Genomic DNA, 257,814 nt, shown 5'->3' with positions numbered 1-257,814 from the left:
AAATATAATCGTGGCCACAGGTCATGTTATTGAACTTTTGTGAGCTCAGTTGTTAGGATCCAAACCTCATTCCACTGAACCTTCTACATCCATATTGGTTTCTGGCATCAATACTTGGCTTCTCTTGGTATTAAGGTGCAGCACATGGAGTGGCTTGTGTTTCTGAATATTAGTTTCACTGAAAATAGTTTAAAAGGAAAAACTATAAGAGAGACACCACTAAGCTAGAACACTCTAACATGCTTGTCTCCAGTTGTGTTGAGTACTCAGTCAGTTGTCTCCCTAGCTAGTTGATTCAAGAACCATCTGACTGTCCATCAGTGAAGCAGTGACCAGACTCATTGACCAGAAGAGGAACAAATATTCTCACTTTCACCTGAAGGTCAGAGGAGTAACCATCTCCTTTGTGGAAGGTACTAAGTTAACAGGTGCAGTAAGCCATAATAAGTTGGTAACAATCCTCTGCTGTGGTTGTTATAGCTGTTTTTTCCTGCAGAAACTAGTTCTTAACAATTACTGCCAAAGATAAATTGCACAAAAGCTGAGTCAATGAGGATTAATTTGGATTTCTTAATTCATAAGTAGTTTAAAAAAAGAAAAAAGACATTGCCAGACTGGGTGGGTAATTGATAAGAGTTCCATTTCATTCATTTCGGCGAGTAAAATAAAACTAAAAATGCTAAGATTCTATTTATTTAGCAGCATATAACTCACCTTATTATGGGTGAAACAATCAGGGGAGACAACAGGTGTCCATTAGGATACATGCAGGGAAAAATTCCAATATGCATTATGGGGGTAAAGAGCCTTACTATGCTGTGACAGTTAAAAAAGAGACAAAGATAGAATACTTTAACAAAACTGAAAATACATGATAAAATAATTGAAAAGCCGAGAGAAATTAGGAAGAATTTCCAAAAATTCTATAAAAAAATTATACAGAGCTGAAAAAGAAAATAAAGGAAGCATAGAGAAATATTTGGAACAGAATGGATTACAGAAGATTCCAAAAGATAAAAAAAGACCAACAGAATTCCTTAATAATGAGTGCAACTAGCTATAAAACAAATGAAAAGGGGGGAAGCACCAGGACCAGATGGACTCACAGCGAAGAAGAAGAAGAAGAAGAAGAAGAAGAAGAAGAAGAAGAAGAAGAAGAAGAAGAAGAAGAAGAAGAAGAAGAAGAAGAAGAAGAAGAAGAAGAAGAAGAAGAAGAAGAAGAAGAAGAAGAAGAAGAAGAAGAAGAAGAAGAGGAGGAGGAGGAGGAGGAGGAGGAGGAGGAGGAGGAGGAGGAGGAGGAGGAGGAGGAGGAGGAGGAGGAGGAGGAGGAGGAGGAGGAGTTTGCTTCAGGATGAGAACAGTTTCAGGTTAAGAACGGACCTCTGGAACGAATTAAGTTCTTAACCAGAGGTACTACTGTATGAGGTATGGAACAGATACAAAAGCCTATTGGAAAGGAAAACTTTGTGGTGGCTCTACCAACTAGAAGCGATAGTTGTAAAAAGATTAAATATGAGAGGAAATTGGGCCACACACAGAGATTTATTGATGGAGGTAGATAATAGGCTAAAATTAAAAACATTTGATGAAATAAGAGATTTAATGACAGATTGGTTGCAATACCATCAAGTAAATGATGCATTTAATGAAGATAAAAAATCTAAAGGCTTTGAAATAACAAGATCCAAACTGGAGACAGAGTTTTTGGATGCTAAGAAGAAAATATTATCAAAAATGTATAAATTATTGTTAGAATGGCATACCAAAGATGAAGAGGTTAAAGATGTTATGGTTAAATGGGCAAAAGACTTTGGTTATAATATACAATTAAAGGCATGGGGGAAATTATGGCAGGAAGGCATTAACTTTACTGCCTGTACAACATTAAAAGAAAATGTTATGAAAATGATGTACTGTATAGGTGGTACTTAACACCAACCAAATTGGCAAAAATGTAAAAATTAAAAAATAAGGAATGTTGAAAATGTAAAGAAAAGGGATTTTTTATCACATGTGGTGGACATGCAGTAAGGTAAAAGCTTACTGGAACATGATATATAATGAGTTAAAGAAAATGTACAAAAGTACATTTGTTAAAAAAACCAGAAGCATTTTTATCGGGGATAATAGGTTAGGAAATTCTAAAGAAAGACCAAAGACTATTCAGGTATGCAACAGTGGCAGCAAGGACTTTATTAGCTGAAAAAAGGAAGCAACAGGAGATACTAACGCTTAAAGAGTGGCAAATGAAGATGATTGAATATGCAGAGTTGGCAAAGTTGACCGGGGAAATCTGAAACCAGCTGGATTAAATGTTGTAAAAAGAACGGAGTAAAGTTATACAATATTTGAAGGATAATTGTAAACATTTAACAACACAAGCAGGACTGACTTGAAACTTCTAATGTTGAGGTTATGTACTTTTTACATATTTATTTAAAATTTGATCATTGAGATGGACATAATGTAAACAGGAAAAAATATAAATGCTGTGAAATAGAAATAATTAAGGTAACCATGAGGTAGGAGGGAGGGAAGTCAATAGCTCTTTTGAGCAAATAAGGCAAAAAATATAAAAGTACTGGAATAATATATACCTGTAATGGAAAATTCAATAAATACTACAACACAAAGAGCCTTACTGTGCTGGAACATCTAGCATAGATGGTCACCTTAATCAGATAAAAGCTTACCACCAAACTAGATTCATGAGCCAAGTGGCCACCTGTGGCTTTAGACAGAGAACTAAACTAGGACTTCAGCTTCACCAACACATCAGACCTCTGTCAGCAACCGCTTGTTATTGTGGCTCAGAACTCTGTAGGAGACTCTGGCTGAGGGCCTCTGCTTTCTTGCTGGTGCACAGCCAAGGAACCGGGTGTTTTAAGGTTACGGGCTTAGCACCTCTTAGACTCTTGTGCCCATGAAAAAATTCAGAGTCCTGTGTGCTCTCCAGGTTGCTGCTTCCAACTTAGTGGATGTTTGCCAGCATCACAAGGTATTGTTCTCACCCCCTTGCAATTCATGCCCTTGTTTTGCCTGTATGAATTTCAGCAATTCTCTGATTGGCTGGTGTTATGTACTGAGCTGAATCCTAGAACAATAGGATTCAGAAACAGCGGGAGCTACCCAATCCAACTCCAGGTGGAAGTGAATCCGCAACCTGATTGGCCTGCTGGAGCAGCCAATCAGGCGGCTGGCAGAAGTGAATCTGCTACCTGATTGGCCTGTAGGAGCAGCCAATCAGGCTGCAGGCAGAAGTCAATCCACAATATAATTGGCCCACAGGTGTAGCCCTGAAGTAGCCAATCACGCAAGGCCCATTGTGTAAATAATGTATATAAGCAGATGGTTTTGGGAAAAGAGCCATTCTTCTTCTCCTCTTCTCCTTGATGACTATGAGCTGAATAAAGAGCATGAAATTCACTCTCGACTCCGAGTACATTTCACTGGCGACGAGGATGGGATCCTGCTGAGCTGACCGCCACCACGCACTGCACCGCAGCACCGCCACCTGCTGCACCGCTGCATCGCACCGTGCATCCAGGCTTCAGCTCCAGGACCCAAGGAACCCAGAATGGCAACCGACAGCAGCTTCTCGCCATTCAAACCAGCATCAGGAGACTGGGAAGGGTACGCCGCCCGTTTCAACTTCCTCCTGCAAGCGAAAGAAGTCACCAACGATGCCATGAAGAGGGCGACATTCTTCAGCGTCTGTGGAGAGGAGACGTTTGAAATCGCCCGGGCTCTCCTTGCACCTAGAGATGTCGCTACCGTCTCTTACAAAACAATAATGGAACGGCTGAAGGAGCACTTCTCACCACAGCCCTCGGTGGTAGCTTGCCGAAATGCCTTCTACGCAAAGCGGCAAGCCCCGGGGGAAACCATAACTGGGTTTGTGACCTCCCTCCGCCAAGCCGCCCGGCTATGCAACTTCTCAGAGTTGGAGAACATGCTTCGTGACCGCCTCGTCGGTGGCCTGAGGGACGAGATGTTGCAACGACGCCTCTACGCCAAAAAAGACCTCACGTTCCAGATTGCTCTGGAGGAAGCCCTGGCAACCGAAGCCGCCGAGAGGTCAACGCAAGAGGCACGACCGGCCCCGCCATCCCAACCGAGGGTCTACCACGAAGACCTCACCGACGAATCCGAATCTGACAGGGAGGAAGTACACCGAGTACAGCGGCGCACTCAAGCAGCACACACACCACAGCAGCCTCGACGAGAAGGAGGGAACTGTGCAAGCTGCGGGGAGAACCACGAGAGGAGGACCTGTCGTTTCCGCAACGCAGAGTGCAGGCAGTGCAGAAAATTGGGACACATCGCCCGGGTGTGTCGGGCTCGACTCACCCGTCGACAAGCATCAGATGACCGACCCAGGAGCCCCAGGTCACACGGCACCATGCACCAAGGCAACTCGACGGAGATCACGGACTACCAGGTATTCCAGTTGCCCCATCCCAGCACAGAGAAAATGTATATAGAGGTACAGATAGAGGGAGCCCCATGCCGCATGGAGCTGGACACGGGTTCAACTCTATCCATAATCTCGGCCCGAACATTAAGGGAACTGTGCCCTAATGGGGGTCCCAAACTAAGGCCGGCCCCATTCACCCTCCGGGACTTCCAGAAACGTAAGGTCCCTACAATGGGGGTGGGGACCTTCAGGGTGCAATATCGAGGGCGAAAGCAACAATTGGACTTGCTGGTAGTTAAGGGCCCCTACGTTAGCTTACTGGGACTGGCATGGTTTGGACCTCTGGGGCTAGCCGTTACCGGGGTGAACCGCACTAGCTTACAAGTGGACGTGGACGCCATATGCAAAGAGTTTCCAGGGGTTTTCGATGGGGCATTGGGACGATATACAGGACCCCCCATTGCCCTACAGCTAGACCCCGCTGTACGACCCATCAGGCACAAGGCCCGCCGGGTCCCGTTCGCCCTGAAACCCCGCATAGACGAGGAATTGGACCGACTCGTGGAGCAAGGAGTGCTGGAGCCGGTGCCCAACGCCCCCTGGGAAACTCCAATTGTCACACCCGTCAAGCCTAACGGTTCGGTCCGCATCTGTGCAGACTACAAATGCACCATAAACAAGGCTCTCACGGCCCATGCATACCCAGTGCCAGTGGTCAGCCATGTCCTCGCCACCCTGGCTGGGTCAAAAATCTTTGGCAAACTGGACTTGGCCCAAGCGTATCAACAGTTGCCTGTGGACGAAGCCACAGCAGAGGCTCAGACGATTGTGACGCACAGAGGGGCATTCAGAGTAAAGCGGCTGCAATTTGGCGTTAGCGTGGCACCAGGCATATTCCAGAATCTAATGGACTCTCTCCTGAAAGGGATTCCTGGCGTCACCCCCTTCTTCGATGATGTACTGATCGCCGGGCCCACACCAGAGGAATTTGAGGACCGCCTCCGCTCCGTCCTGCACCGTTTCCAGACGGCGGGCCTCAAGGTGAAGCGGGAAAAGTGTTTACTGGGAGTGCCGCAGGTGGACTTTCTGGGATTTAAGGTGGACGCAGAAGGGGTCCATCCAACCGGTGACAAGGTACGGGCCATTTGTGAGGCCCCAGCGCCCAAGAGCAAGCCCGAACTTCAGTCATTCTTGGGACTATTGAACTTTTACCATGCCTTTCTTCCGCATAAGGCAGCGGTAGCGGAGCCCCTACACAGACTCCTAGATAAAAGGGCCCCTTGGGTGTGGGGCCAGCGACAAAGGGCCGCATTCCAGGCAGTCAAGGACTTGCTCGTCTCGAACTCGGTCTTGGCACACTTCGACGAGAGGCTGCCAGTGGTGCTGGCATGCGACGCCTCCCCCTATGGCATCGGCGCTGTCCTGGGACACCAACTCCCGGATGGAAGAGAGGTGCCGGTGGCATACTTCTCCCAGACGCTTGCTGCAGCCGAACGAAACTACTCACAGATTGACAAGGAGGGTCTGGCAATCGTGAAGGGCGTAAAAAAATTCCATGATTTCTTGTACGGGCGGCCCTTTACCATAGTGACTGACCACAAGCCGTTGCTTGGCCTGTTTGCCCCCGAGAAGCAGACCCCCCAAGTGTTGTCTCCACGTGTCCTCAGGTGGTCAATTTTCCTTGCCGGCTACCAGTATGCACTAATCCACCGCCCTGGGAAGGCGATGGGCCACGCAGACGCCCTCAGCAGGCTACCACTACCAGAAACAGGCCCCGACCCAGCGCCTGCGCAAGAGGTTATGACCCTGGAGCTGCTTCCCGACCGACCCATTCAGGCACAAGAAGTTGCGCACCATTCCACAAAAGATAGGGTCATCTCCCGGGTCCTGGACTGGGTGTGGCGAGGATGGCCCAGCAGCAGCCCCGGGCCAGAATTCGCTGGCTACACAAACCGCAAACATGAACTGTCGGCCCACAAGGGGTGCCTGTTATGGGGAAGCAGGGTTGTTGTTCCCCAGCCCCTCCGCAAAAGGGTCCTCACAGCCCTACACGAGACACACCCAGGGGTAGTGAGGATGAAGGCCCTTGCCAGGAGTTATGTGTGGTGGCCGGGGATTGACAGAGAGATAGAGGCCTGGGTCCAACACTGCCAGACCTGCCAAGAATCCCGCCCGGATCCCCCAAGGGCCCCAGTCCAGCCCTGGGAGTCCGCCCGACATCCATGGTCACGCTTGCACGTGGACTTCGCTGGCCCCTTCCAGGGAAAAACATTCTTCATAGTGGTGGATTCCTACACCAAATGGCTGGAGGTCGCACTGGTACCGTCCACTTCTACGGCGGCAGCCATCCGGGTACTACGTAAGCTTTTTGCAACCCACGGGCTCCCTGACACCCTCGTCTCGGACAATGGAACCGCATTCACGTCAGAGGAGTTCCAGACCTTCACAGCGCAGAACGCCATTCGCCACATCCGCTCAGCACCATTCCACCCTGCCACCAATGGCCAAGCGGAGCGCATGGTGCGGACCACCAAGGACAGCCTCCGCCGCATGACACAAGGGGACTGGGAATACCGCCTTGCCGCATTTCTTCTAGCACAGCACAGCACCCCAAGCACAACGACGGGCCGGAGCCCAGCTGAACTACTAATGGGCCGGCGCCTTGCAACTAGACTGGACCGACTTCACCCCGACAGAGCTCAGGATGAGGTAGTGGTGGGGAAAGGCAGGAACCCCCGGACATTTGTGGCCCAGGACGCAGTGTACGCAAAGAATTTTGGGGCAGGCCCAGCATGGGTACCCGCCACAGTCACCAAGGTGACCGGTCCCGTGTCGTACGAGGTACTAACGGAAGGGGGGCAATGTTGGCGCCGCCACTGCGACCAGCTACGGCGACGATTCCCAGGAGGAACCTGGGAGGAGAGCGGGACAGAGGGGTCCCAAGGGGACAGCAGGGCAGTGAGGCCTGTAGAGCGAGAGGGGTGGGCAGGGGAAGCAGAAGCAGTAGGCACAGAGGGGCGCCCCGAGGCTGGAAGGACACCGGAACCAGAGCCACAACCTAGTGGTTCAGTGGCGCCAGACCAGACAGCCCCGGCACAGCCAGCAGCCTCGGAACACGAGCCAGAACCAGAACCCCTGACCAAGGAACACCCCAGGCCACAACGCACACGGAGGCGGCCAGCAGACCTTGGGGACTACGAATGCAACTTCCCGGGCAGGACTGGAACTTAGAGGGGAGGGGTGTTATGTACTGAGCTGAATCCTAGAACAATAGGATTCAGAAACAGCGGGAGCTACCCAATCCAACTCCAGGTGGAAGTGAATCCGCAACCTGATTGGCCTGCTGGAGCAGCCAATCAGGCGGCTGGCAGAAGTGAATCTGCTACCTGATTGGCCTGTAGGAGCAGCCAATCAGGCTGCAGGCAGAAGTCAATCCACAATATAATTGGCCCACAGGTGTAGCCCTGAAGTAGCCAATCACGCAAGGCCCATTGTGTAAATAATGTATATAAGCAGATGGTTTTGGGAAAAGAGCCATTCTTCTTCTCCTCTTCTCCTTGATGACTATGAGCTGAATAAAGAGCATGAAATTCACTCTCGACTCCGAGTACATTTCAGCTGGTATTATCCAAGACTAGGTGCTTTTCTCCAGCAGTTCCACGTGGAACCTGGTCTCTTGCACAGAATCAGGTCAACCAGCAATGATGCCTCTAGAATCATAGCTCTTAAAGTATGCAAAATTCTCCCTCCTACCCAACCTATGCCATCTCATATTCCTTCATTAAAAGGGGTAAAATCGGTGTTTTAGTTTTGCTTTAGTTTTAGGGTTTTGTGAAAGAGCATGGGGGCAGGAGAATGAAACGGGGCCCCTCTGGACAATCTATGCCCATGATGATTTGCACTCAGAACACTATCGGGGCAGTCTTTTAGCAGGGCTTTTTTTCAGCCAGAACTCAGTTCCAGCACCTTTCAGGTTGGTGCCATTGCCATTTTAAGAGAACAAGAGAGGTGTTCACGGTAAGTTCCAGAACCTCTTTTTCTATAAAAAATAGCACTGTTCCTAATGTGGTGAAAACTATCATTTGACAGCATTATAACTACCTTATGTTGACGCAGCAGTTGAGGATAAGGCAATGTTAAACCACTTATTATTTGTAGCTTCAGCAGGCTATGTTGTGTGAAGAAATAAATGAACAACATATCAAGAGTTTGTGCAGTTCCATAGGAATTAACATAGGGAAATTACGTACACTAGATACCATTCCTGTATAGTTAGATCTCTTTTCTCCTTAAAACAATTAACTGTAATTCTCCCTCCCTTAAACTGGAGTTCTCACCAATAAAATCTGATTTTTAATACCATAATTTCACTGGGTTTTATCTCGCCATAGTACCAGATTAACAAAGTAACTTTTAGCACCTTGGCAATAATTAAAATGAGTTCTTCCTCTCAAAGTGCATGACCTCACCCAAAGAATCCTGCGAACAGTAGTTTGCTCTGGGTGCTGGCAATTGCAGCTTTGTGGAGGGTTATTTGGGAGAAGCCATGCACTTTAAATGTAAGGTGTGTGGCAGCCTGAATGAGATTTGGAGAAAGCTTGGGGTTTTAATGTACTAAATTAAATAAGAATGCCTGTATTTATTAGGAAGTCAGTGTCTGCAAGCATCCTCTGGCGTGTGACCCATTCAAGGAGCTTGTGCTGCCCACCACAATGTAAAGCCCTGCCCAAATTTGCATTCAACTTCCGGGTTACTTAAATACCAAATGAGTATCTGTGCAAGTATACTGATCAGCCTGAAAGGTCTAATTAAGATTGTCAGAAGAAATATCAACAACCTCAGATATGTTGATGACACAACCTTGATGGCAGAAAGTGAGGAGGAATTAAAGAACCTTTTAATGAGGGTGAAAGAGGAGAGTGCAAAATATGGTCTGAAGCTCAACATCAAAAAAAACTAAGATCATGGCCACTGGTCCCATCACCTCCTGGCAAATAGAAGGGGAAGAAATGGAGGCAGTGAGAGATTGTACTTTCTTGGGTTCCATGATCACTGCAGATGGTGACAGCAGTCAGAAAATTAAAAGACGCCTTGGAAGAAAAGCTTTCTTGGAAGAAAAGCAATGAAAAACCTAGACAGCATCTTAAAAAGCAGACCCATCACTTTGCCAACAAAGGTCTGTACAGTATAGTTAAAGCTATGGTATTCCCACTACAATCATACCTTGGGTTACAGACGCTTCAGGCTGCGTCATTTCAGGTAGCGTCCCATGCCAAACCCAGAAGTACCCGAACTGGTTACTTCTGGGTTTCAGCACTCACACATGCGCAGAAGTACTAAATTGCGCTTTGCGCATGTGCAGAAGCACCAAACTGTGACCCGTGTGTGCACAGACGCGGTGCTGCGGGTTGCAAACGCTGCGGGTTGCAAACCTGCCTCCCGGACAGATCACGTTTGCAACCCAAGCGTCCACTGTAGTGATGTATGGAAGTGAGAGCTGGACCATAAAGAAGGCTGATCGCCGAAGAATTGATGCTTTTGAATTATGGTGCTGGAGGAGACTCTTGAGAGTCCCATGGACTGCAAGAAGATCTAACCTATCCATTCTTAAGGAAATCAGCCCTGAGTGCTCACTGGAAGGACAGGTCGTGAAGCTGAGGCTCCAATACTTTGGCCACCTCATGAGAAGAGAAGAATCCTTGGAAAAGACTCTGATGTTGGGAAAGATTGAGGGCAGTAGGAGAAGGGGACGACAGAGGACGAGATGGTTGGACAGTGTTCTCGAAGCTACGAACATGAGTTTGACCAAACTACGGGAGGCAGTGCAAGACAGGAGTGCCTGGCGTGCTATGGTCCATGGGGTCACGAAGAGTCGGACACGACTAAACGACTAAACAACAACAACAACAATGGTAAGTGGAGGCAGTGATCTGCCCTTACAAGATCAAGTGGCCGAGCTGACCTTCCACAAGGCAACCATAGTAAGCTCTGGTGGAAGTCTCTATTTCACCAAAGATATCAAAATGTCCCTTCTAATTTTAAATATCAAGCCAGAACACTTGGAAACAATATGAGTGTGCTTTCAGACTTTAAATGCACTTTTGGAATATATTTAAAGGCAGCATTCTGTTAGAATCCATAGAGTCCAAAAGCAGAGATGGGCCATCTTGTCCATAACACTTTTACTCTCGTGCATCATTAAAGGCACAAGAGCAGAGCCAGTAAAAATGTTGACAGCAGTTTTGTTTTAGTTTACCTTATTAAAAATTCTCTCGGGGGTTTTTTTGTTGGGATTTTTTTTGTGCTCCTGCTTTGCTGGTCATGTGCGTAGCCTTCCAGTTGGGTAGTCCAGCACTGGGAAGGATAAATGTTTTGCTGGCAAAAAAGAGAGATGAAGCATTACCTTGAATACAAAGCTGATCTAAAAAGGAAAGAGCAGTCGTAAAACTGTCCGTGGGTTTGAGGCGTCTCCAGGTGGCCCTTCTGCAAACTGACATCCTTTGTTCTTTAAAGATTAGGTGAGAACACAGTGGCACCTTGTGGTGGATACATGGCACTGTTTTATTTCTAAATTATATTTGCACTATAGGGACAGAACACGTTCAGAGCCATCGGTTCTGCCCTGCAGGGTTACATATGTGTAGGACCCCTGTTCCACAGATTGTATGCAAACACTAAGTTAAAAAACTGAAGATCAAACCGAAACAGCATGATTACCTTGGATCACTGTCTCGCATGTCGTTATAGTTTATAAAGATAAAAATAGATATATTTCACCCGTTGGAATTGGTCGACGTGTTGCCTCTTTTTTTAGGCAAAAGACCTCAGCATGGAGGCCCCAGCATTATTGTTATTTATTAAATGTATATACTGCTTTTCCACCCAAATGAGTCCAGGGTGGCAAACAACAATGAGAGAAAACAGTAAGACCATTAGAAACAGTTTAAAAACATACTAAAACCAGTTCCAGTACAGAGGCAAACTGGGAAAGTTTTCCACTTAAAAAGCTTGATGGAAGAGGAAGGCAACAGAGAGGGCCCCTGCGTAATATTCAAGGAGAGGGGATTCCAAAGGGCACTTCCCATGAAGCTAGGGGCCTGATACCTATACAGTGGTACCTTGGGTTACAAACTCTGCTAACCTGGAAGTAGTACCTCAGGTTAAGAACTCTGCCCCAGGATGAGAACAGAAATCGTGTGGCGGCAGCGGGAGGCCCCATTAGCTAAAGTGGTACTTCAGGTTAAGAATGGTTTCAGGTTAAGAACGGACCTCTAGAATGAATTAAGTTCCTAACCCAAGGTACCACTGTATTGTCCAGAATGGGACTACCAGATAAGATGCTATGAAGGGGTGAGACAATCTTTCAGGTTGCCTGGTCCCAAGCTGCACACGGGGCTTTATACACCAAATCCAAACCTTTGAACTTAGCATGGTAGCTAATTGGCCTCCCATGCCCAATATGTTATGTTTATCAGAAGGGGAATAGTAGTTGCCTCAACCATGAGGGCATTCCCTGTGGGAAGAAACAGCCCATCCTATCCCACCCAAGGTGCCCCATGATATTCTTGTAAAGAACCTGGTAAAATGTGGGCTAGACAATGCTACCATTCAGTGGATTTGTAACTGGCTGGAATCAGCCTCGGAGCGGATGTATGTGAAGCCCTATGTCCAATGTTCAATATACATACCTTATTTTTTTCCTCCTCCTCCTGCCGCGGCCGGCATTGCTGCTGCGCCTATCACTATGTCTTATTTTCGGGGTATGGCTTATATTCCTTGAATGCTTAAAAATCCTGCTATGGCTTATTTTATGACTATGTCTTAAAATAGGGGGAACAGGGTAGCTTTGGTGGTACCCTCCCACAAATCCCATACCTAGTTCAGCACTATCCAAATGTCTCACAGTCTTTCCCCATTGGGTCACATGTAAGTTCTGTTATGGCAAGTGAGGTGGTTCCACTGAAGAAAGCCCGTCCCTATGAAGAATATCAGAGCTTAAAGAGTTTAATGGCTCTGCTATGATGCTCTGGTCACTGGGTGGGGCTGTTCACATACTGGAATCTTCCTTTGTATGTGAACTTTTTCTACTTTTGTTTTCAAGCCAGGAGGAAGCAATGGCTGAAAGCTCTCATGGAGTTTATTAAGTTTTGCTCCTATATTCCTGGCTGGTGTCTTTGTTTGGTAATCCAAGTGAGCCCAAGGATTTTCCTATAACAAATGATATGTAATGATAATGATGGTAATAATAGGATTATTAGACTTCATGCATCTGATGAGATAGCGGTCTGTGAAAGCTTCTCCTAAGATAAAGGATAGTAGAAATAACTTTAGAAGTCCCTCCCTCACCTGGTTGCTCTTGCTGACAATGGAGGCAGCGGAATAATGCACTGCAGGGGATGGGAGCATTTCTAGGGTTGGCGTCTTGCAGGGTGGGCTGAGGGGGCAGAGGAGTGGGACAAGTTCTGAGGAGGACTCTGTGAGGAGGGGGGTTCCTTCTGGGCCAGGGGGCATATTCTGGGGTGCAAAGGGGCACGTCCCAGGGCAGGAGCAGCAGGCAGGGGGTGGGTGGGTGGGTCAATTAATTGGTGTGTGTTCACTAAGAGGCTTCTGCTGAAGAGGGGCATCACCAGGAAAATATTCAATGGTTATCATGTGGAAAGAGTGCATGGGAGATGATAGACATCCTGGTTCAAGCTCAAAGGGGAGTGTTATAAGAAAATAGTATTAATAAAGGTCAATCCCTTCCTTTTTTATGTCTCCCCTGTTGTGTTGAACTATATCTCGTATTAAACTATAAAATGTCAATCTTTTTTCAAACTTGAATAATGTATGTTCTTATGTACTTTGTACCAGCTTGTTCTATCTATATCTATCTATCTATCTATCTATCTATCTATCTATCTATCTATCTATCTATCTATATGTTTTATTATACTTACTTGCATATATACAACATGAACTTAAATTCAATGTTACAGATAAACGGCATCCTCAGAAATCGCAAAATAAAATCCAACATTTTAACCATAAATTTTCTTCTAAAGTAACTGACCATATTTCATTCATTTTAAGTCTATTGCAGAAACCTGTCTAATTGTTTAAAAATAAAGTATACATGTCTATGTCATTTTCCTTTTTTCATAAATTATTTACAGAGGTTGTTCAAAGGCTGCTACAGAGTTTAAGTTATGAAATAGGAGTAAATTTGGGGTCCCTGCAAGGGGTTCAGCTTCTTAAGGAAGGCTGGAGCTTTGAGGCTCAAACCAAAACAGAGACCAGATCAGGATTTTCAGAAAGCAAAGTGGCTGGAAGCCTCATCCTTTATTGAAATTATATGCAGAATGGGGGTGACAGGTAGTTTATCAGTTGCAAGCGGCGCAAAGTAATATTCACAGTTTGGGGTATACAGCGAAACAAAAGTTACAAAACGCATACAAAGTTTATAAAACGAATAAAAGAAAGTAAGGAAATTGATACAAGATACAAAGTTTGAACTCCATATATATACACAGTACATTCAGATAGAAGTGTATCACATTTATATCACAGTTTAAAGGGGAACGATTTCAAGGCGATAGGCATAGCAAGCAGAGTTCATAATTTTTATTTAGAAATCCCATCTCTTGTTGGTAATTCTCTTAAAACAATCCCCTCTTCCTGCACTCGGTGCGGATGAAAGTCCGGAATGGAAGGGGGCATTTTCTGGGGGGTATTCTGTTGGTGTCTGGGTTTCAAGGGGGAGGGGGGCATATCCCGGGGTGGGTTGAAGAGTGAGGGAGCAGAGGAGAGGGGCGATTTCTGAGGGGGACTCAGGGGGGAGGGGGATATCTTCAGGGAGGAGGTCTGGGGGCAGGGGGGCATATTCAGGGAGGGTTTCAGGGGGGAAGGGGGCATATTCTGGGGTGGGCTGAAGAGAGAGGGAGCAGAGGAGTGCGGCAATTTCTGAGGGGGACTCACGGGAGAAGGGGATATCTTCAGGGAGGAGGTCCGGGGGCAGGGGGGCATATTCGGGGATTATTTCAGGAGGGAAGGGAGCATATTCCAGGTTGGGCTGAAGAGAGAGGGAGCAGAGGAGAGGGGCAATTTCTGAGGGGGACTCAGGGGGGAGGGGGATATTTTCAGGGAGGAGGTCCGTGGGCAGGGGGGCATATTTGGAGATGATTTCAGGAGGGAAGGGGGCATATTGCGGGTTGGGCTGAAGAGAGAGGGAGCAGAGAGGGGCAATTTCTAAGGGGGACTCAGGGGGGAGAGGGATATTTTTGGGGAGTGCTTCAGGGGGGGTTTCAGGGGGGAGGGGGATATCTTCGGGGAGGAGGTCCGGGGGCAGGGGGGCATATTCGGGGATGATTTCAGGAGGGTAGAGGGCATATTGCAGGTTGGGCTGAAGAGAGAGGGAGCAGAGGAGAGGGGCAATATCTGAGGGGGACTCAGGGGGGAGGGGGATATTTTCGGGGAGTGTTTCAGGGGGGGCTCAGGGGGGAGGGGAATATTTTCAGGGGGGGTTCTGGGGGAAAGGGGGCATATTCTGGGGTGAGGTGAAGGGAGAGGGAGCAGAGGAGTGGGAGAGAGGACTTAATTATAAGGGGCGCTCGTGGGGTGTGGCAAGGGGTATGAGAGGTGAGGAGGGTGGAGACTTGTGGGGTATGAATGGTTGGTTTTTGTGGGGTGGGAAGGAATGTTTCCGGGATGTGGGAGGCAGGAATCCGAGAGGTGAGGGGGGCAGGTGGTTTTGGGGGGGCATGGAGGGATGGTTTTGCTTTAGGGTGTCTATGTAAGCGGAGCCTGGAGAAAGAGGGTGTCGATAGGTGCACTTCGCTCCTTGGTGCAATTTCCTGTGTAGAGCAGAAGGAACAAAGAAAAAAAACCATACCTTTTGAGTATTTCTTCGGCTAAAATCTCTGGAGCTAGAAGTATGCCTGGATCCTAACTTTGCCTGTGTCTGTTTCCTGCTTCCCAAATCCACCCCTGACAATCTCCTGGGATTTTATTTTTATTATCTATACCCTGCCCATCTGGCTGGGTTTCCCCAGCCTCCTTTCTGCCTTGGCTGCTGGTAGGGCAGCAAGAGCAGCAGGATCCCCAATTCTTCAGACATCCCTCTCTGTGGCCTACAGGTGCATCTACCTCTCAGTCAATGGACCAAAGGAGAAATAATGGCTCCCTTAACCCCCATAATTGTTATCGTCTCAAAGCCTGAGCTGAACTGGTGTGCTACCTGTCCCTCCCTCGGATGCAAATGTGGGATGGTGACCGGGAAACACCGAAGTCAACATCTAAAATGCAAGGAGGAAGAGGAGGAAATGCTTTTGCACCTCCCGCTGGCGCCCTCTCTTACAACGGACAGGGGTTGTTCCTCATCCGATTAAGGCTTTGTGACTCTGTGTCACTCACCAATTGGCTATGGAGAGCCCTGAGATGAACTGGGTTGCAGTACATAAAAGACTAACAGTACTAATGTATCCACAGAAGTGACCGGAGGAGGAATGACCGCTAGGAGCGCAGAGAGAAGAAATGCCCTGGTGCATCTGCAGCAGCACAACCAGATGCCTTCCTCTGCCCCAGATGCAACAGAAGATGTCTCTCCCCTATCAGCCTCTACGGCCACAGCAGGCCACCTTCCAGCAGTTTGACTTCACCCCAAAAGGACCTCACTCCTCCATTGTCTCCCGAGACAGCCGGGTGCCTACATATATTAAAAGGGGCCAGTGAGAGCCTTGGGTGTCAGTAAACCCCAAGCACCTGGTTTGTTGTACAGGGCAAATCTCTTAGGCACATCTTTTTTTCCTAGGGAAACTACAGGTGATGTGTTTCTATGGAAACCAGTAACCTCTCTCCCCTCCCTGCACCATTCAGGATCAACTCACCTGCAGCCCAAGGCCTCCCCACAAGGCGACTCCTCTTCTTGGGGGCTCTGCCCCCTGGATGGTCTCAAACTGGGAGAAGACAAAAGAAGAGATGTTGGTTGGCCAAAAAAACTGTGTGTCAGAGCTGGTGGCCTGGAGGCACCATAGTGGACAAGGAGGAATGGGCGGCCCAAGTATAGGTCAGAGTCAGCAGTTTTCAAATTTATTTCATTTATTTTCCTCACCCAGGAAGTGCACTAAAGCACACCAACAAATGTCAATTTTCTGCGGACAGGTTTAATACTGTTTGGTTGAGAAGCTTTCGGGAGTTTGTACAAATCTGAGAGAAGAAAAGAAAGACTACTTCTCTGAGCACCAGAAATAGTTAGGAGCACAGTTGGAAAAGAAAGGGAAACAATGGCTAATTCTCAGCAGGTGCTTCGTAGATTAAAGTCATTGTGCATCTTTTTAAAAATTGCTTGTGCAGTTTTCTGGTTTTGTGCAAATTCAAGGGATCAAGAGAAAATAATAATCCATATGTGGCTATGCTCTGTTTAGGAGTGCTGAACTAGTTACTAGCATGACTGGAAAAGAAATGGAAGCAGTGGTGGCTGTGGAAAAGGGAGCCACCCAACCAATGGGATATCAGCTCTGCTCAAGGCACAACCGATAACAGCAACAATAACAATCCGGGGGGGGGGGGGGAGAGAGACATAACATCTTACAAGGAGAGGAAGAAACACCACAGACAGAATAATTGCTACACCCAGGAAGAACAAGGATATACCGGTAGTTTGAGTTCCTCACGTGCCATGTTATAAATCATAGAATCATAGAGTTGGAAGAGACCACAAGGGCCATCTAGTCCAACCCCCTGCCAAGCAAGAAACACCATCAAAGCATTCCTGACAGGTGGCTGTCAAGCCTCCGCTTAAATACCTCCAAATAAGGAGACTCCACCACACTCCTTGGCAGCAAGTTCCACTGTCGAACAGCTCTTACTGTCAGGAAGTTCTTCCTAATGTTTAATGTGTTTAATCATTTAATGTGTCAACACACAAATAGACCTTATTAATATTGCAGTTGTATAAGGGATTATTATTGTGACCGGAATGTAATTGGAACGAATAAGATTTTGGAATGCGGAAATAAAGAAAACCAGCAAAATATCAAATCTAGCACACGGGGCCCCACTTCATCTGAATTATATAATTAGATATTTGAATGATTGGTATTAATAATTGTATTATATATTGGTATTGTTATAATGAGACTATTATTGGTCTGCAAACGAAAACTAATAAAAATTTTTTTAAATCTCCAATGAAAATGGGGACATCCTACCATACCCTCCAACATTTCTCCAGTGAAAATAGGGACATCCTAGGGCAGTGATGGCGAACCTGTGACACGCAGAGCCCTCACTGCTGGCACGCACCCCATCAGCCCATTCGCACTGCTGCTGTTGTTGTTTTTCCCCCATTTGTTCTCCCGCTCCTCCTACAGCTTGTCTCCACTGTTAAAACCCGGATCCTTTGTTGTTGTTGTTGCTGCTGCTGCTGGTAGCCAGAGATTGGTTTTTAACCCTTTCTGTGCTGTTTTTTCTGGCGCTTTGGCAGACTATGATTGGATGTAACAGCGTTCGTTTTTTAACCCGTTCTGTGCTGGGTTTTTTGGCGCTTTGGCAGGCTATGTTGGTGTTGTGTGTTAGTTCCAGCGAAAGTATTATTCGTCATTTATTTCTGTTCTCTTCCCCCCCCAAAAAAAGCGCATCAGCTTTGGGGCATCCCCCCCCAAAAGCAAAGCAACTTTTGCACCCCCAAAAACTTCCAAAACTTTGGTCAGCAGCTACCCCCAAAAAGCTCGACAACTCTGCGCACTTTGTGATAAATAAGGGGTTTTTGGTTTGGTTTGGTTAAATAATTAGTTTTTGGTTTATTAAATACAGTTATATATTACAATTATTCTTTTTTAAATTTAAACTATAAATATCACAAAATTATGGGGTTTTTCTCAAAGTGACACACCACCCGAGTTATGCTCGGTTTTTTGGCGAATTTTGACACACCAAGCTCAAAAGGTTGTCCATCACTGTCCTAGGGGAAAGTGGGACATTCAGAGATCAAATAAGAAACCGGGACGGCTTCTCTAAATCAGGGGTGTCCTTGGAAATTAGGGACATTTGGGGGGGGTTCTGCAGCCGCTGTGTCCAGTTGTTTAAACTTGTTAACGCTTTTGTGGTGTGGTGTATTATGATTTACTGTATATTTTGTTGTACAGCACCTTGATTTTTTGTATGAGAGAGCAGTCTAAAACCATTTTTAATAAAAAAAAAAAATAGCAGCTAATAATAAAAGTGCAATGAAGCTATTCTCTCACCAGGGGAGCCACGGGGCCCGGCGTTTTCTTCGGTGCCTCCTGACCAAACACTATCGCCTGCAAAGGACCCCAATGTTGAAATTAAAACTGTATGCTCTGTGGGGCAAGGACCTGCTTCTTTCTGCCCATTCCATATTCTGCTTAACTCTATAGCCAGCACTCTGTAAACCAGTAGTTCTCCCAGAAGATTATTAACAGCTTGTGATGTATAATGGGGTTGCCATATGCCATACTTTGCCATAAATTGATTGGTACATTCCAGATTTTCCCAGACATGTCCAGGATCCCTGTGACAGAATTAGCGTCCATGGGGAATTTTGGGAAATCAGTAAAATGCCTGGGTGTTTTTTTTAAAAAAACTTTCCCCCGAAAAACTCAACAACCTTTGTGTTCTGATTTTTACTTCTTGAAGTAAGGCAACCCTAGATTATATACCGGTACCTGCTGGGATGTCAGTGACAAAGACTATGGGCTTCCTAGCCCTGCTGGTGGCACCAATTTCTCAGCACGCTCCAGAGTGAGTGTGGAAAGGTAAAACGATGGCTCCAAACTCCCCAACACTCCAGGACTGAGGGGCGAGATAATGGCACAGCAGTGGGGCCTTGGGGCAAGTAGCTGCCTAAGGATGCTATGGGCTACCAGGTTTGTGAGCTCATGGAGATGAAAGATCAGAAGGGACCTGAGGAGATGGATCAGGAGAGAGAGATAAAGGCAGGGAGAGATGGGCTAGCTAGCCCTTCCTCAAATGCCAATTCTGGGGCAATGTATTTATGATGCATACCATTCATCCTAGTTCTCCTGAAGCTGCTTCAGCAGTGAACTTGCTTAGTCTCCATCATCCCGAAGCTGCTTTGTCTCAGCTGCCTTAACTGCTTTGCTTCTGAAGTATCGCATTGGAATTCTCTAGCGTCTCCAGGGACACTGGAACCCAGGCATTGTGACACAAATGGCTGCAAATCCCAGGCAACCAAACAGGGATCCTTCAATTTGTGGGTCAAAGTGAACCTCTCCAGCGGTCTGTTTAACTTTGGCCCACAAGGCCATTTTCCCACCGTCACACCCACCTGGTCCATGGGAGATGATGAATTGGGCAGGAGTTTGGGATCCATCTTCAGTTAGCTGCATAGACTCAGTGTCCGCTTATAGGGTGGCAATGACCAGGGCCAGAATAATCCTGGTCAGGCCATGTAGGCCCTAAAGAGCAAGAGGAACTCCATTTTGTATATTCAATTCTAAATCTCTCTGCCTCTGATAGAAAGCAAACAGGCACAGCATGTATGCACATCTAATGCAAAGCTCTAACCACACACAGCACTTCTAAGAAATTCTAGCATAAACCACAAGAGCAAGAGGATGCAGCCCACCACAAATTCTAAGTAGAGCACAACCACAATTGTGCCTGTAAAATTCCACATAGACACGTGTATGAAGGTACCAGGTACATAACGCCACCTAGTAGAGTTGGGCGGGTGACTTTGCATCTTGGGGTGCTCTCTCTTGATTGGTTGATGAAGTACTGCAGAAAGGCTGATCTTCACTCTGTCAAAAAGGTATAAAAGCACTCTGTGTATGCCCATGGGTCGGGCAGAATGAGAAACTCATTCTCACTGCCACCATTTATTGCAATAAATGTTTTAATAAATGTTTTAACATTTCTGGTGCCGTGCGTGACTCGGATGAGGGCATTTCCCTGAACCAGAGGCAGTCCCCTTTTGCCCCACTGGACAGGGCGCAGATTCCTAACGGCGCCTCTGGTCTGGTGCACACCGGCAGACTTTTTCCGGAGGATCAGAGGTGGCCCTTGAGTTTCCGTGCCCTGGACGAAGAGGCAAAAGGACCGAGGTTGGAAGGGAGGAACAGGAAAAGCCGGCTGGGGTAAGTAGAAAGGGAAAAGGTACCTTGAAGGGAATTGGCCCCCTTTAATGAGGGGAAGGGAGATCCTGATCACATCTCCAGCGTGTTGGTAGTACTCAGTTAATTAGAGGTCAACTGGGAAAAACATGCGCTTTGGGTAAGAGGCAAAGGGAGGAGGAAAATGTGTATGTTAGTAGTCAGTAGGGAAGAGGTCCCTTGACAAACAGATACTTAGGAAACAAGGAAAAACTGGGAGGTAGAGTGTGGTAAAGTGTCCAATGCATGGTATGTGTGGCAAAGTTTGCAGTGCGTGCTGTGAATGAGGGGATACTTTACAGGGCCATAAATGGGAGGAGTATGGTCAAGAGGAGGGAAAAATGTGATTTCCCTAGAATTCATGATAGATAAATTCATAATGCCATAAAAAGAAATTTAATTTACAAGTCCTGCCAACAACAAGTCCAGAAAAAAAGGTGGCGTCAACCAGTATTCCCCCCCCCCCAAGAGAGAAGAAAGGCATTTTGAGAAAGAAGATGAAGAGAAAGGCAGTGGTTAAACAGCAACAAATAATGGCTCAAGGACCAGTGAGGAACCAGAAGGGGTTCAAAGGTCACTGGTGAAGGTCAGTTGCTAGGACGGAGATGTCTCGGTCAATGTAAAAGAGGAAGGAAGAGTGTTCGGAGAAAGATGGGACAAGGGGGTCCCAGCAGAAGAGAGTTCGTCGGTTTGGCAGGCATGGCAAGGAGCCATGGTCAAGGTGACTTAAGAGTTACCTGCATCTGGACTTTGTTATAAACATAGGCACCCAGTATTCTGTTTTTAAATATCCTTGAAACAGCACCAAAAAGCCAAAAGAAGCATCAGACTGATTTTATGCCTAAAAGGGCTGTACAAACAGACAGGATTGGTTCAGAAAAATCATCTCTGCAACCTTTAAAATGCTATTCACCACACTAGAAATGAGGCTACCGCCGCACAGGATACTGACAAAATGCCAGTAACGGTGCTCAGAAAATGTTTTCATATGCTTCAGCTGGCTTCAAAAGAAAAGAAAAGAAAAATTATGTACTTAAGTAGTTCACAACGCAAGAGACAATAGATTTTATTTGAACAATTAAAATCTTTTCCCCAAGTCCTGTTGGAACTGTGCAGACTTTAGTTTTTGGGGAAACTTACAAGAATGGGGAAAAAGAGACATTTGAGTCCTTCAAAAAGCAAACTACGTTTAAAGGGTTTAACCCTCCTACCTGCAACCCCATTTCATATGTTTTTGTGACAGCAACATGTTGGAAAATTTGTAGAACTGCATATTTTAATGAAATGAATGTTTATCAACTAAAGAATTCAGGATAAGGTAGAAGGAAGTTATACTGAATGGAGATTTGTGTGTAAAGACATTGTCTGTTTGAATCTAACACTACCATTGGAAGACAGGCTGCGAAAAATCTCAAGCAGTCTCTCAAACCTCCGGCAGAGATGTGTGGCGTAACCCCCCTTATTTGGTTACACAAGCGATTCTGCATGATTTGTATTTGCACAACTTGCTTTCTCCTGCAACCTGCACTTAGAGACTGTGGCTGTGCCTGGCTGGTGTTGCCATTTCGGACATTCTATTGTGTGACATTGTGTGACCAAGACCGTTGCTGTGAAAGTAGGGAGAAAAGGATGTTATGTTTTGGAGGTCCATGTTTCGGCTTACAAAAACACTACTGCTCTAAATGCTTTGACTTTAAAAATTTTTATGTCTCACAGAAACAGCCCGTTGCTACAAAGCATCTGTAAGTTTTTCTTCTTCTAGAAACCACAAGACTTTGCATAATTTGAAAAACAGGCTTCAGTATTCTAGCAGAACTCAGCCGTCGGCAGCTGGATGGGAGGCAAATACGGATTTAAAGCGCCCCCCTTAACCCTGCACATGCATGAAGTTCTGTGGAAGGAAAGAGAAACCACGGGAGATCCTGAAAGATGGACCAGACGTGGAATCCTGTTGCAAGCCTTGTGAAATTCTGCAAAGACTGCTGTAAGGCACTGCTGCTATATCCCAGAGATGACTTCTCAACTAACTGCTGCTACATCCCAGAGATGACTTCTGTGTGCCAGACACACCTCAATGTCCAATACGTGGGACGCACTACCTCAGAGAGTTTGGTGGTGGACTTACCAGCAAGAAGTTCTAAAACAGCAGCGGCAGCTACAAGGACAATCTCTCTCTCCCCCCCCTCCTTTGTTTTTTATCTACAGGAAATCACTCGAGCGAAGAGCGTGTAGCCTTGCGGAGCCTGACACGATGGTTCCAGCCTGACGCTAGCGAGTCCCTGAGTGAATCCTTGAAGGAAGGGAGACGAGACCCTCTTCATTCCTAGGTGGTGAGGTATCCATTCCATCCGGTGAAAGTGCTCTAACCACACACAGCACTTCTAAGAAATTCTAGCATAAACCACAAGAGCAAGAGGATGCAGCCCACCACAAATTCTAAGTAGAGCACAACCACAATTGTGCCTGTAAAATTCCACATAGACACGTGTATGAAGGTACCAGGTACATAACGCCACCTAGTAGAGTTGGGCGGGTGACTTTGCATCTTGGGGTGCTCTCTCTTGATTGGTTGATGAAGTACTGCAGAAAGGCTGATCTTCACTCTGTCAAAAAGGTATAAAAGCACTCTGTGTATGCCCATGGGTCGGGCAGAATGAGAAACTCATTCTCACTGCCACCATTTATTGCAATAAATGTTTTAATAAATGTTTTAACACGCTCACTGTGTGCTTTCTCCAACTCCGCTGATTCCCTCATAGATTTGGGGGCATCTGGGGACAGCACTCCACTGGTTTCTCTTCCTCTGCCTTCATTGGTTCATTCGTTGAAATGTCAATTTGCTCAGAGTCCCCCACTCCACCCCCTGTTAAATCCTTTCCCCCCCCTGGATGCGAAAGGACAGAAAGGGGGGGGCTATCTCAACAAGAAGTCCCATTCCTTCCAAAGGGAAGCAAAACAACCACCCCAGTTCCAAGGCTTTCTGTGCAAACTGATGAAACCAAAGCCTTTTGCCTTCCACCCCTGGCAATCCCCCAGAATGGCTCCTTTACGCCCTCACGGCTAGCACGGCAGCCAGAGCAAGAGGCCCTCTACCTTCAAGAGAGGGTCTCCATAGCAGGTGTCCTAATTTGCAGGTCAATGTCCCTCATCCTGATAGGCTGGAGGAACCAGGTGCTACCTATTTTAAGGCCCACCCTATTCTTCCGACTGCAAATTGTTCTGTGGCAACGTGCTCAGGGAAGCCATTTTGTGAGTTAAAGTGTTAAGCAAGGAAGCCATTTTGTTGGTCTAGGCCAGGCCCCCTCGTCCAGTAAATACACCCAGACTCTCACTGCCCAGAGATACCGGTAGGTTAATAAGGATTACCAAATAAGGACATGGAAGGGTAATGTCCAACTCCTCATGCCCTGTCTCTAAGCAGAACCTGATGTATCATTCTAGAACATTCTCCAGGCAAAGTGGTTCTCGTCTCTAGGCAGAATCTATTGTATCTATCAGAGTATGTGTATGCTGTAACTTTTGATTGGCTAAAGACCTGATTTAAGAATGTATAAAGGGAAGCCTCCCCTGTTGGGAGGATTCCAGACTTCGGAACTTATTCCTCCATGCTATTGCTTGCTGCTGGCAAACAAAACTTTCTTGCTTTATTTCTCTGTTGCTGCGTGGTCATTTGACTGGCCTGACCAATTGCTACATTTCTAACTTATTTCAAGGTTGCATTTTCATATAGTTGTAACCTCCCCTCTGACCGCGTGGCAAAAGGAAATAAATTTAACAAAGCTTGCAAAAATATACAAGTCAAAATCCTATCTTTGTTGGAAATGTAAGGAGGCGGAGGGTGCTGTGATGCACTCATGGTGGGGCTGCGGAAGAGTTTAAAAAATTGGGGGTTGCATTCATGAGGAATTGAAAAAGATGCTCAAAATCTCTATAGGGAAAAAAACAAACCAGTGGCTTATTTATGGAGTATACTGGGCAAAGGATATACCACAAGATAGGAAAACAGTATTTTTATACGCTACTGCCGCAGGAAGGCTCCTACTTGTAGCAAAGAACTGGAAAGGAAATCACATCCCCACAAAAGAAGATTGGCTAAACAAATTCACAAAATTCATCAAAATGGCAAAACTAACCGCAGCAATAGGATATCAAACAAACCAGAATTTAAGGCAACAATGGAAATAGTTTGAAGACTATATGAGCAAACACTGCTCCAAAAATGTTGATCTGTTTAGATTAAGTTTGTAAAGTTGATTTAGAAAAAAACAATAGTAAAACAAGAGGTTTAAGGATCAGAGATAAAAATTGCAATGTGAATAACAAAATTATAGGCTAAGTGAAGATGAGCACTGGTGGAGGGAAGTCACATGGGTGTAGGTAATTTTAATTTTTTGTATGTTTAAGTAGGTTGCTGTTCAATGTTTCTCTTATTTTTTCTTGGTATGCAGCATTTCTGTGTTTATGTTTGTTTGTTTATATGTAAATATTTTTTTAAAAAAAGAAACTTTTAAAAGAAAAGAAAAAGAAATTTAACAAAAAACAGCCAAAACCAATAGGGACTCAAACACCTTGTTTTAATACACCTTGTTTTAATCACTTTTTATTGGGGGGGGGGCAATAAAACAAGTCTGTTTCTACAATACAAAACAAAAAGAAAACAGTAGTACCCAGTTGCATCACAGGAGTGTAAAATAATCCATGATAACGGAATCTTCTGGCACCATTATAGAAGCAAACTCATCACCTCAGAAGTCTCTCATTTGGGCACCTCAAGGGAGACGTGAAACAGCCTCAGAGGGGAGCGAAGGGGCTTCTGCACCACCTCGGGAGGCTCTCTGGGAGCAAGTGTAAAGTGGGTGGGGTGACGGGTATGGGGCATTCAGCTGCTGCAGCCTGGAGGCCACGAATTCACCCCAGACCGGCCTCTGGTTGAGGAGAATTCTGCCCCTCAGGCCTTGAGGTCAGGCATAGGAATGTTCATAGAAGCTTCCAGAGACCGGAAGCAGCCTGCCCAAAACAGGATTGCTTATCATTTTGTGCCTGACCCTATTTGATTTCCAAGCGTCAGTTCCTTATCCCAGGGATGGAGGACCCGTGGCCCTCCAGGCATTGCACGGTTCTCAATTTCCCACTCAAGAAAGGCACCCTCTAGGCCAGGGGTCAGCAACCTGTTTCAGCCGTGGGCCGGTCCACCTTCCCTCAGACCATGTAGTGGGCCGGACTATTTTTTTTGGGGGGGGGGAATGAATGCCCCACAAATAACCCAGAGATGCATTTTAAATAAAAGCACACATTCTACTCATGCAAAAACACCAGGAAATGTTCCGCTGTCCTCTGGAGATGGTGAGCTTCAGGGGCTGTCCAGGAACTGGGGCTGCAGTAGGGTGTTAGCCCAGTCTTTGACCCACACTTCTTCTCCTGGTCAGGGCCTCTGTGTTGCTGTTCCCAGTTCCACTGATCCTCAGACCTCTGGTAGTTGAACCCAGCGAGTGACCTCCGTGATGCCAGCCACCTTTCATCCCTGTGATAGAATAGGCCGAATCTCATAGCCAGGCAGCATCAATCGATCCTGTAAAAAGGAAAATAAAAATAAAACACAGGGGAAACTGCCCCTGTTCAAGGCCATAAACAATCTATGAATGTAGGCCCATCTTCATTTCCAATAGTTCAAATAATAATCAATGGGCCAATGAATCTAACAGTCCCGGTACTTGGCCAAGAGAGATGAAATAAATCTTCACCCAGTTAGAACATGCACACAGTCAATCCTCTTCTCTGGTATTTCAATAAAATCTCAAAAAAAAATCTTTGCACAAAAGGTATGTGTCACAGTGGCCGGAGTGGACTACTTCAGAGTAACGACGCTACGCAGCTCTGCATTTTATTCTTTTATTGGTGCTGCGTATTTACAGTGCTCAAGTCATTGCTATTTACACGGAGCGATGTTGTCAGTCGGTTTCAGAACCTCCTAATGGCTTTTGGCGCGTCTTTCTCCAACACAAAAGCTTTGGCAGACCCATCCTCTTGCCCCTCCTCTTCCTGCGTAATTCTGGAGTTGGGGGGATGGGTCTTCCCCCCTTACTTGCCCCTTCCTGTCCCACCTGGGACCCTGGCTCCTCTACCTTGCCTGAGCCTCGGACACGACTTCCTGCTTCCCCACTGGAATCGGAACTCTCCCTGCTTTCCCCTTTGCTCGGGGACGGGCTTGAACTCAGGAGGGGAGGGACTTCGCGATATCCCCTGTCCCTCACATCCACCCCCCTCCCAAGCTCTCCTTCACCCCTCCCCAGGCCCCCCCCATGTGTCGGTGACGACTGGAAGCCTAAAAACTCGGTGCTCTCCGAGCCCGTTGGTGTGAACACCTCCCCCCAGTCCTGCGAGCCCCCCCCTTCCGCCTGGGAGGACGGGAATCCCAAAAAGTCCGTGGCGTCAGAGCTGGTGGGGGTAAAAATGTTTTGCCAATCTGCTCCTTCCTCTGACTGGGTGGATCTTGGCGACACCCATACCTCATCCTCTGGTTCCTCAAACTCCGCTTCCCAGCGCCATGGTGAGCTGTTCTCCCGTGCCTCCTCCTCCTCCCCCTCCCTTTCCATGTGCCAGGGCTTGGGTCTGTGGGGAAAGAGGGCGTGAAATTCTTCCACCAAGAATTCCTCCTGTATCTGAGTGGCGGGAACCCATTCATTCTGGGACGGTGGAGCATCCTCCCATGCCATGAGGTACTCCAGGCCCCCCACCCCCCACCTTGAATCCAGGATGGCCGTGGCCTCATTGAGTTGCTCCCTGCTTTCCCTCTCCCCCCCTCCCTCGGGGGTTTGTTCGCTGTCTCTGAGCCTGCTGCTTTCCCTGTACGGCGACAGCAGCGATCTATGAAACACTGGATGCACCCTCATGTCCTCTGGCAGTGCCAGCCTGTATGCCACCGGGTTGACCTGTTGCGTGACCGTGAAGGGGCCCAGCCATTTGGGTGCCAGCTTTTTGCACCTCCCCCTGGTGGGAAGGCCCTCCGAGGACAACCACACCTTGTCCCCCACCCTGATGACCTCCCCTTGTCGCCTGTGGCGATCTGCCCCCTTTTTGTACGCTTCCTTGGCCCTCTCCAAGTGTTCTCTGAGCTGCTGGTGCACCGTCTCCAGTTCCTCTGCCCAATCCTCAGCCTGTGGGCCCTCCTCCTCCTCCTCCCTCTCCCTCTCTGGGAAAGATCTGAGGTCGCGCCCGTAATTGGCCTTAAAGGGCGACACCCCTGTGGAGACGTGCACTGCATTGTTGTAGGCAAATTCTGCTAGTGGCAAGCGATCCACCCAGTCCGTTTGCCGCTGGCTGACGTAGCATCTCAGGTACTGCTGCAGAATGGCGTTGACCCTCTCCGCTTGTCCGTTGGTCTGCGGGTGTCTAGCCGTCGACAAGCTGACCTCCACCTGCAGGAGGTTCATGAGCCGCCGCCAGAACCTGGAAACAAATTGGCGGCCACGATCCGAAATAACCCTTAAAGGTAATCCATGCAGTCTGAAAATGTGATCAACAAACAGTTTGGCTGTCTCTTCTGCCGAGACTGCCCTGGCACACGGTATAAAGTGACACATTTTGGACATGAGGTCCACCACCACCAACACTGCAGTCTTACCCCTGGACGAAGGCAGATCTGTGATGAAGTCCATGGACACCACTTCCCACGGCCTGTGTGGTGTGGCTAAGGGCTCCAGCAACCCTGGTGGCGCTGCTCTGACCACCTTCGCCCGCTGGCAGGTGGTACAGCCCCTTACATAGTCTCGAACATCTTCCCTCACCCCTGGCCACCAGAAGTGTCTCATGACTAGGTGAGTGGTCTTGTCCCTTCCAAAATGCCCCGCTGTAGGGTTGTCGTGCATCTGCTTGAGGACCGTACGTCGAAGCTGGGTGGTGGGTAGGTACAGCGCACCCTTGTAGAAAAGCAGCCCTCTGCGTTCTGCAAAGTCTTTTGCCTGCTCCCTCCCCCCTCTCAGTTCTCTGAAGATGCGGTTGGCAAATTCATCCGCTGCCGTCAGTGCTGTGAGTTCTGCCTCGCTCACCACTGCTGCTCCGCAGGACCATGCCGACGGGGGGAAAATGTGCCTTGGGGCTGGTGGCGCCTCCTCCTCCATGTACTCTGGCTTGCGGGAGAGGGCATCCGCCCTGACATTCTGCTCTCCTGGGATGTAGTGTATGGAGAAGTTGAAGTTCGAGAAGAACTCCGCCCACCGTATCTGCCGCTGGTTGAGCACCCTGGCAGTTCTCCAGAACTCCAGGTTCTTGTGGTCTGTGCACACCTGGATGGGGTGCTTGGCGCCCACCAGGAAGTGTCTCCAGTGCTGGAACGCCGCGTGGATCGCAAGAAGTTCCCGATCAAAAACTGTGTAGTTTCGCTCGGGCTGGGTCAACTTCCTGGAGAAGAAGGCACAGGGTCTCCACTCTCTGTTGGCGTCCAGTTGCAACAAAATGGCGCCCACAGCCTTATCAGAAGCATCTGTTTCAATGCGTAGGGGCGCGTCCTGAACCACGTGGAACAGGTTCTGGTCTGAGGCGAACACCCTCTTGAGGCTTTCGAACGCTGCTTGCGCCTCTGGTGTCCACCTGAACTTCTGCTTGCCTCTCAGGCAGTCAGTGATGGGAGCCGTAACTCGAGAGAAGTTCTTGATGAACTTCCTGTAGAAGTTGGCAAAGCCTAGTAGGCGTTGGGCATCTTTGCGCGTCCTGGGGCTGTGCCAGTCCAGGATGGTCTGCACCTTGTCCTTGTCCATTGCCAGCCCCTTGTCTGACAGCTTGTAGCCCAGGAAGTCCACCTCCTTGGTGTGAAACTTGCACTTCTCCAGCTTCACATACAGGTGGTTCTCCTTCAGGCGCTGTAACACCTCCCTGACGTCCTTCACGTGCTGCACTGGGTCGTTGGAGTAAATAAGGATGTCATCCAGAAAGACCAAGCATTTCCTGAAGAGTAGGGACCCCAGGACGTGGTGCATGAAGGCCTGGAAGCATGCTGAGCCCCCTTGCAACCCGAAGGGCATCACCAGATATTCAAAAGAGCCCAGAGGCGTGAACATCGTGGTTTTCCACTCATCGCCTTCCCGGATCCTGATCAAGTTGTACGCCCCCCTCAGGTCTAGCTTGGTGAAAATCTTGCCTCTGCGTGCCGCTGTCAGGAGATCATCCACTCTGGGCATGGGGAAAGCCACTGGCTCTGTCACCGAATTCAGCCGTCTAAAATCCACCACAAGACGGCGCTGTTGCGTGTCTTTCTTGTCCACCCAGAAGACCGGGCTGCCCCCTGCTGCCTTGCTTTCTCTGATGAACCCCCGCTTGAGGTTCTTGTCGATAAAAGCGCGCAGATCCTCCAGTTCCTGGTCTGACATGGCGTACAGCTTGGCTGGGGGTATAGTTGCCCCAGGCACCAGGTTGATCTGGCAGTCAAAAGGCCTGTGTGGGGGCAGGTGGTCGGACTCCGCTTCACTGAAGACCTCCTGCAGGTCCCAGTATGGTTTGGGTATCGCCTCACCCCCTTTGACGTGCATGGTGGCCACCGTGGCTATCGGAGGCCCCTCCCCTGGTTGGTGCTGCATGCAATGTTCCAGGCAAAAGTCCGATCCAAAAGTGATGCATCTCTGATGCCAACTTATGGAGGGGTCGTGGCGCGCCAGCCAGCTCATGCCCAAAACGATTGGGGGGTCTGAGATGGTGGTGACGTTGAATGCCAGTGTCTCTGAGTGCCTTCCAACCGTCATTCTCATGGGGGGGGTTTGATGAGTGATGGCCCCTCCCAGCAGCTCTCTGCCGTCAATGGTTGCCACGTGCAGAGGAAAATCCAGCTGCAGAAGCTGGATCTGGTGCTCTTCTGCAAAGTTTCTCGAGAAGAAGTTGGCTGAGGCACCACTGTCAATTAGGGCGAGGACCGTCAATGGATAGCCATTTGGGAGCGTGAGCGTCACTTCTAGAACCACTCCTGCTCTGGGAGGGGTGGGCTGGCTCTGCTCCTCTCTGTGCGGGTGGGTGGGCTGGGGCTGTTGTCTGCTGACTGTGCCTGGCTGCCGCCCCTTGTCTCCTGCAGCCAGGCTTTCCCGTTTCCCTGCTGTGGTGCTGCGTCAGTGGGGGAGGGCACAACCGTTCCCGCCTTTCCTTGCCACTCCCTGCGATGTGGGCAGTCTCTGACGAGATGCTGGGGGGAGTTGCAGAGAAAGCAATTCCCACCCCTTCCCTCCTTGCGTCTTGGCGCCGCTGGGGTTTGAAAAGCCCGCGCGCGCGCGCTATCAATCTGCATGGGTTCCTGGTCCTGACTGGCCCCAGGCGTGGCTTGAAAGGGTTGTTGAGGGAGTGGCTTCTCCTGCGACCGTGGGAACCAAGCCCGCTTTGCGCGCGTTGCTTGCTTGTCGCTCCATCTGGATTCCTGCCTCACCCCCACCGCCAGAGCCGCTTTGCTCAGTTGATCCATATTACTGGGCTTTGGACCTCTCGAGAGCTCATCCTTCACCTCCTCATGCAACCCCAAGTAAAACGCCGCTTGCATTGGGGCAGACTCCAGATCCCACCCCAATCTGTGCACCAGCATGGTGAATTTCGCCCAATACGCGCGAACTGTCATATTTCCTTGGCGTAAATTATGAAGTTCCTCCTTAGTCTGGTCCATATGACTATCGGACGAATACATCGTTTTCAAACCTTCTAGAAATAGTTTGACATTCTTCATGCAAGGATTCCTTGTTGCAATTAACGGTCTTAGCCACTCCCTGGCCGCCCCTGTAAGGTGCTCCACAATAAACGCTACTCTGTGCTCATCATCAGGGAACTCATCGTGGTGCAGCTCAAGAGCATACACAATCTCAGTCTCAAAGCCCTGAAACTCCTTCGGGTCTCCATTGAACTTGCTTACTAGGGTCCCGGCTCTCCTTCCTGGCAGCACTTGGACTTGGGGTGCCCCTCCCGCCTTGTTTTTCTCTGCATCCAGCTTGTTTTGGAGGTCTACCGCCACCGCCCTTAAATGCTGCTCTTTTTCCTGGAGCTCTCTCACCTGTTCCGCAAGTTGTAGCCGGTCGTCCTGGACCTTCTTAGTCTCCTCTTTAGCTGCCTTCAATTCTCCCTGCGCCTGCAGCGACAGCTGTTGCAGTTCTAGCTGGGCTTGCTCAGCGATCTGCCGCCACTTCTCCGCCTCTGACACGCTCATCCCGGCAACTCCAAAGTAGCCCAAAAATGATTAGGAGGTTGCTGTCACAGTGGCCGGAGTGGACTACTTCAGAGTAACGACGCTACGCAGCTCTGCATTTTATTCTTTTATTGGTGCTGCGTATTTACAGTGCTCAAGTCATTGCTATTTACACGGAGCGATGTTGTCAGTCGGTTTCAGAACCTCCTAATGGCTTTTGGCGCGTCTTTCTCCAACACAAAAGCTTTGGCAGACCCATCCTCTTGCCCCTCCTCTTCCTGCGTAATTCTGGAGTTGGGGGGATGGGTCTTCCCCCCTTACTTGCCCCTTCCTGTCCCACCTGGGACCCTGGCTCCTCTACCTTGCCTGAGCCTCGGACACGACTTCCTGCTTCCCCACTGGAATCGGAACTCTCCCTGCTTTCCCCTTTGCTCGGGGACGGGCTTGAACTCAGGAGGGGAGGGACTTCGCGATATCCCCTGTCCCTCACAGTATGCATCGGATATTTCAGCCTCTTATGAAAGTCTGATGATATAAAACCAAGCTGCACTTTATACTGCAAGTCTTGCCGAGGCTTCTTGTACCAAAACGCTGGGCGGGTAATAAGGTCAACCCCTTTTCACAGTCACTGATGTGCCAATCCTGCCAAGCCAATTCCTTTCATTAAATAGAGCTCATCTTATACTTTAAATTCAGTTGGTCAGTCTCATTAAATACAGTTGGTCCTGGTGGGGCTTTCAACTTGTGGGCATTTGCATATTGGTACAGGAATTGGTTGTTTGCAGAAATTAATTTCACAGGCTAATATCATTTGTCATACTAAAGAAAGTCACTTGTGCCTGTGCTGTAAACTTTTCTGATTAAAAGTCCAGTTGGTTAAATTCAGGAATTTAAATTCACTGGGATAAGCTTTTCCTTTTAAAATAAAACCTTTTTCCTGACAAAAGCAGCTGGAAAATATTCCACATCTGTATTAACAAGAATCAGTTCAGATTGAGAGTCAATTCTCCCTTTCCCAAACTTTCAATAGCTTCCACTTGCAATGGGAACATGCCTGTAGGGCCCATTCCTCTCTTTCCCTCCTGCTCCTGCTTTCTTCTCCTCTTCCTTCTGCTGCACTTCCTTTTCCTCTCTCTGTCCATAAGTAAAGGTAGCATCCAATCCAGAGTTTTCCCCATGAAATTATCCTTCTTTTGAATCCCCCCCCTCTCTCTCTCTAGCAGATTGTCCCACAAAGGCTGCCTTTACTACTGCATGCTGGTCCACGGATTAATCGGGGTGTATCTTCTATGGGCATCTCACCTGACTTCTATATGATTATTAATTAGCCAGCATACCACCCTCCTCATTCCATGAAGGAGTGTCTCCCTATAAATTCCCAATGAGGCAATCCCATCTGGAATGTTATAATCCCAATTGGGGTTGCAGCGTGGGTACCTATCTTCCCACTAATCTTCTGGTACTTGGGTGTCATGCATATGCTGTCTTGCCCCTTCATGTACCTTCCTGATTTCTTCACTACTTAGCTGTGGGAATGTTCAGGAATGTGGATGAGGAGATATTGTTTAATATATCCTATCCCCGCTTGCGCTAGCAAGCACCAAACTTTAGCAGAGTAAAAACATTCCCCTTTTTCAAAATACACAGCAGAAAAGCGTTTGCGCTGGCTTGATTTAAGCCACTAAAATAAAGTGTATTTTCCTGGTATTTTCCCTTTTTCCCTCTTAAAAGAAAAGACACAACACAATGCTCTTAAAAGTATAAAAGATGTTTACTTACAAGCATCTTGAGGTACAGCACACTCAAGAGGTAGACTTGCTTAGTTAAAAGGTAATATATACATTGTGAAGTTCACTTATAAGAAGTGAGACTCCATCTCATCTCTCTCTCTAGGCTGGAGGCCTTGAGGGAGAGACTCACTAAGATGTGTGTAGTCCAAGAGGTCTGGTCCAAGAGAGGGAAATGGCTGTTTCCTTCAGAATTTATGTGCCACTTCCCCAACTCATTTGCATGTGAAGGAAGAGGAAACTAGGCTTAGTCATATCCTCCTCCTCAGTCCTCCAAGTGGACTATCTAGGGATTGTTGTGACTTGACTGCACTTAACCCTTTGCATCCCACATTAGCAAGGCATCCAATAAATAGATGCAATCATCATAAACTGGGTCATAAGTTTTTGTGTTGTTTTTTTTAATGTTCTGAAATAGTTTAATTGTCTTCTCTGGGTCCTGCTCAGAACTCCTGGCCTGATTCCTCCAATTATATACTTATGGGGAGGGGAAGTTGTCCTGCCGCTGCCAAGACCCTTGGGGTGTCATACACACTCCGCAAGGGGGCCATCATGACTGCTGCTCCCTCTTCCTTGCTTTCTTTGCTTTCTTCCAATTGTCTATGAAACACTGCAAGGGGGTGCAGGCCTGTTTGCTGACCCTATCTCCCATTGTCCCACCTCTTTCCTCCTAGGCACAATAAATCATTCACTCACAGATTTGACCACGCCCTCGAGGTGGCCTGGTCGCCAGGAATCGCACCTCACTGAGGACCACACACCGCTTCGTCAGTGGCAGCTTAAACCCCAACGTATCATACACTTCAGTCACAGAGGTGGAACCACTCTTCACACACATATTCCCAATTTTCCCCTCCCAACCTAGCTATTTCCCTTCCCGGAGCTCTTCCAATGTCTTGCTCTGTTCCCCTATGGGAGGATCGTTGGGACACGTCTTACATCCAGTGCGTGCTTACTAGACCACTCCCGGGAGACTGGCCAGGTCTCCCTGCCCTAATTCTGCTGTGGGCTTTTCCTTCCCAAGCCCTTCCCTTTGGGCTTACCTTACCCCAGGACGTCCATTCCCCAAAGGCGCCTGCGTCTTTTCTCCGCCTTCGCTGTGTCTCCGCTCAAGGCAATGTCTACGCCCCCCCTACAAAATGGCAGGAGCGCGCTTTGGGTTTGGCGATGCTCTAGAGCTGTTCACAGCGGTGACTCCACCCAGTCCTTTTCAGTCCTCCATCAGGGGGCATCCCGGACGAGCCCCCAGAAATGTAGGATGACAGCCTGAGTCCAGTTCAGCATGCCCACCGTGGAGGAGGAAAGGAGTCAAACGACACCAGGTGTTTCAGAGAAAATAACTTTTTATTTTTGCAATGCAAGCAGAGCAAAAAGGTGGTGCGTGATCATTCACAGCAGCACACTGTGCAGAATTTGTAGCTACATTATATACCCTTGTTCCTGTGGGGTGGGGCAGCCCAACTCTTCCGTTCTGGTCTGCCACGTTGAAACATTCCAGCCTTGGACTGCCACGTTGATACATTCCAGCCTTGGCTGCGTTGGGCAAGCGAGGCCCCTCCTAACCCCATAACCCCACAGCGGGGGTCTTGCAAGTTCCCATTAAGCAAGTCGATGGGGCAAAGTATTTCCTTCTTATATTATTTTACAAGCTCATATATTGTTCATGTGAGATACGTGGCCTGCGAGCCCCCAGAAATGTAGCCTGACAAGCATTCCTTTCCTATCTTTAAGGAATGCCTTTTGAGGAACAGCTCAGGGGGCCGGGCATGCTCAGCCTGGAAAAGAGAAGGTTGAGGGGATACCATATAGAAAAGGAGGGTGAAGGGTTGCTTTCTGCTACTCCAAAGAAGTAGACACAAATCAATGGATTCAAACTAAAAGAATATTCCACCCAAGCATCAGGAAGAACCTCCTCACAATGTTCGGCAGTGGAACCTGCCAGCAAGTAATGTGGTGGAGGCTTTCCTTAAAGGTCTCTAAGCAGAGGCTTAACAGCCACGTCAAGAATGCTCTGGTGGTGTTTCCTGCTTGGCAGGTTTAATTAGATGCCTCCTTCCCCATGGCCTCCTCCAACTCAACTCCTTTATTTAATATGAGAGAATATTTTGCCAATAATTTGAACTTTAGGAATGTTGTGCCTGCAAGGATGAATATGTCTTGCCCACTGTCGCTGCCAGACCTGTTTGGCAGCTGTTCTTGCGAGGGTAGGTATGTGATGATCTTATCTATAGCCGAAGGCTATCTACTTCCTTCAGAAGGACCCACAAATAACCCAGATATGCATTTTAAATAAAAGGATTTTACATTCTACTCATGTAAAAACATGCTGATTTCCGGACTTTCCGTGGGCCGGATTGAGAAGGCAATTGGGCTACATCCAGCCCCCCGTGCCTTACGTTGCCTACCCCTGCTCTAGGCAGAACAATGGTCAGAGAGGAGCAAGGCTGGTGTCATAAGAAATTTTAGGTCATATATATATATATATACACACACACACACACACACAGAGAGAGAGAGAGAGAGAGAGAGAGAGAGAGAGAGAGAGAGAGAGAGAGAGAGAGAGAGAGAGTATAAAATAAATGTTCATAAATGTACCAAGCAAACACATATATAAATATATAAAAATATATAAACCACATGTCCAAAAACCACAGGAAAAGTCCTAAAGCCATTTTGACTCTTTCAGTCTCTGTCCTCACAAATCCTGCCTGACGGGCACATTTGAGGTGTGAATAGGGCGAGCCTGTGACCTGCCTCAAGATTAAGTATTATCATTACAAAAGAATGGCCAGGCTCCCCAGGTAATCCTGTCAAGTGACCATTAACAGGTAACCTGGCAGACAGGGTAAAAACAACGCACTCAGATTTCTGTTGTAGACCGCCTTTTCTGTGATGTACGTATGGTGTTTCTGGGGGTGGTCTGGAGTTTGAGGGTGGGCAATTTAAAAAGTCTATACAAGGGTGGGCTGTTAACGGAGAAATCTGAGGGCTCCCTTGGACAAAAAACAAGGACACCAGCCAGGAATACCAGAGCAAAAAAAGCAGCCAGTAAGGCTTGGTCTTTATTGAAGACTGTCGCAACAGGACTCCCACCCACAACAAGACGAAGCAAGATGGAAGCCCCAAACAAAAGGAGACCCCAACTTTTATTAGTTGCCAATCCCCATGTTACACACACCCCCAACTACATCATGGTTACATCATGAAAGGGGAGGTCTGGTGGCAGTAATCTGAGCACCCCGGACCCTGCCCCATGCCTCCCCTTGCGCTCCACCAAACATCCTTCAAGTGTAACAAAAGAGATACTTGCATTTCCCTGATTCCCAGCCAAGTTAATCATACCCTTTTGTCTTCATCTGGGTTTGTTATTTCTGGAATGGCTACCTGTCTGGCACTCAGGTATCAGGATGCCAGGGATTATCACTCAGGCAGAGGGGCTGCTGAGTAACTGAGTTCACATATCTATATGAATTTCTGAAGTTTTCCCAAACAAAATAAAAAAAATTCCCCTTCAAGTAGCACCTTAGAGACCAACTAAGTTTCTCATTGATATGAGCTTTCCTGTGCATGCACACTTCTTCAGATACACATGCACACGCATGCACACTCATGAAAATATCCCTCCCCCAACAGCAAGACTGCATTTAGAAAAGTAGGAACTTTGACTCTGCTTCTGTTTTTGTTTTGCTTTTTGCCAGCAGTGGAGGGTGGGGTGGGGACACTTCCTGGTCACACATGCAGTAAAATCTTTGATTTCCCCATTCATTTCTATGGACAGGTCTCATGTTTGCTCAGTGAGATGGAAAAAGGCTACTGATATCAGAAACTTGTGGGGTTTGTCTTTCTGTAGCTCTGCATCTTCATGCATGGAACATAATAGACAGGCACCACAGCTGTCCTTGCCTGCCTGTCCCTCCTCCCTTAGTTGTTGTTGTTTAGTCGTTTAGCCGTGTCCGACTCTTTGTGACCCCATGGACCAGAGCACGCCAGGCACTCCTGTCTTCTACTGCCTCCCGCAGCTTGGTCAGACTAATGTTGGTGGCTTCGAGAGCACTGTCCAACCATCTTGTCCTCTGTCATCCCCTTCTCCTAGTGCCCTCAATCTTTCCCAACATCAGGGTCTTTTCCAAGGAGTCTTCTCTTCTCATGAGGTGGCCAAAGTATTGGAGCCTCAGCTTCAGGATCTGTCCTTCCAGTGATTTTGCTAAGGAAGATAATGTCCCAATAAATGTCTCTGTATGTTAGCAGTAATCCACCAATAATACCTTAGAACCTGCTACCATTTCCTCCCATAATGGCAGAGACCTTCCAGTGCCAGCCCAAATGATGTCCCCCTCCACCTCAGACATCAATTCCTGTATTAATTTGTTACACACACACAAACTTTATTGTGCTGCATGAAGCAGTTCACTTCAGAGCTGGATCTGGAACTGTGTCCTTGCAGCACTCTGAGATTCGTCTTAATCTCTAGAGGGAACCAGGGAAAACAAGTCTGGGAGCCAACAAGTCTCTTGGTTTCTAGTTGCTAGGCTTTCTTAACACAATAGCTATCTTTGGGCTGACATTCTTAATTACCTTTGACTTGCCTGTGGGCTTAGACTGAAGAGTTGCTTGTTAAGTAGGCTCCAAATGAATTCTACAGAATAAATCAAGTCCTTAAGGGTTCCTTGGAACCCCTTCTTGTAGTCTCTGATGGTGGGGAAAGTTTTCAAGTAATGTGATTTTGGCAGGGGAGTGGGGTTAATCCTTTGAGTAAGATTACCTAGTGTGCATGATATTTTGTTTGTTTGTATGTATGTATACTTGCATGTTTGCCTGCATTTGCGCAGATTGCTGTGTCAATTTAGTTGCCAGCAGTCATGCAATGGATTGTGGGGCGGGAATTTTTTTTAGGAGAAAAAGCTATAGAGTTGCTTGCAAAAGCTTCCAGGTATCAAGACTTCTGGCCTTTTCACAGCTTCAAAATAAAATAAGATAATAATTAGTGCTGGTGACTGGTGGAACACTTACCAAATCATGCTATTTTTAGCCTTTTACAAAGCTGGGGGAAAAAATAGCAGGCAATGACGGGGCTACTCTCATTACAGTGATACCTCGGGTTAAGAACTTAATTCGTTCTGGAGATCTGTTCTTAACCTGAAACTGTTCTTAACCTGAGGTGCGACTTTAGCTAATGGGGCCTCCTGCTCCTGAAGCAAAGTTCTTAACCTGAGGAACTATTTCTGGGTTAGCGGAGTCTGTAACCTGAAGCGTCTGTAACCTGAAGCGTCTGTAACCCAAGGTACCACTGTATTGCTGATTTTGCTCAATTTGCAAACCTTTTTTCTTTTTAGTTTTTTGTTCTTGTCTGGAGCATCAAAACACACATCTGTAATGGTAAGAGAGCCCAGAAAGAAGTTCACCTGTGATCCTGCTTTGTAAAGGAAGAGAGCTAGGTGGGAGCATTTCCAAGGGAGGGAGGAATATCTTTGAAATGGTAATCAGTTATCTCCCTGCAACACAGTTATCTCTCCCCCAAGGAACAAGGAAAATCTCCAGACAGCCCAGGCTGACATATCACTACTTTAGTGCTTTAAGAAAATAAATTTGTGCTGCTTTGTATCAACTGCAAAGATTCTTCCTGAGTGATGATTCCACATCACATGTCTGTTTCCTATTTGCAGAGCAGTTTCATGTGAGCTGTTCCCCTGAGTCAAGTAGCTGTCCTGTTCTTTGCCTCCGCCTACTAGGCAACAAGCCAAATCCATGTACGTAGTAGAGCCAGCAGCAGCCACAGCGGAGTTTTCATGCAGCACTGGGAGCATGCTGGTCTCACTTGCCCTGCAAGGAGCCTCAGTTGTGGGAAGATGTGGGTCTAGTGTTCAGAATTTCAGGAGCTTTCTGGATTCCCCACCGCCCTGTGTTCCTTGGGGAAGGGCAATCAAAAGACAGAAACAGAAAGTTGTTGCTGGCTTTTGACATGATCAGCCTTTCTTTGCCCCGTGGATTGTGCCTGGATTTCGGCAACTAGCTTCAGGGTCCCTGTCATCCTGAGCAAAAGAGAATCACAGGACGAATCCTTCAACTGTAAGTGCTGCTGCTGCTGTCCACCAGCATTTCTTCTCTTGTGTGTTGGCAGGGGGGCCCCTTGCATGGTGTGTGCCAAGCCCAGGTGCCTAGCATGAACAGGTGAAAAGGAGGACGGGGCTTCATAGCTGTGTAGGCCATTTTGGCATTTGCAGCTTGCCATTGCAGGGATTAGAAGTTTTCCTCTTTAATACAGTACAAGCGTTAAAGGAACAGGAAGATACACTGTTCTCCTTTGCGCATGGCCACCTAAGAGAAACCCAAGAAACCTAATGTTGCACCATCTTTCTTTGGATGCAAAGAGGACTTTGGGTGGATTAGTTTTACACTGGCACATGTCAGTTGGCCTGAACCACTTTGCCTGCTCCACTACAGCCATGCCACTTGCCTGTTTCTTAACCAATCCCAGAGTTCGTCATCTCAACCCTCCCCCATTCCTATGCGACTCACACAACAGACATTGCACATCTTCTGGGATGGAATAGTGGCATTTTTGAAATTCTGTACAGCAATGGTATACCCATGGACAGCTGAAGGAATGATGTGGCCGAGAGTCAAGGCATAGTCTAGCACCCACTACTGGATCTCTTTCTAGCGTTCACAACCCATGAAAAGCTTCAGGACTCTGCTCCTTTACAGCTGAACTGGAGGCATAGGAGTAAATAACTTAAGGAAGTTATAGGTGTAACAGGTTCAGCACTGTTTACTCACGCATTAAAAGGGGTATGTCAACAGCAAGATTTACTTTTTAGCATTCCGGAACAGAGTTCATCTAATGTGTTAACTATGGCTTAGGTAACAGCCCTTCTCATAGCAACACCATCTGCGTAACACAACAAAGACAGGCCCCCTGTTAAGGGTTTGGCAATTCCAGGATTGTTCCCTTTCTCTTTCAGATTTTTGGGAGCTCCTGACCCCACCTGACCCAGTTCACAGCCTGATTCTCTGCATATTTTTTTCAGAAGTAAGTCCCACTGAGGAAAACCCAGTTGCTGTTTGTGCAGCTTCAGCAATACAACGCAGATTTTCCCAGGGACAGCGCCAGCTCCAAATAAACACACACTTGGACACAGAGCTTTAAATCCCAGACCTCACCTTTCCATAGAAATACATCCCAAAAGGAAGTCTGGATGAGCCCTGAGTGTGGATGGAATCACAGGAGATCCCTGAGACCACTTGGAATGTGAGCCTAGACCTGTTCAGATTAATGTTGCTTGTTCTGCTGTAATGAGGCAACTTCTGATTGGATCCAAAAAAATTACCAAGATTTGGGCACCCCACAAATACAGGCATCTCCCCGCTTATGTCGGGGTTACATTCTGGGCCCCTGCACACATAAGTGAAATTGTGTAAAGTGGGGAGCACCCTCTAACAAGCCTCTAAATGCCTGTTTTCTCCTGCTCTCCAGCTCTCTCTCCTCACAACTCTCTCCTTAACTAGAGTTGAAGTTTTGGGGCTCACTGCAGAAAAGTGGCTGCTGCTGCTGCGCTACCCTGTTCATCAGCTCCTAGGCAGGGAGGCCGAGGAGCCTAAACAAACCCCACTGTGCCTCTGGTCTCTTTGGGACTTCCTCTGACGTCACTGATGGAGGCTGTGAGGAGGGACTCCTTGTGAACCACGAGGACTCTCCAGCTCTCTCCCGCAATTTCCTGGTATGATTCTACCGTATTTATTTTATTATTTCCCGGCACCACAAATATATGCAGTCATGTGCAAGCAGAATGCACATAAGTATGGGATGCTTGTACAGAGCTAATGTCTCAGTGGTGGAGGATAAATTTGCATGACGTTTAATCACAACATTCAGAAATACTATGCAAATGCTGGGCTATTAATTGATCTCTTTTAGATTTCGACAGCTGGGAGACATGCAGCTATCTTGAGGGAAAGAGGATGCGGTGCTGACCTTGCTAAATCTTTTTCAGATTCTCCAAGGGTGCCAGGTAGCCTTTCTCTCTCTGGGACTAACGACAGACATGGCAGGTGGGGAGACCTCCAGGCGCTGGGAGGCCGAGAGGCAGGATGTCAAGAGGGCAGAGGCCAGGCTCATTCGTGGACTGCAGCATTTAGAAGAAGCCCGTCTCTCCTATTTGAATTCAATGATGAAGGAACAGCGGAGACTCCAGCAGGAGCTCATGAGAATGCAGAAGAGTGAGTGGGGAGTTGTTTCCTTCTTCTTCCACCCAACGCAATGACAAATAAAGCCACTTTTTGAAAGCAGGGATTCTGCAGTTAGAATTAATTTGGTGCAGAATTTGACCCCTGTCACCAAGATTACCCTTGGAAGGCCACAGATGCCCTGATCCTGATCTAGGAAGGGAAGAAGCAGGCTTCCATGTGTGCCAATGGGGTTGCATATTCTTCCACTGAATTGGCTGGGAGCATCTTTTGAATGTAGACTGAAGATGGCATCTCTGCCCATCTGAGGCCACCCATTGTATGCAAGTTGTTCCCCATGACTAGGGCTAGTTTAAGATTATAACATCAATCAATATGGTCCTAATCAGACCCTAGTCATAGGGCAACTGGTTGCAGTTCAGTGCCGAAAATGACCCCCTTCCTCATTGGTAAACAGGCTTTCCCCACCCTTCTTTGACTCAAGTGTAGCCCAGTTGATGAAAGAATCTTCCTTTCAGGGTGAAAAGCAATTTGGGGAAGCCCTTTTGAGTGGACAAACAGGATTATGGCAGCCCATTCTGTTCCTTTGTTGAAATTGACCGCCTTCTCCCAGCTGTTCTTCAGTAAAACAATCACAAATCATTCACACATCTGCTGTGTATTACCTTCTAGAGCAGGTGCAGCCAATGTGGGGCACCCCACATGTTTTGAATTACAACCCCTATTAACCCTCTCCAGCAGCCCACAGAATCTGGATGGTACCATGTTGATAATGCTTGATCTAAAGCAGGGGTCAGCAAACTTCTTCAGCAGGGGGCCGGTCCACTGTCCCTCAGACCTTGTGGGGGGCCGGACTGTATTTTGGGGGGAAAATATGAACAAATTCCTATGCCCCACAAATAACCCAGAGATGCATTTTAAATAAAATGACACATTCTACTCATGTGAAAATATGCTGATTCCCAGACCATCTGCGGGCCGGATTTAGAAGGCGATTGGGCCGCATCCAGCCCCCGGGCCTTAATTTGGGAACCCCTGATCTAAAGATTGACTCCAATGTCCTTGTTTGGGGACTTTTAATGCAAGCGGATCCTGATAACCACCCTGCTCCTTTTCTCCCAAGGTCGCTCCAAGCAGAAGCTTTCTGTGGGCCCTGGACACAGAAGCATAAAACTGGCTCTTCCACTCCTGTCCCCTCGGGCAGGACAGGATTACAGCAGATTCCAAGATGCAGCACAGCGGTAAGGGTGTCTGTCAGGAGAACTTCACATCTGGGCTCCTAAAATGCCATGCATGTGTCTAAGGAATGGAACTCAACCCAAGTTTTATTCTCATTTCATGAGCATTGCATCTGCCGCCCATTTTCCTCCTCCATTTCAGCTGCCTTGCTTTACCACAGAATCTCTCCCCATTTCACAGCATCATACTAGCCCTTCCTTTCCATATCTCTGTCAAAGACTGCCTACTGACTGACCAGCTCCCTCCCAGCTTTGCAAGAGAGCAGCTTCAGTCTCCAGCCAGTAAGCAATGGTTCATAGGTGAGAGAGAGGTCAGTCAGCAGAGTGGAAAGAGGAGGCATGTTTTTGGAGGGGTGCATGAGTCAAAAACGCTTATGAAGGGTGCAAAGCAGGACTGGAGAAGGGGGTGGCTTGAGTCCCAACAGAGCGACCTGGAGGGCTGCATCTGGTCCCTGAGCCTGATATTTGCTATCCATGCACACTGAACAAACTACAATTCCCAGGATTCCAAGGGGTTGCCATTTTCTGGTTTGCCTCAGGCAGGAAAATGTATTGGGCTGGCTCTGGTTCTCCTCCTCTCCTCCCATGTGTACCCCCTGAATCTGTTCTAAATCTCTGGAACAGATCTGGCAACAGCAGGATATGTGCAGAGTGGGGAAAGTCCTGTTGTGCTAGCAATAAACCTTGTGTGTGCACAATTACAGTAGTTAACTGACTACCACCTGAACTAGGTATCTCTGACTGTGGAGACAGAACAAAGCCTTCGAAACCTCAACTGGAAGTTTAAACTTTGCCTCATTCCTACTTCACATTGTCACAGCAAACTATTAACACTGAACAAGGAGCAGCAGCCAAATCTTGGCACTCTCATGAGGGGACTTGCTTGATACATGTTCACACATTCACTCTTTCCACTTCAAAAAAGATATGGGGAGACTCTCCGATTTAGTGTTAGACCCCACCAATTAGAGCAGGTGTGACGAATGTACAACCTACTTCTCAGATTGTGCAAGGCTTTAATGGGATGTCCTGAGGTAAAGTTCACCTCCCACTATCCCAGTTATTCTCCTTATAAACCCCCTCCTCACAATGCTTGGAGTTTAAAGGTAAAATGTAGGTGCTCTTCCTGCCCAAAACGTGGCACGGTTTCTTTTAAGCTCTGAGGGGAAATATGAGACTATTCTTAATGTACACAACCGTAAGGGGTTCTCCTCATTCAAGCTTTCCCCCACTTGAAGCTTTCCTCCCACCTGAGGAAACTTTGTGTCACCCTCGAACCAGTCTTCCTCTTCCTCCTCCTCTTGGTGCACTCAAGGGACAACAACCTATCCTTTCTGCCTTAGAAAAGGGGTTTTGTCCTTCTAATGAGGATCCCCACCAGATGAGCCATAGATACCTCTGCTGGAAAGATCACACAGAAGATAATACAGATGGAACTTTAATTTAACATTTAATGGCTTATGAACTGAATGGTTGCATTCAAGGTTCATGTGTACAAGCATGTGGTTTCAATGGAACTGTTCTTGTTAAAACATATAACTTCAAACCTCACTAATTCCTCACCTAACACTACTCTATAAACCTATTCCCTCACCCACGCTCACACTCTCCTGCTTCATCTCCCTCTCTCTCCCCAACTGTCAACTCTCACTAACTGCCATTTTCTCCTCATAGAATGTTCGTAACCCCGCCCCCACAAGCATGTGATGTACCTCAGGGTAGGAGATGCATTAACCCTTATACATCCAGGCTGAGACCAAATATATCATCCTAGGGTTATTTCGTTACAGCAGGCATCCCCAAACTCGACCCTCCAGATGTTTTGGGACTATAATTCCCATCATCCCTGACCACTGGTCCTGTTAGCTAGGGATGATGGGAATTGTAGTCCCAAAACATCTGGAGGGCCGAGTTTGGGGATGCCTGAATTAGAGGCTGCATTTCGCCCTCAGAAACACATGGTGGTTGCAGTTTCTTTATACTCCGTGCAGTGAGGAACTGAGGTGAAACAATCCTGCTTAGGCAAGGGTTGCGTGACTCACTCTCTCTTCTTCTAGATCCAAGAGGAAAACACTGCCCAAGGCAGGAGGCTTTCCAGGGACAAGCCAGCCTTCCTTGTATCTACAGAAGCCTGATGGTGATGTCGCAAGAAATGAAGAGGACAGAAAAGGGCACTTGCCCCCCTTGAATGTCAAAGGCCAAAACACCATTGCTGACAGGGACATAGCCACCCTCGAGGACTCCATTGCCAAGCAGCTGTGCATCTCATCAGAGGCTGGCGAGGGAGAGGAAGCAGATGGAATAGAGGGCCAAGGGAAAGGGCCTGCAGAGAAAGAGACCAGAACTGCTGGAGCCCAAGGCACTGCTGCCACAAAGCCCGTGACTCTCCGAGGGAAGCGACGGCCTTCCCTTGGGCATGAGGGGCTCATCATGGATCCAGAGGCCTATGCAGCAGATGGACGTCTCAGGACCATGTACGCCAGGCCAGATTTCCTAAAGTCTTATGCAGAAGCTAGGAAAGCCCGCTACATTCGCCACCACAAGAACGCTCCTGCCTGGGAAAAGGAACTGAGTCTCCAGGAGATATTTGGACACAAAAAGACCATGCAGCATTCACCACAGGGGCAGGCTGTGATGAAACCATAGCCCTGAGTGCACGGGGTTTTTGCCGAGTAAAGGATGCCATGAGCCTCCAAAATAAAGGAAAAAATACTTCTGTACAACAGATCATGGTATTCAAGATCACCATTAGCTCAAAGCAGGCTTGCACACCCTGAAATAGCACACCAAGCCAGTTGTTCCCAGGACTCTTCCATATCTATATAAAACCAGGGCCGGCTCTAGGTAGACCCCCAGTGCCGCAGTGCACCAGGGCGCCGGGCCAGTAGGCAGGGCGCCACACAGCAAAGCCGCGCGGAAACCATGCTATGCCCTGCGAGGGCGCCGGAGCGATCTCCGCCCCTCAGCTCCAGGGCGCGCGACCTACTCGAGACTGCCCTGTATGAAACCATGGGCTTTGGACTCGGGCAGGGGGTTCTCAGCATGCTGATGGCACATAACTCTGTTTTTATGCAACATATTAACCAGTTGCCAAGTTCTTGGTCAGTTTGGTTGGGTGAAAGTGGAAAGTTTCTTGAGACTGTATTCTGATCTGTTTTGCAGGTTCACGTGCTCAGGAGGTGCCCAGCACCTTCATTATACACCTGAAAATGTTCCTCTTCAACCAGGGCTTTGGCTTACAGCATCCTATATCCACTTAAATATGTTTCTGGGAGTGGGGAAGGCAGTTTTTATTGTTTTGTTTTTGTTCTTTTTTATTGTGTATTTTGTGTTTTTCTCTTGTATTTCTATGGTGTGAACCCCCTGAGAGCTACAGATGGAGGGCAGGTTTGTAGTCTGGGAGTGCTGGAGGCCCACACGCCTACAGTGGCTCATTCTTTCCAGGACTGGGACAACTTGGCCACAGAGGTGAATGCCTTGGTAACTTCCAAGACTACTGCCATGGCACTCTATGTTGGGCTGCCCTTGAGGCCAGTTCAGAAGCTGCAGCTAGTGCAAAGTGCAGCAGGTACCCTGTTTCCCCGAAAATAAGACATACCCATAAAATAAGCCGTAGCAGGATTACTAAGCATTTGCGCACTATAAGCCATACCCTTAAAATAAGACAAAGTGATAGGTGCAGTTCTGGAGGGCACCAAGGAAGAGGTGAGGCTGGACGCATAATTAAAAAAAATAAGACATCCCCTAAAAATAAGCCATAGTGTGTCTTCTTGAGGAAAAATAAATATAAGACAGTGTCTTAATTTTGGGGAAACACGGTACTGTAATTCCTTTGTGGAGTGACCCATCGTCAACATATGTCACTATTGTGGAAGGAACTGTACTGGGTGCCTATATGCTACTGGACCAGGCTCAAGGTTTTACTTTCAGATTTCACTGAAGCTTTTTCATAATACAATAATATGAAAGAGTCCTGTATCAGGAGGTTTTTAATGTTTAATATTTCATTATGTTTTATATATGCTGTAAGCCACCCAGAATGGCTGGGAAAACCTAGCAAGATGGGCAGGGCATAAATAATAAAATTATTAATTATTATTATTAACAAAACAAAAAGAGAGAAAGAGAAAAGGAAATGCAGAGTGTCCCTCAAAGGTAGCTCTTAACCCTACCAGCTTTCCTTTCTTCTCCCAGCCTCCCACCCTGGGAGATCTTCCCCTCCCTGCCTCTCACTCAGCGTCCTTCACCAACCATCTTATCACCTTCATGTCTGCGTAATCCTTGGAGCCCAATGACTACCCGGAGCAGAGGACACCAAAGGAAAAAAAGGGGGGGGAAGGGAAATTAAAGGGGGCAGGGAGAAATAAAAATAAAAAGGACTTCTGATTTTTCATTTGTCAGTTACGGGCAGCAACCATTTTGCATGTGGGTTCTGCCCTCTTTCAGGTCCAAAAGGACCCGCACAACAGCAGTTGTGTGTCAAGTGGAAACACACAAAATGATTGCTGCCTGTACGTAAAAGAAATTACTCAAAATATCACTGTAGGATGACATCATACTATTCTACTTCCTGTTTAGCAATATTTTCACAATCATCAGACCCCAATGTCTCAAATTTATTCATTTTCTTTTCACAAAAAAAAATCCAAAAGACAACTTTTCCAGGTTGTACGGGGCCTTTTACAGGCTGGCCCTGAGGAGGTGGCGGAACCAACAGTAGCTGCTGTGACTTGTTTGCAAAACATTTTGAGGATAACATTGCTTGCATCCACCAAGACCTTGACTCTGCTGTTATAGCAGATGAATCTCGTGGGGTGTCCAGAGCACAGTCTAGTCCTGTTGTGTGGGATGCTTAGTTTTTGCAAGGTAGCTGCATCAGGTGCGCTCAGATCACGTCCTGGGATCACAAGGGCACTTGTGCAGCTGGAATGGGGAGGGGGGAGATACCTCACCCATGGGAAATCGAACTGTATTGAGTGAACCCCTTCATGCCAGGTGATGCTACTGATAGTACTGATAGAAGGGGAATGCCCAACGTTCCCAACTACAACTCCCATCATCTCTAGCTAACAGGACCAGTGGTCAGGGATGATGTGAATTGTAATCCCAAAACATTTGGAGGGCCAAGTTTGGGGATGCCTGATCTAAAGCACTTAAAACAGTTTCCCACTGATGTTTGAATAGCAGAGTAGTACTCTCTGCATAGAACAGCATTTCTTTTCCCCTACTCCCATGCATCCATCTTTCACTCTGTCTGCTTAAAATACAAACTATTTAGAGTTCTTGGAAATATGATATGGTGGGAGGGGATGTTGACCAATCTTAGGGCTCATCCAGACTTCCGCTTGTCCTGCCACTTTCCCCAGGGAATGCCCACTCTTTAGCGCTGAATCTGAGCAAAGGTGAACTGGATTTTGCAGATTGGCACCCAAGGTGGGTCACAACAGCAGCACTTCCACCATGCAAGGGTTAAGAAACGGGTCCCCAAAAGCATGTTTGGGTCAAAAGTGGAGCCAGGGCAGAAAAAGGTTGAACAAACCAGCTCTACTTTGCTCTCTGGTAGGCAATGCCACACAACCTAATGACAGGACTACCCCTCTCCCCCCCAAATGCCCCCTTCTGAAACAAGGACACAGCGACCCTTCATTTCATTTATTATTTGAGAAACATCCGGCTCTGAGGAGTACAAAGGCTTCAGGAAACACGTAATGAGGGAAAGGCAAATGTTGCAGTGACGTAAAGACATCACCACTAAAAGGAGAGCAAAGGCATTATAAAAACCACACGGGGGGGGCAGGGACTGAACTGTAAGACTTTATGGTTTCTTTCAGCAAATTCAACTTCATGACAGCCAAAAAATACATCTCTAGAGAGGTTTGCATTGCAAAAGGCAAAGGCCAGGGTGGGGTGGGGGTGGGGGTGAGGAGCCAAGGTTCTTAACTGTCCCAAGTGGAAGAAACTCATTGCCATGAGGAATGGTGGCTAAAGGCTGGTCTGGCTTTGCTATTTTTTATGCTGTGGGCTGTTCCACCTTGCAAGAAGTTGCTTCTCTAGTTCCAGCAGCTTCTCATAAAGCTTCTCTGCAGTATCTTCGCTGAGATCCATCTGAAAGACACAGAACCCAGCTGTGATCTGGACAGGTTCCACAGAACCAGCAGCATTTTCTTTCCTTTACCTCAAGCCCCCCACCCCCAAGGAGACCCCAGAGCCATCCCTCCCTTCCATCAGCCAATGGAACCGAGGAGCTGTATACCACAGTTGCTGGCTCCTCTGGCCCAGCTGCTTTCTTGGGGAAATGAAGGTGGCAAGCGGCTGGCACTTCTCAGTGCAAAGCCCCTGGGTTGCAAAATGGCAGGAGCCATAAAACACTCTGCGCATCAATCGTCAGTCTGCGCCTGATCACTGCAAGTGGGGAATGTTGATGCGATCACAGCCTGCTTGTGGGCATGCAGTGGGAGACAACGCTGGCTTGGGTGGGCCTTTGATCTAGTCCAGCAAGGCACATCTTTCGCCCTTGTGTTCAGATAAAGCAGGGGGGGGGGTACATCCAGATAAAAAGCATTTAAAAATAAATGTAGGTTTTAGCCCTTCCTATCTCTAAACCCCCTGGTGAGTAACATTCATTTCTATGAGGCTTTGTGCAGTGGAACTTTCTGGTAGATTCTGCTGCCTCTTAATGGAAGCCTTGCCTCGCTTCATGACGTAGGTCCTCCATAATTTCCTGTGGCATAGGGTGCACCAAAAGCATGAAAGCATGACAACACAATACAAATGAAGGGGTCTACTTACTTTGCGGATCTCAACATAGTTCTTCCCAAATATTGTGGTGCAGCTGTGAAATTTCACCAGTGGGTCCAGCAACTCGGGCTTCTGCTTGAACAGCCAAACCTAGAAAGGGGATACAAACAAGTGAGCAGTTATTTCCTTGCAAGTGTGCTTGACTTAAGACAACCGCTGCCTCTGTGGGGCTCTATTTGGATCTAAAAGGCTCAAACGAGATAACCCCATAATGTAGCTGCCAGGGAGAAGGTAGAATTGGAACCACTGTAATACAGTGCCAATTCCCAGTCCAGGAGGATACCATGATCGATGGTATCAAATATCAACAAGAGATCAAAAAGGTAGAACAATGATGCACTCTCCCCCCCCCCCCGGCAGTCCCAATCTCTGCAGAGCTCATCCATCAGGGAGACCAAGGCCAACTCAGTTCCATGGCTCAGCCTGAACACAGATTCAAATGGATCTAAATAATCTGTGTCCTCCAAGAATGCCTGTATCTGCCCCACCACAGCCCTCTCCACCCAAAGGAGGTACTGGCAGCTGACTGAGAGCTGTTCCAATCTGAAGGGTCCAGAGCCTGCATTCCTGGGCGTGATCATTGCAACTGCCTATTTCATCTTGCTGTTCCATTGTGAGATAAGGACTCCACCAGCTCTCTCCTCTGGAAAATGCCCCAGAGCATTCAGGAACACACCGAGTTCCCTCAGTCTGCAAGGGTGAGCCATCTGAATGTGCCCACCACTCGTTGTCCATCCAAACTGAAGCAGATAATGATCTGACCATGACGGGGGGGGGGCATGGCACTGCCCCTATCCTCAGTCCGTCCCTCATATCACTTGGGGCACAGACTACATCAAGGCTTTGCTCTGCCTGGTGTGTTGGAACGATGACCAACTGAGAAAGACCGATGGTAGTCACGAAGTCTTGAGCCAGCAGCCTCTGTGTGGATATTGATGTCACCCTGGGCCTGTTGTTATTTGGTGAGACAGGCCCTGGACCACTCCCCCCCCACCGCCACCCAAGCGGCATTCACTCAGCCAGCCATCAAGCAACATCCCACACTATAATCGGCACAAACACACTCCTACCTGCAGGCAGGCATCAATCAGATCAAACAAACCGAGGCAGCAAACGCGTGTGCACACACACAGTTGCTGGCTGGGAGTGCAGGCCAGAGTTTGCCCTCCTCACCTCACCCAGCAGGTTCCCCAGAAGTGGGAAGAAAGTGCCCGTGAACCTCTTGCTACACCGGGTATCACAAGGCAAACGCTATGGATCAGACAGGCACAACGTACAACATGTCAAAGTGCCAAAGCATCTTACCAGCGCTTCTGCTCCATTGTACGGCGTCAGCGTATATGTGTTGGTAAAAAGGCGGAACTGGAGTTGTGGGGAGAGAAAAGCAGGAAGTCAGTTCTCTCTTCTTTCTGCTCTATGGCACTGAAGCTGGAGAAGCAACTCCAAGAGGGCAAGGAAAACACCACCACCCTCTGCCTGCCCAAAAGTAGCAGTCATACCCCTCTCTCATACCACTAGAACTTGTAGACGTCCAGCAAAGCTGAAAGTTGCAAGTTCCAGGGCAGACACAACGCCTAGATAAACTAAGAAGGCTGCTCCTACAAGAGGGAGTGACGGCTACCAATTTGGATGGCTTTAAAAGAGGAGACCAATTCCTGGAGGAGAAGCCACAATGGCGATGTTCTGCTTCCGCTGTCAGAGGAAGTATGCTTCTGAATGCTAGTTGCTGTCCATCACAAGTGGGGAGAGGGCTCTGGTGCTCAGGCCCCACTTTGGGGCTTCCCGTGGGCACTTGGTTGGCTACTCTGAGAACAGGATGCTGGAGTAGAGAGAGGGGACACTGGCCTGACCTGGCAGGCTCTTCTTATGATCTTACCCCAAATAAGAAATAGTCAAAAAGGGCTTCCTCTGTAGGAAAATATACTGCAAAGTCTGACAGCACCAGATGCTTGTATTTGTTCCCTTGTCCACTTCAGCTTTTCTCTCTGCTTACAAATTTCTCTGAATCAGCCTCTAGTTCCTAGAAACTAACTTAAGGGTTTACTGCAGTTTCTGAAGACCATCACACTCACCAGCCACAGAATGGGGAAAAATAACTTCCAGATGAAAGGGGGCAAAATCTCAAACGTCATGTTGGTCATCACAACACCTGGACACACAACGCTAGAATACAGGCCCTGTTGAGAGAGCAATGGAGAGAGGGGGGAGGGGGGAGAGAAAGAGAGAGAGAGAGAGAGAGAGAGAGAGAGATGACTCCAGTGGGCTACACTGTGACACACACACAACTGCCGGCAGACACCCACACTCACACTAAGTAGACAGGGCTTGTGTCAGGTTCCTAACAGAAAGAGGTGCAAGCTTTTAAAATATTCCCTCCTGGTTTTGTTAACTTACTATTCTGCCCTTTCTACATGTAAATGACATAAACAACACAAGAATTACTTCTGAATGGGAGGCGGAAATCCTGCATTTGGCTGACTTCAGAGCTGTAAAACCTGAGAGGTTTCCCCTGCCCATTCATTAGAAAGCACTTTCTCTGCTATTGTGGAAGGATGGCTTGGGAAAGAACAGCATCGCCAAGTCACTGCTTTACATGTGATTGCATGTCAATGTGAAGGAAGCTGGTCTCCAGAAATCCCTCACCCCAAAAAAACATAAAGCCGCTGTGCAGTTTCCAAAAGGACATAAACAGCAAAGGCAGGACAAGGAGAGCAACAGTGTGGGGATGTAGACACAGCACTTTTCTTTCTCTTCCTCCCCTCCAAAGCACCCAGTGAAACATCATCACACACATTGTGGAGGGGGAACCCAGTCACAGAAGGCACTTCAGGGCACCCACACCCCAGTGGCAAGTGATTTTATGTTGGATTTTTATTTCCTCTTAAGAAATTATTCATAGATTCGGAGAATCTGAATAAAATAGCGAAGGTGGGCCTTATGGGCGAGGCACTGTGTGGACATCACAAAACAGAAGCTTCTAGTCCATATTAAGTTCTGGTGTGGACTAGGCCTCTGACTCATGCGTGGAAGGAGGACAGACAGGATAGCAAGGGATTGGTGGGGCAGGAACAGATGTGAGAAGTCACAGTGCAGCAGTCTGACCCAGAGAAGGGAGATCAGGGGTCAACTCCTGACTGGGCAGCCTGGAGACAGCCTAAGCGACTTTCCAGGGTCATTGTGACTATTAAAATAGGACCCACAGGAACAGCAGGACATCTTGCCAATTTGCTCTCAGCTCTTAAGGGCACTTTAGAGAAAGAACTGTCTTATCATGAAATTGCTATTGGCCATGGTCAATTTTATTTCACCCCAATACGGAAACAACATTTTACAGGGGGGTGTTGCAAAGATAAACAAGACAAGATTGTGATACACCTTGCATATTTTAAAAAACGCTCCATAGGTGACAGTGTATAATGTTGTCCAAAACAAGGGCAAAATCTGAACCAAAGTAACCCAAGTTTGTATTTGTTCATTTCCTTGTACTTATATCTTACCCTTCATCACAATAGGGGCCAAGAGCAACAAGGACATTAGCAGCAGCATCACATAATATACAAAGATCTTGGTAAATAACTATGCTTTTACCTTGCATCTCAATGAGTCCAATGTTCGGGGACAACCAACTGTAATTTGGAAAGGAGTTCCATAATCTGGGGGCCACCATGGAGAATGCAGTCTCATTTTGTCACCCACACAGCACAAAAAAAGCTAAAATTCTATGTCCTGTATAAATTATGCCAATTAAACAAATTTGCTCAAGACCCCTTAGTCTGCATGATTTATTTTGCTTTCCCTATTCACAAGAAGGGAAAATAGAGGAGTAGTCAATCTGATAAAAGCCTCCCCTTTTCCCACCCTCAAAATTCAGGCATTTGACCAGGCATTGTCTGTTAAGTTGAAAGCTTGTTTTTGCAGCCATGTGTATTAGAAACTTCCTTTTAAAAAAAGGAAGAGACAGATTCTCAGGAGACTGAATTCTGTAGCCAGTACCAAATTCAGTGGCTTGTCCTGAGTTTGTGCTGAACTCCCAAAACATTTGAGTACAAATGTTCCAGGGATTAAGCAGCGGTTCAGAAAAGTCGCAACACAATGGGAGGAATTCAGAGTCACACTACATCAAGTGTTCCTCCACCACAAGCGTTTCAGCTTGCCAGACGGGGCGCCCCCCTCACTCTTCTCACCACATTCTGGGGGTCTCCCCAACCCACACACCTCAGAGCCAATTTGGGAGGCATGAGGTGTGTAGAGGGGGGACCCCATTGCAGATGTGTAAGTCCTTGCACAGCCTTCCACTGATGGGACTCACACCCAATTATCTTGGCGCCCTTCGCCAACCTTCCTGAAAAGAATGCCATCTTCTTTTGCTTTCTGTCGGAAGGGCCAGCGGACACAGATGGGATGAGAAGCACTTTGAAAGGACTAGGACAGGGTGCTCTCACCTGCTTGTTGAACCGGTTGTTCAGAGCCACACTTGTAAGGTCAGTAGCATATTTAGAAGAGCTGTAGGCCTCCTTGCCTTGCCTGTGCTGAAAGTCATCGAGGCAGAAGTTAGATTTGCAGGCATTGACTGAAGAGGTCCAGACAAGCTTGCTGGGCCTTTCAAGGCAGCAGAGCAGAGGCTCCAGGTTACGGATCTGCAAAAATGAAAAAACCAGGCTTTGGCAAGGCTCCAAGTTCCTTCCTCAAGCAGCATACAATCTAGAACAAGGGTTCCCAAACTGTGGTCCACAGTATGCCTGTGGATTTGTGTTTGAAGACAAGAGACAGCACATCCATCACATTAAACATTTATATTGAGTTTTAACTGTTTTAATTGCTTCTTTTATTTCTTATATTGTATTTGAATTTTGGATTTGAATAAATTTAAATTGTAATACTGTACAATGTGAAATAAAAGCAGCAATAAAAACACGGTTAAAATAATTATAAATATTTACTATATTTAATATCAGTCAAACTGTAATATAATATATAAAAAACAAAAGGAGCAATTAAAATACAATTAAAAATCATACAGCACCTAGCACAGTGCACTACAATTACTACAAAGGGGGGGGGGAATCATTATCCACTAAGCTCCTCTGCAATTTTCAAGTGGCCCATGGAGTAAAATGTTTGGCAACCCCTGATCCAGATCCTTCCTCACAAGTTCTACTTGCAAGAAGTACGGTATGTTCTGCATTTTCATCTAGGAAAGAAAAAAAGACTATAAATCAGAATGAGTCTAGCACAGACCCAATAGATATCCCCCTCCTATTGGCATTTTTTTTATTTTTTTAAATCAATATTGTTTTCAGAATACAGTGGTACCTCCAGTTACAAATTTAATTCGTTCCGGAGGTCCATTCTTAAGCCAAAACTGTTCTTAACATGAGGCGTGCTTTCGCTAACGGGGCCCCCCCGCTACTGCCGCGCCCCCTGCACACAACTTCCACTCGCATCCCAGGGCAAAGTTCGCAACTAGGGGCATCTACTTCCAGGTTAGTGGAGCTCTTTACCTGAAGCATTTGTAAGGAGGACGGTACGTAACCCAAAGTTCCACTGTATACATTCTAAAACAAAGCTGACCCACACTCAACAGAACCAACAGGATTTCCCCAAAGATCCTTAAAGTACTTTACAAATGTATTTACTTTCCTGTTCATACAACATGACTTATAACAGTATACATCGGGGAAACATATTCTTCTTAAGTGAACCACAAGTCAGTATAAACCTTTGGAACAGGTCCTTGGTTTCCGATTTCACAGCACGGGCATGAAATTGTAACACAGCACTTTGCAACGCCACTCATGTGTTATAGATGCACGGCAGCATCGCCACCGTCCTTGGACAAGAGGTTTTGCCCTTCTTGACAGTTAAGGTTCCACCTGCTTTGCCAATAAAACCTACAGCTTCATGATTGTGTTGCCCCAACTCACCCCTGCCTCTCCTGCCAGAATACATTAGCTCTATGCAGTGGACACTAAAGGAAATGACAGGATAAAATTGTGGAGATAAAGCTACTATACCGGCTACTATATTGTCAACATTTTTTTGTCCTGTGGCCAAACTGCAGCTTACAAGATTGCCTCTGCTGGAGGTTCACTGAAAGGACCAGCAGTGAGTTGAGTCCTGAAGTCAATGAGGCAGAAATTTTGGTCGGCTTTTCTGTCAGCTACCACCCCATTGTGAAATCGGCAGATCACATCCAGAAAGTCAAACCAGATGCTGCTGCTGCTGCTGCAGAATTGAGCCCAAAAAGCAACTACACCAAAGCAAATCTACTGAGACTTCTTCAGTTTTTGAGAATTAGCACATTCAATTTAATCTTCCGAGACCAGCAACAGCCACCAAAGTTGAGAGCTAGAGATATTACATTACACTGACTGACAAAGGACCAACTTCTGGCAAACTTACCTATGCAAGTATGCATCCTTATTCTTATCTGCAGAAGGCTCATCAGATATACCACTGTATTAACTAAAGAGGTGAGAGCTTGTTCACAACCATCTTTAATGCTGGCATGTAGGGAAACATTCCACAATACATAGATCACCTAGAATAATGCCTTGCAATATATGTACAAACCCCCAGATAACATTTGCACAACACCAGGATGTGTGACACAAACGAGGTAAAAGCTTCCCTACCAGTACGAAATGTCCGAAGAGATTTGTTTGGAAGACCTCCTGAAGGTCATCTGCAGTGACCCTGTCCCCTTGGCTCATCAGCCCCTCTGCCGTAGTCAGCATCTGGTATGCCCTCCTGAAAACAGGGGAAGAGGTTATAGAGTAGAAGAGAGGACTGCTGCCCTTAGGAGAAACCTCTAACCAATATTACAGTCCTTGCAACTGAATGGGAGTGTGGGTGGAGATGGCTTATGCCGGCAAAAAGGAAGCAATCTTTGAGAAATGACAGAAACTGTAGCTCGTTTTTATCTGGAACATCGTTCCAAACTGTGATCCAAGGACTACCACTAATCCCAGGTGATTCCCATGGTTACAATGAAAGGAACAGAAGAACAAGTAAAATAAATAAAAGAGCCAGAAAGTTATTGGATGTTTTAATTACATGCTGAAGAGGCGGCTGGTTTTTAAAATGCCTTTATGTTAGTTGCCCAGTTGGCCACTGGTGGAAACAGGATGTGGGACGAGATGAACTCTTGGCTGGATCCAGCTGTGCCCTTGTGTTCTTTTCGGCACTGCAAGCCAGTTGCAGAGGAAATTTCTATGAACCCCCTAGTTGTGTGCACAGCTTTCCTCTGGATCGCATCCACAAAGAGACAAATATAATAGTTGTGTTTGAATTTGAGAGATTCTTCAAGCAGCCTCCCAGGTTGCGGCTGTTAAGAAGCAAACCAAAATGGCAGCCTTCAGTTCAACCAAGAGCTGCTATTCTAGAACAAGGATTTCAGAAACAATGGCCACATTGACATGGATTGTCAAACAAGCTATGATGAGTCTCAGAGGAAAGAAATCACAGCTTGGCTTGCTCAATTTTGTGTATTTCTCCCTCCTGTCTGTTGTCCCAAAACCATCACATTGCTCCTGTAACTGGCATTGCCTCTCCATCACCAACTTCCTTACAATTGGACAGCTGTGCAAACAAAGTGAGAAATTTTCACCAATTTTCAACTGCTATCCACCTGCCCCAAGCCAAACCAGCTGCCCAGCACAGACACACACCATGCTGCCTTCAGATCAGAAATTCTGAATCCATTAAGTGACGGGGGAGGCTATTAGTTTTTTTGTTTTGTTTTGATTAAGTAATTTGCTGGCTGAAATGATAAAATTTGTGGGTAGGTGCAATGATCAGGATAGCCAATTTTAAAAAGTTGTTGTGTTTTCAACATGGAGTCCTATATAGACAGCAAAGTAGCAAAGCAGGTGAAACCTCTTTCAATTTTATCTCCATTTGCCTCACAACCTGAAGCAAGAGAGCTACTTCTGGAAAAGTAACCCCAAGAGTTGCTTAGCCAGGGGGAGTGGCTTTGTTTTCCCACTGGTCTTGCCTCCCACCTCTGTAACTTCGTGAGTACGGTATCTATCTGTGGCAGGACACCAAAACAAAGGTTAAAAAACCAGGATCCTGGCTCAGGCATCATAAAAAAAACCAAACAAGTCAAAAATGAGCCATGGTTTCAAATCATGCTTTGCTGTCTGGAAATAAACCATTGTTAGTGTGGGGTGGACTCAGACACTTAAAAAACAACAACCCACAGTTGGGCTAAACGAACCATGGCTTTGTGTTATGTGTGGATAAAGCCTATGAGGTGACTGATACTTTAGGATTCTTGTGATACAAAGCCAGGTGTGTGTCTGGAAATAATTAGCAATGGGTCAGAAGAAAAGTGGAGTTGTCCACTTCTACAACAGGAACAAAGCTAGCAGAAAGTATATTGCAGTTGGCAGGAAACCTAAAACAGAAGGCAGATTTGATGTTATTTTTGATTGGCAGAATGCACAGCAGTGTGAGGTAGCAGGGATCCATCCTGTTGCCAGAGACGGCCAATGGCTACAGCTACCTTGGGTAAGTAACAATACCTGGTTGTCGATTCCTCAGCAGTATAACCTACCTTGGAGGCTCATTATCAGAACACACAAGATGAAGATAGCAAACAACTTTATGCAAATAAGGACTGCTACATAAAACCAAGACAGAAATGTAGATCCCGTGTCAGAAAGGAAGTAGCACATACTGGGCAAAAGAGGACTTTGCTTCATTTTGTTCCTCTTGAGGATGTTCCATCATTGAAGCTAGACAGGTTTGGGGCTGGTCAGTATTTGGATGGGAGACTGCAGGGGAAACCCAAGTGTGTTGCTTTGAACTCCTTAGAGGAAGAGCAGGATACAAAAGTAAATAGAACAGGCAGTTGTTAGGTTAGAGATTTTAAGCCATTTCAGGATTCTTCTCTGGGAACACTAGCTCAAGGCGTTTCAGTGGTCTAACAAGGAGATCACACTCGGTTTGACAAAACGCCGATTACAGAAAATACAAGTCAATGGTGTTCTCACAGCTCGAATTTGTGTGCGTCTTCCCCATTTCTAAAAAGGATGAACTCAAAAATTGGGAAAAAAGAGAAAGGAATGAGTGCAGGCACAGAAAGGAAAACAGGTAAATATTAAGACATTGCAGCTTGGATAACTGAGAGAGAGACACAGGATAACTTTGCTGTCAAGAGCCTTTGACAGTTGTGTATAAGGAGGAATTTTGGCAGATGCAGCTTATCGTGACAAAGGGGCTGCACCTGCTGAAATGCCTTCTTCTATTCAGGAAATTCAAAAGAGGCTGGAACCTTCCCTTCCCTTGCATCTGATCACCTCACATGAAGCTTAGAGGGCACAATCTGTGGCTCACAAGAACTTGATGGAATCCAGAAATTACGGTAGGAAACAAACAAGAAACTTTCTAGTCCACATGGTTACAGAGATGCATTTGAAAATGTGTGTGGGGGGTGTCTCAGTCAAGGAGTCAAGTAGCAATGCCCAAATGAAAGTATTTCCAACTCTCATACATCAATACATTTCTCAAGGTCCAGCCCACGTTTTTGATGTAAACAAATTTTTATTCTCACAGTCCTTTTTTTAAAAGTACCAGTACCTTACTCACAGACTAAAAAGATGGAGGCTGGGAAAAGAACATGATAGAAAAGGGCAGACACACAATAGGGAAAAAGAATGAGGAGGTAAAGGTTGAAAGCAGGTAAGCCTCAGCCACCATTTCAATATATAATTCTATTTCTATTTCAACAGAGATGAAGAGACAGAAGCAGGACTCCTAGGTTTGGCGGACAGGATGAGGCCAAGAGAATGGTGAGAATTTGGAAGGACAAAGGTCAAAGAACAAGAGACGAGAGATGAAGGCAAGATCTTGAAAGCAAGCAGCAAGAGTTTACAGCAAATGGGACACGGAAAAGGGAGACAGCGAAAAGGAGAGAGGAAATAGGATCCTCAACTTATTCCAGATACAGATATTGTAACAGGACTGCTAGACAGTCTTCCTGTGTTTCCAACTACACTGACAAGGGCAAGTAAACTGCAAATGTCACACATGTTCCAGGACAGCTTTGTTGCTGTCTTACTGGTCTAGCCACCTGCTCAACATAAAAGCATTGTTCCTGACATACAGAGGTAGGTAAGTATGAGTGTGTGTGGTTGGATTCAGTCCATTTGTTTCATTTTTTGGGGGAAAAGACTAACAAATATTAGCATTACTACTTTGTGTAGGCCCATAGGTATAAGTGGGACATACGTTAGTCAGGCAACTAAAGTTTCATTGAGTTCCATGGGCTGAATTCTACTAAGCAGGTGCACTATGGGAGACACACAATGAATCTCACTAGTCCTCTGCCAAAAAGAGAAGGCTTTTTTTGGGGGGGGGGGACTGGAGAACCCACAGGAAATGCTTACACTGACAGGACCACTGGAAGGGCACAATGCTGAAATCCTCCCTGTGAGTCTACTGAAAGTATGACAGGACTCAGGATCCAACCCATATATTTTGCATTTAGGCAGATAGCGAGCTGAGCTGCTTCCCAACTAGAGTCCCAATCCCTCCGCAGGATCCTCTATGCATGTTTAAGTGGCTCAGGCAGACTGACACCGATTATGTCTTAATGGTGTCATTCCCCCTCCTTTTTCACATTACTTCTTTCTCTGTTTTTGTCTGCCTCTGTTTCTCTCTCTCTCTCCCTCCCTCCCTGAACAGAATATAAAACTTCACACATCTGACAAAGTGGATGCAAATCCTTGAAAGATAGATTGTTAGACTTTACACGTCACAAGAGTCTGTTGTTTTTGCAGCAGCAGGCTGACAAGCCAACCCTTCTGAACACAAACACACACACACACACACACACACACACGAACATAAATACCAGTCTGAACTCACTATGCAATTTTATCTGAGCACAATTCAAAGTGTTGGTGCTGACCTTTGAAGCCCTAAACGGCCTCGGTCCAGTATACCTGAAGGAGCATCTCCACCCCCATCATTCAGCCCAGACACTGAGGTCTAGCGCCGAGGGCCTTCTGGCGGTTCCCTCACTACGTGAAGCCAAGTTACATGGAACCAGTCAGAGGGCCTTCTCAATAGTGGCACCCGCCCTGTGGAACGCCCTCCCACCAGATGTCAAGGAGAAAAACAACTATTGTACCGGACTTTCAGAAGACACCTGAAGGCAGCCCTGTTTAGGGAAGCTTTTAATGTTTAATAGATTGTTGCATTTTACTGTTCTGTTCTGTTGAAAGCCGCCCAGAGTGGCTGGGGAAACTCAGCCAGATGGGCAGGGTATAAATAAATTATTACTAATTATTATTATTATTATTTTATACACCACTTATATGCCAAAATGGCTTCCGATACACTTGGCTTCTAATATGTTTCACATTAGGAACATTGGAGGCAGCCTTGAGGTAGAGGGTGCAGGATCATCACCTTGAGACGTAGAATCAGAAAGAATAGGGCTTTGTTTGGTTTTATTCCTTGTTTACTCCTCAGTGCTATCACATAATCAAATGTACCTCTGCAACAGTGAAGGGTAACAAGTAACTAAAAAATAAATAAATACACACACACACTGAGGAAGCTTCACATTTTCTAACCTCTAATAAGAGCCTATTAATTTTCTGCCTGCATTATATGCAGGAAAGGAAGTGCAATGCTAAGAGGGTAGCCTTGAGTCAGATTTTGCTCACTGACATATTGCAGCATTCTGTCTCAGAAGAGAAATGTTCACGACCCATTCCATAACTTTAGGTTTGTAACATGTGGGATGGAGGCCAGATAAAGAGTGAGGTCAAGACTTTGTTTCCCCTGGACAACCCCGCCTAAGTAACTCCGTGTTCTCCCCTCCTATCCACAAAGCCAGGCAGAAAATGAAGACGAGCGACTGAACAGTTAATATCTAACATACCTGGAGAAGATGCCACGTATAAATGCCCATAAACTGATACGTGGATTTACCATGATCCCAGCATTCAAAAAGAGATAATCCAGCCGATGAAATCTACACCAAAACAAAAATGGTGGTTATTGAAAGGATGGGAAAGCAGTCTTAAATAGCAATTAACCAGAGCTAGAGTACCCCAGAATTTAAAATATATTTATTTTTTAACAGGATTCATACACTAATCACCCCAAATTTCTAAGTAGTTTATATAAAAGTTAATCAAAAAAATTTCCTAATGTCTGGTCCAACACCAAATCTTTCTAAGGAAGCACACTAGGGGTGAATTCTCAGAATTAAGTGGTCAAGCTTGTCCTAAACTGTTTTAGGCTGCAGGTTGGAATGCTCTCCCATTTGGGGGAGGAGGGGCAGAAACCTCCCTACATACAAAAAGCTAGTATGCCAGGGGATTATGATGAAACATTTCCCCTGAGATACTTGCTTTCTACCAGCAAGGAGTTTCTTCGTAGAACATTTCAACATATAATCTCATCCCATCTATAGCTTAATGAAGACTTGATTCCGCCAGTTGTGCAAACCACCTCTCTCGGCCACCACACATTACACAATCACATCTCAGAACAGGTCCGATTCAAGCAAGAAAAGTAAGCCCTGGAAAGGTGATGAGTTAAGGAAGCAGCTCTCTGGAGGACACCCACAGCACAGGCAGCCTAACCAATCCATTCCCGTCCCGCCCCTGCCCCCCCCCCACATACCTTGCCTTGATCTCTTCTGCTGCGCGTAAGACAGAGTCCATCTTGCTAACATCTATTTGAACTATGCTGACATCTGCATTGGGGAAGCAGGACAACAGGTGGTTACGGGTGGCGTTTGCCTTCTCTAGGTTCCTGCAGGCCAAACACACGTGGAGGCTGGTATCTTCCTGGAGGAGACGCTCACACAGCGCGGATCCAATTCCACTGCAACAGTAAGAGCACAGGATCAGGGCCAGCCATAGAGCGTCCAGTACCACAACTTGTGGCCTAATATGATGCTACTTTCCTAGATCCAAACTGAAAACACTCCCTTCAAAACAAAACCAAGAACTGTGCACTTTCAAGGGCTTCTTCTCCTCTTCCTTCTGGGTATTTTGCACAGACCCACATGAAATAATGTGCCTTCACAATTAGTGAGCAGGACATTTGAGAAGTCTCTGACGATTGCCCTTCTTGGCTTATTAAAACTAGCAGAGAAGAGAGGTCCATCTGAGTCTAGAAAGTTGCACATCCCTCCGTGATGGGACTGTGACAATGACACATGTCTGAACCCACATTTGAGTTCACCACTCACTCTTACACACACTGCCAACAATTGTGACCGCATTTGCGATGAATATGTGTTAATCCTTAATCTGATGCCCACAAGCCGTTTTCACACAGAGGGAATAAAGTTTAGTTTATTACATGAAATGAGCATGACAGAATACATAAATTCTGCTTCAGACAGCAAAATTACAATTTAAGCAGGCGGCAAATCCTGCCCTACACAGACACCATGATCTAAAGAGTGAAAGAATCCCTAACTAGTCTCAAAACCCTACAGAAAGTAAGTGTGACAATTTGCCACAGAAACCATGGAATGGCTATATAAATTCAATTCATAAGCTATCTGGAGATCCACTGGCAAGATACAGGTTTGCCTTGACGGAGCCCCAATAGGAAACGCCTCAAGCAAGAACAAGGACTTGACCCCAAGACTGTGATTTCAAACCTGAGAGGAAGGCATAGGACATAGAACCAAGGACTGAAGGAGGAGGATGGTTCACGCAAGCGAGGGCAAAACTAGCCTTTTTTAAAAAAATTAAAACCTGGGGCAATAAATAAATAAATCCTGCTAGCAATGCACTCAAGAAGATATCCAACCAGGAATCAGTTATCTAGGTAAGGGAAACCTGGAAAGCTTTCAAATGGAGGTACACAGCTATGAAAGCCATGGATTCAAAAGACACTCGGGAAGCTTTGCAGAGGCTAAATGCGAGCCCTTGGTATTGATTGTGCATCCCTCTGAACAGGAACCCCAGGAACTCACAGTTTCACAATACACCGTTTCAGTGATCTGAAAGTAGCTGTACTGAACTTTCAGAGATGAACCATTTTGGGGGATAGTTTCCCAGGAGAAGGGAAATGTCCATAGGAATAGTATGCAAAAATTTTCTCAGGGCAATATATTTGTCTAGCTGATACAAACCCAGAACTGGGGGACTGTCACCATCTCTTTTTGGAATAATAAAGTAACAGCTTGCTTCAATGCGAAGAAAGGAACGGAGGCAGTGGCTGAACTAAAGAGCAGCAGGCAGAAGAGCAGGCTTGGAAGGGGACTGTAAATCACGGCTGCAGTCGCTTGGCTAGTGGCAAGTCAACTGCTCCACCTGGAGAACTACTTCTTATTCATCACCCATAAAGCTAACTGCGGCGGCTCCTAGTACATGCTGCTTTCTTATCCCCAGCCAGGAAGAAATAAACCAGAGCTTTGGCTTGGCATTTTGTGTGAACCAGCAGCAAACTGACAACAACTCAGCTTCCGCTCAAGCTTTCTTAGAGCAGTGGTTCCCAGCCTTTTTGGCCATGCTCCACCTAAGCATCTCTAAAATCCTGATGCCACCCCCCCCCCCGGTGACATATAATTCTTATTATTCAAAAAGTGAACTCCTATTCACGTGGAGGAAGCCTAAAATGACATAAACTTGGTCCAACGAGCTTCCAAATTGCCCCCCTTAAAAATCAAATTGTCCCCCTGTGGGGCGTGTGCCCCATGTTGGGAACCATGGCTTTAGAGTGAAACAAGGTGTGAATGCTGGTTTTCATGAAATGGTTTGCTTCCTCCTGGTGTGGCAGAGAAGAGGAGCCATGTGGATTGTAACTACCGTAGTGTTAGTCCTGCTCAGAGAAAACCAAATGAAATTACCGGCAACAGACATGACTGAAGTCCATTAATTTCAATGGGTCTACTTTGAGTGGAACTTAACGGGCTAAAATCCTGTAAGCCACCTGACTGTTACATGTGAAACAGACCGTTGTTTTATGAACTTTTATCACTCCCTTTTATTCTAAACTAAAAATGCCAGAACACTTTTCCATACAGTATGCTCATAATGCAGGTGCTTCAGCCCCTTCACTAGCAGATGCCCTATTGAATTCAATGGGGCTTACACTCTCAGCGAAGTGAAGTTGGGACTCTAGTTTTAGGCTGCAATCCTGTGCACACTTACCTGAAAGTGTGTCCCACTGAACTCAATGAAGCTTATTACTTTTGAGTGGCTATGTATAGGATTGCACCCTTGGTGGTTGTTTTCCAATAGCTTTGCTATCTCTACAATGTCTTTTGAGATGGGATAACCAGCACTGCACATGGTATTCCAAATATGGCCACACCATGTATTTACAAATACAGTGGAACCTTGGTTTATGAACACCTCGGTTTACGAATTTTCGGTTTACGAACGCCACGGACCCATCTGGAACGGATTAATCCACTTTCCATTACTTTCAATGGGAAAGTTCGCTTCAGTTTATGAACGCTTCAGTTTATGAACAGACTTCCGGAACCAATTGTGTTCATAAACCGAAGTACCACTGTATTGACTGCTGTGTTTTCAATAATGTACAGATGTTAGATGCAAGACTTCAAAACGAAACAAAAAAGTTCTCTAAGAAGCAAGACATAAAGCACATTACAATAATGTTAAAATGCAGTGATAAACTTTGATTCCATACACTATTAGTGCCTCTTGTCAAATCTACAAAGCAGCCAGTACTATAACATTAAACACTAGTGGATTTTAGCCCGTTTAAAAACGGGCGCTAGAGGAAGCGGCCTGCCGGGACTGGCTTGGCGGTGGCGGGTCTTCCCGCCACCGCCAAGCCAGTCCGCAGCGGGGGGTTTTCGCCGTTTGCCTTCCCCTGGGGGAGGCAAACAGCGAAAAACCCCGCCGCGCCGCAATTCGGCTCCGGGACTGGCTTGGCGGTGGCGGGATGTTCCCCCCACCGCCAAGCCAGTCCGCAGCGGGGGCTTTTCGCCGTTTGCCTTCCCCTGGGGGAGGCAAACGGCGAAAAACCCCGCCGCGCCGCAATTCGGCTCCGGGACTGGCTTGGCGGTGGCGGGTCTTCCCGCCACCGCCAAGCCAGTCCGCAGCGGGGGCTTTTCGCCGTTTGCCTTCCCTCGAGGGGGAGGCAAACGGCGAAAAACCCCGCCGCGCCGCAATTCGGCTCCGGGACTGGCTTGGCGGCGGCGGGAAAAAGGGGAGGAATTCCTCCCCTTCTTCCCGCCGCTGCCAAGCCAAAGCGGGCCTCCCTCCGCGCCGTCCCATGCCGGGGGGGGGAGCGCTTCTCTCCCCCGCCGCCTCACCGCGCACCTCCAGCATGAGACTGGGCTTCGGAGCGGCGGTTGGCGGAGCGGCAGTTGGCTGTTCCCTGTGTCCCGAGAGCACGGGTCCAATCCCTGTGTCCCTGGTTGTCCCTCCGTCCAATCCCTGTGTCTCTGGGGGACATGCGCAGTACCCCAGGGACACACGGGACATCTGGACGCAGGGACAACATGGACATTATTATATAGGATTAAACATACAGATAAACCTATTGCAAGACAGATGTTGACACTTTCCTAAAAATCCAAGTTATGAAATCCACCCTTTTCATTGCTGTTGTCACAACTGTTCACACACAGGTACCTTTAAAGCACATAATTCTGGGTGCTGCTCTTTACCCCTTACACAGCTACAGTTCCCAGGGAAAGAGTAAGCTTGGAGTGTGGTTCAAAGTGGGCTGTAGACACAGGCAGCCTCTGCCCCCAATGAGCCTCGATAGCTCAGTTAGCAGAGCATGAGACTCTTCATCCCAGAGTTGTAGGTTCGAGCCCCACGTTGGGGAAAAGATTCCTGCCCTGCAGGACTAGATGACCCTCGTGGCCCCTTCCAACTCGACAGCTCTGTAATTCTGTGAATCGTGTCGGCTTTGATACCGTGCGCTCCTTTGCCCTGGGCGCCAGGTCTTGCCTGCTTCGCCCCGTCTCCTCCTTTAGCACCCCCGCGAGCCGCCCAGGAGACCTCCGCGGATCCGAGAGGAGCACAACCCGGCGGACGGCAAGTCCCGCTTCCACCCCGTCCCAGCATCGGGGTCCGCCGAGCTCACTGCACTGCCGGGTCTCCGGTCTCTCCCCGACCTGCTGCAGGCAAATCAGGCGCCCCGAGCACTTTTGCCGCCGCTAGTTTGTTCTTGGACAGATCTAAAGCGCCGCCGAGTCTCCTCTTCGGAACCCAGTTTTTCAGCCCCCGCTTTCAGGTGCGAAATTCCCCCTTTTTGCTCTAGAGGTGTCTAAATACCTTGAAGGGTCCCCAGAAGAGACCTCGCTTCCCTTACCTGCTGGCGCCGGTGATAACGGCCACCTTCTGCATGGCGAACAGCACAGGCGGGCAGCGGAGGCTGGAGGAGGCGAGGAGCCGGCGAGGACGAGCCGCCAGCAGCCACGGCTTGGCCCCGCCTTCCGCCCCGCCCAGGCCCCGCCTTCCGCCCTGCCGGCTCAAAACCACGCCCCTCCTACTGCCCTTCGCCTCCCTGGCCCAATCAGAGTGCTCGCTCGGGGCCAAGCGGCGAAGTGGCGTGACGGTAGCCCGATGGCGAGGCAGGCGGCAAAGGGAGGCCTGGCAACCATTCAGCTTGGAGGCGCAGGGGCTCGGAGAGGCCGGGAGGCCTGTCGATCACCGCCACTCAGGCTCCTCATTGGTTGGTTGGACCGGGAGGAAGGGCCATAAGGAAGTTGTGGTTGCTGTAATGCGCTTATTGATAAAGCTGCCTTTCCCTTCTGGGGCTCGAGGCGGTTTAAAAATAAGAGCATCTTAACGCCATAAGGGGGGAGCCCCAATCATTAAAAAACAGACATTGATGGAACTGTATAAACATGTTATAATAATTTTTAAGGTCATATATAAGAGAATTAAATGTTCATAACTGTATCTATAAACCACAGGTCTGAAACCCCACAGATTAGGTCCTGAACAAATGGACCTCAAATATTTCTCTGCAAGGTCAAATTGGGAAACCTCCCCATTGTCTCTTTCCTCACAAATCCTGTCTTAAGGGTGTGTCTGTGTATGAATAGGGTGAGCCTGTGACCTGGATTCAGGAATAGTTATCACAAAAAGAGTGGTGAAATGGCCCAGGTAATGCAATCAGTGATCCATTATCCTGGCAGACAGGAGATCAACAACGCACTCAGATTTCTGTTGTAGACCACCTTTTCTGTGATGTAGGTATGATGTATCTGGAGGGTGGTCTTGGACTCCAGGACGGGCAATTTAAAATGTCTATATAAGGGCTTGCATGCATGGCTCGGGGTCCTCCTCCTCTCTCCTGCATGTGGGGGAGCACCCTGTTGCAACAGTTAATAAAAATCAGGCTTACTAGCTGCTTTGCTTCTCAATATTCTCTGGTTGGTCTCTGTTATTTGCTCCTACTGATAGAGAACCCACAAAAGGACTCTCTATGGGCTCTTGGGTAGCTACCCCATAAGGGAAAAAGAGAAGTTTTTCCTTACATCATACACACAGCCTTGCAAATTATTACTACTATGGTATATTTATTCCTACCCTGCCTTTCCCCCTGCAGAGCATTCACCTCCTGGGAGGGCCTGGCTGATCCTGGGAGTTGAAGGAGAGCAAAACCTGTTCTGCCCTCTTCCTTGCTCCCTCCAGCCTAGTCATTCACAGTTGAAACCCTAGAGCTGGCCTTCACTTCTGCCGACAAGACTTGGCCAAGAAGGGGAGACTTCCCTCCACATGGAGTCTTCTGCCCTGGGGGTGGTTCCCATTGATGGGCCATTTATTCTCTCTTATTCCTAAATGGCTTGCACTCAACTGGCCCTGAGTTTGCATGAGCTAAACCTAGGAATTTTCGTGTTTGGCACAGTTTAATCAAACTTTGCTTAACCCAAACTTTTACTAAATCAAAGAATTGTGAGGTGATCTAGCTGCCGCCCCACAACTATGATGTATTAAAAACATGCAAATAATCACATTAAAAGCAAGACTCAGCTACATTAGTAACAAAACCAATTTGAATGCGTTATAAAAATGCAACACCAGATGGCACAAGAGAGCACAAAACCTTTCTATAGTGTTTTTACATAGGGTTTTCCCCCCTTTTGTTATAATGATTTAATTTCTGACTTATTTATAGTGGGGTTTTTTCCCCTGTGTGTAGATCCACCCACAGTCAGTTCCCCAAAGCCTGTTGGAACAAGAAAGTTTTCACCTGCCAGTAGAAGGACAACAAGGAGGAAGGCTGTCTAGCTTCTCCAGGGAGGGAGCTCCAGAGTCCAGGAGCAGCCACCAAGAAGGCTCTTTCCTACCCCCCCCCCAAGCATGCCTGCAAGGGTGCTGGGACTGAGAAGGGCCTCCCCTGAAAATACGACTGCCATATTTCAAAAAGTGAAAATCTTCTTTTTGGCCAAATTTGTTGAACTTTTCTTAGTGTTGCTAAGGCATTTGGCTAATTAAACAAACTATGGCCTTTTAAGCTGTGTGTGACAGGGTATTGTTTTTGTTTGTTACCATGGTATATATTTTTGTGTTTTTATACAGTGGAACCTCGGTTTATGAACACCTCAGTTTACGAATTTTCGGTTTACGAATGCCGCGGACCCATCTGGAACGGATTAATTCACTTTCCATTACTTTCAATGGGAAAATTCGCTTCAGTTTATGAACGCTTCAGTTTATGAACAGACTTCCGGAACCAATTACACCCATGCTTCAGGTTAAGTACGCTTCAGGTTGAGTACTCCGCGGACCCGTCTGGAACGGATTAATCCACTTTCCATTACTTTCAATGGGAAAGTTCGCTTCAGTTTATGAACGCTTCAGTTTATGAACAGACTTCTGGAACCAATTGTGTTCATAAACCGAGGTACCACTGTATTGTAAACTGCCCTGTGATCCTCAGATGAAGGATGGTATATAAAAATATATAAATAATAATAATAAATAAAACAGATGCATGCTTCTCTGGCTGAGATGAAGCTAGTAGCTACAAGAAGCAGGCGTTCTCAGTCATAAGCAGTGTATAGGCCAACTTCAAGCCTTTTTGTTTTGTTTTTTCAGCTTGTGCTGTAGAACCCCCTACCGCCCACCTAGAATCCTGAAACGCCCACTAGTGGGCGGCAGGGAGCAGGTTGACAACCCCAGAGATAGGTGGTTTTGAGGCGATGAAAGTGAAGGGTTAAACCAGTGTTTCTCAACCTTTTTTGGGCCATGGCACACTTGTTCCGTGAAAAAAATCACGCGGCACACCACCATTAAAAAAGTTAAAAAATTTAACTCTGTGCCGCCCTATATTGACTATAATTATGACTCTAAGAAACACTTGCCAATTGCTGTGTTGGTTGCAATCTCCTGTAATAAGGCTTCACAAGCCGCTGATTTCTCTGCCAGCACGTGCTCCTCGCCGAAGAGGCCGCTCACTCCCTGACAGAGTGACAGTTTGGATGCTGGCTGGACAAAAGAGGCTCTTCTCTTTGCACCTATGGAGTCCCTGTGCGATTTTTATGCGTTACAAAAGGCATCGTTTCATTTCCACGTGGCTCCGCTCCTCCCGTCGAACCCGCCTGGGCCGTCCCGAGGTTGCGGTGCATGTTGGGATACTGGGGGTTCTGCTGCTTTTTCCTCTCTGGGGGGGTCTGGGCTGAGGTTGCGGCTGCAGAGATGGTGAGTAGGGGAGGGGGAGCGCTCGGCGGCTTTCGATTGGGTGCGGAAGACCATAGACAACTAAGTCAAAGGGACGCTCGAGGAGGAACCATAGAGATAAAAGAGAGAGCGGAGAGTGGTGGTGGTGCGGACGGGGCAGGCAGGCGGGTTATGACAGGAATCGCCGCCATCTTGTGAAGGGTGCGCTCAAACGCAGCCATGCTGAGAAGGTTCTCCGCACATAGGTACGGTAGTTCTGCAAATCGCCCTTCTCGTCGCCGCACGTCGCGGCACACCAGCCAGCGTCTCGCGGCACAGTAGTGTGCCGCGGAACAGCGGTTGAGAAACGCTGGATTAAACCACCATAGCATGTTTTGCTTAAGTTGTATTTGCCCTCAAGCTTGATGCTCTGATAAGAGAACACATAATTACCACAAAAGCTGCAATGCACTTTAATAGAGATGATAAGTAGAAAAGCCCCATGAATAAGTGTTGTCTCTCCCCTTCCCAACTCCTTTACGTCCCCCAAATAAATTTTCAAACACCATCTTCCTCCCCTTAAACAGAAGATTAGCAACTGGATGGATTGGTTGCTGGGGGGGGGGGGCGGGGAGCTGTGTCTCTTCTTCACCAGCTCAACAAGCATAAGGTCTTGGGCAGGGGTTCCCAAACTAAGGCCCGGGGGCCGGATGCAGCCCATTCACCTTCTAAATCCGGCCCCCGGACAGTCTGGAAATCAGCATGTTTTTACATGAGTAGAATGTGTCCTTTTATTTAAAATGCATCTCTGGTTGATTTGTGGGGCATAGGAATTTGTTCATATTTTTTTTTCAAAATACAGTCCGGCCCCCCACAAGGTCTGAGGGACAGTGGACCGGCCCCCGGCTGCAAATGTTCGCTGACCCCTGGTCTTGGGAGTCAGCCTGGCTCCTGCTGTGGGATGGCCCCGGGCGGCCAAGTGACATGTGGCACTCTCTCCCTTGCTTGTTAGTGATGGTGGCTGTGGAATTGAATGGAATTCTGGGGCTGCTCTGTGTCTATGTGCTGGCCAACTGCCCAGCAGGGATGGAGGTGCAGCCAGGTCGTGCCTGAACCAAGCAGAGCCAGCCCACCCATGAGGCGAGGTGAGGCGACCACCTTGGGCAGCTGGATCCACAGGGGCAGTGGGCCCCAATGCAGATCTTTATTACCCCCTTGTTCCTGACATAGATGTGCACTCACCACTTCTTTCCTGCCAGGGAGGAGGGCACCATTTTGTGGTTTGCCTACAGTGCCCAGAGGTCTTGGGCTGGCCCTGGAAACAAGAATTGCTCTGGTCCCATTTGAGACTGGCTAGCATCCCTTTATGAATGATGCTCTGCCATGCATATATTAGGGGCAGTGCCGGCCACTTCATGCGCTGAACAGATTCAAAACTCGGCTCAGCATAGCTGCCATCCAGCTGAGCCACATTAGTTGCAATGGCAACCAGGCAGCATTGGCGCTGGGCCCTCCTTCAGTTCCGACATTTGCTCTACTAGGCTGCGGAGAGGTAGTGTTTTTTGGGATGAGGTGGTTTTCCAGAGGTCATGGTGTCCATACAGTGGAATGACTGCTCCTTGCTCTGGCTGAGCTGTAGGGTGGCTAGGTGTCTTACTTGTTGAAGGACAGTTCTCCATGTGAAGGGCTGTGTTGTCCAAGAAGAGAGAGCAGGGGTCTCAAGGTTGCCCATGCAGTGGTTATTACCAGGACAGCTGACTGGCACATATGTCATGGTCACACTCTTCTGCACTGTGGTGAGATGTACTGAATTTCTATTTAAATTGCAGTAATCAGGGCTTTTTCCCCCAGCCAGAACTCACTGGAACTCAGTTCCAGCACCTCTCACGTGGGCACCATTGCCATAGTAAGAAAACAAAGGAGGCTTTCATGGTCAGTTCAAGCACCTCTTTTCCTAGAAAAATAGCATAGCACTGGCAGTAATTATTTCTAAATTTGCTTTTATTCATAGAAATTAGCATCTGCAAATCTGCTCTCTCTTTTTGACATTGCATTTCCTCTTTTTTGGCAGTGGCTGGTAGAACAGTGTCTTTGGCAAGCATTAGGCAGTGGATCGCAGACCACAACTACTGCCCCCTATGTTCCTCGAATGTCTCCATACATTGTGTTGGTGAGGCAGAAGGAGTTCTTCATTCCAGTCTTAATTCCAGCTGCTCGAATAACCTCCTTTACTTACATGAACTTTGCTGTTAGACTGTACTTCTCACCATTAAAGTAGTGTCTCCCCACCATTATTACTGTGCTGGGGAGAAGCTAGACTGAGATCTGCAAGGCCATTAAACTATGAAGACTGACCAATAAACTCAGGACCGGCCACCCTCCACTTTCACTTCAGAAGCACAAGGAATTGTTTTGTTTTAAAGAATCTTATTTACAAATTGATCATTTTACAGGAATACAGTTCAACGTGGCCTTACAGAGAATAAATAAAGAAAAAAAACTATACATTGGTCTTTAAGTCTCCATTTCAAAATACAGGGCTGTTTTTGAATGAGTACTATAGTCATAAACTAATATTAAGCAGCCTGACATTAATATTTGCTAGAGATGAAGGGAACACGGCTACCAGTGTTCACTATAAAGCAGAGGGGCCAATTACTTGCAGTGATAGCTCAGAACATCTCAGAAAAATGTGCTCTGCATTGAGGGGAATGGAGTACAACCAAACGACAAATACTGTACTATCGTTATAAGCAAGAAGCCTAATATACAACATATTATAAACAGACCAGGTTCCAAAGAACTGTACAACTAGTTTTGCACCCCGATCACCTTTGAATTTGAGGGAACTTTCATAAGCATAATACCACCCAGGCATACCCAGTGTAACACTCTGGATTATCATTTACAGACAGCATGGTCAGAAAACAGAAAAGGGGAAAAAAAACCAACTCATTGTTTAAATTGGGAGCATTACTCCAACACTTAAATTTTCCCACTAATGCTACAAGCTCAATGTTAAACTTGTAGAAAACTTGAAATCTGAATCCGTAAATTGTGTCTGATGCACATATTTTAGCTTTTCTGTAAAACAGAGTTCCAGCAAACCCTTTTGCTAAATATTAAATATACCAGTATCTCCAACTGATATATTTTCATGTTTCATGTTTCCAGAAGCTGGAGTTTTAGGGGAGAACAAGCACACCACAGATGAGTTATGAGGGCCATCCCTCTGTGGACATTATTTATGCTACAAATCTTCTATCAGATTTATAACAGCAAGTTGAACTATTGTGGCTTGTCCAAAAAGATCCTCAAAATTATGGTTTCACAAAGGGAATCAATGCGTCCCTCCTAGAAATCCCCAGACCACTTCACAGTTCCCAGGGCTTCCGAGGGAGATCAATTACTATCCATTAAATCTATGGACTTGCTGTCCCTATAATTTCCATGATGCAGTGGGGAGATGAAGTCGCCATGGTTTCTCATTCCTGTTTCCTTCTCTGGTCCTTTCTGCCCATTCCCCAGCTGCTGGTGACAAGCATTGCTATCTGAGATGAGGAATGAAGATGAGCAGCAAGAGGAAGAGGCATGCCTTGGCCTCTGCTAAAATCAGGAACTGAACATACCGGTAGATCCGTTTTCCAGTTTGCAACCTGGCAGTCTATCTGATTGTCTATTGCAGTTACTTACACTTACGAAAACCAACCCTCACCAAGATTACAAGCTGCATTAGAGCCATGTGAAATATATTACTACCTCAAAGAACCCACAATATGTAAAGTAACCAACAAGGAACTACTAAAGGGAGAGAAAGGATTGGGAATTAATTGGGAATCTGATGTTCCGGATATTTACATAAGTGCAATAGTTGGAAATTCCGTTCTCCAAAGCAAACAGGGCCACAACTGGGGTTGACTTGGTTCTACCTAGTATTAAGATGGAAGCTGTTTTGGTGGAACCAGAAGGATTCTAGCAAGTTGAAAGGCACTGCAGGAGGGAGAAAATTGTATAATCTGTCTCAGCAGACATTCAAAATATGGATTTATGACAACATGTCAACAAGGAGTGAAATATCCTGGGAAACACGGTGAGGGGGAGAGAAACCCTTTTGAGATTCACAAAATGACCAAAATCAATGTGTGTATGCACAACCACACATGGAAGTGCGCTCTCAAGACCAGTTTTCTATTTGATACTGTTGTGATGTGGGGTAAATGTGTGAAGACAGAATTTAGTGTTTTGATATAGTGTGGATATGCTTACATTATTTTTGGAGGGAAATGCTAAAAAGGATTAATATAATGTTTACCTTTAGTCTTACCCTAAGAAGCCAAGGAACATTTCCCCAAAGCCTTTCCCCATAGAATCTATGGGGAAATTTAGAAGGGTATTACACAAATTCATGCAGGGAAAATCTGCGAGTGGTTATTAGCTATGGCAGCAATAGGTGACCTCTATATTCAGTGGTGGTCATGACACTTAATAGCCTCTGATGGTCCTCAGGGAAAGGGCACACTTGCCTCTGCTTCAGGCTCGCAGCACCTACTGAGCAGACCCTGGCAACAACAAATTTTGGATCTAACAGTAAGGCAGCCCCTTTATCAGCCCCTTTTCAGTGGCCACAGAAAGCTGGGCATCTGTTGGGGGGAAAGTTGTGTGTGTGTCAGAAAACTAGGAGGGGGTTAATGGAACAGAGTATCCTGAAGAAAGGCGTAGGTGGTTGAGCTGGCCCACACTCCAGACAGGAACACTCCACCCTGAAACATTTGTTGCTTCTTGCTAGGTCCACTTCCACTTGTAGGTGACAACTTGTAATGTGATGGATGCAATGTACAACCTGCTCTAAAATAAACCGTTTCTTTTTATTTTCCCAAACTTTTTAGACTTCCTTATCCACCAAATTTTAAATCTGCTTTTAGTGGTGCTGTGTACCTCATTATCTTTTTACTTGCTGCTGCTTGATTTGTTATGTATTTCTGTTTATTTTGTTGGTTGCTTGATTGATAAGTTATTGGATTTTAATAGCTGCAAGCCACTCAGAAAACACTGTTCATGGGGTGACATAGAAATGCTGTAAAATAAATACCGTACATTAAGTTAAATAGCCATCAATTGACCTCCTCATCGTGAATCTAAGCTAGTGACAAACAACGTATCTTTGTTACAGGTAGGTAGCCGTGTTGGTCTGCCGTAGTTGAAACAAAATAGAAAAATTCCTTCCAGCAGCACCTTAGAGACCAACTAAGTTTGTCATTGGTATGAGCTTTCGTGTGCATCCACACTTTTTCAGATACACTGAAACAGAAGTCACCCAGAGTTGACCAAAGGGTGCCTATATACAATAGCATTATTTAAAAACATAAATTGATATTAAGAGAGCATCTTCACTTCTGACATGCTGCAGCTCTGTGTTATTTGATGTCTCGGTAATTCAATTGTTATGTAGTGGATATGACCTATGTCCAGGCATTGTGAATAATTTCATAAAAGGTCTGCTTAAATACACACACCTGAGCCTTTTATAGGAGAGAGAGAACAGGGAGGGAGAGACTGGAGGGGGGGGGAATTACAGAACCTTTCCAACCTGGTGATCTGGAGCCTGGATGGAATTTTTAGTTTCCATAAGCAATCAGGTGGGAAGCTATTTACAAGCATGAGTTATTTCACCTCCATCTAAACCACCAACAGTGGGAAGCTGTAGCATATAATGTGGTGTTACTACGGTAAAACAAATTTAAAAATAAACTTTACAGTTGGGAGAAAAAGTAGATTCTTCTTTTCATGTGAAAGGTGGGGTTTATGGGGTTTGTTTTTCTTTGTTATATCTGCAATTTCATACTTCAAAAATCTAGTTACAAGACTTCCTTGGCGACAAAATAAGCATGTGCTTAATTGACATTTGTGGTAAGCAGCTGCATGTACCAATGCTACCAACAAAAGTGCAATAATCCTCAAAAATCCTTAAAAAGTGAGGAGCACATTGGAAGGCAATGAGCTATGTACACACATCTTACCTCCCCACATTTCATGGTCCAAAATTCCCTCACCCCTAGTTTAGTTTTGTGGTATGAGTATATGATCAGTCACTAAGATGCAAATTAGGGGAGGGCTATGGCATCAGAAGCAGCAAAGCCCATAGAAGGAAGCCAGGCTGATGGTGCAGACATCGAAGTGAGATATTTAGATCTTAGTAAGCAATTGTAAAATGGCAATGGCAGGAAGGCATTCTCTAGCAGGGAAAATAGAGTGGTGCCTTTCAGGATGCTGGACAGAGGGGTATGTGGAGGGTTCAACACCACAGGAAGGAGATTCCTCAGTTATCCTGATTATTTCATTCTGCCCAGGTCTGCATCAGCTCACTTCTGCCAGTCTCTCCCAGCAAACTGTGATTTGCGTCAAGTCTGGCAAAGTTACATCTAAATGAAACAACCACTAAAAGTGCCAAAAGGCTTTTGTTGCTGTTATAGATATTATTGTTTTTATCTTGATTTTTAGATCTTACTATGGTTAATGTGGAAATTGTTCAGATTTGTACATTTTGATGTGTTTTATTCATTGTTCATAATTGATTCAGTTGTGTTCATAATTATGTACATATTTTCATGTTGCAAGCTGCCTTGAGCACAGCTTTAACTAAGGAAAGGCAGCATACAAAGAAAATGATGCTGACGATGGTTGTAATTTGAAAAGAAGAACTGGAATGCTTGAGCCTCCCAAGACCGAAAGGAAGCCTGGCAAGAGCTCGTTCCCCCTGTCCTTAGCTAGCGATCAAAGGGAAAGGAAGGAAGGAAGGAAGGAAGGAAGGAAGAGAGACCGGGAAGACTGACAAAGCATGATTTAAGGTTCCTTGCATGATAGATCCCAAGAAAGCAAAGAGCAGTGCCAAATGAGAGAAAGAGCAAAACATACACATTTTGCAAACTCTATTAGTACGTGTTGAAATTAGGCACCGAGCCACCTATGACTGACTGGGAGTGAAAGGATGCATTCCATCTCTCAGCCCAGTCAAAACATCCCCCAAATTGGCCTTGGAGTTTCAGGCAACAATCTCTCTCTCTCTTTTCTGTTGTCTACACTGTCCAAGAAGGCCTACCTCACCCCTTTTAGAGCAGTAGTTTCCAGATCCATAGAGACAATTTTGACTTTGTTCAGAAGCCACGTGTTGGTGCCAAGTCCTGCTGCAGAAGGAAGTTATCTATTCATCCCTTATTATGCTTCATCTGTTTGTTGATGGCTCCCATTCCACCCACATGAATTGCCACATTGGAGGCCATAGGACTGTGATCACAACTCCATGCTCCACACATAGAAGAGCAAGAAGTCAAAGATTTTCAGATCTGAAAGAACAAAGTCTCACAGGTTCACCTCACCTTGCTCAGGCACATTGCTTTTTGTGCCACTTTGCTGAAAAGATCTGAAATCTGCCTGTGGCTAAGGTGACACAAAGAGCCAACAGATTACTGCCTGATCCTGTAACACTTAATTATTTTGCCTGGCACTTTAGCCTGAGCAACTTGTGCAGGCCAGGGGCCAAAACAGACATGATGGAAATAGTCACATTTGTTCACCCATCTGCCTCTTTCATGTATAAAGTGTGGGGCGTGTGAGGGTAGGATCTGGTTTTTCCCACAACCAGAGGAACATGTATCTGAGAGAAGCTGGCTCTCTCCTTTACTCCTCAGGTTTTCCTCCCTTTTCTCTGTTGCTGCAGGCACTCTTTCTTCTCCCAGCTTTGGTCCAGTGCCAAAAGTGAACTTGGCTGGGGAGATGAAACATGGGAAGATAATACAGGGGAGGGGAGGAAAGACCAAGAATTCAGCTCTGTCTTCAGACCTCCCCCAACTTCCCACTGCATATGGGAAGGAGGCAGAGGTATGTAAATACAGATGCAGCTGCCCACTTTGTGCCTAGTTTGGTTCTCAGCTGCTTTCAGACGAGCTCCCTGGTTGGTACCCAACTGCCTCCAATTTGCTAGCCCTTCACCATTCACCTGCCCAGGCCTAACTGAAATGAGTAGGAGCCTTACAAGAGCTCCTATTCCCTCATAGGAGGCCACCTCAGTTTACCACCACAAGAGGTTTCCTACTATCTCTGGTTTTCAGCAAGCAAGCCACCTGCCACAACCTCCGCTGCCTCACTATCAGCCTGTGACCCAATCAAAATGGGACTTGTCTGCAGAGATCCTTGTATGGTGACAGCCTTCTTTATTTCAGAGCTCTCCTGTTCTCTAGATTCCAGATATAGCCCAATTCCAAAAGACAGATTGTGCTGCCCTGACTGTTGAAGGCTAAATCTAGCAGCTTGCTCTGCTGTAGCTGAGCACCCCAACTCTAAACATCTTCCATTGCTATTATGGACCAGCCTACAAATTCTGAAGGTTTTGACAGGGAACCTTGGTGACAAGGTTTACTCAGTTTAGTAAATAACTCCTAAAACTTTATACCTGTTTCTCTGGTGGATACCAGGCCCTACTACTAAACAATCCCAGGAATCTATTCTGCAGAAGGCAGCTACCCGGTATTACATAGAAGCAAAATGATAGGCCTTTCCCCTTCTCAAAACAGCTTGGAGCTTGAGCTTTTGAGGCTCCGGAGAAAAAAAGCTGAAAGAATGGGATGCTACAGAGAGGGAAGCCAGGGCAATAAGTGAAGCATCCTCATAAGGAGAAACATGGAGCACCAGACCAAAGCCAGCCAGAGGCTTCTGGGAAACCCAGAAACAGGACCATCACTGACTGTTTGGCCCCAGTAACCGGAATTTGGAGATAAGCTGTCCCTGAAGCTGGAAATCCAGCTGTCATTGCTAATGGCCACTTGTGGACTGCACCCTTGATGAATTTATCTAAGCCCCATTCAAAGTCATCGAAGCCAGCGGCCATCACCAAAGCATGTGGCAGTGAATTCCATATAACCCTCTCTTTTGACTGTCTTGAACTGATGTGCCATAGCTTTCATTGCATACTTGTGAGTCCTAGCCTTATGAGGGATAGTGAGAATTTGTTTTTTGTTCTCCACACTGAGAATAATTTTCTAAGCCTTTACTTGCCATTTTCTAATCTAAAGTGCCTCAAATGGCCACTTTGGCCATTTCATTTTACAGTAGTTGCCCTCTGCTGCACTTTTCCCACCTCTATGTTAACCCTTTTGAGATGGGAGAAACCAAGACTGTACACAGTATTAAAAATCTTCATGCGCTCTAAAATAGATAAACCAAGAGATTCTCAGAAGCTCTAGATCTGGAGTGTATAGGAGGAGACATTTCTATATTTCATATAGCATACCAAAAAAAAACCTAAATTGAGGCAGTCTGTACTCCGCACTAAGAAAGAAGATTTAACCAGCACTAAGCAATCCAAATTCTGATTATTTTGTAAAATGTGCAAGCTGGGCAAATCTGCACAATTTTTCATATCTGGTTAATTTTTGGCGGGGGGGTGCATTAGCAAAGCTGCCAAGTACCCCGTTTTCCCCGGGAAGCCCCCGTATTTTCTTACCGTTTCCCGCAGGTGCCCCAAATGGCAAAATACCCCATATTCCTCCGGATTACGGAGCTCCTGCCGGCGGCCATGTTCTTCTGGTGCTGCGCTGGCACCGGAAGTCACTTCTACACACTTCTGGATATGCGTAGAAGCGACTTCCGATGCCGCTCTGCCCATTTCCAAAATGTCTGCAGCACCAGAAGTCGCTTCTACGCACTTCCAGACATGCGTAGAAGCGACTTCTGGCGCTGCGGACATTTTGGAAATGGGCAGAGCGGCACCAGAAGTCGCTTCTACACATGTCCGGAAGTGCATAGAAGTGACTTCCGGTGCTGTGGCACTGCTGATCCCGGATTTTTCAATCCGGAACTTGGCACCTATGTGCATTAGGACTGTTTCACAAACCACTGGAAACCTACCTCAGCAATTTTTCTGTCTTCTGAGATTTCAGCAAGCATTGTCTGTACGCTTTCAAGTGTATAGACGTGGTAATAAAGACCAGAAAACCTGTTTCTATTTAAAATGAAAGCTGAGTTAAAGAAGCCAAATTCTACATCCAGTATCATATTCTACTCTTTTTCTACACTCATGCAGAATTGCATCACACACACACACAGCCCCGGGCATAAAGTGCTGGCGCTCTTCCCAGCTGTGTGTGTGTGTTTGCCTATTCCCACCTCACGTCTGTGTAGTCAGACTACATCTCAAGTTCTTCCTTCAGAGGAAAATAAGAGTCGTCTTTTCCTCTTCCCATCACAGAAAAAACCCATTCATAAACTATGACATTACAAGATAAATAGCATCCCTTCCCCCAGTCTTTGCCAATCCAAAGTATAGCACCTTGAATGAGGTTGTGTGGTAGACCTGGTCAGATCCCATCTTTTTTACTTCCTTTCCTTTGGTGGCTGATAAAGAAAGTCCCAACTCCGCTGCTGAAAGAAATTGTGAGTCCAGGTGAAGTGGCTTCAGTTCTATGTGTAAGTTTTTGAGGGCAGATGGATTGGGACGGTCCAGAGTATTTAGGGCATGAAGGAAAGGCATCACTACAAAGTGGTTGCTTCTTGGAGGAGGCAATGGATTTCCTGGAAGGAGGGTCGGTTTTTGGTGTCTCGTCTCCAGCAGCTGAGCATTAGCTTATAAACAGGATCAGGACAACAGGCAGGCTGTGGAAGGTAGGTCTTTAAATAGGAAAGAGAGAGGGAGAGAGAGAACAGATACTGAATAAAGGCAGATAAAACCCCCTCTCAAAAAGACAGTAGAAGCAGTAGACGGGGATTTCATTTCTGGCATGTAACAGCAGAGCTGGAGTGTAGCTGAAAGTAATCTACTTCATTTACTAATGATTACTTATTAATCAGATCTGTAGCCCCATTTCCTCCAAAGAATTCAGGATGGCTTACAAGTTGAGGCTGAGAGAAAGATTAATCGGAGGCTGACATAATTTTATGGCTCTGGGGGAATTTGAACTCAGGGCCAATCATTCTACCCAGTAGACCACATAAGAACTCTTATTTTCCTTGTTCTAAGAAGAAGGTGGCATGATCTGCAAGGCAAGGAAGGTCCTGCTAGTGGGGAAATCCAGACTGCTCAAGGCTTGGAGTGCTTGCAGGCAGGGGTGAAAAATTGTCAACATGCCGTAGTGCAAATGGGAAATCAGGCCATTGCCCCCATCCCACCCGCTTGCCCTCCCCACCACAGCTTGCCTGCCGCCACCACCCCAACCACTGCTTGCCTGTGCGTCTGCCATAGCTGTCAACTTTCGGATTTGAAAATAAGGGATCAGCAGCCTCACCTGTCCCGGGGACAGTCTACGGTATATATAAGCTGGTGTTTGTGGTGAGCTGCTTTGGATAAAATTCACTGTGGGAAAGCAGCTTATAAACAAACTAAAGTACTGTTGTGCATTTGGGGGTTCAGCCTGCATGATGCCTCAGTCCCTGTAATTATTGGGGTCCTGGATCCAGCAAGGGTGTGTGTGAGAGGTGGGCTAGAAGCAGGTTCATGGAAGAAGACAGGGAGTCATAGCCATGCTTGACTTCTGTTGGAATCCAAGGATGTGACCTTCTGGGGTGTTGATGCTGTAAACTTCTTCATCTTAGGCTCAGGTTGCATATATGTGTAAATAAACTATATATCATAAAGATGCCATAGCATCCACTGTCCCTAATTTCAAGGAAACAGAACCCTGGGTAAGTGCCTGGAACCCCTGGGATCAACTCAGAGGTTGGAGTGGCATGCAACACTCTTAAAAGTGCAAGAGTCCTGTCCTCTTTGTCACCTAAAGCACATGCAACTGTCCCATAATGGAGCAGATGACCTGGTACATTTCATTTCCCCCTATTTCCTGTTGTTTCCATACCTGCCGTCCCTGATCCCTGAAGAACTCTCCTGTGTTCTCAATTACTTGTTCATCTGAGAGCTGAGAATATGGCTGCTCACGGCAAAAGGTGAAAGTCTCCCAGAGTGTCACACCAAACGCCCACACGTCACTTGCTGTGGTGAACTTGCCCTGGAGGGATAAATGGGTGGATGGGGGAGAGAGAGAGAGAGGGGGAGAGAGGGAGAGAGAGAGGGAGAGAGGGAGAGAGAGGGAGAAAGCACACCATTTAGAAACATGCACTTACAAACATCCCGGGATGTACATCTCCCAAGAGCCCAAAGAGACTTCCAGGAGAAAAATATGTGGCAACAGCAGAAAAAACTTTTTCAGGCTATGGCGCAGTCTAGTTTGGTAGTCTAGTTCTCAGCACAGCTGGAATTGCAGGGCATGTTTAAAGATGCTGTTATTTTCAGGCCTTTTTCAAATTTAGCTCTCCTTTCCTGTAGTGACCATCAGGGAGTTTGCTATCAGAAGGAACCCCTGAAAGGTCATTTGCCTGTGTTCAATCAGAGAAATAAAAGCATGATACGGGCAATTCTAATTTGTATTCCTGCATGATGATAACAAAGCCAACCATGGTATTAAACTGGATTCCACAAACTTGATTAAAAGTATAATTTTTAAAAACCTTAAGAATGTGTACCTTCAATATTCACCTAGCCCACAACCCATTCTCTTCCTTTCCTTCCCAGATATACAAGTCTTTGGCTTTTCGGTACAGAAAGGACGAATCCAAGCTCCATGTAGTCGACAGCTCTAAGAGGAAGTGCAAGATGAGGCTTACCAAAAGGATGCTCTCCCAGGACATCCAGCGAATGGGGAGCACGGCCCGGCCCTGGATCCTGTAGTAGTCTCCACTATAGAGGTTCCGGCTCATGCCAAAGTCAGCGATCTTGATTGTGTAATTCTTCCCTACCAGGCAGTTGCGCGTAGCCAGATCACGGTGGACAAAATTCAGGGAGGACAGATACTTCATGCCAGAAGCAATCTGTGTGGCAATTAATTTCAGGTTGGCATAGCTGAAGAAAATAAGAAGCACCAGAGAAGAAATGGCTTGTGGCCAGCCTAGTGTCCAAACTGCAGAGAGCCTGCTCCCTTCCCTGCTAGGCGTGGGAACAGCCACCCAGAGGTGTTTTCCAAAAGACAGAGGGTTAGACTTGCAGGCTTGAGAAGGGTTGCATATCAGTCTTTCAAAAAAGCAGCTGGGGGAGGTGATCCAGATGGGACTAGGGTGCCATATTTTAACCTTTTCACCCTTGCTACTTTCCTGCCAAACTGCTGCCAGCCAAAATGTGTTGTTTATTTAAATGGAAAAACACGTAAACGTAATATGATAACAATTGCAAAGTTATTTACTAGAAACTACTTCTCAAAAATTAAATACAGCTTCTCATAGTGTCAAAATCAACATCATGACATAATATATTAAAATGTAGCTTATTCAGTTGACCACCAAGTCCAGTATGTACAAAATACAAATCCTATTTTGTCAGTGCCATGATACATTCATTTCTAATTTCTTCATCTTCTCCTGTATTTTTCTGTCTGACGTATTCCTTGGAAGAGTGACATGAAATAATCTTCTAATTGTCTAATGAAGATGATAAAGTTGGTAGACAAAAGAAACTGGCCCTGGTAGATGCTGGCACAGGCAGGCAGACAAGACAAGGATTTTTATTTTGTGTAGCTATTATATTACAAAGTGTCTTTGTTTATATGATTTAGAACTACACACAGCTGATGAAGCCCCTTTGGGTGAAACAGGGGAATATAATAATAATAATAATAATAATAATAATAATAATAATAATAATTTTTATTTATACCCCGCCCTTCCCAGTCAAGACTGGGCTCAGGGCGGCTAACAACAAATAATATCAACACAAATATAAAAGAAACAATTCAGTTAAAACAACAGAATAATACAATGTTAAAATTCAATTTTAAAATTAAAAATCTACGAATAAGATAAAACCATTATAAAATAAAACCTATGGGGAGGGTAACCGTGGGGTCAGACTGCGTCAGTCTGAAGGCCAAACGAAACAGCTCTGTCTTACAGGCCCTACGAAAAGATGACAAATCCCGCAGGGCCCTAGTCTCCTGAGACAGAGCGTTCCACCAGGTCGGGGCCAGTACTGAGAAGGCCCTGGTCCTGGTCGAGGCCAGCCTAGCCACCTTGTGACTCAGGATCTCCAATATGTTATTATTTGTGGACCGTAATGTCCTCTGTGGGTCATACCGGGAGAGGCGGTCCCGTAGGTACGAGGGTCCTAAGCCGCATAAGGCTTTAAAGGTCAAAACCAGCACCTTGAACCTGATCCTGTACTCCACCGGGAGCCAGTGCAGTTGGTAAAGCACTGGATGAATATGATCCCGTGGCCGGGACCCCGTAAGGAGCCTCGCCGTGGCATTCTGCACCCGCTGGAGTTTCTGGGTCAGTTTCAAGGGCAGCCCCGCGTAGAGCGAGTTACAATAATCAAGCCTAGAGGTGACCATCGCATGGATCACTGTGGCCAGATCAGGTTGAGGAATACCTGGAATACGCCAGACAGAAAAATACAAGAGAAGATGAAGAAATTAGAAATGAATGTATCATGGCACTGACAAAATAGGATTTGTATTTTGTACATACTGGACTTGGTGGTCAATTGAATAAGCTACTTATGTCATGATGTTGATTTTGACACTATGAGAAGCTGTATTTAATTTTTTAGGAAGTAGTTTCTAGTAAATAACTTTGCAATTGTTATCATACAGCCTATTACATTTACGTGGTTTTTTCAATTGGATTTGCGTAATATATTAGGCATTCTGGTGGCTTTGATTTTGAGTTTATTTAAATGGGGCAAATAGCGACTTTGGGCCAGTGGGGGAAGTGGGGGTGGAGAGTGCATGGGGCAAACTGTTAATCCAGCTGCTCTATGTTACAGCCTCCCTTGACTGAGGGCTCCCACAGCTGCTTTTTTATAAAAGAAAAAGATGTGGGCAGTCTTAAACGTGCTATTTAAAAACACACTTAGTTTGACCATCAGCTGGAGGGAGCAGCAAAAGCAAAGCCCTAATTAGGTGGGTAAATCTAGAGGGAGATATAGGACCCGTCAAGCACAGGACGGAGAGGTTTCCTGCTTGTTCCACTGTTTTCCCCAGGAAAACCCTGTATTTACCGCTGAATTGGAACCAATGTCAATCTGTAGCAAAATCAATTAATGCTTGTTCCGATTCAGCCGCAAATAGAGGGTCTCCCTAGGACAAATGGAAGTGCTTGTGAACCCTAACATGCAGTTATGAAGGCTACTTAATGCATAGCTGAGTTTGCCTTGCAACAAGAAAAACTAGATGATGCTTTTCTTTTACACTGATTCCCATAATTCAAAATCCCCGAGCTAGTATATCTTTTCCTACCCTTAGTTTTTCCTGCTCTTTTTCCGATAGACTCCAGCTTCCCACTTTATCATCCTCATCTGCCTGAGGGTCTCCTGCTCTCCAAAATAACGCTGCCTAATGCAGACAGTATATCCTTCCATCGTATGCTTCTTCAAGCCATTGCCTTAACAACCTCAGTCTTTAGCAAATCCCATGGATACATCCCAGGATGCCACACTCTGAACCTACAGGGTGCAGCAACCTTCCCAAAGCGAAACAGGTCTGGTTCTGACCAGTGCCTGGAGAGGACACTGACTAGAAGACACAGATATGTTTCCATCATGGACAAAAGCCTGGACAGAAATGTGAAAAAGTACTTTTCCTTCCACTCTGCCCTTGATTTTGTTGTCTCCCCAGAGCAAAAAAAAGAGCTTGTAATATTATTTATACAGGAAGCACCTGGAGAGCAATCTTAGTTCTGTGAACAGACAAGGCTGCAGGATGTGGTGGGATGAAATGGGTGGGAATCAAATACTTGCTGAGGGGCAGAAGAGGGATAATGAGAACCCCCTTTGCTTTAGCAAAGGCTCAGGGGGAAATGCCCAGGAGCTGAACCTTGAGCCCTTTTGTGCAGCACAGCACAACATGCACACACACACAAGCTCAGCGGCTTGTGGAGCCAGTGTGGAACAGCTGCCACGTAAATGAGGCCTCCGCACAGAGGAGGCAGTGCACAAATCCAGCACTCACAGAGGCTTTATTAGCTACCTGACAGAAGTGGTGGAGCACTCTGACAAGCTCTGGGGCTCCTGGCGAGACAGGAATTGGTTGAGGTCGCCATTCTCCATGTACTCAGTGATCATGCAGAGGGGGTCGTCAGTGATGCACACAGCCAGCAGCCTGATGATGTTGGGGTCCTTCAACCTGGACATAATCTTTATCTCCTTGAGGAAGTCATTCCTTTCAGAAACAAAATTATTATAATTGTGTAAATTGTGTGTCATTGTTTTTCAGTTTTTCAGTTTCCATGGTTTTGTATGTATTGTGGTATTTTATGCATTGTCACTTGCTGTTATTTTAATTGATTATAGTTTAGTAATTATTTATTATAATTGTTAAAGAGTGAGTTTCTGATTATTATTTGCTGATAGTTTGAGAATGAATTTTATTTTGTACTGTTATATTCTAATGGATTATTGAATACAGCTTTATTTGGTAAAAGTTGTTTGTTTTAAAGATATGTTTTTATTATGAATTCTTTGTATTCTTTCAGATTGTTATAAAGTGTGTGATATAATAATAATAATAATAATAATAATAATAATAATAATAATAATAATAATTTATACTTATACTCCACCCATCTGGCTGGGCTTCCCCAACCACTCTGGGCAGCTTCCAACAAGAGATTAAGAATACATTAAAACATCAGTCATCTTTGTTGTATATTTTGTTGTTTTTTTAGCTTGTAAACTGCCTTGTGTATAGTAATATAGAAAGGCAGTGAAATTAAAAGTGAAATTAAATCCAGCATGGGGAACAGATGTGGCCCAGTGCCTGAAAGCCTTCAGCTGAAAATCAGAAAGGCCCTGGTTCAAATCATGCCTCTAGTCTAGCATGAACTTTCTCGTTGGCCTTGGGCAAGTCACACTCTCGGGCCTAGCTTCCTGCACTCTCTGTAAAATGCAGATACAGTGGTGCCTCGCTAGACGAATTTAATTCGTTCCACGGGTCTTTTCTTATAACGAAAAATTCGTCTAGCGAATCCCATAGGAATGCATTGAAATTTTTTTGAATTTTTTTTGCCCATAGGAACACATTAATTGAATTTCAATGCATTCCTATGGGAAACCGCGATTTGCTAGATGAATTTTTTTGTAAAACGAATTCGTCTAGCGAGGCAACCTCCGCTGGAAAAAACCTTTCGTTAAGCGGAAATTTCGTTAAGCAGGGCATTCGTTAAGCGAGGCATCACTGTACTAATACCAGCCTACCTCACAGCGTTATTTTCAGGATTACAGCAATAAAATGTACCTGAAGTGTTTTGAACATACTTTGTATTTCACCTAATGCTTCTGAACTGTAATTACAAATGGTTAAGAGCCTTTTGGTGCGTATTACTCAAGATTCCTTTCTCAAACAGGGGAGGAAACCTGCTTGCACCCAGGCTTCCCACAGGGCAGAAGGCTGGACCAGGTGGGCCTTTGTTCTAGTCCAGCAGGGCTCTGTTTATTTTTGGTCTCATGGTGGGTCAAGGAGCTGCTGTAACTGATCTTAGAAATGCTACAGCAGTTGTCTTCCACCTCCCAAGCACCTGGCATTCTTGTTGGCATCAGCTCTCAGCATCTTCACAGCCAGGAGGACAGGTTGGCTAGTGTTGCCCTCCGGAACAAAATCCTTCTCCACAAACTGCTCCATCCCTCCTTCCACTTCACACAGGTGGACCTAGAAGGAAGGCAGCAAAGCAGAACTGGTTGGACCAATAGCTCTCACAGAGAGGAAGGCTGGACTTTTAAAAAAGCAAGATCATTAGAATGACCTCCCACCCCCCACTCAACTTTTCTCCCCCACCCCACACCCCCACCCCACTTCCTCTGCATCTGGAGTAGAAATGAATTCAAAGTGCTGCGCAGCCAATTTGAGAGTCAGGCTTGCTTGTGAATTTCCTGTACAGACAGATGTTTGTTATCTTCTGGTTGTGTTATCACTCCACTGAGGTCTCCTTATCCATAATGGAAAGCTTCCCAGACACAACAAGATTGCTGCCAAGGTTATTCGAGAGAGGCAAGGTGACCACTCAGAAGAACCAGACTGATATCGGCCCCAAGGCCCTCCAGATGAGCTTCTTCATATTTTGTATGAAATAAAACAATCTGGTGTTGTGAATTTGGGTGTCTGGATGTCCATAAATGGATCTATGACTAGTTTTGCCTAAATTTGCTGAGGATCAGGGATTTAACAGATGAAAACTGATGTTTTGCTTTATAGTTCTCTAGTATTGGCATGTAATACTCATCAGGGTTTGGATAGCCTCCAATTAGTGTGAGGAGGCAGAGAAGTTTTTACTTTGAGTCATTTCCCAGAACCTTGTTGGTTTGTTGTAGCTTCCCAAACCTTGTGGCACCTAAAAAACTGACATATTGAACTGTATTAATCATTTTGATGAATGATTTCTTATGTTTTCTGATATTTCGAATTACTATGACTTTGTTGAATTGCACTAATCATTTTTATTAATCTGTTGTTGTTTGCTTTATTTTGTAATATTTATATTTTTATTTATATTATTGTATTTGATAGTACAATGATTGCAATGCTTGTTGTTTTTAATGCTATTGTGATTACTTTGAGCTCAGCATTTGTTGCTGAAAAGCAGAATAGAAATACCAAATCAATATCATGAGCTTTTGGTGAACCACAATCAACTTATCAACTTCATCGGATGAATGAATTGCAATTCTGCATTGGCAAGCATATATAGACATGGAGGGGGAAATAGAAGAATGAGTTCAGGGGAAATGAAATGTAAGGGCTTATCCGCACTTACTTTTCCTCTCCTCTTAAAAGCTCCATGTTTGAGGAGCTTTATTTGTGTCCTGGATCTTTCCCTGTGAAACGTGAACTTCAAAGCTCAATCAGAGTGAAAGACAATCGGCAGAAAACCTGAATTGGCATTTGCCCTGATGGGTTTCTGTGAGTTTTTTGGGGGGGGGCAACCCCCCCCCCATGCTCAGAACCAGAGCTTTTAAGTATGGAGCTGTGTCTGGAAAGAACGAGGCAAAAGCTAAGTGTATGAGCCTTAAGAAGGCCAGTGGCAATTACCTCAAACAGTGGTGCCTAAAGACTACTTTTTGTCCTCTGTCGTTTGCGCAGGAACTTGCTATAAACATATGGTAAAAGAAACTTTATTCTCCTCCAAATTAACACCCTCCATTCATTTCCAGAAGGCCAGCAGTGACGGACAAGGAGAGCATTGCCAAAGGATAGTGGTACTCCAACAGACACTGACATAGTAGCACAATGCAAAGTCGCAGAAAAATATATCACCAAGGACAAGTGCTCCACAATCAGGAGTATAGACAAGCAGACAAAGACAGGCATAGTCTTTTTCTTTACAGCCACTTGTGTATTTGATAGAAGTAACATCAACTCGTAAATCACGAACCAGACGCTGTTCCGGTAAATTCAGCGTTTCTTCCCTTAATCATCAAGCTGTACAATGAAGTCTAAGCAGTAAACAAGCAATAGCTTAGAAAACTGGACAAATCTGTCCCTGTATTAATATTGCCCAAGGGACGCAATGAAGCAATCCAGAGACCAGTTCCTCCAGCTGAGAAGGCCCTCTCAAAGCAGGATTGGCTTTGGCTGAAGCAATAATCTCTTCTCTGTTTATATACAGTATTCTAAGTGTTATAAGAATTCTAAGGTATCGTAAGTAAAATGAATGTTCATAAGTGCACAAGGTAAACACACATATTCAAATACATAAGCCACATGTTTATGTAGTTATGATGTTAGTGGGCGTGCTAACGCCAGACACATGTGTGCATGAGGTGTGCATGGCCCCCCGGCACCCACGGTCCCAGGGCCAAGCCGGCGGGCCTGGACTGACTTCTCCTTTACTGACGAGCAACACAGAAAGTTTCAGAGCCCCACTGCATGGACAAAACAAAAATTGCAGTAATTATTACACACCCATTATTAGCCGATTCAATGCCCAGTAGGATGATATCACCTCTCCCAATGAATTCAGATCCTTACCAGGCACGCAATTGCGGCAGGGGGCAAGAATCGCCCTCTGTGCCCCCTGCATGGCGGGCAGACACTCACCCATTCGGGGGGGGGCACGATGGTGAAACAGCTTCATGTACCCCTGACCTGTGCACCGGTGCTCACCCAGGAGCAGCGGGGGGGGGAGCCCTCTCAATATGGGGGGGGGCTCAGCCCCATTTCAAAATATTGAGGGGGCTGAGGCACCTTCTGTCCCCTATAGCCTTACAGAACACCTTCTGTCCCCTGATCCTTACAGAACATCTTGGCCATTCCTATCCCAGCCCATAGTTTATCCAACACCTTTTTATTTTCTGCTCATGGCCTTCTTGCCTTAGTGCTCAGTCCAACTGAGTCTTTCTCTTATCTCTGTGACCATACCATGCCATGCTTTTACCATCAGTCTCCAGCTCCACAATCCTTGCTGGAAGGTACACATACCGTGAGGAGCAAGCCGTGAACTCACCTCTCCAAACTGGCCTTCTCCCAGCTTCTCCTTGAAAGTCAGCAGCTTTCGAGGAAACTCGGCCACAGTCACATCTTTGCCAGACAGCAAGTCCATGGTGATTGCAGGGACAGAGTAGGTGTTGCTGCCTGTCACCCCCTGCAGGTTCACAATGTCTGCCTCGGCATAATGGGGAACCCCTTCAGCTGCGAGTGGCTGGGCTGGCTTGGCAGACCCACTGCAACCTGGCAAGGGAAGAAAATAGAGGAGAGGGTCTCAGCCAAATATACTTTGGGGTCTTTGGCTGCAATCCTCAAGGACCGCCTCTATGCATATGAACTGACCCGAACCCTGCTATCATCACCCGAGGCCCTTCTTCATGTGCCCATGTGCCATGCTCCATGAGAAGTCCAGAAGGTGGCAGCACAAGAATGGGGCCTTTTCTGTGGTGGTTCCCCATTTGTGAATGGCTCTCTCCAGAGAGACTCGCCTGGCGCCTTCATTACATATCTTTAGGTGCCAGGAAAAAATGTTCCTCTATAACCAGACATTTGGCTGAGTAAACAATTTAATGGCCTTTTAAATGACTTTGTGGGAGGGGGTTATTGGTTTTCGTGGTTAAGTATTTTGCGTTTTCATTTTGTATTTTTGTGCTGTAAACCACTCTCGGGTCTTCAGATGAAAGGTGGTATATAAAGTGCTAAATCAATAAAATGAACTTTGCACAACATTAGACTTTTTTATTATTATAGCAAGATAATTCATGTAGTGTCTTTCTGGATATGTTTATTATGCCATAGCTCCTATGTCGGGCAAGTTTTTTTCTTTCTGTTTCTTCTTTCCTCCTTTTACTGTATACTTGTGTTTTGTATTCTGTTGCTTACCCTTTACATAAATAAACATATTTTTATATACTGTATATAAAAATGATGAATTCTGCAACTTATGGATACTAAGAACTTTATTCTTTATTTTATGTACGTTCTTCTGTTTCTGTTATTCATACAGTAAGGAGATTTGCGCAGGCAGCACAGGCTCCATGTTGCCCCCCAAACTGAAGGGCACTGGCACGCACGTGTGATGTCACACATGCAATGTGTGACATCACATGCACCTCTCGATGCTGTGCAGGCCAGGGCAGCCTTCCTCTAGGCTGTGCTGGCCCCCACAGCGTTGGAAGACACTACACAAGCCAGCACGACCTTGCACCAGAAGCTCCGACTGAGGGAGTGAGAGAGGAAGGTGGGAAGGCAGGCGGGAAGAAGGGTGAGAAATATTGAGGGGACTGGGCCCTGTTGCAAGCCCCTGCAAGTTGTTGGCAGGGCTGACCCAAGACCCTATTGTGTCTTTGGAGTTTGCCAACAGGAAGACCACCTGCTCCCATTAAGTTATCTTTGGATGCCAAATTAAGGATGGGCAGATCTCAGTTTTTCTCAGTTTCTCATTTTGCCAATCTTAAGTTCAGTTCTCCACATTTGCACATCAGTGGGGTTTTTTTAAGTGCTCATGAAAATTCACCCGTGTGTGAATTTCTCCTAATAAACTTTTGTGTGCAATTCTGCATAATTAGCACATTTTTGCAGGGTAGGGCTTACTAATATAATGTGGTTTTATATGTCTTTTGTGGAAATATGCATTTTTAGACACAGTTTACCACCATACATATGTTTTTGTATGTATTACGTGGCAAAAAACCTACATTGCAAAATCCAGAGAATTCATACAATTCATTTTAACTGAATAAGGCTGCAGATTTATAATTTATTGATTCTTTTATCTATATATTCTGTGAGGTGGCTGCCCCGTGGTTTTCCATGGATTTGAGGGCAATGAAACAATTGCTGAGACGGCTAGAGCGCCGGTGGCGGATAACTCATTCTGAAGCTGACCGGACACGGGTTAGAGCTCAATGTCGAGCCTACCAAGTGGCGGTAGCGACGGCGAAGAAGACTTTCTTCACCGCCTCTATTGCATCTGAAGAAAACAGCAGCAGGAGACTTTTTCAGGTGGTTCGCAGTTTAGTGGAACCACCTGCTCCATCGGGGCCCAGTTCGGGCCGCATGATCTCCTGCAACGATTTTGCAAAGTTTTTTGCAGATAAAGTCGCTCAGATTCGGGAAGAGGTAGACTCCACCATGGGAGCAGGGCTGGGGCGGGGGAGTGCTAGTCCAGTTGGGATCAATTCCAATCTGTTACCTCCGAGGATGTGGACAGGCTGCTTGGACGAGTGAAACCAACCACCTGTCTCCTTGATCCATGCCCATCCTGGCATATAAAAGCTAGCCGGGAACGCCTGGGTGATGGGCTTCGTGGGTTGGTGAATGCTTCTCTCTGTGAGGGAGCCTTCCCAGACCCGCTGAAAGAGGCGGTTATTAAACCGCTTCTTAAAAAACCATCTTTAGATGCGGCCAATATGGCCAACTATCGCCCAGTCTCAAATCTTCCATTTTTAGGCAAGGTGATTGAGCGAGTGGTTGCTGAACAACTCCAGGCACGCCTGAAAGAAGAGGACCATTTGGATCCCTTCCAGTCGGGATTCAGGCCTCATCATGGGACTGAAACTGCCCTGGTCACCACTGGTTGATGATCTTCGGTGGGCTAGGGACAAAGGTGAGAGCTGTTTCTTAGTTCTGCTGGATCTCTCAGCGGCTTTTGACACCATCAACCATAACATCCTTCTGGACCGTCTAGAGGGGTTGGGAGCTGGGGGCTCTGTCATACAGTGGTTCCGCTCCTTCCTACTGGGCCGCATTCAGAAAGTGGTGGTGGGGGATGAGTGTTCGGCCCCCTGGGCTCTCACTTGTGGGGTGCCTCAGGATTCTGTCCTCTCCCCCATGCCTTTTAACATCTACATGCAGCCGCTTGGAGAGATCATCAGGGGGGTTGGGCTGGGTGTTCATCAGTATGCGGATGATACCCAGCTCTACCTTTCTTTTAAATCAGAACTAGTGAAGGTGGTGAAGGTCCTGTGTGAGTGTCTGGAGGCGGTTGGAGGATGGATGGCGGCTAACAGATTGAGGTTGAATCCTGACAAGACAGAAGTACTGTTTGTGGGGGACAGGAGGTGGGCAGGTGTGGAGGACTCCCTGGTCCTGAATGGGGTAACTGTGCCCCTGAAGGACCAAGTGCGCAGCCTGAGAGTCATTTTGGACTCACAGCTGTCCATGGAGGCGCAGGTTAATTCTGTGTCCAGGGCAGCTGTCTATCAGCTCCATCTGGTATGCAGGCTGAGACCCTACCTGCCTGCAGATTGTCTCGCCGGAGTTGTACATGCTCTGGTTATCTCCCACTTGGACTACTGCAATGCGCTCTACGTGGGGCTACCTTTGAAGGTGACCCAGAAACTACCGTACAACTAATCCAGAATGCGGCAGCTAGACTGGTGACTGGGAATGGCCGCTGAGACCACATAACAACGGTCTTGAAAGATCTACATTGGCTCCCAGTGCGTTTCCGAGCACAGTTCAAAGTGTTGGTGCTGACCTTTAAAGCCCTAAATGGCCTCGGCCCAGTATACCTGAAGGAGCGTCTCCACCTCCACCGTTCTGCCCGGACATTGAGGTCCTGCACCGAGGGCCTTCTGGCGGTTCCCTTGTTGCGAGAAGCCAAGTTGCAGGGAACCAGGCAGAGGGCTTTCTCGGTAGTGGCGCCCGCCCTGTGGAACGCCCTCCCATCAGATGTCAAAGAGAAAAACAGCTACCAGATTTTTAGAAGACACCTGAAGGCAGCCCTGTTTAGGGAGGCTTTTAATGTTTAATAGATTATTTTATTTCATTTTTCTGTTGGAAGCCGCCCAGAGTGGCTGGGAAAACCCAGCCAGATGGGTGCGGTATAAATATTATTATTATTATTATTATTATTTATTATTATTATTATTATTATTAGTTTTAAAATAAATTTGTGCTTTTAGAAGCATAACAAAACTACCAGTGTGTTGTAGTGGTTAAGAGCGGTAGACTTGTAATATGGTGAACTGGGTTCGTGTCTCCGCTCTTCCACCTGCAGCTGCTGGGTGACCTTGGGCTAGTCACACTTCTCTGAAGTCTCTCAGCCCCACCCACCTCACAGGGTGTCTGTTGTGGGGGAGGAGGGGAAAGGAGAATGTTAGCCGCTTTGAGACTCCTTAGGGTACTGATAAAGCGGGATATCAAATCCAAACTCTTCTACCTTAGGATGGCTTTTTTGGTACTGAAAGGTACCTAAGTAAAGAATTCAATCTCATTCACCCCCTTAGCTTTGAAAAAAATAAAGAAACATTGAAGCTGGAACAGGGGATTATAGCCCAGGGTAATAGAGGAAATATGGGAACAAGTTCAACAGACCTGCCTCGTGCTCCCCTGGGGTGAATTCAGGTAACTTGCGGATGAGTTGAGAAGGCTCTTGGTAGTCTGGAGCCAGTGGGAATATGCGGTCGTAAGTGGAGTTTGATTCTCGCTCACTGGATGATGTGGAGCGGTTATGGTTGAACATGCTGGACTCACTGGGCAGAGAGAGGCTGACAGTCATTTCGTCATCCAGCATCCGGCGAGAGGCCTGGAAGCAAGTCAAGGTTTCATCTTTACTGTACAACAGGCAGAACAGGGGGAGACTGGCTTTATGAACGGATATTAATATCCCTGTTCAATCATGTTTTAAGACATACAGAGCTTTTCCTTGGGCCAGGCTTACATGCTATTAAGTTAAGAAGTGTAGAAAGAAGGAGGGAGGGAGGAAGAGATGGGGTCCTTGGATTTTACCCCTTGTGAGTAGGAAACAGCTTAAGGGCACAAGTAGGTTTCCTCAACAGACAGATAGTCAGTTATAAAAGGATCTTGAATAGGTTGCTTCAAATCTTGATACTAAACTCACATCTCTATGCTTACTTGCTTGGAAAGGAATGTCATGTACCATGCTTAATCCTGAGGAAGTAACTTACTCACATTGGTAATTAAGTTTCTAATGCAGACATGCACTGTATCTGCCTGCAGGCTTACCTTTTCCAACATCTTCTGCCAAAACTGCCTCCAGAGTATGATTACAATGATGGCCACCAGGATGAAAATGATGGCCACTAGGCAGCCAATCAAGATGCGAGTATTACTGTCATCCACTTTGAGGGTTGGATCTGTCAGGATACAACCATAAAAATGTGATCTTTAGGTGAATTTATGAAAATTAAAAAAGACTTTCATATGGCATCTTGCAAGCTGCCATCTCTTATGCCTCCCCACTCGGTCAGAATTTTTCTTGGTGTCTTTTCAAATACAGTACTGCCTCCATTCACACTGTTTCTGAGAACAGCAGCCTGAATAACTAAGAGTGCAGTTCTAGCCCCTTCCAGTATTGAGGGAGTGGGCTCAAGACAGAACATAGGGTCCCCTCTGCTGAAGAGTGCCACTGGTCTTCATTATGATGGGAAGCTACGACTGTCCCTTCTGGTAGAAGGAAAAAGGCCTGAAATAAGGTATTTCAGGGAAGGGTGCCAGTGGCCTTGGATCTATCAAATCTTCCATTTTTGGACAAGGTGATTGAGCAGGTGGTTGCTGAACAATTCCAGGCATATCTGGAGGATGCGGACCATTTGGCCCCCTGCTAGTCGGCATTCAGGCCCCTTCATGAGCCTGAAACTGCCTTGGTCTTGTGGTCCCTAGCTCTGGCTGGGTGAAAGCTGTTTCCTGGTTCTGCTGGATCTTGCAGCAGCTTTTGATACCATTGACCCATGGTATCCTCTTGGCTGGGAAGGAGGTTGGGAGCTGGGGCACTGCTTACAGTGGTTCCACTCCTTCCTCCTGGGCCGTGTCCAGAAAGTGGTGTTGGGAGATGAGTGTTCAGACCCCTGGGTGCTCACTTGTGGGATGCCTCAGGGCTCTGTCCTCTGCCCCATGCAGGGCCGGCTCTAGGTAGAGTCCTGGTGGCGCGGGGCGCCAGGGCGCCAGCCTGGTAGGCGGGGCGCTGCGCGGCAAAGCCGCGCAGAAGCCATACTGCGCCCTGTGAAGGCAGGAGCGCCGGAGCATTTTCTCCGCCCCTCAGCGCCAGGGTACCCGACCTGCTCGAGACTGCCCTGGCCCCATGTTTTTCAACATCTATACGAAGCTGGTGGGAGAGATCCTCAGGGGGTTTGGGCTGGGTGTTCATTAGTATGCGGATGATACCCAGCTCTACCTCTCTATCAAATCAGAACCAGTGAAGGCGGTGAAAGTCCTGTGTTAGTGCCTAGAGGCGGTTGGAGGATGGATGGCGGCTAACAGATTGAGGTTGAATCCTGACAAGACAGAAGTACTGTTTGTGGGGGACAGGAGGCGGGCAGGTATAGAGGACTCCCTGGTCCTGAATAGGGTAACTGTGCCCCTGAAGGACCAGGTGCGCAGCCTGGGAGTCATTTTGGACTCACAGCTGTCCATGGAGGCGCAGGTTAATTCTATGACCAGGGCAGCTATCCAGCAGCTCCAACTGATACACCAGCTGAGACCCTACCTGCCTGCACACTGTCTCGCCAGAGTGGTACATGCCCTAGTTATCTCTCGCTTGGATTACTGCAATGCGCTCTACGTGGGGCTACCTTTGAAGGTGACTCGGAAACTATAACTAATCCTGAATGCGGCAGCTAGACTAGTGACTGGGAGCAGCTGCTGGGACCATATAACACTGGACCTGAAAGACCTACATTGGCTCCTAGTATGTTCTGAGCACAATTAAAAGTGTTCATGCTGACCTATAAAGTCCTAAACAGCCTTGGCCCTGTATACCTGAAGGAGCATCTCCACCCCCATCATGCAGCTTAGACACTGAGATCTAGGACTAAGGATCTTCTAAGAACCAGGCAGAGGGCCTTCTCGGTAGTGGCGCCCACCCTGTAGAACTCCCTCCCATCAGATGTCAAGGAGATGACATAAACTTTAGAAAACAATTGAATGAATAACTTGAATGAAAACACTTGAATAAACTTTAGAAAACACTTGAATGATATAAACTTTAGAAAACACTTGAATGAATCTTTTTAATGTTTCATGTTTCTTTAATGTTTTTATATATAATGGAAACTGCCCAGAGTGATTGGTGCCACCCAGTCAGATTGGCAGGGTACAAATCAATTATCATCATCATCATCAGGTAAAGGATCTCCCAAGTGGTCCTATCTTTGGGTCCCTCAGCTATGACATCTTGGAGCAGGAGTAGCAAAATGAAAGTAAGGGCCTCACCCCCACCCCTCACCCACCACAGTGCACACCCGCTACTCTGCATCTCCCTGGTGCCAAGTTAGAATTGCTCCACAGCTAGCTCATCCACAATATTCCAGGTACAGTGGTACCTCAGTTTAATTACACAATTGGTTCCAGAAGTCTGTACTTAACCTGAAGCGTACTTAACCTGAAGCAAACTTTCCCATTGAAAGTAATGGAAAGTGGATTAATCCGTTCCAGACGGGTCTGCGGAGTACTTAAACTGAAAGTACTCAAACTGAAGCGTACTTAAACCGAGGTAAGACTGTAGATCACTTTATGGTCCACATTCTAAACTTAGCTTCACACGTACCATAAGTAGTGGGAGTCACTGAAGAATCAGGAAGGGCTCCAGAATTATTGTACATGGCTGCGTCTAATAAAGAAAGGGGGGGGGGGGGAATCCAGACTTAAACAACAGCACCACAGGCACATTGGTTGTTTGAAACTTTCATTTTTAAATGTGGAAAAACAGATTATAGGTGCTCCTCAAGACACTGAGCTGGTTTCAATTATCGTTATCTTGGCTTAATGAAAAAAGATGTGAATGCCCCTTATGGCTTTGCACACAGCCTCTTTGCTCCTCTAGTCACACAAACAATGATTACAACATTAGGTTTGGTTATGGAAAAGGCGTTTTTCCTTGGTCAACCAACTAAACTCCTGTCAGTGGCCCATACACACTTTTGTTTGCCCTGTGATCCCTACTGATCTAGTATCCTGGGTCCTATAGGGTTTTTGTCCCACCACTTTCCCCAGGAAAACCTACTGGTTACTGTTGAACTGGAGCAAATGGCAGTCTGCAGAAAACCTGAATAAAAATTTGTTCCTCTTCTGAACCAGTCCTAACATAGCTCCTGAATCGGATTTCATGTGCTTCGTATGTTGGGGAGAGTCTGCTCCCCCCCTCTCCTTCTTTCCCCACCTACCCCTGCAGGGTAATTTTTCCAATTGTCTCTTCGGCTTTGAGAACCACTTCCGGTTTTCTCGGCATGTTTTATTTTATTTATTTTTTTACTTTACTTTCCCCTGTTTACTGCTCTTGTAAAACATGTGATAAAATGATATTTATTGGAAGGGTCTCCACTTCTTTTGTATGCCAAAAGACTGTCTGAAATTATCCAGCTTTCTGAGCATCTGGCTGCCTGGCTATCTGGCTGCCATAGGTGGGCAGAGCTGAAGTTGGGGAGAACACAAAAAGCAGACTATTGATTATAGGACTAAAGAACAGGAAAACATAGGTTTTCGGGGATAAAATCTGAGGCAAAAATCACAAGTGGGAACACTGAGCCCTGGAGCAAATTGAAAACGGGGCAAAAAGACACGGGAAGGAAAGTGTGAGCGGGACAAGAGGAGATGCCTCAGAGACTAAGCAAAGTTTAGACCAGGCTCAGTTGTATACCGGGAGAAGCAGACCAGTGGCAGGCTCAGCTTGGCTGGAGAGGGGTGGGGTGGGGGTGTAGAAACCTCCGAATTTTGTATGGCTTGAACTCAACTTACCACACAAAGGCAAGGAAAAGATTATCACAATTCAGGGACAGGCACATTCTGGCCATGCAAAAACACACAAGGTGAGGTGGGACAGAACAAGGCCAATAAAGGCTGTAGCCTAGGAAGATGCCCAAGGGACAGGCAGTGAAACCTGGAGGCTCTCACACCTGGTCGAAAGGCCAACAATTTGAACTGAGCCTAGAAACCAGCTGGCAACCCGTGACGCACACATAGCACTGGCATAATCAGCTGTGCCCAGCAGCCTCCTGGACCACGTGACATTTCTGGACTCCAAGGGCAATCCCATGTAAAGTGAATTAAAGTAGTCCAACCTGGCAGTAACAAGAACAGGAATAAGCATGTCTAAGTCTGACTTCTACAGGAAAGGCCACTGTTTTACAACTTAGTAAAAGGAACTCCTAACTGACTTTCTGGTCCATCAACTTCATCCTTCCCTGGGGGAAACAGACCTGGCCTTAGTCATTCATACTCTAGTCACATTTATGTGCAATGAAGTGTATGCACCTATGCAGACTTTAGACATTAGAGTGAAGGCAGGAGTGGCTAGGGCACAATCCTGTTCACTGAACCAATTTTGCTGCATGTACAGAGGAGGTCTTCTGTGTTGTACCATATATCTTGTATATCAAAGGTGTCGTGGGCTTTGAAGACACTCGAACTCAGGACGCAAGGGAGAAACATGCTAAGAGGAAGGCACGCTTGGCAAATCTACACTGAGATCAACTCCTGCCCGGAAACCAATGTCCCCCATAGCTGTCAACTTTCGGATTTGAAAATAAGGGATCAGCAGCCTCACCTGTCCCGAGGACAGTCTACGGTATATCTAACAATCCAGGATAGCAGCAAGAAACGGCATTGGAATAAGGGAATTTCCAGCAAAAAAAAGGGGAAAGTTGACAGCTGTGGCTTGGAATAAGGGAGTTTCCCGCAAAAAATGGGAGGGTTGGCAGCTATGATGTCCCCACTGTGGAAGGATGTGCGGATTCAGAATTGGCCTCCACAGTCACTTATGGACTCATTGTTAAAACACTGTTTATGGAAGACAATCTTACTTGGCCAAAGAAGATATTGTATATCATTATGACAAATACAGTTCATCAGCCTATGCTGCATCCAGGCATATGAGAAAATGAAACCTACTTTCCTAGCACATCAGGCCTTCTGCTGTATATTCTAGCAATGAACAAGGATTCCTGGCTCCCTCCCAGAAGATCTCTCACTTACTAGAATACACATGAACACACATAGTTCCATCATTCATCCCTGTGTAATACCTGACTGGAAGGTGATCTCGCTGAACATCATCCAGGTGTCAGCAAAGTAGAATTGGCATTTGATGGCACTCGCCATGTGATGGAGAAGGGGCACGGTGACAAAGCGGGCACTGGGGTTCACATCATCTAACACCAGCACTGAGGAGACGGCGTTAGGCTCCCACTCATTTGCATCAGAGCGGAAGTGGCACTGCACCTCCTTGAAAATCTTCACTCCCTTGGCAAACATATTGTTGCAGTGAACCTGTGTAATGGAGACATGAGATGGGTGAGCATGAGGTGACGCGATCCCACCCAGAGACTATGAAATGCCCCAGCTAAGGTTGCCACGTTTTTCGAAAGCCCTGCTACATTAAATGTCACAGATGGGGTGTTGGCTACTCCCGAGTAAGCACTCCACACATCCTCTGGATTTTCATAGTTTTATTGTGCATGCTATATACAGTGGTGAGATGTCTCAAATCATGTCTGCTCTGCATGGGGCAGAAGCCCACAATGGCGTCTCGTGGGCTCTGACCCCCCTTTTAAGCCTGGGCATCCAAACGCCCCTCCTCCTTGCTCTATGGGTCCTCCGTGGTCCCAAACCAGGCTCCTGAGGTGCCGTTCTCTCTCCTCCCTCCTTTCCAGCCCCTGCTGAAGCTAGCTCCTCCCCTGCTTCCCTGCTACCAACCTGGAGCTGAGCCACCAGGACTCTGCAGAGCCCTGGACCCGTCTTAACCCTTCCTGTTCCTGATTTGAACCCCCAGACTTGCTGCTGCTCTCCCATCTGATGGAAGTGAGCAGAGTGGGCTGCTCTCTGCAAGCCCTCTCTCTTACATTAAACAATAGAGCGAAACATAGAAAACTAACAGGGGAAGCAATCAAGTATTATATCAATGTTATGAAATAAATAAGTAATAATACTCTCCCACTGCAAGTGTACGCAAGGCAGCCATATTAAGCTTCCGCTCCTATGGACATATATTTGGGAGTAAGCTTCAATGAACTCAGGGCAGCTTCCCTTTGAGTATTCAAGCTATAAGATGCCTCCTTCAGCAATTCATTGGTTGTGCTATTACAGAATTTTCTTCTGGGCTCTTGTCCTGACACCTTTGGTTGCCAGATCTTAGCATATGGCAAAATTTCAGAATTTTAGCCTTCTTCTTCGGGTCTCTGGGGAAGGAGAAGCACTTCAGGACTGAGGTCCAGAATCGCAGTGTGTGCGCGCACACATACTATTTTCTTCTTGACTGCTTTGCCGCTTGCTCCACCCATTCTATCCATCAGGTTGCACCCTTGAGGTGCTAGGCAAAGCCAGGCCCTTCTCTCCTGATTTCTCCTGCACAGGCCCCTCTGGAATGAATGGGATGCAGCTTGAAACCATTGCACTTAATCGACCCAAGCTCTCATCCATTTCAGTAGAATAAGGTATCAGTGGATTGTGTCCCATATCAGTTAGTGGAAAGGAAAGATAACATTTGAATTTTCTGCATAAGGTACAAAATATAACACCTGTTTATCCTTAGCCAGTGCCACTCTTATACACACCAACTGTCCCAGAAAAAAACAGGACACCCTGTTTTTTCTTGAGAGAGGACAGCAGCCAAAATGGCCACTGTGAGCTCACACGATTTTGGTACACTCTCACCCCGAAAAAGCCCTTTTTTCAGGGCAGAAATCTTGTGTGGCGCCCCAAAACACCATGCCCCCAACAAGTGCTGGGGGGGGGGAGCTAAGAACTTGTACGGGTAACATGACTTGCACAGGATTGCAGCCCCAGAAGATGGCGTCTCAGTTTTGGAGGGCCTGTACTCTTCCCTGGCAACCAGATGTTCCCTGTCAGATTTCAAAATGGCTGCCATCAACACAGGTCAGGGAATTTGGACTTTGGCACACATATTTAGAACAAAGGCCCACGTGTAATTGTTTATAATCATGGTTACTCAAGTGTGTAGGCCAAAAGTTTATTTGTTTGTTTGTTTGTTTGTTTGTTTGTTTGTTTAAACCATTTATGTATCACTTAACTACCACAGTCTCAGAAATTCAATATAGAAAAGATAGAAATAGGTTAAAACTATAAAATCAGACTTCAACTGGAATAAAAAAGGTTTTGGTAGGTGATGGAAGCTCAACACCTCTGAGTGGGAAGTGAGTCCCATAAAATTGGGTCCCTCAAGACTTCAGTGATTGGGGTGGGATATAAGAGACTAGGTGATTCTTGAGGTATCTGGACCCAAGCAGATAAGGGCCTTGTAAAGTAATATAAGAGTCTTGAACTTGGTCCTGCAGTGCAAGCTTTTGAGCATCCAAGTTATCTGTTAGCACTGGTCTACCCCGGTCAACAGTCAAGCTGAACCTTTTTGCACCAGCTGGAGCCTTCCGAACTGAGGTTTGAAATGTGGGGTTGGGCAGCAGGAAAAGGATCCCTACACATCTTCTCTAAATTTCACTCTGCTGCCAAGTCTGAAGAAAACATGGGAGCTCGCATTGAATTTAGCAACTAACCTTCATGGTGGTGAAGTTTCTGATCCGGTCAAATTCGAAGACAATTTCTACATAGCCATTGGCAGTGCTCTCATTGCGCCAGCCAACATAGTCATAACCAGGCCATACATGGTATTCGTGGGTTTGGCTGAAATCATCCAGGCCTGAAACCCCATCTGTCAGCTGGCCTAGTCCTTCCGTCATGCTAGTGGCAGGTGAAAAGAGAGGGGGAGGGGTAAGAACACAGTTAATCCCAACCTTTTCCTTCTAAATATCAGTAAGATCAGGGGCCCCAAACTAAGGCCCGGGGGCCGGATGCGGCCCAATCGCCTTCTAAATCCGGCCCGCGGATGGTCCGGGAATCAGCGTGTTTTTACATGAGTAGAATATGTCATTTTATTTAAAATGCATCTCTGGGTTATTTGTGGGGCATAGGAATTCGTTCATAATTTTGTTTCAAAATATAGTCCGGCCCCCCACAAGATCTGAGGGACAGTGGACCGCCCCCCTGCTGAAAAAGTTTGCTGACCCCTGAGCAAGATTGTCCTGGCTCAAACAGGAGGGCAAAGGATACAGATGGTGATCTCCTGTACCATTTAATGGATGGATAAATTGTGGAATTGGCAGCTGGAAACTCAGTTGAAAGTCCAATTTAGCCCGGGGATAGGCAAATTCTCACGTTAGTTTTTGATACACTAAATTCCTCTCATGTGATGCAATGTAAAGAGCCCCTTTTTGTACATGCCCTGATGATCCCAAAATCATCATGAGAGTTTTTTGTGAGACACTGTCAGGAAGAGGCACAGAGAGGCTGTCAGGAAGTTCCAAAAGTCCCAGGTTACACAAGGAAGGAATCTTGTAGTTCTCTAGAAATCTAGTTGCAGTAGGGGTAGCTAACTTGGTGCTCTCCAGCTGTCATGGACTACTGCAACTTCCATCATCCCTGGTCATGCTGGCCATCTGGGGAGCACTGTGTTGGCTACCCCTGAGCTATGGTGTCGTTGCTGGGCCATTTCCATGTGATAACTTGCTTTGCTGTTTACCTGTTCAAATACCATAGTAAAAGCTAATGAAGCAATTAATTTTGCAGAAAGGTCATTTGCTCCACAAAAATGTGATGGGTAGACATCACACAAGGAATTTATCACATGAAAAATTTGCATCAATTCCATGTCTCTGGTTGAACTTGGAAGATGAGGATAATTATAATTTTGTTTGTTTGTTTATACATACATACATACATACATACATACATACATACATACATACCCTGCCCATCTGGCTGGGTTGTCATGTGACCATGAGAAAGTATAAAGGTACAGAAAGAGGTGGCTGGCAGAAAAGTTATAGATTTTATCTCATTTTATTACTGACAACCTTCTGAGGGCTATTTGAATGGTTGAGCACTGTGAGAAAAGGATGCGGGACTAAATGGGCCACTGGTCTGATGCAACAGAGTTGTTCTCATGTTCAAATCCCCAAATAGCAGGAAAATAGAGCAGATTCTTGGAAAAGAATCACCTTTGACTTAGTTTGTGGCACTGGTTTAGGTTGGATACAAAACTTGGGGGCCGGTTGTTCCACTGGATGCACACATGCACTTTAAACTATAAAGTACACCACAAGGAAGAAACTGGATGGAGCACCGAAAATTATTTTAAAAAGAGTTATACCCTGTGCTCGGTTTTTCCCCAGGGGGTACTCAAGGGAACCTCTTTTTTGTTTGTTTGTTAAAAAGTGTGACACTTACTGTAACAACTTGATGGTGAGTACCAGCACCTATTTTTCTAGAAAAAAGGCACTGGTTACTCTTCACAATTTATCTTTAAATTTGAAACTATTGTTATGTTTCTTAAATCAATGAGATTGCCTGCTTCCTTCACTCTGAAATATTAACTTGGCTGAAGGCTTTCCTCCTTACCTTCCAAGTACCTTCCAAGACTGCAGAATCCGGGACCGGCAGCCGTGTCGCTTTGCCCTTCTATGGGCACCCAAAATGGCTGCCGCCAGCTTCGAAAGTCGCTTGTACGCATGCCAGGAAGTGCGTCGACACAACTTCCGGTGTCGCTCCGCCCATCTATGGGCACCAAAAATGGCCACCGCCGACACCGGAAGTCGCATCTATGCACTTCCGGACATGCGTAGATGCGACTTTTGAAGCCGGTGGTGGCCATTTTTGGTGCCCATAGAAGGTCAAATTGGAAAGGAAAAAAATGGCTGCCGGCAGGAGAAAATAACGGAGAAAAATGGGAGACGAAGTGATACGGGGGACCACCGGGAAAAGGTAAGTAAAAACGAAAGCTATGGCTTTCCTCTCTCCCTTCCACCCATCATGAACTCAGGAACTCACCTGTACCCATCATAGATTGAATCATTCAGGTAAATCACGGTGCCACCAGGTAGAGCCAACTGCTGCCCTGCAGGAGCACTGTATGAAACCAGCCCATCTGTAAAGGGATGAGACAGGGGTTACTCTTGCACTGCTGCTGCTAGTGAGAACGTAGATCTGGAGAGAAGTTCACAAACACAGAGAGCTTGGAGGCTGGGAACAGACTAAGCTAAATGGGAAGAAAGACTGGCTGAGGTCTAGACTGCTTCCAAGTGGAATCATTCACACACTTGCAAATTTAGGTTGTGCAGTTAGTGGATTTGGCACTCTTGAGCAACAAAATTGCTTTTAAAAAAGCACTTACTCACCATGTAATATTTCAAAAATCTAAGTGGTGTAGAGTTGTTGTTTTTTTAAAAAATGAGTTTTTGTGGGAAGGAAAATGATGGGGAAATGCCCTTGAAAGTGTGGGGCAACACTTTTCTGCAAACAAATCAGAATAATTGCTCAATAAACTCCAGCCCTCTTCTGAACCACACCTTCCTGCAGTTCAGGTACTCTTATGTTCTAAGGATTCTGACCTCTTTGAAGCTAAAACAAGATAATACTGCAGAGATTAATTAATTTAAAGAAAGTACTTCCTGTGATCCTAATTAATTGCTCCTGTGTGGTGCCTTTAAGCTGCAAAAAGGGCAGAGTTTCTAACAGTGTAGTCTGGGAAAGGGGTTGAAAATAGGACCTCATGACACAAAAATTGGCACATATTTCTTTACCCCTGATAAAGTTCCTAGCTCCTTATTTGCATAAAAGTTTGAAACAGAGCTCAATCAGTAAGCCTGATCAGGAACTACAGTTAATATACCCCTACACCTCAAAATAAGTTATAAATATCTAGTCCATATCCTGTATTTTTTTGCTCCATAAGACACACCTGATCATAAGACGTACCTAGTTTTTAGAGGAGGAAAAGAAGAAGAAAATATTCTTTTCTAGCGAGCCTTCAACGGCTCAGAAGAAGGAAGGGGTGAGAGAGGGGGGGTACAGAGAGAGAGGAAGAGAGGAAGGAGGGAGGAAGGGAGGGAAGGGAAGGGAAGGGAAGGGAAGGGAAGGGAAGGGAGGGGAGGAAGGAAGGAAGGAAGGAAGGAAGGAAGGAAGGAAGGAAGGAAGGAAGGAAGGAAGGAAGGAAGGAAGGAAGGAAGGAAGGAAGGAAGGGGTGAGAGAGGGAAAGATAGAGAGACAAGGAAGGAAGGGAGAGAGAGGGGGGAAGGAGGGGGGAGGGAAGAGAGAGAAGGAAGGAAGGGGTGAGAGAGGGAAAGATAGAGAGACAAGGCAGGAAGGGGTGAGAAAGAGAGAGGGGGGGAGAAGGAGAGAGGAAGAGAGAGGGAAGGAAGGAAGGAAGGAAGGAAGGAAGGAAGGAAGGAAGGAAGGAAGGAAGGAAGGAAGGAAGGGGAGAGAGAGAGAAGGAAGGAAGGAAGGAAGGATGGAAGGAAAGATGGAAGCTGGGAGGAGGGGCGGAGGAAGGGGCTCCCGTCCATCCCTTCTCCCGGCTCTGGAAGAGGCGCTGCGTCTTAACACGCAAACCATATGTCCTGAAGACCCCATAATCTCCCCTGTTCCTCATTTCCAAAAGCAAACATGAACTCTGAGTAAACCCCTGGAACCCCTGGAATCTCTCACTGCTCAGAGATTGGGGTGGCATCTTTCTGTGTGCTATTGAGGGGTGGTTGTGTATTCGCTCTCTGTAATTCCACACACACCCCAACTTGTACAGGAAAAAATACTGACCTACTTTACAGGGTTGCTTTACAGATTGCAAAATAATGGATACCAAGCACTTCAAACGCTCAGATGAGCTTTAGAAATGCTGTATTTATCATTATTAAGACAATGCTATCTTTGCTTTCCTATTTCATAGCTATAACAATATTAATAAGTAGTTCTAATCAAGTATTATGATACAATTAAAATGTAGTAAATGAAATTAAGAACAAAAATAAATACATAAAGTTACCCATTCTAGCCCTTTAAATTAAACTGAATGCTTTTTTCCTTCAAGCATTAAATCTTCAATCAGTTTGGAAACAGCAGATTTTGCTTTCTGTCACTTAAATTGTCCTCTTCTGCACTTCACTGCACACTTTTCTAAACCACTGGATTTCTATGAATTTTTAAAGTTCCAGGAAACATTATACATTTGAAAGTGATACACATAAGTAAATTAGACGTATCACTGTGCAAAGGAATATGCTGCCAGTTGAGACATTTTTCCTTGACCAGTTCCACACTTGCCCCCACTTTCCCTCTCTAGTTTCCTCTTTGCTGCTCTCATTTCAGAGTAATGTGAACAAAAATGACCACAATCTGTGACCAAGAACAGCCATAATCCAGCTAAGTACAGCTGTGAATGAGAGTTTTTCTGCAAGTTTGCATCTCAGCAGCTCAGTTTCGAAACTGTTTTTTTAATCTAAGAAACTGGTTGTGGAACTAAAGGGGCTTTCCCCTCCATATCTGGTAGGAATTGCTTTATTCTGGGATGAAATTTATTAGGAGAGATTAAAGATTATTAAAACACATATTCAAATTTCTCCACAGTTATTCCTACTACTGTAAATGTGTAGACAGATACCATGAAGATGTTTTGCCAAAAGGAACTTTTGAGCTGGCAGCATCTCTATAGCACAGCAGTGACAGTCACTTAAATATGTGTCTATATCCTTATGGTAAAAATAATCTCTGGAATTTAGTTATTGCATTAAAAAAGCTTAAGTCATGGGTCTCTAATGGAAAGGAAGATCCTGATCATTTCAATTCAGAATGGTAGGATTTTATTTCATATAGTTTTATTTCAGATGCACAGGTATCTCTCCCCATGCCATCAAGTGAAGTATGGTTGTTATGATTTTAGATTGGGTGTTATTATTTAATATTTTTAGATTCTGTATGCCCTGCATTGAGTTCAATGTATATCTGGCAAGCCATTTGTCCATGTTGTGGATGGGATGCATCTGTTGCAAAGGAAAAAACCCAGAACAGTTGGGTGCAGACACTAACTACCGTGTTTCTCCAAAAATAAGACACCGTCTTATATTTATTTTTCCTCAAAAAAACCACGGTGGCTTATTTTCAGGGGATGTCTTATTTTTTAAAATTAAGTATGGTACAGTTTAACCTACAAGGTTAAACTGTCTATCACTATGGCTTATTTTCGGAATATGGCTTATTTTGGGGGTTATGGCTTATTTTCTGGGTATGGCTTATTTTTGGAGAAACACGGTATGTACACATTTGTCTAGATCACTGCCATTGTATGGAGGGTTAGCCAAATATGCTATTTTTCCTTTAAAGCATCACATTGATTGACCTGTTCATTAGTTGTTTTATTTCCGAAAGGGGGGGGGAGCAGAATCCTTGTTGACATCACAGAGGCTGGCCAATCAACACTATGCACGGTTAGCTTCTGTTTCAACCTTGCAGAACTACTGCCCCCGCTTCCCACAAGAGCTCAACTTTGGACAAAAAAGGTATATCTGGATGGAACACAGTGGTGAAGCTTCCAGAATAGCCTCACCGCTCTACAAAAATTGTATTTGCCTACAGTGTAAGTCACCCTGATAGGTCATCGTTCCAATGAATTGCTGTACTTACCTAGCCAGACACAACCATACAGCTCCACCCTGAGACAGACATTTGTGGAATGGTCAGTCACAGGAATAAAGCGGATGAATCGGCCAATGATGGGTGGCTCCAAGTCCTTGAGGACAATATCGTATGGATTGGTGTTCCCATCAAGCACCTGAGGGGGGAAAGGACATAAAATGACCAAGAACAAGGCTGCTGGGCGGCAGGTAGACAGAGAAGTGTTGCAGCCACGGTAATTGTACCACAGTTCTCCTTGAAATTTGCATAGCTATTATTCTGATGGTGCCCTCTAGCAACTGAGTATTTAATGAGATTTTTCTATTTAGGTCAACTCAATTCTGCTATAAGTTTAATCAGGTGTTTAAAATGGTTGCATATTTTGCTCTTTAGTAGCATAGCCTCTCCAACTCCTAGAGAACATTGGCAATTTATGTACGTTCTGCATCTTCACCCAAAACATGGGTTCATGGTAACATAAAGATTCTGCTGAAATCTTGTCGAGTTCAGGGAATTCTTTGGTCCTTGACTTAGTTCTGAGCACCAAAATGTGGCGGGAAGGTAAACGGTGTTTCCGTGCACTCTGGTTTCCATCGCAGTGTTCCATTGCACCAGTAGCAGTTGAGTCATGCTGGCCATATGACCTGGAAAGCTGTCTGTGGACAAACACCAGCTCCCTCGACCTGAAATCAAGATGAGCGCCACAACCCCATAGCCGCCTTTGACTGGACTTCAGGGGTCCTTCACCTTTACCTTTTTTATGTGCTGGTGCACTTTGAGGCATGCATACACACGTCTGTATGTATGTGTATAATTCAACAAAGTTGCCTGCATTTTTGGAATCTTTATGGGGTCGTCAACATGAGCTCCTGGGCTTCAGAACTTACTACAGCATTACTGAGGGCATATCCACACTTACCTTTCCTCTGCTCTTTCCAAGCATGAGCCACACTTCAAAAGTCTGTGTCCGAGCACAGCCATATGGCCAGCTCTGGAGCTTTTCCTTCAAAAAACCCACTCTTTAAAGCTCAGTCAGAGCAAATAGCACTACAGTGGTACCTCGACTTACGAATGACTCGACAACCGAATTTTTTGACTTACGAGTGGGGCAAACACTTACAAATTTCTCGACATCTGAATGGAAACCACGGTGGTTTTAGATAGGGTTTTTAGAATTTTTAGATGGGGTTGCTTCGACTTACGAATTTTTCCGTTTCCAATGCATTCCTAGGGGAAATCGCGTTTCCGGTGGCGCTTTTCGACTTACGAATTTTTCGACCTACGAATTGCTGTTTGCTCCAAACACAGAGCTTTGAAGCACATACCTGTGCCTGGAAGAGCGGGGCAAAAGAGAAGTGTGGCTAAACCCTGGCTGTGCTGTTGTTTTTTATTTGCCACAGACTTTCTATAATCAACAACAACGATTATTATTATTATTATTATTATTATTATTATTATTATTTCATCCCCTCCCTACTGCTTTACCTGCTTTCCATGCCTGTTCCGCCAAGATATCCAGCGGGTGCCGTCCCGGCTGTAATTAATTTTGTACATTGGTGCAAATTCATTGCCGTGACCTCCTGCATGGCGGCCTTGCGTCCCTACCAGGGTGATGAAGTGCAGAGCATGTAAATCAATCTCCAGGAACTCCTTGAGGTCATCTGGTTCCACAGGGATCTCAGGGCACCATGCACCATCTCCTTCTTCTGAGCCTAGCCTGGAGAAAAGCAGAAAGTGGACCTGACTAGTGTCACCCACTCATTTGTGGTCAATGCCCATCTTGGCCTTTCACTTCCCATGGTGGTTCTACCTCATTCTTTCATTCATCCCCTTCCTGTGACTCCCTTATCTGGCTCTGGCCCTCTCAGCCACTAGTCCAGTTTCTCCATTCCCATTCAGCTTCCTACTCTCACCACCTCAGCACCTGTGCCTTCCCTACTTACCACTATAGATGTGCCACCTGGGTGGCAACAGGGCAGAGCCAGGACTGGAGAAGCTGGGTTCAGGGATGGAATGGAGGACAAGAGAATGGCAGCCCTGACTGGGAAAAAGGGATAGGCTGGAAGCTGGCTATGACAGGTGGACAGAATTTGGATAGTGATAATGGTTTCCCCCCTCTCACATGAAAGAACTCGGGGGAGGCAAAACAAGGGCCGTCTTAAGCCCATCCAGCGCCCTGGTGCTAGGTCCCTCCAGCGCCCCCCTCCAGAGCCTCTCCAAGGGCCCGGGAGTGCCAAGCGGACCGCGGCAGCAGCGGGAGGCCACCTCCAAGGACTCCACGCTGCGCCTCCTTCTCATTTCCCCAGCGCTGGGTTCCGCTCAGTCAAGCTTCACCACCAGCGCGCGCACCACGGGACCAGCAAGAGCTGCTTGGGCGCTGTGCGCGCGCTGGCGACGAAGCTCGACTGAGCGGAACCCAGTGCTGGGGAAACGAGAAGGAGGCGCAGCACGGAGTCCTCGGAGAAGGAACGCAGTCCTGGCCAGATCGCCGGAACCCTGCGCTCACTTGGCGCCCTTCCAGCGCCCTTCCAGCGCCCTCCAGCGCCCGGTGCCATGGTTCTCCGCGCCACTAGCCTCTATGGCTAGGACGGGCCTGCTTATGCGTATTCATGGTGGTGATGTATCAGTGGTGATAGACCATAGTAACTAAATGAGGCAAGTTGAAGCGAATGCCTCGGGTGGTAGGATCCATAAAGGCAGCAGATCTGGCCTCCAAGGAACATAGCACATGTAGATCTTCACCTCTCCCTTTCCCCTGATGTAAAGCAGGTGCCATTTTGTGGTTTGCCTCAGGTGCCCAAATGTCTTTGGCCGGCTTTGCCATCAGGGATGGTTAACATCATGGCCTCTGCTGGCACTGGGCCCTGCCAGTCATTCAGTAGCTGTGCACCCACACAGTGTTGAATTAAAAGCCCTCATGCATTCTCCACCACCCCACATGCCCCATTCGGTGGTGCTCAGCAGTGGATGTGGGCAGCATCCAGCAAACCATCTCATGAGCCACAGTTGGGTACATCGGTGATAAGCAAAGGACACCACGAACAACCCAGCAACACCTGTTCATTCTGCTCTGTTACTGCTGGTAATATTCAATGTCTGAACCTTAGCACTGTAATCAGGTTCTGGGGCTGAGCCCTGGTACAATAATGGTGCCAACAGTAGACCAGGGGCTCTTCTGAGGATGGAGTCAGCTTTCCCTTTTTTGCTGACCTCGGACAACGTAGCCTAGGAGGGTGCAGTCACTTTTGGAGTAGCAAAAGCGCAGGCAGTGAGGCATGGGAACGACTGGGGTATGTGAACTGAGGGTCCCAGGCTCATATGTCTTGGTTTGTGAGAGACCCAGGTTCATCTCGCTCTTACCTTCCATACTTAGCTGCTGTGGATTCAGACCATTGACTAGAAGCAGTAATGTCCTCATCCGGGATGTGCCCGCCTGACATGCCCAAGGGGTAGCGGCAGACAGCTGCACAGAGAGAGAGAGAGAGAGAGAGAGAGAGAGAGAGAGAGAGAGAGAGAGAGAGAGAGAGGTTTGGGATGTCAGTAAAGCGGTAATGACAGGTTTTTTTAATCCAACAAAATGCTCACATAATAATAATAATAATAATAATAATAATAATAATAATAATAATAATAATAATATTTATACCCCACCCATCTGGCTAGGTTTCCCCAGCCACTCTGGGCGGCTTCTAACAAAATATTAAAATACAATGGTCTGTTAAACATTAAAGCTTCCCTAAACAGGGCTGCTTTCAGGTTTAGAGAGAAAAGGTTTAGAGACAACAAAAAAACAGGTATTGGAAGAATTGATTAAAAAAGAAAAAGAGTTGGTTAAAAAAAACCTGGAAAAGATTCAGTAAAACAAACAATAAAGATGTTACAAACACAATATTCAATGACAATAATCCAAGAAATAGAATGGAAAATAAAAAGGATGAAGCAGAAAAACATATTTTGGACATGCTGCTGCGTAGAATAGTGCATGAGTCTGACCTTTGGAGACTGTAAGTAAAGCATTTAAACTTACTAACAGTGTGGTTTGTTCTTTGCGAGAGGGATAGAGAGGAGTAGAGAGGGGGAGCTCTGTAAGTGGACTAAACAGAATATATAAAGAGTCTAACAACCTATACTCTTCATGCTTCACTGTGCTACATGGTTGTGTTTTTTAAACTCTGCTGGGAGCTCTCACTTGCTGGAGAGGGTGTTTAGCCTGTGCTGTGGATCTAAGGATCAAGCCAGTTATTTTACTAATTTCCACACACTATCTATCTGTCTATCTATATGTCTATCTATCTATCTATCTATTCCCCCCATGAACCCACATTTTTACCACAATACCACAATGACTCCAGCATAAGATAGAATACTGTTTTTCTAATCTTTCTAATCTATTTAGCATTATGATTATGAGTACTAGTTTATATAATGTGAAGTTTAGCTGGTGCATAATGCCACTTGTCAGAGATTTTGAACGTGCGTTCCTTAATATTAGGAAAGAACCATGGATGCTTTAGTTGAGATTCCTGCATTGCAGGGGTTTATACTAGATGACCCTCAGGGTCCCTTCAGATCTACAATTCTATGATTCTAAGCAGCATTAATGACCAGATAAAAGCTATATATAGCTCTATCTTCCTCGAAGCACTTTAAAGCCCTAGGAGCCTTCCAGAGGAAGATCTGCGAGAAAGACTGTTTGCCATCAGGGGGCAAACACGTGGGCGGGGCTACGGAGCCCAGGTGAAAACTGACTCCGGGAAGAAGTTTCATCCTGGGCGCTGCCCCGGGGGAGAGCGCGCATGTGCAGCCAGGGGCATCACAATAGGGGGGCGGGCTCCACTTTGTGGGGGGCAGCGCGGCACCCCCTCGCCACGTCCACTGACGGCTGCCCCGCCTGAGTAGGAGGAGGAGGAGAGAGGGAGAGAGGGAGGGCTGGCCGAGCAGCCGAGCAGCTGTGCGCTCGAGTTGCCTCCGCTTCCCACAGGCCCGGTGGGGGCGTGAGCTGAGGTCCACCCACCCTTCCTTCCGTCCCTCCCCGGGGGCAAGGCCTGGTTCTGCGGCTTAGAGCCCCTCCGCCTTCTCCGCCTCCTGCAGTAAGTGGCGCCGCCACCGGTGCCGGGCTGGGCTGGTTAGGGACGCGGTTCCCGCGCCGCCCTCACACTGGAGCTCGAGGAGGGGAAGGAGAAACGGAGAGGAGGAGGAAGCCGCTTCCCTGTCTCCATTGCTTCTCCTTTCCCTTCGTGCAGGTCCCTTCCTCCCAGCGGCGTCGCTAGCCTTTATGCGCACGACGAACGCCCCGCCCCCCGGTGGGGTGCCTTCTGATTTGCTGCCGCGGGCAGCCAGAAGGCTAGCGACGCCGCTGAGCCTTGCTGAGCCACTTCAGGCTCTTCTTGCGGGACCCCGACGCATCTCCAGCTCAGCTGCAGCCACCGTTAAGCAGGGCGATTTAATTATTATTATTTGCTTCTGGGGTGGGGGAGCTGCCCCCCCCGCCGCACGCTGGGTACGCCCATGCCCCTACCAATATGTTTGCAATCTAGAAGTAATTATAATATTAGGCTTTTACACAGACTTTGCAATATCCAAGTAACTTCTCACACATTATTTTCAATAGTTCTGTAATATACTTCACCAGTATTAGCCCAAATTGTAGATGGGAGAGGGAGATGATGAGATTGGGTTGCCTTTGTGGCAGAGGCAAGATGTGGACTAGAGAACGTCCTGACTTGTAGACCCAACTGAATAGTTAAACATTAAATATACATTTTAGTTGGTAAAATACAGAGATTGACCTGACTGAGCACTGGAGGGAGCAACTCAGTAACACACTTCTGCAAGCTCACTTCCCCAACACCTTCTTCCCAGTTTGGAAATGGAAAACTACCAGCGCCTACAATGTGTGGCTGCTTTTGATTTGCAAGAGACTAGCCAAGAAGCTTCAAGCAGGCCTTGAGCTACCTGAGCATTATTTTTCATGCTTAGCTGCCAAGAGAGCTTCTCAAAGGGCTGCTTGTTCCACAATGTTTACTGTCTGACCGCTGGCCTCAGCCCAAAGCTCTGTCCATTACCTGCCAGAAAACTACTTCTTAGCAAACTGAACTACATGGGATGAGGAAGGTGCAGCATTTTTGAATCACTTATGCAGCCTAAACATATTCCGACACATTCAGTACAGCTGACACATCTTCCAACAGTGGTTTAAAAATACTGGACCAGAAATGGGGGGCCTATGGCCCTCCAGTTGTTGTTAGACTCAAGCTCTCATCAGCCCTGGCCAGCATTCAGTAGATTCAGAACATGGAAAAAGAAAATGCTGTTATAGATTTAAGGGTTATTAATTTCAGGGTTTGGGGATCCCTCAAAACCCTGAAATTAATAAATGCTAGCATTTTGATTACTATATTTGGGAAATGAAGGGAGAGAGACTGAGGGGAGAGACTTTCTGCAGGCAATGGCTTTTCCTTGCCCCCCCCCCTCCAAGTCCAGCCCCAGAAGCCTTTCCCAGGCCATGACTTTGAGAACAGCAGAAGCATCTGGGAAGAGAGGAATTCAGGGGTAGTTTTTAATAATAATTTTATAAGTTGTGTGTCCTTGTTTCTCAGATTGACCGTTTTACATGGTTTTGTACGTTTTGTGGTGTTTTATGCATTGTGATTTGCTGTTATTGATTATAGATTAGCAAATCTTTATTGTAATTGGTAAGTGTAAACTGTTTGATTATTGTTTCTAAGGGATTATTGAATATTGCTTTATTTGATATAAGTTGTTTATTTTAAAGTTATTGTGACTTTTTATATAGGATCTGATTGTTGCTATTAATGTTTGATGGTTTATTATTATTTGTGTGTGTGTTGGAAGCCACCCAGAGTGGCTGGGGCAACCCAGCCAGGTGGACAGGTTATAAATAAAATTTATTTGTTTGTTTGTTTGTTTATTTATTTGGAAGAATCCAAGCTGCAGAGGAATTCCTGTGGCTGAGCTAAGGTCATCAAGGAACAATAGGAAGCAATTGAGGGACATTAACAATACAATTGGGGACCCAGGTGGCACTGTGGTTAAACCACTGAGCCTAGGGCTTGCTGATCAGAAGGTCAGCGGTTCGAATCCCTGTGACGGGGTGAGCTCCTGTTGTCGGTCCCAGCTCCTGCCAACCTAGCAGTTCGAAAGCACATCAAAATGCAAGTAGATAAATAGGAACCGCTACAGCGGGAAGGTAAACAGCGTTTCCATGTGCTGCTCTGGTTTGGCAGAAGCGGTTTTGTCATGCTGGCCACATGACCTGGAAGCTATACGCCGGCTCCCTCGGCCAATAATGCGAGATGAGCGCCGCAACCCCAGAGTCGGTCACGACTGGACCTAATGGTCAGGGGTCCCTTTACCTTTACCTTTAACAATACAGTAGAACTTCTTCCCCCTTGCCTTGAGGTTTGAACAGAGACTGGGGATTTGGAAGGCTGCCAGGGAGCAAGGGTGGCTGGAATAAAGGAGGAGGAAGAAGAGCTGAAATCCTGTCCCTGGGGGACAAGCTGCCCTTGAAAGGACTATCAGTGATGGCGAACCTATGACACACGTGTCAGCACTGACATGCATAGCCATTTTCGGTGACACACGGCCGCATTCTGCCGCCGCCGCATCTCTGGGGGCCTTGTGGACTTCCGGCGAGGCAAGATGGCAGGCGGTACAGAGCCGTGGAGCTCCTGAAAGTGACCAGCGCTGCAGGAGCTGCCAGACGGGCTCCTGAGCCACCGATACCGCCACCGCCCGGACACTGGGGGCCAGCAGTGCAGCAAATGGGGAGCTGCTGGACCCCACCCCCACCCCACAAACGGCAGGCGGCCTCGAGGCATTCTGGAGGCCGGAGGAGGAAAAAGGAGGCCCCGGCCCCGCTGCCGCCGCCCCCACAAAGAGGAGGGAGAAAAGAAGAAAAAACAAGGCAAAGGAGAACAGGGGTCCGCTCGCTCCATTGCCATCCCCGTCGCCCCTGCCTCAAGGGAGGGGGGGGCCCTTGGAGGAGGGAGAAGAACCTCGACCCCGACCTCGCTGCTGCTGCCACCACCACCACCTCGCCGCCATCCCGGGAAGAGCGAAGAGACACCCAAGTAAGCTGAAACCCCTTCTCTGTTGCCCCGCCGCAGTGCAAGCATAGATGAGTGAGGGGAGCGGTGGGCTGAAGAGGGACATGAGGAGGCACAGGCCCAACTCGAGCCCACCTCCCCAGCGACAGACCTGTTGGAGGAAGGCCTGAGCCCAGAATCCCACTGGGAAAGACCGTTGGGTTTTGCCTTATTTCCCCCCCCCTTTTAAATATATATTTTAATTTTTTTAAAAAAATACTTTAATAATTTTTCCCTCCCCTTTTTCCTTTTTTTTAAAAGGGGAAACAATTATACATTTTTGTTATTTAAACTATAAACATCGTGAAATTATGGTTTTTTTCTCAAAGTGACACACCACCTGAGTTATGCTCGGTTTTTTGGCAAATTTCGACACACCAAGCTCAAAAGGTTGCCCATCTGGCAAGGGAAAAACCCTAGAGTTAAATATAAACTTTTAACAGACGTGAAAGAAAGAGGGGGTTTTGCCCTTCCAGATTTGAAGCTATACTTCGAAGCAGCAGCCTTTTGCTGGTTAAGAGATTGGTTCACTTTAGAAAATGAGAATGCACTCGACTTGGAAGGTCATGATAATATTTTTGGATGGCATGCATACTTATGGTATGGCAAGGTTAAAGCACATAGTGGTTTTAAAAATCACATTATCAGGAAAACTCTTCTCAAAGTATGGAATAGGTACAAAAATTTGTTAGAAACCAAAACACCCAGATGGATTTCACCTGCAGAAGCTAAAGCGTGAAAAAGATTGAACATGTCAAAAAATTGGTTAAGATATGTAGATATATTAGTGCAAGAAGGTGATCAGATAAAATTAAAACCGTATGAGGAGTTGAAGAGTAAAGTAAATGATTGGTTTCAATACCACCAGATAAATGAACTGTTTAAAATGGATAAAATAGTTGGTTTTCAAATGCAAAAGTCCAAAATAGAATCAGAATTGATAGATTCCAAAAGTAAAAATTTGTCAAAAATGTATAATGTATTGTTGGAATGGCATACAAAAGATGAGCAAACAAAAAGTGTTATGATAAAATGGGCAAATGATGTGGGGCACAACATCATGGTGGAAGATTGGGAAAGGCTATGGAAGAACAATATGAAATTTACCGCTAGTACAGTGCTAAAAGAAAATTTAAAGAAAATGATGTACAGATGGTATCTGACTCCGGTAAAGTTAGCTAAGATTTATCACAAAAAAGATAATAAGTGCTGGAAATGTAAGAAGCAGGAAGGTACTTTCTTCCACATGTGGTGGACGTGCCCCCAAGTGAGAGACTTCTGGGAAAAGATTTATAATGAATTGAAAAAAGTGCTGAAATGCACATTTGTTAAGAAACCAGAGGCCTTTCTACTTGGGATCACAGGGGATGATATTCCCAAGAAAGATATTGTTTTCTTTTTGTATGCCACAACTGCTGCAAGAATATTATTGGCAAAGAATTGGAAAAATGAAGAACTACCAACGGTGGATGAATGGCAGAAGAAATTGATAGAATTTATGGAACTGTCTGAGCTGACGGGGAGACTCCGGGATCGGAGCGAAGAAGCAGCGGAAGAAGACTGGAAGAAATTCAAAAGATATCTGGAAAACAAACATATCATAGACTGATTTAATGATAGTGAGGGAGATACAAGGAGGTTGCAGATTACAAAAGGGTTTTAGAATAACCAATCTTAGAAGATAGAGATATTAATATAAAGACGAAAGTAATAGATTAAGAGTTTAATTGTTTAGAATCACTAGATATGGTATTATGATAATATTTAAGCAAATTTAGAAGTATGTAAGATTAAGAATTTACTAAGCTAGATATGTAAAGAAGCGTAGCGGGAGGAGGGAGAGGAAGTCAACAGATTAGATTAGTAATAAGGATATTAAATATGAATTTTTGTTTTTGTAAAATTTTCTTCTTTTTGTGTGTTTTTGTATGCCATGAGAGCTAACCTTTATGGAGGTCTGAGGGCAAGCAGCTTAATCAAGAACCATACGTGGAACCTGTTAGCTGTGATAAGCCCAATTTAGTGTTTAGTAACATCAAAAGGCTCCCTGCAACGGGGTGAGCTCCCGTTGCTCGGTCCCAGCTCCTGCCCACCTAGCAGTTCGAAAGCACATCAAAGTGCAAGTAGATAAATAGGGACTGCTCCGGCGGGAAGGTAAACGGCGTTTCCGTGCGCTGCTCTGGTTCGCCAGAAGGGGCTTTGTCATGCTGGCCACATGACCTGGAAGCTGTACGCCGGCTCCCTCAGCCAATAACGCGAGATGAGCGCCACAACCCGAGTCGGTCATGACTGGACCTAATGGTCAGGGGTCCCTTTACCTTTAACACCAAAAGGTACAACTCATGACCACCAGTAACTGTACAGTGGTACCTCTACTTACGAATTTAATGCGTTCTGAATGCACATTCATAAGTCGAAAAAAATTGCAAGTTGAATCCCATAAGAATGCATTGGGAGAAAAAATTCGTAAGTAGAAGCAACCCTATCTAAAAATTCGTAAGTAGAAAAAATCCTATCTAAACCGCATCCAAGCTCCATTCGTAAATAGAAACATTCGTAAGTAGAGTTCTTCGTAAGTAGAGGTACCACTGTATTTACAATACTGCTCAGAAGTTTTATATGCAATGGGACTTACTTCCGGATAGGCTACATCTCTTAGTTTGTGGACCTGATACTGAGAAGCAGCATTTCCATCACTTACCTGGATTGACCTGAGTTTTCACAGCACTTGGAATAGCCAGCAGGATCAGCAGAGCTATCAGTGTCTGGGGAGGAGTAAGCATCTTCAGTTTTGTACCTATGGCAGGCAAAATAAGAAATCAAGAGACACACAGAATGCATTATTAAGACTGCAGTCGTATGCCCATTGAACAGTGCACATTGAACAGTGTACAATGAGGACTCCTCCACACTTTCACTTCTCCCACTGCTTTTCCCCAGGGGAATCCGCTCTCTACCACTGAATCTGAGCAAATGGCAATTGCATTTTCTATGGATTTATGTTTGCTCCGATTCAACAGGTTTTCCTGGAGAAAGCGGCCAAATAAACAGAAAACCACTCGTATCCATGCCTAGAAAGCCCGTGAGAAGCAGAAGTGTGGATAAGTCCTGAGTTTTAGTTCAAAGTAAACATGTAGAGGGTTGCCCTGTAAGACTTTGATTGTGTTCAAGGCTAGCTTAGGTCGATGAGTTAAAAGTCTAACTCACATGTATCTTCCTGTATGCTGCACGGCAGAATAACACATTAAATTATGCATGCTGTGTATACATTACCAGATCAAAACTCACCTACGTCCTTTCCTAGTTCGGATTGAAGCTGGTTTGGGGGAAAACACATAAAAATGCAGTATGTTGTAAGATGCAACACCATAGATATGGGTTGTGGCTAATGTGTGTATACCACTTCCCAAACCAGCAGTGGGAGAGCACAGCATGCAGAGTAAATGGAGTATGTTCGCAGCCCAAATGTTTACCAAGATGCCATTTTCCTATCCATAGCCAGAGCAGAGTCAGAATGCCTTTTCAAATGTAAATGTCTTGAGCATTGCTTTTTCCAAGGATTATCTGACAGAGGACACTTAAGAAAGGGCGGACTTTTGTCCTCTTTTTCCAGGACACACCTCTTTTTCATGAGTAGAGGCATCATAGCGATCCATAGTTAAAAGTAAAGGTAAAGGGACCCCTGACCGTTAGGTCCAGTCGCGAACGACTCTGGGGTTGCGGCGCTCATCTCGCTCTATAGGCCGAGGGAGCCGGCGTTTGTCCGCAGACAGCTTCCGGGTCATGTGGCCAGCATGACAAAGCTGCTTCTGGCAAACCAGAGCAGCGCACAGAAACGCCGTTTACCTTCCCGCTGGAGCAGTCCCTATTTATCTACTTGCACTATGATGTGCTTTCGAACTGCTAGGTGGGCAGGAGCTGGGACCGAGCAATGGGAGCTCACTCCGTTGCAGGGATTTGAACCGCCGACCTTCAGATCAGCAAGCCCTAGACTCTGTGGTTTAACCCACAGCGCCACCTGGGTCCCTATTATTGAATAGGATGTCCCTATTTTCATCAGAGAAATGTTGGAGGGTATGGCGTGCGCACACACCGTGGGTGGCAAGGGGGCTCCGCGCCATCTTTTTTCCTCTTCAAAATATGGCAACCCTAGCTTAGGGGAATTTGGATTAGTTTATTTCTGTTTGATTTAGGGCTTCGTCAAGGCACAGGTCTGGGCTTTAATGCTCCATGTTCTCCAAGTGGTGTTTTCATTTGCCCCAGAGCGTTTCCCACAAAAACTTGAACTTAGCAAACTTATATTACTTTAAATAAAGAATTAAGTTTGCATGATTGGATTTTTATTGATCTCTGTTAAGGTAAAGGACCGCTGGACAGTTAAGTCCAGTCAAATTTGACTATGGGGTGCGGCATTCATCTCCACTTTCAAGTCGAGGGAGCTGGTGTTTGTCTGCAGACAGCTTTTCTGGGTCATGTGGCCAGCATGACTAAACCACTTCTGGTGCACAGAACACTGTGACGAGTGCCAGAGCGCATGGAAACGCTGTTTACTTTGCCACCTCAGAGGTACCTATTTATCTACTCGTGCCGGTATGCTTTCGAACTGCTAGGCTGGCAGGAGCTGGGACAGAGCAATGGGAGCTCAGCCCGTCATGGGGATTCAAACCCTTGACCTTTTGATCGGCAAGCCCAAGAGGCTCAGTGCTTTAGACCACAGCACCACCCATGTCCCACTAAGAAGGAGATAGTGTGCTCATGTTCAGTTCGTGCTCTTTTACTATGATAATTGTTTCACATATTCCAGGGCTGAATTTTTTAAAGAAAAAAATTAGAATCATAGAATTGGAAGAGACCACAAGGGCCATCCAGTCCAACCCCCTGCCAAGCAGGAAACACCATCAAAGTATTCCTGACAGATGGCTGTCAAAGCCTCCGCTTAAAGACTTCCAAAGAAGGAGACTCCACCACACTCCTTGGCAGCAAGTCCCACTGTCGAACAGCTCTTACTGTCAGAAAGTTCTTCCTAATGTTTAGGTGGTTTAGACCACCTGTATATCCTGTATATCTGTTAGAATATAGCACCTACTTATTACACTGCTTTAACATGAACTGAGAGGAAAAATAAGCCATTTCTATGGCTAAGAACCCAGGAAGCTGCCTTATACCAAGTCAGACACCGGATCCATCAAGCTCAGTGGCACTCAAGGGTTTCAGGCACACAGCATCCTCCGCCCTGCATGGAACCTTGGATCTTTTGCATGCAAAACTCAGGGCCGGCTCTAGGGGTGCTTGAGACGGCCCTGGGTGCTCTGTCACTGAGCTATGACCCTTCCCCAAAGTGGGAATTTCTGGCCATAATCACATTTGAAAATTGTCCTAGAAATCCACAAGGGTTTTGGATCAGACATGCTTTCTTTCCACTTTTGCTCTTAAGAGAATTAGGAAAACCCTACTAACTAGGAACTAGGAAAGCAAGAGATAAAAATCCTACTAAAAATCCGACTTGAGATTTCAACCTGTCTGTAATTTCCCTGAACAGATGAAATGATTTAGAAGCATATTGTATTTATGACAGTAACTGAGGGGTCCAGGCAAAACCAATAGGGATGCCTCTCCCTGGTACATTCTTGGCATAGGTCATTTGTCAGGGCCTGAAGATGGATGGAAATTGCTCAAGCTCAACCTTCACCAACCTGGTGCCCTCCAGACATTTTGGACTACAACTCCTAGCAGCCCCAACCATCACAACTTTATCATCCATAAAAACTTTGGCCATAATTTTTTTTATGCTGCAAGTCTTCTAGAACTACTTGAGTAGTCATGCATAATCATGTGCTGCTTTTAATCACACAAGCTCTTAATTCTTTTGTCTGATTGTGTTTAGGTTTTATTGTATTATTTTATTTTTAATGGCAATCATTGGTTGAAGGGCAGTAAACTATGTTTATAGTGAAGTAACTACCATAATAAGAAATAAATGCACCCCCAATTGAAGTTGAACTAGAACTTGATAGTATCATAGAATCATTGAATTGTAGAGTTGAAAGGGACCCCGAGGGTCATCTAGTCCAACCCTCTGCAATGCAGGAATCTCAACTAAAGTATCCATGACAGATGGCCATACAACCTCTGCTTAAAAAACTCCAAGGAAGGAGAGTCCACCACCTTCGAGAGAGTCCGTTCCACAGTTGCATAGCCGTACCCAGTATGGGGCAGGGGGGGCAGCTCCCCCCCAGAAGCAATAAATAAATAACTAAATCGTCCTGCTTCACAGTGGCTGCAGCTGAGCTGGAGACGCGTCGGGGTCCCGCAAGAAGAGCCTGAAGTGGCTCAGCAAGGCGCAGCGGCATCGCTAGCCTTCTGGCTGCCCGGGGCGGCAAATCAGAAGGCACCCCGCCAGGGGATGGGGTGTCCATCACGCATATAAAGGCTAGTGACGCCACTGGGAGGGAGGGACCCGCACGAAGGGAAAGGAGGAGCAATGGAGACAGGGAAGCGGCTTCCTCTTCCTCTCCGTTTCTCCCTCCCCTCCTCGAGCTCCAGCGTGAGGGCAGCGCAGGAGCCGCGTCCCTAACCAGCCCAGCCCAGCCCCGGCGGGCAGCGGCGGCGCCACTTACTGCTCCTGCCAGCCGCGGCCTGATGGCGTGCCCAACCCCGCTGGCCCCAACTACAAGGGCTGCACATGGGCCGCTCCTGGCGGCTGCAACAATAGCCCATGGCAGCGCAGCACCTCAGCAGCTCCCAGGTCGGTGCGCCCTCAGAGCGTGCAGCAGACGCCACCACCGCTTTTTGCTTGGGCGGCAGCAGCAGCAGGGGCCGCGGAAAGGGGAGGGGGCTTCGCAGCAGGAGGCGGAGAAGGCGGAAGGGCTCTAAGCCGCAGAGCCAGGCCTTGCCCCCAGGGAGGGACGGAGGGAAAGGAGGGCGGACCTCAGCTCGCACCCCCGCCGGGTCTGTGGGAAGCGGAGGCAACTCGAGCGCACAGCTTCTCGGCTGCTCGGCCAGCCCTCCCTCCCTCTCTCCCTCCCTCCTCCTCCTACTCAGGCGGGGCAGCCATCGGTGGAGGCACCGTGCTGCCCCCCACAAAGTGGAGCCGGGCACCCCCGCCCCACTATTGCAACGACCCTGGCCTGACACGCGCGCTCTCCCCCGGGGCGGCACCCAGGATGAAACTTCTTCCTGGAGTCAGTTTCACCTGGGCTCTGTAGCCCCGCCCATGTTCCCACTTTGTGGCCCCTCCTGTGCCTTGGCCCCGCCCCTGAACAACCATAGCTTGCCCCCCCTAGTTTTGATGCTGGGTACGCCCCTGCACGGTTGAACTGCCAGTGTGGTGTAGTGGTTAAGAGCGGTAGACTCGTAATCTGGGAAGCCGGGTTCATGTCTCTGCTCCTCCACATGCAGCTGCTGGGTGACCTTGGGCTAGTCACACTTCTCTGAAGTCTCTCAGCCTCACTCACCTCACAGGGTGTTTGTTGTGGGGGAGGAGGGGAAAGGAGATTGTTAGCCGCTTTGAGACTCCTTCGGGTAGTGATAAAGCGGGATATCAAATCCAAACTCTTCTTCTTCTTCTTCTTACCATCAAAAAGTTCTTCCTGGTGTTTAGTTGGAATCTCCTTTCTTGTAACTTGAAGCCATTGGTTTGGGTCCTACCCTACAGAACAGGAGAAAACATACTTGCTCCATCTTCCGTTTGACAACTGTTTGTATATTTGAAGATGGCTGTCATATCCTCTCAGTCTCCTCTTATCCAGCCTAACATACTCAACTCCCTCAATCATTCATCAAAAGGCTTGGTTTCCACATCCCTGATCATCTTGGTCACCCTCCTCTGCACACGGTCCAACTTGTCAGTATCTTTCTTAAATTGTGGTGCCCAGAACTGGACACAGTACTCCAGGTGTTTTCCAACCAAATAATAATAGAGTGGTACTATGATTTCTATCAATCTGTACACTAGACTTTGATGCAGCCTAGAGTATCATTCACAGTTTTTACTTCTGAATCACGCTGTTGACTCATGTTAAATTTGGTCTACTAATACCCCTACATCCTTTTCACATGTACTGCTGGCAATCCACTGCTAATAACAAGGCCAGTGGAAGTGATGATATTCCAGCTGAACTATTTAAAATTTCAGAAAATGATGCTGTTAAGGTGCTACACTCAATATGCCAGCAAGTTTGGAAAACTCAGCAGTGGCCAGAGGATTGGAGAAGATCAGTCTACATCCCAATCCCAAAGAAGGGCAGGGCCAAATAATGTGCCAACTACCGCACAATTGCGCTCATTTCACACGCTAGCAAGGTTATGCTTAAAATTCTACAAGGCAGGCTTAGGCAGTATGTGGACCGAGAACTCCCAGAAGTGCAAGCTGGATTTCGAAGGGGCAGAGGAACCAGAGACCAAATTGCAAATATGAGCTGGATTATGGAGAAAGCTAGCGAGTTCCAGAAAAACATCTACTTCCGCTTCATTTACTATGCAAAAGCCTTTGACTGTGTCAACCACAGCAAACTATGACAAGTTCTTAAAGAAATGGGAGTGCCTGATCACCTCATCTGTCTCCTGAGAAATCTCTATGTGGGACAAGAAGCTACAGTTAGAACTGGATATGGAATAACTGATTGGTTCAAAATTGGGAAAGGAGTACGACAAGGTTGTATATTGTCTCCCTGCTTATTTAACTTATATGCAGAATTCATCATGCGAAAGGCTGGACTGGATGAATCCCAAACTGGAATTAAGATTGCCGTTATTGCATATTTTTTACTAATACAAAAAACAACATAAATACAAAAAACCTAAATTGAAAACCCAAAAATATTCATTTGTTCTTACATATTGTTAGGTTAACATTTCCTTAATTGTTACCTTTTCCCATAGGCTACTCAGTGGCATACAGTGCTCCCTCGGTTTATGAACACAATTGGTTCCGGAAGTCTGTTCATAAACTGAAGCATTCATAAACTGAAGCGAACTTTGCCATTGAAAGTAATGGAAAATGAATTAATCCGTTCCAGATAGGTCCACGGCGTTCATAAACCGAAAATTCATAAACGAGGTGTTCATAAACCGAGGTTCCACTGTATTAAGATGGGGGCGGTGGGGGCGTGCCGCCCCGGGCAGCAGGCTGGGCAGGGGGCAGCAGGCTGGACGGGGCTGGACAGGGCTGACCACCTCCGACGGCTGCCACAGACGCCGCCATCAAGAACTTAAGCCCAGATGCAAGCGAGACTGCCTCACTCCACAGCGTAGGCCTCCTGCGTGCACATGCATCGTGACACATGAGTCGTGACATGCCACGGACGCCCCATGGGCCTTCAGCTTTGCCGCCCCGGGCAGCCAGAAGGCTAGCGACACCGCTGAGGCTACTGTTGTGACGTGGGGTTTGTGATTTCAGCTCTATTGACATAACATGCTGGAGACAGTTCTCTAGTAACAGCTCTTTATTAAAGTGAACAAGACTGACTCTGAAGGCTACATTTATAGGGACAGGGAACTAGCTAGAAAGGGATACATTTTGGAGGGAACAATATCAGGCAATCACAGTGCTGCCTTTTGGAGGGAACCAATAAGACAGAGGATCCAAATACAGCAGCTTAAATGAACCAATAGTAGCTGTACCCTCTGGAACCAAAAGGCAGTTACTTTATCCTAATGCACATACAGACAATAATAATACAGAGATAAAATCCTTTGACTTAATACACAACACCCTCCCCCCCCTAGTGAGCACAGCAGACGTAATCCCTCAGGTACTGTGGGGTCCTACAACTTCTACTTGATCTCCTGACAACAGGTGTTGCAGCTTCTGGATTGGGTGTTACCTGTGGTTGAGGGGCTGCTATAGAGGTTTCGTCAGGAACAGATGGAGTCCCAGACATCTCAGGGTCCCCTACCTGTACCTCGTCATCATGAGGACTAGCAGACCCTGGTTCATTTGCTGAAGCCCCTGGTGACTGCACCTCTAATATTTTCTAACCCTTTTGTCCCTCGTTATCTTATTTAATATCAACCCTTAGACGTAAACACAAGGGACTCACCCACAAATGAAAAAAAGAAACAAAAAGAAAAAAATGAAATGAAAAAAAAAGAATAGGACAGAATAGAATAGAATAGAATAGAATAGAAGAATTTATTGGCCAAGTATCAACCATACTTGGAATTTTGCTTTGCCACTAAAAAAATGGAAAAGAAAAATAGAGTTTTGACTTCCTGATCATTATCAATGCATATACCGTACATATTTCTTTAAAATGAATGTACTCAGCTTAGTAACCATTCCTATAAATTATTATCCAATACATTCTAACAATACTATGCATCCACCATTTTGTAAGTCCAACTCTTTAACTTTCCTCAATCACTCGAACGCTGGCAAAGATATTAAATTTTTACTATATTTTTGAACATATTTTCTGTACCTGTCCCACTTTCCCAAAAATTTCTGGTTTTAATTGCCTCTGAGATTGTTTGTTAATTGTGCTATCTCCGCAAATTCCTGTAGTTTACATTGCCAATCTATAATTTCCGGAGCCTCCTGTTCTTTCCAACCTTTAGCCACAAGGATTCGGGCTGCAGCCGTTGTGTATAAAAATACTTCTCTTAGTTGTTTTGGGATGTCTTTATCTACAATACTCAATAAGAATGCCTCTGTTTTTTTAGTCCCTCCATATTAAAAAGGAAGGTTTTGCTTGCTATCCCTCCTTCCCGCCCTTTGATAAAAAAGGGAGAGATGGGGGAAATGGAGGAGAAATTTAACTGACTGCCTCATGCTGAATTGGAAGGCTGGGTACTGTGAGATTGATGGGGAGTGTGTTTGTCCATAAGCAGTGCAATCAAATGTGTGTCTACTCACAAACAAGCCCCACTCAGTTTAATGGGGCTTACTCCCAATAAAGTAGAAGTAAGTTTAGTTGAACTCATAAAATTACACTCAGATGCAACTTGATTAGGAAATCACTTAAACTACTCTTAAATTAGTTGAAAATATATTCAGTATATCATATGAAAGTTTATTTAATGTTTTTACTAAATCTACTACCTTAAATTTTAAATATGCCCACAAAACTGCATAGAACAGTAATATATCATAGCTGCCAAGTTCTCCCTTTTTTAAAAGGGAAATTCCCTTATGCTGAATAGGCTTCCTCGTGAGAAAAGGGAAAACTTGACAGCTATGGTAATATATTCCCCAGAAATCTTCAATGGTTTAGTATCAGGGGCCAGCCAACTTTTTCAGACCTTTTTTTTTGGGGGGGGTGAACGAATTCCTATGCCCCACAAATAACCCAGAGATGCATTTTAAATAAAACGACACATTCTACTCATGTAAAAACACGCTGATTCCCAGACTGTCCGCGGGCTGGATTGAGAAGGCGATTGGGCCACATCCGGCCCCCGGGCCTTAGTTTGGGGACCCCTGCACTGGGGTTATAAGGTTGGCCAGTTTTCTCTAGATCCAACCTGGAGACATATGAAACACACAAACAATTGTATTGTTCACACACAGTGGTGTGCCCACTGTGGTGGCTGCATTTGGTAGTCCAGAGCTCATACCCCTGCCTCTTTTCCTATCTGATTCCAGCAGTATGTATGTAAATACATGCACATTTGCACTACGGCAAGACTGTCTATACCAGGGGTCAGCAAACTTTTTCAGCAGGGGGCCGCTCCACAGACCTTGTGGGGGGAGGAACTATATTTTTGGGGGGGGAGGGAAAATGAACAAATTCCTATGCCCCACAAATAAAAAATAAAATATGCATTTTAAATAAAAGGACACATTCTACTCATGTAAAAACACGCTGATTCCCGGACTGTCCGTGGGCCGGATTGAGAAGACGATTGGGCCGGATCCGGGCCCCAGCCTTAGTTTGCCTACCCCTGGTTTAGCTGAAGCAGAGGGGCTGAGACAGGGGGGGGGGGTCGTCGCGTGCGCATGATTTCACACGTGTCAGGAGGCTGGGAGGCCCTGGGAGGCCCTCCATGGCCAGGGGGAGAGTTGGCATGTATGAGCTGAAGCATGCTCTGAGACATTCGTGATATATCAAAATATTGTGCTGTTGAGGTGGTGATACATCACAATGTTGAAAGCTATCGCCCAGCCCTACTCTCTTTCTTTGCATGAGACATATTCAAATACTGATCTCCCATTTGCACAATTCGATGTATCCTGCTCAACCAGCCTGTTGTACAATAAGCAAAATTCAGAGGTGCCACCTCTTCTACTTCTTTTGATAGCATAAGAAATAGAAGTGGAAGCACAACCCAGTTTTGAACTGCTCACCTCCAAAATACCCTGAAGGACTAGTTGGGTTGGAAACACATGGGGTCAAGAAATATTTTTTCTGCCTACTCCACTTTTACTGCTTCTGCTTCCAGTTACTGTTAAAAGCACAGGAGTAATGCCTAAAAAAGAAGCTGGCAGTCTCATTTGTAAATATGGCTGAAACCTATTTCTGGCATATTTGATAGAGCCCCAAGAATTATTTTAAAATTCATTAGAATGTTTACAATGTCAATACTGAAAGGCAAGAATAGAGAGAATTAAATAAAATCAGCTCCTCAACCTAGAACAATGGAACATTCCAAGTGTTTATCCAAAGACACACACTTAAATCATATGACTCAGCTCAGGGTGTTGAATTTTGGGCAAATTTCGTAAAAATTGCTCAAAAACTCATTTTTTTTTAGCTCAACAACTTTGCTCCCCCCCAAAAAAACAACTTTGCCCCCCCATGCTATTTTTCTAGAAAAATAGGTGCTGAACGTACCAAGAATGCCCCCTCTTTTTCTTAGAATAGCACTGATGCCCACCTGAGAGGGGCCGGAACTGAGTTCCGGGGAATTTTCCCTGAAAAAAAGCCCTGTCAACAACTGCTGTGTCCAGATTCTCACTTTTTGAAATATGGCAACCATAACTCAGTTGGGCTCACTCCCAGTGCTTTAGGCTATTAACCCCACTCCCTTCAGCTAACTATAATGGCTCATTGAAGGGAAAGCCCTTTGTTTATGCTCAGGAGCATGTCCTTAATCAACCCATCTGCCTTTGCAGAAAGAAAGTGTCCCTGGTTACGCAGGGCCTAGCAAGCTCAGAGTTGCAGTGATAGGATAAATAGCATTTTGAGCAAGGACTGCCTTTGGTCACCTTCCCCCACCATGGCCAGCACTGCAGGGCTGCCCAGAGGGTGTAGGGGGCAGGGCACACCTAGGGGTTGGCCAAGTTTGTCCCTGCCAAGTTCCCAGGCCCAGGAGGGTGCAAAAATTGTGCCTCTTCCCTCTGGCTTAGAGTGGATCAGAGCCCACCCACCCATCCACACACTCCCTGGACCGCTCCTCACTGCTCTAGTTGGCTCAGGCTCCTCTGGCAAGGGGGCAAAGGAGGAGAGGGCCAGTAAAACTCCTTGCCCAGGGCACAAGGGAGCCTAGGTTCACCTCTGGATAAAGGTAAAGGGTAAAGGGGCCCCTGACCATCAGGTCCAGTTGTGTCCGACTCTGGGGTTGCAGCGCTCATCTCGCTCTATAGGCCGAGGAAGCCGGCGTTTGTCCGCAGACAGCTTCTGGGTCATGTGGCCAGCATGACAAAGCTGCTTCTGGCAAACCAGAGCAGCGCACGGAAACGCCGTTTACCTTCCCGCCAGAGCGGTCCCTATTTATCTGCTTGCACTTTGACGTGCTTTTGAACTGCTAGGTGGGCAGGAGCTGGGACCAAGCAACGGGAGCTCACCCTGTTGCAGGGATTCGAACCGCCGACCTTCTGATCAGCAAGCCCTAGGCTCAGTGGTTTAACCCACAGCGCCACCTGGGTCCCTCTGGATACAGGTGTGCTGTTATGGGCCCTCATGCTGTTCCCTGCAAGGACCCATTCATGTGTGTACAAAGCTGAGGGCCACAGGCAATTACATATATTTTTAATCAAAATGTTATTGGATTTTTTGGCATAAGGAGATTAAAACCAGCAAAGTATAAAAAAGAAAATGCAACAAACCATACCGTTGTAGTTGCACTGAGTAATACAGAATGTGGTAAGTACCGAGGAACAATACTAAAAGGAGGATTCAGGAAGAACCATGAATTAAGCTGCATCAAAAGAAATGTTAGGACACCAGAAATGTAATATGGATGATTGGCTTCCCAAATTGACCAGACGAAATCTCAGGCAGTTGTACATATTATAAAACAGATTTATTAAAACATTTATTGCAATAAATGGTGGCAGTGAGAATGAGTTTCTCATTCTGCCCGACCCATGGGCATACACAGAGTGCTTTTATACCTTTTTGACAGAGTGAAGGCCAGCCTTTCTGCAGTACTTCATCAACCAATCAAGAGAGAGCACCCCAAGATGCAAAGTCATTTACCTAACTCCACTAAGTGGCGTTATGTACCTGGTACTTTCATACACATGTCTATGTGGAATTTTACAGGCACAATTGTGGTTGTGCTCTACTTAGAATTTGCGGTGGGCTGCATCCTCTTGCTCTTGTGGTTTATGCTAGAATTTCTTAGAAGTGCTGTGTGTGGTTAGATCTTTGCATTAGATGTGCAAACATGCTGTGCCTGTTTGCTTTCTATCAGAGGCAGAGAGATTTAGAATTGAATATACAAAATGGAGTTCTTCTTGCTCTCCTGCGTGGCCTGACCAGGATTATTCTGGCCCTGGTCATTGCCACCCTATATTCCCTCCTCTTCAATATGGAGATGAAGAACAGGTGTGTTTCTGCATCTCCATTTGATTGACCCATCGCACTACAGTGTTTCCTGGTGTTTCCTGCTTGGTAGGGGGTTGGACTGGATGGCCCCTGTGGTCTCTTCCAACTCCATGATTCTACAGAGGAGCCAGCAGCTTCCCATGCTCCAATGTTAGGCCAAAGGATGGGCAACAGAGAGCAAAGTAAGTGAGGAAGCTTCTGCTGACTTTCCCCAGCTTGTTACTCAGCTTGTCTCAGAAGGGTTACCAGAAGCTTTTTTACAGACCAAGGTTCTGCATAGGGCTAAGACAATAAGAAAGAAAATTGATATTACGAGCAGAATCTCTTTTAACTATGACCAACCTGGGAGCCAAGAACTAATCTAACTCCATACACTGGGCAGACCTTCACCGTCTAGGCTAACCTTGTGGTACAGATCAGCCTGCTTCTTAATGTTTTTAACATCACTCTCAACACGTGTACTCTAGTTGTATACAGATGCTAGTTCCCTGATCCGTCCAATATCGGTCACCACGCGTTGATCCTGATTGATGTACACACAGCAGGAGGAGTTCAGAAGGGCTACCTGGCCAGCTACATCTAGTCCTGAGAGTCTGGCCAAAACCTCATGCTTTATTGAGGGACTTCAAAGAAGTAATGTAGGGCAGAAGAAGGTTAACTGGAAGCTTGCTCAAATGTTAGGTTTTTGACTTCCAGGGAAATAGTGCAAGGCAGATAGATAACTTCGGGGTGGGGGCTGCCTTTTCTACTGAACAGTTAAAATACCTGACCAAGGCTGTTAAATGTTTCTTAGGGTCACCAGAACTAAGAAGGTGCTAGGAACTAGCAGTCATTAAAGACATTAGTGCATTACTTTCTTAAATCAAATAGCAAAATATTTCACAAACAGACCTACATTTTGTTACCTGGCACATTTCAGACCTTCATTTTGAAACTTCTTAACTTAAGGTATACAAGCTAGTGTTTCTAAAACAAATGAATAACGTGCACTACTAAACAGTTTCTTAAAAGTGCTACCACACATACACATGGGGTTGGAAATCTTTCCTAAGGGGGGGGGGGAGAATAATTCACTGTTAGGACAGACACCATCAGCTAATTCATAGGACTATACACAAACTCTGAGAGCCTGTAGATTAAGGCATTCAGTCTGCAGAACTGTCAGTGTAAAATAACCATGAAAGTTTTTTTTTTCCTGCTTCAGCTTGATGCTATAAACCAGAGTAAAAATGCTTGCTGAATTTAAGCCTGGTTCAGCTTTTGATTAATCTATTTCCATAACTCCTAAGCATTTTCTGTTGAAGTTTTTAGCCTTCGTGTTAGACCTAACTGGAAACACATATTTGCATTATACAAACATCATTTTTGTCGAAGCACAAGTGCCACTTTCTACTACATTGCATTTCCATTTGAGGCACAACAAAAAAATCGCAATACAGACTTTTGGCAACAAAGGGTTCTTTCTCTCAGGTGGGCCATGAATCTATAATGGCCACACTAGTCTTCAGAGATACTAGGATACTATAGTTGCTGGAAATCTAAAAGCCAAGGGGCTTTAGCCACTGTTTCCAAAACTTTATGTCAGCAGGAAAATACACAGTTCTCTCTCAGCTCAGTACTGGGCTTCAATGCAAATCAGTGGGTTTCAAAAGTTCCTACACAGTTCTAAAGGCCAGGAATATATATATATATATATAACAATTGGAGGTTTGTCCTAGCTGAGCATTTGGCTACAGAAAGAATGGCTATTGTTCCAGTTTGCCAGAATCAGGAGAGGCTTGCATTAGATATCAGTGGGCTACCAGAAGCTTCTCCCATCATTTCCAAAGCCAGAACTGAGGGGTGCACCTGGCCAGCTCTTCCAGTTACATCCCCAACCCAGCTATAGCCCTGTATCACCTAGGGAGTTGCTGGAACCCTCCCCATATCTGTATGACCTAGGGAGTTGCTGGAACCCACCCCATGGTTCAATTTCTGAAACTGTTTTGGGTCTGTTCGCTCAAGTGAGGCAGGTACACTGCCCTTCCTTCCAAATTAAGGATACTGCTTTGGGGGCAGGTAGACTTCTACTGTGGGTCCCACTCAATTGATGCCTCCCATACAAATATACATACATACATACATATATAAGGGTCTAAGATTTACTGCGTCTCCTTGTCTCCTTGATGTTTGGTGCTGCATAAGATGGACATTCCTCAACCCGTGCGTCGAGTGACAGCGTCCGGAGTGTCACAGCAGGGGCTACTTCGGTTTCCCATGCGCTGGGCGTCTTTAGCCGGTCAGACGCTGCAAGGGGAAACTGGTGCACCGTGCGCTGGGTACCCACTTCTGATTAGGTACAGCAGGGTGTGGATGCAGGGGGTCACCTCAGGCACTTTCACCGGTTGGAATGGATACCTCACCACCTAGGAATGAAGAGGGTCTCGTCTCCCTTCCTTCAAGGATTCACTCAGGGACTCGCTAGCATCAGGCTGGAACCATCGTGTCAGGCTCCGCAAGGCTACACGCTCTTCGCTCGAGTGATTTCCTGTAGATAAAAAACAAAGGAGGGGGGGGGAGAGAGAGATTGTCCTTGTAGCTGCCGCTGCTGTTTTAGAACTTCTTGCTGGTTAGTCCACCACCAAACTCTCCGAGGTAGTGCGTCCCACGTATTGGACATTGAGGTGTGTCTGGCACACAGAAGTCATCTCTGGGATGTAGCAGCAGTTAGTTGAGAAGTCATCTCTGGGATATAGCAGCAGTGCCTTACAGCAGTCTTTGCCGAATTTCACAAGGCTTGCAACAGGATTCCACGTCTGGTCCATCTTTCAGGATCTCCCCGTGGTTTCTCTTTCCTTCCACAGAACTTCATGCATGTGCAGGGTTAAGGAGGGGTCCTTTAAATCCGTATTTGCCTCCCATCCAGCTGCCGACGGCTGAGTTCTGCTAGGATACTGAAGCCTGTTTTTCAAATTATGCAAAGTCTTGTGGTTTCTAGAAGAAGAAAAAACTTACAGCTGCTTTGTAGCAACGGGCTGTTTCCGTGAGACATAAAAATTTTAAAGTCAAAGCATTTAGAGCAGTAGTGTTTTTGTAACCTGAAACGTGGATCTCCAAAGCATAACATCTTTTCTCCCTACTGTCACAGCAACGGTCTTGGTCACACAATGTCACACAATAGGATGTCCGAAATGGCAACACCAGCCCGGCACAGCCACAGTCTCTAAGTGCAGGTTGCAGGAGAAAACAAGTTGTGCAAATACAAATCATGCAGAATCGCTTGTGTAACCAAATAAGGGGGGTTACGCCACACATCTCTGCCGGAGGTTTGAGAGTTATTGAGATGTTGCAGCCTGTCTTCCAACGTAATGTTAGATTCAAACAATGTCTTTACCCACAAATCTCAATTCAGTATAACTTCCTTCTACCTTATCCTGAATTCTTTAGTTGACAGACATTCATTTCATTAAAATATGCAGTTCTACAAATTTTCCAACATGTTGCTGTCACAAAAACATATGAAATGGGGTTGCAGGTAGGAGGGTTAAACCCTTTAAACGTAGTTTGCTTTTAGAAGGACTCAAATGTCTCTTTTTCCCCATTCTTGTAAGTTTCCCCAAAAACTAAAGTCTGCACAGTTCCAACAGGACTTGGGGAAAAGATGTTAATTGTTCAAATAAAATCTATTGTCTCTTGCGTTGTGAACTACTTAAGTACATGATTTTTTTCTTTCTTTTCTTTTCCTTTGAAGCCAACTGAAGCATATGAAAACATTTTCTGAGCACCGTTACTGGCATTTTGTCAGTTTCCTGTGGGGGGGGGGTAGCCTCATTTCTAGTATGGTGAATAGCATTCTAAAGGTTGCAGAGATGATTTTTTCTGAACCAATCCTCCGCTGTCTGTTTGTACAGCCCTTTTAGGCATAAAATCAGTCTGATGCTTCTTTTGGCTTTTTGGGGCTGTTTCAAGGATATTTAAAAACAGAATACTGGGTGCCTATATTTATAACAAAGTCCAGATGCAGGTAACTCTTAAGTCACCTTGACCATGGCTCTTTGCCATGCCTGCCAAACCGACGAACTCTCTTCTGCTGGGACCCCCTTGTCCCATCTTTCTCCGAACACTCTTCCTTCCTCTTTTACATTGACCGAGACATCTCCGTCCGAGCAACTGACCTTCACCAGTGACCTTTGAACCCCTTCTGGTTCCTCACTGGTCCTTGAGACATCATTTGTTGCTGTTTAACCACTGCCTTTCTCTTCATCTTCTTTCTCACAATGCCTTTCTTCTCTTTGGGGGAATACTGGTTTGCACCACCTTTTTTTCTCTGAACTTGTTGTTGGCAGGACTTGTAAATTAAATTTCTTTTATAGCATTCTGAATTTATCTATCATGAATTCTAGGGAAATCACATTTTTCCCTCCTCTTGACCATACTCCTCCCATTTATGGCCCTGTAAAGTATCCCCTCATTCACAGCACACACTGCAAACTTTGCCACACATACCATGCATTGGACACTTTACCACACTCTACCTCCCAGTTTTTCCTTGTTTCCTAAGTGTCTATTTGTCAGGGGACCTCCTCCCTACTGACTACTAACATACACATTTTCCTCCTCCCTTTGCCTCTTACCCAAAGCGCATGGTTTTCCCAGTTGACCTCTAATTAACTGAGTACTACCAACACGCTGGAGATGTGATCAGGATCTCCCTTCCCCTCATTAAAGGGGGCCAATTCCCTTCAAGGTACCTTTTCCCTTTCTACTTACCCCAGCCGGCTTTTCCTGTTCTTCCCTTCCAACCTCAGTCCTTTTGCCTCTTCGTCCAGGGCACGGAAACTCAAGGGCCACCTCTGATCCTCCGGAAAAAGTCTGCCGGTGTGCACCAGACCAGAGGCGCCGTTAGGAATCTGCGCCCTGTCCAGTGGGGCAAAAAGGGGACTGCCTCTGGTTCAGGGAAAAGCCCTCATCCGAGTCACGCATGGCACCAGAAATGTTAGGACACCAGAAATGTAATATGGATGATTGGCTTCCCAAATTGACCAGACGAAATCTCAGGCAGTTGTACATATTATAAAACAGATTTATTAAAACATTTATTGCAATAAATGGTGGCAGTGAGAATGAGTTTCTCATTCTGCCCGACCCATGGGCATACACAGAGTGCTTTTATACCTTTTTGACAGAGTGAAGGCCAGCCTTTCTGCAGTACTTCATCAACCAATCAAGAGAGAGCACCCCAAGATGCAAAGTCATTTACCTAACTCCACTAAGTGGCGTTATGTACCTGGTACTTTCATACACATGTCTATGTGGAATTTTACAGGCACAATTGTGGTTGTGCTCTACTTAGAATTTGCGGTGGGCTGCATCCTCTTGCTCTTGTGGTTTATGCTAGAATTTCTTAGAAGTGCTGTGTGTGGTTAGATCTTTGCATTAGATGTGCAAACATGCTGTGCCTGTTTGCTTTCTATCAGAGGCAGAGAGATTTAGAATTGAATATACAAAATGGAGTTCTTCTTGCTCTCCTGCGTGGCCTGACCAGGATTATTCTGGCCCTGGTCATTGCCACCCTATAGAACCACATGCAAGAACGACCCCATACACAGGCTGCACTCTTGCCTACCACTCCTCCTAGCCTTGGGGTTAACCAAAACAATAGAAGCACTACTTTTTTTTTTACGTGGGGAAACGGGAACAGGGATTGGGTTGTCGTTCTCTTAAGGACCTATTCCAAATATCAGCCCCCTCTTAGTGGAGCTTCTTTCTGCTTCCGGGGACTCAGCCTCACAGGTCTTCTGGTTGCGGCCTTCCCCACTCACTCAGAAGGGAAGGATTCCACCCTTAAAGCCTGGCCTCATATTGCATTCCTATGACTTTCCCCCTGGAATTTGCCACAGGAAATTACCCTCCGGTGGCACCTCGTCTGGAAATCTCAGGCGGTATTCACTCCCCATTGGCGGCCAGTGGTCTGCACAGGAACTGAGGCATGGGAGCCCTTGCTTTGTATGTGCCTGTGGGAAATTGCCCCCATGGCTTCCCACCCCACAACCCCTGGACAGCCCTGCAGTGTTACCAAGTTGCGTGGTTGTGCAGGATTGCCAAACCTAGCAGTGTAGCAGACCTGCCACTCCCAGGAATGCCTCCCAGAGCGGAGGCAGCGCAGTGTATGCCCACGCGTCCTGAGGCGCACCCCCGAGGGGGGCGCAGAAGGTGATCTCCGCACACCACAGTTCAGGGTAGGAGAGGGGCAGGGAAGTTGCCGGCCACTCTCCTCCTGCTCTCCACCGCTGGGTCAGACATGACCCGGTGGCAGAGCTGCTGTGGCTGGGTGCAAGGTGTGCTGTGGCTGAGGAGGGTGCGTGGCAGCTCTGCCGCCCACTTCCTGTTCTCGGCCTGACGGGGGGGGGGGGGAAGAGCTGCGTCAGGCATGAACGCCACAGCCAAGGGGCAGCTCCTTCTTGTGTGAAGCCAGGCTCTGATGAAGGAGCCTGCTGTGGGGATGCCTGCTTGCACCCCCTCACAAAATTGTGCACGGGGCCAAGGCCCCCACAGCCTCCCCCCATGCTGTGCCTCTGCAGAGTGGCTCTCATATCATCAGTTTTTAAATGATAAGCAGGGGTCAGCAAACTTTTTCAGCAGGGGGCCGGTCCCCTGTCCCTCAGACCTTGTGGGGGGCTGGACTATATTTTGGAAAAAAATATGAACCAATTCCTATGCCCCACAGATAACCCAGAGATGCATTTTAAATAAAAGGACACATTCCACTCATGTAAAAGCATGTTGATTCCCGGATCATCCGCGGGCCGGATTTAGAAGGTGATTGGGCCGCATCCGGCCCCCGGGCCTTAGTTTGGGAACCCTGTGATAAGGCCTGGCTGTAGGCTTACCATCTAAAAGGCATGAGACATGAATAAAGGGGCAGGGGAGGGAAGCGGGGGGAAACTAAATTTGGTGCCAAAACTTATCCACACTTAGCTTTTGCCCAGCTTTTTCCAGGCACTGGTCAACCCTTTAAAGCTCCCTGTCCGAGTGTTTGTGTTTTTGCCCCAAAGCTTTCCCAGTGAAAACTTGCTCCTTATAACTTGATCAGAACTAACATCAATTTGAGTTTTCCATGGTGAGCTGTTTGCTCTCATTAAGCTTTAAAGAAGGGAAAGCTCTGGAGCAAAGAAGGTGGGAGGGGAGGGTGCTCAGACACGGAGCTTTAAAGAGTGGACTTTAATGTTGAACAGTAGTTCTTAAAATGAGAAGATGGAATGGAAACAGATCGCAGGTAGGAGGCACCTGATGGAAGGAGCCCTGCTTCTCATTTCTCCCACTGAGGGAGGGAGCCTCATGGAACGGCTGCTAACAGGGGAGGAAGAAGCAGTCCAATCTCGCTGGCTTTTCACTGAGCTCGGCCATATGCCTGCTTGTCCTACACCTAGAAAGCAGAGAGGTTTTCTGCTTGTCCCACCACTTTCCCTGGGAAAACACCCTCTTTACTGCTGATTTGGATCTGATTCAGCGGTAAACTGTGGCTTTACCCAAGAGAAAGTGGCAGGGCAAACGGAAGTGTGGATATACCCTCAGTTGCAACAGAAATACTAACCAAGAGAATATTGTGGCACTTTTGGGTTTTTGATACAACGGACTAACATGGCTCTTTGGATCTAACTAAGAAGTCAATCACATGCTGACAACAACAAAAAGTTGTGTTTTTTAAGCACTGGGAAAATGCAGTTTGCCTGAACAGAATTCCATCTGGACCGCCTGCAATAGCAAAGTAAGTCCTGCAGTAAGGGGCGGGGACACACACACACTAAAAGCAATCCTTTGCAACGACCTTAGGGCAGATTTGTAAACCTCCCTAACGTATCAAGTTGAATGCAGCCCCCCAGCCTGTGGGTATAGTGACCTCCTAGTGGCCATTAAACATGACCAGGGCTTCATTTGGTTTGGGTTTGGGTTGTCTTGTGTCTTAGTCAGGGGTCAGCAAACTTTTTCCGCAGTCCATCAGACCTTGCGGCGGGCTGGACTATATTTTGAAGGGGGGAAATGAACGAATTCCTATGCCCCACAAATAACCCAGAAATGCCTTTTAAATAAAAGCACACATTCTACTCATGTAAAAACACGCTGATTCCCAGACCATCCGCGAGCCAGATTGAGAAGGCGATTGGGCCGGATCTGACACCCGGGCCTTAGTTTGCCTACCCATGGTCTTAGTCAAGCCCTATTCAGGCATCCAGGAGATTGTGTGAGAGCACAAACTGGAGGGGGGGGCAGCTGGGGGCCACCCATGCTGGCCCCATTCCCAACATCCCTGTGCAGGCTGCACCCTCCTCTTCAGTTCTTCAAGCGTTTCATGTGAAGGTTCGAAGGGAGATCCTAAACATGTTCTGCTGAATGTGCAAACAAGCTGACTTTTGGACCTTACCTGGGGTTGGAGTACGCAACAGTGGGGATAATAGGAGCAGCATTTTTTATATGTGTCTAGATTCCATCCAGGTGAAGTCTAACACTCTAGCTCAGGCATGGCCAAACTTAGCCCTCCAGCTGTTTTGGGACTACAACTCCCATCATCCCTAGCTTAACAGGACCATGGTCAGGGATGATGGGAATTCATAGAATCATAGAGTTGGAAGAGACCACAAGGGCCATCCAGTCCAACCCCCTGCCAAGCAGGAAACACCATCAAAGCATTCTTGACATATGCCTGTCAAGCCTCTGCTTAAAGACCTCTAAAGAAGGAGACTCCACCACACTCCTTGGTAGCAAATTCCACTGCCGAACAGCTCTTACTGTCAGGAAGTTCTTCCTAATGTTTAGGTGGAATCTTCTTTCTTCTAGTTTGAATCCATTGCAAATCCATTTGTAGTCCCAAAACAGCTGGAGGGCCAAGTTTGGCCATGCCTGCTCTAGCCACCGTAGCTGCCTTTCTGTTTCACTGATTCCGCGGCACTCATGTGGAAGATTACAGTTATCGGGTCACACTTTTAGAGCTTTGCTGCCCATATGACTTCTCTTAAGAAAATAAGAGCAGACCCAAAGGTCCATCTGGTACAGAGTACTACAACAGGGTTCAGCAAGATGCTTTTAAGAAGCCCATGCAGGTGGAGTATGAAGGCAGCGAGCCTCCCTCGTTGTCAGTACCCAGCAGATGACACTCTAAAATTTTTAGCTACTGTATCATTTAACTTTCATAGAAAACAACCTCCATGTACTTGTCAAATCCCCATCTACACCCAGTGGCGGAGCAAGCTGATTGGGCGCCTGGGGCGGTGCGCGTGCCCTGCGCCCAGGGCGGGGCCAGCCACCTGTGGGGCGGAGCAAGCCGGGGCAGGATCCCCCACGGAGCCTCCAAGAAGTCTGTCTGCCTCCTCCCACTCAGCTGCCGTACAGGTGAGGAGGAGGCAATGACGGGCAGACCTTTGGGGGCCGTGCAGGAAGCCAAGCTACCACATCACTCCCAGGAGAGACGCATGGTTCGGGTGCGCTGCAGGCCCCATGGTGAGTGCCGCCTGGCATTTTGTCACCCCACTCAGTGGTGACACCCAGGGCAAAACGCACCCACTGCACCCCCCCTTCCTCCGCCTCTGGGCATTATAACTAAAGCAATTTATTATGGCTTTATCATGTGTTCTTCTTTGGTCTGTCCTGAAAGTACTGACCAATTTTAAAGGGAGAGAGGGGGAGGGGGGAAACAAGGGAAAAATTCTTTTTTGTTATCCTTTGGTTTTATACAGTCAGATGGAAAGAATAATATGATTCTGGTGTTAAATTATGATTTACATATGATGTATATATATATTTATGTCCATATATGATTTATTTATAATTTATTTATGATTTATTATGATTTTTATATATTTGGGTTTAATTTCTTGTTTCTTTAATTTTTTGTCTGTATTCTGTAATCATTATTTCATTATTTAGCTATTTGGTTAATTATTTTCATTTGTCGTTAGAGTTTCATTAGTGTTGTTATGTCTAATGTTCTATTCCGTTTATGTGTTTTTATTTTGTACAGTATATGCATTTTAACTTTAATAAAGTTATATTTTATTTCCAAAAAAAAGACCATCAATTCTACTGGGGGACAAGTTTTAGAGTCAAGTCTCAAGAGGAAGAAAGCATTCTCTATCCACTTTCTCTACACAAAGTATAACATATTATTGTAATGTATGCTACTTTATGTTACTTTTCATGTTCCCCGGGACTTTTTCACTCACTACACAACAGCAAACATGAATATACATTTAACAAGGAATTGGAGTCAATCCCTGATGAGAATGTAAACAAAGATGGTTTATATTTACATGTATAATTTTAGGCATGTTCTTAAATCATCTGAGAGCTACACCTAAAACAAGTCATGTGTGATGCGGCCTTTAGCATTTGGAGATGCATGTGCCAGTGGCAAACATAAAATGAAAAATCACATTCAGATTCTGTAACTAGCAGAATTAAAGGCCTCCCTTTGCTCTCCCAACCAGGCCTTCGTGAATCACGGCTCCAGAAGAAGGGAAATAGCAACGGTTCTGTTGCAAGACCTCTGGGCCTTGGGGCTTTTCAGAGGTTGGACCTTTGCTTGGATGAGCTGTCGGTGCCACCAACAAAAGGAGAAGCGGTAATGAAAAACAGGGTTGTCACGAGGCACACACACGCATCCGATTTAAAAAAAACAGGCTGTGTATGTTATAGCTTCTCAACAGAAGCACTTTTACACAAGTTGCAATCCTCAACTCTTGAATAACTTCTACTTAATAAGCCACAGAAGCTAAAAGGGGCTCCCATCTCAATTTTCCTCTGGCTCCAAAGCCTCCTCTTTGAAAATGCCTCCCATTTTTCATAACCATCAAGGGAATCTGAAGTCAAGCAGTTTTGCCTGGCATGCAAACAATCTTTAAACACACACACACATACTTAATTCTTTGTACGAAAGGTCTGCCTGGAAAACGTACACTTTTATCCCCTCGCTTCGTACTCTTATTTCCCCGCTTTACGCCATTCCAAACTGGACTAGTCTTTGTTTGAGGGAAGGAGGCGAGCTTCCTTTCTGCTTCTTCGCTTAGATGGACGAGAAGGGGGAGACCCTTCTGTTTTTCAAAAACATCATAAAGTCCATACCTGGATGCTAAGATGAACTTTTAGGGGAAGAAGAAGACAGGAGGTTTTCAGAAGTTTAATCCACTGGGTTAAGGGGAACAGACAGACTCCGCTTTCTCGCCCTAGATGGAGAGGCCGGGCTGGAAAGAAACTTCTTCGGGCTGATGCAAGATGCCTTTGCGAGCGATTTAGCATTCTGAAGATTCCTGGGTCCTGGCCAGAAATCCCACAATCCAACATATTTCACATTTGGTTTCAATTAGGGAACGAGAAGGGGGAAGAAAGTCACCAATTGGAGTTGCTTATTTGGAGGCTCTTTTCGTTCACTCAAGGAAACTTGAGCTAAACTATAATTTATGGCAAAACTCATTCATTGCAAAGCGGAGGGACGCTATAGCAAACAGGCTCCAGGGATCTATGTAGTCCACTTTTTTATATTAAAAATATGCTTTGTGTTTTATTTTTTATTTGACCCAAATGACAGGATTACCCCCCCCAAAATAATATTTATTGATTTTCAAACATTTCAACACAAAAACAAAAACAAAAAAGCAAAAATAAAAATAAAACATAATCAAAAGAAAAAGAAAACATATCAATTCTTGCATTAACTTGACATTGTGGACTTCCTCGATTCTCCCCACACTGGGTCCATTTTTAAATCTAAATTAAGCAATTTTCCTTTATCATCTTAAATCATTCTAACGCAATTTTTAATTTTTCCATTATCTCACAACCAATTCTAATATACACAAAGAAGAAGAAAAACATCGACTATCCTCAACCTATAATTCATTAATTAATCCAAATCTAAATTTATTTTCCCATCCATCTCTAATTCTTCCTTTAGCCTCACAATTTATACCCCAAAATGTTTCCATACATTCAAATATTATTTCTTCTATCATAATAATCTCTAACCACTTTTATCTAATTCTACCCCCCTTCCCCTAGACTCCGGATCTCCCAGATGCATCAACCAGCTCCATAAAACGTTCCCATTTCGGACCATCTTAATCAATCAGAAAATAAACCATTGTTGTTCTTCACCCTATTCCCACTCTTTTGCCACCTATCCACCACTATCCACTCTCCCTTCTTTGTCCCCTGCTGCCCCCCCCCCAAATTTCTAACTGTAGCACAGTACCATCCAGCTATGTCTCCACTTTTCAGCCCTATCTCAATTATTTTTCCAGTTGAGCTCAAGCCCCAGCATAGATTCTGCCCTCCCTCTCTTACTGGGAGGACATTATCCCATGCTGGTTCTTCTTTGAGGACTCCTTGAATCGAACATAAGTCTTGTTCCCCCTCTCCCACTGGGGGAACAATATTCCATGCTTCTTCCTCCTCTTTTTTAAGTTCAATTATATTGTCCAAGACTGATGGATCTTCCTCCTCTTCTGTAAAGTCATTTACAATGTCCCCGGCTGGTGCTTGTTCATCTTGCTTCGCTACATTCTCTCCTAAAACCAATCCACCTTCACTTTCCATACAGTTCTGTCTTATTTTGCAAATCTGTATATTATTCTGCCGCAATTCATCTCTCACATCCAAAATCAGTTCCAGGAGTTTTTGATAATCCACAAAGTCTAAAGAGCCAGATGATGATGTTTTACACGGTGAGATTGCAGATGGTGGAGTGATAATAATGGTTCAAGTAGCAAGAGACTAGGCATCAGTCAGGAACATCTTGTTGCATGCCACCCGGGTCTCTGAGCGGTGAGAGATTCCAGGGATTCTAGGGGTTTACCCAGCGTTCAGTTCAGAGGGCCTTCTCGGTAGTGGCACCCGCCCTGTGGAATGCCCTCCCACCAGATGTCAAAAAGAAAAGCAACTACCAGACTTTTAGACGACATCTGAAGGCAGCCCTGTTTAGGGAAGCTTTTAATCTTTAAGAAATTAGTGTATTTTAATATTTCTGATGGAAGCCACCCTGAATGGCTGGGGAAACCCAGCCAGATGGGCGGGGTATAAATATATTATTATTATTATTATTATTATTATTATTGGAACGAGGGTCAGCAGAGAATGTGGTGTGTTTATAATATATGGCTTATTCACACACACACACACACACACATTTGTAATATATATGTGTGTGTGTGTGTGTGTGATAATATATACAGTGGTACCTCTACTTACAAATTTAATGCGTTCCGAACGCACATTCGTAAGTCGAAAAAAATTGTAAGTCGAATCCCATAGGAATGCATTGGGAGAAAAAAATCGTAAGTCGAAGCAACCCTATCTAAAAATTCGTAAGTAGGAAAAATCCTATCTAAACAGCATCCAAGATGGCGGACGGAGCTCCATTCGTAAGTCGAGTCATTCGTAAGTAGAGGTACCACTGTATATGGTTTTCCCAGTAGTGATGTATGGAAGTGAGAGCTGGACCATAAAAAAGGCTGATCGCCGAAGAATGGATGCTTTTGAATTATGGTGCTGGAGGAGACTCTTGAGTCCCATGGACTGCAAGAAGATCAAATTTATCCATTCTGAAGGAAATCAGCCCTGAGTGCTCACTGGAAGGACAGATCCTGAAGCTGAGGCTCCAATACTTTGGCCACCTCATGAGAAGAGGGGACGACAGAGGACGAGATGGTTGGACAGTGTTCTTGAAGCTACCAACATGAGTTTGACCAAACTGTGTGAGGCAGTGGAAGACAGGAGTGCCTGGCATGCTCTGGTCCATGGGGTCATGAAGAGTCGGACAGGACTAAATGAGTAAACAACAACAACCTGTCACCTAACATGGACCACCTAACATGGAGAAGGCTCCCAGCCAGGGCCGTCTTAAGCATGCCTGGCGCCCTGGCGCCGTGGTGCGACGGAGAGTGGCCTGAAGCCGCTGAACAGCTGAGAGGCACGCCTAGAGACGTCCCTGCTCCCAGCATTACCACCCCAAGCAGTCTTGCTTCACCCATAGTCACAGTCTTGGATTCCAGCAGAAACCAAGTATGGCTCTCACTCTGACTTCTGCCTGCTTCTCTCCTAGCTCTCTCACACTGTTGTCTAACTACTGTTAGATCCATGAAGGACAGCTTCCAGGTCATGTGGCCAGCATGACAAAGCTGCTTCTGGCGAACCAGAGCAGCACACGGAAATGCCATTTACCTTCCCGCCGGAGCGGTCCCTATTTATCTACTTGAACCTTGAGGTGCTTTCGAACTGCTAGGTGGCCAGGAGAATCCCAAAGAAGGGCAGTGCCAAAGAATGCGCCAACTACCACACAATTGCGCTCATTTCACACGCTAGCAAGGTTATGCTTAAAATTCTACAAGGCAGGCTTCAGCAGTATGTGGACCGAGAAATCCCAGAAGTGCAAGCTAGATTTCGAAGGGGCAGAGGAACCAGAGACCAAATTGCAAACATGCGCTGGATTATGGAGAAAGCTAGAAAGTTCCAGAAAAACATCTACTTCTGCTTCATTTACTACGCAAAAGCATTTGACTGTGTCGACCACAGCAAACTAAGTTCTTAAAGAGATGGGAGTGCCTGATCATCTCATCTGTCTCCTGAGAAATCTCTATGTGGTACAAGAAGCTACAGTTAAAACTGGACATGGAATAACTGATTGGTTCAAAATTGGGAAAGGAGTACGACAAGGCTGTATATTATCTCCCTGCTTATTTAACTTATATGCAGAATTCATCATGCGAAAGGCTGGGCTGGATGAATCCCAAACCGGAATTAAGATTTCCGGAAGAAATATCAACAACCTCAGATATCCAGATGACACAACCTTGATGGCAGAAAGTGAAGAGGAATTAAAGAACCTTTTAATCAAGGTGAAAGAGGAGAGCGCAAATTATGGTCTGAAGCTCAACATCAAAAAAACTAAGATCATGGCCACTGGTCCCATCACCTCCTGGCAAATAGAAGGGGAAGAAATGGAGGCAGTGAGAGATTTTACTTTATTGGGTTCCATGATCACTGCAGATAGTGACAGCAGTCACGAAATTAAAAGACGTCTGTTTCTTGGGGGAAATGCAATGACAAACCTAGACAGCATCTTAAAAAGCAGAGACATCACCTTGCCAACAAAAGTCCGTATAGTTAAAGCTATGGTTTTCCCAGTAGTGATGTACGGAAGTGAGAGCTGGACTATAAAGAAGGTTGATCGCCGAAGAATTGATGCTCCCTGGAAGAGAAGACTCCCTGGAAAAGACCCTGATGTTGGGAAAGATGGAGGGCACAAGGAGAAGGGGACGAGAAAGGATGAGATGGTTGGACAGTGTTCTCAAAGCCACCAACATGAGTCCGACCAAACTGCGCGAGGTAGTGGAAGACAGGAGTGCCTGGCGTGCTCTGGTCCATGGGGTCACAAAGAGTTGGACACGACTAAACAACAGCATACACTTAGATTTGGGAAGCCGAATATATATCTACTAGCTGGCCCTGCCATGCATTGCTGTGGCTGTGTGTGTGAAATTATTAAGAAAGGCACATCAGCGATGGCGGAGTTGGCATTGTTGGGGTTTTGGTTTCCTCTTGGTGCGTTTGCAGTGGTAGTGGTTGTGGTGCGGTCTGTATTGGACGGTGTTGTTGGTGTTATTGGTGCAGGTCAAGTGTCTTTCTCGTAGTCGTTGTGGCAAGGGGAAGGATCCTGTTGTAGTTGAGCCGGGGTTTCCGTGGTGGTAGTTAAAATGTGGAAATATAGAAAAAGAAAAAGAAATGTTACAAACTTTTGTAATATAATTAGGGTGTGTTAGATATATAGTGTAGTGTTGGAGTTGGAATGGTTAGAAGTTATGAAAGGTGGGTGTTGTTGGAGAGTCAGGGTAACATGGAGGTGTTCAGGGTTCAGGAGGTGGGAGTTGTGTGTGCGGGTGTGATTGGTGTAATTGGGTGAAGTGTAAAGTTATGAAGGGGGAGTCCAACATTTAGGGGAATATGGAGGTGTTATGTGTGGGGGGTGGTTAGCTGGGTAATGGTGTCAGTTGGTATGGGAGGAAGTTATAGAGCAGGCATCCCCAAACTGCGGCCCTCCAGATGTTTTGGCCTACAACTCCCATGATCCCTAGCTAACAGGACTTGTGGTTAGGGAAGATGGGAATTGTAGTCCAAAACATCTGGAGGGCCGAAGTTTGGGGATGCCTATTATAGAGGGTGGGTGGTGTTGGAGAATCAGGGGAACATGGAGGTGAGCAGGGGGCCGGTAGTGGGAGTTCTGTGTGGTGCAAGTGGGGGTTTGGGGTTTGAGGTGAGTGTATGTGTCCGCGTCCAACATTTTGAGTCATATAAGTGAACTCCTTTGTGGAGTGTAAGGGATGGGGTGGTCTGGCTCTTGGGGTGGGAAGAAGATAGTTGATGTCTTCAAGTGTGGTCTGTCTTGGTGAATTTGCGGTCTGTATTAAATTGGGAGAAATTGTATGTATTTGTGTAAGTTAAGTAGGGGTGTGTTATTTATAGATCAGGGGTGTCAAACTCAAATTCATCGGGGGCCACATCAGCAGTTTGGTCACCCTCAAAGGGCCAGTTGAATCTCTAGGACTATGTGTCCACTCTTTATTATCATAAATTATTGTCACTGCATTCAATTATTACTGTTTTTGTAATAATGTAAGTAATAACTAGCTCTGAAAGCAGAAACATAGTCAGAATAATGGCAGCTCCCCGGCAACTCATTCACCTGCGGCTCCTTGCCCCCCACGGGACAGCTCACCCCGCACCCCGGGCTATATCCCCCCCCCTATTAAAAAACCCCTCTCCCCAGAGCCGCTCACAGGGTCGAGGCTTTTGAGAAACCAGTGTGGGTGGGAAGAGAAGGAAGAAAGGCAAAAAGAGAAGTATAGCTTTGGGGGCCGATCTGTAAGAAGCGGACAAAATCGGTGTGTGTGTGTTTGACAGACAGAGAGGTCTTCAGGCTGCAGCACCCTGCCAGCTTCTCCCCTGCCCAAAAAAGGGAAAGGTACGTGGTGGAGTTAGTGGTGGTGAAAGCCAGTCAGCCAGCCGTGGTGGCAGTAAGTACTATAGTTGGAGTGCTTCTGCTATTAGCTTCGCCCCCAAGAATCCGATTACACACACGCACGCACAAAACAACAACCCCCCCTTCATGCACACGAGACGCACACCCGTGTGTCCAGATTAGTGTTACAAGACCTCCTCAGGGCGTGAGGGCTCCCGCTTGGAGAGCTTCGGGGGAAACCTTTCAATGATGGGGAAGGGGGGGGGAGAGAGGAAGGCAGACAGGGTTAATTCTCAAAAGAGCCTTTGCCCCCCCCCTTCAAAAAAAAAAGCAGGCCGCCTCGTGACCTTCCTTGACTGGGGCGGAGAGAGCACAGCGGACGGGAGAGACCTAAAGGGGAAAGAGAGCAAGGTCGCTCGCTACACTGCACTTTGCCCTTAGGCGGCAGCCCGGTGGGAGGAGCTTTTATTCCGCTGCTTCCTCCTCCTCCTCCCCCCCTGCTGCTTTCCAGCCAGCTTCCTACCATTTTATCAGTGGCACTTTCAACCAACTTCACTATCCAGCGCCAGTGCTGCCGTCGCCACTACAGCGTCCTTCCGCGCACGCGCGTACCGGGCCACCTCGCGCGCCCCCGCTCCTTCACGGCCCTCAACTGCCTGCCATTGCCTAGGATCTTCTTTGGAAACTCCCGCCCCCTAGTTGCGTTCTTTCCCGCGGTTCCAATACTAAAAGGTGCAATGCTACCGCGCCTGTAGCAGCTGGCGGGCGGCGGCGGCTACACGGGCCACATGACGAGGTCTGGCGGGCGGACCTTGTGTTTGACACCCGTGGTATAGATGGTAGTGGGGAAGTTGTAATGGTTAGAGTTATGTGTGGGTGTGGGGGATGTTGGGGGGTGGGATGTTGGGGGGTAGTGGGGAAGGCAACATGATAGGAGGTGGGAGTTTTGTATGGGGGTGGGTGTCACGATATGTTATATCTGACCTGGACAGTGGATGCGGCCTGGCTCCCTGGGCGGCCTGGCTCCTGGGGCAGCCTAGATCTGGGATCCGGCCTGTCTCCTGGGGCAGCCTGGATCTCGGGGGGCTGTTTGACCTGTGCAAAGGCCTGTTCCCTGGATGGTCCGGGTCTCTTGGTGAGGCATGGGATGCTGAGAGGTCTGTTCTCAGGGTGACCTGGTTCCTGTTGGCGGTGCGATGTGAGGGGTGGGCGCAGACTGTGTAGCAGTCTGGTGGGTGCTCCCTGTTGGCGGCACGATGTGGGGGGGGACTGTGGAGTGTTCTGCTCCCCGGACGTTCTGGGTCTGCTTGGCCGGCGAGGGATGGTGAGCGGATTGTTTTCGGGGAGCAGCCTGGTGTCGGGGCAGGCTACTCTCTGGCAGTGGCGCGATCTCCACGGAGGGAGCAGAGCGCCGATCAGAGGATGGGGAGGGGCGCGATCTATGGGGCGGGCAGGGATCCCTGGGGAGCGGCCTGGTGTCGGGGTGGCCTACTCCCTGGTGGGGGGATCTCTGCGGAGGGCACAGACCACGGAGGGGCAGCCTGCTCCCTGGCAGTGGGGGGGATCTCAGCGGAGGGCGCAGACCGCAGATCGGGCAGGATGGGGAGGGGTGCGATCTATGGGGCGGGTGGGGATCCCTGGGGAGCGGCCTGGTGTCAGGGCAGCCTGGATCCGGGATCCGGCCTGTCTCCTGGTGGTGGCGTGTTGGGGTGGCCTGGTCCCTGGCAGAGGTCTGGTCTCCGGGGTGGGCTGGTTCCCAGGGTGGTGGGGCTGGATGGGGAGTGGGCGGGATTGTGGCAGTATTTTTTTCCTTTGTATGTTGGGTGCCCACTGGAGGGCGCACTTTTTTGTACAGAAATCCAGCTTTCTACCTGTCCTAGGTGTGTCATCTGGTCAATGTAAGTGGACAGACACACTCCCACATGTGCATCTGATGTTGTAACCAAATTGCGGTTTTGGAGAAAAGTGTGTCCGTACAAACATGGACCTTCTACATTTTTATATAGATGGAGGGGAGAGGGAAGTAGCAAAAGTTACTGAATAAAATCCCTAGCTGAAGAAGCAGGATCCTTAACTCATGCCGGCTTCGCTGATCAACTCACACAGCACAGTCTAGTGCAGGAAGAATAAACTATTTTACCACATCAAAGTACCAAGACTTAGACGTGCTTCTCAAGCAGTTCTATACTGCCACCTTTAGCCTGAATTGTGAAGGTGCTTTTTTATCCCACTTACAGGTGTTGATTAACCTAGCGATATAGTTAATGTTGTTGTGTAGTCACTGTGCTTATTTTGTATATACATGCTTAATTGCAAGTGCTGCATTTTGTATCTTTTTGCATTTCACTTTCAAGTCACCTCTCCCCTGCCATGTGCTTCTACCTGTCAACTGAGGGCAACTCGATCTTATCTGTAAACATAGATGGGGTGCCACAAACTCCTGCAACAGATGGCTACCTCTCTGAATTATTTTTCATTTAGCTATCATTTTAATCAATAAATTTGTGACTAATATCAGTCTAACCCAGGCTTCCTCAACCTTGGCCCTCCAGATGTTTTTGGCCTACAACTCCCATGATCCCTAGCTAGCAGGACCAGTGGTCGGGGATGATGGGAATTGTAGTCCCCAAACAGCTGGAGGGCCGAGGTTGAGGAAGCTTGGTCTAATCCTTTTAAAAAGTCACCCAAGCTAGATCCCATCACTACAACTTGCAGGAATGGGACTTTATATATTTTTAAATGTTGAGTGTCTCAAATATAGGTTGTTTTTGATTATGTCAAGCAAAGGAGCATAATGTTAAAACGTAGCAGTGTTCTCTCCTTGCTCCTCCAGGAAATCTTTGTTGGTTCCTTTTTCTACTCCCAAACGGTAATTTGCTAGTTCCCACTTATTATGCATACCCCCAAATCAACTCAAACCAAAAGAGCAACGATTTCCCCCACATTCATATGCGTCAGATTCTACAGTGGGCTTTTTCTCAAACAAGGGATACCTGTACCCATTCAAGAGTGTCAGAAATGAGTACATCAGGCCCAACTCCTCTGCCCCTGTCCGGAGGCCCTGCAGAGCCTCCTGCCCCTGGGCGCAGGGCACATGTGTCACCCCGGGCACCCGACCGGCTTGTTCCACCACTGCTCCCATCAGCTCCAGCCAGTGTCACCTGTGGCCAGGGATGAAGGGAGGTGTTGTACAACATCTGGAGAGCCAAAGGACTATCGGGAGCCACCTTTCCTACTACACTGACAATTTACTGCCAATGAAGTTGGAACAGCTAATAATTCCTGTTTTTTTTTTAAAGGCACCAGACATTCAGTTGTGGTGCCTGTAACCTAGGTTTTAGGTGCCATTTGGTTTCTAACACTGAGCAGAGTCCTAAAATGCAAAAGGCTTTATAGGTAAAAACCAGCACTTTGAATTTACCCCAGAAATGAGATTAGAAAATCTGTTGCATCTAAGAGAGGCCTGGATCTGGCTTGCAACCATGCGCTTGAGCACCATGCCCAAGAAACAGACATTAGAAACTGGCATATACCGGTAATTGTTCAGATAGTAGTCTAGTTCCAGGGAGGGTTTATTAGGCACAGAGACACTAATCACCCACATGGCTTATTCATCTATTTCCTCTTTGTTAGATTTTACCAGCCATGAAGGCCAAGGATCAAGAGCAGAAACCACCAGATATTGATAGAATCATAGAATCATAGAATCATAGAGTTGGAAGAGACCACAAGGGCCATCCAGTCCAACCCCCTGCCAAGCAGGAAACTGTCAAGCCTCTGCTTAAAGACCTCCAAAGAAGGAGACTCCACCACACTCCTTGGCAGCAAATTCCACTGCCGAACAGCTCTTACTGTCAGGAAGTTCTTCCTAATGTTTAGGTGGAATTTTCTTTCTTGTAGTTTGAATCCGTTGCTCCGTGTCCGCTTCTCTGGAGCAGCAGAAAACAACCTTTCTCCCTCCTCTATATGACATCCTTTTATATATTTGAACATGGTTATCATATCACCCCTTAACCTTCTCTTCTCCAGGCTAAACATACCCAGCTCCCTAAGCCGTTCCTCATAAGGCATCGTTTCCAGGCCTTTGACCATTTTGGTTGCCCTCTTCTGGACACGTTCCAGCTTATCAGTATCCTTCTTGAACTGTGGTGCCCAGAACTGGACACAATACTCCAGGTGAGGTCTGACCAGAGCAGAATACAGTGGTACTATTACTTCCCTTGATCTAGATGCTATACTCCTATTGATGCAGCCCAGAATTGCATTGGCTTTTTTAGCTGCTGCATCACACTGCTGACTCATGTCAAGTTTGTGGTCAACCAAAACTCCTAGATCCTTTTCACATGTACTGCTCTCAAGCCAGGTGTCTCCCATCCTGTATTTGTGCCTTTCATTTTTTTTGCCCAAGTGTAGTACTTTACATTTCTCCTTGTTAAAATTCATCTTGTTTGCTTTGGCCCAGTTGTCTAATCTGTTAAGGTCATTCTGAAGTGTGATCCTGTCCTCTGGGGTGTTAGCCACCCCTCCCAATTTGGTGTCATCTGCAAACTTGCTCAGGATTCCCTCAAGCCCATCATCCAAGTCATTGATAAAGATGTTGAACAAGACTGGGCCCAAATAAATTTAGGTTAAATGAGGTAGACATTTTGGCTCCATATGAATTCTTGTTTTGCATTAAAATGGGAATTCTGATTCTCATGGCTCCGAGGAAACTAATGCCAAAGCAAAACTTTACCAATACTGTACGTATTATTTTTGGTAGATCAAAATGTATATCCAAATAAAGGATTTCTAATACTGTATTGCAACATCTCACAGGCAAAATTCTGCTTTCAGTTACTAAATTGTCAGGAGAGCCAGAATGTGTCATTTTAATTGTGGTATCAGAATTTAGACAGCCGTTTGACATATTGTGAAGATTAAGAAAACAATCCTGTTATTTCTTTCCAGCTGAAAACAATTTCTCTTTGAGGCAGCTCACAACCAAGAGAGAGGGACCAAGACAGCTTGATCTGCACAACCTTCTGTCCAGCCTCCATGACCCACAATCCTTGGCACGTGACTTCAGCCCTCGCCAAATGAATTCACTTATGTAAAACTTCACAGTGTTGCAACTGACACAAATTAAATATTTTCAGGACCAATTTTCACAAATCATTTAGGAGCAAAAGACTTGCATTTTTCTCATACAGATGACAAGTCTCCTTGGCATACAGTTTGGATTTATTTGATGCCGCATACTGCTACCCCTAGAGGGACCCAGGTGGCGCTGTGGGTTAAACCACAGAGTCTAGGGCTTGCTGATCAGAAGGTCGGCAGTTCGAATCCCTGCAATGGGGTGAGCTCCCATTGCTTCCCGTTGCTCGGTCCCAGCTCCTGCCCACCTAGCAGTTCGAAAGCACATCAAAGTGCAAGTAGATAAATAGGGACCGCTCCGGCAGGAAGGTAAACAGCGTTTCCGTGCGCTGCTCTGGTTCGCCAGAAGCAGCTTTGTCATGCTGGCCACATGACCCGGAAGCTGTCTGCGGACAAACGCCGGCTCCCTCGGCCTATAGAGCAAGATGAGCGCCACAACCCCAGAGTCGGACACGACTGGACCTGATGGTCAGGGGCCCCTTTACCTTTACATTTTTACTGCTACCCCTAAAGATTAAACTCCAACAAATGGCAACACTGGCAGTGCTTCCAGTGTTGAGACATAAAAAATGAGACATTCAGATTTCCAGCTACATCACGAATCCAATGGTGGCTGCTCCTCACTGCCCTCTGGAGGCAAAAATCCTGGCAGGGTTCCCCAGTGGGTTCTGAGCTCACTGCATCCTGCTGTCTGCAAGCCCATGTCTGCCAACTTGAAATGCACAGCGGTGGTACGACCTGGGAGTGTGTCCCTGCCATGGACGAGCCTCCATCTCCGGCATAATTTGTGGTTGGTTCCTCCATAATTCGGACAATTGACATTAATCAAGAGGCGCTCCTGGACTGACATATGCTAATGGCCTACAACCAGTCAGCTCCCTAAAGGACTGGGCTTGGTTCTTTGAAGGTATCTGAATGTTTTCTTTGAAGCTTGAGAACAGCCAGAAAAGGAAAGGGCAGGACAAGGTGCTTTGTGCTTTCTTCTGGTTTTCAAATGGTCTTTTCCCCCTGTCCACCCCTGCATAATGAAAAGGACATGTGTAGCCGCTGCTGTGCTATTCTGCTTGTTACTTCGGAAAAGAGGGGGGGGGCTTTTGATTTATGCTCAACAAGTAATTCAACAAGGTTTTACTATCCCCTCCCCCCTCGACCGAGGCTGAATGGACTTTATTTAAAAAATTTACTGGGCTGCTATTGGAGAAATGCAATGAAAAAAAATAATGAACTGTTGCTGAACAGATCTGGCAAAGAGGCTGAATTTGAGGAAAAAATCTTGTTTTTAATTGTGTGCCGAGGAATAACTCCAGAATGGAATTTTAATGGTGGAGTTTGGGTATGCATTCTGTGAGTTATTTATGCCGACAGCTGGTATGCTAGTCCATAAACAGTGAAAGGAAAGGAATGTGACCTTGTACCATCCCGATAAACACTCCAAAGACTGAACAATGGGAGATAGTAATTAACTCTCCCAGCACACCAGGTCTGGAACAACACGTGAAATAGAATATTTATTTATAAGATGTAACAGAGGTTCTGTTTGTAAGGTGAAAAAAGTGGGCAGCTGGAAGAATGGTTTAACAGCAAGTGAGTGATGTCAATTCAACTCTAAATACAAAATGATGTGGCAGTGTGAGGAAATGATGATCATGTTTGGAACAGGAGCGGGAAACCTGATGTTAAGCAATTGTATTAATAAAAATAATTCGGGGGGGGGGGATGAGACACATTCATTTGGTTATCAAACTGGGACAGCAGGCACCTGGAGAGGCACACAAAGGCTTTGTTTGGCTCCTTCCCCAAAGCTCTGGGTGGACTGAATGCTCCTTGACAGAGTGTCCCCAGATTGCTCTAGCATAATGGGGTAATGCGGACGCAATAGGGGATTGCGTCCACATTACCCCATTGTGTCCGCATTATCCCATTATGCTAGAGCAATCCGGGAAGAAGAGAATTCAGAAAGAGTTCAGAAAGAGTACAGTGGTGCCTCGCTAGATGAATTTAATTCGTTCCACAGGTCTTTTCTTACAACGAAAAATTCGTCTAGTGAATTCCATAGGAATGCATTGAATTATTATTTTTTGCCCATAGGAACGCATTAATTGAATTTCAATGCATTCCTATGGGAAACCGCGATCCGCTAGACGAATTTTTCATAAAACGAATTTGTCTAGCGAGGCAACATTCGCTTGAAAAATCCTTTCGTTAAGCGGAAATTTCGTTAAGCGAGGCACCACTGTAGCTGCTTTCTTATGGAGATTCCTTTTCCTTGTGCATGATTTTAGGAGAACGATCAAGGAATCCTGTTCTATCCCTCATCTAACTGATGGTATTTGGCATTAATACCCCAGTACACATACCTTCACAAAAAGCAGGGTGCTCTATGCACAAAACTGCATGCAAGAATCATTTTATACAATTTCATGTGAAACACGTGGAGGTACAGGGTCAGGCCCCGCCCCACACAAAGAGTGGAAATTCAGAAGCAGGTTCAAGGAGTTTGAGGAAACACAGCATTAAGGGGGGGGGAGACAATTTAATCCAGTTTCACTCCTTCCGCATTCTTTCAACTGTGCAACCTTTGCAAGATACAACTGTTAATAAAAGCACAATATGGGCAGCCATAAAATCACATCACTTTTTTTAAAAAAGTCACATATATTTGAGAAAAATAAAATTTCTCCAACTCAAACCCCGTACCATAAAGCCTTTTTGCAGGTATACCATAAGATTTGATACAAAATACCTTGAAGTACTGTAAAATGAAATGTAGCATCCTTTCTATTTTAAGTGTTATCTATCCTTAAATTAAAAGTTATATAAATAACTACCCTCAAGATAAAAAGTGTGAAAAGGACTACATCCATTCTTACTGCAGCCAAATCCTGGATTTTGAGGGAATTCAATTTAAGTGAAAAACCCACAGGGTGATACTGAAACTTTAATTTGAATATTCACAGTCTGACAACCGAGGATCACAACAAATTCTAGACCAGAAAGATGAACAGGGCGATCTCACAATCCATTCTTCACCAACTCATGGATAATCAAAGGGGCATGGAATTCTTTGTCCTTCACGAATTCCTCCAGGCCCTAGGAAAATAAAAGCAGCAACAGATAATCAGAAACTGGGCACAACAGATTTAGTAGAACTTAAGAACACCAGGTTCAAATTTCTGCTCAGCCAAGAACCATTCAACTTTATTTCTGCACCTGTAAACATAACTATTTATGATCTCCACATAGGAGTTATGGCAATAAATGAGATAACAGGATGCCAGAAACACTTGGCATATAACACTTTATACATACAAAGAGGCACGTGTCAAGAGTTTCACGCTCTGAATTAATCATTTACACCTTCCATGTCCAACACAGAGCAAGTGGCTAGAAAAAACAAATAAAGCTCTGACATTCCTCTTGCACAATTGAAGCATATGTATTTCTTTTTTCTCTTTTTAATTTTTTTAAAAACAAAGTAATAATAATACAAATGAAAATGTGCTCCCTGCCCCTGAGACCATCAGTTATCATAATCATCCAGCTTTCCAAAAAATTGTTTTATGTGTGTACACACTGTCCAGTAAGGCTCGATTCCGATGGCATGAGTATTACAACGACCGGTAGATTCTTATCTGCTGCAGCCTTCATTCGCCTTCACGACCGTTGTAACATACCGCTTGTTATCTTCCGCCTATTCTGCCGTTGAGGACTTCTAGGATCATTCTATGTCTAGCTCAGTGGTTCCCAACCTTTTTTTGGCCATGCCCCACCTAAGCATCTCCAAAATCCTAATGCCCCTCCCCCCGGTGACATATAATTCTTACTATTCAAAAAGTGAACTCCTATTCACGGTGAGGAAACCTAAAAGGCCATTAACAACCCCCCCAACATATATTAAGTAAAATAGAAACATCGTCACCTGACCTCCCCATCTCCCCCCATCTACTTCTATCCCCCTCTTTCTTCCCAATGTCTCAACAAATGAAACCAAATTTGTAAAAATGTTACGAGAGACATTGCATATATTTCTGTAAATCAAGAAAATCTTTAATAATAATAAAAAGGAACAAAGCCCAGCCCCCTTCCTCCTCTAGGCAGGGCAGGGAGAAGCCAAGAGGAGGGAGAGAGGAGGCGCCGCTGTGTGAGGGAGAGGGAAAGAACGTGCATGCTGGCAATCTACGCAGCAATTCCCAGACCATCTGCGGGCCGGATCCAGAAGGCAATTGGGCCTGATCCGGCCCGCAGACCTTAGTTTGCCCACCCATGACTTGCACCATTGTTCGAATGGCCAGATAAAACAAATTGCTCTCCTTTCAGCCAACAATACATTTCCAACTCACGCAGGCATCTACAAGATAGGATGACTTAATCATGCCCGCTCTCTAGGCTCCTCTTACCCCTTCTCCGTTACAGTGCCAAGGACGGACAGCCACCAGTTCATTTTTATAGGGCGCGCATAGCATACCTTCCTGTGGTTTACTTCAACCCTTGCTATCTGCCCTGAGCATTAAGACAGGGGAATTACAAATTTAAACTGGATGTGGGTGGGGAGAGAAATAAAGAACAACATATCAACTTACTTCACCCCCGTAGGAAACGAGAGGAGAAATCTCACACTGAATTGGAAAATCATTGGCATCCTTCAGACTAAAGAAAAAAGTGAGGGAGAAAAACATAAACAAATCAGACAAGATACACATGTTTCAATTAGGAAGGTGGTCACTCTTTTGCCCTTTGTTAAGGATTAGCATCTTTCTCAGCTCCTGCCAAGGAAACAGTTCAGCAGCAATAAGGAAACTAAGATGGCATCCATGCAGCAGCTCCATCACCTGAATTCACAGGGGTTAGTTAAGCTTGCGCCCTGAGCCAGCCAAACACACACACACACACACACACACACACACACACACACACACACACCACACCAGTGGCAATTCAGAAGTGGGAGTATAAAAATTAAAATTTCACTGCTTCTTTCACATATATTCCCTCTTATTAATGAGCATCAATTTTAAACTGAGCAAACCATTTGCTTAAAAAACACAAATTTTAAATCAGCAAGGCTCAGTGTTTAAGATGATATCGTTATGTTCTCAGATGTTATTTTGGTTCTGGTGTTAGTATAATATGGAGTGCATTTTTTTAAAAAAAAGGTGGTCTTTCCTTATTACTATGACTGGTAGCTGTTTATTAAAATGTTGATACTGCAAATTATTTCAATTTAACTGAATAAAAGAGGCAGTTGTTTGACAGCCCTTTGGGTTTCAGAACAAAAACAAGGCATAAAAGTCTGCTTGCACAATCGCAAACTCCTGTGCACATGTGCTTTCCATGTTGGAAATTAGACAAAAGCTATTTTAAGTGGCCCATAAAGGTTTCGTCTCACAATCAAGCAATTCGTAAGCACTTTGTTCCAGGTCAAAAGTCACAAGAAATTCCAGCAAGTTATCCATTCTGCCAGAAGTTGTGGTCCTAACAGTAAAATTAGTAGAGTAGAATGTATGACGATACCCAAAAGGAAACCCGACTATTGGCCCATCTAGCTGGCTCAGTACTGCTTCCTCCATGGTGCTCTAGAATCTAAGGGAGACAGCAAAGTGTATGTGCATCTCAAGGCAGCCCTGTTTAGGGAAGCTTTTAATGTTTGATGGATTTCTGTATTTTAATATTTTGTTGGAAGCCGCCCAGAGTGGCTGGGGGAACCCGGCCAGATGGGCAGGGTATAAATAATATATTATTATTATTATTATTATTATTATTATTATTATTAGCCTCCCTTGCAATAATGTTCTTCCCCACCTCCTTTGGCAGAGGAGGATTTCTCTCTCACTTGTGACCCCCTTTGGAAAAGGGAAGAAACAGCAAGAGAAATCAGCATTTTCCAAATTGAAGCACAACCAAGACCAGGGGTCGGCAAACCACGGCCCATGGGGGTCGTTAAACCGGCCCCCAGCCCCTGCCGCCCACTCGGTCAGTCCCTGCGCGGAGCTAAACCGCCGCGCCGGGTGCTCCGCACGGGGACTGACTTCCAGGACGCAGCCATGGCTTCCTATTGGCTGCAGGAAGCTCCTGCAGCCAATAGGAAGCTGCAGACATCTCCTCCTCCCCCAACCATGGCTCCGAAAGCCAGCGGGGAAAGAGCGGCGGGCATGTGCACATGCGCATGGGTGCACACGCTCCCACGCACGGGCAATCTGGCCCACCGGCAGAAAAGTTTGCCGACCCCTGACCAAGACAAATTCTTTCTTCCTTGAGACTTCTAGCAAAGGGAAAACTTGAGGAAGAAATGGAGTCTTCTTTTATTAGTGGCAATTTGGAGGCACAGCAAAACAGCTGTTTACCTTCTCTAAGCTGCACTCCATGTGAATGCCTGTGACTGGAAGTTTCTTGGCAGAAGTACTCACCCTCTACCCCAGCGAGTGGATTTGCTGGTGCCTGGGGGAAAGGGATATCCTAAAATGGACAGACGCAGGGCTTGAAGGAGAAGAAGGGTCTTGTCTCATTGTCCTGAGCTTTGGAGAATAATAGAAGCAGTAGGGGAGACCCCTACAGTCTCTTCTGAAGAGAAGGCTCCACCTTGACCCCCAACTGGAGAGTCCGACATTTATTTCTTTGAGATGTTTTGGAGTGCAACTGCCATCATCTCTATTGGGGCTGAGGGGAGCCCAAAACATTTGGAAAGCATCAGGCTCCATTTGCCCATTTCCATTCTGTTCAAACATTGCTTTCTCCCATCGGTCAGAAATGTGAGGGCTCCTTCCCAACTAGGTCTCAAAAAGAAGGGAAGAAATGGTGGAGGTTCCCTTGGAGGTTCATTTCTGGTCTTCCATAATTGCCAGCCCAGAGGCAAAAAAGATGTTGAAGTGGATTTCCCAGCAGGAGATTGTGCTTTGATAAATTTTCTCTCTTCCCTCCTCAATTAGGTTTTCCAAGGGGACCCTTTCCAGCAAGTCTTTAAAGGAAGACAGCCAGCCAATTTGCTTTAAGTAACGTGCAGATTAAGGCTTCCGCTGAAGAACTATCTGGGACACTTAAATAAGATGTATTTAAGGGGTCTGGGGAGAAAAGAGGAAAAGCTCAAAGATGCAGAGACCTGCATTGTCACAGAGTTTGTTGCACAGCAGCTCTAAAAAGTTCTGTTAATACAGTGGAGCTGCATGTGAGCACTGCACTTCTCAGAGGTGCTGTGTATATGCTTTTTAAATTCACATGAACTATAGAGATGAATTTGTCAGAAGGGTTGTTTGTAACTATGCAGAAACACTAGATTCGCAGTTGACTCTCCTCTTGTCAGTTTGTTTTAAAATGGCTTTCAAAAGTTTTGCGTGGAAATTTCTTCCTGTGAACAATCTTCTCCATTTAAAAATACTGAGCCCTTAGGTACAGAATAATAATAGCAATAATAATAGAATCTCATTGGGATCTGGAAATGAAGTCTATGTGAGAAAATAGGATGACCGATGGGCACAGTAGCTGACAGTAATTACTGAACTATAGCAGAGATCAAACATGGTAAAAGCAATACCTAAACTGTGTCACTGTGTTCCAAAACATAAGCAAGCATTCTGGCAAACTTAAATACAGACTCTAAGCCTGGAAAAAACACAGTGCATACTGCACTGCATACAAAACTGAGAGAGCTACCAGCTCATTTTTATTAAACCTCTTGTCTTGGTACACCATAAAAGCAGTCACAGGGCCATATGCCCTCAGCTCCCAGTTAAGCATTTCAGATTCACAGATTTCTCAAAGGAAAGTGCCAAGGTTACTCTTCAGTCTCACTCATCATCATCTCCAGGAATCTACACAGTCAAGACATGCACCTTTCCCCAGCATTCACCTTAGCTACCAGACCCTTCCCAAGAGACATGTGTATCACAGCAACAAACAACAACCCACTCCCTTAAAAAATGAAACAAAACAGGCTGAGCACCAAGACCCTGCGTGCTGCGGAAAGGATTGTTAGTCAGTACCAAGCACAGCCCCAACACCATGCACCTCCAACCATCCAGGATAGTATATTTACTTGTGACTGACATCCGCCTGGATCGCATCAGACCTTCCATTAGTGCAACTGTCACATGGGAAGAAAAAGGATTAATGAGAAGGGAAATGAAGCTAAGGAATATGCCAAATCAAAACAGCAGACTTTCCTGAGAGTCTTATATAGTGGTATAGAACCAAGAATAAAACAGTATAAAACTGACATACATAAAAACAATCAGACAAATTAAAAACATAAAAGAATCAGGACAATCAGGCAAAATTAGTCCCTCATACAAGGAACGGTTGTCGAATGGTGCAAACCCAGAAGTGAGTGTTCCAGTTTGTGAACGTTTTTTGGAAGCCGAACATCCAACCCTGCTTCCGCTTGAGTGCAGGAAGCTCCTGCAGCCAATCGGAAGCCGCACCTTGGTTTTCGATTAAGTTCAACAACCAAGGTACCACTGTACAATGGTTGGTGAGGCTCATTCCATTGATATGACTCCTAAGGGGCCTTGGAGGCCACTGCTGCCTGAATTGAATGACAGGGGCACGTTATTTAGGATTCTACTTCTAACGAAACAAATTGTTTTGCATGTGCCATGAGTGTGGTAGACCACTGCACTCAATTCCATTCTCTTCAGAAGATGTCTCCCTCGGCCATAGAGTGAGATAAGTGTGCAACCCCAGAGTCGTCCGCGACTGGACTTAACAGTCAGGGGTACCTTTACCTTTTTAACCTACTGGTGCTTGTGTTGACCTTCTCCCTTCCTCTCCATCTTTTGTTCCTGGTGTGTTGTGCCTTTTAGATTTCAAGTCTGGGATTTTTCTATTGATTTGTTAGCCACTCTGTAAGCCTTTTCAGTTAAAGAAAAGTGTGCTTTCAGTTAAAGTGTGTGCTTTATAAACACACTGCAAGGTATAGACAAATCGTTGTCTTCTGCTTGCTGCTATTATTCTAAAAGGGCCAAGGCACTGGTACCTACCCACATCTGAAGAAGAGGGAGCCTAAAGCAGCTATTCTCTAAAAACGCTTGTATATCCTGGCTCCAGTTTGAATTATGGAGGGCTGGAGTAGTTTCCTAAATGCTGGTGTTCCACTCACTTGTTCCCAATGTCACAGATGCAACTGTGATGGTCAAGTACATCAATCAAGATTGTTGCCTCACACTGTGTGGTTATCTCAGCCATGCGAATTACAATCAAAGGGAGATCTTATGGACTTGGGAGCCTGTTGCAGAATATTACTAGAAACCTGATCAACTGGAACCTCCGGCCTCCTTGCACGCTCTCCCAGATGTACAGCCACTACACCCACTTCCATAGGCAAAAGCTAAAGTAATGCTTAAATACTCTTACCGGGGAATTGCAGAAAGGCGTGTTCCATTTTCATCCACAAAGTGCCCCCCAGCATTGAGAACCCAACAGTGATGCAGGGACATCAGAGAGTGCCGCGCAGTGGTGGGGCTGTCTTTCCCATTCTGGCTGTCTGCGTTCTTCAGAGGAGAGAACTCGTCTTCTCTCAGCACTTCGTAAACCACAAATTTTCTAGAAGAGCAACAAAGCAGAGACAGCTCTGGTCAATTTTTTGGTTTTTTTTAAATCCATCAGATTAGAAGGAAACCAGCCAGTGTTCAAGAAGATCCCCAAATACCTCAATTTTGACTGTGACAGGCCAGCCACTCAAGCACGCAAGCATGGAAATCAGCCAAGGACTTGTAAGAGGCAAAGAGAATCTTTTCCCAGTCTTCAGAAATGGACTGCAGATTTTCAGCTTCCCTCTTTCTAGGCTGCAAGGGCAGTCCCAATCTTACACACAAAGGGACAACTGAAGGCACTGTGGCAAAGAGAGACCTTCCTGGGAGTTCACCTTGGCACCATAGCAGAGGTTTAGTATACAGGCCACCTCCTCCTCTCCAAGGCGGCTCCCTGCCCTCTTTGCTGGTTCCCTACTATGACCGCCTTTCTGCTATCAATTGCTACAACAGTCTCAGGATGCAAGAAAACCACTTCCGCATTTCACGGAGGTGGTGTTGTGGGCGTGGCCCGTCTCGACCCTCGCGAGGGGGCTGTAGCTCAGCCCTCTCGCGAGAGTGGGTTCCCGCCTCCGTCATACCCCGGCCAACCAATAAGGCCGGCCAGGAGGCGGGGCCTCCCCCGCGTTTAAATCTGGCCGGAGGCGGGAACACTGCCTCTCTTCCCCGGGCACCGCAAGCGATCGGATCAACTCACCTTCTTTCTTCGCGCCGTGGATCGCTGCAGTTCTTGCCTCGTGGATAGCCGAAATCACTACAAACGGCGTTTTTAAACACCACTTTTCTTCCCTTCTAGCATCGTGCTCTTCGGACCAAAGCAAGATCGTTTCCGCGCTGCTCTGGCCCGCGCCGCTTTGACTTCCGCATCCCGCCCAGTGCTCCTGCCACCGCGCTCGGCTGTGCCGTTCGTTGCGGGACCCTCCCCTGTACCCGCTCCCTCCCGATCAACGCCCGCTTCACCCCCTGTGGACCAGGAGGTGCCATGGTCGGGGCCGCCATAGTTACGCTGCCAGGGGCCGCTTGCCTGCAGGGCTATCCCTCCCGGGACCGTCGCACCTGCACCCCTTTGCCGTTGGCTGGAGGCTAGGGACCGGTTAGGCATTGGAAATTTGCATAGATAAAGAATGGGGGGCAGATTACGTCATCCTCTGCCCGAAATTGGAGATTTAATCCCGTTAAAGGGGTTCCGGGGGCGGTAGCTTTGTCCTGGGCCTACGGAGGTCAGGGCCTTAGAGCACCCCCCAACGGTGGCCACAGGAGGTGTCTCAGTAGATACATATCACTGGGCTCCTTTCTGGTGGTTAATTTCTCCCAGACTGTAACACACGGGTTACAGTCGGATATAGTCGGTTAGGGTCCAATGCCTAAGCCAATACCGCTCAACATCCTTAACCAATAAAGTTGTGGCCTTTTCACCCACTTAAACTTATTTCACTGTGTCTTGTGCATTATTTCTGGGGAGGGAGGGACATTGCCACACAATGTTCCTCACCCATAAGTAAAAGTCTATTCTCAACTCCTCATGCAACATACTTCTTTCTGCTTTCCAAACTGCAAGATTAACTTAGTTCCTCTCTTTGCTAATCTCAACTAGTTTCTCGGCAGCTCAGCTTCCCAGCCTACATGCCACATATAGTTTGTACCTTCTACAGCTGTGAAGATCCAAAATTGGGTTTCTTGTTTTGAAAGTAAAGCTAACATACCAAAATGAATTTGCAACAGGGAACACAAAACACTCTCAGGGCAAGGCAGAGGAGCAGCACAAAAGGACATACTTGGCAAACTGGAAGATGTCAAATACGAACTTCTCCATCTTAATCCCATTTGGTTTGTCTGGCTTCAGAGGCTTTCCAGTGGCTACATCTATACACGGGATTTTCTTTTGGGCTACGTGGTGCTGTAGCAGAGGCTCGTAAAGGCTGAAACATCAAGGTAAGAGTCAGCAGAGTCTGAGGCACAGAGGGAATCAAGGGTCATTAGCTAAATGAAGCCTCCAGGTACCAGATGTTGGGGACAGAGAATGGGGAAATACATCACCTTCATGCCAGGCTTGTGAACCATTTGCACAGCAGCTGAAAACCCAATACTGAATGAGATGAACCTTGATATAACAAGGCAGTTCTTAGGTTTTCATTGAATATTAATGTATTTCCAGCAGAAGACGCTTGATATCTAGTTATTCTGGCACAAAAGAAGCCATCTATCCCAAGTGTAGGATATCTGATCCGCACCTTTGCTTTACCTTTTGGCTGCAAAGGTAGAAGGTGTCATTTTCTACAAATGATCTGCAGTTAGGACTCACTACCACTTTTTACACATCCACACCCACACCCCACCATTGGGTACAAATCTCAGTGCAATCAGACTGCATCAGCATGCCAAAATCTCCACTACTACATGTTTTTAATGCACAATTCAGGTCCTCTGCTATTGACATGGAGCTCTAAACACCTCTGTTCCTACGTATTAGGGACCATTTTCTTTCATCAATTCTCTTTAAGGCCTGGACACAATCAGCATATGATGCGAAGCCAGAGTATTAATTCCCCCCCCCCCTACATTTACTGTTCTGATTGAGACAAAATAACATTGAAACTGGAAGTTAAAGCTTTGTGGTGGGCCTAGCAGAATGCTTCCATTAAAAAACCTTGCCATTTCCATAAGCAACTGCCACTGAACTTCCAAAAAAACTCTGAACGGTTAACCAGTGACCCAGTTCTCATTCATTTCCACCTTTAAACTGAAACAGGGGAACATACTCCGCACAGGGACATAAACATAGCAGAATCAAGTGGTAAAGCTTTTTCTAGCTAGAATGATCTCCAGATTCAGGGGTTCAGGGGTGGGATCTCTGTGGACCCAAAACAGTAGTACTGGGATGAAACCTGTGGCGCTTTAGCTGTTACTGGATCACAACTTTTATCACCACTGGCCATACTGACTGGGGTTTATGTGAGTTTCAGTCTAACAACATCCAGAGGGCCACAAGTTCCTAACTCCTGCAGAATCATGTTCTGAAGGAGGCAAGCCTAGCTGAATTCTGCTGTAAAAAAGTGAGAATTAGCTGTTCTCCCTCCTCCCCAGGGTGGGATGCGGGTAGCACTATGAGTTAAACCTCAGAGCCTACGGCTTGCCGATCAGAAGGTCGGCGGTTCGAATCCCCGCAACGGGGTGAGCTCCCGTTGCTCGGTCCCAGCTCCTGCCAACCTAGCAGTTCGAAAGCACGTCAAAGTGCAGGTAGATAAATAGGTACAGCGGGAAGGTAAACAGCATTTCCGTGTGCTGCTCTGGTTCGCCAGAAGTGGCTTTGTCATGCTGAACACATGACATGGAAGCTGTACGCCAGCTCCCTCGGCCAATAACATGAGATGAGCGCTGCAACCCCAGAGTCGGTCACGACTGGACCTAATGGTCAGGGGTCCCTTTACCTTTACTCCTCCCTAGGGGTGCCTTCAAACATGCAGCTCCCTGAAGTACCGTATTTTTCTGTGTATAAGATGTCCCCATGTATAAGACTATACAGTGACTATTTGGGGGGACTCCAAATTAAGAAAACACCCCTTGTATAAGACAAGCCCCAATTTTTAACCTTTTTTTCTTTTGTTAAAAAAAAACCCTAGTCATATACACGGAAAAATATGGTAGCATAGTTCAGGAAAATATTTACCCCTTGATTCCGCTACATGTATAAACTGGCATTGTTTGCTAAAAATCTGTGACACAAAAGGAAGAAAGCAATGGCAGATATATGAGGATAAAGGTAAAGGTACCCCTGAGCGTTAGGTCCAGTCACGGACGACTCTGGGGTTGCGGCGCTCTTCTCGCTCTATAGGCCGAGGGAGCTGGCGTTTGTTCACAGACAGCTTCCGGGTCATGTGGCCAGCATGACTAAGCCGCCACCCGTGTCCCCCATTTGAGGGCAGATAGAAAGAAATAATATATAAGAGCTCTACCACTCCTGTAGGAGTGCATCTCATTACTAAAGGATGCCCATACTTGACAATGTCTTTCAGAAACTCAATGGTGAAGTAGTGGTTGGCTATGTTCCCAGCATTAAATAGCAGCCGGCCATCAGGACTCCTTTTCTGCGCTGTGGCCAGAGAGATCTCACTGTACTCCACCACCTGGTAAACACCATCCACTCGGCACACCACACCAACCGGCTCTGTGGGATTGGTCTTTTCAACAACCTAATATAGAGTAACAACAAGAGTTTTGTTATACTTAGAAGGCTAACAAACTTATTACCGCATACACCTTGGTGGACTTCATCATATGCATGAACATACATGGATGCTATTCTTAGGGTACATAGTATGATATGAACATAAGAAGAGTCAGCTGGATCAGGCCCACTGAGTCCAGCATCCTGTTCTCACAGTGGCCAAGCAGGTGCTGGCAGGAAAGCAGCAAGCAGGATCTGAGCACAAGAGCAACTCCCCCCCCCCCGGGGGGGGGCTTTCAACTACTGGTATCCATGCATGGGTGGAGAGGAGGACAACAATGTAAATAGTGGAATCAAAAGGCAATAAAAACTAAAGTCTGACAGTTCAATTAAGCAGCCATTCATAAGATAAGAGTGCAGTTGCACCTAGTTACACCTAACACTACCCCACCCCCACAAGGTCTTATGGAGTCACCTTCCCAAACTTAACAACGGGAGGCGAGGGGGCTACTCACTCACTCTCTACAGCCTGCATAAATATTGGTTACCTTTGCTCCACAGTCGGCTCCCTTCTGTACACAGAACCCAATGAAGCGAGGGTCAGCCACTTTGACTAAAATATTGTCCACACAATAGACATGGATGCTGCCAATGCCTCGCTTTTCCATGTCCTCCACAATATGATGGGCTCCCAGAGCTCGGTACAGGCCACCGTTGCCATCTTTAGGAAGGGAGAAGAGAAGGAAGCAGTTCAGTGTGTCAGAAAAGTTATTTCTTCACATCGGTTTTTGTCCACCTTTTTTTGGACATGGCCCACCACAAAGACAAGTCATCGTATTTAAGGTTTGTCAGGAAAACTCCTAAAAATCCCGCATTATTGGTAACACAGAAAATATGAGCAGCATTACTGAAAACCTTAGTCTATTCCAAATGCCTTTCAGTTTTTGTAAAAGTCCTGCCCACACACAAACCACAGAGAAAACCATCCTCCTTTCTCGAGAAAGCTCTATAAGTGATGGTGCTTCAGCTGAGGCCGTCTGTCTCCTTCATGGTCTCCAATGTTACCTTGGGTGCAGCAGGACCTTGTCCAAAACTCTGAGGGACCAATAATAATAATAATAATAATAATAATAATAATAATAATAATTTATTTATACCCCGCCCATCTGGCTGGGTTTCCCCAGCCACTCTGGGCAGCTTCCAACAGACATTAAAATACAATAATCTATTAAACATTAAAAACTTCCCTAAACAGGGCTGCCTTCAGTGAGGTCCACAAAGGAGGTAGCATTCTCTTTAGGGCTTTTAAAGGTAAGACGCAAAACCATTAACTGAGCTCCACATAGAAAAGCATTTCAGCTCTATGGATGAGCTAACGGCTAGCTGGGGAATCCAGAAAACAACACAAACATTAATCACTAAAAGATTTGTTGGGCAACATATCAGATCCTGGAGGAGTCATGATGGCTGCTGGAGAAATGACAGCCTATGCCCCCACAGCTAATCTTTCATGAAGTATGGAACTTCCTTTTTAATAAAAGTTCACACTAAACACAAGCGTTAAATCAGAAAGAAAATGTCTCCAAGATTCAGCATTTCTATGCTTGAAGTACCTGGAAGCTGAAAATGTTGGCTTTGAGAAAATGACCTAGATGGCACTGTGTAAGGGCAAAGTGATGTTGGGGCCTGGTTATATAGTTCAATAATTTTCACATATTGCCTTACATAATGACCTGAAAGCATTTTTATTGAGCTAATAAAAATAACCAGATGAATAAGCATGAGCAAATTCTATGTGTTAAATTTTTGAATTTGGAAGATACTGGAGGATCTTATTTGGAACCATCATTTAAAAAAGAAAAGAACGAATGCTCAAAAGTTTGGAAAAGAACAATACTTGTTAGTCACTACTGAAACAATCAAATTTGGAGACCTGTTATGCAATGCCACAAAAATACAATTTTTTTTAGTGTCTCACGTATTATAGTTACTGCTGTTATTCAAACTTAGCTGCTGGTTGTCGTGATTCTGTATGAAGTTTGGGAGTCTACATCTTGTTTGTTTTTGTATGATATTCCTATTTTCTACATTGTTTTGCTTATAATCACACTCTGTTCTATTTTTTGAACGATAAAAAAGGGAGGAGTTGCTTTTGATAGACATAATGGGGGGCGGAGAAGAATGAGGAAAAAAGGACATTTTTAATTGACGCCATCATGTCAAACTGTGGATTTGCATAGACTGCTCAGGGACACGACTTTCCTCAGCACCTTTTCCCGTCAAGTCACAGTAAAATGGACATAGCAGAAGCTGATGAATGCTAGAGCAAAGAGGGGCAATTGCCAATATGGATTTGGAAAGGGTTTCTACAGATGTTGTACCTGGTGCCATAGAAACTTTGCCTTTCTCTTCTAGGAGAATTTTCCCATCAAAGTCCATAGCAGGCAGCATTCCTTGCTGGAAGAAGATGACATTCTCTTTCTTTAAGCCAAAGTATTTGTGCTTCAGGAAAAATTCTTTCGTCAACTCCATTGTCCTACCACTTGTCATGATGTACCTGAATGGCACAAATAAGAGAATTATAGATAATTAAGACAGGGAGCACATCATATCATCAACATCATTATATATTATATATTATATATTTATATCCTGCATTCCCCACATCAGGACTCAAAGTGGCTTACAAATAAAACAAGAACTGCTACGAACCTAGAAAAATCTAGTTACAGGTAGGTAGCCGTGTTGGTCTGACGTAGTTGAAACAAAATTTAAAAAATCCTTCCAGCAGCACCTTAAAGACCAACTAAGTTTTTATTTTGGTATGAGCTTTCGTGTGCATGCACACTTCTTTAGATACGTATTTTTATTTTGTATAGAAAAATCTATCATTGAAAAACAATAGAATTAAAACTATATACATCTATAAAATCTGTTTAAAGCATACACATAATTATAATGAAATCAATATGGCATCAGCCCTTTAACTAAAAGCAGTGACTTCCCCAAAGCCTGTTGGAAAAGGAAAGTGTTCACCTATTATGGGATACAAAGCTTGTGGCCTTTCCTTGCTACTAGACACATGTAGGAACCTTCCTCCCCAAAGGGCCCTAAGAAGCTGAAGAAACCAGGGTTATTTCACAGCTTTTTTGTGGGCTCTGAAACTATACGTGCCAGAAAACTTCAGAGGAAATAATTCAAAACTGGGGCAAGAGATCTTGTGCCAACTTATAGCTATTTTACCCTTGCACTGCAACTTTATAAGATACACCCCTCACTGTTGAAAGTCCCCAACGTACTCTTGATAGACTCTGTGGGGGTGGAGTGTGTGTAGGGGAAGGGAGAAGAATGTCTTCTGCAGGCAAGCTATCTTCTGCTCACACCACTGCTGGATACAACCCTGAGTAGTCATACGGCCCTGAATGCAAGGCAGCAAAAGCTTCTGAACCAACAAAACAAAGACCACTAGCAGGGACCATCTGCTTCCACTTGCTACTGAAGAACACTGATAAAATGACTGGAGTGTCCAAGGTGCTTACCATGGAATAACACACATCAGGCCATGTTGTCTTTCAGCCAGCTGCTGCAGTTTCAGGATGCGCTCTGCTTGGATCTGGAAGAGAGTTTTGTGGGATGGCAGGCCTACATCATACATTCCCTTGGGGTATGAGACCCCCAGCCTTGTTCCTTGCCCCCCAGCTAGAAGAAGAACAGCAACTTTGCTTTGGGAAATCTGTCGGAGACCTAAAGAGCAAGAAAAATAAATGTTACTCCAGTGATTGACGGCAAGCATTTGATTTGCACACAACTCCTTTTCAGGCATGCAAGGCATTACTCAAAGGATCTAACTCAGTGCTCCCCAACCTTTTTATCACCGCGGACCAGTCAACGTTTGATCATTTTACTGCGGCCCGCTGAGGGGGGGACGTTGATTGTTTATATTTTATTTAGATTGTTTTGATTTAATAATTTTAATTTAATTGTATTTAATGTTCCTTGAGCGGCCCGGTACCATTGATCCACGGACCGGTACCGGTCCGTGGCCCAGGGGTTGAGGACCACTGATCTAACTGATCCAAATAAACGTGCTTCACATAATGAAGCTAGAATCTCTGTATCCTGCTCAAAGTGCCCTTGGAGACTCCAGTCCTCTCTACTACTAATCTAAGGCTGTTTTATGCTCTACTTGGAACCAAGAATAATGAGAAATTCCCTAACATCCTTCTACACCACTAGAATTTGCATCTTGAACCAAAACCTTCACTTAAGAACAAGAAAGAACAAGATTACAGTTCCGGAGATATATATGCATTGTTTAAAAGTATATTTTTGTTGCTGTTTTTAAGGGGGAAAGGGGGTAGAGCATCTGTACTCTGTATGACTGCCTTTCCCGTCCTACGATACTACTCTCAGGTTTGTTTGCTTCTCAACATCAAAAAATCCAAAATGTGTGAACAAGCACATTAAAAGTTACATCATTCATTTTTCAGAATAGATGTTGGAAGATGGGGAATCAGTGGTTATTATGGCAACCTGTGTTTGACATTACATGCACAATGTTGGACTGAATCTCAGGCTCACTTGCTAATTCCCTGCCTAATTTCCAAGTTTGAGAAAAAGTAGGGCCTGCTGGTTTGGACGAAATGGCAAATCGATGGTTTGCTTCAAACCAGGCAAGTTGGCTAGACATGAGGTTGGGGGAATGGCAAGAAAGAATGTTGCATGCAAATCTGGGGTTCTCATCAATAATTTTATTATCACAGGAGTTCAAATATGGGTGTTTCTAAAGATACATTATGTGTTAAATGCTTATTTGGCCTCCCCATGTTAAAATGCTTCCTGGATTACTTCCTGGATTACTTCCTGCTTGGAAACATGCCTGAAACTATTTAAGCATTTGTTTAATTTAAAAAGAGCACACAGTATAGGGGAATGAGGAAGACAGGCAAACAGCAACCTAAGCAGCAAGGCAGAACAAAGCTAACTTCAAAAAATATTCAGTAGTATCTATATGCAATACCGAGTTTTCTTGGCCTGGAGAAGAATGCTGTATTACTCAAAAGCCTGCTTTATGACATTTTAAACAGTTATTGAGACAGTAAAAGCAAAATCTTGCTTATCTTCTTCTTAACAGCAGCTGCTGCTGCTTTTGCAAGTTTAAATATTTTTCTAGTCCAGAGCAATCAGACTTGAGCCTGGATATTACTTTTTCTTTAATTCTTTCTTCTCTCTCTCTGTCACTGCTTCAATCCAGAACATACTCCAAGCCCACAGATCTCATCATCTTACGACTATGGTATGACAGAGTCAGTCTCCAGCTGACTCTCAGGTGAAAGCACTGGGAAAGGTAATACTGTAGCTCTTTGGGATAACAAGGAGAGTCCTTATGGACGAACATGCACTTCAGTGGTCCAGAGAACTGACACAAACAGCTTGGTCAAGGGTCCACTGTTTCTACTTTTTCCTGCAGTTTCTAGTGGAAGATATATTAAGAAATGGCACTCAGGCCTAAATCCCTTTGGCTACATAGTAAAAGGAATGGCAGACTCCCATGTAGGCCACCAAGGCTCCATACAGTCAAGACAACCAAGCGGAGAAACACAAGAAGACAGAGAAAATTAATCTAAAGAGTGCTATTCAGCATTGTTCCTAATAGAATTAAAACCAAGGAACTGGTATGTTCTCCCCGCTCTAAAATTATTCATAATTTGGCATTCAACAAGCACCATCCATAAGAGCCTAGAGACATACACAACCATTTTTTTTACAATCTTAGTCTCAAAATACATAGATTTGCCAGTGTATTATTGTGGTTACACAATGATCTGTAAGAAAATTTTATGAAGTTGTGAGACTTCATACTTCCCACTTCCTTCAAAGCACATGCTAAAACCTTGCTACAACTGAGCTTGCCATAACATCAGCTCAGCCTACACCTTCTAACGGAGAGTGCTTTCATATTTCACAAACTGTGGATATTATATAAGAAGTGTAGAGAAGCAAGCCTATGATCTGTGTTGTTCTTTACATAGTCTGTATCACTTCAGGGACCAGGTCTGCTTCCTAGAACTGACTATGTGGCAAGTGGGTTTCCTCTTGTTACCTTCCTGCTCCCAGGCTGACAGCTGGGCTTGGTCCCGAGTTGCGCTCCCTAGCACTTCATGCGGCACAGGTTCCATTTTGGCATCCACTTTCTCCTGTCCTGGCAAATGCCTGCTTTCCTTCATGGCTTTCTGGAAAGCTTGGCCCAGCTCTCCCAGATTCATGTCCTTCAAGTCTCTATACAGCTCTTGCTGCTCCGACACATCCAGTTCCTCCCAGAACCGAAGCAGATGGCTCTGTCCTGCCTCAGCCAAGCAGCGCTGGAGCACCTGGATCTCATTGCCTCTGTCCATGGCCTATGGAGGAGAAGAGAACAGTAAGGCTCAATGAGAAACTCTTCGCCCGAAAACACTTTGCACTTCCCCCAGCTACAGCAGCCTTGAATTTAACAACTCACCAGGTAGGCATATAGCCAAGCAGGTAGTCACATAGGTGAGATTCAGGAAAGTAATTGAGTAGACTGGGAGATGGGTGAGTCACTCCTCCCCACATTTACCAAACTAGCCTCTTCCTTGTTTATTTACAGTACTAAATTTTGATACTGCTCTTTATCCATAGATCTCAGGGCAGTTCAGAACATAAAAACACAAGATAAAAAACACAAAATACATAATAAAAAAGAAAAGGCATAGTTAGAAGGCACTTTCCCTTTTCCTTACTAGCTTGCATTTTCACACTGGCTGCAGTGGAGGTGACTAATCTTTGTCTATGGCTAGCATGAAATTACAGGCCACTTGCCTCTTACTAACTTCAGTCACGACTGGACCTAATGGTCAGGGGTCCCTTTACCTTTACCTATTTTTTGTGGAATGATTTACAAAACTGGAATATAGTCTAAACATAGACCTTTTGAAAAGGATGTACAGGATGCTGGCCTAAATCGTGATCCAAGAAGGCCACCATTAAGAAGGGGAAAGCACCAATTCCCAGTGATACCGAAGTGAACAGTTCTGCAGGGGGAAAGACTCCTGGCACAAGGAGGCAAAGATAGCCTAATTCACATCTGCAAAGGCAGGTACTGAAACAGGGTTTTAAAAATTGTGTTTATTTTAGTGCTTACATTCCATCTTATTTTCCAAAAAAGGAATTCAAGGTGGCATGAAATCACACAACAGTTAAAAGAAATCTTTCTTTCTCTCTCTCTCTCACACACACCCTTTACAAACAGAAACAAATGCATACCCCCAATATTACTATAAACACCAATAACAACAAACACCCATTTCTTTTTTTATCCCCACGTCCTCTATAGAACATATATATTCTCTGCATATATATATGCGCCCTTTTGAAGCACCCCAGAGTTACTACAACAATCAGACCAGCTTGCTAGACTTGTACACATGCACACAAACGCCTCACTCACGTCACCTAGCCACATCATACTTCTGCCACTGCCTATGGTAACTTCCTTATAACATGGGCATGCCAAATGTGACACAGAAAACATTATTATTATTATGTGTCTACTGTATAAAAATAACATTCTCTTTCTCTCTATATACCGTATACACACACACGTACAGTATGCGCTCCTCAGGATCGACAATTGCTTGTTATGCTACTCTGCAAAGCACCGTAAAACTGCATTAACCGTGACAGAAGCCAAATAAAACCCACTCTGAAAGGCACTGCTAGGATTGCTAAAATTGAGCACAATCATTATTTTCTTTATAAAAAACGAAAAAGCAACTTATTACTCTGGCTCAGCTTTAATAAGAAGCTGTACTAAATGCAATTTAACTCTCTCTCCCAGCCCACATGCAAGTCTTCAACCCCAAGAAGTGAGGGGAGTGCTTCTTCTCTCCCCGGATTTGTGGCAAGATCCCCACCCCGCGCTGCCTCCGCTCACCTTCTGCGGCGACTCGCAACGCCGTCTCCGCTTCCTTCCCACCACCAGCCCATCTAGAGCCACTCTTCTCAAGTCCCGCCCCTCTTCAGCACACGTCGACCAATGGCGACACGCGAGGCGGCGCCCGCAAGCGCCGCGGGGCGGGAAGGCGCCTCTGCCACGTCATGCCAGGTCCCGGAGCAGCCGCGCGACGGCCCTGGCTGGACTCCAGGGTGGGCGGGGCAGCCACGCTCGCAAGGGAAACGGCGCCTTGCGCGGCGCGGCCAGTCGTTGCTGTGGCAACGGGCCCCTTTCACGTCATGGTCCCGAAATGAGAGAGGCCAGGTTCCTCTCTTCTTCCGTCAGTCATAGGGTTACAACACGCATATATGCAAATAAAATGTATGACACCCAAATAAGTATCATTTAGGGAGTGGTCCCTAAGGCCAGTATTTCCTTCCTCAGCTGGTCTGCTGAGTCCTCATCTCTCTTAAAAACTTCTTCATTATTATTAGTCACTTCATTTCGAAACTGCTTTATGTTTTTAAGATTAAAATCTCAAAACAGTTTACAACCCACATTAAAACATCAGATAAAACACAAATTAGAACAAGGGCACAAATTATAAATATCTTGGAATGGTAGTACAGGCTTCAGGATCCAACAAACTTCACATAAATTCTACCGGGAGCGCTGCGGAAAAAAACTGCAAATTGCATCCTCAAAATTTTTAGAGCCCAAGGGGGCTTTTTTGTCCCCACATCCCCTAACTATTCAAGGCCAAAACGCTGGCACAGCTCCTTTATGGAGCCTTTCTGGGTCCGCCTTCCTCTTCCTTCTCTTCCCTGGAGCGCATGCAATCTAAATTTCTTAGAGCTCGCCTACATGTCCCCAGATGTGTCTCAAACGCATGGGTTAGACTAGAAACGGGGATGATGAGAGTGGAGGCTTTCATCTGCCTATCATCAATTTACAAATGGCTGACACTAAATCTGCTCCGCCGAGGAATAGCTCGACAGCAGCAGGAGACTCTTTCAGGTGGTTCGCAATTTAGCGGAACCACCGGCTCCACTGGGGCGCAGCATGGGCCACATGATCTCCTGCAATGATTTTGCAAAGTTTTTTGCAGATAAAGTCGCTCAGATTCGGGAAGACGTAGACTCCACCATGGGAGTAGGGCCCGGGCGGGGGAGTGCTAGAGTCCTGACTAGTCAAGTTGTGTGGGATCAATTCCAATCTGTTACCTCCAAGGATGTGGACAGGCTGCTTAGACTAGAGAAACCTAGAGAGCCTCTACAAAGGCTGGCGGTGGGCTTCGCGGGTTGGTGAATGCTTCTCTCTGTGAGGGAGCCTTCCCAGACCCGCTGAAAGAGGCGGTTATTAAACCGCTTCTTAAAAAACCATCTTTAGAAGCGGCCAATATGGCCAACTATCGCCCAGTCTCAAATCTTCCATTCTTGGGCAAGGTGATTGAGCAAGTGGATGCTGAACAACTCCAGGCACGCCTGGAAAAAGCGGACCATTTGGATCCCTTCCAGTCGGGATTCAGGCCTCATCATGGGACTGAAACTGCCTTGGTTGCACTGGTTGATGATCTCCGGCGGGCTAGGGACAAAGGTGAGAGTGGTTTCCTAGTTCTGCTGGATCTCTCAGCGGCTTTTGACACCATCGACCATAACATCTTTCTGGACCATCTAGAGGGGTTAGGAGCTGTCATACAGTGGTTCCGCTTCTTCCTCCTGGGCCGTGTTCAAAAAGTGGTGGGGGTGAGTGTTCAGACCCCTGGGCTCTCACTTGTGGGGTGCCTCAGGGTTCTGTCCTCTCCCCCATGCTTTTTAACATCTACATGCAGCTGCTGGGAGAGATCATCAGGGGGTTTGGGCTGGGTATCCATCAGTATGCTGATGATACCCAGCTCTACCTCTCTTTTAAATCAGAGCCAGTGAAGGTGGTGAAGGTCCTGTGTGAGTGCCTGGAGGATGGATGGCGGCTAACAGATTGAGGTTGAATCCTGACAAGACAGAAGTACTGTTTGTGGGGGACAGAAGGTGGGCAGGTATAGAGGATTCCCTGGTCCTGCATGGGGTAACTGTGCCCCTGAAGGACCAGGTGCGCAGCCTGGAAGTCATTTTGGACTCACAGCTGTCCATGGAGGCACAGGTTAATTCTGTATCCAGGGCAGCTGTTTTATCAGCTCCATCTGGTACGCAGGCTGAGACCCTACCTGCCCGCTGACTGTCTTGCCAGAGTGGTGCATGCTCTAGTTATCTCTCGCTTGGACTACTGCAATGCGCTCTTTGTGGGGCTACCTTTGAAGGTGACCTGGAAACTGCAATTAATCCAGAATGCGGCAGCTAGACTGGTGACTGGGAGCAGCCGCCGGTCTTGAAAGACCTACATTGGCTCCCAGTACGTTTCCGAGCACAATTCAAAGTGTTGGTGCTGACCTTTAAAGCCCTAAGCAGCCTCTGTCCAGTATACCTGAAGGAGCGTCTCCACCTTCATCGTTCTGCTCGGACACTGAGGTCCAGGGCCGAGGGCCTTCTGGCAGTTCCCACGCTGCGAGAAGCCAAGTTACAGGGAACCAGGCAGAGGGCCTTCTCGGTGGTGGCGCCTGCCCTGTAGAACGCCCTCCCAACAGATGTCAAAGAGGAAAACAACTACCAGACTTTTAGAGGACATCTGAAGGCAGCCCTGTTTAGGGAAGCTTTTAATGTTTAATAAATTATTGTATTTTAATATTTCTGTTGGAAGCCGCCCAGAGTGGCTGGGGAGTCCCGGCCAGATGGGCAGGGTATAAATAATAAATTATTATTATTATTATTGATCCTCTGCTATCAGTTCCAGTCAGGCTGGCTAACAGCAGTCCTGAACACTCTCCAGTGCTTGGCATTCTTTGGTCTGGAATGTACCTTCACTGCTGTACACATCAATGGACCCCCAAAATGTAGCTTTCTAATGAGATACCAGAAGGCATTTTGGATCTAAATGACATCTTTGCATCAGGCAGCAGTCTTTAAACTTTAGTGCCTGTCTGAACTTTATGCTCCCACCCATCACTAACACTGCAACATTGAAAACAACACAGCAAGCCTCATTTAATGTCCCGTCATGTGTTTGGGTGAGACACAGTAATAGTTGTCTCAGAATGACCTAAATGAGTGATCATTACAGCCTTGGTGGGGCAGCACAACGCCCATTCCCTGGAGAGAGAACTTGGGAGTTTACCAATAATGAAATAGGAAGGATGCTGGCCAAGGGAGTTTTCAGCACAGAAATGTCTAATTTCTTTGTGTCCGTATTTATATTTCCAGAATTTGTCCAGTTATGAAATACTTTGTTGTATTCAGTTACATTTCAAATATATACCAATATCAAATATGCCAAAAGGATTAGGAATAGAGAACATACATGAATAAGCCCTTTTGAGTATTTATACTTCCATTAATTCTCATTCCTTTTTTTCAGCTGCTGCTTCCGTCCATGCTTTTGAAGAGGAGCTACTACACAGTGGTCTTCCTTCAAGGCCAAACTATATACATTATGCAAAACGCATCATTTACACCACTTTTTATTTATTCTTGAATATGAGCAGTTCAATCAGATTACTTTGAAAATGGCAAAAAAATTAATTTTTTTTTACTAAGTTTAATGCTGCCTGTTTGAATACATGGGGTATCTGCTGAGGTAATATAATTTATACTATGAAAATTATTTGAAAATGTGGTTGGATAGACCTCTATCTTGACTATGGCCTTGTTGGCCCTCCTGTTGAAGAATGAAAATCTGATTTGACATAAAGCTTTGCAGACATGCTGTCCAAATAAATGAACTGTGGACTGTTAGTCCCTTGATATGTTTCTGGAAGGCCAGAACATCAATTTGGTTCCCTTTAGTGCTTTTATTGACTCTTTGAATATCATGCCCGCTAAGTAACTCATGCCTGAAGATGGGTTTCTTAGCTTAAAAGGTTGGCATAAGGTCTCTTTTAGCTTTTTTATTGATATTTCTTTGCCAAGGATAGTTGGCGACAGACACCAATGTAGTGATATCCAGATATTTCCCCATGACCTCACTCTGCAGGCATGTTTGCTTTGCAGTACAAGCTGGAAGGCAGAAAGAGCCTCTGAAGACAGACATATACAATCCAGGCCAATCAAGACTTGTTACAAAACCATAACACCAAATGATTCTCAGGGCACCATAAGCACCATCTCTGCACAATGTTTTGCTTAGAGTCCTAATCTTGAATGTTGTCATTAATACAGGTCTGTCAGTTCAGTATCTCAAATGTCTGCAGGGGAGAAGTGAACTCTTAACCAGGTTCAAAATGAAGTAGTGATATCAAGGCTAGCAAGATGTATCCGAATCCCCTTCCCTTTAAGTATATAAAACCTAAATGATATTTTGTCTTGGTAAAGCAAGTTGCTTATTTAAGGTGAATGTGTGACATCAAACCTAGGCTCAAAAGAAATGGCAACGAGTTACTGAAAGATCTATATATGCCACAGAGATTCAGATTTCTTCTGCTACTGTCCTGCAGAATCAAAATTTTTACAGCCAATGATTTCTCATGCTGTACCTCAGTCACAAGATTTATGTCTTGTATGTCACCATTTTGGGGGTCCCACTTCATTGATCACTGAGTGCCACTGGGACATGCATGCTATGTCCAGCAGGTATCAGATCAATGTTTAGTGATCCTCATTCTTAGAAATGTAACAAGACTGCCCATAGATCAATGCATCAAATGGAGCTGGTGTTGGCTGAAATTACTTTGGAAATGTAACTTTTGGTAATGTAAATTACTTTGGTAATGTTGGAAGTTCTCATTTTGAAGTCAGAGATTAGACTGCATATTTGGATGTTTTCTCTATGAAGGATGACAAGTTTGCTAAATATTGCTGTTGGATACCATTCTGTGGCTGCTGAAGAGAAATGGAAGGAAGGCCTAAATACCCTCTCAGAAAGGTTGTTTCCTGTTCAGGACAGGGGAGGAAAAGTCAGTCACTCACTCTGTGACTTGCTCATTCCGTGCAAGGCAATCGGGGGAGGGGAGAGAAGGAGGACACCCCCTTGCCTCTTGGCTTTGGGGGGGAAGCTACATGCACCCCAACATCCTAGCACTCTGTCCATACCCATGGCCAAGAGGAAGAACTATTCCTGATTAAACTCCTGCCTCACCTAACACCCAGGAAGAACACTAGCTTTATAATTCAAATGGTACACATTTTTATTTTATATTTTTAAAACTTGCCAAGTTCTTTCAGTGTTGTTTTTCCTCTCCATTGTGAAGACCACTGGCAGCCTGCCCCACATTGAGCTTTCTGTTATATTTTTCGGCAATCTTGGGGAGTTTCTTTTCCTCCTCTTGGGTATTTCACAACTCATCAAGCCTAGCTTTAGACATTACAAAAAGGTCATGCCACAGCAGACCGGGAAGCTTCTGTCTACTTGGTGGTGACTCACACTGAGAACTAAAAGATGCAGACTTGAATTTTTCCCACTTTCACAGAAAGGCTAAGAGTGTCAGTAATGTGTTCACAATGTTGCTAAAGAGGCTGTTTGCCTCTCTATAGGCACAAAACCCTTGCACAGTGTTGAAGGGACTCCCTCATGCACCACACTTTTCTATAAGGAAGGCTACTGTTTCTATCCCACCCATCAATGATTCCATTTTTAAAGTACATACCTTGCCTATTTTTAAATGTTGGAAGAAATCATTAATTATTGCTTCACACTACAACAGCTATTGCACAATAAGAAGATATTTTATTTTAAGCAAAGGGGACTGATTTATCTGATCTGCACCCAATGTTATATATATATAATTCCCATCAACTATACAGAATGAGAAAGGCAATTTTCATTACCCCAATTTTCAGGAGCGTCCAGGATAAGCAGTTACTCCTGAGAAGTGCTCATGGCACCATTTATAGAAAGTATCCTCCACATCTCTGTTTCCATGAAGACGGGCTACTTGTGCAGCTTTCAAGGGCAGTCTAGGAACATCTTATCCCTACAATGCTTTGAACAGATGGACAGTCGTTCCACAGTACAAGTGTGGGAGTGCAACTGATGGGCAGCATTCTTCTCTAACCTCAGTAGGCTGCTGCTTCTCTCCAGAAAGTACTATATGGGACTGAATTATTCTTCTTCACACCAGTTTTACTGCTTCCAGTACATCTGCCAGGACATAAGTAGCGTCCCATGCTTGACCAGGTTGTCGCAGGGCCTTCTCCAGAATCTGAGCTGTGTCTCGGAGCTCTGCAGGAGGTAGCTTGTGTTTAGCCTGCTGCTGGCAGAATAGAATTTCATTTACCTCCCCCTCAATCCTCCGGACATAGAGCAAAGGGAAAGTCTCTCTTAGGGTAGCCAGAACAGCATCTCGAAGCTGGGTGTCTCGACACACCAAATTTAGAATGAAGAGGCCTGCAGAGAGGAATAAGACATTTTGCTTATTACAAAGCAGATGTCAGAGATTACATACAGTAACACCCATTTAGATGTGTTTGTAGGAGGGGGTGGGAGGAGGGGGGTAATTGATTTGTTGGGTTTTTTGTTACTGTTTTTAATATGTATTTTGTGCGTTTTTTTTTCCATCTGGGGGCACCCCAGAGCGGATTAGGAGGGCCCCGCCCACAGAACATCCACCCCCCCATCCCTAGATGTACCCCACCCCTTTGAGTAGTTGATCCATAGCCTAGGGTGGTGTTTGAATGCTGGCGGACAAGGAGGATTGTTTTTAAAAGTTTTTATCTTCTGGGTGTAAGAAAAGGGGCCAAGACAGGGGTAGCAAGGTAGGTGTGTGTGTGTGTGTGTGTGTGTGTGTGTGTGTGTGGTACAGTGTTCAAAATTCCCATTGTTCTAGGCGCAAATCTTAATACCATATTGCATTTGAGCTACCAAGATAAACTGGCACCACTACAGGGACAGAACCCTGAAGTCAAAATATGTTGGCTATTATCTGACTGTGATCTGCTTGTCACGTACAAAACAGTCCTATTTGCTAAAGCCGCTTAAAGTGTAGAGTTACGCATGAGTGTAGGGAAGAATAGGGAAAGGGAAAAAGACAGACAGACAGACACTTTGACCTGCAAAGCTCTGGTCCGAAGTGGGAGAGAGAGAGAGAGAGAGAGAGAGAGAGAGAGAGAGAGAGAGAGAGAGAGAGAGAGAGAGAGAAAAGGGAGTTCTCCTCCACCCTTTGCCCAGGCTACTTTATTCACACAAAGGAATTGCGTCACAGAATTTAAAAACAACCAATCAAATACATCAGCAGATCCCAAAAAGGTTTCACGTGGGAGAGGATCAGGTAGCAGATAATATGTGAGGAAAAACTGGAAGGCCTTTCCCAGGCTACAGATCTATCTACACTACAAAGCATGTAATAAACATTGAGGCTAAAATAAACAGGGAAGAAGAGCAGGAACACACTTTAGAAGTTCCTGGTAGGATTAAAGGAGAGCAGGCAGGAAAGCAGGTTTTTATCACCTCCAGAAACCTACTTCAAAGGCAGGATGCCTGGCCAGGGAAAACATGGTCTGAGTGTTTGCCTGCTTGCAGCAATTTTGTTCTGTGCCTGCCTGTAGAAACTGGCAGGCTGAGAATGTGAGACTTAATGGAGATTGAAAGTTAAACTACAGCCAATGCAGCATCTGTAATATTCATATCAGAAATCATATGCTAATATAATCCAGCCAGGAGGAGTCCATTACGCTGGACTTATGTCCAAAAAATGTCCTCCTCAAACCGACACAACTGATCATATCAGATCATGATCTCTTTATATTAATTTTATGAACACTACATTAAAAAATTCATGCTAGCTATATAAAAGACAATGCTGTAGATCAGGCATCCCCAAACTGCGGCCCTCCAGATGTTTTGGCCTACAACTCCCATGATCCCTATCTAACAAGACCAGTGGTCAGGGATGATGGGAATTGTAGTCCAAAACATCTGGAGGGCCAAAGTTTGGGGATGCCTGCTGTAGACTGTGCAGGCGATTCATTAATTTGACTTATTGTAAAAGGATGTATATCTCTGGATTTCTTTTAACAGGTTTTAATTGACTTGCTGGATCTGTGAATGAATTTGTAATGGCTATTAGTCAGAAACAATGAAAACGGCAGGTATCTGCCCCAGGACACCCAGGCACCTAAGGCCAATTGACCCTCACCTTCCTTCTTCAGAAGCGTCCTCACTTTCTGAAGAAAGGACTTCTCTACAAAGGCTGGCGGTGGGCAGCTCATTCCCAAGGCAGAGTCCTTGCTGTCCACATCAAACATGATGGCATCATAAAAGGATGAAGCTGGGGGGAAAAAGAAGTGTGTTTCTGTGAGATCAACAGAAATAGGGTGAAGCAGAACAAGTGTTTGGATATGTAAGTGCCCTGCACAGTCCAGCTGCAAAGGTACATTATGTAGTACTAGATCCTATCTAGGATTAAGAATGTTTTCTTTTTCTTAACAAATTTACAATAAAAAATCTTTTATTTTTTAAAAAAGTGTGGTTCTCAAGGCCCTGCTTACAAAAAAGGCCTTTGGTATCTATAGTATGAAAACAGAAAGAGGTGATTTCAAAATATAGTAATAAAATAATAATAAATAAAATATTATTATTACTTTTATAATAATAAAAGTAAAATGTTCCATATTTGCATAAATTTCATGGCACAAGAGAGCAGAATTACATGTAACATACTTCTGTAATTCTTGTTACAGATGTTTGCTTCATAACAATGTAGCTGATGAAGATGTATGAAGGGAGAAAACCTTCTTAACCCTAATTCCACTATGCTGTTTTCAAGCTCAGGGGTGGGAATCATCTGGCCTGTGGGCCAATCCTGGCCAGCCAGAGGGTCCAATTTGGCTCACATGGACATTTATCCTCAACACACACACTTGTCAATCAGCCAACATCACCGGTAGACAGGGTTCAATCCTGCTGGGTACTGCTTCAACAGCAAGCTCCCAGGGAAAGCACTGGTGAAGCAGACCCATGAAGAGCAGGATTGATCCCTCATTTCATCAGCTAGTAAGCAGAGTTCAAACCTGCTTGCCGCTGTTTCACTGAAGCAGACCCCTTTCCCCAACCCCTTGGATCAACTCTGACATGTAGGTCCCCCACCCCTGCTCTGCCCTCTATTGTTCCCTCCTTTCATTGTTGTGAGCAACACAAAAAAGCAGGAGTACAACAGAGATTCATTGGAGAATCATGGAACGCTTGGCCTCTGGAAGGCAGAACAGATTACACAGGCTTATATGGGAAATGGTTACCTTTTGCTGCAAGGCTGTCAACATAAACTAAGCCATCTGCAATGTGAACTTTGAGCCTGTCTTCAGGTGAAAAGCCAAACCAGCGTGTAGCCACTTCCAACATAGCTGGGTCAATTTCCACTACATCAATAGAGCACTGCAGGAAGTAGTCATGGATGAAGAGGGGCAGGCTGCCGCCACCCAGGCCAATAACCAGCACACGGATCAGGGCCTCTGCAATCAGCACACAAAGCAGGCATGAATCAACAGGCATAACTAACAGGGCGCATGTGCCAGTTACGAGGTGTGAGATATGAGGCTTCCATATCACCCTACTCAGTGCTAACCAAACTCCAATACATATGTAAACCCCTATGGCTCTATTACAACTGCGAGCTTAATGGAAGTTGTGCTCCTACTGGCACATTATGAAGGGCATATTATGGACTTTAACAGATTTGAACTGTGGCCTTGAGGACGTTTTAGACACTGGCAATAACAATCTTATCTCATGGGAAACTAAAGCATAAACCCAGCACTTGCATGGAGTCATTTTGAAGAGTCTCTGAACAGAAGTGGTGGTGCAAACAAGGCTACGTACCCAGAGAAATGTGGCGCCATTACCCACTGCATTTCATGGCCTTTTGGCGCCATCAATTTAATTCTAGCCCCCTTTATTCATATACAGTATGTATACCTGCTAACAGTCCCCACTCTCCTTTTCATTCCAGTCTAACAAAGTGGGCTCTAGCCAATGAAAATCTATGGAACATACAGACTCTTGTTTTCATATTCACAATCTACATTGAGGATGGATCAGTGAAATTACTGCTAGCAATCTGAAAATGCTGTAGAGAAGCAGCAGGATTCCCTCAAGCTTTTTGCGCAGGCTACATTTTAGCTGTGCAACAGGATACAGCTGGTAGATTTCTCTAACAAACACAACTTCTCAAATGACAAGTGAAAATGGAAATCAGGTTGATCTTGCTAATTACCTGGGAGGTGCTCAGGATTTTTCAGCAGGCACAATCCTGCAATCATGGCTCTATGGTGAGCACAACACAGATAGGTTTTGTCAATGGACTGACCGGCTGGTACAGCAGTAGGCTCAGCAGAGTTAATGGAGGCTGTTTTTTTCTTCTTTTTGTGCTTCTTATTCCCTGAAAACAAAACAACAACTTAAATGGACAAACCTATTCCTGCCATGCAGAAATACCCCCACCCCCAAGATTCAAGCTGAGAATGAAGCAAGAATTAATGCTCTGCTAGAACTAAGCCCTCTCAATAATTTTTTTCCTTTCATATAGTACAGCCGTCTCTTCTTCTTTTTTAGTACAGCCTCTTCTGATGGCTTTGTTAATTCTACAATTCTCTTCTCTACCTTCAAAGAACGTGGAAAGCATTTTTCCTTGTACAAGCAAGAGAGCTCCTTTTGGCCTAATACATAAGAATCTTTTAGAGTTGAGTAACTTGGTTTCTAAAGGTAGATTGCAGACAGGAAACACACCCATGCAGTCTAGCTCCTGTTCTCTAAATAAGAGTTGTGCTTATTTAGAATCATTAACCCAGAAGATTAATTCTCCCCACTGTTATTTATGCCCTCAGTACATACATAAAGGAGGCTCCCTTAATACTGCTAAGGGGTCAGATAAAATGACTTCATGCACCAAAATTGAATTCATGCAATCTTGACCCACAATGGGGCACAGGACAGCAGCGGCATTTATTCACAGAGGTTTATAATATTTAATTCTTACTGCAATTTCCTCAAGCCATTTAACAAGAACAGATGGACAGTTTGGAGGGAAAAGCAGTCCTCACATGCCAAAAGCTCAGATATGGGAAAACTCCTCAGAATCCCTTTCAAGCGGCACTCATAACTAGTGAACAGGTGAGTGGAACTGTGGGTGCCTGCACATACTCAATACAGAGAGGAACCCCCTCTTGTTTTACAAGCTTTCATGCATACACACAACTCATAGTTTAGTTCTCTCCAAAAATCAAAAGAATGGAAGCCTCCTCTGTTGCAACTGAAACATACTTACTCCAGATTGTGCATGTTTTTGCCACAACTTGCTATTTCCACACTTGCCCAATCCCTATGATTCTGCTTCCCACACCTCCCAGCAACCTCATTTAACAAGTCAATTGTTGGCATTTACTTGGCAAAGCCTTATTTCCTTGTAGTAAGGTCATCCCCATTTCATCTTCATCACACCTCATTTCACCTTTGTGGGAACCTCTGAATGAAAGTCTCGCCTCCGACTGCACCACATTCCTGTTGCTGAGGAAGATAAGGCGGCGGAAGTAGTGGGCACCATCACCTTTCACATCCTCAATAACATATTCCCCACTAAGGGGGCTACTTCCACGATGCTGGATGGTGCGGATCCCAATGTCACCTCCCACTGACAGAAAAGGCACCTGCAGGAGAAGTCAGTCAGATGTTGCCACCACCTTACAGAAGGCATTATCAAAAAGCATGGAAACAGACAAATATATCACATGTGAAATTACCTTAAAGTGGGTTGGACCATTGGCCTGTCTGCCTCAGTTTTGTCTTAGGCAAAATGTTAATTTTATTCTAAGAATTCTAGATCACCTCATCTTGCAAAACATATTTAGTTTATCTTGATTGAATAGGCCCATACATACAAGACAAAATTGTTGTTGATATGTTTCTAATGCTCCTACATCTGGCAGCAGTAGCTAGGAAAGGTCCACACACTCATTTCCAGCAAAAAAACAAAGGATGGCTGGAGTGTGCAGTCTTTGACTGCTGCTGTTCAAAGGCATCTAGCACCTCCCTACAGGAGTGGCCAATGGAGTTCCTATACCATCATCTCCTGCATCAAGAGAACATTAAGCAAAAGCCTTGTGCAATCAGCCAATCTATATATATAAAAATGTAAAAATCGTGAAAGTGTGGGCTCCACTTTTCTCTGTAACCGCTTGACCGATCGTTCTGAAATTTCGATACAATGATCCAGGCCACTCCCCGAGTGTTTGCAGAAGCTCGGATGCCTCACATCTCACACCCCCGCGGGTAAAAACTTGTTTTTTTCACAAAGTAAAACAGTGCCCTCAAGTGGAATTCCTCCCACAGTACACCCCTCCCTTCCTCTGAAATCTACACCACACCCACAAACCCCGCCTCCACCACGAGATCCACCACTCACATATATCCATCCGGCAGAGGTGTCGAAGACCTCAATGGAGACAAACGACACCAGCATCTTTACCTCCTACCAGCCCTCAAAAATATTCTCATAGCTGCCAAGTTATCCCTTTTTTACAGGAATTTTCCCTTATGCTGAATAGGCTTCCTCGCGAGAAAAGCGAAAACTTGGCAGCTATGCATTCTATAACTATACCTTTCCCTCTCAAACTCCCTCAATCATCCTAATGCATCCAATTCCACAGCAACCAACTGAAAACAGGCTTTTTGCACCAACAAGGCCCAACTAGCCCACAGCAGACTAGGCAGCTTTCCAGACTACACCAAGTGGAGGTACGGACCTGCCTGGGGGGGTTTCAGGCCTTTTGCACCAACAAGGGCCAACTAGGCCGCAACAGACTAGGTGGCTTTCCAGACTAGGCCAAGTGGAGATAGGATCCTGCCTGGAGGGGGGGGGGGTTCAAGGCCCAACATTTCCCAGCAGAATGAATAGGCCACAGCAGACTAGACAGCTTTCTACACCAGGCCAAGTGGAGGTAGGGGCCTGCCTGGGGGGGGGAATGGGGGGGCAAATAGGGGGCAGGGATAAGTAATGGGTCAGTCGTTCATCATTTCCCCTAACACGCACTTGGGGGCATGCCGAGGCGTTTCTGCTTTTTAATTTAGTGGGTGTTGTGTCACATGCGAGGCTCCGGCGGCCATTTTAAGTAAGGGCAGTCGTGCAGCTTTTAACCTAGGCTTCAATTCCACCCCTCCCCGATTTACAATCCCCTACCTTCCCCTTGCCACTTCCTGGGTTTTTTATGGAATCAAACAGCTTGGGTGCTTTGGAATATGCCTTCTGCTGCTACGGGGCTTGGGGGCTTTGCTATTTGTCCCGTCCCCCCCGGTCGGGTTTTTTTAAAGTAGTTCTTTGGGTCCCAGGACACATCATCACCCCTGATCCTTCTCTTTGCCCAAACGGACCTCTTTCCCCTGGCTTTGTGCTTTGCCCAAACGGACCTCACCCCAACCTTCCTCAACACCAAATACGCCTCGATTATATCCACAATAAAAACCATAAAAAGAAAAAAAGTTACAAACAACACAAGGGGACTTGATACCTCATGGGTCAGGACAGAGTAGGGCAAGTCACATGGATGTGCCGCGGGGGTGGGGGGGAAAGGGGGCTCGACAGCTCATGGGTCGGGAGAGGATGGGGGCAGTCACAGGGATGAGCCGGGGGTGGGGGGAGGAGGCAGCAGGATAAGTCATGTGTCCGGACAGAGTTGGAGGAATCACAGGAAAGAACCACAGCAACGCGTGGCTGGGTCAGCTAGTGTAACATAGTTTCATTCTCTACAGCCCTTGAAAAAAATCATTTCTAATTCTAGAAGTTCCTCAGAGTTTACCTGCTGCTGGGCTGGGAGTCCAGGTGGGGCCAGCTCCATCACATTTTCTGACAGTTCTGCCTGAATGGCTTCCATACCTTCATAGTGTTGATCTCTGTGCAAAGCCACAGTTACTAGACGCCAGAATCCTGCATGTGTAGCCAACTGCTTCCGTCCCTCATCCGTCCCAAAGAGCCACTCAGTTTCTCTGCCCTGTGGTACTGGGGAGAGGAAAAATGGAAAATATAGACAATGAAGAAACAATTGTCCAAGTACGTGAACAGTCAGAGCATTCCAACATCTTATGTGGGCTTTGCTGAAGCAAGTCAAACACTGCTACTCCACCTCCAATATGGAATGTTAATAGGACAGACATCATGACTATATCCCCAAGACTATTCTTTTATGGGCTAGATTTGTACTATGATTTGGCAGTAGATGCTGTTTACCTCACTTTAATAGGAAAAGCAGACATGTCTAGAATCAGTTGTAAAACCAGCCCCCCCCCCTTTAAAATCTATTCAGGCTTGCTGCTGCTTTCCTTTGGACGTAAGAAGATGAGAAACTACACTATGGGGACAAAAAAAAAACACTGGATTTTTAGTCAATGTTTGTAAATTCACTAAGAGCAAAAATAATGCAGATCATTTGCTGTTCTTAAGACATTGCTTTTCAGTATATTTAGTGCTGCTGCTTTAATTAAAAAAAAACTTATCCACTTCTTAAACATTACTGGCAGTGTGGGAGGGAGACTCAGTTGAGACTCTTCGATTGTTTAGATTTAACTTGAACTTTCCAACCTGGGCCAGTCAAGGAGATAAAAACTTACCAATGAAGATAGCAAATTTATTGTCAAAAGACACTTTCACAGTCATGTTGTGCACGACATGCAAAGTGTAACGGGCTCGGCCAGTGTCCTTGCTGCAAAGATCCAGTGAGACTGTGCTAGAACTGGGGTTCTTATTGATCTGGCTCCGTAGCAGAGCGTAGTGTTGCCTCTCTTTCACTGCCTCAATCAGATGCTCAGTGCTCTTGAACCGGATAGGCTTGTCCTGTGCTTCAGCACACAGCTCCAGGATGCATAAAGCTGAGCCTGGGACATGCCTAATCTTTGTCATTACATAGACAAAGATGGGCAGGGCAAATTCTCCCTCCGAAGTTCCTGCTTTGTCGCCAGAGACTTGGTGTATTCGCACCATCCAGCCTTCCCGGGAGAAATATTCTACGGCCATCTTTGATACATGTGCTTGGGCCAAGGTTACACAGAGGTAGCGCCCCCCAAACTGCAGAACACGGCTAATTTCAGCAAACATCATTTCTGCCCTACTCAAAGTGGTCTCTTCCTCATCAGGCAGGAGGGCATCAAGTGTGCCTTTGTCCAGTACCACCTGGAAGTGCTCATCAGGAAAATCCATTTGCAACACATCCATGACCATGTAAGTCATCTTAGGCCTCAGGTGAGCACTGCGCTTCTGCATCTGCTTGATAACCACTTCACTGATGTCCACATTGGTGATATCTTGATACCCTTCATCGTAGAGCTGCTCACTCAGTTCTGAGTTCCCACAGCCAGCCACAAGAATCTAGTGGGAAAGCACATAAAGAATGTCACATGCCTTGTGAGCAAACCAAAATGGTTTCTTAAACAGACATTCCAAGAAGTCTCGTCTCATGAATTCAGAGACAAGAACATGTGAAAGATTATCAACCAGAACTACAGTTGCTATGTACCACAAAATACCCCCAAATAAAACCATTGGATGCGTAGAAATCAGAAGAAGATAAAAAAAATAAAAAAGATAATCACCAACAAGTTCCACTACACAAAGGCCACTGAAAAGAAAAACACAGGAGGCAGAGGGTTGAGTTTTCCTGCCAATTTGCTCATTTTCTTCTGGCAATGAGTTTAAAGTACCCTGTGAAAGCATTAAAACATGACAACTATTCTCATTCAGCAGCATATACAGGATGTTCCTTACACACAATAACTGGAGGAAATGGGGGTGTGGGGGGAGAGAGCTGCAAGGGGCTGTTCACAAAAGTGCTGCTTTCATGCTATAAACACTGCAACATGCAACATTATTGTGTTGGCCCTTCTCTGAACCTTTCACAACTCTACAATATCCTCTAAAACACTTATTTTAACCGTCCCTCCACACCTTTACTTACTTATTAATACATTACTTGATTATAACAATAAAATTTCAAAGTGGGTTACAGAAAGGTAAAAACCATAAAATTAGGGGGAGGGGAATTGCAATTCATTAAAACCACCCTGAGATCTTCGGATGAAGATGTAATCAGGGGTAGGCAACCTAAGACCCGTGGGCCGGATGCGGCCCAATCGCCTTCTCAATCCGGACCGCGGACAGTCCGGGAATCAGCGTGTTTTTACATGAGTAGAATGTGTCCTTTTATTTAAAATGCATATCTGGGTTATAGTCTGAGGAACGGTGGACCGGCCCACGGCTGAAAAAGGTTGCTGACCCATAATAGTATCGATGTTTTCAGCAGGGGACGAAAAGAGAGCGGCGAAGGCGCCTGCTAGTGCTTATCAAGAGGCAATAAGTTCCAAAGTGCGGGAAGCGCTGCCACCCTGAACGGTTCGGGTTCTTTACAATCGTGGGGCTCCTCCGGCCGCGTTTCGGCCCCGAGTTCCCGCTCCTCGCCCTCCTCCCTCACGGCTCCTCGCCTCACCGAGTCCCGCGGCCGCAGGTACCGTCCCAGGGAGGCCCGTAGGTCCTGCCACTCGCCGTACCACTCGAAAGCGCGCCCGCCTCGTTCCCGAAAGAAGCGCTCCCAGTAGCCGGCTGAGGCGAAATCTCGCGCGCGCCCAGGCAGCAGCCGCAGCGCCTCCATGGCGACACGGCCGAGCGAGGAGCTCAGCGGCGAGGAGAGAAAGGGGACGGCGACAAACTGCGCCTGCGCGGTGGGACAAGACACCGGAAGCGCCTTCCTCACACGGCTCCTCCCCCTCCGTTCTCTAAGCTCATTGGATGCTGGCGTCTCCCGTCAATGGCTTGCAGAGTTGCCTGTCACTGCTCCCCACGTGCTCCCCTACCAACCAACCGAAAAAACTGCCGTCAGTCACCATCCGTTATAACGCTCTCTCTCATTGGCCAAATGAGGCAATTGGGCGGAGGAGGCAGTTGACTCGGGGAATGGCCAGGGCGGGGAATGAGCTCTAGCTGTGGGATCGGCTGAGTGAACTGAGGAGGCGCCGCGATGGCGACGACGCCGGCAGCTGCTGCTGCTGCAAGGAGCGTGGTGTTTGTCACCGGCAACGCCAAGAAACTGGAGGAGGTAGGAAGAAGGGGGCGGAAGGGGATTCTGGAAACGCTTCCAAGGCGCAGGTGGTTTAGCCGCCGCCCGCCATTGCTCCCCTGCTTTAAGCTGTTGAAAGGCGGCGTGTGTGTGTGTGTGTGTGTGTGAGAGAGAGAGAGAGAGAGAGAGAGAGAGAGAGAGAGAGAGATGCGCCCTGGCAGAGCCACGAGGGTTCTCTAGGGCCAGGGGGCTTCAGCCAGGGTACCGTGTCCCCCCGGGGTGCCTTGAAGGATGGTCGGGGGTGCTGCGGGCAACCCTGGCCTCTGTCCCTCCCTCCCTCCCTCACGTCTCTGCCTCCCACCGCAGCAGCAGCAGCAGCCCTGGCTACGAGCTCCACGGGTGCTGGCCGGGGGTGGGGCTGGGGGCCAGGAGATGAGGCAGCCCTCAGAAAGCCAGCTTGGCAAGTTTGGACGATGTTCCCAACGACTTTGGGCAATTCTAAAGAAGAGTTCCGCCCCAGGCATCGGAGGGGGTTGCTACACCACAGCTAGGGGCCTCCTCTTTCCAGCCCCAGGGAGCGGTGTGAGGAAACACCTCTCTTTGGAGCCGGGGGGGTGGGGGCTGCGGCTCAGAGACCAGGCCTGTGGCAGCTGCGGCCCGGACGACTCCGAAGCAGAGGGGAGAGGAGGCTGAGGGAACACTTTATAAGGGAATCATGGGCTCTAAAAGGTTGAAAACCTCTAATCTAGGCCAGCCCCTGAAATGCGGGAATCTCATCCAATGTGGGGCTTGAACTCACGACCCTGAGATTAACTCGTGTGTATTTGAGAGAGAAGGGGAGGAGAAAGGCAGAGATATTGATACACACATTGTGGTGTGTGAGATGAATATATTCATTAGGACCTTGTGTGTTGGGGGGAGACCGCTTTTCCTTACTGCACTCCCAGTGTATACCCAGTCCTGAGCCCTCTCCATTTGGGGGATAGGGGAGGAGGGGGAATTCGATATAAATGCAACACTATTTGGAAATATAAGATGACAAAAGCTAAATTTCCTGCAACACAATTGCTATCTGGAGTGAGGCCTTGTCAGCATGGAACACCCTGGTCAGAGTTCTGCACTGGTTGCTTACGGTATCTCTGACATTCAAGCATATAAAGCCCTTAACAAATTGGGACCAATTTACCTGAGTTTACCTATGAGATCGCCTTACCTCACCTGTGCCCACTCAACCACATCAAAAGGCGGAATTGCCACATAATACCTGTTCTGCATTGATAAGAACTCAGTTGTTCAATGTGGCAGTGCCTACCCTTTGGAGTTCCCTGCCTGTTGAGATCAAGTAGGTCAGGCATGTCCAAAGTCCGTTTCAGCGGCCTAATCCGGCCTGCCAGTTGATTTAATCTGCCCCCCCCCATGGCAGTATATGTCCTGGGGTAAAATTCTAAAAAAACTTTGAGGTAAAATTTGGTCGACCCTTACACAAGTTCACTGGCTGCTTTTGGAAAAAAAATTGGGCACCCCTGAAATAGGTGCTTTCACTGTACTCTTTTCAGTGCTTGCTGAAAACATTCCTGTTTAGACAAGCCTGCCAAGATGCTTGGAAAGTTAAGGTGATTTTAATCAGTTTTATTACAGTCATACCTCGGTTTAAGTACTGTATGCTTCGGTTTGAGTACTTTCAGTTTAAGTACTCCGCGGACCTGTCTGGAACGGATTAATCCACTTTCCATTACTTTCAATGGGAAAGTTCGCTTCAGGTTAAATACGCTTCAGGTTAAGTACAGACTTCCAGAACCAATTGTGTACTTAAACCGAGGTACCGTACCATTGTATTTAAACTTTTGTATGTTTTAAAGTACAGTTGCATTTCCCCCTTGTTTTTACTGTTTTAAACCACTTTGAGGGTTTTTTTACATATTATGAAACAAATAAATAAAATAAATAAATCCCCAAAGAGGAGGTACAGACCACAGAAAATAAAAGAATGGACTTCAGCTGTTTATGAACGCTATTACTGGCCAGACTAGCAGTGTGATAGGCTGCCTATATCTGGGGAAATAGTACTGTACAGTACAACTATTCCATCGAGTTAAAAAAAAGTTGGGGGGTTTTATTAAAAAAATGTTTATCAATTTATTTTTAAAAAAATTAGTTTCAAAAAAATCAACAAGATGCCACAAATAAATCGAAGGAAAACAAAAAATCATAACTGTAACCGTGACATTGCGTGAAATGGGTTTTTGGAATGGGGGGGGGCGAAGCTGAATGGGGGTAGGGAATAAGAGTGGGTGTATTATTTATGGAGTTGAGCAGCTGCCATGTAAAAAGTGATTGAACAAAGCATAGCTGTTTAACAGCAAATGTCCATTGTGGAAGCAGCCTTACATCAGTATTGTGGAGTCTGATTGCTGTGCTCTTCATCTTTGCAGGTGATCCAGATCCTAGGTGACTCCTTTCCATACAGGCTGATTGCAAAGAAAATAGACTGTAAGTTCATACCTCTCTACATCTTTGTGCACTTTTTTGAGTGTTCCTGCAATATGCTAACTGCAACATTTTCATTTTACAGTGCCTGAGTACCAAGGGGAACCTGATGACATTTCTATCCAGAAGTGCCAGGAAGCAGCTAAGCAGGTCCTTTTCCCCCTTCTAGATCTCTGCTTCTGAAAGCTTTTTGAGCAATATTGCACAAATCTATGGGCAGAAAAAAACTTAAAATTATTACAAGCTTCCTGCCTTTCAGAGAATATTCTGTTCCCACTAACATTATTCAGTGCCATTTCACTGATCAACCTGGGTTTGCCATGAGAAGTATATTCAATGGAGTTCTGTAAGCCATTATGAGTCGTTAAAGAGAATGCTTGTTTGCATCCAGTGCATCTAGTTGACCACTTTCAGTAGCCAGACATTTTTAAGTGTGTGTTCAAAATGTGCCATCTCTAATTTGCCACACACAATTCTTTCTGAAATAAATGCATATTATGCTCATCTTACCCGTACTATCCCCCTACCCTTCCTCTGTTCCTTGTGCTGAATTCTGATTGTATGCTCCTCAGAGAGGAAAGACCTAATCTCTTAAGAGTTTATAAAATGCAATGTATATCAGTTGTATTATATAATTCACTAACTGAATAATGTGTACACAAAACAATGTATGGATAGGGATATAATAATTATTCTGTTATCAAATCAATGTCTAGTTCTAAGGTCTGTCTGCTGAAACTGAGACAGTCCCTTGGTGCTTCCTCAGTCCCTTGGTGCTTCAGCATACAGAAATAAAAGAATATGTAATGTCTTGGAATATGGAGGCTTTCATTTTGGCTGTTGTGGTTAGTAGTCACCAACAGACCTGTTCTCAGTTGGGATCTAAAACCAGTTTGTGCTGGCTAACATTGCAACATCCTGTGTTAATGAATTCTACATTTTTAAATTTAAAAATACCCTTATCATATGCTTCCTGTTTTCTATTCTTTTTCTAAAAATATTATTAGTGCCCCTCACAATTAGTGTTTTGTTGGTTGTAGCATGCAACCTGGTCTCAAATTTTGTGCACACATCTGGACTGAAATAAGTGATTTTGACTGAATTTCCATATCTGTAGCTCTTCCACACAAAACTGAAAGACACCTGTTACACTCTTCCACTGCAGATTTAGAAAGTCAGTCAAAAAGCTCTTGTTGCATGCGCTGAAGACTTGGCTCTCTGGATTGGGCTCATTAAACTGATATATTCAGAGAACTTTCTCTTGTGGCCCCAGTATGTCCTTCCTTTCTTGACAGTATGCATACATAGTAAGATTTACAGAACACATCATTTGAACCTTATTTAATTTGGGCAAGTTTCAGTTAGTCATTTTGGAGAGATTCTCTTGGAGTTCTTCATACTCGATGGAGGCAGCGGAAGAGAATGCAAAGATTGTATTCACACACAAAAAATACTGTAGGCAAGTCCCAGGATGAACAAAATTTCCAGTTCAGATTACTTCTTAGTAATCATAGAATTGTAGAGTTGGAAAGGTTGGGATCCCCCACAATGCAGGAATTATTAATTATGAAAGCCAACTTACTTGTTCTTCGATCACATTTGTATTGAAGCCTTTTCCCAAGGATTTCTGAATTGCATACATGTCCTACTCTAAAAGCAGGGACGCGGGTGGCGCTGTGGGTTAGACCACAGAGCCTAGGGCTTGCCGATCAGAAGGTTGGCGGTTCGAATCCCAGAGTCAGTCACGACTGGACCTAATGGTCAGGGGTCCCTTTACGTTTACCTTTTACCTACTCTAAAAGGAGACAAGGAAAGCAGAGGTCTGGTGTTGCTTCAGCAACAAACTGATACCGAGCTCTATATTGTAGAAGCAACTGCATCTTGGCTATTAGCCACAACTGCTCTGGAAGGGTAATTTTCAATTAATGGGGTCCAGCACGTTAGAGTCTCTTACTGCAATAGAACAGGGGAGCATGTGGTCTCACAAGGGCTTCTGCAATGGAGCCCTCAGAGTCCAAGGATGGCAGTGCCACATTGTCAGGCCAGGAAGGCACTGCCCCCCCCCCCGGCTTGCTTGGTGGAAACACTTCTGCATCTGCCCTCATCTGCCCTTCTTTTCTACTTCAGAGTCCTCAGCCTTATCCCCTGAAGAAGGTGAATCTCGAGTCCCTAACACAGTGGGGATATTGCTTATTTCCATGTAGCAGCTGCATAGCTGTGTCTTTTGCAATAAATTTGCATATTATTATTATTAAATATAAGTTCTTTGGGAAGTTTACTTTTGATACAAAGCCCCTTTACAATATCAGGGGAGAACTCTGCTATCTAATTAATTAAATTGTCACTGTATTCTCATCAACAGATCCAGGGACCAGTTATTGTCGAAGATACTTGTTTGTGTTTCAAAGCCCTTGGAGGACTCCCAGGGCCGTACATGTAAGTAAGAGTTAAGTAAGAGTTAAGGCTTTTATTCAGAGTATAGTTGATAAATGGAAAATATCAAAAGTGTTTAACAATATTCTTTGAATCCATTGACACATGGATTAGATTTGTCACCCAAATAACTCCTATCAGCCCCAGGAAGCATGGGCAATGGTTAGGGGTGATGGGAGTTGTAATCAAACAACATCTGGAAAGCACCATGTTGGCTCCTCCTGTTGTAACAGTCTTCATTGACTTGATCTGGCATAGCAAAAACAGTGGTACCTCTACTTACAAACACGATCCATTTCGGGGTGCTGTTCACACCCCGAAAAGTCCGTAAGCAGTGCCGCTACTGTGCATGTGTGGTGAACCCGGAATTAAACACTTACAGGTTTGCCACATTTGTAACCTGAAAAGCCACAACGTGAAGCAAACGTAACACGTGGTATGACTGTATCAACTTTTACTCAGGAAAGATGCCTTCAACCTCTGTCAAGAATTAGCTTTGGATTCTGTTTATTTTTAATTGTTAAAGTAAATGAAGAGAGAATAATAAGTAAAACATTGTTCTGTTAGGCAGGCTTCCATCTCAATAATTTCTCAATAATTTCTCTTTGGCTTCCCTGAAATTCTTTTAAGACAACAAACAGCTAAAGCAAAACTAAACATACCATTGTTACTGGTTTTGTGAAGTTCATCAGGACAATTTAAATACAGCTCTTTTTTATCGCCAAGTGGTGGAGAGCTATAGATTTCAGTCTCTGAGTTTCTTCCTCTTTGGCGATCACTCGTAGACGAGTAAGATTGTCTTCCATGAATATGGTCTTAACAGTGTGTTTGTAAGTGACTGTGGAGCCCAGTTCTGGATCCGCACATCCTTCCACAGTGGGGACATAGGTTTCCGGGCAGGAGTTGATCATGATGAGGGCTTGCCAAACGTGCCTTCCTCTTAGCTCTTTTCTCCCTTTCATCCTGAGTTTGTGCTGCTTCAAAGTCCATTAATCCGGAGCGTCCCTTATATTTCAGTAAGAACTTGGATGGCAAACTTATAGCCTGATTGGTTTTCTTTTTCTTCCTGGTTGGTGGGGCCAAAAAGCACCCCAAACAAGAACAAACTGATAATAGGAGGGGTAAGCAGTGCCTTTAACCTCTTTGGCTGTACTAGTCTTTACTTACACTGTAAATCACAAATCCATTTAGCACAATTCACAAAGAATTGAAATGAATAGTAGCAATGGAAATTACAGTAATCTATGCCCTGGTAACCTCTTTAATGGGCTGCTGCAATGTGTTGTATATAGGACTGATGTTGAAGACTTCTAGAAATTTCAGTTGTTACAAAATACATTATTTTGAGTTATATGTCACTCTGAGAATCTTGTACTGAGCCTATACAGTGATCAAATCAGAGTTGGCTAACCTGTGGGACAACTTAAACCACTCACCCTTTTCCTGGAGGCCACCTATTGCCTTTTTTGTCTTTGCTTCTCAGTATCACATTAGGGGTAAGGAATTTGTGGCATCCAGGTGTCATTGGACTTCAACTCCCATCAGCCCCAGACAGCAAAGTAGTTGAGGACAATGGGACTTTTAGTCTGGAGGGCCAATAGTTAGCCACTTTGGTTTAAATAAATAATTGAAATATTTATTGAAAATAAAGTATTTAGGTTTCCATGCTATTTCACTGTTTCTTTTATTTATTTGAAGTAGTGAAGATTAATTGAACCTGAATTTTCATTTCAGAAAATGGTTCCTAGAGAAGCTGAAACCAGAAGGTAATTTGGTATTTCATCCTACTTCCTTCTCTGATTAGGCACCTCTCCTGAAATTTTCTGTTTTTTCTGCAGTGTGTAGTGATGCTCTGTAGTGACCAGACTTATTGACCATGGTTAACATGGACCTTAAATGCTGATGAAGGTACCCCCTTTCTAAAAAACAGGAAAAGCTGCTTATAGAGGGGGCAGCAAGGATCAGAGAAGTGGCAAAAGGGTGTTTAACCCTTTCTTTATCTGTTCTTTCTGGCTGCATACACACCGTACATTTAAAGCACAGGGCTTCACCACCACCACCACCCCACAAAAAGAAAGAAAGAGAAAGAAAGAAAGAATCTTGGGAACTGTTGTTTAGACCTCACAGGGCTACAGCTTCCAGCAACCTTAGCATTGGTATAGTGTGTAAAAGACCATGTCAGTCTTACAGAATAATAACACTGAAAACAATACCTTTGGCCACCAAGGCAGCAGTATGTGCTGAGATGGGGGCAGAACTGATTGAATCCCAAAGAACAGCCTGCCTTCCAACAGTAGGAAAGTGCACAGTTCTCATAGTAATGATATGACTCATGGGAAACTTGCTCATGCTCCAAATGTGTATGTTTTCTTGGTTTCTACAAAAGTATCTGCTTGTTTTCCCCAAAGAAATTATCTGACATTCCTTTTTCTGTGCCCTAGGGCTGTACAAACTGTTAGCAGGATTTGAAGATAAATCTGCTTATGCTCTCTGCACCTTTGCCTATAGCACTGGAAATCCGGATGACCCAGTGAAGCTGTTCAAAGGCCAGACTCAGGTGTGTATGAGAGGTTTTCCTACAGTGATGGTTTTGGATTAATGATGGAGCAGGGCAGACCCAAGCTCTGAGCAAACTAGGTTTTGCCAGTATAACAGCAGTAATACTTTCCATGGCATGTTCAAGTGCATCACATATAATTATTTCATAGATTTGGTAAAGTACCATATTTGCTCGAATCTAATGCACACTTTTTTGGCCAAATTAGGCACCCTAATTTGATGGTGCATTACATTTGAGTAAACAGGCTCAGTGCACAAGAGCACTCTCCTCCAAGCCCCATCCCTGGGTGGCAGTACTGTTCAGTATGGGCCTACCCAGCTCTATCCCCGTCCCCTATCAGAGGGCGGGGGGGGGCATCCAAGCTCTGGCCCAGCAAGGGCTGGAAGGCAGTAAAGAGCATCCTCCAAGCCCTCAAGGGCTGGGGAGAGGAGGGTGGAAGGAGGGTGGTGACAGCTCAGCGCATGCCTGCCAAGCAAGATTATCCAAGCACCGTCTCCCATCAGCACTGAGGGAGGAGGGCGTCCAAGCTCTGTTCTAGCGAGGGCTGGAAGACTGTTTAGTTAGGCTTGCCATATGTCTGGATTTTCAGGGGTATAATCTGTGTGTGTGTGTGTGTGTGATTTTTAGGATTTGCATAAATGTTTAGGGGCCGGCTCACACCCTCCCCGGTGCCCTCAAACCACCTGCAAAGCTGCCCAAGGAAGCAAGGAGGGGAAAGCACACACAGGGTGGGGGTGGCAGTGTGGGGCTGTGAAATGCCCTTTTCCATAGTCACTCCTGCCTCCACCTCTACTTTCTCCACACAATTACCCATCATGTGTTGGGGAAGAAGTGAGCGGGGAGGCTCGATGCCAAGGCACCTCTCTTCCTCTCGCACTCTTTTATTCCTCTTTTCACTCTCACACACTTAGAATTTTTCCACTCCTTGGCTACTTTCCCATTCTTGGGTCCCATCCCCTGGGTAAGAGGCTGTTGTGGATCTCTTCTCTCTGTGCCCCCCCCCTTTATATAGAAAATTCTCTTCTATTCCCCCCCCCATAAGGCAGAGAAGGTGTGCTTGCTTCCCTTTATCTCCCTCTCTCTAAACTTGCATCCTCATCCAAGGGAGGCAATGGAAAGGCATCTCTCGGCATTGTGTTGTGCATTGCAGTTAATGGGTTAGCAATTAGAACAGAACCAGCTGCTCCCTCCTGCCCCCCTAAAAAGAGGTAGTGGTGGTGACCTGGATCACAACGACGGTGCCTCCTCCCAGTTTGCAACTGGCAATGCCAAGCTGACAAATTAGGGCCCAAGACAGCTCTGGCCCGGTTCCATTTTGGAATGTTGATACAGAGGGTGGACCAACAGGGAACAGAGGAAAATGTGTGTGTGCTTGTGTGGCGTGTTTTTAAAAAACCCAGCTCCCTGTGCTTGCACAAGCTCCGAGAGGGGCGGGGGGAGGAGGAGGAACAGGAGAAGCCAAAGATGGCACAGGCAGCAGGCGGTAGGGAAGGAGAGAGGTGTGTAGTCCGGGTGGAGCCTCTCTCTCCCTTGCTTGGCTGGCTGAAACTCATTGTTATAAAGAGTGCACTTTTAGCGCATTAACATTCGCCAGCAAATACTTTTTTGGATTCAAGGTTCTGAAAATTGAAGTGCGCGTTAGATTTGATGGCGCATTAGACTCGAGTAAATATGCTGGCTAGTAGAAGGACAGGTCTTGCTGAAGTAGAATCAAAATGGCTTCTGCTTTAGAATTTTTTGAGAGTATTGACAAGCATGTGGATGGGATGATTAGATAAAACATTATTTACTTAGACTTTCAAAGAGCCTTTAACAAATTCCTTCACCCAAATGGTCCTCAGCAAACTTTGCATTGATGAAATATGAGCTGGCAGTGATGGAATAGGAAAGGGATATTGGGATCATAGTAGATAACTAGATGAAAACATTGACCCAGTGTATGGAACCTGTGAAAAAGACAAATTTCATGTTGGGAGTTATTCAGAAAGGGATCAAAAATAAAGCCACCAGTTGTAAAATGTTTGTATAAATCCATGAACAGGGGAAACTAGCTACTAAAAGAAAGAAAAAGTACCTTTCCTTTGATGCCTTCCAGCTCTTCCATGTTTCTGAAGCACCTTCAGAATTCTCAACAGTTGGAGCCTGGCTTACACATCACTAATTTTTATGCCGGGCACTGAATCGAGTACTGTACTTTAAAAACCCTCTTACTTATAGGGACATATAGTTGACCCAAGGGGACCTAGAGACTTCGGATGGGATCCATGCTTCCAGCCAGAAGGTTATGATAAGACGTAAGTGGCTACTTGTCTCTTTGTTATGTAAAATATCCAAAATGGGTTCATAGAGCTCTATAACTTTTTAAACGTATTTGTGCGAAGGGAATTGTTTGTTTGTTTTTCTTTATTAATATTAATAATAATAATAAATAATAATAATAATAATTTTATTTATACCCCACCCTTCCCAGGGTGGCTAACAACAAGTATAAAAGTATAAAAGAAACAATTCAATTAAAATGCAGATTAATACAATGTTAAAATTCAATTTTAAAATTAAAAATCTACAAGTAAGATAAAACCATTATAAGATAAAACCTTAGGGGAGGGTAACAGACTGCGTCAGTCCAAAGGCCAAGTGGAACAGCTCTGTCTTGCAGGCCCTACGAAAAGATGACAAATCCCGCAGGGCCCTAGTCTCCTGAGACAGAGCGTTCCACCAGTACTGAGAAGGCCCTGGTCCTGGTCGAGGCCAGCCTAACCACCTTGTGACTCGGGATCTCCAGTATGTTATTATTTGTGGACCTTAATGTCCTCTGCGGGGCATACCGGGAGAGGCGGTCCCATAGGTACGAGGGTCCTAAGCCGCATAAGGCTTTAAAGGTCAAAACCAGCACCTTAAACGTGATCCTGTACTCCACCGGGAGCCAGTGCAGCTGGTAAAGCACTGGATGAATGTGATCCCACGGCTGGGACCCCGTAAGGAGTCTCGCCGCGGCATTCTGCACCCGCTGGAGTTTCTGGGTCAGTTTCAAGGGCAGCCCCGCGTAGAGCGAGTTACAATAATCAAGCCTAGAGGTGACCATCACATGGATCACTGTGGCCAGATCAGGTTGAGAAAGGTAGGGGACCAACTGCTTAATGCAGCGGAGATGGAAAAATGCCACCTTGGCTGTGGTTGAAACCTGTGCCTCCATGGAAAGGGAGGCATCCAAGGTTACACCCAAGCTCTTGACAGAAGGGGCTGACACTAATTGAGCCCCAGTGAAAGATGGAAGTTGCCCCCCCCCCCCGCCCCATGTCATCCCGTACTTTTGTACTTTTCTGTTGTAAACTGTCCTGCGATCTTCAGATGAAGGGAGGTATACACATTTTAATACAGTAATACTCTAGCCAGTTTGTACATTACATTTCTACAGAAGATGCAGTTTATTTCTCAAGGAAATCATAATTCTGCCCTGAAATATTTGTGGACGCAGTAAGCCTGTAACTTATGTGGGGGTGGCGTGAGGATTGTGTCTTAAAACGAAAATCATGTATAGTCAAAACCCATTGGGTGCAATGACAGATGGGGTTGCCAAAGTCTTTCCCCCCAGATTCCCACCCTTTTTTATTTTTTATTTTGCCTAACAAATAAAACTGAATGTGCCCAAATTAAATGTGTGTAAGTTATAGGCTGGGACCCAGGTGGCGCTGTGGTTAAACCACTGAGCCTAGGGTTTGCTGATCAGAAGGTCGGCGGTTCGAATCCCTGTGACGGGGTGAGCTCCCGTTGCTCGGTCCCAGCTCCTGCCAACCTAGCAGTTCGAAAGCACGTCAAAATGCAAGTAGATAAATAGGAACCGCTACAGCGGGAAGGTAAACGGTGTTTCCATGTGCTGCTCTGGTTTGCCAGAAGCAGCTTTGTCATGCTGGCCACATGACCTGGAAGCTGTATTCTGGCTCCCTCGGCCAATAATGCGAGATGAGCGCGCAACCCCAGAGTCGGTCACGACTGGACCTAATGGTCAGGGGTCCCTTTACCTTTACCTTTAAAGTTATAGGCTTACTGTATAATTACTCTCAGGGGGAGTCCGGTGGAAATTACAGTAGTTCAACAGCAGTGAAATTCCAAGTTCTCCAATGAGAGCCAACATAGTGTCCTCCAGATGGCATGAACTGCAGTTCCCATAATCTCTTAAACATTGGTTATTCTGGTTAGTGCTCATGTGATCTGGCTGCCTTGGGTAAGGGAAGTGCTGCATGCCTAACATTCTTCCTAATTCCAGAGTGTGTGTTTTAGGCTGGGAGGTGTGCAAAGTAATAATAAAAAACTGCTACATGATTGGTGGACTATTACAGTTTCTCTTGATAATGTTGCATTTTCTGTCCTTAGCTATGCAGAATTGCCCAAATCAGTGAAGAACTCAATCTCTCATCGTTACAAAGCCCTGAAAGAACTGTCTACCTACTTCTCTCAAGAGCACAACTTGACAGAGGCCACATCTTGTCTCAGTTAGCCTGCCTGGGTCTATGAGATCCCATGGCTTTTGTACAGAAAATTGTATTTGAAATTGGAGATCAACGTTTACTTCCCTGCACAGATCATGTCCAATAATTTTATTTTCTTTAAAGACCTGTGTTTCTCGCTTTCTTGTGAAATAATTATTTCCAAAAGGCAGCATGTCAAATATGTGTTGAAGGATTTAGATTTTCACTAGAAGCACCAGAAGAATTCAAAATACACTAGCATGCAGGAATGAAGATGCAAGAATAAACATTAACTGTTTAAGTACCAGGAAAATAAACACTGGATTGATGTGCTTTGTTATCAAGACGGGCCCTTGAATTTCCACGTCAAATCAACAATGGAGCAGGAGCAGATTTTGAAAAGAGTCAAGAAATGTCTTAAAGCATCTTCTTCCAAGCAAAAGCGAAAATGACTAAAGCCAGTGGTGCAGATGAGGTTGGGCCGCAAAACCCAGGGCCCCCCAAAATGACCACCCAAAAAGCAGGAAATGATGGGGGCTTGCCTAACCTCCAATCACCAGTGTCACTGTGACTTCTCAGGGCAGGGGGAGACAGCAGAGAGTTTAGCAGGGGCGCTAGATGGGCTCTTCCAGTGCATATTCACCATGCTGACCTCATTGTTTCTCCCGCTGGTAAGCTGCATTGGTGGTTACTGTTGTGTCAGGGGCTGGTCTGGATCGGAAGATTGGAAAATGCAATCACAGGGAGATCAGCTCCTAACAGAAGAGGAGGGAAAATATCCCCACCCACCCCATTCCCAGCGTTTCCAGAAGCAGAGACAGGCAGAGACAGAAGCTGCACAGTTGAGAGAGGAACTACCCAGCTTTGAGATAGTACCGTGGCTAGGCAACCAGAAGGGAGGGAGCAGCTGTGCGATACATCAATCAAGAGTAGGGGGAAACCCCTCGCTCCCCTTGAACTCGGAGGTCCAAGCATGCCAGAGAACAAAGGAGACGCAGAGGAGGGGCATCTTGCAGAAGTGGGGAGGCGTTAGAGTGAGCAACTGCTATCCTTGCAGAGAGTTGCCTGTCTGCTCGCAACATCATACTGTAGTAAATCTACAAAATCCTTGTTAATTCTTATTGGTGAGCTACCAGAAGGCAGAGGGGAACTCCCGTACTTGACATGTTGGTAGGAAAGTGCTGCCCTCCTCCTGGTGACTGCTACTGATCAAATAGCCCCACATATACACCTGGACTGACATGGACATGGTGGAGCCCACTGTGGTGAGAGCTGGTTGCTGAAGTGTTATTTTTCCTTTTCCTTTTAAATGTTTTATCGACGTGTTGTTGGCCAGGCATATGCATTAATAAGGAGGGGGAAGAAATTTGATTCAGTTCACATTTAAAGGCAAACCTGCTTTTAAGCCACAGTTTCCTAAACAGTGCAAGAACACAGTCATCCGTAAGTAATCAACATTCTCTTAATTTTGCAATGCAGTTCTGCAGTCATGTAATCTGTTCAGATGTATATTACCAGGTTAAGTGTGCATAAGAAATGCATCTATTAATGAGAATGACATATTCCCATTATATGAGGAGAGAGCGCTGTGCATACTGGACAGTGTTGCATACAAAGATATGTGCATTAGGACAGATTAAGACAAAAATCTGTCCTTTTCTTTCTGTCTCTTGTACAGTTGTTTATAATACTTCTGAAAGCTTTTCCTTATCTCTGTAGGGTTCTCTATATTTTTCCTGTCCAGCATGATGCTGGTAATTGTACAGTACTTTGTTTCTGCCTCTTTTTCAATTGCCAAGCTAGTAATTTCGCACATTTATTAGCCGATTCAAAAGTCCTTTGATTTTCCATTCAGTTTCCTGATTAATTAATTGCGAAAACTGTGATTGTAAAGCCTTTATTTCCTTTTGAATCTGTTGATTTTTTGGATTACTTCTCAACTTTTTTTCTTTATCCTTCAATTGTGTCAGGATATTATCCTTCTTCTCATTTTGGGCTTTCTTCCTTATTGCATTTTGCTGGATCAGGAACCCTCTCATTACCACTTGTGGCCCAAATAACCCTTTTTTCTGTGTCCGTGTTCAAATTTATCTCAAAATAGTCCTTTAGGGTCTTTTGGGCCTTCTTCACAATCTGCTCATTTCTCAATAGCGCATCATTCATCCTCCATCTGAAAGAACCTTGAAGAGACAGTCTTAATTCTACCAGCACAGCATTATGATCAGAACAAGTCTTTGGGCAAATCTCAGATTTGCATATTCTTGGGGCTAACTCTCTAATTGTCCATATATAGTCCAAACGGCTGCACGACTGATTTGCATCAGAATAGAACGTGAAGTCTTTTTCCACTGAATTTTTCAATCTCCATGTAGCAATCATATCAAAATTGTCCAGCATTTCAAAGAAAGTCTTTGGTAGTCTCCCCTCATTAGTAAACTTTCTGTCCATCAAGGTGGAGACTATCCCGTTTAGGTCTCCCATCAGGACAATTTTATAATCCAGATAGTCCATTAATGTATTGTGAAGTTTCTTGAAGAATTCAGCCTTGCCATCATTTGGTGCATAAATTGCCAGCAATAATTCCCCCCCCCCCCCGTGCTGTTATTTCAACTGCAACATATCTTCTCTCTTCATCTTTAAAGATCATTTTTGGATTAAGTTTTTCTTTAGCATAAATTTCTTTAGCATAAATTACTCTACTTTTTTCACTTTATCTGATGAAATAAATTCTTGGCCCAGTCTTTTATTTTGTATAATCTTTCTGTATGTTCTCATCACATGGGTTTCTTGCAAACATATTAAATCTAAATTTTGTTTTATCAGCACATGATGAATTTGATTTCTTTTGGCCCATAAATTCAAACCGTTCACCTTCCATGATAATATTCTCAAAGCCATATTGATCTACTGTACTGCTCCTGCTCCTAAATCCAATCTGAAAAACTGTGGTCCTCCTGATGGCAATCCAGGTCCTTGGCCTAATTCTGATTCAAAATCTTTGGTGTTCTTCTCCAAGAATCTCCTCTTCTCTTCCACTGTTCTAATTCATACTTTCCTTTCTTGGTATTTGAAGAAAAGGCCTTGGGGAAAATCCCAGTGAAAGAAGATCCCTTTCTTCCTTAGAGCACTTGCCAAATCTGAATAATTATTTCTCAGTTCCAGAAAGAATTTAGGAATTTCTTTAAAAAGCACGACCTGGCGTTCTTAAATTCTTCTTATAATGCAATCCCAGGATTTTATTTCTTTGTTCTTTGGTGTGGAAAAGCACCAGGCAATTGTTTACAATTCTTGAATCTTTTTTTACCTCTTGCTCCAAACCTGTAGGCCTTCACAATTGATGCATCCAATTCTTCCTTGGCCAACTCCCAATATGACACAAATTCCTGGACTAAGAAATCCTTGTTCAATTTCGGGCAGTCCTCTTAAACGTAAGTGCGACTCCTCTCTCATCTGTAGAAAGGCAATTGCAGTTTGTGCCAATTCCTGTTGCCTTTCAAGGTCCTGTAATTTCACCGATTCCAGCTCTGTAACTCTTGCGTGGGCAAGTAACTTTCTTGCCGCTGTAGATGCATCCATCCTCAAAACTGTTGGAAAAAAGAACCACCGAGGAGGAAAAACATGATCAAAGACTAGCATATTTGTATTACAAACTGTATTTGAATCAAAAGAATTTGTTTATGTAGCTACTTGGAATTGTGGGGAAGGGGGAACTGGGCGTGGGAGGGGGGGCATAAGAGCTCCACTCTAGCTGCTGGTCTCACTGCTGCGGCTGCCTGGAACAAAAAAGAAGAGAAAAGATTCTTAATATTTAATTTATTATTATATTCATAACCCATCTTTCTGCTCCCCCCCCCGCCCCGCAACCAGATTTTCTATGGCCAGGGGCATCTTGCCCATAGGAGCTAGTGGCGCTGGGCACCACAGCGCCAAGTTCTGGAGGGCGCCAAGGAAGAGGCGAGGCTCAACACGGCGCCTCCCAGCAACAGCTCTCTGCCCTCCGCCATGCCGCGCCGCGCCCGAAGCCTCCTCCCAGCCGGAGGAGCCACCCTCCAGCCTGGCCACCGTGAGGGAAATGGGGTGGGGGTGGGGCGCCGGAGGGATTTTTGCACCACGGCCCTGTCTCTGGCCTCCCTGTTCCTGATGAAGAAAGATCAACACTCACCCTCCACGTTGGTATCAGTGGACTCCATCCCCTGGTTGAATGGTCTTACAAAAATTTCTCTGATCTTTAACACCTCCTCCTTTCCATCTTTCATTACTCTTACTTCTTCTTTCCATCCATCTTCCACCTCCTCACCGACCAGGGGATGTATCTTGGGCAAACGGCAGCAGGAGACCAGCAACCCGCGGAGCCTTCTCAGACTTCGGAACCTAGGAAAGAAGGGGGGGGGATTAGGAAATGGGTTCTAGATACGTATCTCTGCGCTACATTTCTAAATCTTGAGGGAACGTGAAAGAAGCAGAATGCAGAAAGAAGGAGAAATCCTACTTACACTTGAGACGAAGAGAGTCTCTCCATTCTCTCACGGAACATCTCGCGTTTGTCACTTGTTATCCTCTCCCTCACTTGCTATCCTCAAATGGTTGCTCTTCCCAAAGTTCTCAGCCAAGTCACTCAGCAGGGGGACGTGTCACAATGAAGGACATGACCCCGTTACTTTAGCTATCTTGCTTAGCAACTGGCATTGTTCCCCTTAACATTCACTTCTCAAATATATCTTTCAGTGGGTTAAGCAGTGGGTTAAGCGGTGCACTCCTGGACAGGACAGGAAACACCTTGCAAACACACACCCTTTTCAACATGGCGGGGTCACCAAGGGAAAGCACTTCTGGCCTAAACTATGGCTGCTGTTTCTCACTTACCGGTAATAGTTCAAAATAACCCCTCTCAACACCCTGTAGTAATCTGTCCAGTATTATGTTTAAATGTACCCCAAGCTCTACATTTGATTATTGGCTATTCAAAACCATTTTATTTCATTCACAAAAGAAAATCTGACATGTGATTCTGATAAATGTTTATAGACAATGGATGAGACATTTATTGATCCTTTTTGTAAGTTGTTATTTGTCTACTTTAATGTTTTATTTTTATATAGTAATCCAGAAGGGGTTGGGGTGGGAAGCAGTTTTGAATATGAAACTGGTGGATGACTGTCATTCGTTCAGATCCATTTCATAGAATCCTAGAATCTTAGAGTTGGAAGGGAGCCAAGGGTCATCTAGTCTAACCCCCTGCAATGCAGGAATTTCAGCAACAGCATCCAAGACAGATGGCCATCCAGCCTCTGTTTAAAAACCTCCAAGGAAGGAGAGTCCACCACCTTGCAAGGGAGTCTGCTCAACTGCCAAACAGCTTTTACTGTCAGAAAGGTTTTTACGAATGTTTAGTTGGAATTTCCTTTCTTTTAATTTGAAGCCATCTGTTTGAGTCCTACTGTCTGGAGCAGGATAAAACAAGCACCCTCCCTCTTCCATGTGAAAGCCCATAAGATATCTGAAGATCTCCTCTCAGTCTCCTCTTTTCCAGGCTAAACATACCCAGCTCCTTCAAGCATTTTTTGCAAGGCTTCATTTCCAGACCCTTGATCATCTTGGTCACCCTCCTCTGCACATGTTCTAGCTTGTCAGCATCCTTCTTAAATTGTGGTGCCTAGAATTGGACACAGTATTCCAAGTGTGGTCTGACCAAGGCAGAATTGAGTGGTACTATTACTTCCCTTGATCTGGACAGCCTAGAATAGTGTTAGGTTTCTTTTGCTGCGGCATCAAGCTGTTGACTCATGTTAAGCTTTCGGTCCAGCAAGACCCTTAGATCTTTCCCACGGATACTGCTAGAAAGCCAGCTGCCCCCCATCCTATCTTAGTGAATCTGGTTCTTCCTGTCTAAGTGCAGAACCTGACATGACTCCCTATTGAAATTCATTTTGTTCACTTGCGCCCAGTTCTCCAATTTGTTCATGTCATTTTGAATTCAGATAATTTCCCTCCCACTTGGGAGGCTTCCGTTGGCTTGGTTCTAAGAATGCGTACACACTCAGATGGTCACAGTTCCTGTTTTATAAGCACAGCTTTCCCTAAGCGCAGGCTTAGATTCTGTGGTTCTGTGGCTCTCTCTTCTAATTCTTTGCTGTATCACTTCCTAATCAGTCCTTTCCCTTATTAAGATAACAATAACATTGATAAGGGTAATAGTAACAAGAACATTAGCGCCATCATGCTGCCTGCTAGCACAACCAAACAACAAGGGGTCATTTCTCCACCTCGCACACGTAAGGGCACAGCAAGGGGCGCTCCTGCCGTGGAGGTGGCTAAAAAAACTAAGAAGAGGGCGCTCTCTTAGGGGAGGAAGCGTACCCCCACACCATGTGTTTCTGCTGGAGGCAAGAAGGCAACATCGGTTGGCTCTTCCACCGCACCTGGGAGCCTTGCGACCACCATCAAGTAGTCTGCTATTGGGTGCTTTCCTGACCTCCTTTGGGTTGTCTATCAATTTTCCTTTATCTTTGATTTTAGATATAATATTTTGAGTTTCTTTTTTCTTCAGTTGTCACACCAGCAACTTGCTTGATTTTTTAGCATGTTCGAAGTACTTATGTTTCATTCTTTTTCTTTACTATTGTTCATTGTTCATTGTATTTGTAATAACTTAATCACTTGCTTTATAGTTTCTTTGTTGGGTTTCTGAATACTTTTTCCTTTTTTGTCAAGGCCTCTAAAATTTTCTTTTTCTTCTGTTCTCTCAATTTCTTTTTATATGTGTTTTGTTGTATAAACAGATCTCTCCTGACCACCTTACTGGCATCCCAAACCACCTGTAATGTTGTTTCTCTATTTAAATTTAATTCAAAATAATCTAATATTTTCTCTGCTTTTTCTAAAAGTTTCTGATCATCTAACAACTCCTTATTCAATCTCCATCTACGAGTGGAGTCATTTCCCTCTCGTAGTTGCAGTGCTACTGGATTATGATCTGGAATTGTTCTTAGTAATATTTCTATTATTTTAACTCTGAGTTTGTATTCTTGTTATAAAAAAGCGCGCCTAGATATTCTGCTGTTGCACCCATAACCTAGGTTTAAGGTGCCATTTAGCTCCTAGCGTTCATATCTCAGTTTCTAACCACATACATACACACAAACGAAGGAATGGAGAGAGAGAAAGAAGATGGAGATGGAGAAAAGAGAAGAAGAAAAGGGGCATGTGTGTGTGTGTGTGCAGAGAATAATTAGACGTGGAAAGTAATAATGTAAAAATAGGGGTGTAAATAAACCATTTTTAACTTACCAAATATGTGGTCTTTTCCTATGCTGGGGTAAGGGGGAATTCATTTTGGAACTCATTTAGAAATTCATATTTTAAAAGTCTAACAGCCTATATTGTCATGTTTTGCTGCATATTTTAAAGCTCTGCTGGGGTTCTCACCAAAGAGTACTTGTCCCAAACCTAGATCTAGGCACCCAGGGAATTTTCCTTTTATACTGTACCTATATTTTTCCTTGCCTACCAACAGGATGCTGCTGCCCAAGTGTGTGAGGCTGTCAGGTGGGGGGGGTGGATTGGAAGCAGGAGCATTTAGGCCTGCTGGGATACATGGCCCAGTGACTGGTCAGGGATAGATGGGACGTTCTACTTCAACATTCGGAAGGTTCACAGGTTCCCCATCACTGAACCAGAAGTCACTGTTGTCAGTGTTCGTTTGTTGAAGCCCTTGTTCTGTACCCGAGCACTTCTAATTAAAAGTACATATTAATCCACTTTTCTCTCCCTTTTTGCTCTGCTGAAGCAACCCAGCTACCAATAGTTTAAGCATGATTACATTTGCTCTCATAACCACTCTGAGGAGGGGCACTAAATTATTCCCATTAAGAGCAAGAAAAGCTCTTAATGACCTGTAGTAACTTGCCCACAGACACACAATAAATCTGCTACAAGAGAGAGGGTTGGGGAACCTTTGAGTCTACGGTCTTCAAACCAGACTCCTAGATCCAACATGAGATTTCCCCAGACACTCTACAAAACTCTTCCTAACTTCATGAAGCACAGACTATGGTGTTTACTTTTAGAGAAAACTAGAAGAGGGGAAATTCAATATATTTTCATACATCCATGTAGAAAGCTGCTAGTGACCCAAGACAAAAACAATGTTGCAACCTAATCACTGGTAGGGTAGGGGAAAGTGCCAAAAATGTCAGCAGCTAATGGGTAGTAATGAACTCCTGCTGTTCCAGGTTGTTTTGTCGGGAACAGAGAACACCAAATCCTACCCAGGCTGCAAATCTCCACTTGGATTTTCGCATAGCTCACTTAAGAGATTCACAGAGTTCCTAATCCTACATTAATCCTTCCCTCCATAGCTATGTTTTCTTCCCAAGAACAGAATTATTTTGCCAATGTTATAAGAAAACAAAATGGGAAGATTATGAAGCAGGCAATCCTGTGGAGAACTCAATTACCAACCATATGTTAAAAGCAATAATTTAATCAGTTGATATCATTTTCTATAATGCCATTACTGTACAAAAATATACTCAGCAAATTTCCCCCAATTTAGAAAATTCCAAAGTTAGCTGCTCTCTAGAATCTGTTTTCGTGCAATGAAAGTAAGAGGTTCATAGAGGTTTTCTAATGTCTGCTTCATCACAAGTAGGTAAACAGAGAAACTTTTATATGCTTCAACTGTCACGGCTTCTGTACTTATCTTCTGGCTCCTGTCTATTGTTTTGCCTTTGAGGAAGACCTTCTACCCTGCCTCCCTCAGGGGAGAGGTTTAAAATGCACTAGACACACGTACATTATAATTCCCTATGCTTCAGCCTTCTGCCCAGATCTCCAAAAGATAAATATCACAGCTTGTTCTATCTTGTGTATAAATGCACACATAAAGAGAGGATATTCCCTGCACTCTCCACCTCTGGAGAGTGAATGCAATGAATGAATAGCCTGGCGCTGTGGGTTAAACCACAGAGCCTAGGGCTTGCCAATCAGAAGGTTGGCGGTTTGAATCCCCGCAACGGGGTGAGCTCCCGTTGCTCAGTCCCTGCTCCTCTCAACCTAGCAGTTCGAAAGCACGAAGTGCAAGTAGATTGATAGGTACCACTCCTATAGGAAGGTAAACAACGTTTCCGTGCGCTGCTGTGGTTCGCCAGAAGCGGCTTAGTCATGCTGGCCACATGACCCGGAAGCTGTCGGCGGACAAACGCTGGCTCCCTCGGCCAGTAAAGTGAGATGAGCGCCGCAATCCCAGAATCGTCCGTGACTGGACCCAATGGTCAGGGGTCCCTTTATAATGAACAGAAGTAGACTCAGCTTCCTGAAGTTGTTAATAATCATAAATCTGTGGTAAAGTAATAATAATAAATTAACTAATGCAAAAATATAATTAATGCAAAGAAAATTAATAACAAAGTACACAGCAAGTAGGTAGATACCTCCAGAGTGCATAGTGGGGACGGAATCACAATCACCTTTGGTCTGACAGTAGAGGTAATCTTACTCAAGAGTATCCCTTTTTCTATGTGATTGGCCTGCAAGCAGGGAAAGTTGAACCATAAAGAGCAGCACACACCTCTCGGAACCCTACACGGTTGCTTCTACTTTAGCTAGCCCCTGCTTAATGCCCAACTTACTTCCAATTCTGTCACCCTCCTCCCTACAGTCAAACTGCCAATAGCTTTCTTTTCTACAACACATGCACACACATTGGCAGAGCACTGATTGTCCATTCAGAAAACATGCTAGTCCTGGTCACAATGTCACAGACGTGTAGGCTAAACACCCAAGCTAACCCCTATCCTGAGATCAAGCACTCTGCACCTAATACCTGCATTCTCAGTGCAACATATTAAAGGAGTGTAGGCTCCCCTTTTCAGATACTGGGTTGGATTCAACTAGGTTTTACTCAGAGTAGACCCATTGAAATTAATGGTCTTGACTAACTTTGGTTGATTAAAATAAAAAAATTCCTTCAGTAGCACCTTGAAGACCAACTAAGTTTTTATTTTGGTATGAGCTTTCGTGTGCATGCACGAATCCCACCTACTGTATTAAGCATTAAGCATGAAAGCAGTGAGGGAGTAATCACCTTCCTACTGTTATCAAGTAAACAAAAGAAAACTTAACAACTTGTATACAACTATTCCATGTGTCTGTTACTCAGTCTGCCAACTCTTCCAGAATTATTTCACCAGCCCAGGCAGAAGCAGCACTGTCACAAAGCTGAGGAGCAATAGCGTGTAATGCCCATGTTTGGGGCATGTGCAACCTTTTCCTTGGTAAAAGGAAAAACAAATGTGGTATGATAAAAGGAGAATTCTGGAATTTCCTGTGTGGCAATGCGGTGACCGCCATGAAGGCGGCAAGTTCCTGCTGACCAGTGGGGCCGTTCACACTACTGCCACTGCTGCTGCTAGGAGAAAGCCAGGAGGGACCACAGAGGCCGCAGGAACCGGATAGGTATGTGCCAGAGGCCAGGACCCACGAGAGTGGAGCAGCATCCTAGTGAAGCCCAGCTGGCTAGGAGCGCACCATGGTAGGGCTGCTCTGGCACCAGTGAGCAACCGGGTGAGTGCCTCCCGTGAGTGGGCCGGGGAGCAGCATCTGAGCCCTGTGTGGCTGTGTCCCGAACAAGCCTCTCTTTTTTTTTAACTTGGAAAGGGTGGTGGAGAGGCCTTCCCTCCTTGCCCTGCTCTTCCAAAATACTGTAGTCTCCATCTCAAAGAAGAATTATACTGCCCAATCTCATTGATAAACCAAGACTACAAGATATTCACATCAATATACAAAATACTATTCCAAAACCCCATAAAACCCCTTGACGCAATAAAAAGATATATGGGAGGACAACATAGGCTATGAGATTAGCTTCACCCCATGGACTAGAATGTGATCTAAACCTCTCTTTAAATCCATCTTAGCCAAAAGAAAAGAACTCACTCTGAAACTCACAGATGGTACCAATCCAGGGCACCATTCCTCTCAAGGGAAGGCAGAAAAGTTTGCAGGTGTTTGGCCAGCATCTCCAATGGTTAGAGGGATGCCTGGCTTTTCCAGAAGGGAGCTAGGAATCAGAAACCAACCTTGCTCTTCGGGAGACGATGGTTTCAGAGGGAGGAGCCAGAAAGGGGAGAAAGAGGATACCGAGAGGCAATTTGCTCCCCTTAGGCCTGAGAGCCTTTTGCCATTTGCAAAAGAGTAAAAAAATGGGGAAGCCCAGCATTTGCTTCTCTACTGATCTACACTAGAGGTACCACTGTATTTTATTTAGACACAGAATGATTACAATATAAAAAATCAGAATAATACATGATGAAGTAACAACGAACAAACCAAGTACAGTACAGTATTAGCATTTTGCAAGGGCCCCGCCCTCTGGACCATTGGTCCCGCCCCTGCTCTGGTAACCCGAGATACCGGGGGCGGGGATTGGTGGGTACGGCAGCCGGCAGGGTCCAAACGTCCCGCTGCGGCAGTTTTTTTCCAACGACGTGCTAGGCGCTCGGCTCCCCACCCCTGTCAGGAGCGCCGAGTTGCTCGATGGGACAGCAGCTGACGGCGATTCCTCCTCCTCCTCCTCGCGGTCATTTCCGCGCCGGCCTTGAAAAGGAAGCAGGTGAGAAGCGGGAAGGGGCGTCGGGGGCCGGGGCTTGTGAGGCCTGCGGGGACGGGGCCTGGGGCCTCCGTGGCCTCTGAGGGAGGAGGCCCTGGGAGTAGGCCGAGTGTAGGGAAGGAAGGAAGAAACGGTGGGAACGGGCGCTGAGGTAAACCCTCCGGAGAGGAAGCGGCGGCGGCGGCGGTGAGGACGAGGGCCCTTTGGCGAAGAAGGGCGGGATCAATGGCCTGCCGGAGGACGGGAGAAGAAGGGGCGCCAGTGGAAAGGAAAGGGGGGTCCTTTGCCCCCGCCACCCATAGCGAGGGAAGGGAGAAATGCTGTTTTATTATTTATTATATTTGTGCGCCGTCGGTCACCCGAAAGTCGCACCTTAAAACGACAACAACAAAACCCCACATGTCTTTGTTTGTTTTGCAAAATATATACACCACTTGACTGTAAAGGAAGAAAGGGGGGGGGGAGCCTCAGCGCTTCACAAAAAAATCGGTTTACAGTAAAATCGAGAAAAATCCGCAACCCTACTTAAAGGCGTACAAAAGTTTAAAATGCTGAAACAAATTAGAATTACTTCGACTTTCTAAGCATCTGGGTAGTTCTTGTCTTAACAGGAATGTTTTTTTTTTCAATTGGCAGGGAGTTCCAGAGTGCAGGCAGTGCCACACTAAATGAGATCAAGTTCTTACAAATGTGGAAGGGGCACCTGCCAATTCTGCTGCAGCTGGCCTTTTTGAAGTTTTACAACAGGGACCCTTAAAAAAAAGTCAAAGAGTAGGAAATGGGGAAAGGGTTAAAAGCAAGGCTGTAGGTGACTTGGGAATGGGAGGTGGGTTTGGTGCAGTGGTTAGTGTTGTACTAGGACCTGGAAGAGACTGGGCTTCAAATCTCCCCACTTGGCCCCCCATGCAGCTCACTGGATGACCTTGGGCCATTCACTGCCTCTTAGCCTAACTTACCTCCCAGGGCTGTTGTGAGGCTAGAGCAGGCATCCCCAAACTGCGGCCCTCCAGATGTTTTGACCTGCAACTCCCATGATCCCTACCTAAGAGGACCAGTGGTCAGGGATGATGGGAATTGTAGTCCAAAACATCTGGAGGCCCGAAGTTTGGGGGTGCCTGGGCTAGAGCTACCTTGAGTTCCTTGAAGGACAGGTGGAATAGATATGCAGTAAATAATTAAGCTGTTGAAAGTGGGTGTTGTGAGGCCCTTGAATCAGTCAAAGGAGGGCAGTCAGGAGGGGTGTGGATTGGGGAAGAAATGAAAAAGAAGGGCTGAAGAGAATGGAGTGAAGAGGAGGAGCAGGGATTGAATCTACAGGGACCCTTTGAGGAAAAGGAGAGGTGAAAATAGGGAAATGGGATTCTTTGAGATTGCATAAAAGGGAGATTAAGTGGGTGATATAGGACAAGAAAGATGTGTAGAAGAGGAATGGTTTAGAAGTCCTCTGAAGAGTGTAGGTTGAGGAGGAAGGTTGTGGTATGAGATAAGGAATAAAGAGGTGACAGAAACCTCTGAGTCCAGGCTATTAGTCAATGTGGTCCAGCTACTTAAACTACTAAGAGTCACATCCATTGTTCTATCCCTTTTTTTCTCTGGCCATGCCCATAATTGGCATGCAGCTCCCAGAAGGTTATCCAGAAGGCGAAGCAAATGTTCTCCGCCCCAACCTAATTACATTTAAGAATGTAAGAAGAGCCTGCTGAATCAGGCTGAAGTTCAGCATCCTGTTCTTACAGTGACCAACCAGATGCCACTAGGAAGCCTGAAAGGAGGACCTGGGAGTTTCATTACAGTGGAACTCTGTTTTCGAATGTAATCCATTCCGGAAGTCTGTTCAATTTCCAAAATGTTTGAAAACCAAGGATCAAAGGGCTGGCAGCAAAATCCACTGAAAAAAAATGGAGAAGCCATTCGACTTCCAAGGCACGTTCGAAAACAGAAGCATTCACTTCCGGGTTTCTGGCGTTCAACTTACAAAACCTTTGGCAGCCGAGATGTTCGAAAACCGAGGTTTGACTGTACTAGGTTCAAAGGAATAATCTTCTGAATATTGATTGCTGAGGGCACATCAGTAATTGGGCAGGGGGGTTGTGACTTTCATGTCTTGCTTGGGGTCTTCCTGGAAGGATCTGGCTGGTCACTGTTGGAAATGGAGTGCTGGGTCAGAGGAATCCATGGTCAAAAAGCACTGCTCTTGTTCTTGGAAGCTTCAAATTTTTGTGGGTACAGAAGTAACAGTGGGTTCTATCCAACACTGTTGCCCAGCTGATAGGAAGGAATCTATCAATTCTTCCCACCTGCTCTCCCCATCCTCAGATATGCTCTGGAGGGTTGGGGGACCCATTAGTTTAGTTTCACCATTGGATACAACCCCAAGGGTTCTACTGAAATAGATCTTGCTGTTTTAGGTTTTTGAAATTGTGGGATTGTAGCCATTCTTTTTAGCCACCTTTCCAAAAATGTCACTGATTAAAAAGGAATTGCTGCTCAATACCTTTATGGGATAATCTTTACCTGTTCCTTTGCCAGTCTTATGACCAATTCCGATAATAGTAAAAATCCTAAACCAGGCATCCCCAAACTTTGGACCTCCAGATGTTTTGGACTACAATTCCCATCATCCCTGACCACTGGTCCTGTTAGCTAGTTATTTAGTTATTTAGTTAGCTGTTAGTTAGTTGTAGGCCAAAACACCTGGAGGGCCGCACTTTGGGGATGCCTGTCCTAAACCCTCTTTGTCACCTTAAAAAAGCTTGGCTTTTAAGGTTTGCTTTAAGGAACTGGGAGAGTTTCAAAAGCCGAAGCTCACCTCTTCTGATAATATAGTTGAAAGTAGGATACATTTTAAAAGCCTGATTTTAAGAGATGCTACCTGTCTTGAGGATTTTTGTGCAGTGGGCTCAAATACAAAATAATGCATACAGAGTAGAGATGATAACATAGTGTTATGAAAGGCATTGGACAATTCTAATGATTTGTATTATTTTCCATACAGGCATCACTGTGGCCAGTCTTTGTGACTGAGAATGAAACCCCAACGAAACTGATTTTTTCCCACCCCATCTCTCTTCCTAGGAAGTGGGGTTCCCCTCATCTCCTTGTATTGGGCAAGTAAAAGCAACACATATATGAAAATATGCCTCCAAAATTCAAGCGCCACCTCAATGATGATGATGTTACTGGGTCAGTGAAAAGTGAGAGGGTAAGTGCTTGAGGGCAATTGCTTTCTTTGCATGTTTTAAATGTGCGGGTTAGAATGGCCCCGCAAGTCAAATCCATCTGTAGAATAATTGCTTTTAAGTCACTGAGGATGAAGTTATATGGTGCTATTATGTCATGGCCTAGCTCTTGTAAATACATGGATGGGAAGCTGCACGATAGTCCCATGTAAATTACTCTTAGTTTTCCTAGAGAAGAACAGGCTATAGTATAAAAAGATAAGGTGGTAAACATGCCTGATGGACTTGACAACTTTTTTTCTTGCAAGTCACCAACATTATGTTGATGGTTACAGGTAGGTAGCCGTGTTGGTCTGGCGTAGTCGAAAGAAAATATTTTTTTTTCCCTTCCAGTAGCAAACTTAGTTGGTCTCTAAGGTGCTACTGGAAGAAAAAAAAAATTTTGTTTCGATTATGGTGATGGTTTCATTGGAATAAACATTCCAGAATATATCATTGATTAATGTACATTATTTGCCAGTATCTTTACAATATGGAGTTTTCTCTCCATATTACAGCGGTTTTCTTCAGCTAACTTTTACTTGGAGTAGCTCCTTGCTGCTAATACTGTACTTCTCTGGCCTGTTTGGTCTGGTCTGACTTTTCTTTTGGTGTGATGTGTCTTCCAAGGAGCAGGGGGTGTAACCTACCAGTGGCTCCTATTCCTGTAGATCAGTTGTCCTCAACCTTGGGCCTCCAGTCCTGCTAGCTAGGGATCATGGGAGTTGTAGGCCAAAAACATCTGGAGGCCCATGGTTGAGGACCACTGCTGTAGATGATGTATGAGACCAATGCATGCTTACTGAACTGAATGTTTTTTTCTTAATGCTGATAAGTTACTTACATTTTGCATTTCTCCGGTTTTAAATTGTTTTATATTTTACATTTGCTGTAAGCAACCACATATAACACATTGCAGTAATCTAACGTAAAGGTTACCAGAGCATAGACAACAGTACCCAGATAAGGGCATAGCTGGATGACCAGCCAAAGCTGTTGGAAGGAACTCCGGGCCACTGAGACCACCTGAGCCTCTGAGGCTTTTTACCTGGAGTTTGCAGCTGGAGGCTTTTTACCTGGAGTTTGGAGGCGCCGGGGGACGGCGATAGCCCGCTATGTAACACGCATACGCAGCATCTGAGCGGGCCTTTTACCTGGAGTTTGGAGCTGGAGGTGCGCGGCTTTGGAGGCGCAGGGGGCAGTGATACCCCGCCACGTACCGACGCATGCGCAGCATCGCGCTGTGTATGTGCGTTACGTAGCGGGGTATCGCCACCTCCCCGGCGACTCCAAAGCCACGCGCCCCAGCTCCAAGTAGAAAGCCCGCTCGGCGGGGTGTTCCACTTGGCACCCCCACCCTCGTGACTCTCAAGCCGAGCCTCCAGCCTCCCGGTAAAAAGTTTGCTTGGCGGTGCGCTGAACGGACTTTTTACCGGGAGGCTGGAGGCTCGGCTTGGGAGTCGAGGTAGGGGTGCCAAGTGGCACCCCCTCCCAGAGTGGAACCCAGGGCAGATTGCCCCCATCGCCCCCCCCCCCATTGCGACGCCCCTGCCCCCAAGCTACAAACCTGCTCCTTCAGAGGAAGTGTAACTCCATCAAGAACAGGCAGCCTTCCAGCCCATCCGGTCTAGGGAACCACCCACTAACAGTGCCTCAGTCTCATCTGATTGAGTTTAAGTTTGTTGGCTCTCATCCAGTCCATTATCAAGGCAAGACAGCGGTCCAGCATTTCCACTGCCTCACCTGCAGATGTAAAGGAGAAGTAGAGCTGAGTGTCATCAGCATTTTGCTGACAACGTACTCCAATTCTCCGAATAACTCCACCCAGTGGTTTCATGTAGATGTTCAACAGCATAGGGGATAGGATTCAGCCCTGAGTCTCACTTCTCTGTGGTTTCAAGCCTATGGAAAGTTGTATGTGTGATAGGACTTTTTGTGGCAGTGCCCCTTTTAGATATACTCCCTTGGTTTTCCAGATCAAATTGATTCTCTCTTGTCTTCATGATTCCCAAGGTAGGTTTCTGCTGCCAACCTCTGGAAAGTTTAAGGCAAGCATTTTACACATGGCTCTGTATTTAGAATGATACTGAGAAGTGGATAAGGAAATACTTGAACTAGCCCTGAGAAGGGTCTCGGTGCCTGTTTGTGTCCTCCTTTCCCGTGTTTTTGAGTCAAGGTCATATTAAGATGAAACTGATGTTCCCAAGCCTATAAATATTCCTATACATAATTAGGTAATGGATGTTCCAGGACTATATTCCCAAGTGTGAGATAGAACACTGCAAAGAAGGCTCAGTTTTAGGAGGTTGACTTCGTTGCTATATTGAGCACAATTTTGTCTTTTTAGGGGGTGAGGACATAAGAATGCTGATCCCTCCTTGCACTGAATAGGGGAACGTGGGTTTCTCTGAGGTACTTCATTGAGGTGTATGAATGCTGAGCAATCTTCCATTTTTCAGAAGGGCTCGTTTCCTTTATGAATCATGGATTTGTAGTTAAATTTTCTTTTAATTTGGACTCCAGAGAACTTAAAGCAGAACTGATGTGCTGATTGCAGCTAAGAAGATGCATCTCAAGAAAGACCTGGCCGCCTTCTAGCTTTGAAAGTGGACAAGAAAGACATGTATTTCTTGTTGAGCTTATCTATCTTTTACGTTTGCAGAGGAACCTCCTAGAGGAAGATTCAGATGAAGAGGAGGACTTTTTCTTGTAAGTATCTCTAAGATTGAAGCAGGGATACCTGAACAACCTTTGGGGGAGGATCTCTTAATGCTTGCTCTTCCCTTCTCCAGTATGGGGCCCCAGCTCTGTTGTGTATAGCACTGCCCTTGCCAATGTAACGTGATACAGCATCAGGTGTTCATCTTCAAAGCAAGGTGAAGTATTGCAAGATTCACTGGAACCCTTGCCAACAGCACCTGCTGTGAACTTTGCAGTGTAAGATTGAGGACTTGCCTTGCCAGCCCCTTCCTTCAGCGTTGGAGGCTGTACTAGTCTTGAAGTACTTTTGCCATCAATGTATTGTGTAACAGGCATAAGCAAACTTGGCCCTCCAGATGTTTTGGGACTACAACTCCTATCATCCCTGACCACTGGTCCTGTTAGCTAGGAATGATGGGAGTTGTAGTCCCAAAACATCTGGAGGGCCGAGTTTGCCTATGCCTGGTGTAATACTTTCAGCCTTCAAATATCTTCCTGTTAATCAGCCATGTGACACCGCTCATTCACTCAAGTAGATGAATAGCAACTGTGTCCTCAGGTTTGATCTGTTAATAAGCTTGTGTTATGTCTTTCCAGGAGAGGGCCATCAGGTCCAAGGTTTGGACCCAAGAATGACAAGATCAGGCAGTAAGTATGTTGTGGCATTTGAAAATGGGTCTTGGCTTGTGTTTCTTTTTCATATAAAATTGCCACAGTCTTAGATAAGGTTATTGCAGCATTTGTGTTGAATCTAGTAGTAGTTTCCAAGGCACTAAGACCTTTTGCCATAGCCCAGTAAACATCATTGCTATGTTTTTATTTTTCTGTACCTTGGGCTAAATAATCCATCTTCCACCATGTTGACTGCCTAGAGATTTGCAAGACCTCCTGGAGAGCAGAAATAGGTTCAAAGCCACTGAGCAAATTGGAAGCAATTAAAACTTGGCTAGCAATCACCAAATGTACCAAAACAATAGGAAAGAAGACAAAACCTGGACACCTTCCAGGAGCAATTTGTGCTAAGAGGCTTAAGCTCTAGCTTTGACATCCTTATCCAATTGTTCCCTGGAGGAGGAGGAGGCAACCCCCTTCTTCACTCAGATACCAGTTCAGTTCAATTTACTTGCTTAAAACCCATGGTGATCCTGCATATACCCCACATTCCAGTACAGAAGCATTAATCCTAAAGAAATGAATCACCTCAGTTTATTAGTGTTGGCTTTCAGGACAAGAACTTTGGAGGCAGCACATCATAGCAATTGACTGTGGGTTGGAAACTTGTATCCTATGATTTTATTAGGATGGGCAAGCCTGTGCACTTGTCTGTTTTGTGTCCATCTCTCTGAAATTTCACTGCACCATGTGCAATTCTTTCTTTTATTTCATCATTTATTACATACTAGCTGGCCCGACCACGCGTTGCTGTGGGTCATCCCTGTGATTTCCCCCCACCCTGTCCCGATCCATGACGTATCCCACCCCTCCTCCCTCCAACCCCCTGGCTCATCCCTGTGTTTCGGTAGGACACCCTTCCCTCTGTTCTCCCCAGGGAGTGTTGTCCCCTCCCCCCTGTATCGCCATACATTGGCCTCTGCGCACGCATCGTGAACATTTTTTATATATTTAGATTTTAATTTTTTGAAATAAGAACATGAGAAGCAGAAGTTATTATTGTTTAATTTTATTTTTGGGGTTGTCATTTATTTTGGTGGGTATTGTATGATTTGGGCGTTGTTGTGTGTTTTGGTTTTGTGTGTGTGTGTTTTGTTTGGATTTTCTAATTTTGGAGTAGGTGACCCAGAGAACCTAGAGAACTACTTTAACAATCCCGACCGGGGGGGAGGAATCAAATAGCGAAGACCCACAGCCCCGTAGAAACAGAAGGCGAGGTCCGAAGCACCCGAGCTGTTCGGTTCCATAAAAAACCCAGGAAGTGGCAAAGGGAAGGTAGGAGATTGTAAAGGGGGGGGATTGGCCACTGCAAATATCCGAGGACTTAAACTGGCCTGCGATCCATGCGCCTGCCCTCTCCCCCCCCCCCCCGGCCTAGTGGGGGCCTGGCGGCCTGGCAGGCACCTACATAAAACAAATGCCGTGCTGCGGCCTGCGACCCGGGCGCTCACCCTTCCCCCCCGGGCCTAGTGGGGGCCTGGCAGGGGGCTACATAAAACAAAGGCTGTGCTGCGGCCTGCGATCCATGCGCTTGCCCTCTCCCCCCCCCCCCCCCGGGCCTTGTGGGGGCCTGGCAGGGGCCTACATAAAACAAAGGCTGTGCTGCGGCCTGCAATCCGGGCGCTCCCTCTCTCCCCCCACCCCGGGCCTAGTGGGGGCCTGGCAGCCTGGCAGGGGCCTACATACAACAAAGGCCGTGCTGCGGCCTGTGATCCGGGCGCTCGCCCTCCCCCCCGGGCCTAGTGGGGGCCTAGCAGCCTGGCAGGGCCTAGGGTTCTGGTAATGGCCGCCTTGGTGGTTTCAGTTGCTTGGTTGATGATGTCATTATTTGGTTTGTGGGTGTGGTGTAGATTTCACAGGAAAGGAGGGGGTGTACTGTGGGAGGAAATCCACTTGAGGGCGCTGTTTTACTTTGTTGAAAAACAGGTTTTTACCTGCGGAGGTGTGAGGTGTGTGGGTTTTTTTTTCTAACAACACTCGGGGAGTGGCCTGGATCGTTGTGTCGAAATTTCAGGACGATCGGTCAAGCGGTTACGGAGAAAAGTGGAGCCCGCACTTTCATGATTTTTACATTTATATATATATATAGATATCACCAAAAGAAAAGCCATGTGTGTGTCTTGGTGTATGTGAATATGTACTGAAGCTCTAAAGTTCATCTTCTGTTGTTCAAAAGCATGTTCGTAGCTTCGAAAACAGTGTCTCATCCTCTGTCGTCCCCTACTCCTAGTGCCCTCCATCTTTCCCAACATCAGGGTCTTTTCCAGGGAGTCTTCTCTTCTCATGAGGTGGTCAAAGTATTGGAGCCTCAGCTTCAGGATCTGTCCTTCCAGTGAGCACTCAGGGCTGATTTCCTTCAGAATGGATAGGTTTGATATTCTTGCAAGTCCATGAAAGGGGTCTTGGACTATAAAAAGCCTTTAATAATAATAATAATAAATTTTATTTATACCCCACCCTCCCCCAGCCAAGGCCGGGCTCAGGGCGGCTAACACTAGATATAAAACAACTGATTAAAATACAGCTTAAGAATAAGATTAAATACAACATTTAAATTTAAAAGAACTCAAAATCAGTGCTCATTTATGGGGAAGGATAGAGATTATTATTGTAGTCTCTAGAACTGATGAATAGAGGCTGGCTATTTACTGGGGGAAGCTGTGTATGAGTTTATTCCTTGCAGACTCAGTAAAGTGATCCACCCTGGATTGAAATACCAATATAAAATGGCAGATGATAGAAAGTTGGAAAGAAACTATAGAACAGTTTTTGAAAGTCTGTAATTGGAATGTTTGGAGAGCTTAAAGTTGAGGACAGCATTTCTTTCCAGCTTGACTTTTGGTATGCCTTTAAATTCTTTCTTGGAATTGTCTGCTAAGTCAGGGCAGCCAGTGAGGAAATTGCTCACTTCCTGAGGCTCTGTTAGCTCTGTATTTAGGTCTGGGGTCTTGCGGCTACTTGATAACCATGTCATCATGCTCCTTTTCTCTGGGGCACAGAGGCAAGCAGCTTTTACGTCTGCAAATTCTAGGCTTGAAATCTGTTGGGCTGTGAAGTTTGCCACAACTGATACCCTGACTACTGTTCCTTGAAAAGTGTAGTTCTTACGTCCTTCAAACTGAGTGCATTTTGTTGACCATTCTGTTTCTAACAGCCATCTAATGAGGTAGCAGTGCAATCCAGAGTTGAGTATTCTAGGGTAGACTTGTTGGAGTGAGATGGATTAATGAAGCAATAACGTCTCCTGCACACTTATGCTGTAGTGTAGCAAATGGGGTGCAGGTTGCATGGATCGGGGTGGCTTGAGCTTTCCTTTACATGGGAAACACTGTAGTCAGCCTGGTAGGAAGATTTTTCCTGAGTGTTCCTGTGAAGAGGAGGAAATATTGCTGTATTATCAGAAGGGCAGCACCTCAAGTACACAAACGGTTATTACATTTGATTAAGAGGCCAGTGACCTTGCTTGTCGGTATTGCTTGTTTGAGACTTGTTTTTACTAAAACCAACACTTTGGAGACAAGGCTGTCAAGGGGAGGTTGTCCGGGCGAGGTGAACAGTAATAAGATTCTTTTGTTTTGTTTTACTTGCATTCCTGTGTGAAATTAACTTAGAAAACTGGCAGACAACAGAGCCATGAGTAAAATGGAACAGAAACCAGTTATGACTACCCCTAAACACACTTCTGTTAGGAGAGCAAAGTAATTTTTAATGGTTTTTTTTTAATGATGTGATCTAAAACTGTGTTTAGACAGTACTGACAAAAGTGTGTGTATAAATATAGTCGTGGAGACCATCCAGGAACCAAACATTATCCCATCTGTGTCCTTTAGAGTAGGCATAGGCAAACTGGGCCCTCCAGGTGTTTTGGGGCTGCAACTCCCATCACCCCTAGCTAACAGGACCAGTGGTCAAGGATGATGGGAGTTGTAGTCCCAAAACATCTGGAGGGCCGAGTTTGCCTATGCCTGCTTTAGAGCAATGTTCCCCAACCAGGGGCCATATGGCCCCTTGCCTCTCCCCCCCAGGATATTCCAAAATGCGTAAATTGGAGGGAAGTGAGAAGTGAAGAAAGAAAAGCATTTTTAAAAAATCCTGATGGCTGGCTATCCGCTTGGCCAATCACTCCTTTTTGCCACGGGCGTTTTCTTGGAGCAGACCTGGTTTGTTTCCAATGGGAGAGGGTTTGTTAAAGCTCCTGCTTTGATCAGTAGAGCCCGCTACCCGGAACCCCCAGGTCAGGTAAGTGCGATGGTGGGGTGGCAATGGGTAGGGCTGAGTGAGCTGGAGCTGCTTGTTGCTGCCACCAGTGCTGGGCCAGGCAGAGCCATCTGGTGCTGCTGACTTGCATCTAGTAAATAACTGTTTACTCAGAAGAAAGCAGGACTGAGTTCAGTGTGCCTTACTCCCAGGTAAGGGTGTGTGGGACTATAGTGTTTTATTTAGGTAGGCAGCCAGGGCCACTTGCTTTCTTTGAGTGGTTTGGGAATACAGTGGTACCTCAGTATACGGACTTAATCCATTCTTGAAGTCCTTAAGTCCTTGAAGTTCTTAAACCAAAACCATTCTTAACCATTCTTAAATCGAGGCGCTAATGAGGCTTCCCGCCACCGGTGCCCTTCTACCATTTGGATTCCGTTCTTAGACCGAGGTAAAATTCTCAAACTGGGACACTCTTTCCGGTTTTGCGGAGTTCGCAAACTAAATTGTTCTTAAACAGGTCTGTTCTTACACTGAGGTACCACTGTAGATACTATCTAGGAGGAGGTCCAAGTTTTAGAAATGGGGCATGGGGCCCCCTTTTATGATGATGGCATCATCATAAAATAAAATAAAATAAAATAAAATAAATAAAAATAAAATAAAATAAATAGGCATCATCAGGGGTTCCTTGAATTTCTTATAGAATTCTGCTGTAAAGCTGTCTGGGCTTTGAGTGGTTTCAGGTTTTTGGGGACCGTATCTATTTCCTCCAGGGTAATAGAACTATCCAGGAATTCCTGTTCCTCATCAGTTTAGCTTGGAAAGGTCAGTCCAGCTAGAAATTTTCTGATTTCCTGTTCGGATGGGCTGCAGAAGGTGTATAGGTCAGTGTAAAATTCGACAAATTCTGAGGTTATTTCTTTGGGGAAGATTGTTATGTTGCCGTCTATTTTGGTGAAGAAGTTTATTCTTGTTTTGAGTGATTCCCCCCCCCCCCATACTTGTAGAAGTGTTGTTTTGAGTATAGAATGTTGACCATTGTTTGTTGATTTCTAGTGAGTCTAGTTCCTTCCTTTTTTGTTCTATAAGTTTAAGGAGTTTTTCAGCTCCTGTTTGTTTGTAGTGTGATAAGAGTGCCGTGATGTCTTGTTCTATTTTGCTAATTTTTGAGGAGGTTTATTTTTTAAGGGATGCTTTCTCTTTTATGCAAGCTCCTCTGGTGACCGCTTTCATTGTGTCCCAAAGGAGGGTTTTTTTTGTACAGTGGTACCTTGGTTTACAAACAGCCTGTTTTGCATACATTTCGGATTACAAACACGTCAAACCTGGAAGTGCATGTGCCGGTTTGCAAACTTTTTTGGGTTTACAACCCTTTTTTATTACAATTTTTTTTTGGAGGCCCCATTGGCAAAAGCGCACCTTGGGTTACAACCTGTTTTGGTTTACAAACAGACCTCTGGAATGGATTATGGTTGTAAACCAAGGTACCACTGTATTGTCTACATCATTTTCTTTGCAGTGTTTTGGAGAGTCTTTGTGAGACACTCTAATTATTTTATTTGTGCTTAGGATGGGACTGAAGGATCATGAGGGGGTAGTTCATGTTTTTTCTCTTCTACTGGGGTGTGGTCTGCGATTTTAATGCTACCTATGTTTGTTGATTCAACCAAAGGTATCAGACCTTGTGTGAGCAGAATGCTATCTAGTCTGTGTTGTAAATTTACAACATCTGGACACTGTGCCATAGCACCCAGACTGGAATGTGTGGCTGGTGTCCCTCAGGTTTTCTTTGCTCCATATGTCATAGGGACCTCTTTTTATATATAAACATTTTAAGCAATTTGTAAGCATTCTTAATTATTTGGGGTTTCCTTCAGTGGAAGGATGCCCATAGGGTTGTAGGGTGGATGTCTCTCATATTTAGGTTGAAGTCACTTCCAAGAATTGCTTCCCCTTCGGAGAAGGAGAGGAACTAGTTTAGTGTTTTCTTGATGAACTCTAGTTGTTTCGAGTTTGGGCTATATATGGAGCCAATAGTCTGTTTAGTTTTGCCTTTCAGTGGAAATTAATCTGCCTCTTTAGCACTGTTGTGGCTTTGAAGTTCAGGTCTCTACTAAATCCGCAGGCCTTTCTGAGCCAGATCCAACCCTGATCTGGCTCAGATCTATGATTCTATGATTCTATAACCCATTGTTGACTGAAGTGGGGTTTGCTCAGGAGTTTGCCTCTCTTGGGTGGATTGTGCATTTCTTGTAGGAAAGCAATGTGTGGTTTCATGGTGTTTACATATGAGGTGATGCGTTTTCTTTTGATGGGGTTTCCCAATCTCTCACATTTAGTGTAAATGCTTTTAAGATAGCCATTCTGCTTATCTGCTTTATAGGATCATTCCCTGCCAACCTGTCTGGGTTGTCCTGAGCCTCTCACCTTATGTTGTCTATCAAACCTATTCAGTTGCACTGACATAACGTGTGATGGGTAGGGGAAGAGGGGGTTTAGAATTAGATTTGGGTTAAAGAGTGGGGAGTGGATTACAGAAAGTAGCATATATGTAGTTATATAGGTCGGTGTTTATTTGGGGTATCCAGGATCATCTGGCGTTCAGCCAGTTGGTCCTGGGTCTCAGCTGGCATGGAGGACCTTATTTGGGAACAGGCTGTGCTCCATGTCATTTCGGATAGGCAGTGATCAATGAGATGGTGTTAAACACCTTTGTGATGCCTGTGTTGGGTATAAGGTTTATAAGTAGTGTTGTCAGTGTTATTACAACATTATTGGTTTATTGGGGATGGGATATGGGCATTGGCACGCTCTGGCACCACCATTGTGCTGGTTGTGTGACAGATTTTATCCTCAAAACAAAATAAAAAAATTCCTTCCAGTAGCACCTTAGAGAGCAACTAAGTTTGTCATTGTTTTAGTTGGTATGGGTTTATTTCTTCCTTTTCCTTTACCTGCTTATTTTATTTGTGTGTATCTTCTGGATGAAAAGTCCAGTGATATCACAGTGGTCGTGGCAAAGTTTCTTTCAGTAGTCATACGAATCAAAGATCAACATACCCATGACTAAACAAATAACGCCTCAGTCTCCCTCCCCTGGAGGTTTGTCTGTATGAATCTGTATTTTATTCTGGACCACAATAAAGATTATTGTGTTATGGGTAGAGTCCTTGGAGTTGGGGAGCTGAGAGTGTGGGTGGGTGGGGTGGGTGGGGAGTGTGATTTCGTGTTGCCTAGGTTGGTATTCGAGTGGGGATGGGAGTGGGGGATCTCTATGGAGGGGTGAGGCAGGGGAGGACAGTGGTGGTGCTGGCAATATTAATGGCATGGGGGCAGAGGAAAAGGGGGGGGGAGTCCATTGGTTCAATGTGATTTCCGGATGCTTCATTTAGCTGTGGTTGTTGTTGCGGGATTGTCAATCTATGTTATGTGATTTTGGTTGAGGTTGTTTTGCTGTCTTGTGATGTATGTTTGGCGGGACGGTTCTGTGAGTGGTCCTTGACTGTACTAGTTTGCGTTGTTGTGTCATTTCTGTGATTATTTCTTCCTCTTAACTGTCATACAGTCACTTGCTGTTGTTTTGTCATGGCTGTTATTTCCTACATTGCAGGGAATTGCGCTAGAAAGAGAACCTTTGGGGTCCATTTCAGCTCTGATTCTGTTTTTCAGCTTTAACAATATTCCATTACTGTATGTTCCTATCCTTTTATGTAATTGCATTTTGTATGAATTATAAAAATTATAAATAAAACATGTTCTATTTTTAAAACAAGCATTTAAATAGGTGCCTTTCTAAAGTTATGATGTGGGGGTGGGTGGGCACAGCCAGGATTTTTGTTAGGGGGCAGACTTTTGTTGGGGGGGAGAGAGCCTGAGATTTGGATTGATTTTCATTTATCTGGGGGGTAGCTGCCCCTCTGCCCTGTCCACCCCCCTTGGCTATATCCATGGGGTGGGCACAGGAAAGAAACAAGGTCAGAAAAAGGTTCGGAAACGTGACTTTAGAGGAAGAGTGGCTACAAGTGTAACAAGAACAGGAAGTGAGGATTGTCCATCATATCAAGACTGCAAAACCACAATAACTTCTTTGCCCCATGCCCACAGAAGTCCTCGGACAAGGCAAAGGAAATGACTTCTTCACATGTGCTCCCATGTGGACAAGGATCAAAGCTGAGACTGCCCCAGACCTGTCCTCTCTACTTCAGTATTTCTCCTCCCACTGCCCTGCAACCTCTCAGGCTCTTTCCCCAATCTTCTAATTTAAGGCTTGACAGCCCATCATAACAACTTTAGTGTAATTGGGGCACTGTAGATTAATTGTAATCCTAATTAATAGGGTGTACATCCATTTCCTTTGTTTGGTCTAATCGCTGCTGGGGGTGAGAGGATAAATGGCTTTGCAATTTGGCTTCCATTGAAATGAAGTCACTTGGAATGCTGCAACCCTAAACAGTGGCACATTTTGGCCTAGTTACCACAAGAGTGATAAACTATGCTAAACTGCTATCTTAAAAATGTTTTTTAAAACCCCTGCTGATAAAAAACTTAACATATTAAGGCTAAGCTAGGCATGCCCAGGTTGTTGGGTGTTGTTTTTTTTAAGGAGGAACATTCTATCATGTGAGCTTCCACCTGCAGTCTGAAGTGAATCTGGATGATCGTCTCTATGAGGAAAACTAGGTCATCATTTAATAGGACACAGAAGAATACAACTAGCATTTCAGTATTGCAGGAATTGGGAACCTGTGGCCCTCCAGGTGCTGTCGGTCTGCAGGACCCCCTTGTCTCTGACCTCTAGCCACACTGGCTGGGGCGGATGGGAATTTGAGGATGCAAGTAGGTTCAAAACCTATAATCTTTACAACAGCCCTGTAAAGTAGGTCAGTATTCAGTATGGCTGAATGTTTGACAGAACACTTTTTGGGAGTTATATGCTCATTACTGTTAACTTCATGTTATTTAGATTGCACAGCCAGTCCCTGGCTTAGGGCAAATAACAAAAACAACACCCACTCAAAAAAAATAATCATAGAAATTTCCGTTCCCTTCCTTTTTCAAGCTAAACCTTCAGTATGTAATTTGCTGAAAACTTGATATTGCTTTGGCTTCTCTTTAAAAGGCTACTGTTATTAAAGAGCTGTTTGTCTTGGAGAAAAATCTGGTACTGTGTGGGGTATCCAGGATTAGAACAAGCCATGAATTGAAGTTTAGATTCGAAGTCAGGGCCCCAAGCTTTCTGAGAGAGTGGGAAACAAAACAAAGACCCTCCTTCCCTTATCTGAAACAAAGAAGGAAATTGGGAACTGCAAGATACACATTCTGCCCCTTCTCTTCCCTTCTCTCCCTGGTCACTTTCCTCCCTTTACCTGTTTCTTTCCTTCAAAAGACTTTACCTCCTGGTTACTCTCCTTTCTCCTTGACTTGTTTTTGACACCTGCTAAAAATGTTTTTGTTCCAGCAAAGCCTACCCAGGCATGTAATTTTAGCAAGTAAAGCATTTTGAACATTACTGCTTTCATTATCAATTTTAAATGTCTTAATAACTTGTTTGCTAGTTTCCTTTTTTATTGGTATTTAAAAAATGTTTTAGACTGTCTACCGTACGAGGTCTTTTGCTGTAGTAAATGGGGCATACACACACACACACACACACACACACACACACACAATGTGACTGGTAGGAATACATCCATTTCCCTCAATTCTGTGTCTCATTTTGTTTGAAGGCTGCCTGTACTAGGTAGGTATGGATGCAAAGCAGGGGGGGGGGGAGAGAGTGTGTACTCAATGACTTTGATGCCACAACTTTCTCAAGTTTTCATTAAAAATTGTGTTGCAATTTTTCTGGAATTCTTCAGTGTAGTAGAACTTCCAGGAACTCTTAAATTAAAAAAATGCAGCATGACCCAAAGCCATGTTATAAAGTCTGTGAGGATATAAATATGGCATAAAAATGACAGCCAATGTACTGTACTTTTGGTTTTGAGACCAATGTTCTGATGTATACTCTATTCATGTTTGCTTAGAAGTTTCACAGTTGATTAAATGAGATGTATCCTCAGTTTTGCATGCATAAGACTGCTGCTGTCAATTCAAGTCTTGCCTTAGCCATTACTTCCTGGGTAGCCTTGGACAACCCAGTTCTTGAAAAAAATATTTGGAAAACTATACATGAACACTTCATTCTTAAGAAAATCATAATTTTTAAAGCCCATTCAAAATCTTTACATATGCTACTTTGCATTTGAACCCAATAATCAACTGCATTTGCTACCACTCGTGACAGATCATTGGGTAATCTGATTCTTCCTCCCCACACCCTGCTCTGTTTTCCAGTGTCCAAAACCAGGTTGATGAAGTTATTGATGTCATGCAAGAAAACATCACCAAGGTGATAGAAAGGGGAGAACGACTAGATGACTTGCAGGATAAGTCAGGTAGGAATAGTTAGTTGTGTCTCTTTTTCTCTTGCAGCCTCAGAAGAGAGTCCTCAAGATTACTAAATCCAGTGTGTTGTGAGCTCTGTGCAAAGTCTGAGAATCCAGGAGTTGCCTAAATCCAGGAGTTGCCTAACATTTTGGATTTTTGAGGGAGTGCTGTGGGTACCAATTCCTCTTGAGAGAAGAGAGAAAGAGTATGCACACATGCTGCACTTTCCCCAGCGATCTGAGTAAATGTTGGATCCAGTAGAATCAAACTGGCCCTTGAAAAGAAGTGGGAGAGACCTGCTATCTGCTCTTCAAGGTAGCAGCCACTTCATGACAGTTTGTGTGTGACTCAGGTGCTTTGTTGGTGCCAGGGAAGGATATCAAGGGTGTCATTGTGCCTGTGGGCACCACGTTGGCATCCCTTGCCTAGAATATAAACCTGAAACAGACTCCTAAAATGTTCTGGCAACTAGAGATTTAAAAGATTCTTCCTGACCTGCATATAGAATCCATCCTTACCAAAAATATTTCTAAACTATTCAATCTTAGAAGAATTAATTGTACAAAATAAGTACATCCCTTTTCCTTAGTCTTCATAATTGTGTTCCTAGTATTGAATTTACTCAGTTTCGTATGTACACACAGTCCCAATATATATATATTTACCGTACTTACTAATGCAATAGTCCTTTTTAGTTGTAACATACAGTGGTACCTTTACTTACGAATTTAATGCGTTCTGAACACACATTTGTAAGTCGAATCCCATAGGAATGCATTGGGAGAAAAAATTCGTAAGAAAAAAAGAACGTACCAATTAACCTCCGTAATCCAAACACCATGATGAGAATCTATTTGAAGTCTGACCTTAAACACCAGGGACTGTGCAATTCTGTAGGTTTTTTATCAGTCTTCTTCAGTCCAGACTATGTCTGCTTATTGTCCAAATCAAATTATTTTATCAAAGCAGATATTCCCGGCTATGGGAGTGGCTTCGGAGAGTGCCAGCCGTATCGTGCTCTGGGACCCAGTGTCCTGCCTCTTGCACAATGCAAGTGGACAATCTGTGGGTCTACAAGACAGTCCTCCCCCACCCTGGGGAGTCTGCCAGAGTTAATTACCCCCATATCAGCCCTGAATTACCAGCATGGCTGAGGTCCGATTGTATGGGAGTCAGCCATTTCTCACTGCCAGAAACAGGAAGCCTGTTGGCTGCATTCCTAATGTTCTTCTTTTAGAAACAAATCACATGGAATTCACTGTACCTCTGCAAGGGTACCTGATCATTACCTCTTGCATATGCTTGCATGTATAAATACAGACATGCATGCTAGGTTGGAAAGCTTTCTCACTTGTATTGTAGCAGGTTCAGTTCATGAGGGATCCAGTGTCGTGTTGTGGTTAGAGTGCTGGACTAGGATCTGGGAGACGGATGGGATCAAATCTCCACTTGGTCGTAAAGCTCACTGGGTAACCCTGCGCCAGTCACTGCCTCTCAGCCTAACCTGCCTCACAGGGTTGTCAAAGGGATTGAGGAGGGGGAAATCACTGAGCTTCTTGGAGGAAAAGGTGGGATATATATGTGATGAATAATAAAAAATAAATGTTCTCTTTCTGGCACAGAGAGCTTATCTGACAATGCAACAGCTTTTAGCAGCCGATCCAAACAGCTCCGGCGGCAAATGTGGTGGCGAGGCTGCAAGGTGAGGTCCCAGAGAGGAATTAATTTGTTAACTTTTTAAAAAAGCAGACCTATTAAGGTCACAAGGGCAGAGTTAACATGTGTGAACATGAAGTGTATACACAGTATTGCAGTATTTTCCCCACACTTGCAATTAAGAATGGGCTGAGTTTGCCACAAGAGGCCAAATTCTTTCTTCCATCCTTTTCCCAAAATAATCAGATGGCTCAGATTAATCAGACATGTTCAACCAGTCGACCGTGATTGACCAGTAGATCGCCAGGGTGATCCTGGTTGATCGCAGGATTAAATAAAGTGGGCAAGGAATGTCACACACACACCCTGCTGCAGGGAAGGCTGGGCCAGGTGGCAAGCACAGGGAATGTCACCCGGCCCAGCCTTCACTGCTGCAATGGCAGCCCCGGCACTGGATCCCTCTGTAGCCGCCAGGGAGGCAGGGTCGGGTGACATTTCTTGCACTTGCTGCCCAGCCCGGCCTTCATTGCTGCAGCGGCGGCACTGGGTCCTGCCAGGAAGGCCAGGCTGGGCGACGTTCCTTGCTCTTGCCGCTTGGCCCAGCCTTCACTGCTGCAGTGGTGGCCCTGGCGCTGGGTTTCTCCACTGCTGGGTCTTCATGGCAGCAGGGGGGGAAGGAGGGAGGGCAGGTGCGATTGGGATCTGTGTCAGCTGCGCGGCCCGCTTTGACAATGGGGGGGGGGAGTGGAGGCTAAAGAAGGTGGGCAGGCGTGATTGGGATCCATGCCAACTGTGTGGCTCCCTTTGCTTGTGAGTAGGAGAGAAAGGGCTGGCTTGGGGTGGGGAGAAAGCTGCTTTAGGGGGAGAGAGAGAGGGAGTGGAGAGGAAGGGCTGGCTTGTGTGAGGAGAGAGAAGCCGACTAGCTCCTCGAGAGAGAGAACTTTTGCCTTCTTTCCCTCCCCCCCCCCCACTTAAATCCCCCCTCCCAGTTAGCCACCACCTTCCACACAAGATCCTCGTCCCTCCAATGACAGTGGGTAGATCACTGCCAGTTTTTTTATACTGGGAGTAGATCGGTCTCTTGGGAGTTGGACGTGCCTAGATTAGATAAATGGAGACACGTGTGGGTGTGGGTGCACACATTGAAGACTGGTGTTTTTACGCCAGTAAAAAAGTTTGATGAGCTTCATGGCTGAATGCGGAGACCTGACCTCCAAATTCTTTACCCACTCTGCTACAGTGTCCACATTATGCCCTTATTTTGAAAATGTGGGTGGAAGACATGACTGGAGGCATTTTGAGTTGTTCAACTGATTCTGCGAGCTTTCACCATTATTATTGTGAAGAAAGGAGTCAGTATGACTTGGTTTAAACTGTAAGTCTCTGTAGGCAATAAGGAAGTAATGTCTTGTCTTGGCTTGTGTTTCCTTCTGCAGATGAAGGTAATTGTGGCTTTGGTTGCTGTTGCCGTCCTGCTAGTGATTATTGGTAAGTGCTTTCTGAAGTTCTTTGTTGTAATAATTCTGTGAAGTGGCAAGATGTAGAACAAATAGACACCCTTGAATTGCAGCTTTAAGAGAAACCATACTGGCAGGCTTCGGGGACTTGGCTTCCTCCTCCCCTTCAGCCTAGGATAAGCAGCACAGAGCGAAAAGAGTCGTGTACCATTTAAAGAGTCTTTAATCACCACGGCAAAAGAACAGAGCAGCCATTCTCTGAATGAAGGTGTTCCCAATTATGGTTTCCATCCACTTCCCCCCTAGACATTTCCACATCTTAAAACCTGATCTCGCAACTACTGTGCTTTTTGTGTAGCCAACTTTTCTGCTCTATGTGACCTTGGATTGATAGGCTGGACAGTCTCCAGCAAGAGAGAGTCTGTTAGCGCTCCCTCTTCCCGTTCTTCTTCACTTTGCTGTTCACATCCCCCCCGTTCGCCCCAACTTTTGTCTTCTGAACTATGCCCCTCTGCAAACCACTGTTCCAAATCTATACTGCCCCACTGCTTCTTCTGGGCAGTTTTAGGATCCTGGTCAGGAGCAGGGGGTGGGAGAGGCTCTCACCATTCCTCATCAGAGCAGTACTCCTTAGCCTGGTCTCTGACACATACACTACTTCAGGTCTTCTTGCTTGGGCTAATGGTTGATGTACGATTGAGTTGCTAGCTTAGGAGTTGCCCCAAAGTATTGCCATTAACTTTTGAGCGCCCCTAGTACTAGAGGATTGTGGGATTGAAATAGCTTTTACATACAAATTGTGTACTTTAATGTTTATGGGTCCCTTTTAAGAAGAAATCAATATAATTTAACCAAAATTGAGCATTTCTAAGATTGATTTTAATTGGAGATACTTAAACAGGAACTCCTTTGTCACAAGAGTGTTGTATTTTATGCACACCTATAGGAAAACTTGAAAGTGTTGTGGATGTGATGGAGACTGGGAGCTAAGTCCCTGTCTGTGGGAGGATAAAGGAATGGATAGACTAGGTAGGATGGCTTTCTGTAGTTTATGAATCCAAAACCTGGAAGACTTGATACATAATTCGACATGGGACTCTATGCATTTTCCAATTAGGGATGAGTTGATTTTATCATCTCAAGAATGAGAGCCAAGTTCAAGGCCTGAAGATAGGACATTATTTTCCATCTCAGCACAATGTGAAAAAAGCAATCACCATGTTTCTGGAAGTTGCTGGTGCTTTTGGATACCAGAAAATATCCACAATAAAATGGAAGTCTTGCCCAAATGATAGCAAAAAGAAACACAAACTTTGCAAAGAAAATGCAACCTAACAAGAAGCAATGCAAAAAACTAATTTGAGGAGCATATTGCAGGAAGGCATTCTGAAGAACCGAGACAAATCATGCTGATGAGCCCATAGTTAAGCTTTATCAGCAAATTAAAAATTAACACTGGCTGGTATCAAACTGAGAAATTGCTCAATCTTCTAACAATATGCATGTGTCTTTGTATCCAAGGACTGGAAGGTGGCCAGTATAACCATTTTGAAGAAGGGATCCAGGGAAAGGATGAAGGGAATTGCAACTTAACCCTGCAGCCTGACTTTGAGCCAGGTTTGCTACTGAGGTGTATGACGAGAGAAGGGCAAGGAGTTGTCCCATTCATGACATTCCAGAAGCCGGATACAATTGGTGTCTGTGCACGCAGTAAAGATAGTTTCCCAAAAGATCAGCCACACACTGTCAAGGGAGATTCTTGCTTCCTGCTCACATGTACTTGAAGGGTGTGAGTTGGAAGACATGCCTGCTCTTCTTAAAAGTGGGATAACTGAGAGATGATATTCATGGAAAATCCCATCTGCTTTGACTTGAGGATTGGAAAGAGATGGAAACAGGATGTTCAGTTAAGCAATTTTGACGGGAAATAAATTTTCCCCTTCCAGACTCCAGCTGAGATGGTAAGTATTTTTCCCTTCAAGGGAATAGATAATTTTCTTAAAAATCAAACCTATCATGGAAACTTTATATTACTGCAAAAATAGTTGTCCTGTCCACTTAGTTGTCCTGTCCCAGTTGGATCACTATTTGGGAAATGCATATGTTTTGCCAAAACTTAGGGGCTTTGAATGCTGAGGAATACACTTTATTTTTATCATTATTTATTACATGTTGATACCACCCTTCAGCTGAGGATCACAGGGGGATTTACAATATAAAAAACATAAAAATATATAACATATTAACAAACAAACAAAAAATTAAAAAACCAAAGGCTGGGGTAAGAGGAATGCTTTTTCCTGGTGCCTGTAACAAAGGCAGCACCATGTAAGCTGCCTTGGGGAGAGCGTTTCACAAATGGGGAGCCACTGCAGAAAAGACCCTCTCATGGAGGCTCTTGAAGAAGGGCGGGGTCTAGGGCAGTTCACACAGGTAGAGACAGTCTTTGAGGTATTGTGGTCCTGAACTGAGGTCAAAACGAGCACCTTGAATTGCACCTGGAAACTAATCGGCAGCCAGTGCAGTTGGGTCAGGATTGGTGTTCGATTCTACAACTGCCTTGCACCCGTGAGTAACCTGATCACCAAATTCTGCACCAGCTGAAGTTTCCAAGCCATCTTCAGAATCAGCCATATGTGTAAAGCATTGCAGTAATCCAGCCTAGAGGCTACCAGAGCATAGACAACAGAAGTTAGGCTATCCCTGTCCAGGTAGGGGCACAGCTGGGCCACCAGCCAAAGTTGATGCAAGGCACTCTGAAGCCAAATGAGCCTCAAGTGACAGCAAGGAATCCAGAAGTTCCCCCAAGCTACATACTGCTCCTTCAGAGGGCGTGTACCCTCTCAAAGGGAGGCATCTTAAATATGTAGAGCCCAAGCTGGTTGGTGGACAATTCATTTTGTGTGTGTTTTTAAAGATGCCTCTTTTCTGCCTTTTACAGTTCCCATCATCCTCAAATACCACACTTGACTTGCTGATGGATCTTATGGTGGCTTCAGGATGACAGCATAGGAGGCAGCTGTGTGACTTCTGTGGAACATAATATGTATATAGCTTTGAAGTGTGTCCCCCCTTCTCCCTCGGAGGCACCAGACTGGCTGCAGAAAGAGCATTCAGAGGATCCAGCAAATCATCCTTTTCAGCCAAAAACTCATTCTAGTGTCAATATCTAATCCAAACCCCCATTGTTGCTCCCTGGATGGAAGCTCAGTTTGGAGCCAGATACTTATTGCTAACTGGTAATGATGTTATTTATAATTTACAGAATTTCTTACTGCTTCTTACAGAGGACAATGGAGGAAGAATAAGGGAGGGATGCAGTGTATGAACTCTATATCATTGTTTAGAGACCGCAACATATTTGGATGAATAACTGTGAAGATGCCACTTCCCATATTTAAAAAACCACGATTTTGCAAGGAGACTTTCTGTACTTGTTAAGGGATCCAGAAGCTCCACGTTCTCGCTGTTGCTTATGGATGTGACATAAAAGCATTCCAGTAAAAAAAACCTATTTTTAACTGTAACTATGTAGCTCCTAGTAAATTATTGAAGCAAAGGAAACACTGTTTATTTGAATGAAGACCCACAAAAGAAAAGGAGACCGCTTTTGGTCTGTGCAAGTGCAACCCAAACCATGCAGGTGTTTTGCTGCCAAATAATTAAGAGTAAGCAAGTTTACATGCCTCCTTTTTTTAAAAAAAAGGGGTCAGACTGTTTACGTTTCAACCATTTTTAGAAAAAGATAAGTCTCCTAGCTATACCTTAGTATACTTGGCTAGTTAGGTGCAGGTTAAGAATATGTGAGGAGGTTCACATTTAAACTTCATTCACCCTACATCTTGTCTGACTTTTTACCAAAAGGTGGGGAGCAGCTTTGAGACTTCGAGTTTTTCTTTTCGTTTTAGGCACAAGACACCTGCACCAAAATGACCACTTAAAGACAGCTTATAAATTATGTTACTATAACATAATAAGTGTCTGTTCACATCTACTCCTCTGGGTATTTATTTATTTATTTGAATAGATATAAATATATAGATGCACATACATACACACACACACACACTACTTAATTATACACCCACAGCCATCCCACCTGGTAGTACCGTATTAGGACCTCCCTGTCAATGGTGCAGGGCAATGGGGAGCAGCAGTAAGATGTGGTGACGGAGCTGTGTGTGTCACACCACAGGCTAGCCTGCTGCTTCCAGGTGCAGTAGACCTGGTATGTTGAATGTTTCCAGACCCAGAACCCACTTTTAACCCAAACATGCATTTGAGGACCCATTTCTTAATCTCTTGCCATGTATTTGCATGGTGATGGTGCTCCTGTTGTGCCCCCCCCCTTGGGTCAGGCTTCAACCCACCAGTTGAAGATCAGTGCAGCAGACTAACAGTGTCAATGTTAGTCAGAGTCAGCTGTTAGTGCAGGAGCCAAAAGGGAGGGATACCATTGCCTAGGACAGTACAGCTTAGGTTTAACTCATCAGTCAGACTAAGCAGGGCTTCAGGCTTTAAGACAGGTGAGGTATGGAGATTGAGCTTTTTGTTCAGTCTGCAGCCTTTTTGCAGCAGTGCACTTACAACATTTTAAATTACTAGCTTGAATTCCAGGGGACTGAATACCTGTAATAAATAGAAATAAAGCAGAATGAAGAAAAGAACCATGCCTTCTCTTTGAGGAACTACCTGAGACTGGTTCTTTATATGGTGACACTTCTTTTCAATATTATTTGCAATTTTAGCTGGCTGAAGAAGAGCCTTTTTTAAACAAATGTTTGCTACAAGTTGAGTCTGTGCGTGCCTATGCAGCCTAAGCACAGAACTAAGCACAACTAAGTTCAGTAACGCCTCTTTCCAAGTAAGTGTGCATGGAACTTCAGTTTTAAAAACAATCGGTGTTAAAATATTTATATATTTTTTACAGTTTTTCACCAAAAGAAATTAGGCTAATGAATTTCGATTTTTTTTATCTTGTGGGCTGCTCTGCAAAAATGAACTGTCACGGGGGCTTTCTTCTACACTACCTTGAGATGTGCAGTTTTGTGAGAATTCTCTGGGAGAGCTGTTGTTATATTTATGAGTTGCTTTTCCACAAAGGTGAACTTAAAGCAACTTTAGAAACAAGCATTAGGAAGAAGTGTAGAAACAAGAATGAAAGCATAAAAAAAGCAGATCCAGCTCAACCTACTCCACAAAAAATTAGCAGAAAAATATGTCCCAAAGCCTGGCTTTTGCCTAGCATTAAAAAACAGTGGTGTTGCCAGGCATGTTTCCCTGGAAAGAGCATTCTAGAAATAGGGAGTCACCACTGAAAAGGCCTGTTCCCATGTGACCACCTTCTTGCCTTTTCTGGCAGAGAGGAGGAAGGAGTCCAAATCGCAGGACCTGGGTGGCAGCCTATTTTCTGCTCGACTTAAGAGCATTAGCCACTTGGTCCTCCCTCTGATGCCATTCAACAGGCCCCACCCACACCAAGGCACCTGCACTTGGGGCTGAACTTCAGGAAAGCTGCCAACTCAAGCTGGGACAGTTGTACAAAAGGTGGAACCCCATGCATTGTTTCCATTGGCCTTTGAAACACTTGTTGTTGTCCTCTCCCCCATGCTTTTTAACACCTACATGCAGCCGCTGGGAGAGATCATCGGGGGGTTTGGGCTGGGTGTTCATCAGTATGCGGATGATACCCAGCTCTACTTCTTTCAAATCAGAACCAGTGAAGGCGGCGAAGGTCCTGTGTGAGTGTCTGGAGGCGGTTGGAGGATGGATGGCGGCTAACAGATTGAGGTTGAATCCTGACAAGACAGAAGTACTGTTTGGGGGGACAGGAGGTGGGCAGGAGTCCCTGGTCCTGAATGGGGTAACTGTGCCCCTGAAGGACCAGGTGCGCAGCCTGGGAGTCATTTTGGACTCACAGCTGTCCATGGAGGCACAGGTCAATTCTGTATCCAGGGCAGCTGTTTTATCAGCTCCATCTGGTACGCAGGCTGAGACCCTACCTGCCCATGGACTGACTTGCCAGAGTGGTGCATGCTCTAGTTATCTCTCGCTTGGACTACTGCAATGCACTCTTTGTGGTGCTACCTTTGAAGGTGACCCGGAAACTACAACTAATCCAGAATGTGGCAGCTAGACTGGTGACTGGGAGCAGCCACCGAGACCACATAACACTGGTCCTGAAAGACCTACATTGGCTCCCAGTACGTTTCTGAGCACAATTCAAAGTATTGGTGCTGACCTTTAAAGCCCTAAATGGCCTTGGTCCAGTATATCTGAAGGAGCGTCTCCACTCCCATTGTTCTGCCCGGACCCTTGAGGTCCAGTGCTGATGGTCTTCTGGTGGTTCCCTCGCTGCGAGAAGCCAAGTTACAGGGAACCAGGCAGAGGGCGTTCTCGGTAGTGGCACCCGCCCTGTGGAATGCCCTCCCACCAGATGTCAAAGAGAAAAACAACTACCAGACTTTTAGGAGACATCTGAAGGCAGCCCTGTTTAGGGAAGCTTTTAATGTTTAATAGATCACTGTATTTTAATACTTCTGTTGGAAGCTAACCAGAGTGGCTGGGAAAACCCAGCCAGATGGGCAGGGTATAAATTTATTATTTATTTATTTATTTATTGGTGAGTGGTAATTTATACTTGCAGTCTTAAAAGAAGAAGAAATAAAGCCACCAATTTTTGGGTAGGTATCTAATAGTACAGTCTCCAATAGCATAGCATGACCCAGTTCTAGCTATCTGCTGAGAAAAAATTATGGTTTAAGTGGAATTAACTTCCAATCACAACTGTAACGGGAGGACTTTAAGTCCCGTTTCTGCTTTTTAAAATTAAAATTCCGAAACCAAATGTGCAAATAATTTCACTGTGAAAAGGAAGCAGTAATTAGTAGTGGAGTGTTTCAAATCCTTCATATTGTGCATACGAATATTGTGTATATGATTGTGCATAGGGAATCAGGTAACAGTCTGTTTTCCCAAGTACAGTGCAGATGAACCAGAAGTTACAAAAAGAAGCGAAGTCACATAGATCCTCTTTGTGGGTTTCCATAGCTGAAATTTGTTCTCTACACTAAATCCTAGAAAAGAAATTGCCTGTATTTTGCAGGCAGTAAGTATGGAGAGATGAACACTCATGCGAATAACAATAAAGCAAAATGTCATTTGTGTAATTATTTATGTTTGAAGCTGGTTTTATATCCTGAATTTGTCCATGGGCTATACTTTCAGTTATACTAAGAACTGATGTAACAAAGTTGCTTTAAAAACGTGAAGCTGTTCACACTCTCCACACCGCACGGTAATATAATTTTATCAGCTGGTGTGGGGTGACTTCAGCCCTGCATTCTGCAGGGATTGGCACTGTGGTCAAGTTCTCCATGGGGAAGTTGGTTGCACAGCCCATTCAGCCGCTTCTTCACTGTCCCCACCTTGATGCCACCCACCTGTTATGTCAGGTGTCGGGCAGATGGGCGTAGTTTGGGGAAAACAGCCTTGTGGGCCAAGATAGGGTGGGCCTGGCCAAATGTGGCCCAGGGCTGGAAGTTTCCCCACTGCTTCTCTAAACCCCTCACAGTTCGTTCCCTCTAAATGTAAAAGACCTTGGTTTTTTACTTTTTCCTCTTTAGTATTGCAATCCAATCCGTGGCCTGTTGACACCTCCTCCATGGGAGCATATCAATCTGAATCCAGTATTGTTCACTCTGGCTGGCAGAAGCTCTCCAGACACAGGTCTTTCCTAGCCTTCCTACCTGAGAAACCAGGGATTGAGCCTGGAACTTCCTACCTGCTCCATGCATGAGCTTGGCCACTGAGCCATGGCCCTTGCTTTGCCTTGGACAAGTGATGTGTGGCGGATTATATCCCCAGTAAAAGACTGGTGTGAAAAGGGAAAGAGAGAAATAATAAACGATCATTCTGTGCACTGCTGTAATTTGTATAATTTGGTATTCTTGTGATCAGAATACTGAGTAGCAAAAAGATAACAGTGAAATGCTGCTAAAGCTACAATCATATATATGGCAGGTTATGTTTGTGAGTGTATGAGAGAGAGAAGTTTTTCATTTATTGGATGTCATTCCTGGAAGTGTCTGATTTCTGCTACTGATTTTAGCAAATGGGGACTTGCTGGTTTGGCTATAAATTGACAATAAACTTTCTGTGATACTGATGTGACATGAGTGTGGCAAGAACTTGAAGTTTTTGTGGATAATCTTCTTGAAAACATTGGTGCATCACGTATGGAGTGTGTTGTGTAGATAATTATTTACATGGTATGTAGCAAGCAGTGTCTAGTAAGGGAGCTGTGTGGAGGTTATGGGAGAAGGCAAAACCAGCATCTTAGGTTAGTGTGGTAGACTAGCAGACTGTAGCCTTTGGGATGGATGGGATTTCTAGGGAAATATCTGGAATTCCAAGTGGCTCAGAATAAAGCATGTCAGGCCTTGCATTCAACATCCCTGAATAGCTTCCATTCAGTTGAGGATGCAATTCAGGCCCCAGAGCTTTGAGGCTTGGCAGTTACAATAGTGACACTGGGCACCCAAATGATAGCAGGAACTAAATTGGGAAATAGTAGTAGTAGTAGTTGAATTTATAAATTGCCCTATACCTGGAGGTCTCAGAGCGGTTCACAGAACAAAATGAAAATATAAAACCACGAAAGATAAAATCAAAACAACCCAATAACCCCCCCCCAAGGAGATGTTTTAAAAGGGTATAGGAGGTAAATCAGATCAACCAAATGCCTGGTTAAAAAGGAACGTTTTTGCCTGGTGCCTAAAGGTGTATAATGAAGGTGCCAGGCGAACTTCCCTGGGGAGAGCATTCCACGGATGAGGAGCCACTGCAGAGAAGGCTCATTCTTGTGTTGCCATCGTCCAGGCTTCTCAAGGTGGAGGCACACAAATAAGGGCCTCAGAAGATGATCTCAGGGTCTGGATAGGTTCATATGGAAAGAGGCGGTCCTTCAGGTATTGCGGTCCTGAGCCGTTTAAGGCTTTATAGGTCAAAGCCAGCACTTTGAATTGGGCCTGGAAACTAATTGGTTGTCAGTTGGACCAGGATCAGTGAAAAATGCTCAAACCATCTTGCTCTGATGAGCAACTTGGTCGCTGAATTCTGCACTAGCTGAAGTTTCTGAACAACATTCAGAGGCAGCGGCAGCCCCACATATAACACATTGCATTAGTCTAACCCTGAGGTTACCAGAGCATAGACAACAGTAGTTATGCTATTCCTGTCCAGATAGGGGCGTAGCTGGGCCACCAGCCAAAGCTGATGGAAGGCACTCCGGATCTGGATTGAGCGTCAGTTTTTTGGCTTTCATCCAGTCCATTATCAAGGCATTTCCACTGCCTCACCTGCAGATGTAAAGGAGAAGTAGAGCTGAGTGTCATCAGCATTCTGCTGACAACGTACTCCAAATCTCTGGATAACCCCACCCAGCAGTTTCATGTAGATGTTGAACAGCATAGGACAGGGGTGGCCAACTTCCAAGAGACTATGATCTACTCACAGTGTTAAAAACTGGCAGTGATCTACCCCCTTTTGGGGGATTCAGGTCAAAGTTGTTGAGTTTTTTTTTAGGAAGGAAAGCCCTGTTTTGGGGGGTTCATGTAAAAGTTGTTGAACTTCTTTAGGGAAGAGGAAAGCGACATTGAGCTCTTTTTTTTTTTAGGAAGGAAAGCCCTGTTTTGGGTGGTTCAGGTCATTTTAGGGGTGCAGGGCAAAGATGTTGAGCTTTTTTTAGGGAAGCCAAAGTTTTTTTAGCTTCTTTGGGGAGAGCCACTGATCTACCGGTGATCTACCACAGACGTCCAGTGATCTACCAGTAGATCACGATCTACCTGTTAGACATGCCTGGCATAGGGGATAGGATTGAGCCCCGAGGAACTCCACATTGAAGGTTCCACAGGGCAGACCCTCAGGGAATGACCATCCAAGCAGGCCCTGAACCACTGCAAAGCGGTGCCACCCACCTCTTAATGCAGACAGCTGCTCCAGAAGGATACCCTGGTCAGTGATATCAAAAGTCGCTGAGAGGTTGAGGAGAATTAGCAGGGACACATTTCCCCTGTCTCTGTCTCAACAGGGCGCCCAAACCAGGCCTAAACCCTGATTTAAATGGATCCAGAAAATCAGTTTCTTCCGAAAGCGCCTGGATCTGGTCTGCAACCACTTGCTCCAGAACCTTGCCCAGGAAAGGGAGATTTGCAACTGGCCAGTAGTTAGTTGGATTTTGTGAGTCCAGGGAAGGTTTCTTAAGGAGTGGTTTTACCACTGCCTCCTTCAAACAGGCAGGGACCACCCCTCTTGTAAAGAGGCATTGATCACCTCCCTAGCCCAGCCAGCTGTTCCTTCCCTGCTGGCTTTCATCAGCCCCGAGGGGCAAGGGTCTAGAGTGACTGATCCAAGCACCTTGTCCACATCGTTGAGCCATCAACACAACAGGACTAGACTGTGCTCTGGACACCCCTTGAGATTCATCTGCTGTAACAGCAGTCAAGGTATTGGTAGACGCAAGCGATGTTATCCTCAAAATGCTTTGCAGACAAGTCACAGAGAGCCACTGTTGGTTCTACCACCTCCTTTGGGCCAGCCTGTAAAAGGCCCTGTACAACCTGGAAAAGCTCTGCCAGGCGACATGATGAGGATGCCATGGAGGCAGCAAAGTAGGCCTCTTTTGCTGTCTTCACTGCCACTAGGTAGGCTCAATAATGACCCCTTACCAGTGTTCGGTTGCATTCATTTGAATCTTTTCTCCACTGTTCAAGCCATTTCCCAGCTTGTCTCCTCGCCCTAAGCTCTGGAGTATACCGGGGACCAATCGGGCTCCACAAAGTTGGTGAGAGTGCTCAGGGGTGATCGTGTTAATAGCCCAAGCCATTCAGATGTTCCTGAGGTCCTAGAGCCATTTGTAATCCCACTGGATCTATCAGCCTCCAAGGGAGGACCTTCCTAATAGTTCCCCTGTCTCTGCGGAGGAAAAAATACGCCAACAGCATAAATCTCAACAGGTTTTAGGAACAGAATTTAGGAACATTCTTCCTTTCACTGAATAGCAATATTTAGAGTGCCTTCAGGTGGCGCTGTGGTTAAACCGCTGAGCCTAGGGCTTGCTGATCAGAAGGTCAGCGATTCGAATCCCTGTGACGGGGTGAGCTCCCGTTGCTTGGTCCCAGCTCCTGCCAACCTAGCAGTTCGAAAGCATGTAAAAATGCAAGTAGATAAATAGGTACCGCTACAGCGGGAAGGTAAACGGTGTTTCCATGTGCTGCTCTGGTTTGCCAGAAGCAGCTTTGTCATGCTGGCCACATGACCTGGAAGCTATACGCCGGCTCCCTCGGCCAATAATGTGAGATGAGTGCGCAACCCCAGAGTCGGTCACGACTGGACCTAATGGTCAGGGGCCCCTTTACCTTTACCTTTTACAGACTGTCACTATTTTGCAGGAGGGATTCAAGTGCATGTTGGAACTTTAGACTTGAACATTTTAAGTGAGTTAAGTGTCCTGTCACCCTAGTGCAATAAATCCATGGGATGACGGGATGGGGAGCCACAATTTTTTTGCAGTTTGCAAAGTGGCAGGGAAGTGCATTGAAGCACATTGAAAAATGTGGGATGAACAATTAACTTACGGGAAAATGTGTAAACACACTGGAAAACAATGAAATTTAGGGTATGCAAACAGCAGCTTGAAATACAGCAAAGCCTTTGCCCCCCCCCTCAACCTGCCCGCTGCACTTTGCAGTGCTGTCCACATCAGAGGGGTGTGAGGGGTTCTTAGAATAGAATAGAATCAAAGAGACCACAAGGGCCATCTAGTCCAACCCCCTGCCAAGCAGGAAACACCATCAAAGCATTCTTGACATTTGGCTGTCAAGCCTCTGTTTAAAGACCTCCAAAGAAGGAGACTCCACCACACTTCTTCAGCTGACACGTAAGACCTTTGGGGTTTCCCTTCCCCTGCAACCCACCCCTAGTCAGGAAGCTGTCCTCTGCGCACGGGCTCTGACTGTCTCAGGTACAAAGTGAATGCAGCCTGAATTTCTTAGTTGGGTTGTAAAGGCAGGTTTTCCTCAAGAAATTACAGGATGGATATGGATTGTGGCTAACATCATATGTATGCAGTTTCAAAAACTAGAAGAGGGAGCACACTGGATGCGGAGTAGGCAATAATGTGTGAACAAAACATTCATGCCTCACATTCCAGACTAAATCGTGCACTTAGCACAATATTTTGTAGTACTTATTTCCATAATAACACATTTCTAAATGGTTTAATGGTTACATCTTTATGGTGTAGAATCCCAACTATCTTCGGCTGGCAAACTTTTAAACCTTCACTGTTCCAGAGCAATTGCTTCTCTGACCCTGAACTTGCCCCACTGCTAGATGGACAGACTCATGAAGCCATGCCCTCCGCAGACCCACACGGGTGGCAGATCTGCCTCTAAGAGTTTTGTATGTTCCTTCAGTAGCACCTTAAATAACAACTAAGTTTTTATTTTGGTATGAGCTTTCGTGTGCATGCATGCACACGAAAGCTCATACCAAAATAAAAACTTAGTTGGTATTTAAGGTGCCACTGAAGGAATTTTTTTATTTTGTCTCGACTCAGACCAACACGGCTACCTACCTGTAACATTTTGTATGTGTTGAGGATAAGGATCCCAAGAATGGGCACTGGTTCATATTCCCATGAAATCGTAAATGAAACATGATCCCTTTAAGAGAGTTGATTCCCATTAAGTCTGTGCCGCTGCCGCTCCCGCTGCCGAATCTTCTGGCAAAGCGACCCTCTCCTGCATCTCCCTGGTTCTCAGCTGTATAAAATTGAGGTCACTAGGAGCTCAGTTTCAGAACAAGTGAGAGAGAGCTGGTGAATGCCGCTTGCACACTGTGCTTCTCAGGGAGCCAGTGTGGGCTTAAAGAGGCGGCAGCGAAGCCATGAAGGAGCTGGTGACTTGGTTGCTTTCAGCTTGGATGGTTTGGGAAGCATTCGGGAGCACTGCACGCCTCCACAAAGCAAACAGCCAGGATGGCAGCTGCATCTATTCCTTCACAGTCCCCAGTGCAAACGAAGCCAGCTGCACTGACCCTGGGGAAGTGATGGCTGTTCTTGGGGACCTCCAGAGGGAAAGCAAGAGCCAGCAGCTAGAACTGGAGTCCTCCAAAGCAAGGCTCAGCCTCCTGGAGAACCTGGTCAGCCAGCTGCATGGAAATCAAGCAGCAAGGAGTTCCTCCTCCTCCTCTGTGGTGAGTTCGCTTCAAAAAGAGGTAGAGCGTTTGAAGAGAGAACAAGCCCAGAGGGACACACAGGTCGGCAGGTTGGAGTACACCATCAGCAACCTGCTCCGAGACAAGTCTGACTTGCAAGAGGATAAGAAGTGGCTGGAGGAAGAGAGGAAGGAGCTGGGAAGGAGGTTGGAGGACACCATGCAGGAGGTGGAGCGGCTGAGAGCGAGACACTGTCCCCAGGCTGGAGAGGCAGCCAGCAGGGACTCCCTTCAAGGTACTGTAGAAATTAAAGAACCCCCCCCCCCCAGTCATCCTTTTGTCCTAAATCAAAATGCATATCTTTTAGCCTTTCTTCATAGGAATGAAGGGAGCCTCAAACCCTTTGTAATTTTAATTGACCTTTCCAAACACTGCAATGGGATGCCATTTTGTGAGCTGGAGGGAAGGGGAAGTAACCAGACCTGCCGTTTCACCTGAGGTTTATCACCCTGAGTGTGTCACCCTGTTGGTGCTGCTAAATGCCCTGTGATTTGCAGAAAGGCCATTGAGTCATGTTCCCCCTGTGGCAGAGTAATCCATGGGTGACCTCAAGAATCAAATCAAATTTTATTAAACGGTCACAGACTAAATCGACCTCAAGAAGGTATCTGAATGAGGCTAAATGCTTCTCACAGGCCTCTTTCCAGGTTTGCTTAGCACAGACCTGCTTAGCACAAGGCTGGACTTTTTACAAGCCTTTGCATCATTTCCCCTGTCACAGGATGGCAGAAATAGGGGGCGGTGGAATTAATATAGAAGCTGGGATCTGGTGTCTGTCAGGGAATATTTTTAGAGTGGGATGCCTCAGGAGCAAAAGTAGAGTATAATTAGCATTTCAGGACATATCAGTCAGCAAGCTGGAAAGTAATTATACTACTAATGAGCAACAGTTTCCATCAAGGTAAGGCCAAAAAGCTTATGTCTCCTTTGTGGAAGGGTACCTGAGATTAGGAGACTTATGCCAATGACTAGAGAAAGAAAAGAGAGGCCCAGCTTTGTTTGGTTCTGGGGGTCGTTTCCAGAAAAGCAGATAGCTCAGTGAGACTCTTAATTTCAGGGTTGTGGGTTTAAGCCCGCATTGCAGGGGGTTAGACTAGATGGCCCTTGTGATCCCTTCTAACGCTACACTCTACATTTTTATTATTATTATTCAGGGTGGGGGGATAACTGAAATGACAATGAAACCACTGAGACTTCAACCGATGCTGGTTTTGTTTACTTGAAGTCAAAAATGAAATCTCTAATAAGGGATTTATTAACAACAGGAAAAAATTGCAAGGGGGCACAAAGAGAGAGAGAGAGAGAGAGAGAGAGAGAGAGATGAAGTACATCTGAGCACATTTGGAGAGTGGCTGGTATCCAATGCCCTCACTATATGAGCACAAGGATTTATGCACTAACAACAAAATTAATGCTATGTTGGACACAAGCTTAAATTTCCATCAACACCAAGAGGCCTATCTGAGCTTCCACATTTCGAGAAGCAGCAAGGCTTCACCTCTCCTTTTTCTTACCTTGGCAGTAATAAATAAATTGGTTGCTTGAACCCACTGCTAGTCCCTTAAAAGTGAAGAAAGATTGCTTTAAAATGAATCTAACCAAGGAAAGTGTAGGACACCACTTGTTTAATTCGATGCCATTGCTCCATAACATCACAAGTCAGAAGCAAATAGCTGACATAATTTAATCTCCCACAAGGACTTTTGACTGCTCAGAGAACTTCCCTTCTCTCTCCTCTCCTCCCCCAGCCCTGTAGGCCTATAGCTGGTTGTTTCCCTAATTTCGTTTCCTATATTCTTTACAAGCAATTTTATCATCAGGAAAGCCTTTGTTTCAAAGCTCCTTAACTGCAGACTAAAGTGCTCATCTTTCTTTCTGTCCCCTTAGCCTTCAGGGTGTTCATTTTATTTATTGCTCTCTCCTTCCCTGCTTTCCTCTGCAGAGTCAAATGGAAACACAGACACTCTGGACTACCAAGAGCTCAAATCGGAGCTGGTGGAGGTTCCTGCATCCCGCCTCTATCAAGGAAGCCCCTCACCTGGCCTCCCCAGCGCAGAGGGGGAAGAATCAGGTACAGAGCTCTCTTGGGCAGGTGACGATTTCCCTTGCTTTGCTCAATGCTGGCTCCTGCCCTTCCTTGTAGCACACTAGTTAAAGAATCCTGCCCCAAACACCTCCCTTTAAGCCCGCTTTTCACCAGTCCAAAGATGAAACTCTCCCTTGTCAGTTTGCCCTTTCAGAAGTGCCAGCTAGTCCTGAAAAATCACATTTTGACTGCCAGACTCCCATATATTACCTGTTTCCTTCCTTTATAGACAAACCTGTCCTGTTTTTTCTCCCTTCCACTCCCCACCACCCATATCACGAAATGGTTTATTCCAAAGCAACAGTATAAAGCAGCGTCCCCAAACTAAGGCCTGGGTGCAGGATGCGGCCCAGTCGCCTTCTAAATCCGGCCCACAGACAGTCCGGGAATCAGCATGTTTTTACATGAGTAGAATGTGTCCTTATCTTTAAAATGCATCTCTGGGTTATTTGTGGGGCATAGGAATTCGTTCATATTTTTTTCCAAAATATAGTCTGGCCCCCCACATGGTCTGAAGGACAGTGGACTGGCCCCCTGCTGAAAAAGTTTGCTGACCCCTGGTATAAAGCAACATTTCACATATGTTTCACATGTAGAACACTACATGGAAACCCAATATCAGAGGGAGCATCTATTTTGAGTCTCCTTAGAAAGTTTGAAACCCCGTCCTACAACATTCCTGTTAGTGAAGACTACTCAGATGCTTAGAAAGTTGAGGTAATTTTTGTATGATTTAAAGTAGGGTTGTAAGCTTCCTTGATTATTTTTTTTACAATCAAGTGGTGTATAAATTTTATGTAGCAAGCAAACAAATGCATAAAATGCCTTTGGTTTGGGGCAAACTGTAAAATAGCACATTTGAAGAGCAGCTCCTCCCCCTCCCCCCCTCCCTCTCAATCTCAAGTTCAAATCCTGCAATGGCGTGAAGTAATTGGCTTACTTATTTCCTGGAACAGGCTGTGGAGTGCTCATATCGGTTGGTGAGCCAGTGACCTTCCGCAGGGCAGAGACCATTGCTGGCAAGTATGGCGTGTGGATGAGGGACCCAGAACCCATCTCTCCCTACAGCCGAGAGACAACTTGGAGAGTTGATACCGTTGGTTCGGATGTCCGCCAAGTCTTTGAGTACAACAATGCGGATCAGTTCACCAAAGGCCACCCTTCCAAAGTACATGTGCTGCCCCGATCCATGGAGAGCACTGGAGCTGTCGTTTATCGGGGTTCCCTCTACTTTCAGACGCGCAAGTCTAGAATAATGGCAAAATATGACCTGAAGACTGAAGTTATTACAGTCCAAAAGGAGCTACCCAATGCTGGCTACCACGGACAGTTTCCCTACTCATGGGGTGGCTATACAGACATCGACTTTGCAGTTGATGAGATGGGGCTGTGGGTAATTTACAGCACTGAAAACGTAAAGGGGGCCATTGTGCTTTCTAAACTGGACCCAGAGACCATAGAGATTGAACAAACATGGGAAACCAACATCCGCAAGCAGTCAGTGGCAAATGCCTTCATGATTTGTGGCTCCTTGTACACCATCAGCAGCTACTCATCCCCTGAGGCCACTGTCAATTTCATCTACTCCACTAACACAGGGACGAGCGCACCACTGAACATCCGCTTTGAGAATCGCTACAGATACAGCAGCATGGTAGATTACAATCCCACAGAAAGGAAACTCTTGGCTTGGGACAACTTCAATATGGTTGCCTATGATATCAAGCTTTCCAAGATGTGATTTGCTTGGAGAGAGTGGGGAGATGCTATATCAAGGGAAGCTTGGAGCAGGAAGTCCATATGACCACCATTACTTTGACTAGTTACAATATGGGGCACACAAATCATGCCAAAGCTATCCAGACCAAGCTCTACTGAAGATACAGGAGCTGTGTGCAAGCTCAATCCTGTGCTTAGTGGCTGTGCTCTTTTGCAGCTGCTATTCATTTCAGTGGAGTTTAGGAAGGAGAACTTCCCATGGATTGTACCCCAGTTCACTGGCCTTAATGGGCACCCATTGCCATTTGCTCCAAAGGTATCTGCACAGTATAGCCTTTCCTAATTAGACCTGGAACACAAATGCATGCAGCCTTAAAAATGACACAGTCATTGCCTCTGCAGCTCTCTTCTTAGCCTGGCCATAGGATTCAGCACTGTTGGTTGACAAGCAGGACTGAAGTAATCTCTTTCACTCTCTTCTGTGGACCTGACCTGACAATGGTGCATTCATTACGTAAGTGTAAAGTTACCGTTGTTATATTTGGCTTTAATGTAAAGCCCAGCTTGCCTATAACAGCCTGGTGGCTGCCTCTTCACTGCAGAGAACTTAGCAGAGAGGGCACTTTGTGGTGGGGAAGGGGCTGCTTAAACCTTTCTCACCCACTTCTTTTTGCCTGTAAAAGGTACTGTAAAGGTAAAGGACCCCTGACAGATAAGTCCAGTCGCAAACGACTCTGGGGTTGTGACGCTCATCTTGCTTTACTGGCCAAGGAAGCTGACGTTTGTCCGCAGACAGTTTTTCCGGGTCATGTGGTCAGCATGACTAAGCTGCTCCTGCCGAAACCAGAGCAGCGCATGGAAACGCCATTTACCTTCCCGTCGGAGTGGTACCTATTTTATCTACTTGCACTTTGATGTGCTTTTGAACTGCTAGGTTGGCAGGAGCAGGGACTGAGCAACGGGAGCTCACCCTGTCGCGGGGATTTGAACCGCTGACCTTCTGATCAGCAAGCCCAAGTGGCTCAGTGGTTTAGACTACAGCCACGCGCATCCCTTTTTGCCTGAAGTTTGTCTTAAACTGCTTCCTCCTGGCAGTTCGAAGTTCCAGGTTGAAGTTTTCTCTCTGTGTTAGAAATAAACAGTGTACTGGTGTAGTAAAAGCAATTGAGAGATATTTCAGAGGAGTATAATTTGTCAGAATTACAAATCTAAGAAGTGCATTAAGTGAATAAAAATTCAGAACAGTCCCTGCCTGCAGGCTTGCAGTCTAAATTCCATTTAGGCTTTGCAAGGTCTGTTGAGGCTGGGGAACCTGTGACCCTCTAGATGTTTTTGGACATGCAGCTCCCATCATCTCTGGTGGTCAGGGCTGGAGACAGGTCAGCATAGGTCAGCAACTAAACAATAAATCATCCGAGGCCAGTGAAGGAAACAACCCACAGCTCTTGCCCAGTGGTCTCAGCAACTCTTTTCAGGAGGTCTTGCCCCAAGGAAGCAGTTGCGAGGACTGAAGGTCCCTGCCTTCCCAGTGCCCACTTCTCATCTCCAGGGTCTTTCCCACACAATGACAGGCTGTATCTGCGCACCACTGCACCTCTCCTCTGCCCGTTTCATTTCTCTGCGTGTTCTAGGATACCAGGGGTGAAGGGAGCTGGTTGCAGCAGCAGCAGCAGCAGCAGCAGACTCCTGTATGGAAGTCAATAAACAATTAACCCTCCAACCAGTCATTTCTTTTCTGCAGTGTTTCTTGAGGCACTCTATTTTGCTATACAGCTCTTTTTCAAAACAACAACAACAACAACAACAACAACCTAAGGGGGTGTTCCTGGCAGTGCCTGGAACTTTTTAGAAACAACAAAAAAGGTTCTTTTTAAATGGATAATGCAATTTGTGGTTTGAGACCCATCACAACAAAAATTGGGTGAAGTCACACCAAACTCACATTTCAGCCTGCCGTATTAATTCAAAATGGCTCTTGGCATCCAAACATCAACAGAGATACTCCCACCCCAGCCTCAGGAACCCTCATGCTGAGTCTGGCAATGAAATCTAGAGTGCCAGTTGAACCTATGTCAAAAATGTGCCAAGTCATGCCAAAGTGATGTTTTGGTTTCCAAGTCATGCCTAGCATCTAAAAAATGACATAGTGTAGTCTGACATTCTACCTTGGGAACTATTGTGCCAAATTTGGTGATGATATCATATCCTAAGAGGCATCTGAACATATAGAGATTCAGAATTATAAATCTAAGAAGTGCAGTAGACCAAGCAAGAGGACAGACAAATCTCTGAACTCTGTGCTGTATGTATGCTGTGAGTTGTACTTGCTTTGCATTTGAAGCCTACTAGGGATCTGGTGGAAGCCTGTACTTTATGTGTATAGTGAAACTGCCTTAATGCTTTGGACCTGTCAGTAAAGGACTGAAGTGAGTGAAAAGTTGGAGTCTGTATTTCTTCCAGCACAAGCTGCACTGCCACGAACCTACATGCTTGGAGGGCTGTACACGTTTGGCACATGCCATATGTCAACAGTGGGCACTGCCCTTGCCACTCTCTTGATACTCTGGCAGTTACTGTGCTGCTGTCCTGCATGTCACTTAACTAAAAGTGTCCCTACGAAGACAGGAATATTGTCTTCTTTGTGCCACATCACAGATTTTGAAAGAAGCAGCTCCTTTCTACTAGGAGTGATGAGAGCTTTTGCCATTTGTCTTTCCACTCATCTGCCCACACCATGTACCACTTGCCTCCAATCCCTGATATGCCTGGCACCACCTATTTGCTCCTAGGCTCTTCTGAATCTCAGCATCTCACTGCCCCAGGATATTTGACACTCCTTTCTTTAATACCTATAGCAAGAGAGCATTAGTATGCTTTTGTTCTGATGGAATTAACCTGGCAACTCCTTCAGAAAAACTAAGAGGACTTATTACACAAGCATGACATCATCGAGGACTCCTATTATCCAATCAGAATGAAACACTGATGACAAATCCACACATAATGGATCAGGATGGACACCAGGCTGCAGCCTGCTCTGAAGCATTTCTGCTGAGGTTAATGGAATTGAACATCTAAACTACAGTGACGCGATGTGATGGTGGATTTAAAGGGCATCCAACAACAGTCCACCTGTGACAGAATTTTGACGCTGTGCAGTAAGTTTGGGGTCAATTTGCAAGTGCATTTGTTTTAGGGGTGCCATATTTCAAAAAGTGAAAATCCAGACACAAAAGTTGTTGACTTTTGGGTTGTTGTTTTTTTGCAAAGCTGTTGAGCTTTGACTGCAATAAAGTGGTTCAGTCACACAGCCTTCTGTTTAGTTTCTCTGTATGTGTGCAATGTGTTTGACCAAAGGCCCCATGGAAATGAGTTTTGAAGGAAGAGAACAAGGGGACTTCTAGGCACAAGGGGCAAAAGATCCTTGCAGATGTCTCAGGATGGAGCTGGATAAATTGTTTTGGATGAGAGGGTATCGAGAAAGGGGCAAGGGACAAATCCAAGGAGGGTTCTGTATACAAGGATGTGTTTGTACTGTGCCTGGTTTGAGAGACATACTCAGCAGAAAGGCAATTGGACATAAGAACTGTATCCTACACTGATTTGCCATTTTTGGAGCAGGTGTTTTTTCTGCTTACAGCAGTTAAGCATGTCTTTATTTACAGTAATCCTACTCATCCATTTTAGATTTTAAACTTCCTTTAACAGGCAGACATGACTATACTGTGAGAGGAGGCTGCAGATTTGGGATGCCATGAAGGGGTGGAAATCAGCCTTTCTGAGTCTCAGAGCCATGGCCTGCCAGAAGGGCTCCTGCGCAGGTCTCCAGAGGCAGGGGCCACACAGCGCAGGTTTACTTAGGTAGACTTAGGAGAGAGAGTGTGACACAGCAGAGGACAGGCTCTTGCACTGATGAAACAGGGGCTCAAATCCCGGGCTAGCTTGGCCAAATTTTAGTTTGTACCCAATCTGTAAAGTGAATTGACCAGAGTATTTGTAAGTGCCAATTCCAATAAGATAATTACTATAGAGCAGTGGTTCTCAACCTTGGGCCTCCAGATGTTTTTGGCCTACAACTCCCATGATCCCTAGCTAGCAG

At 45.7% G+C, this 257,814-nt stretch overlaps 8 protein-coding genes, 2 long non-coding RNA genes and 1 pseudogene across 37 annotated transcripts; 4 read left to right on the top strand and 7 right to left on the bottom strand.

Annotated features, from left to right (window-relative positions):
- Nucleotides 1-25,082: 25,082 nt before the first annotated feature.
- On the bottom strand, nt 25,083-33,613 carry LOC148684958 (uncharacterized). The gene is made up of 2 exons (XR_015950930.1): nt 33,452-33,613; nt 25,083-26,098 (listed from the first exon to the last, which is right to left on the bottom strand). It is a non-coding gene; the product is annotated as an uncharacterized LOC148684958 (long non-coding RNA).
- Nucleotides 33,614-39,193: 5,580 nt separating this feature from the next.
- CCDC190 (coiled-coil domain containing 190) lies at nt 39,194-46,851 on the top strand. 6 transcript variants are annotated; one of them, XM_088673666.1, is made up of 6 exons: nt 39,194-39,525; nt 40,422-40,489; nt 40,934-41,177; nt 41,451-41,676; nt 42,767-42,884; nt 44,939-46,851. In XM_088673666.1, exons 4-6 carry the CDS (start codon nt 41,502-41,504, stop codon nt 45,525-45,527), a joined length of 882 nt encoding a protein of 293 aa, XP_088529792.1. In that variant the 5' UTR covers nt 39,194-39,525; nt 40,422-40,489; nt 40,934-41,177; nt 41,451-41,501; the 3' UTR covers nt 45,528-46,851. The 6 variants fall into 6 exon arrangements, with proteins under 6 accessions (XP_088529792.1, XP_088529793.1, XP_060132566.1 ...); XM_088673668.1 differs by having other exon boundaries at nt 39,231-39,525; nt 40,966-41,177; XM_088673665.1 differs by having other exon boundaries at nt 39,232-39,525; nt 40,488-40,708; nt 40,966-41,177.
- Nucleotides 46,852-48,518: 1,667 nt separating this feature from the next.
- On the bottom strand, nt 48,519-67,084 carry HSD17B7 (hydroxysteroid 17-beta dehydrogenase 7). The gene is made up of 10 exons (XM_035123960.3): nt 66,966-67,084; nt 62,328-62,531; nt 61,579-61,671; nt 58,363-58,494; nt 56,315-56,429; nt 54,122-54,316; nt 51,752-51,856; nt 50,985-51,041; nt 49,671-49,769; nt 48,519-48,986 (listed from the first exon to the last, which is right to left on the bottom strand). Exons 1-10 carry the CDS (start codon nt 66,998-67,000, stop codon nt 48,885-48,887), a joined length of 1,137 nt encoding a protein of 378 aa, XP_034979851.2. The 5' UTR covers nt 67,001-67,084; the 3' UTR covers nt 48,519-48,884.
- A 13,030-nt stretch (nt 67,085-80,114) lies between these two features.
- On the bottom strand, nt 80,115-143,175 carry DDR2 (discoidin domain receptor tyrosine kinase 2). Of its 3 annotated transcripts, XM_088673663.1 has the most exons (18): nt 143,036-143,175; nt 124,804-124,878; nt 119,932-120,027; nt 112,480-112,582; nt 110,605-110,836; nt 109,129-109,276; nt 105,505-105,601; nt 103,176-103,359; nt 100,692-100,935; nt 98,219-98,281; nt 95,680-95,810; nt 95,029-95,239; nt 90,728-90,951; nt 87,806-87,936; nt 86,260-86,451; nt 82,910-83,144; nt 82,105-82,254; nt 80,115-80,923 (listed from the first exon to the last, which is right to left on the bottom strand). In XM_088673663.1, the coding sequence occupies exons 3-18, from the start codon at nt 120,011-120,013 to the stop codon at nt 80,789-80,791; spliced, it is 2,562 nt and encodes an 853-aa protein (XP_088529789.1). In that variant the 5' UTR covers nt 120,014-120,027; nt 124,804-124,878; nt 143,036-143,175; the 3' UTR covers nt 80,115-80,788. The 3 variants fall into 3 exon arrangements, with proteins under 3 accessions (XP_088529789.1, XP_060132556.2, XP_088529790.1); XM_060276573.2 differs by lacking the exon at nt 124,804-124,878 and having other exon boundaries at nt 143,036-143,170; XM_088673664.1 differs by lacking the exon at nt 143,036-143,175 and having other exon boundaries at nt 124,685-124,820.
- Nucleotides 131,393-138,079, bottom strand: LOC148684957 (uncharacterized). Its single transcript, XR_015950922.1, has 2 exons — nt 133,879-138,079; nt 131,393-133,840 (listed from the first exon to the last, which is right to left on the bottom strand). It is a non-coding gene; the product is annotated as an uncharacterized LOC148684957 (long non-coding RNA).
- A 13,403-nt stretch (nt 143,176-156,578) lies between the features above and the next one.
- On the bottom strand, nt 156,579-175,750 carry UAP1 (UDP-N-acetylglucosamine pyrophosphorylase 1). 8 transcript variants are annotated; one of them, XM_035122370.3, is made up of 11 exons: nt 174,241-175,750; nt 173,845-174,139; nt 171,281-171,485; nt 170,123-170,298; nt 168,290-168,462; nt 167,573-167,766; nt 165,352-165,495; nt 163,401-163,589; nt 162,085-162,132; nt 158,639-158,705; nt 156,579-157,148 (listed from the first exon to the last, which is right to left on the bottom strand). In XM_035122370.3, the coding sequence occupies exons 2-11, from the start codon at nt 174,134-174,136 to the stop codon at nt 157,071-157,073; spliced, it is 1,566 nt and encodes a 521-aa protein (XP_034978261.2). In that variant the 5' UTR covers nt 174,137-174,139; nt 174,241-175,750; the 3' UTR covers nt 156,579-157,070. The 8 variants fall into 8 exon arrangements, with proteins under 8 accessions (XP_034978261.2, XP_034978263.2, XP_060132559.1 ...); XM_035122372.3 differs by having other exon boundaries at nt 175,368-175,750; XM_060276576.2 differs by having other exon boundaries at nt 175,544-175,750.
- Nucleotides 175,751-181,424: 5,674 nt separating this feature from the next.
- On the bottom strand, nt 181,425-192,369 carry METTL13 (methyltransferase 13, eEF1A N-terminus and K55). 2 transcript variants are annotated; one of them, XM_035122375.3, is made up of 8 exons: nt 192,177-192,369; nt 190,309-191,062; nt 189,501-189,700; nt 187,094-187,355; nt 185,927-186,091; nt 184,953-185,165; nt 183,854-183,985; nt 181,425-182,106 (listed from the first exon to the last, which is right to left on the bottom strand). In XM_035122375.3, the coding sequence occupies exons 1-8, from the start codon at nt 192,336-192,338 to the stop codon at nt 181,832-181,834; spliced, it is 2,163 nt and encodes a 720-aa protein (XP_034978266.2). In that variant the 5' UTR covers nt 192,339-192,369; the 3' UTR covers nt 181,425-181,831. The 2 variants fall into 2 exon arrangements, with proteins under 2 accessions (XP_034978266.2, XP_034978267.2); XM_035122376.3 differs by having other exon boundaries at nt 187,160-187,355.
- Nucleotides 192,370-192,676: 307 nt separating this feature from the next.
- ITPA (inosine triphosphatase) lies at nt 192,677-205,009 on the top strand. The gene is made up of 8 exons (XM_035123697.3): nt 192,677-192,782; nt 195,176-195,233; nt 195,316-195,380; nt 197,593-197,666; nt 199,398-199,429; nt 200,105-200,220; nt 202,441-202,517; nt 204,598-205,009. Exons 1-8 carry the CDS (start codon nt 192,705-192,707, stop codon nt 204,719-204,721), a joined length of 624 nt encoding a protein of 207 aa, XP_034979588.2. The 5' UTR covers nt 192,677-192,704; the 3' UTR covers nt 204,722-205,009.
- Nucleotides 205,010-216,208: 11,199 nt separating this feature from the next.
- Nucleotides 216,209-243,801, top strand: VAMP4 (vesicle associated membrane protein 4). 13 transcript variants are annotated; one of them, XR_015950929.1, is made up of 9 exons: nt 216,209-216,303; nt 219,376-219,502; nt 222,181-222,227; nt 222,816-222,866; nt 233,427-233,527; nt 235,142-235,221; nt 236,612-236,663; nt 238,509-238,593; nt 239,574-240,159. XR_015950929.1 is itself a non-coding variant. In XM_088673659.1 (8 exons), exons 2-8 carry the CDS (start codon nt 219,437-219,439, stop codon nt 239,600-239,602), a joined length of 426 nt encoding a protein of 141 aa, XP_088529785.1. In that variant the 5' UTR covers nt 216,209-216,486; nt 219,376-219,436; the 3' UTR covers nt 239,603-243,801. The 13 variants fall into 13 exon arrangements, 6 of the variants coding, with proteins under 6 accessions (XP_088529785.1, XP_088529784.1, XP_034979155.1 ...); XR_015950924.1 differs by having other exon boundaries at nt 238,154-238,593; XR_015950928.1 differs by having other exon boundaries at nt 219,296-219,502.
- Nucleotides 243,802-246,656: 2,855 nt separating this feature from the next.
- On the bottom strand, nt 246,657-249,278 carry LOC148684956 (uncharacterized; annotated as a pseudogene).
- Nucleotides 249,279-249,476: 198 nt separating this feature from the next.
- Nucleotides 249,477-257,021, top strand: MYOC (myocilin). Its single transcript, XM_035124284.3, has 3 exons — nt 249,477-250,145; nt 251,853-251,981; nt 252,953-257,021. The coding sequence occupies exons 1-3, from the start codon at nt 249,581-249,583 to the stop codon at nt 253,735-253,737; spliced, it is 1,479 nt and encodes a 492-aa protein (XP_034980175.2). The 5' UTR covers nt 249,477-249,580; the 3' UTR covers nt 253,738-257,021.
- Nucleotides 257,022-257,814: the final 793 nt, after the last annotated feature.

The sequence above is a fragment of the Zootoca vivipara genome, chromosome 7 (genome assembly GCF_965207765.1).
Source record: "Zootoca vivipara chromosome 7, rZooViv2.hap1.1, whole genome shotgun sequence".
NCBI lineage: Eukaryota > Metazoa > Chordata > Lepidosauria > Squamata > Lacertidae > Zootoca > Zootoca vivipara.
The sequence above is the reverse complement of the archived record's forward strand: the minus strand, read 5'-3'. Positions and strand labels throughout refer to the sequence as shown.

Bases quoted from the DNA above. Each gene is read 5' to 3' on its own strand.
- CCDC190 (XM_060276583.2), top strand. From the start codon at position 40,673: ATGGAATCACAGGAGATCCCTGAGACCACTTGGAAT. The intron at 40,709-41,450 runs GTGAGCCTAGAC...AATCTTTTTCAG, and splicing joins TCCCTGAGACCACTTGGAAT to ATTCTCCAAGGGTGCCAGGT. The intron at 42,885-44,938 runs GTAAGGGTGTCT...CTCTTCTTCTAG, and splicing joins TTCCAAGATGCAGCACAGCG to ATCCAAGAGGAAAACACTGC.
- HSD17B7 (XM_035123960.3), bottom strand. From the start codon at position 67,000: ATGCAGAAGGTGGCCGTTATCACCGGCGCCAGCAG. The intron at 58,495-61,578 runs GTATGTTAGATA...TCTTCCTCTAAG, and splicing joins ATACGTGGCATCTTCTCCAG to GAGTTCAAAGCAACACACTT. The intron at 49,770-50,984 runs GTAAGATGCTTT...TCCCCTTTCTAG, and splicing joins ACAATGGAGCAGAAGCGCTG to GTTTGGCTGTTCAAGCAGAA.
- DDR2 (XM_088673663.1), bottom strand. From the start codon at position 120,013: ATGCTTACTCCTCCCCAGACACTGATAGCTCTGCTGATCCTGCTGGCT. The intron at 83,145-86,259 runs GTAGCTAATAAA...TATTTTCTTCAG, and splicing joins TGCTCCACCACTTCTGTCAG to CTATGCCAACCTGAAATTAA. The intron at 82,255-82,909 runs GTAAGCCTCATC...TTATCCCTCCAG, and splicing joins CCTGGGAGAGCATCCTTTTG to GGCAAGTTCACCACAGCAAG.
- UAP1 (XM_035122370.3), bottom strand. From the start codon at position 174,136: ATGGACAGAGGCAATGAGATCCAGGTGCTCCAGCGCTGCTTGGCTGAG. The intron at 163,590-165,351 runs GTATGTCCTTTT...TTGCTCTTCTAG, and splicing joins GACATCTTCCAGTTTGCCAA to AAAATTTGTGGTTTACGAAG. The intron at 162,133-163,400 runs GTAAGAGTATTT...CCCATGTGACAG, and splicing joins CGCCTTTCTGCAATTCCCCG to TTGCACTAATGGAAGGTCTG.
- METTL13 (XM_035122375.3), bottom strand. From the start codon at position 192,338: ATGGAGGCGCTGCGGCTGCTGCCTGGGCGCGCGCGAGATTTCGCCTCA. The intron at 187,356-189,500 runs GTAAACTCTGAG...CTTCTCCTGCAG, and splicing joins GACTCCCAGCCCAGCAGCAG to GTGCCTTTTCTGTCAGTGGG. The intron at 186,092-187,093 runs GTAAATGCCAAC...TTTTGTTTTCAG, and splicing joins AGGAAATAAGGCTTTGCCAA to GGAATAAGAAGCACAAAAAG.
- ITPA (XM_035123697.3), top strand. From the start codon at position 192,705: ATGGCGACGACGCCGGCAGCTGCTGCTGCTGCAAGGAGCGTGGTGTTT. The intron at 192,783-195,175 runs GTAGGAAGAAGG...TCATCTTTGCAG, and splicing joins ACGCCAAGAAACTGGAGGAG to GTGATCCAGATCCTAGGTGA. The intron at 195,381-197,592 runs GTCCTTTTCCCC...TCTCATCAACAG, and splicing joins GCCAGGAAGCAGCTAAGCAG to ATCCAGGGACCAGTTATTGT.
- VAMP4 (XM_088673659.1), top strand. From the start codon at position 219,437: ATGCCTCCAAAATTCAAGCGCCACCTCAATGATGATGATGTTACTGGG. The intron at 219,503-222,180 runs GTAAGTGCTTGA...TTACGTTTGCAG, and splicing joins GGTCAGTGAAAAGTGAGAGG to AGGAACCTCCTAGAGGAAGA. The intron at 222,867-233,426 runs GTAAGTATGTTG...TCTGTTTTCCAG, and splicing joins AAGAATGACAAGATCAGGCA to TGTCCAAAACCAGGTTGATG.
- MYOC (XM_035124284.3), top strand. From the start codon at position 249,581: ATGAAGGAGCTGGTGACTTGGTTGCTTTCAGCTTGGATGGTTTGGGAA. The intron at 250,146-251,852 runs GTACTGTAGAAA...TTTCCTCTGCAG, and splicing joins CAGCAGGGACTCCCTTCAAG to AGTCAAATGGAAACACAGAC. The intron at 251,982-252,952 runs GTACAGAGCTCT...TTCCTGGAACAG, and splicing joins CGCAGAGGGGGAAGAATCAG to GCTGTGGAGTGCTCATATCG.